We start from the raw sequence: 258,862 nt of genomic DNA on the forward strand, positions 1-258,862 counted from the left end.
GAGGGATCTTGGGGTGATAGTATCTGAGGATCTGAAGGCGACGAAACAGTGTGACAAGGCGGTGGCCGTAGCTAGAAGGTTGTTAGGCTGTATAGAGAGAGGTGTGACCAGCAGAAGAAAGGAGGTGTTGATTCGTTGGTGAGCCCTACCTAGAGTATTGTGTTCAGTTTTGGAGGCCGTACCTTGCGAAGGATGTAAAAAGAATTGAAGCGGTGCAAAGAAAAGCTACGAGAATGGTAAGGGATTTGCGTTACAAGATGTATGAGCAGAGACTTGATGACCTGAACATGTATACTCTGGAGGAAAGGAGACACAGGGGTGATATGATACAGACGTTCAAATATTTGAAAGGTATTAATCTGCAAACGAACCTTTTCCGGAGATGTGAAGGCAGTAGAATGAGAGGACATGAAATGAGATTGAAGGGGGGCAGACTCAAGAAAAATGTCAGGAAGTATTTTTTTCACGGAGAGAGTAGTGGATGCTTGGAATGCCCTCCCGCGGGAGGTGGTGGAAATGAAAACGGTAACAGAATTCAAACACGCGTGGGATAAACATAAAGGAATCCTGTTCAGAAGGAATGGATCCTAACGAGCTTAGCCGAGATTGGGTGGCAGAGCCGGTGGCGGGAGGCGGGGATAGTGCTGGGCCGACTTATACGGTCTGTGCCAGAGCCGGTGGTTGGGAGGCGGGGCTGGTGGTTGGGAGGCGGGGATAGTGCTGGGCAGACTTATACGGTCTGTGCCAGAGCCGGTGGTTGGGAGGCGGGGCTGGTGGTTGGGAGGCGGGGATGGTGCTGGGCAGACTTATACAGTCTGTGCCCTGAAAAGGACAGGTACAAATCAAGGTAAGGTATACACAAAAAGTAGCACATATGAGTTTATCTTGTAGGGCAGACTGGATGGACCATGCAGGTCTTTTTATGCCATCATTTACTATGTTACTATGTAATGCAGCCAATAGGGAGGGAAGGAGGGGGCGTGGAAAACGGAAGAGGACGTAATGCAGCCAATAGGGAAGGGAGGGGCGTGGAAAACGGAAGAGGACGTAATGCAGCCAGTAGGGAGGGGGCGTGGAAATCGGAGGAGGACGTAATGCAGCCAATAGGGAGGGGAGGGGGTGTGGAAATTTGAAGGAGGACGTAATGCAGCCAATAGGGAGGGAAGGAGGGGGCGTGAACATCGGTGGGGGAGGGAGGGAGGATGGAGAAGAGAACCACCATGTACAAGGGCACAGCAGGAACGATGAAGTGGGCAACAAAGAAAACCCACAGCAGAAACCAAGCAGGGATCAAAAAAATGTTCTGGGGCCAACAGAAAAAGGTAAACAGGTGCATTCACTCACAGCACACACACACATGAAGCATGAAGCAAAGACATAGCTGTACCGCCCCTTTGGCTTACTGAGCAGCACAAGTCAGCAGAAGGGGCGGAACAACAACAACATGTATGCGGGGAGGGGGGGAGGGAGACCGGCACACACTTAAAAACGAGCCTGCCTTTCAAACTGCTCTAACAACTGCCTACAAGGAGACACTGAACTTCCACTGAGACAAGGAGTACTAACAGCTCACAAGCACTCTCACTCACTCACACACTCTCTCTCATTCACTCACACACACAGAGACACCCAAGCACACACACACTAGCTGCTCACTCTCACACTCACTGTCTCTTTGGGAGGGCAGGGAACAGAGGACGGTGGCTTGACATGGGGTGAGGGGGTTGCTGGACATGGGGGGAGGACAGAGCAGACTTGCTACACATGGAGGTGAAATTAAAAAAACTCGCCCGTTTTAACGGGCTTAACGGCTAGTTAAATATAAAATCAAGCCCAACATGGCCGTGTTTAGCACAGCAAGGGCTGCTGCAGGAGCAAAACATTACTGTTAAATAGAAAACCCATCTGCTTCCCTGCTTGATGAATGACCGGTAACTTTTCGTGCTGCGGCTACTGCGCAGGCTTCCTCCATGGGACTAGAGCTACCCACAAAAGCTGTTGTGCAGAAACTTAAATGCTCTTCAGTGCAGGTTTGAGATTATGTGGGCAATCTGCTTTGAAATGCCCTGTACACCACACTGGTAACAAGGGCGTTCATGCATAAAGTCTTTAGGTTTTTGGGGAACACTGGAGGGTTTGCTAACTGTCTCTGAGGCTGCAGGAATATTTGGCTTAGGGCCCTGGCTGCCCTTTGGTCCCAGCTGCTGTGGATAAGGACAGCTTCTTGTCACCATCCAGGGACGGTTAGCCTCAAAGATGTCTGCCAACTCAGCTGCCTTCGCTGGAGGCTGGTGATCTTGAACTGTTCCCTCACTTCTGGACGACAACACTGAAGAAACTGCTCCAGGACCATCAGGTTTTGGTAGTCCTCCAGGGTTTCAACCTTAGCTCCACTGAGCCACCATTGGTGTTGGTATCTTAACTGGATCACAAACTCGTTGCATCATCCGCCCCCTTTTGCAAAGTCCAGAACTTTAGTCTGTAGGTCTCAGGGGTGATGGCATAACGATTCAACAAAGCTTTACGCATCTGGGAACACGTCTCCATGGACAGTTCTTGGAATGCCTTACGTTCTCTACCAGTGAGCTTTTCTCCCAGATAGCGCATCCAGTCTTTCTTGGAAATCTTATCGAGGCAGTAAATTTTTTCAAAAGCAGTTAGATATCTGTCAACGTCACTTCAAGTATCATCAAACTGTGCAAACAATTTAGGCCCAATCCATGTTGTGGATCCTACCTCTGGTCTCGGTTCAGAGGATGGGCCGGATCTTTGGATACAAGCCACTTCCAGCATGAATTCCCGCTCTTCATGCCACTAGTTGCTGTTGCTCTACCATGTAGATCTGCTGGATCTCAGTTGGTGTGGCATCTAGCCCTGCCAACTCATGGCCTCTGCCCGCAAGGAGTCTGCTCCCCCCCCCCCCCAGGAGAACTCCGCACAGGTAGGTCCTGCCCTCCTCGTTGAGGTCATCCGGTTGCTCTTGTGTTTGGTCAGGCATATCCAGTGTCTGAGGGCTGCTACCAGTCACCATCAGCATGCTGCTGATCTCTACTACTACTAATCATTTCTATAGCGCTACAAGATGTATGCAGCATTGTACATATATGCAAATACTTTATCTGTCCCAAGAAGGCTCACAATCTAAGTTTTCATACCTGGGGGCAATGGAGGGGTAAGTGACTTGCCCAAGGTCAAAAGGAACTACAATTGGAATCAAACCCAGGTTGCCAGGATCAAAACCCACTGCATTAACCATTAGACCACTCACCCATCCTATCACTACAAAAAAAAAAAAATGAATAGGGAAGGGACCTTGTTAACTGCTGCACTTGTTCACTGTGCTGTGTGTCTGGTGGTTACAAATTAAAAACTCTGAACCATTCAGTGGATGGTGACCCTCACCCCACACACTGAGCCTGATGATCCCACCACACTGCCACAAAAAAGGAGAAAGGTTTGTCAAGGAATGCCTAGCATCCACTTGGGGCTATCCCTGTGGTCACCTAGAGGGTCTGTTCCCAGTACTGCTCAGGCCCACCTGTAACCTTGCTTCAAATTAGGCAACCTTCCACCCTACATATAGGTTCCATTTGCTTCTGGCAAGTCTCCCACCCACAAGTTATTTCCCTAGTGGTTTCTAAAGACACTGGGGCCACGAACCCAGGGTCCCATAGTTCCTAGAAAAAACCCCCATACCCAAACACAAACCACCAGGATTCTAAGTCAGTCCAGGATAACAGAGCTAATAAACTAACAGGTTTATTATCAGGAAGATGGAACAGTGACCATGTAAAACAGGTGAAATCAGCAAGCAATAACAGGTAACTGAAACGAGGATCAACATTAAACTGTCTAAACACTTTGTTACTACCGGGGTAGTTTCAGGAAACTAACTGCTCACAAGTTTTGAACAGGATCTCAGGGCAGAGATGTTTACCCTCTGCACTCCCTACCTGAGGAAACTCCAGTACCTCCTGGCTGGATTTTGAACTCCAAGGCCAATCAGAGCCCAGAGCACCAACTTTGAAAGTATCTGGCTAATGGCACTACAAGTTACCTTCCCACAGGTCTAAAACTGAAAAAGAAATCAGCCTTCTCTGCAACAGCTTTAAAACAGAGCACAAACACCAGATGCAGCCTGCCTCCCTCCTCTTCCTTGGGTTGACGCTGCCGCAAAATGGCGGCGCCCAGCTCCGCCCAGTGCATCCTGGGCTACAGACCACGTAAGGGAATCGCTAAGGTAGGGGGGCCCGGGAGGGGGTTGTCCTTTATGCTGGACCACCAGGGACTTGATGGACAACACTGGTGGGCTGGAGGTCTGCCGGACCTCCAGCCCCCCCTCCTCCCCGTCGCTCGCTCGCTGGGTGGGAGGGAGTTTGGCCGGTGGCCACTAGACCACCAGGGACCATTTTCTGGGGGATTGGGGGGCTGGAGACCCACTGGATCTCCAGCCCTCCCTGAACCTGGGGGTGTGGGATCGTCGGGGGGACCGGAGGTCCACCAGCCCTCCAGCCCCGTTGGCAGGTTTGCTTTGGGGGGGAACAGGGGCCTGCCAGCATGCAACTACATGGTGGACAGGGCTCACCATTCCTCCCCAATGATTTGCAAACCCTAACGCCAGCTCGGAGCTGGCGTAGGGTTTGCTGCGGCCAGCGACCCAAATTTTGGCATGCTGGTCGCTGATCATTGGGGATGAATGCGCTGAGCCCTGTTTAGCATGCATTTGCTTGCTACTTGCGCAAAGAGCTCTCGAGTGCGTTTCATGCGCTCGAGGGCTCTAATCATGGGCCGGTAGCAAATGCCGGCACTAATATGGCGCTAACAGCTTCTAGTGCTGGCGTTTGCTTTTGATCATGAGGGTGTCGGAGGATTGTGGTAGACCTGGGATTCACCCTGGAGAAGTCTGTGACCATATGAAGATGGGCTGCAAGTCCACCACAGTATCTAGAAGGCAGCTGATGGGGGCGCTGTGCACCTCCACCACACACTTCCCACTGAAACACAACATGGATGTAACGCAAATTTTCAGTTGCTCATTCCCCAGTGTGGGCAAACCACAATAGTCCCATTTTAATTATACTATCAACTTGTAATTGTTAACACCGCAGTTCTTAAGAATTCTCATGGTTCTTCCTCCACCCCCATCCCGCTCTCTGTTGGAATTCCTCAGGGATCTGTCCTTGGTCCCCTTCTTTTTTCAATCTACACCTCTTCCCTGGGCTCCCTGATCTCATCTCACGGTTTCCAATATCATCATGCCGACGACACCCAGCTTTATCTCTCCACACCAGACATCACTGCGGAAACCCAGGCCAAGGTATCGGCCTGCTTATCTGACATTGCTGCCTGGATGTCCAACCGCCACCTGAAACTGAACATGGCCAAGACCAAGCTTATTGTCTTCCCACCCAAACCCACTTCTCCTCTTCCTCCACTCTCTATCTCAGTTGATGGCACCCTCATCCTCCCCATTTCATCTGCCCACAACCTCGAGTCATCTTCGACTCCTCCCTCTCCTTCTCTGCCCATATCCAGCAGATAGCCAAGACCTGCCGCTTCTTCCTCTATAACATTAGCAAAATTCACCCTTTCCTCTCTGAGCAGACCACCCGAACTCTCATCCACTCTCTCATTACCTCTCGCCTTGACTACTGCAACCTACTCCTCACTGGCCTCCCACTTTGCCATCTATCCCCCCTTCAGTCCGTTCAGAACTCCGCTGCACGACTTATCTTCCGCCTGGACCGATATACTCATATCACCCCTCTCCTCAAGTCACTGCACTGGCTTCCGATTAGGTACCGCATACAGTTCAATATTCTCCTACTAACCTACAAATGCACTTAATCTGCAGCCCCTCAATACCTCTCTACCCTCATCTCCCCTTACGTCCCTACCCGTAACCTCCGCTCTCAAGACAAATCCCTCCTTTCAGTACCCTTCTCCACCACTGCCAACTCTAGGCTCCGCCCTTTCTGCCTCGCCTCACCCCATGCTTGGAACAAACTCCCTGAGCACATACGCCAGGCCCCCTCCCTACCCATCTTCAAATCATTGCTCAAAGCCCACCTCTTCAATGTCGCTTTCGGCACCTAATCACTACACCTCTACTCAGGAAATCGAGACTACCCCAACTTGACATTTCGTCCTTTTGATTGTAAGCTCTTCTGAGCAGGGATCGTCCTTTATTATTAATTTGTACAGCGTTGTGTAACCCTAGTAGCGCTCTAGAAATGTTAAGTAGTAGTAGTAATCATCTTTCTGTAACCATGTAAGCTACATTCAGCCTATAAGTAGGTGGGAAATGTGGGCTACAAATGTAACAAATAAATAAATTCCTTCATAATAGACTCCCACCGAGCACATGTTTCTAGAAATACCCCTGTAATGACAAAGTAATGAGATCATACCAAATGGACACAATCTGAATGTCATATGTGTCACTGGTTAACATTTGTGATGAGAACTAGCAAACTGCCAGAGGAACAAACACATCAAATCCAAGGACTCACTGTAACTGAGCCAGTTAACTAACAATATATTGGCAAAGTTAAAGTAGATTTAATAGGAGGCTTCCATTAACTTCCTCATGGGGAACTTAGCCTGCTTTTCTTGTAGTAGGGGCAGTATTGAGCAGCAATTCAGACAAGCTGCTCATGCTACCCCAAGCCCTCTTTCTAATGGAATTGCTGCCCACTGCCAAGTACAGAGGAAATCTTATAATATCAGGTCGCAGGCTGGGGCCGGGACAGAAATTCCAGTGGCATATCTGGGGAGCAGCTGTGTCATATCAATGTGCTAGGGTGCAGGGCCAGTCTTAGGCAGAGGCGACCAAGGTGACCGCATAGGGCCCCACGCCTAAGGGGGCCCCCGCGCAGCGCCTCAACTCTGCCTCGCTCATGCCTCCGCTCCGACCTCCGCCGCTGCTCGCCTTAGTTGCCTGAGATGATCCCCATTCCCGCGGGTCGGCCACTCCGCTCCAGCCACCACCGGCGCGGCATCCACCCCCTGCTTGGGCCCGCTACTAATTGTAGTGGACTTGAACTGAATAATTTCTGGGGAGGGGAGGTTTCATGATAGCATTGTGCTTATTATTTCAATCAGGTTTTTTGTACAAGTTTAGCTTCATTTGTCTTTATTTGAAATTTCGTAAATAAAAAAATGTTCTAAAAATGGAATAATCTTATCAATGGGGTGGAGCTAGGGTGGGGGCGGGGCTATGATGGGGCCCCACCAAATTGGTCTGCATAGGGCCCCACACTTGCTAAGACCGGCCCTGCTAGGGTGTCCCTATAACCAGCCCCCCCAAATGACACACTGATTACCATTTATGAAAGTTAATCCCTTATTATACTTCCTCTGTGTACATCCGTATGCTGCACAAGCTGCCATGTTTGAAAAGATAAGTGAGATCCAATAAAAATGCCACAGAAGCTCGTGGGTTTGCTTTGTTCTGAGTGTATAACGGTGACGGCTGCGCGGGGAAGGGGAAACGGAGATTTCCCTAATTGGCTTCAACGTTTTGACGTTTATCTCCTGTGTTTCATCAACCTCTTTGACTTGTCTGCCTCAGCCAATGGGGTTAAAAGTCCTTCGCCTCGCCGGTGTGGACTGTGTCCAATCACGCTCCATCCCCTTTTTTTTCTCCAGCTCCTCCCCTTGGCTTTAACGTGACTGGCTGCCTTTCAACGCCGTCTGGCCTCTGCGAAGTTGATTGCTAGTGCGCTCGACCAATCGCTGTAGCGGAGGTGCGGTGGGTGGCCTCCTTAGTCCTCGGCAGTACCACGTCACTTAGTTCTGAAGGAAGGTAAGCGGTGCGCATGCGTCGATGGGTTCCAGTGGCTCCGTGGCTGGGACTTGGGGGTCGTCTCCGGCGCTGTAACCGTGACACGGTGGCGGTGGTGGTCTTGTCGCACCCGGTTCGTGCAGACGCTGAGCCGTTACCTGGTCGGTAGCGCGCGGCCTCCCCTCTGACTTCCGGGCTGGAGTCGGCTCTTTTGCGCCCCCTACAGGGCTTCGTCCGTTTGTTCCGTAACTGCAGCAGCCGCTGAGCAGATTGTTTATCCCACTTTCCTTCTGGGTAAGTGAATATTATTCTGATCTACTACTTAACATTTCTAGAGCGCTACTAGGGTTACGCAGCGCTGTACAATTTAACAAAGAGAGACAGTCCCTGCTCAGAAGAGCTTACAATCTAATAGACAAGTGATCTGGGCTTTGCTGGCTTAAAGGTGGGGGACAGAAGAACATTTTGTAGATTTATTAATTAAAAAAAACTGGTTTAACTTGTCTAAAACTTTTTTTCTGCGATTTTTAAATGTAAAAGTTTTCTAGCAAACCTTTTTCATCTTCACAGTTACGGCCGAAACCATTTAACAGGCGGCGCAGAGCCCGGATCACAGTTTGGACCCGAGACATCAATGCGATACAATGTATCCCTAATGGAAGTCCTAGGCTACAATGTAGCACAGGCACTGTTGCACCGCTAAAGCAGCAGATCGGATCGACTGTCACTGGCCTCTCAGCAGTCACTGCCCAGAGCTTGACTGCAAGGTTTTACATTTACTGAAGTAAGTTTGATTTCGGAGGCTCAGCTGTGGAGAAAGCTCTCGTTCCTGGATCTGATCCAACTCGAAAACCAGCCTCTATCGTTTAGTAGAAGTCCCCAATTTTGCCCTACTTCACAGTTGTCAGCAAAATGTACTCCGGTCTCCGTATCTCAAAAAAGATATAGTAGAATTGGAAAAGGTACAGCGAAGGGCGACGAAAATGATAGTGGGGATGGGACGACTTTCCTATGAAGAGAGGCTGAGAAGGCTAGGGCTTTTCAGCTTGGAGAAGAGACGGCTGAGGGGAGATATGATAGAAGTGTATAAAATAATGAGTGGAATGGATCGGGTGGATGTGAAGCGACTGTTCACGCTATCCAAAAATACTAGGACTAGAGGGCATGAGTTGAAGCTACAGTGTGGTAAATTTAAAACGAATCGGAGAAAATTTTTCTTCAGCCAACGTGTAATTAGACTCTGGAATTTGTTGCCGGAGAACGTGGTACGGGCGGTTAGCTTGACGGAGTTTAAAAAGGGGTTAGATAGATTCCTAAAGGACAAGTCCATAGACTGCTATTAAATGGACTTGGAAAAATTCCGCATTTTTAGGTATAACTTGTCTGGAATGTTTTTACGTTTGGGGAGCGTGCCAGGTGCCCTTGACCTGGATTGGCCACTGTCGGTGACAGGATGCTGGGCTAGATGGACCTTTGGTCTTCCCAGTATGGCACTACTTATGTACTTATGTATTTGATTTGGAAACGAGACTAATAGAATCCAATGATTACCCCAAGTGCCAAAAAACAAAAACATGTAAATTATTCCCAAGTTGATGTTTGCGCCTGAGTAACTGTGTGGAGCCAGATTTTTTATGTACCCAAAAATGAGACATTTACACTCAAAACCTCCCAACATTATTAGTAACTGGTAATCTAATAAGTTCTAAAAATTGCCATACTGGGCCCAACCAAAGTCCTTAAGTCCAGTAGCCTGTTTTTTAACAGTGGCCAGTCCAGGTCATAAGTGCCTGGTAGGATTCAAGATATTCCAAGCTGCTTTCTCCTAGAGATAAGCAAGTGGATTTTCCCATGTTTTCCTTATTAATGACTTATCTACTTCCTCCAGAGCATTGTCAATTTTTTTTTTTAACATTAGCTACGTGGACTGCTTGTGTCGCATCTTGTGGAAGTGAATTCTAGAGCTTAGTTATGGGTTGAGTGAAAAAATGTTTTCTGTAGTCATTTCCACCCCCTTTATCATTTTGGTTTTCCTTCTCTAGTTTTTCTACCTCTGCTATAGATTCTCAGATATAGTTGCCCATCTAAAAAACATTGACCATGTTTCCCATTATCCTTATTGCTACCCCATATCCATTTCTCTCCATTTTCCTACGCCTACCTCCCAACACTCATTTCCTTCTGCACCCAATTCCTCCTATGTTCAATTTACTTATCCGTTAACCCCATTAATATTGCATTTACTACAAATTGTATATTCTTTTTAACGACTTTGTAATTCTTCATATTGTTACTATGTAAGCCGCATTGAGTCTGCCATGTGTGGGAAAGCATGGGGTACAAATGTAATAAATAATTAAATAAAACAACGCTGTACCTTGAGTTCTGTGTGCAGAATTATAATCTCACCTTAGAAGATCCAAGAGGCATGATATTATGTTTCATTCTCAGCAATTACTTTGCCTTTTTGGCTGCCGCTGCTGCACACTGAGCAGAGGATTTCAACATGTTGCCCGTGATGACAGCTAGATCCCTTTCCTGGCTGACGACTCCTAATGTGGAACTTAGCATCATGTGAGTATAGTTTGGCTAGTTTACATTTTTAACTTGTTCACATTATATTTCAACTGCTATTTGGATTTCCGGTCTCAGTTCTCCAGCAATTTCTCAAAATCCACTGGTAATTTAACAGCTGTGAATAATTTACATCGTCTGAAAACTCCATCACCTCCCAGATTGTAGCCTTGCCTTTTCTCTCATCTAACTAGATCCCAATCAACAGTGGGACATTACCTCTTAGCCATGATTTCGTAATTTTCTCAGGAGGCCCTCATGAAAATGATCCAGTGCTTTCTGAAAATACTCATATACCCTCTGATTCTATATATGGCACTTTTGAGTTACATGTGCAACTTAATTGATTAACAAGCCAGTCAGCGCCTATAACAGATAAGCAATTATCACCATTTATTATTATTATTTGTTACATTTGTATCCCACATTTTCCCACCTATTTGCAGGCTCAGTTTGGCTTACATAGTACCGTGATGGCGATCGCCAAGTCCGGTATGGAAACAAATACAATTTGACATTAGGTCGGGTAGGTTGGTATATTCAGGTACATAGGGATCGAGGGTAGGAAGGAATATATGGTGTCCAGTACAGTCTAAGGTTTTGCTGTGTTGCAGAGTTGATGCATCTAATTTGTCGGTGGGGAATGCTTTTCTGAATAAGTAGGTCTTTAATGATCTCCTGAAGTTTAGATGGTCGTACATTGTTTTCACAGACTTTGGCAGTGTATTCCACAATTGTGTGCCTATGTAGGAGAAGTTGGATGCATAGGTTAATTTGTATCCGAGTCCTTTGCAGCTTGGGTAGTGGAGATTCAAGTAGGTATGTGATGTTCTGTTTCTGGTTGGGGGATCGATCAGGTCGACCATATATCCTGGGACTACACCGTGGATTATCTTGTCGACCAAGGTGCAGATTTTGCAGGTAATACATTAATTTAATTAGAATTTACGCATGCATCTTTACACGTATTCTTTAAAGAGGTGTGTGTGTGTGTGTGTGTGTGTGTAAATTCTGGTGCATGGTTCTTGAAAAAGGGGCATGCCGAAAGTGTCTGCATGCTGTAGAACTGGCAGGATCTGCACCTAATTTACGCAGGTTTTCATTGGTGTAAATATTTTATTTATTTGTTACATTTGTACCCCACATTTTCCCACCTATTTGCAGGCTCAATGTGGTTCGCCAAGTCCGGTTGAGAAACAAATACAAGGTTATGTTGTGGTCGAATGAGGAAGATGTGTATCAGGTATCATGAGGGTCGAGGGGAGTGGAGATTATGTATTGTCCAGTACGATCATTGGTATTGCTGTGTTGCCTGGTGTGGGGGTTTATGTTGGATCGGAGGGGTAAGCCTTTTTGAAGAGGTTGGTTTTTAGTGATTTCCTGAAGTTTAGATGGTCATGGATTGTTTTCACAGCTTTTGCGAGTGCGTTCCATAGTTGTGGGCTTATGTAGGAGAAGTTAGATGCACACGTTGTTTTGTATTTGAGTCCTTTGCAGTTTGGGTAATGTAGGTTTAGGTATATTCTTGATGATCAGGTTCTGTTCCTGGTTGGTAGGTCTATGAGGTCTGTCGTGTATCCTGGGACTACGCCGTAGATAATTTTGTGGATCAGGCTGCAGATTTTCTAGGTGATCCGTTCTTTGATTGGGAGCCAGTGCAGCTTTTCTCGGAGGGGTTTAGCACTTTTGAATCCTGCCCAAGGGTGGCCCAAGGCAGTCTTCCCTGAGTCTACCTACATTTTTTTTGTTTTGCAAAAGTCGGCATCAGTGATTCCTTTTATGCTGTCAGCACCGCCTTGTTTTCTGTACTGTGGCTTCTGATGAAACAGGAAGTTATGTCTGAGGCGGGCTGCGGTACAGAAAGGAAGCCAGTGCCAATGGGGAAAAAAAAAAAAGAAAGTAGCCTTGGGGAAGGGGTTTGAGAAAGGAAGTAGGAAGACCATAGCCAATGTGTGTGTGGGGGGGTGGGGGGTTAGAAAGGAGCATTGCTAGCCTGGGAGGCAGGAAAGATGCAAGTAGTTATGCCAGCCAGCTGGAGGCAGCAGTGGCATAGCTATGTGAGGCCAGGGGGGGCCTGGAACCCCGTAGATTTGACCCTGGACCCCCCCCCCGCCGTTGCCTGCCTTTGCTGGTGGGGGCCCCCAACCCCTGCCAGCCGAGGTCCTCTTCTTCCCGCAAAAGGCTTCCTTCTGTTTCTGACGTCCTGCACGTTGGGGTCCCCCGCCGGCAAAGGTTGGCGGCGGGAGGGGGGGGGCAAAGTTGGTGGTGGTGGCGGCAGGGTTGGCAATGGTAGGGGAGGGGGCTAAAATGTGCCCCCTCACCTCTGGCCCCCCTCCTGCCGGTCTGGCTACGCCCCTGGGCGGCAGTGATGGCAAGATGCTGCACCATGAAGAGTGTGGCCTGAGGCTCTTGCCTCAGCCTAAGTGTAGTTGTGGTTTCCAACGTTAAATGCTAGTTTATAAATGGTGCCTGTAAGTGTGGTTTATAGAAAAGCACTAAGAGCCTTTTTTTTTTTAGGCACCATTTTTAAAATCTAGTTTATATCGTATCAACTGGTTAACATTTATCCACAATTATTTCGTACTTTCAAAAAAATTAGCAGATTGGTGAGGCCAAACGTCCCTCGTTCATATTACGTTCACTTTGTTCCATGAAACCGTGACGTTCTGTCAAGTAATTTTGTTCTTTATAGTAACTTTCTTTAATATTCTGCCGTTGCTGGAAGATGGTTATCAGTGTGGGTTAAGACCAGTTAAAGGTGCCAATTTTTATGCAGTAACTAGATCTCAAACGGTAGCCCACGTTAAAAACTTCCCCTTAATTGTGTGTTGCGCATATGTGACACTTCTGTGATTGAAAGTTTTCACAATATGGCTGTTGCTCTGCAATGTCTAGGGATTGTTTGTTGCGAAATTCTTCTTCTGCATTATGTCAGTGATTCCAATGGGATGATGAACCTGTGTTCCTTTTACCACTCCCAGTTTTGGAAAAGTTCTTGCTATATCATTAGAAAAACATTTGCTATTATGGTCTATTTTCTAGTCCAGTTACTATTCAGTAGGGTCGTCAACCTTCCCATTGACCGTTTGCATCCCACATTTCTATGATTTTATAGACTTCATTATATCTTGAACCCTAACCTATTCAACCCTTTTCCCGAGGGAGTTGTTCCAGCCCCTTTTTCATTTTTGTTTTCCCCCTTTTTTTTCTCTACATTTCTACTTCCACTGTATCTCTTCTGCAGGGCTTAATTTACTCGTAAACACACAGTTGCTTCCTTTGTGGATAAAAAGGAAGTTGGTTTGTATATATATTTGCAGGGGATACATTTGAATGGAGGTATCCCCTGGGGAGGGGAGTATGAGCGAGGGGTTTGTTTTTCTGAGTTTTTTTTTTTTCTTGGTATTTTCAAAAACTAATCACCAATACAAAAATGAATATTATAACCCAGGAACAAACGGGTTTACTAAGTCGCAAGCGCAAATGGCTGTATAAATACATTTACAAAAAGCAATGTTGTGAGGAGAGAGATCTGCCAGGAACCTTTGACTTTGGTGGTTTGTCTTAGCTGGAGACATTTCCGCACATCACAACCCTCCTCTCTCTTCCCCTTGTTTAAATTAGCAATAAAAAGATAATACAAAGACACCCAACTTGTTAATCCACACACCGTAAGCCGCATTGAGCCTGCAATGTGTGGGAAAGCGCGGGGTACAAATGTAATAATAATATAACAAGGTAGGGTTTAAAGGATGTCGGCAGGTAAAAAAAACACAAACATGAACACCTCTGTCCTACCCTTCACTATTTTAGGGTGTCCTTGACTATGTAGAGAATCCACAAAGCGTGGAGAACTCAAAGAAGACCCACGGATACTTTGTAAAACAAACAAAAAAGTGGGCACAAAACCAGGAGTCCCAGAGACTGGATCACAGTAAAGCTAAAACCAAATTTTATTAATTAGTATATTTGACTCGACACAACCGTTGTGTTTCGGCCAAAGGGCCTGCATCAGGAGTCTACAAATAAAAACAATAAAAATAAACATTTGACATAACAAAAATTAATTTATATAAATCTAAATAAGACATATATATAAAACATAAAAACATTGTATTTTTATGAATATTCTACATATTATTATAAACACAAAATATATATCAAATGATCAGAACAACAGCAAAATCATAATGATAATAATACATGCGTAACAATTAAGAAGACATGCGTATGATCAGAATATATATCACAATGGTTGTGTCGAGTCAAATATACTAATTAATAAAATTTGGTTTTAGCTTTACTGTGATCCAGTCTCTGGGACTCCTGGTTTTGGGCCCACTTTTTTGTTTGCTTGACTGTGTGTATAAATCCTGCATCACTTGGAGAAAATCTGTTTTTAGCAGTTAAAAATGATGAAGCTGTGTAACGTGAGAATTTTTTAATTTTCATTCTGGGTTGTGATAAACCATCACTTTACAATATACACAATTGCTGGCACTCCAACTTGCTTGTTGTAACCACTACAGTTTTAATACCTACATAAGTATTGCTTTTGATTTTAAATTTAGCCCTTTTGACCAAGACCCTCCTATAACACTAAATATGTATTTCCTAATATATTTCCACTATTCGTGATGTTATTGTAAGCCACATTGAGCCTGCAAAAAGGTGGGAAAATGTGGGATACAAATGTAACAAATAGAGTGTTTCTGGCTTTATTGTATTCAGGAGTTTAATTGGTCAGCCTTTAGTCTTGCAAATAAGTCTGTGAAGCTTGTCCACTCCATGCCAGAGCGATGGAAAGTGGTCAGATGTGATAATCCTGTTCCAGGCTGCAATCAGTGGTGACTCTATGAACTCATAAGAACATAAGAGTAGCCATACTGGGCCAGACCAGTGGTCACCTAGCCCAGTATCCTGTTTCTAATCAGTGGTCAAGCCACGTCACAAGTACCTAGCAGCAACCCAAATCATTCAAACACTCCATACTACAAATCCCAGGGCAAGCAGTTGCTTCCCATTTCTCTCTCAATAGCAGACTATGGACTTTTCCTCCAGGATTTTGTCCAAACCTTTTTTTTTTTTAACCCAGATAAGCTAACCGCTGTTACCATTTCCTCCGGCAAAGCATTCCAGAGCTTGACTATTCATTGAGTGAAAAAAACATTTCCTCCTATTTGTTTCAAAAGTATTTCCATGTAACTTCCTCAAGTGTCCCCTAGTCTTTGTACTTTTGGAACGAGTAAAAAAATCAATTACTTCTACTCATTCTACACCACTCAGGATTTAGGAGACCTCAATCATATCTCCCCTCATTAGGGCTCTTCAGCTTGGAAAAGAGACAGATCTCTTTAGCCTTTCCTCATACGAGAGGACTTCCATCCCCTTTATCTTTTTGGTTGCTCTTCTTTGAACCTTTTCTAATTCCTCTATATCTTTTTTTTTTTTTTTTAGATACGGCAACCACAACTAACACAGAACTCAAGGTGAGGTTGCACCATGGAGCAATAGGCATTATAGTATTTTCAGTCTTATTCACAATCCCTTTCCTAATTCCTAGTATCATCTTTGCTTTTTTTGGCTGCTGGCACACACTCAGCAGAAGATTTCAGCGTTTTATCTACAGTGACATCCAGATCTTTTTCTTCAGCGCTGACTCCCAAGCTGGACCCTATTATGATTCAGATTATTCTTTCCATCATGCATCAGCTTGCATTTGTCCACATTAAATTTCATCTGCCATTTGGATGCCTAGTTTTCCAATTTCCTAAGGTCTTCCTGCAATATTTCACGGTCCGCACATGTTTTATCAACCTTGAATAGTTTTGTATCATCTGCAAATTTAATCACTTTCCATATCGTTTAAGTATGTTAAACAGCACCGGTCCCAGTATCGATCCCTGCAGCACTTCACCCTCCTCCGTTGAGAGAAATGACCATTTAACCCTAACACATGCTGCAATCACGGGATTTGAACCAGTTAACCCAGAAGCACAAGGCAAGTGTTCTAAACACTCTGCCACTTCCTTCCTTCCTTTGTCATTTAAATATTTCCACTGACATCTTGTGCCTGGGGACTGAGGAGGCAGTCGGATGTCACCTTGTTCTTGACCATATGACCAGGAGAATTGTTGACCTGGAAGCTGTAATTGTAGAGAACAAAATGCTCAGCTGATGATGACATACAGTCTTTAGGATGCCCTACTTTTTCTTTGCATTCATCTTCCCTTCCACAGTATATAGAGGCGTCTTTTCAAAGCACTTAGCCTTACAAAGTTGCAAAGTAACCTATGGAACTTTGTAAGTCTTAAGTGCTTTGAAAATGAGCTCCATAGTAACCTATAGAACTTTGAAAATGTGCACGCCTTCCAGCAGGTGGAGACAGTGAGCCAATAAGAGCCCTTGCCAGAGAGAGAGAATAATCCAGTATGTTCCTAATTTTCAGAACCTTGGTGAGAGGCAGAGGTCCGTGGGGGCTTCTTTGGAAGTCCAGGTCCCTCCCCCCCCCCCCCCCCCCCCCAATTCCTCCCTGTATTTGGTGTATGCCTGGGGTCTGGGGCATAAACTGTAACTGAACGGTTGAGGCCTATTCGTGAGAGAAGTCCTTCTCAAAATGTGATTCTGCCTGAGGCTCATCTTCCATGGCAGCAGTACCTGTCCTTTGAATTAAGAGTAGGATGCAATTCGGGCACTAGAGAAGATGGAGACAACCTCCCTGCTCGAATAGTTTTCTTCATAAACATTGACTATTCTGACTCAGTTCTCCTGTAACAAGTACTGAAATTTGCATTTAATATCAATTTGATATGCTGCCCAACCAGCATGAAATGTACTAGCGTCTGATTATCATGGGAAATTTATAGTTCCCACGTCAGGTTAAAGTAAAAATGTGATTGACTGATTTCAATCCACAAGTTACACATTCCCATATTTGCCATTAACCTCATGTACTTAATGGCACAGTGTACTTCAACTGTGCAAAATGGTGACTCAGATGAGTAGAGGAAATGTGCAAAAATGATATAAATCACATATGTTTCCTCAAGCTCTAGATACGAATGATGAAATTAATCAAAAAAGCAGTAACTTGTTCAGGACTTTCCATGTCACTGCATTTCCCTGGGAGCTCTGGTAGCAAAGTTCTGAAAGATACAAAACGAAGAAAATATTGATAACAATGTTACTAATTTCTAGTTACAAAGCAGAAAAGTTACTGAGCTTATACAAATGTATCGGATATCTTCTATAAGCTTTATAGGCTGGGAATAAACCTGAAAAAAGGGAAAAGTAATTATTGCTTTGTAATAAAGCAATCTGTACTATAACAGATTTAATAACTTACCACTGTTATTAGTATAGAACATTCCACTAGACTACTATAATCCTCTTTAAATGACTGTTTTTTCTTAATACACACATACTTTGTGTTCTAAAGTTCCCAGCGGTTAACATAAGAGGCCAAGTCGATCATGGGAATTAATTCTGTATAAATCTTGTAAAATTCCCCCTTTTTTTTTTTTAAGGTTTCTTCTAAATTGATGAAAATTGACACAAGGAGTCAATATTTCCATAACTTTGGAACTTGCACAGCTAAGTCTGTTGTATAAAGTTGAATCTCTTTACTCCCTTAATGGAGGGTGAGACAAAGAATGAGTTATTACCCTGTTTCCCCGAAAATAGGACCTACCCTGAAAATAAGACCTACCGGGGTTTTCCTGCAAATTTAAAATATAAGACATCCCCCCAAAAGTAAGACCTACCAAACTTTTTTTAAAAGCAGGGCCGCCGAGAGCCACCCAAGGTCGCGCCCCCCCCCCCCCCCCCCCATCCGAGGTCGCTGGGCCCCCCCTCCGTCGATCCCGGAACTAACCTGAAGCTCCTTTCACCTTCGCAAGTTCGGATTGGAGCAGCAGCATGGCTGACCTCTCCTTCCTTCCGTGTCCCGCCCTCGCCTGATGTAACATAACGTCAGGCGAGGGCAGGGCACGGAAGGAAGGAGAGGTCTGCCCTGCTGTTGCTTGCTGCTCCGAATCCGAACTTGCGAAGGTGAAAGGAGCGTCAGGTTAGTTCCGGGAGCGACGGAGGGGGGGGGGGGGGCCAGGCGACCTCGGGTGGGGGGGGGGCGACCGATGTTTCCCAGAAAATAAGACATCTCTTTCCCCCCCCCCCCCCCCCCCCCCCGAAAATAAGACCTAGCGTGTTTTGGGGAGGAAAAATAAATATAAGACAGTGTCTTATTTTCGGGGAAACACGGTAATAGATCTTCTATCCCTGTTTTTGGGCAAGAATTCCAAATGAGATAACGGATAAATGGGACAGTCCCCATTCGTTCTTTGTATATGACCGCAGTGACTGGCGGCTAATTGGAAGGGGCTTCCTGTTAAGGACAGTTGTCTTTTTAATCAGGGTACATATACTGTATTTCTTTCAACTTCAGACACGGAGCGGCCTTTTAGAAAGGATGTCCAAGTCTGAGGGTCCATTTCTCATGTATTTCGGCAGATCTTGCTCTAAAAATGCATGAGAAAAGGGTATCAGCACGAACGTCCGTTTTACAGACTGAAATGTGCAAACTATGAGCAGGGCAGAACAAGGGACATGGATGTCGTTGTGGCACCAGAGGACATCCATATTATAAGATAGCCCATGTAAAGGAATAGCCTGATGGTTTGAGGCCAGTGCAAAGAATCAGAAGATGCAGGTTCAATTCCCACGGTGGCTTTTTTTTTTTTTTTTCTATAATTCTGAGCCCTCCAGGGGTAGCAAAATACCTACTGTGACATCACTTACTCCATCCAGTGGTGGAGGATTGCTCAATCAGAGCACCTTTCTGTAACATGGACATCCCACGTACCTGGTGGAATCTAAGAAAATTCACTGAAAGGGTGGTCGTGGAGATGGGGACTGTCAAGAGTTTAGGAAGGCGTGGGACAGGCCTGTGGGATCCCTTAGAAAAGAAAGGAGTTACTGGTTACAGAGGAAGGGCAGACTGGATGGGCCTTTTGGCCCTTATCTGCCGATTATGTTTCTAAAGGTTATCGCCACATGGCAAGTAGATTCTGAGGAGAGGTACCATGTGGAGAGGAGATTCCAAAGGATATTGCCAAGCGAAGAAGATATTTGAGGGGGATCATCTTGAAACATAGAATATGCAAAGGCATAAAATATAAGGCGCTGCACGCATCAACCTTTTCTTACATAAGCACGCAATTCTGGAATATACTACCACGCAACTTGAAAACAATCCACGAACTAACCAACTTCCGCAAATTACTGAAGACTCATCTCTTTGATAACATTTACTGTAAGGATCAAAATACATGAAGTCCACACTCACTATTCCAGAAATACACCAATACATTCTTTTCTGAACTCTCATCCCCCGTAATTTTATCACACTTAAACTTTCACTCAGAAAATGTTATACCGAATGTTCATTTGCTAAGGTTCTATTACCCTATTAATTTCCCGTTGTCTCTTTCCATTGTTCCATTGTTCTTTTCCTTGTCCTATTCCCTAACGATACCTTGACTCTGTCTTCGCTTAACTTCTCACAATGTAATCCATAATTGAATTGTAACAAATCGTATTTCCATTATTTACAATGTATTGTAAGCCACACTGAGCCCGCAAATAGGTGGGAAAATGTGGGATAGAAATGCAATTAAATAAATAAATATTTAAAGTTCTCAAATGCACAGGAGGCAAGTTTCTTTCAACTGAAAGGAAGCTTTGGAATGAGCCAGCATAGGATGAAGATAAAAGGGGACAGATCAGGAGTAATCTAAGGAAATACTTCTTTACGGAAAGGGTTGTGGATGTGTGGAATGGCCTCTTGATGGAGGTCGTGGAGACGAGGACTGTGTCAGAGTTTAAGAAAGCGTGGGACAAGCAGGTGGGATCCCTTAGGAAAGAAAGAGTTAGTGGTTACTGAGGATGGGCCTTTTGGCCCTTATCTGCCATCATGTTTCTATGTCCGATTAAGGAGCTCCATCTTTTTGGACATAGATGTCCCTTCCTCTCCTGTCATCGGAGTTGGATGCTCATATTTTGACTCGTCTCTAGTTCTACCCTGGCCACACCCCTTAGCCAAATTGACACTCTGCAATTTTAGATGTCCGTATCCTGGCTCTATAAAATCGAGATACAGAAGTCTAAATACCAGTTTTCAGATGTCCAAAATCAGGAAGAGAGCTTCTGAAATAAACACCATGGTGTCAATGTATAACTTGTTTTTTTTTTTCTTTCTTTCTGTGTGGACATTTGAGACAGGTCAGAGGTTCTTCAAATGACTCTGGAAACCTGCTTTAAGCCAGTGTTGGTGCAACTGAACTGTTAACACTTTTTTTTTTTCCTGCTAGAGATGATTTTTCTTCTCTCCCCACCCCCACGTCCAAGATCTGAGCAGTTGTCTTCTCTTTTGACAGGGCTTTGTGAAGATGTCCGGAAGAAAACAGACCCGCAACCTCCAACACCCTGTGGCTATCGTCAGTAGCCAGGTGTATCCATTTGGAAATAGCATGAATGCCAACGGCGATGCAGTGGAAGAAGACGCAGATACCTTTGAGCTACGACCAAGAGGGAAAGAGAAAATCCGAAAAAATATCTCCAGAGAGAGGCTGGATGAAATTGTCCTGCTAGCAAGAGATATCAAGGAAGGCGATACTTTAAATGTCTTGGCTCTCCAGTACTGCTGTTCTGTAAGTAGGTACATCACATGGCATTGATGATCTGGGCTTGGATTTTCTTATGTATGAATCAACCTTATAAGTGGGTTGGCAACACTGTTGCAGGATATATAGAGTATTTCTGTCTTCTCCAGCTAATAGAGCGAAGGGACATAAGAAAACTGCTGTACTGAGACTGAGAAGGGGAGTGAAAGAGGGATGTGTTGCTTTCAAACTGGGGAAAGAGAGGTGTGGTAGCCGTGTTTTAGTCCACTTTTAAAGGTAATCAATAGAAATAAAACATGGAAAAGAAAGTAAGATACCTTTTTTATTGGACATAATACATTTCTTGATTAGTTTTCAAAGGTTGCCCTTCTTCGTCAGGTCGGAAATAAGCAAGTGTTGGTAGATGACAGTATATATAAGTGAAACATCAAAGCATTTCAGTGACAGCCTAACAGGGTGGAGGTGGATAGGTGAGAGACCAGGAGATAGATTGTCACTGAAATGCTCTGATGTTCCCATGGATAACAGGATGGGGGTGGATAGATGAGAGGAGGGTGACAAACAGAGCAATACAACTTTATGGTTTTATAATGGGCTAGAAAACCCAGATCTTTAAGTCCTGTCTGGTGGGTGTCAAAATATTTAATCGTTCTGACTGGGGAAATGAATTGATTAGAGTGTAAAAGGGAATCTCGAGTAGAGAAGATTTGTGGGAAAAGCCCCCCCCCCCCCCCCCCCCCCCCCCACCATCATTCTGCCTCTTTTATTTTAAAACTAGTAGAAAAGGCCTGTTTCAGGCACAAATGAAACAGGCGCTAGCAAGGTTTTTCTCAGAGTGTGTATGCTTGAGAGAGTGACTGTGTGAGAGAGAGAGAGTGAATTTGCCAGTGTGTGTGACAGAGTGAGTGAGACTGTGTGCAAGTGTGTGTGCCTGGGGTCCCTCCTTCCGTGCGAGAGTGTGTCTGTGAGAGAGAGTGTGTGAGTGTGTGTGCCTGGGGTCCCTCCCACCCAGTTCCAGAGTCCCCCCTTCCTCCCTCCCACCCAGTTCCAGAGTGCCCCCTTACTTCGTGTTACAGGGTCGTCATCCCCCCTCCGAGTTCCAGGGTAGTCCTCCCTTTTTTTTTTTTTTTTTGTATAGGTGGTGCATTCCCCCCCCTCGTCCCCTCCTCTGAATTCCAGACCCCTCCCTCCGATTTGCAGAGCCCACCTCCCTACGATTTCCAGACCCCCCCTCCCTACAATTTCCAGGCCCCCCTTCCTGCCGCCAAACCTCCCCCATCACCGTCGCGTACCTGTGCTGGCAGGGGACCCCAACCCCCGCCAGCCGAAGTCTCCTCGGCCGCGCGGTGTGGACGAATGACATGATCAAGTTTGAATCAGTTTGTGCTCGTGCGTCTGATGTCTGAAGCACGCACACAAACAGATTCCAACTTGATCATGTCCCCTGGGTTTTTGGCGTAATGCGTCCAGTGACGTCAGCTGGGGCTTCGGAGCCCAAAGTTACAGACACAGGCAGCCAGGCTCATAGAACGTTGGAGGTGAGTATTTTTATAGAGGATCTGTATATTTTATTGCAAATTTCTCAAATGGTGTCATTGTACCAGCATTAAAGCAGCAAAATGGCAAGAATGGCGCACAAGCATTTCATCTAGAACACTATTTCCCAAGTCCGGTCCTGGATTACCCTTGCCAGTCAGATTTTCAGGATATCCACAATGAATAGGCATGAAAGAGATTTGCATAGAATGGAGGCAGTGTATGCAAATCAAGTTCATGCCTGTTCATTGTGGATATCCTGAAAACCTCGAGTGGCAAGGGGTACTCCAGGACTGGACTTGGGGAAACACCTATCTTACAACACTTTCAGTTTGCGCCTATACTGTATCGGACCAAGGGTTCATCCAGCCCAGAATCTGTTTCCTACAGTGGCCAGCAAAGTCTCAGGTACCTGGTGAGTCCCAAACAGTAGGAAGAGACCATGCTATAAGCAGTGGCTTTCTCCAGGTTGCCTTAAGTTTATGGACTTTTCCTCCAGGAATTTGTCCAAACTGTTTTTTAAACCTGGATATATTAACTGCTTTTACTGCTTTCTCCAGTGACAAGCTCCAGATTTTTCATGAGTGAAAAAATTTGTTCTGCTATGTAACTTTGTGGCATGTCCCCTGGTCTTTGTTCTTTGTTTCCTCTTTCAGTTGACTGGTGTTCACGTGTTCCACTCACTATATTTTGTAGATCTCTATTGTATGTCTCCTCAGCTGTCTCTTCTCCAAGCTGAAGAGTCCTAACCTGCTTAATCTTTCCTCATAGGAGAATTTTTCCATCCCCTTTATCATTTTAGTCACCCCTCTTTGTATCTTTTCCTGTCCCACTGCATCTCTTTTAAGATTCAACGACCCAAATTGCGCACAATACTCGAAGTGCAGTCTCGCCATGGAGCAATACAGGAGAATTAATTATATATTTTTTAATGCTTTCCTAATTCCTAGTATTCTGTTTGCTGTTTTGGCTTTCACCACACACTGTGGACAGTACATTTAAATCTTCTGCCCAATGACACCTAGATCTTGTTCTTGGGTGGTGATTCCTAATCTTGACCCTAGAATCCTGTAACTATATAATTTGGGTTATTCTTCCCGATGGGCGTTACTTTACCCATGTCCACACTCAATTTGGATGCCCAGTTTTCCAGCTTCCAAAATCTTCATGCAATTTCTCACTTTGCATGCAGTTCTAATAACTGAATGGTTTTGTCATTGGTCCCATTTCTGGATCACTTATGAATGTTAAAAAAGCACCAATCCTAGTACTGGTCCTCCTCCATTTTCTGTCCAATGACCAGTTTAGCCAATTCCTTTCTCATCACTTTTTTAATTTTCTTAAGTAGAGGAGTGTGGTAGCCGTGTTAGTCCACTCTTAAAGGTTATCAATAGAAATCAAACAAAATAAAACATGGAAAAGAAAATAAGATGATACCTTTTTTTATTGGACATAACTTAATACATTTCTTGATTAGCTTTTGAAGGTTGCCCTTCTTCCTCAGATCGGAAATAAGCAAATGTGCTAGCTGACAGTGTATATAAGTGAAAACATTCAAGCATTACTATGACAGTCTGACAGGGTGGGAGGATGGGGGTGGGTAGGAGGTATGCATGGGGACATCAAAGCATATCATTGATATTCTAACAGGATGGGTGTGGATAGGTGAGGGGAGGGGGATCAACAGAGACATACAGCTTTATGGTTTATAATGGGTTAGGAACCCCAGATCCTTGTTAAGTCCTTTCTGTTGGGTGTTAAAATATTCAATCATTCTGACTTCAAAGGTCTTACGTTCTTGTATGGTTTTAAAGTTACCTTTCAGGATTCTCACTGTGAAGTCACTGGTACAGTGTTCTGGTCCTGTAAAATGCTGACCAACAGGGGTGGGAGCTGCAGGGCAAGATGGCTGCTCTTCCACTGCAAAACCATTTCTGCACAGGGCTACACAACCCACAGGCTGACTCCATGGTCTTCCTTCTGCTGCATCCTGACAGGAAGTTGCAGTAGAGAGGGCAGACGCAGCAGGAGAGAGAATACGGAGCCAGCCTGTGCCTGTGGAAGAAAACGTAAGTGATGCCAGTGGGGAGGAGGACAGGTGTGAAAGAGAGGATTTTGGAACAAGGCTTTTTACTGCTTTAAAGTTGCTGAGGTCAGTGCTTTATCCCAGTCATGCCTGGGGCCATTTTAATTAATAACAAAGCCTTAGACCTCATCTAACCTAAGCAGGAGTCTTTGAAAAACTAGAATTGCAGAGTATCTCTCCACACTCGTCCTTCCCTACTCCCCTTCCCATGCACTCCGCTCCATGGATAAATCCTTCTTATCGGTTCCCTTCTCTGCTACTGCCAACTCCAGACTTCGCTCCTGTGCCTGGAATAGACTTCCTGAGCCCCTACGTCTTGCCCCATCCTTGGCCACCTTTAAATCTAGACTGAAAGCCCACCTCTTTAACATTGCTTTTGACTCGTAACCACTTGTAACCACTCGCCTCCACCTACCCTCCTCTCTTCCTTCCCGTTCACATTAATTGATTTGATTTGCTTACTTTATTTATTTTTTGTCTATTAGATTGTAAGCTCTTTGAGCAGGGACTGTCTTTCTTCTATGTTTGTGCAGCGCTGCGTATGCCTTGTAGCGCTATAGAAATGCTAAATAGTAGTAGTAGTAGTAGTAGTAGTAGTCTCTTGTAATCAGAGGTGATATTGTGATGTCATAATGCCTCAGGCCACCAATAAGAGCCAACCTCATCAGTGATGTCACAATGGCTTGATTGTCCTATACTTGGCTCACTTTTATTACATAGCTCTTTGAGCAGGGACTGTCTTTCTTCTATGTTTGTGCAGCGCTGCGTACGCCTTGTAGCGCTATAGAAATGCTAAATAGTAGTAGTAGTAGTAGTCTCTTGTAATCAGAGGTGATATTGTGATGTCATAATGCCTCAGGGCACCAATAAGAGCCAACCTCATCAGTGATGTCACAATGGCTTGATTGTCCTATACTTGGCTCACTTTTATTACATAGCTCTTTGAGCAGGGACTGTCTTTCTTCTATGTTTGTGCAGCGCTGCGTACGCCTTGTAGCGCTATAGAAATGCTAAATAGTAGTAGTAGTAGTAGTCTCTTGTAATCAGAGGTGATATTGTGATGTCATAATGCCTCAGGCCACCAATAAGAGCCAACCTCATCAGTGATGTCACAATGGCTTGATTGTCCTATACTTGGCTTACTTTTATTACATAGCTCTTTGAGCAGGGACTGTCTTTCTTCTATGTTTGTGCAGCGCTGCGTACGCTTTGTAGCGCTATAGAAATGCTAAATAGTAGTAGTACTGTTCACACAAGGTGATAAAGCATTTTGTTCCCGCATCCACAGTGATTCTACTTAAGGTGTTTCCTTATCGCGGTAACAGTAATCATGTCATTCTGTAGTCACCCTGAAACTTTTTTTTTTTTTTAACTGGGGTTAGATTGGCCACCTTCACATCTTCGGGTGCTGTGGGTGATTTTTAATGACAGGTTACAGACTGCACATTTCATTTTTGAGTTTCCAGTACTCAAATCACCCTAGTCCCCTTCAGACAGTACTGGATGCCAGCTAAGCTCTTTGGGTCAGGCACTCAGACCAGGGAGTACAATGACAGCTGTGAAGCCAGATATAATGCAGTAATCCCCTGAGGGGAAGCTCGCCCAGATTCAACCCCATTCTGGTTTTCCAGGGGATTGTGTTCAAGTGTACAGCGCTGGGTACATCTAGTAGCGCTATAGAAATAAGTAGTAGTATTACATAAGAATTGCCAAACTGAGTCAGACCAATAGAAGCAGGGATATTGGTCCAGATGACCAACAGTGGCAGAAGCTGAAATAGTGAGATTCCCAGGAAGAAATAGTGGTTTTCCCCATATCTAGCTTAATAGCAGTTTATGGACTTTTCTTCCTGGAACTTGTCAAAACCTTTTTTTTAAACCCAGACACAGTAACTGCTGTAGCCACATCCTCCAGCAATGAGTTCCAGAGCTTAACTATTTGATGACTGGGAAAATATTTTCTCCTTTAAGAAGTATTACCGCGTAACTTCATGGAGTGTCCCCTAGTCTTCGGACTTTTTGAAAGAGTGAAAAATATTGTCACATTTACCTTTTCTACTCCATTCGCGATTTTATAGATCTCTTATATCACTCCACAGCTGTCTCTTCTAAACCGAAGGACTCACTTAAACCTTTCCTCCCATATGACTGAGAAGAACTCTCATTTTGGTCGTCCTTCCACTAGATCTCTTAAAATATAGCAACCAGAAATGCACAGAATATTCAAGGTGAGGTTGCACCATGGAGCAATAGAGAGGCTTTATCATTTTTTAGGGGCTTATTTTCTCTCCCTTTCTTAATTCCTAGCATTGTTTCCTTTTTTGGCTGCTGCCACATAGAGCAAAAAATGTCACCATACATTCCATAGTGACACATAAGAATATAAGCATTGCCCCTCCCCTGCCACATTATTAAGATGGACTTGATCCACTGCTTATTTCTAGGATAAGCAGCACAGAATGTATTGTTCTGCTTTGGGATCTTTCCAGGTATTTGTGACCTGGATTGGCCACTGTTGGAAACAGGATACTGGGCTTGATGGACCTTCGGTCTGTCCCAGTATGGCAGCGCTTATGTTCTTATGTACTTATACCATACTGGGACAGACCGAAGGTCCATCAAGCCCAGTATCCTGTTTCCAACAGTGGCCAATCCAGGTCACAAATACCTGGAAAGATCCCAAAACAGAACAATACATTCTATGCTGCTTATTCTAGAAATAGTGGACAAAATTTTCCTTTAGGAAGCCATCCAGTGTAGCTTTTGCAGGAAGGGTGTGATGTGGTCAGTTGGAGCTGATATAAACTCTTTTTGCTTTGGCCAGCGTACAGGGCATTACAGTAGTGTAGTCGTGATGTTATCATAGCATGGACCACTGTGGTCAGAGATTTTATAGCTGCTGTAGGCGATAGTATTGCTAACAGTATTTAACTTGCTATTTATCAATACTGAGATGTTTTCCCCTCCCCCTTGAGATGCAATGAACTGATATATATGCACCGCGTGCAGACTTGATCTTCATCTGTCTTTTGCCATTAACAGAACACAAACTGTAAAAGTCTGTCTGGCATTGGCTGTAGTTCCCTAATTGTATAATTTAAAACATTTCATTTTTTTAACATTAGTTTTATTACATTTGTCATTAATACAAACAAGAATAACCCTACAGTCATAGGTAAGTTATACTCTCACTAATATACAGACTAGTTTAAAAGAAAAAACAATTTTGATAGACAACCCTAAGTTATCTCTGAAGCACCAGATCCCTCCCCTAACCCTCCATCCAGTAAACCTAAGAAGCAGCAGTAGTTGCACAAAAGGCTCCCAAACATTTTCAAAAGATGCTAATTATCCTCATTTCATTGCTGTCAATTTACTCATGTAATAAGTATCCATAATTTAGGTCTAAGTCCAATGACATGCCACCAGTTTCCCGACACCTGCCAAGTAGAGAAAGACAATTTGTAGCTGCTTAACTCACTCTTAGAGGCTGCCATTGAAGCAAAATAAGTCTCTGGTTCAAAAGGAAGAGAAAAATTCAAAGTTCTGGAACGTCTTTCTACGGAATGTCCACAAAGGCTGAAGAATAGGACAACCCTACTATATATGAAAATAGGTTCCAAGCCCACCATGGCCTTTTCAGCAATTTGGAGAAGTGAGCCAGGCATGATGGGTAATTGTAGTAATGATGCAAAATTTTAACCCCATTTTCTACCAAATTAGAGTTTTTAAATGTGTTACACTTGTACCCCGCGGTGTCCCACTCATAGCAGGCTGGTACTTATTTGTACCTGGGGCAATGGAGGGTGTGTAGGGATTCCTAGTCAGGGGGAGGAGTAGGGAAACGCTGCGCGTGTTTCCCTACTCCTCCTCCTGCCTGGTTCGTTGTTTGTTGGAGGGGGTTGCAGTCCCTTCACTCTCTGTGTTCCGCCCTCGACGTCATGACGTTTGACGCGAGGGCAGGGCATAGAGACAGTGATTTGGAAGGCTTCACCACCATGAACTAACAAACTGTTTAGGGATGACTTCTGCAGGTTGTCTTCAGAATGTTGAGGTAGCGTTTTATGTCCAGATGGGGTGTGGCTGAGGGCAGGTCTTTGAGTTAAGGTGACTGGTCCTGATAGGTTCGCCATCACTGGGCTAGGCTTTCAGAGACCGAGTGCCCAAACAGCAACCCAAAATCGAATTATTTATCACAAAGTGCCGGTACTCATTATGGGCGGGGTTACCACATATGACTCCACCCCTATGATAGCCACACCCCCTACACCAGCCATGGCGCATATAAACAGACATCACCGAAAATATTATACTAGTATAGAAGGGAAAAAAAAACATGATTTTTTTTCATTATAAATCATTTCTGTAAGCTGTTACAGCTCCAGTATACCCAGTGCAAAATAAGACAGCAGATGTAAATTCTCAAATTGGACATATTCCAAACACTAAAATGAAAATAAAATGATTTTTTCCTACCTTTGTTATCTAGTGATTTTGTTTTTCTATCCATATTGGTCCAGTCTCTGATTCTGCTGCTATCTGTTCTCTTAACTCCGTTTCCGGGTCTTCCTTTCCATTTATTTCTTTACTTTCCTCCTTTCTTCTTCATTTCTTGCCCTCCATCCATGTCCAGCAACCCTCCTCTCCCCTCCAGCCACCCAAGTCCAGCCACCCTCCTCTCCCCCTGCCCTCCCTCCCAGCACCAGGAACCTCCCTCCTCCTGTGAAATTTTAAAAGCCTACCGTTCCTCGGGGTTAAAGCAGCGTGCAGCGCCGGCAGTGAAGAAGCCCCCTCATAGGCGGGACCAGAGCTTGAGAAACCGAAGGGAAGGCCGAAGGTGCGCCAAGCGAAGAACACGCGCTTCTTCGCTGCCGGCGCTGCACGCTGCTTTAACCTTGAGGAACAGTAGGCTTTTAAAATTTCACAGGAGGAGGGAGGTTCCTGGTGCTGGGAGGGAGGGAGGACGGGCGGGCGGCCTGATATTCGTTGTGTTGGAGAGGGCAGGAGGTGGCGAACTATTCGGAGAGAGGGAGTGTGGGCGGACCAGCGACAGGCGCGCGTGCCAAGGGAGGGAGCTCTGCGTGCCCTCTCTGGCACGCGTGCCATAGGTTCACCACTACTGACCTAGCCTAAGAAGACTACAGCAGTTCAGTGCTTCACTGCCTTACAGTGAGCTTCAGAATGTTCGAGGTGGGATTTATTTATATAGATCAGGAGAGACACAATTGTATAATCTAATATTTTATTTGTTACATTTGTATCCCACATTTTCTCACTTATTTGTAGGCTCAATGTGGCTTACATAGTACCGGAGAGGTGTTTTGCAGACTCCGGTGATAACAAATACAAAGTGATGTTATGGTAAGATAAAGTTCATGTGGCATGGCCGCCACATTGGGGAAACGTACATCAAAAGAGTTCAGTTTTGTCCATTACGTACTTTAGTTTTGTGTGTTGTGTTGCATTTATGTTGGATCGGTGGGGTATGCCTTTTTGAACAGGTTAGTTTTGTAGTGATTTCTGGAAGTATAGGTGGTCGTACGTCGTTTTCAAGGCTTGTGGTAGTGCGTTCCACAATTGTGTGCTTATGTAGGAAAACCTGGATGCGTAAGTTGATTTGTATTTAAGTCCTTTGCAGTTTGGGTAGTGCAGAGTTAGGTATGATCCTGTTGATTCTGATGTGTTTCTAGCTGGTAAGTCGATCAAGTCTGTCATGTATCCAGGGGCTTCACCGTAGATAATTTTGTGGACCAGGGTGCAGATTTTGAAGGCAATGCGTTCTTTGATTGGGAGCCAGTGTAGTTTTTCGCGGAGGGGTTTTGCGCTTTCAAATTGCATTTTTCTGAACATAAGCCTAGCTGCCGTGTTTTGAGTGGTCTGGAGTTTCTTTAATGTTCTTTGCATCCTGCATAAATTCCATTAGTCTAGGTGGCTTAGCACCATTGATTGTATCAGGTTGCGGAATGTTTCCCTCTGGAAGAATTGAGTTTCCCCATTGAGTGGAACATTTTCTTTGTTGTGGATGCCGCTTGGCTTTCTAGTGTTAAGTTGCGGTCTATTGTAACTCCGAGGATTTTCAGGCTGTCTGATACAGGAAGGGTGTAGTCTGGGGTGTTGATGTTTGTGGGCTTATCCACGCTGTGTTGAGATGAGAGGATGAGACAGTGAGTTTTTTTCTTTGTTGAGTTTTAGTTGAAATGCATTTGCCCATGAGTCCATGATGTTCAAGCTGTGCTTGATTTCGTTGGTGATTTCTGTCAGATTGGTATTGTACGGATTGTGTATTATGACATCGTCTGCATATATGGAAGGGTTAAGGCCTTGGTTGGATAAGGACTTTTCTTTTTTTTTGTCACATTTGTACCCCGCGCTTTCCCACTCATGGCAGGCTCAATGCGGCTTACATGGGGCAGTGGAGGGTTGTGACTTGCCCAGAGTCACAAGGAGCTACCTGTGCCTGAAGTGGGAATCGAACTCAGTTCTTCAGTTCCCCAGGACCAAAGTCCACCACCCTAACCACTAGGTCACTCCTCCACTGTTGCTACTATTTGAAGTCGGCCCTTGCAGATCACCAATGTGGCCGCGCAGGCTTCTGCTTCTGTGAGTCTGACGTCCTGCACGTACGTGCAGGACGTCAGACTCACAGAAACAGAAGCCTGCGCAGCCTTCTACATGGAATGTTGCTAGTGGAATAGCAACATTCCATGTAGAGTCTCCAATAATAGCAACATTCCATGTAGAATCTCCAATAGCAGCAACATTCCATGTAGAATCTCCAATAATAGCAACAGAATCTCAATAGTAGCAACATTCCATGTAGAATCTCCAATAGTATCTATTTTATTTTTGTTACATTTGTACCCTGCGCTTTCCCACTCATGGCAGGCTCAATGCGGCTTACATGGGGCAATGGAGGGTTAAATGACTTGCCCAGAGTCACAAGGAGCTGCCTGTGCCTGAAGTGGGAATCAAACTCAGTTCCTCAGGACCAAAGTCCACCACCCTAACCACTAGGTCACTCCTCCACTGTTGCTACTATTTGAAGTCGGCCCTTGCAGATCACCAATGTGGCCGCGCAGGCTTCTGCTTCTGTGAGTCTGACGTCCTGCACGTATGTGCAGGACGTCAGACTCACAGAAACAGAAGCCTGCGCAGCCTTCTACATGGAATGTTGCTAGTGGAATAGCAACATTCCATGTAGAGTCTCCAATAATAGCAACATTCCATGTAGAATCTCCAATAGCAGCAACATTCCATGTAGAATCTCCAATAGCAGCAACAGAATCTCAATAGTAGCAACATTCCATGTAGAATGTCCAATAGTATCTATTTTATTTTTGTTACATTTGTACCCTGCGCTTTCCCACTCATGGCAGGCTCAATGCGGCTTACATGGGGCAATGGAGGGTTAAGTGACTTGCCCAGAGTCACAAGGAGCTGCCTGAAGTGGAAATTGAACTCAGTTCCCCAGGACCAAAGTCCGCCACCCTAACCACTAGGCCATCTAGGCTAGTGGGGTCATCATTAGGTTGAAAAGTATCGGTGATAGTATGGTTTTCAGTATCATCTTTATGCTGATGACACCCAGCTATACCTCTCCACACCTGACATCACCGCAGAGACCCAGGCCAAGGTATCGGCCTGTTTATCCGACATCGCAGCATGGATGTCCAACCGCCACCTGAAGCTGAACATGTCCAAGACCGAGCTCCTCGTCTTTCCTCCCAAACCCACTTCTCCTCTTCCTCCAGTCTCTATCTCTGTTGATAACACCCTCATCCTCCCCGTCCCATCTGCCCGCAACCTCGGAGTCATCTTCGACTCCTCCCTCTCCTTCTCTGCGCATATCCAACAGACTGCCAAGACCTGTCGCTTCTTCCTCTTCAACATCAGCAAAATTCGCCCTTTCCTCTCTGAGCACACCACCAGAACTCTCGTCCACGCTCTCATTACCTCTCGCCTTGATTACTGCAACTTACTCCTCACCGGCCTCCCACTCAGCCATCTATCCCCCCTTCAATCAGTTCAGCACGCTGCCGCACGTCTTATATTCCGCCAAAACCGATATACTCATATCACCCCTCTCCTCAAATCACTTCATTGGCTTCTGATCAGATATCGCATACAATTCAAGCTCCTCCTCCTTACCTACAAGTGCACTCAGTCTGCGGCTCCTCACTACCTCTCCACCCTCATCTCCCCCTATGTTCCCGCCCGTAACCTCCGCTCACAGGACAAAGCCCTTCTCTCAGTACCCTTCTCCACCACTGCCAACTCCAGGCTCCGCTCATTCTGCCTTGCCTCACCCTATGCCTGGAACAATCTTCCTTTACCCATACGCCATGCCCCCTCCCTACCCATCTTCAAATCTCTGCTTAAAACTTACCTCTTCTATGTTGCCTTCGGCGCCTAACCGCTCGAGGTAGATAGGGTGGATAGATTGGGGCATTCTATCAGATTAACTGTTCACTCGTCCTCTAGATTGTTCTCTTGTCTTTAGATTGTAAGCTCTTTGAGCATGGACCGTCCTTCTATGTTTAAATTGTACAGTGCTGCGTAACCCTAGTAGCGCTTTAGAAATGCTAGTTAGTAGTAGTAGTAGTAGTAGATAGCGGTGATCCTTGCGGTACTCCACAGTCTGCTTTCCACGGTGGTGATATGCTTGAGTTTGATTTTACTTGGTATGTTCTTGGGGTTAGGAAGCCCTTGATCCAGCTAAGTATGTTTCCACCAATCCCGAATTTATCTAGTAATCTTATTAATATGTTGTGATTTACCATGTCGAATGCACTAGACATGCCGAATTGGAGGAGAAGGATGTTTTGTGATTTTGCTCTCTATAGCAAAACCTCTTCCAAAGGTGTAAATTTATCTTTAAAAAATCACGAATGGAAGACATTTGTAATAAGTAGAGACCCTGCAGATATCTGAATTTGGCAGATCATATAAATGTTGAAAAGAACAATGAATCCCTTCATAACCCTTAACCCTCCATTGCCCCATGTAAGCCGCATTGAGCCTGCCATGAGTGGGAAAGCGCGGGGTACAAATGTAACAAAAATAAAAAATATATATATGTTGCCCACCACCTTATATCTTTGCCTGTCCATGAGTCTAAAAACTTTCTCAACTGTGTACAACAAATATACACAAGGGAGACACTGAAGATAAGTATTTTGCCTCCAAAAGCAGTGTCATAGTCATGACTAAAATTCTAGCAAGATGACGTAGGTGGTTTCCAAATAAGATTAGCCCAATGGTTTGCAAAAATCAAAGCTCTGAATTCGCACCCACACTTTGGGCGTAGGTTCATACCAATCAAATAATGCCTTAAGTTAGGCAGCCAATAATACTTTGTAAAGGCTGGAACTCCCTTGCCCCCCACCCCCACCCCCTGAGAACACTTTTAACATTGCAAGATGTACCTAGATACCCTGAGAGGTCTTTTTTTTTTTTTTTTTTCTTAGTATATTTATTTTATTTTTATTACATTTGTACCCTGCGCTTTCCCACTCATGGCAGGTTCAATGCGGCATACATTGGGCAATGGAGGGTTAAGTGACTTGCCCCGAGTCACAAGGAGCTGCCTGTGCCTGAAGTGGGAATCGAACTCAGTTCCTCAGGACCCAAGTCCACCACTCTAACCACTAGCCCACTCCTCCACTCATATAGTCATGTATGAAAAGGGGGGTGTGTTGGGTTTTGTTTTGTTTTGTTTTTTTTACCGGGCAAGGTTAGGTTGTGGTATTGCTATAGGAAGAGTTTGGCATAAATAAAGAAAATGAGGTAGAACCATCATTTTACAGACTTCTATGTAGCCTAACGACATGTGATGAAGTCTATACAAATGCTCTAGGATAATAAAGATATCGAGGATTAGCTTACCAAAATCGAGTTTATATAAAACTTTGCCAAGTTGCTGAAAGCTTAACTCCTAGATATAGTCCTTTGCACAGCTAAAAGGAAGACCAAGACCTCATCACGTGATAAGCTGACATTAAGCAATTCAGATTTTGAGACTTTAATTTTAAAAGCCTGATAAATTACTATATTATGCAGAGTTTTGGGGTTTTTTTTTAAATCATTTTACATAATTACATTCACATTTATCACATAAATGTAAGGAAATACAGAAATTAATATAAAAAGGAAAACATTTTCTCTCAACAATATATATTTACATAATTGTCCACAATTGGAAGATCCAAGATCAGGAAAACAATCTTAAAGAAAATAAGAAAAACTCAAAATGGTTAATCTTACACTTCACATTTTCTGAGGGAGGAAGGTTAATCGGTTATTGCAGCCGGTACAGTGGTAACTGAAGGAAGTTGTTGCAGAGGATTCTTCATCTGTTTCCACAAACTCTTATAATTTCTTAGGTTCAAACAAATAAGTAATAAGGAAATAAAACACTTACAAGGGAATCGTGCTAGGAAGGTCCCACCTAGAGCAATGATTCCTGGCTTAAAAGCCAAGACTTCACACCTCCCAGTCTGCGATTCCCTTGATGTGTCAGGAAATATATGCATCTTTGAACCCAAAAAACTATCAACCATGTATCGGAAATACAATTTCAAAACATTGTTCCTATCTAAATCAAAGACGAAAGTCACTAATAATACAACTCTATCTATAACTTCTGAATTTTCCAAAATGTCAGTTAAACTTACATCTCTTTTCTCTGAAAGAAGATTTTAAAGGAAATATAATTTTAGTCACCAAAAGGTGGCTATCAGAGTATCAGAGAAATATTTCTTCAAGAATTCAGTAGCTGATATATAGAATATTATAGGTAAATTTATCATTCTCAAGTTTTTTTTCTCTTAATTGGTTCTCCAGAAATTCCAATTTTTACAAGAAAGATAACTATTCTTCATTACCAAATTGTCTGATTTTCATAGAGAAGCCATTTCCGTAATCAAAGTTTCTATTTTTATATCTTGGACTTCCACTTTGTTAGATAGGTATTAATATAAATTCTTTAACTCACATTCTGAAAAATGTTTAGCATCTGAAGAAGAGAGTTATTCACATTCTGCTGCAGTTTCTATAGTACGTCCATTATGACATTATTGGCTTCACCAAGTCCAATTTCTCCACAGAAACTGCTCTAGATATCTCCGGGGGGGAAGAGCTCACTCTCCAATCCCCCAGTTGGTTTATTATCTGGAGTCGATGCTGCGCCAGGACCTCCTCAGGTCACGTGAAACTCCTAACCCACTTCGGGCATTTCCATTATTGGCCTCCATAGTGAAGCAATACTGTTTCCGGGTCTTGGAGGGGTCGTGCCAACAGGGGGACTCAAAGTCACTCCCTCTCCACTGAGATTCGGCAATAAAGCCTTGCTGTTCCTCGAAGCAGGAACCGATATCCCCGACGTTATGACCCCGAATCTCTCCAAAATAGACTGAGAAGTGGTGGGAACCCCAGCCGTGTTCGAGGAGGACAACACCACGGCTTTGCCTTTTCTCTTCCCCATTCTCTGGGGAGCGCGCCTTCTTCTTCAGGCATTCTGGTGTAAAACAGGAACTCAACTAGCGTACGTCCTCCCTCAACGCCATCTTGGATCCTCCAGGTTGGGACACTCTTTGTCTGGTTTCTCCTCAGAGGCCTGTCTGATATGGGTAACCCTACAGCATAGCCCTCTGAGTCATTGAAACACGGAAGCCCCTCCACCTCTGCAAGGTGGTGTCCCTTCGGAGGGGATTATGCAGAGTTCATCCAAAATATAGGGGAGCGAGTCACAAGGGTTTCCCACAGTATGTAGAATGCCATCGGCAAATATTTTAAATTCTTCCCCATTAACCTGGATGCCCTGTGCCTAGTCGTATGTTAAGTTGCTAATGGCAAAAGGGGAGATGGAGGACAGTCCTCTCATACCTCTAAATAGTCATAAAGCTATCAGAATATCCCCCCTTAGTAAAAGTGGAATATTATAAGGCCATTTTTTTAAAATTTGGTTTGAAACCACAAAGTAGATGCCTGCTGCGTAAACCCCCCACTCCACCCGGTCAGCATCTCTTTTTACGAGCCATTAGGATTCCATGCCATATCAAGGTAAATATGGCGGACATTATCCACAGTAGATCTTCCAGTTATGAACCCCCGATTGATCCTCCCCCACAAAAGAGCTGATCGATCATTGAGTCTAGTAGCCAGGAGCTTTGCTAATAGCATCGCGTCTTGATTCAGTAAAGAAACTGGCCTGTAGGAGCCACAAGCTGTGGGATCTTTATCCAGCTTAGGTAGGACTGTTATCCTTACTTCCAGCATGGAAGGGACATATCTTTTCCCTTCAACACAGAATTAAAATGTCTGCCGAAGATTGGAGCCAATTGCCCTAAAACATTAATGAAAGACCATCTAAACCCAGGGATTTACCTGGTTTTAATGTACATATCACATCTTTATCTTACTTTCAAGCATGACAACATACTCATCTCTCAACTTTGGGAGGTGTAGGGAGCCCTTACCTGGCTACCTTTAGAAGGGAGGTGTTCGGGGATAAACATAACCAACAATATCAGGCATACAACATAGGCAATTTTATTGTATGGCAGAAAGAATATCATTGAATGTAAGGTACAAACTTAGATTGTGAGCCCTCCTGGGACAGAGAAATATCTAGGGTATCTGAATGTAACTCACCTTGAGCTACTACTGAAAAAGGTGTGAGCAAAATCCTAATAAATGAATAGATGGAATGTTGCTACTATTTGAGATTCTAGATGGAATGTTGCTGAGTGGAGGAGTGGCCTAGTGGTTAGAGCAGTGGTCTTGCAATCCAGAGGTGGCCGGTTCAAATCCCACTGCTGCTGTTTTGATCTTGGGCAAGTCACTTAACCCTCCATTGCCTCAGGTACAAACTTAGATTGTGAGCCCTCCTGGGACAGGGAAAGACCCAGTGTACTTGAATGTAGCTCACCTTGAGCTACTACTGAAAATGTGTGAGCAAAAATCTAAATAAATAAACATTCCATGTAGAACTCCAAAGAATAGCAAGATTCTGGAATCCTAAAGAGTGACAAGATTCCATGCAGAATCTCAGAGTAGCAACATTCCATGTAGAACCCCAAAGAGTAACAAGATTCTTTGGGGTGGAGGAGTGGCCTAGTGGTTAGAGCAGTGGTCTTGCAATCCAGAGGTGGCCGGTTCAAATCCCACTGCTGCTGTTTTGATCTTGGGCAAGTCACTTAACCCTCCATTGCCTCAGGTACAAATTTAGATTGTGAGCCCTCCTGGGACAGAGAAATATGAAAAAGATGTGAGCAAAATCTGAATAAATAAATAAATCTGGCAAAGACAATGAAATAATATTGTTAACTGAGAGGAAAGTCCTTTCTCAGATACTGAGTGCAAAGCACTGCTCAGGGACTGTCAGGTACTTTCCCAAAGTTGTCTTGTGCAGTTCATACTTATATACATAGGTTAGATTATCTTACAGTAGTGTAAACACATGCTTCTGTGCTTCCCACTGCAATTCTGTTCCCAGCATAGAAAGGATGTGCTTTTGCTACATCAGCAGGAAACTAATCAGGCTGCGGAAAAGTCCATAGACCATTATTAAATGGACTTGGAGAAAATCCACTATTTCTGGGATAAGCAGCATAAAATGTATTGAGCTTTTCTGGGATCTTACCAGGTATTTGTGACCTGGATTGGCCATTGTTGGAAACAGGATTCTGAGCTTGATGGACCTTTGGTCTGTCCCAGTGTGGCAACACTTATGTACTTGGGATTCTGAATGGAATCTTGCTACTCTTTGGGATTCTACATGGAATGTTGCTACTCTTTGGGGTTCTGCATGGAATCTTGTCTCTCTCTAGGATTCCAGAATCTTGCTACTCTTTGGGGTTCTACATGGAATGTTGCTACTCTTTGAGATTCTGCTTGGAATCTTGTCGCTCTTTAGGATTCCAGAATCTTACTATTCTTTGGGGTTCTACATGGAATGTTGCCATGATTTGGGTTTCTGCCAGGTACTTGTGACTTGGATTGGCCATTGTTGGAAACAGGATGCTGGGCTAGATGGACCATTGGTCTGTCCCAGTATGGCAATACTTATGTAGATATATCTATCATGCCCTGGTACACATTCTGTATAGCAGATGGTGGTATCATGTGTATCACTATGAATCCCCATGGGAGCTGGGTAAGGCCTGCTGCAATGAGTTATATGTACTGACTGACTTAGGCTATCAGATTGTGTACGTACAAGGTCATGAATAGTTCAGGGACCTTGCACAGTATTGCTAACTGTACTGGTATTATGGTGGAGGGTTATCAGAGGTTAGCTGTATCCAGGTAATCGGTCATAGCTTGTAGTATAGGTTGTACCTTGGGAGTTGTAAAGGTGCTGATAGAACTGAAGGAAGCTTCGACGTAACTTAATCAGGTGCAATGAGATTACCTGAGCCTTTAATTTCTGGCTTTCAGTTGATGGTCCGTTTCCTTCAAAATAAAATTCTTAGTCAGCTGTATCTTGTATCTAGGCTTGTCAGCCCAAATATTTTGCAGTTGCACCCTCCGAGACAAAGCGACACCTTCTTTAGATGAAGGATGTGAATGTAGTTGTTCACATTGAGCTATTTCTTGTCTCAACTGCCTCCTGCTCTTATCTAGCAGACCATTTGATAAGGTGACCCCTCGCAAAAGCTTTAAATCATCCCAGTAAGCACCCAACGATGTATCTTTTGGTGAATTATAATAAAAAATAGTCTAGCATCTGCATATGAAGGTCAGCCACTACCTCCTATTAGGCTCTCATTCTATCTCAAAAATTGAGGTTTTTTTTTTTTTTTTTTTTTTAATCAACAAAGCTCACATAAAAGTTAACCCAGACTGGAGTGTAGTCAGACCAGACTATGGTGACACCTTAACACCTAATTCAGGTCAACTGCAGTGCTACCTCTCCAGCAGGCAAGCACAGAAAATAACTTTCTTTTAGGACAGTTCAAGCCTTGCTAATATCTTTTTTTTTTTTTTTTTCTTACACTCTTGGCTGTTAAGTTTCTACCTTTAGAGAGTTTCAGTTTAAAATTATAAGGAAAAGGGATTATACACTGTAGAAACTAGTTAACACTTGCTTCCCTCTCTTATATTTTTATTTCTTTTCTAAGACCGAACTGGTCTCTTCTGTTCGACTATCTTGTTAATGCTGTGACAGAAACTTCAAGTTTTAAAACTATGGGGAAAAGGGTATAAAGACTTGCTAGTAAATTTTGCTTGTTTTGTTTTTTAATTTTAAAATTCTAACTGTTTATCAATATCCTACAATTACTCTTTTAAACCGAAATGTTTAAGCTGTGGCAGAAACTTCAAGTTTTAAAACTATGGGGAAAAGGCTATGGAGACTAGCTAATAAAGTTTGCTTGCAGAATCCCTGTCATTCCTCTTTTCTGCCCTTCAATCTTTTCAGTTTTTTCTACATGACCTGGTATTTTGTCTGGACCAGGCACAATGGTGGTTTTATTCTTTTCTGCTGTGGTGGTGGTTGTGGTTCCATCTCTTCCTGACTATTCATAAAGGCTTCTCACGTTTACCATACTTGCAAGTGAACATTTTCAGGGTTAGTTGTGATGCAGATTAGTATGTGGGTAGACTGTGTGTGTATATAGGCTTATACCCATTTGAGCTAATTGACTATATGACTTACAGGTTGCAGACATCAAGAGAGTGAACAACCTTATCAATGACCGGGACTTCTTTGCCCTGCGATCAATCAAAATTCCTGTCAAGAAGTTCAGTGTATGGACAGAAACACAGCTCTCCCCTAAAGGAAAGCCTCCTTCACAAGCTACCTTGACTCAACGCTCCTCTGACTTTCATGGAAGCCCACAAGCCCTGGAGACAGTGACCTCTAATGAAAGTGTTGGCAGTTACTTACAAGAGGTGGACAAGGATATTGAACAAATTGTGAAATGTACAAACGGCAAGAGGGAGAATCTTGATGAAGTTGTTTCAGCCTTATCACCTCCGCAGGCATGTTTTGAAGCCGACCGCCAAAAAGCCAAGCGTAAAGATCTGTACTACGGAGCGGACTGGGGTATAGGGTGGTGGACAGCGGTGGTGATCATGTTGATAGTTGGCATAATCACTCCTGTTTTTTATCTTCTTTACTATGAGATTTTAGTTAAGGCAGATGTCAGCCATCACGCAACAATGGGATCAGCATTTTCACAGATCTCCACACCGTCTCCGCAAGCACAGATAGGAAACGGACATCGCTCAGACAGAGTAGTCGAAGAGAACCATGAGGATGTCCACGTACATCACCAAGAAAATGTGATACAAAGACACATAACCTAGCATTTATTTGAGGAACTGAGCAACTGGAGCACAAAAATGCATTTTAAGACTGTGGAATTGTTCCATGCGCTTTATGGGCAGTGTTGAAGCTGTTGGAAGACTCTTTGTAGAATCCTTTGCTAAATGTTTGCAACTAATGCATTAACCCACCCAAGGGTTATATATTTATATGAGAGAACGTCTAGGCATAATCACTATGTGAAATCCGGACCAGGTTTTAATTGAAACGTCAAAGTTCTAGAGCCGTTTTGGGCAAAATTAACTTCTAAACTTACATGTGGTATATTTAAAGCAAATGAAAGCTACTTGGTGTGTTGTGTTTTTTTTAACAGGATTTTAAATGATACATATCAGCTGACTTTTACTGAGGTCATATTTATATATTGTGCTCCGTCTCCCTCTTTTCTCCAGCGGATGTACCTCAACTACAGTATTTATTCTAAGAATAAAATCTGTTTTATTGGGCTTCTTGTTCTCTTGACTACACTATTAGTGTATATCGGGGCTCAGTTGTCTTCTGGTTCCATTTGTTTCTTAAGTGTCTAAGATCTATGCCTTTTTTTATATATATGACTTTTTACACTTTTTTCTCTCCAGAGAGATTTTGTGTTTTCCAATATAATACAACAGTCTCTCTTTGTAGAAAGGAGGCTGGGAGCCTGTGAATTATTTTCTAGATATAACAGCTGTAGAATTACAAAAACAGATAATGTTAGCTGACCTGTTATATGTACCAGTCTCTTATTTCATCATGTTTAATGAGAATAAGTATGGAAGGAGAAATGATAGTGGAAAAGTCCCTGTGTAGGTGACCAAAGGCTCCTGTTAACAGAAGAGAGAAGTAGCAGGAAACTATAAATGGTTAAAAGACTAAATGGTCATCAAACACTCTGTAACAATAACCTTCTTCTGTGACTGCCATCATGGGAGCTCAATTTGCCATTACCATGATACAAGAAGCTAATTAAAAATATATTACCTACAACTTTTCTTGACCTGTATTTCTTACCCAAATGGACTAACATAGCAACTGTGCAGTTTTGGCTGACATTTTTATGGATTCGTCCAGTCTTTCTCCTTTTTTTTTTTTTTTTTTTTTTGGTTAGCAATGTCTTACGTTCCCCAAATAGCCTATGCTTTGGCAACAGCAGTTGAATTTAGGACAGTTTTTAACTCCTGTTTGCTTATAAAAACTATCCTAGCAGTCGGCTGTTATATGCTCACCATTCCCGGTGGGACATTTTAAGCAACTGCTGATGTGCAGCGTAGCAATGCATTGTGGTATTTGTAGGTTGGAGAAGTACAAGAAAACTGAAACAAGCCTAAAAGCTCTCTCTAAAAATGGAGTTTCTTGAGCAGATAGAATGTAAGCTTCCTTTTACAAATGTAGAAACATATTTTCAAGGTATCACGCCATTCACTTTCGGTATTTCTATATATTTCCTTGAATTTTGTGTGGAGTACTTTGTTTCCCCATTGAATTCTTTTTTGGACTAGGCATGATTCCATTATCAATATGCATAAAAGCTGGGAATGCGCCCATATTTTTCTACACAATAGGATTTAGGACGTCCTTGGCATGCGCAGAGCAGCCAGCATAACGCTTGGCTGCTCGGTGCGTGCTCGACCGGCCGACTATCCGACTGTTTAACGATGGAATAGAGAATGCAAGTGAGCTACAACGAGCAGCTCGTTTGCATTCCTTTTCCTTGATGCATGCCCGTTCCTTACCGATTCGCTAAGGGAATCGGTAAGGAAAGGGCTTTAACGAGTCTTTAGTGCATCTTGCCCCCAGTTCCCCAGGATCAAAGTCCACTGCACTAACCACTAGGCTACTCCTAAAGAATGATGAAGCCTGTTTCCTTTACAAGCACAGTGCATTATAAATAAGTCTCTTAGAATTCAGTTATGGTCTTGCATAAGAACAGCCATACTGGGTCAGACCAATGGTCCATCTAGCCCAGTATCCTGTTTTCTAAACAGTGGCCAAGCCAGGACACAAGTACCTGGCAGAAACTCAAATCATGGCAACATTCCACATAGAATCCTAAAGAGTGACAACATTCCATGTAGAACCCCAAAGAATAGCAAGATTCCGGAATCCTAAAGCGTCACAAGATTCCATGCAGAATCTGAGTAGCAACATTCCATGTAGAACCCCAAAGAATAGCAAGATTCTGGAATCCTAGAGTAATAACATTCCAAGTGGAATCTCAAAGAGTAGCAACATTCCATACTACAAATCCCAGGGCAAGCAGTTGCTTCCCATGTCTGTCTCAATAGCAGACTATGGACTTTTTCTCCTGGAATTTTTCCTAGTCTGCTTAGCTTCTGCTAAGGCACCAATGTCTTTAAAGAGTTCATAGCTAGGATTTCCACTGTTGCTTGCAATCTAAGTATTGCTCCTCCATGCAGTAGCTCTAAAGGGTATAAGAGCTAGTAAAGGCTCTGATGACCAGGTCCCTTGCAGAGGCTTTGTGGTGCTAATCAGCTTATGTGCTTCTTCCAGCTCCTGTTGCTTCCAAATTCAGGTAGTAGGAGGAGGGGTGGCTCCTGGTGCCAGGCTATGGAATTCCTGATGAAGGGATAGGGGAGGAAGTAAATATCTAACTCGAATACATATCCCACCCCAATTTTGAGGTAATTTTGTGTAGGCCTTGTTACCACACACAAAATAATGCCCTGCCAATGCTTCAAGTCCTTTAGGAGTAGGGGGTTCATAAATTCCCAATGGATTATAGCAGTCTTCCCATGGATCATCCCATCCTAAGTGGGTGTGCTCTATAATTGTTCGCATACTTCCTCGTCTAATATCTCATGAGTTACAGTATTTCTACTCCTAACACAGATCGAATAATACTGCAACCATCTAACTACTTTAGTCCCCTTTCAATATACTCCGTGATAATCAAGCTCACTTGTCCACATGCAATTGCTACTATTTCCCAAGAAAACTGGTCCATTGGCTCGCACACAATAAGTGGAAATTTTGGTAAGTGCGACCAACCAGTAGGACAGATGCTCAAGGTTATTGTTCAGGGCTTCATCCATTAACACTGGTATCTCAGAGGTTGTTTAAAAGCACACTGACCAGAGCAATACCTGTGTGGGAAAAGGGTGGTCCATGAACACAAAACCAATTGATAAATTCAAAGTTCGTACAGGTGCTAAACCTGAGTTATAATATGCACCAATAACAGTAAACTAATAAAAAGATCAACCAATGTGAATATGTGAAAAACTAAATATGAAAGTGCAAAACCACTAAGAGAGAAACTTCACTGGCTCTCACTCAAGGAACGCATTGCGTTCAAGATCTGCACGATTGTACACAAAATCATTCATGCAGATGCCCCAACCTACATGCTAAACTTCGTGGACCTACCTCCCAGAAACGCCACAAGATCATCTTACAGATTTCTCAACCTGCACTACCCCCGCTGCAAAGGACTGAAGTACAAACTGATGCATGCCACGACCTTCTCGTACATGAGCACGCAGTTATGGAATGCACTACCCACAGACTTGAAAGCAATCAACGAAATATCTATCTTTCGAAAATCTCTGAAAACATTCCTCTTCAACAAGGCCTACAATGAGAACCTATAGCCTCACTAAGTCACCTCACCAACCCATTCAATTATGAAAGCCCACCTTCCATAACTATCCTAATCTCTCCCTTCCTTCTTCCCTCCTTTGATCGCTACACATGAGTAACTGTATCTGATATGACAATGTCAATAAATCTATGTAAGCCACATTGAGCCTGCAAAGAGGTGGGAAAATGTGGTATACAAATGCAGTAAATAAAAGTTAAAGCATGCACCACAAAGGACAATATGGGTTTTCCAGTGTCACAGTATCTGATTCTTTTTCTTCTTATCTCTCCCAGCGTACCTTTAGTGTATACTCTAGTGGATTCTCCTCTACTTCTATCCCACTGTCAGTTGGTGTATCTCAGGGATCTGTCCTGTGACCTCTTCTTTTCTCCATCTATACTTCTTCCCTTGGTACTCTTATCTGATCCCATGGTTTTCAGTATCCCCTTTATGCTTTTGACTCCCAGTCTACCTCTCCACACCAGAAATCTCAGCAGGAATCCAGGCCCAAGTCTCAGCCTGCCTGTCTGACATTGCTGCCTGGATGTCTCACCGCCATCTGAAACTAAACATGACCAAAACTGAGCTTCTTATCTTTCCCCCTAAACCAACCTCTCCTCCTCCCCCATTCTCTATTTCTGTGGAGAACACTCTCATCCTTCCTGTCTCATCAGCTCGTAACCTTGGGGTCATCTTTGACTCTTCCCTCTCCTTCTCTGCACATATTCAGCAGACTGCTAAAACCTGTTGTTTCTTTCTCTATAATATCACCAAAATTCGCCCTTTCCTTTCTGAGCACACTACCAGACCCTCATCCACACTCTTATCGCCTCTCGCTTAGACTGTTGCAACTTGCTTCTCACAGGTCTCCCACTTAGCCATCTCTCTCCTCTTCAATCTGTTCAAAATTCTGCTGCACGACTAATATTCCACCAGTGTCGTTATGCTCATCAAGAGGTGGCTGGTTCAAGTACCACTGCTGCTACCTGTGATCCAAAATCCAAATAAATAAAGAAGGTGTTGGAAGCATCTTGGACGTCCCTAACTGCCGTTGCAGGGACGGAGGCATAGCAAAGGACATAAAGTTTGAAACATAGTTTTTTATGGGGTGGGAGGTGGTTAATCACCACTGGGGAAGTCATGGGAGGTCATCCCCGATTCCCTCCGGTGGTCATCTGGGCAGTTCGGGCACCCTCCTTAGGAAGAAAATCATGTGCAAATGAGCTAACAGCGAGCAGCTCATTTGCATTCAATTTCCTTCATGCATGCCCGTTCCTTTCCAGATTAGTAAGGGAAGGGCTTTTTCCATTCAGTTAGTGGGACCAGTGCACTACGAATCCTGGCCCTTTCCACAACCAAATGCCTTGGAGTTATTCGTTTTTGAGCTGGGCGCCTTCGGTTTCCATTATCGCTGAAAAACGATTCCGCCCAGCTGAAAACCGCCCAAATCCGATGCATTTGCCCGGCACCAACCATATTATCGAAACAAAAGATAGACGCCCATCTTTTTCGAAAATATGGTCTGTCCCGCCCCTTCACATATCCATCCTCGGAGATAGACACCCATGGAGATGGGTGTTCATGTTCGATTATGCCCCTCCACCCAGCTTATTTTCGAAAGAGACGGACGCCCATCTTCCGACACAAATCGGGAGATGGACGTCCGTCTCAAAAACAGGTATAATCGAAAGCTGAATTTGGACAGCCCCAACTGCTTTCTGTCGTGGGGACGGGTGAAATTCTTGGGGGCGTGGCCGAACAGTAGCGAAGGCGGGACAGGGGCGTTCCGGGGAGTGGCTAACAGATGGACGTCCGCGCCTGATAATGGAAAAAAGCAAGACATCCCCGACAAGCATTTAGTCCACACAAACTTGGTCCTGTTTTTTTCATGACCAAGCTTCCAAAGAGTGCCCAAGCTGACCAGATGACCACCGGAGGGAATCGGGGATGATCTCCCCTGTCTCCCCCAGTGGTCACTAACACCCTCCCACCCTAAAAAACAAAATGTGCACGTCCAAATTAAAACAATAGTAATAAAGGGATCCGAACCAGCCACCTTCTGATTACAAGACCAGTACTCTAACCACTGCACCACTTATTCAGTTGTTTAGACCCCCTTCCCTTTCCATTAAGTCCCTCCTAAACAGCTGTGATTGGCTGACAGAAACTTGAAGGAATTTAATGGAAAGGGAAGGGCATCTAAACAGCTGAATAAGTGGTGCAGTGGTTAGAGCACTGGTTTTGTAATCAGAAGGTGGCTGGTTCGGATCCCTTTATTACTATTGTTTTAATTTGGACATCCCTGACTGCACTTGCATGTTTTTTTTTCCTTCCGATTTTTGCTCTCTGCATGGGTCCCACGCAGCACCAACTAAACTAAAATTGCTCCAGGGACCTGCATACTGCTGTCATGGAGCTAGGTATGATATTTGAGGCTGGCATAGAGGCATCTCAGGGGGACCAGTGCACTACGAATGCTGGCCCCTCCCATGACCAAATGCCTTGGATTAGGTCTGTTTTTGAGATGGCCGGCAGCGGTTTCGATTATCGCTGAAAACCGCGGATGGCCATCTCTAGGTCCGGCAATCTCACCATTTGTGCCGTCTATCTCTAGAGTCGACACAAATGTTGGGATTTCAGCAGGCCGAACTGTATAATCGAAACCGAAGATGGACAGCCGTCTCGTTTCGATTTTATGGTTCACTCTGCCTCTTCGTGGAGCCGTCTCCAGAGATGGGCGTCCCCGGAAATAGCCGTCCACGTTCAATTATGCCCCTCAATGTCTTATACTAACCTCACAACACAGCACAAACAAATTCACCACCATAAACACACCAAACCTGTCCCTTCCTGTCTCAGATGCCCTGAAAATTCTTGGAGTTACCATTGATCGAAATCTCACACTTGAAAATCATGCGAAAAATATAACCAAAAAGATGTTCTATTCGATGTGGAAACGAAAAAGAGTAAGGCCTTTTTTCCCAAGGACCACCTTTCGCAACCTGGTACAGTCAATAGTGCTTAGCCACCTAGATTACTGCAATGCACTCTACGCTGGCTGTAAAGAGCAAATCATCAAGAAACTTCAAACTGCCCAGAACGCTGCAGCCAGGCTCATATTTGGAAAAACAAAATATGAAAGTGCTAAACCCCTAAGGGAGAAGTTACACTGGCTTCCACTTAAAGAACGTATCGCGTTCATGGTATGCTCTCTAGTTCATAAAATGATTCACGGAGATGCCCCAGCCTACATGTCAGACCTGGTAGACTTGCCATCCAGGAACGCAAAAAGATCATCCTGCACATTCCTTAATCTTCACTTCCCCAGCTGTAAAGGTCTAAAATACAAACTAACCCACGCGTCAAGCTTTTCTTACTTGAGCACACAGTTATGGAACGAATTGCCGCTCAACTTAAAATTTATGAACTAACTAACTTTTGTAAATTGCTGAAGACCCACCTCTTCAACAAGGCATACCACAAACATCAGCCAATGCAAATGTAATACATCTCCACTTTACTTAAAATCAGAACTGTTTCTCTCTTATAACTACTGATTTAACTTCTTGATTAATTCAATTGCCTAAATTCTATTATGTCAACCATGTTCTCTTGTAACAATAATTCTTATCTTCTAATCTATTATCAATAATAATAATACATTGTAAGCCACATTGAGCCTGCAAATAGGTGGGAAAATGTGGGATATAAATGCAATAAATAAATAAATAAATTTGCATCAATACAGACTGTGCACAGAGTTAAAACAATATAAGCATGACACTTTTTGTTCTTACTATCCCTCTAGAAATGGCTTCAGAGAGAGAAATGAGATAAGTCTTTTCTCTAGAGATGAAACAAGAAAAATCTTGATCCCATTAACAAGCAATGAGAAATAAACATTAAATACAAATCACACATTAGATTAAAGAGTTTAACAGCGCCCATAAACCAAATAGCTTCACCCCTAGTCAGTTTATTAGAACCAATACTGATCTGTAACCTTAAAACCTTTCCCCCCCCCTTTCAGTTTGCACGGACTTAAAATTGTAAACATTTAAACACAGCACAGACCACAGGCTGTCACTCCCTACAAAATTTTTATGACTTCCTGGAAAGTCTCTCTTAGATTTTATTCCACCTAGTAAAAATGTAATGGCCATTTGGGCTGCAGTTGCTAAACGTATAATCGTTACCTTCTGGGATTTGGCTCATGCCAGTTCCCATGTTAATACCAGGGGCGAAGCCAGAGCCCAAAGTGGTGGGGCACATTTTGGCCTGCCCCCCCCCCTGCCGCCGCATGATGGTCCCCAACCCCCATCAGCTGAAGCTTTTGTCGCGCAGTGGTTTCGCATTGCCTGCCCTGCTCCGTTCTCAGTTGCACCGTGCATGCTGGGGACCTCCACCAGGCACACTGGGGGCCCCACAGCCAATTTGGGGTGCCCAGTCCCCCGTGGCTCCCCGTAGCTATGCCACTGGTTAATACTTGCTCTTTTTGCCAAAGAGCCCTGGGATTCTTTACCCTGAAACTGCAGCCCTAAATTTGGATCAAGAAGAAGAACCAGACACTTAAAGAGAAAGTTAGAAAGAGTTCTGACAGGTGGCAAAATTAGTCAGAGAGTGCCAGACCACAGTGCCCTGTCCTCACAGAACATTTAACAGCAATAAGACACCATCTGCGGATAATTTTGAGCACAGAGTGTTCTATGTTATTATTATTATTAGCATTTGTATAGCGCTACCAGACGCATGCAGCGCCAAATACCTGACACAGAGAGAGATAGTCCCTGCTCAATAGAGCTTACAATGTTATCCGGTAAATCTGTTGCATCCCTGAACGCTCTGCACATGGAAGGATCTGGCCCCAGTTCTTCGAGACATTTTTACATAACTGAGGTCCTCCTTTTTTTGGCAACAGGGAAATGGCTCCTAGGGAGTTAAACTGCCCGCATTCCTCTGCTCCTATTATAGAATTGTAAATAAGAAACACAGTAGCCTGTGCTCCATTGAACAATTTTTATTGATATATCGATATATGAGAACATACAAGTCTTAATGGCAGACAAGATATGTTCTGAATTCTGGGAAAAGGCCAGTTCCTTATAGAGGGAATTTGGCATCTGGAACACAAAAGGATCAAAGGAAGACATGAAAGAAAGTTTCAGCATTACAGGAGCCTAAGTTAGTCTACTAATGACATTCCTAAAGGCTCTGGGTCACCCAACACTCTGATCACTCTGTGTCTTTACTTAGGGAGCAAATTATGATTCCAACATATAATGTCTAATCTGATGGTCAAAGAGAGGCTATAAATTATGTGTGTATATAAAGATACAAATGACTTATAATGTTTTTCCATTCCTAAAGGTCCTTGGGTCACTTGACAGCTTACCCTGCTCTTCATAGTTAAACAGTGACGTAATACACATTCAGAACGTGGTCATACATATATATACCAGGGGCATAGCCAGACTTCGGCGGGAGGGGGGGTCCAGAGCCCAAGGTGAGAGGGCACATTTTAGCCCCCCCCCCCAGCGCTGCCACCACCAAAAACAACTTTGACCCCCCCCCCCCCCCGCCGATGACCATCTCAACCCCCCTCCCGCCGCCAACCATCCCCCGCCATCGCCTACCTTTGCTGGCGGGGGACCCCAAACCCCCCCCCCCCAGCCGAGGTCCTCTTCTTCCTTTATTCTGTTTCTGAGTCTGACGTCCTGCACGTTGTACATTATATGTGCAGGACGTCAGACTCACAGAAACAGAACGAAGCCTTGCAGATCGCAAGGCTTCGTTCTGTTTCTGTTCTGTTCAGCTCATATAGACTTGTTGGCTCCCAAAAAGCATATATGTATGTATGAATATACAAAAACTAGACATATAAACAAAAAGAATCATAAAACCAAAATAATAATAAAAAAGTAAAAAATATATATTTAAAAGATTTGTTGAAAAAAGGGGGTATATATAACTCATAGAAAAGAAGGGGAAAACGTTAAACCCTTTATAAAATTATTTAATTAAATATATTTAATTAAATTATTTGTAGAATTGTTTACTAGAAACAAGAAGGACCAGCCTATGTATGATTGTTTTATTGTTTCATTGTTTCATTTTATACTCCTTCATACATTTTGCTTTTATATATTTTATTTTATGTCAATGTTATTATATTTGTCCATAGACCCTGACGCAGGCCGGGAAGGCTGAAACACGACTCGTGTCGGGTCGTTATTTTATCGTTTTGAATAAAAACCTTGTTTAAGAACACCATCTGAGAGAAGTTCTTTGGATCCACTTTTCTTTGCTCAGCTATCCCCAAATATTCAATTCACAGCCAGCCATCTAAAGCGGCCACATCAGGCTGCTTAAATAGCTGGTATATCCTTATCCAGTTTGAAGTTAATCAGCTATCTTCTAATATCGACTAAGCCGGTTACATTTAAACCAGCTAAAAATAAACCAGATATTCAACGCCAGTCACTGAAAACAGTCCAGCATTGAATATCCAGGCTGACCGCAGGAGTTATCCCTGCTAACATCGAGTAGCACTATAAAAATTATTAGTAGTAGGGATCAGCATAACTACTGCTATTACTAATCATTTCTATAGCACTACTAGACGTACACAGCACTGTACATATTACATGCAGGTACTTTTTCTGTCCCTAGAGGGCAGTGCTGTACACAATGTATGCAGGTACTTTGTCCCTAGAGGGCTCACAATCTAAGTTTTTGTACCTGGGGCAACGGAAGGTTAAGTGACTTCCCCAAGGTCATGAGGAGCTGCAGTGGGAATTGAACCCAGGTTGCCAGGATCAAAGCCCACTGCACTAACTAGGCCTCTCTGTAACATCTCCTTCCCCCCCCCCCCCCCCCAACAAAATCAACACAGAGAGACTACAGTGCAGGGGAACCTGTTCTTTCACTCACATTATCTGCAGTCATGTGTCTATAAACAGCAAACACTGACTAGAAGAGAAAGGGAAAGTTATCTTTATTTGAAACAGAGCCTTTTCCTGGAACCCTCTGGCTTTTCACCAAGATGTACCCACCCAATGCAAAGGTCTGTGAAGAAAACTTTTTTCTGAGGACGGTCTATTGTTGACTTTCTTAGGGCACTGCTTCCTTTTGCACTCTCACTGTCCAATCAGATCATTTCATAGCCTGATAAATGACCCTGACAGAGCCTCTCACACCATTTCTCCAGCATCTGAGTTAAACAAGGCTGCTCAGTGGCTGAGCTGTCCTGCTCCACAGCTGATAGGCAAGATGGGTAACGAGGTCGGGCGCTCGAATACTCACGTGGCCAATGCCACAGGCCGCCATATCCGTGTGTTTTACCACACAGACCGGATGATACTTGAGGAAATCGTGACAGAGATGCGCACAGAGAGTGGTATAAAAGTATCAAATGTGGAGTTGTCAGCGTCTCTCAGTTCCGGAAGCAGCGTAAAAGCAACCTATCGGTGAGACCCCAGGATCCGCTTCTTCCACATCCCACCTCATGACTTCAACAAGATTGCAGGAGAAGGTGCAATCTATATATCTGTATTCTTCAAAGAAGGTGGAGACAAAGGGGAGTTCATTTGCTACAACTATCACATCCCAGTAGATAGGTCCGTCATTGTGACAGCCGACCGCAACATTAAGTTCCAGAAATATGGTTCCAGTCTCTGGGAGGATGAGTATGGAAATCGCTACAGTTAGAAGTATCCAACCTTTGATCAGTACCCCCAACTGCAAACAGCCCCCAAAGCTGAAGCACAAAATACTGTCACAATTGTGACTGTATTCCTTGCCTGCACTCACCTTGCCCCCGGGTGACTGGGTCCTGTGGTTGCTGTAGACTGTTTTTCCCTGTTTCTCAGACATCTTCCAGGTTCCATTCCGGTGCTGATGTTCCAGCACTCCAGACTTGCCCCGAGGTTTCTGCTGCCAAGCCTCACCTGTGACCTCATCGGTAATTGCCTCTATTAAGCTCCTGGGAATTGTCAGACTTGCCTTTGCAACAGAGGTCTTCAGATGTGCTTTCGTCTGTGAGTGCTTGTTGGAGTTCCAGGCCAACCAAGCCAAGTTTGTTCCAGTGTTTGGTTCCAGCCTGGCCAAGCCACGTCTGTTCCAGCATCTGGTTCCAGCCCAGCCCAGCCAAGCCACGTCCGTTCCAGCTTTTGGTTCCAGTCCAGCCAAGCCAGGTCTGTTCCAGCATTTGGTTCTGGTCCGGCCAAGCCAAATCTGTTCCAGTATCTGGTTCCAGTTCAGCCAAGCCAGGTCCATTCCAGCATTTGGTTCCAGGCCAGCCAAGCCAAGTTTGTTCCAGCGTTTGGTTCCAGCCCAGCCAAACCACGTCTGTTCCAGCATCTGGTTCCAGTTCAGTCAAGCCAAGTCCGTTCCAGCTTTTGGTTCCAGTCCAGCCAAGCCAGGTCTGTTCCAGCACTTGGTTCCGGTCCGGTCAAGCCAAGTCTGTTCCAGCGTTTGGTTCCAGTCCAGCCTAGCCAAGTTCGTTCCAGCAGTTTGGGTGGTTCTCCTGCTGTTGCCGGTCTTTGGCAGCAGCCCAAGGGCTCGCAACTCCGGACCACCCCTCAGTGGCGTGACAAATACAGGCACTGCATGATATGCTTGGGCAGACATGATGGGCTGGATGGACTTTATCTGTCGTCATTTTCTATGCTTAACCTCCTTAAGCCTCCAGGGAGACAAAGACTGAGGATGGACACCAGGGATTCACCCACAATACTGAGACTTGGCTTCTATATCCAGTAACTTCAAATGCACTGGCCCCCAAGGCAGAAGCAGACACCCACCAGGACAGAATATCATTGAGAGGGGTTACCCTGATCTCACCCACGGGACACATCTTGGACTCCACGTCTGAGGCTCAAGTACCAATGCCTCCTACACCCACCAGGACACCCAGAGACTGAGCATGGACACCAGGGTCTCTTCCACTGGACTCTGGGAGGAGCCATGGAGCCCAAGTTCACATACACAACCCAAGCTGACCTTGTCCCAGTAACGGAGAAAGGAGAAACTCCCCAATGTGTAGCTTGCCGAACTTCCTCACTTTCGACATCCCTAAGTTTTCTGTCTGTCTACGAGTTAACTGTAATGTGTCTTCACTTTTCGGAGCAGCCAGTTTGGAAATGGGTTTTCACAGGTAAACTGGCCTTTAGCATTGAATGGAAACTTTGACAGTTGTGTCCCTGAACAGGGGAAGAGAATCTTCTCGATATTCAGCTGCTGGTGCTGACCACAGAAATATTCAATTCCAGGCCACTTCCAGTGAGCCCCATTGAATATGCTGTTTTGGTTTTTGTTTTTTTTGGCTGGCTTTAACTGAACCGGCTATGTGAATATTCAGCGATGGCTGGTTAAGTTATGTGGTTCAATTTGCCTCCTTAACTGAAGAAATGTAAAAGTTCCTCCATATTTTTGAAAATCACCTATCAGCATTCAGGGTTCAGCTTCCAATTTTGCCTTTTGCTTTTGTATGGTCTCTTCACAAAGCACATGCAGCAAACCATTTATAAAATTACTGCCATATATTTTCTCTATGGATGTACTCCATAGAAATGTATAAATTGTACAGCGCTGCGTAACCCTAGTAGCGCTTTAGAAATGTTAAGTAGTAGTAGTATATCACATTCCTCTTAAAATATGTATTCAGGAAATTGTTTAAATATGTGGTCTAATAATTAAGAGGATACAAACCTCTGGTATATTCTGCCATCTTGTGGCCAGTGAGTTTATGGCACTGGAATCCACAATTTTCTTGGCCATAAGTACAAAACTCTCATTTATTCTTTTAGTGTGAAATAAATTCACATTTTCTGTTTGCCGTCTTTCTGTATAGTGTCTTATTTAAAAAACATGCAAAAATGTTGATTAACACAGTAAATGACGACAAATAAAAACCTGCACAGTCAATACACCCTGCCCAACCAGGCGTCCAGAGCAGCAGCCATCACTCTGTGCAGGTTATAGTCATCATCACGCCAGACACATATAGGCAGTCAAATATTATGCAGTCTCGGGACAATATGATGTTCGTTTTCAAAGCACACAGGCTTACAAAGTTGCATAGTAACACATGAAACTTTGTAAGACTATTCGGCTGATATTCAAAACCATTTAACCGGCTAGAAATTGCACCTTACCTTACTTAGCTGGCCATCTGGTGATATTCAGTGGGAAATAGCCACCTGTCTCCTGCTGAATATTGCCGGCTAGCGCTGGGCGCATAGCCAGTTACATTGCGCAATATAACTGGCTATCAGCCGATTTTCAGCATCTGGCCAGCTATGTTTGGCGGCCAATTATCTAATGAACAAAAACCAAGACTCATTGCTGCTTCGTAAACCTAGCTAATCGCAATACAGATTTAAATGTCTCTCTTTATACGCAGCAAGCAGGGTAAAATACTGTCTGCTGATTCCTTGATCCCTCTTGCTATTTTTTATTATTTTATATATATAATAAAGAGAGCCCTCAGCAAAAACCCACTTTACTCAAGGCAACATGTGTTTTTTTGCCAAGTGGTATAGCATTTCTTTCATCGGGTCTCTCTTCATTTTCTGTAGGTGCTATAAATTATCTCCTTAGTGCTCTATTCAAAAATAAATCAAATATGAACTTATCTAAAACAAAATATTGATGACTTGTCGCTTCACTCTTCAGGTCACAATCAAAGACCAACAGGTTGCCTTCCCCTTCCCCTCGAAACGCCTGACACCGCGGGTTTCATGAAATCTTTCCTCAGGGACTCGGGTTAATGCCACCGAACTACATGATGTGAAGTCATCTGCTCTCAACGAGAAAATATTTAGCACAAATATAGCAGTATCAATAGATGGTATATCTATGGCTGGTTTGGCAGCCCGGCTACGTCCTGCAGCTTTGAAAATGAGCCTCTGTATGTTGTAACCAAAGTATTGCCAACAGTATTTAACTTTGGTAATTAAGATGTCTTCTCCTGTCCCTTGAGTTGTACAGCAACTCTCACTCACAGCTGAATCTTCATTTGCAGGATACAGACCATAGAGGTCTGTCCGGAATTGGCCTTAGTTCCCGAATCTTCATCTGTCTTTTTCCAGTTGTGGGCCACAGAGAAGTGAGATGCAGTCGCATTCCAGGTCTGGGGAGGGGGAAGATGGTTCCTTGGTGGATGTAACATACATGTTGGCCTCTAATGATGACCAGTAGAGTAAATCAGTGCATTATGTTGGGCTGAAGTCACAGGAGACAATGTCTAATAAAGATGTTTGTTTTTTTTTTATTTTAACCCCTGGCCGTAGCCAGAAGGTAGCTAGGCTGTATAGAGAGAGGTGTGACCAGCAGAAGAAAGGAAGTGTTGATGCCCCTGTATAAGTCATTGGTGAGGCCCCACCTGGAGTATTGTGTTCAGTTTTGGAGGCCGTATCTTGCAAAGGATGTTAAAAAAATGGAAGCGGTGCAAAGAATGGTACGGGATTTGCGTTCCAAGACGTATGAAGAAAGACTTGCTGACCTGAACATGTATACCCTGGAGGAAAGGAGGAACAGGGGTGATATGATACAGACGTTCAAATATTTGAAAGGTATTAATCCGCAAACGAACCTTTTCCAGAGATAGGAAGGCGGTAGAACTAGAGGACATGAAATGAGATTGAAGGGGGGCAGACTCAAAAAGATGTCAGGAAGTATTTTTTCACAGAGAGAGTGGTGGATGCTTGGAAAGCCCTCCCGCGGGAGGTGGTGGAGATGAAAACGGTAACGGAATTCAAACATGCGTGGGATATGCATAAAGGAATCCTGTGCAGAAGGAATGGATCCTCAGAAGCTTAGCCAAAATTGGGTGGCGGAGTAGGTGGGTGAAAGAGGGGTTGGTGCTTGGAAGGTGAGGATAGCGGAGGGCAGACTTATACGGTCTGTCCAGAGCCAGTGATGGGAGGTGGGACTGGTGGTTGGGAGGCGGGAAGTACTGCTAGGCAGACTTGTACGGTCTGTGCCCTGAATAAGGCAGGTACAAATCAAGGTAAGGTATACACATATGAGTTTATCTTGTTGGGCAGACTGGATGGACCCTGCAGGTCTTTTTCTGCCATCATCTACTATGTTACTATGTTCTTCTCTCCTCCCTCAACCATACCCTGGTCAAAAAACATGTTAGCATTTTCCCTCCATTAAAAGGAAAAACAGTCACAGCCACAGTGTTGTAATGCAATGGGGGTGAAGAGGGTCCCTGTGCAGTTGTAGTGACAGTCCCAAGAGGGGGGGGGGGGAGATGCTATGTAGATCAATGCAAGATGGAGTAGCAGGAGCTAGAGGAAGCCTGGAAGATTATGGGTTGCAGCGTAAACACAGCCTGCAGGAGCTCACGGATGGCCCGACGATTAGTTTCCCTGCACTGTAAAATTAGCGCCGGAACAGTGCGAGGAAACAATGCCCCGATGATCAAAACAGCATGCAAATTTATGCATGTTATTAGTTTTGATCATAGGCGTACTTCTGCAGGAGGATTGCGCCCAAGACAGCATTTTGTTTCCAGTTTTTTTTTTTAAGCAACCTAGAGCTGCTGGGTTACCATTTTGGAAACTCAGACCTTCTGGCATGAGAACCTTCCAGATACTTGGGGAAGTCAAGGGAAGGGAATGGAAGTGAGGGAGGGGTTTATGCCTGAGGGATCTCCTGTGTCCATCTCCTGAACCCTCCAGTCCTTGAGGTGACAGGCTCTGTATCCCTGTGTCCATCCCCTGAACCCTCCAGTCCTAGAGGTGACGGACTCTGTATCCCTGTGTCCATCTCCTGAACCCTTCTGTCCTGGAGGTGACAGGCTCTGTATCCCTGTGTCCATCCCCTGAACCCTCCAGTCCTAGAGGTGACGGACTCTGTATCCCTGTGTCCATCTCCTGAACCATTCTGTCCTAGAGGTGACAGGCTCTGTATCCCTGTGTCCATCCCCTGAACCCTCCAGTCCTAGAGGTGACGGACTCTGTATCCCTGTGTCCATCTCCTGAACCATTCTGTCCTAGAGGTGACAGGCTCTGTGTCCCTGTGTCCATCTCCTGAACCCTCCAGTCCTAGAGGTGACGGACTCTGTGTCCCTGTGTCCATCCCCTGAACCCTCCAGTCCTAGAGGTGACGGACTCTGTATCCCTATGTCTATTTCCTGAACCCTCGTGTGCTAGAGGTGACAAGCTCTGTATCCCTGTGTCCATCCCCTGAACCCTCCAGTCCTAGAGGTGACGGACTCTGTATCCCTGTTTCCATCTCCTGAACCATTCTGTCCTAGAGGTGACGGACTCTGTATCCCTATGTCTATCTCCTGAACCCTCCTGTCCTAGAGGTGACAAGCTCTGTATCCCTGTGTCCATCCCCTGAACCCTCCAGTCCTAGAGGTGACGGACTCTGTATCCCTATGTCTATCTCCTGAACCCTCGTGTGCTAGAGGTGACAAGCTCTGTATCCCTGTGTCCATCCCCTGAACCCTCCAGTCCTAGAGGTGACGGACTCTGTATCCCTGTGTCCATCTCCTGAACCATTCTGTCCTAGAGGTGACAGGCTCTGTATCCCTGTGTCCATCCCCTGAACCCTCCAGTCCTAGAGGTGACGGACTCTGTATCCCTGTGTCCATCTCCTGAACCCTCCAGTCCTAGAGGTGACGGACTCTGTATCCCTGTGTCCATCTCCTGAACCATTCTGTCCTAGAGGTGACGGACTCTGTATCCCTATGTCTATCTCCTGAACCCTCCTGTCCTAGAGGTGACAAGCTCTGTATCCCTGTGTCCATCCTCTGAACCCTCCAGTCCTAGAGGTGACGGACTCTGTATCCCTATGTCTATCTCCTGAACCCTCGTGTGCTAGAGGTGACAAGCTCTGTATCCCTGTGTCCATCCCCTGAACCCTCCAGTCCTAGAGGTGACGGACTCTGTATCCCTGTGTCCATCTCCTGAACCCTCCAGTCCTAGAGGTGACGGACTCTGTATCCCTGTGTCCATCTCCTGAACCATTCTGTCCTAGAGGTGACGGACTCTGTATCCCTATGTCTATCTCCTGAACCCTCCTGTCCTAGAGGTGACAAGCTCTGTATCCCTGTGTCCATCCCCTGAACCCTCCAGTCCTAGAGGTGACGGACTCTGTATCCCTATGTCTATCTCCTGAACCCTCCTGTCCTAGAGGTGACAAGCTCTGTATCCCTGTGTCCATCCCCTGAACCCTCCAGTCCTAGAGGTGACGGACTCTGTATCCCTGTGTCCATCTCCTGAACCATTCTGTCCTAGAGGTGACAGGCTCTGTATCCCTGTGTCCATCTCCTGAACCCTCCAGTCCTAGAGGTGACGGACTCTGTGTCCCTGTGTCCATCTCCTGAACCATTCTGTCCTAGAGGTGACGGACTCTGTATCCCTATGTCTATCTCCTGAACCCTCCTGTCCTAGAGGTGACAAGCTCTGTATCCCTGTGTCCATCCCCTGAACCCTCCAGTCCTAGAGGTGACGGACTCTGTATCCCTGTGTCCATCTCCTGAACCATTCTGTCCTAGAGGTGACAGGCTCTGTATCCCTGTGTCCATCCCCTGAACCCTCCAGTCCTAGAGGTGACGGACTCTGTATCCCTGTGTCCATCTCCTGAAACCCTCCAGTCCTAGAGGTGACGGACTCTGTGTCCCTGTGTCCATCTCCTGAACCATTCTGTCCTAGAGGTGACGGACTCTGTATCCCTATGTCTATCTCCTGAACCCTCCTGTCCTAGAGGTGACAGGCTCTGTATCCCTGTGTCCATCCCCTGAACCCTCCAGTCCTAGAGGTGATGGACTCTGTGTCCCTGTGTCCATCTCCTGAACCATTCTGTCCTAGAGGTGACAGGCTCTGTATCCCTGTGTCCATCCCCTGAACCCTCCAGTCCTAGAGGTGATGGACTCTGTGTCCCTGTGTCCATCCCCTGAACCCTCCAGTCCTAGAGGGGACGGACTCTGTATCCCTGTGTCCATCTCCTGAACCATTCTGTCCTAGAGGTGACAGGCTTTCTGCCAGGTACTTGTGACCTGGATTGGCCACTGTACTAAACAGGATTCTGGGCTAGATGGACTGTTGATCTGATCCAATATGACTATTCTTATGTTTTTATTTTCTTATGACTTGCATTTTCAAGCATTTTCCAGTAAACATTTATTTTGCCATTTGAACGTCATATGAAAAATGTTCCTCCATGCATAATTTCATTTGAAACTCTCTTCTGTTTTTCAAGACCTCTTACGTCCTACATGGAAAAAACAGAATATAATGACACAGTATAGAATAAAATCGATTGTTCTTATGCTCGTCTTTCCCTATGGTCACTGTATGTCCTTGTGTCTGTCTGTCCTGCTGGGGTTTCTCTCTGGGCTGTGTTCACACACTGCCTACAGCTCCAGAGACCCAGCGTCCCTGCAGAAATGAGAGAAAAGACAGTGATGTTACCAGCAATGAGGAAATGAGAACAGAGCTAGGTAACCCCATGGCACACGCCCCAAATAAAACATATGCCAATTCCATGTCTGCATGTTCCTGGCGGTGTGCTTCCATACTCCCTTCTCCGAAACCCAGGGCCCTGTAAATGAGAGGCGCAAAAGGGAAGACTGGTAATAGAAGAGATCCAGAACCTCACAGTTCGGAACTCCTCAGAAGTAATTGAATGATTGGGGTGCAAAGACACCAGTGAGATTCAGCTGACATACTGAGAGCACTTTACAATAACAATCATTCTTTGGTTTAAGAAATAATAAGAATTGTATCTTCGCAATAACTGTACAGGGGCTGTGTACACTGATACCACTTTATAAATATTAATCACTGCCCTTTGTATAGTACCATGTACACTGATGGAGCTTTATAAAGGGAGTGGAGGAGTGGCCTAGTGGTTACAGCACCAGTCTTGCAATCCAGAGGTGGCCAGTTCAAATCCCACCACTGCCCTTTGTGATCTTGGGCAAGTCACTTAACCCTCCATTGCCTCAGGTACAAACTTAGATTGTGAGGGGACAGAGAAATATCCAGTGTACCTGAATGTACCTCACTTTGAGCTACTACTGAAAAAGGTGTGAACAAAATCTAAATAATCACTGCTTTGAGACTGTACAGTGCAGTGTACACTGATGGAGCTTTATAAATAATAATCACTTCTCAGGGACTGTGTGTACACTGATCAGGCCTTATAAATAATAACCACTACTGTGGGATTGTACATTGCTGTGTACACTGAGCTTTATAATCACTGCTCTGGGACTGTACAGTGCTGTGTACATCGATGGAGCGTTGCAGATAATAATCACTGCTCTGAGATTGTGCTGATTATTCTGAAGGAGCATTATAAAATAACTAGTGCAACAAAGCCCGTTTCGTCAAAAATGGCCCTAGGAAGGCTCTCGTCTAAGCGATTTCTCCTCTCTCCCTGCCCTCCCATCCCCTCCATGGCCAGTGGGCCAGTGACTCTGTCCTTCCTGTCGCCCTGCATGTAAGTCGTCCATCTTACCTGAGGTCGGAGCGGCAGCAGGCAGGCTGGGCTCGCATCACCTCCAACATTTCCTTGCCTTCCCTCTCAGTGACCCGCCCTCCTCTGACGTCATTTCGTCTCTAGGCGAGGGCGAGACACTGAGAGGGAAGGGAACGCTGGAGGCGAGCAGACATCAGCAACATGTTACGAACCCAGACAGACAGAGAACCTGAGGTACAAATTATTATATAATCTCTTCTCTAGGACTGTACAGTGCTGTGTACACTGATGGGGCCTTATAAATAATAATCACTGCTTTGAGACTGTACAGTGCTATGTACACCAATGGAGATTTATAAAAAATAATCACTGCTCTGAGACTGTACAGTGCTGTGTACACTGATGGGGCTTTATAAGTGTAATTCCCCATTATTTGGGGATTACTGAGTGATGACAGCTTTGTCTTGTGTCACTGTGGTGAGACCTGGGATGTCCCTGGGGTGGGAGGAAGTGTAGCCCAGGGGGGAGTGGTGCTGAAATAAGTTCCAGAAAAAAGTGGGGTTTTGATTTGATTGACAGGGAGGTGGAGCTAAAGATGATAAAGGCTCCTGTTTAGGGGGAGGCATGGTCTTTGTTTGCCTGTATCCCCATTGGGACCCTTGGTGGAGAGGGGGATCTCAAAGTGGCTGAATAAACTCAGGCTGAGACAGTGTGAAAACTCTGGGTGGGTAAGAGGGACCCAGCCCAAGAGCAGGACTAGAGCAGAGGAAGTCTGTTCAAAGCCAGGGTGCAGCTCTGAGAAGTGGAAGGAGGACAGCCGAAATGGTCTGTGCCTGAGGGAAGCAGATTGGTATCAGAGGATACATGACAGCCTTGGATTTTTACCAGTCTCTGGCATGGGTAAAAGGAGTTTCTGCAAATGTATATAATAAAGTGCTATCAGTGTACACAGCACTGTACAGCCACAGGTTATTATTTATAAAGCTCCATCAGTGTACACGGCACTGTACAGTCCCAGATCTGTGATTATTATTTATAAAGCTCCATGTGTATACAGCACTGTACAGCCACAGAACAGTGGTTATTATTTATAAAGCTCCGCCAGTGTACACAGCACTGTACAGTCCCAGAGTTGTGATCATGTTCAATCACCTTTCTGACCTCATTTGCAACTCTATTTAACTAGTCCCTTATTTATACTCCTTTTAATCTATTTTATTGATCCATATGTTCCGTCTTTGCTGTCTAAATGTTTTATTCTGCATTGTGTTGACATTGTAATATACTCTACCATACTTTTTGCAGTTGTTTGAATGTTTTTACTGCTGTAATTGTCTATTGCTTATGTTTGACTTATTCTTGCTGTAAACCGTCTTGAGTGAATTTCTTCAAAAAGGCAGAAAATATATCCTAATAATAAAAAAATAAACGTGTAAATATTGAAATCACTAAGAACATCGAGTTGGCAATATGTGGGTTGAGATTGTATCACACAAGGGCCGATACTCAAAGCGATTTTAGTGGGCAGGAGAGGTTCCAGGTCCCGCTTAACCCCCGATATTCAGCGGCACTAAATCTAGCAGTGGCCACTGAATATCACTTCTGACCGCTCACGAAAAAAGTGGGCAGGTCAGGGGCGTTACTGGAGGCAGGGACTGTACAGTGCCGTGTATACTGATGGAGCCCTATAAATAATAACCACTGCTCTGAGACTGTACAGTGCTGTGTACACTGATGGAGCTTTATAAATAATTATCACGTCTCAGGGACTGTACAGTGCTGTGTACACTGATAGCACTTTATAAATTATAATCACTGCTTTGTAACTGTACAGTGCTGTGTACACTTTGAACTATTGGGTGGAAGAGAACTTTCAGCTCAAAAAAGTTACCCACACTGCTCCTCACTTTCTCCCGTTTACTAAGCTGCGCTAGCGAATGGGCTGTGTCAGCATTAGCACACGGCAGCCGCTTGTGAGGCTTTAGTAAACAGGGGGGTTGTCTGTATTCTTTCAGAGGCTCCAAAGAAAAGCCAATATCATTTAATGCTGCCTTGATTGATTTGCAAAACAGTATACTTACATTATTCCTCACTCATATCCTGATGTACTGTCTGAAAAATCTCAGTCCTTGGCATGGTAAATTTGGGTGGTTCATCCTTGGCGTCTCTGCTTTCATTCAAACCCCCACTTTTACCCCCTTGTTGGGTAGGAAGGTTTTAATATCGCAACTGCCCTAGTCTAGAGTTACCATATTTGCTGAGACAAAAAAAGAAGACAGAACAAAATAAGATACATGTGAAGGTCTTTGCATGAGATATGCTTAAATTTGTGCTGCACAAACAAAATTCCTTTGACAGATTCAACCAGCAGGGAACAAAGAGGGGATCAGCAATGCCTTTCTCTCTCTTTAGCAACCCCATTGGTCACAGGCACATGAAAGAAAAATAGGACATTTCCCTAAAAATGAAAACTCCTGGAGGACATATCTGAAGACGTCAAAAAAGAGGACATACCAGAAATGAGATTTGCAGTGCTATTCTGTGCAGTCCTGCCAGGGGTCATGGGGACCGCTCCCCAGTACTGGTCCATAATTCTTCTTGGGCTCTTTTCCCTCTTAAAGGGTCACTAGAGCAGCAGCACAAGAGACAGAGGGCCTGAATGAGCCAGAGGGAAGGAGGGGAGATACACAGAGAGAGGGTCCTAGGGCTTGTGAGTACCCACTTTCAGCTGCTCTGATTGGCTGTGGAGGTGTGGGGGTGGGGCTTGCAGTACTTAAAGCTGTGTCTTGGGCGGGGCTGGCATTTTCTTTTTCTTCCTATCTGGGAGCTTCTGTAGGTAAGTGAAATCACAGCTTTCTATGGGTTGTCTTCTGCAAATGGGATCATTTTGTTTCTACTGTGATGATAATGAAGCTTTTGCTCTTGTGCTGGGTTGTGTAGAGAAACATTTTAGTCTCTCCACTCACTGCTTGTATTATGCCAGAGGGTTCATAGGGTAACATAACATAGTAAATGATGGCAGATAAAGACCTGTAATTATCTCCCAGCACGTGGTGGCTGCCCTGTTTTTAAAATCCAGAGAACCTGCATTTTGTTTTTGAGGGATACTAACGCCCCCTACTGGTGGTGGGATACTGCTTTCACTGTGAACAAATTATTAAAATAAACAATTAGGTAACAAAAAACTTTTCTAAGCCACTATTAAGATGGAATTGGGAAAATCCACTGCTTATTTCTAGGATAAGTAGCATAAAATCTGTTTTACTGTTTTGGGATCTTGCCAGGTACTTTAGACCTGGATTGGCCACTGTTGGAAACAGTATATTGGACTTGATGGACCTTCAGTCTGCCCCATATGATAACTTATGCTCTTAATGTTTTAAGTATATAACATCACAAATTATAGAATTTATTTATTTATTATATTTGTACCCCACGCTTTCCCACACAATGCAGGCTCAATGCGGCTTACATAGTAATTTGAAATACAAGTCATAGAGTAGCATTTTCAATAAAACAGTAGTAAAACAATGTAAAGTTGGGCTTGCTAGTGTATGACTAGGATAAAAGAGGGTATATAGGATAGTATGATTTGGGAGAAAAGGGGTAAGGAGAGATGGAAAGAGAAGGATGGGAGGTCTGTATTTAAGTCAGAACAGAATTGGGAGTGGTGAGATTAGGTTGGGCATTTGGGTAGGCTTGCTTAAAGAGATGAGCTTTGAGCATTTTTCTAAAGGGCAAGAAGTCGTTTATTAATCGGATAGAGCTTGGTACGGCATTCCAAAGCTGGCTGCCCAAAAAGGAGAAACTGGATGCGTAGTACGTCTTGTACTTAATTCCTCTACAATTGGGAAGGTGTAGGTTAAGATAAGTTTGTGAAGAATTAGATCTGTTTCTAGCAGGGAGGTCGATCAAATCATTCATGTAACATAGTAACATAGTAGATGACGGCAGAAAAAGACCTGCACAGTCCATCCAGTCTGCCCAACAAGATAACTCATATTTGCTGCTTTTTGTGTATACCCTACTTTGATTTGTACCTGTGCTCTTCAGGGCACAGACCGTATAAGTCTGCCCCGCACTATCTTCACCTTCCCACCACCAGCCCTGCCTCCCAACCACTGGCTCTGGCACAGACCGTATAAGTCTGCCCAGCCCTATCCCCGCCTCCCGATCTTGACTAAGCTCCTGAGGATCCATTCCTTCGGCACAGGATTCCTTTATGCTTATCCCATGCATGTTTGAATTCCGTTACCGTTTTCATTTCCACCACCTCCCGCGGGAGGGCATTCCAAGCATCCACTACTCTCTCCGTGAAAAAATACTTCCTGACATTTTTCTTGAGTCTGCCCCCCTTCAATCTCATTTCATGTCCTCTCGTTCTACCACCTTCCCATCTCCGGAAAAGGTTCGTTTGCGGATTAATACCTTTCAAATATTTGAACGTTTGTATCATATCACCCCTGTTTCTCCTTTCCTCCAGAGTATACATGTTTAGTTCAGCAAGTCTCTCCTCATACGTCTTGTAACGCAAATCCCATACCATTCTCGTAGCTTTTCTTTGCACCGCTTCAATTCTTTTTACATCCTTAACAAGATACGGCCTCCCAAACTGAACACAATACTCCAGGTGGGGCCTCACCAACGACTTATACAGGGGCATCAACACCCCTTTTCTTCTGCTGGTCACACCTCTCTCTATACAGCCTAACAACCTTCTAGCTACGGCCACCGCCTTGTCACACTGTTTCGTCGCCTTCAGATCCTCAGATACGATCACCCCAAGATCCCTCTCCCCGTCCGTGCCTATCAGACTCTCCCCGCCTAACACATACGTCTCCCGTGGATTTCTACTTCCTAAGTGCATCACTGCATTTCTTCGCATTGAATTTTAATTGCCAAACCTTAGCCAGAATAAATCCAGGGGAGCCCAAATTTTTGTCTTATGGGATAAAGATCTGCCTAGAAGTTGCCCCTTCTTATCTTTTGGATAAGAAAAAGCTGGCCCACCTTTCGTTTATGGTGAAACTGATATAGTTTTTCTAGTGAGAGACTCTTATGAACAGCGAAAGCCAGTATAATGTTGAAGGTGGCTGAACGTTCATGAGTTTGAAGGCCAGTCGTGGCTGAGCGTAAGATGATTTTGAGTAGTCTGTTTATACAGTGCACCAATAAGTTAATTGCTTTATAAAAACTAATTATTCAACTTCATCCCCATCAGCAAAGCTTTTTATTTTTTAACATGAGGCTGTCGGTTGCTCTGCCTAGGATATGAGTTCTAATTCAGGTTCTGCCATGTTGTTGCTTCCAGCGTGTTAGTCTGTCATTAGACTGTAGCAGCCTCTTCCTTCTCCCTCCCAAAGGTTCTTATGTCCTGTTGCCATCAATCTGCTGCTTGGTGTTCCACCCTTGGGATGGCTGCGTTTTGTGGGTTGAGAGGAAAGGTGATGTTTGCCCTGGTCAGTTAATGGACTTTCCTCAAACACTTAGATTGCCACTCCCCAGAACTCTTGTATCCTGTCACCTTTATTCCCTTCCACTTTAGGACAGGAAGGGGACAACACCCTCTTCGCTCCCCCCCCCCCCCCCAAAAAAAAAAAAAAAAAAAATCAAGTGTCAGACAAGCTTTATTTTGAAGACAGATGATTTCTTCACTTGTTAGAAAGTGGGGCAGGATGTGTTACGAGAGGAACATCAGAATGCTTTTTGGTTTGGGGGTGCCCAAGGTCTGCCTCCAAACCTTCTGTGGTGTCCTACATACCTCTCCTCTCCTTGCCCTTTCAGCTTCCCTCTCATGGGGTCAATTGATCTCTCCTTCCCTCATATTATCCAGCATCTTTCTCTCCCTCTCAACCGCTCATGGTCTGCAGCATCTCTCCTTCCCTTCCCCCACCCCTGCAGTCCATGGTCTGCAGTATCTTGCTCGTTTCCTCCCTCTTCACCCCCCATGGTCTCTAGCATCTCTCGGCCTCCTCCCTGTCATTCCCCTTCTTCCTCTTGCATCTATAACCTTTCCTCACCCCTCTGCCTGTGGTGTACAGCATTCTTCCCCCTACACCATGCTTTCAGCATCTCCATTCCTCCCTCTCAAGCCCTCCTTGTCTTCAGCATCTCTCCCCTCTCCTATCTTCTTCTCCCCCCCCCCCCCATGGTCTCTAGCATCTCTCGGCCTCCTCCCTGTCATCCCCCTTCTTCCTCTTGCATCTATAACCTTTCCTCACCCCTCTGCCTGTGGTGTACAGCATTCTTCCCCCTCCCCCTACACCATGCTTTCAGCATCTCCATTCCTCCCTCTCAAGCCCTCCTTGTCTTCAGCATCTCTCCCTTCCTCTCCCCGCTCCTATCTTCTCCCCCCCCCCCTGTCTTCAGCATTTCTCCTCTTCCCTGCTGTGTCCACAAGTGTATTTACTCTGCAGTCCTACGGTTTATTTTTTATTAGAATTTTTTAATACTTCAAGCCCAAAAGCTATTGAAGCAGTGTACATTCAGGTATGGTAGGTATTTTCCTGTCCTGGGGGGGGGTCTTATAATCTGTTTGTTCTTCCTTATGTCTCTTTATTGGAGAGCTGCCCCCTCGTCCTCTATCCCCAGGTGTCTGTTCTTATGTGGCACTCTCCCTGCAGCTGTCTTCCTGAATCATAGTAACATAGTAGATGACGGCAGAGGTTGGGAGGCGGGGATAGTGCTGGGCAGACTTATACGGTTTGTGTCCTGAAAATGGCAGATACTAATCAAGGTTAGGTATACACAAAAAGTAGCACATATGAGTTATCTTGTTGGGCAGACTGGATGGACCGTGCAGGTCTTTTTCTGCCGTCATTTACTATGTTACTATGACCTGCAAGGTCCATCCAGTCTGCCCAACAAGATAACTCATATGTGCTACTTTTTGTGTATACCTAACCTTGATTAGTATCTGCCATTTTCACGGCACAGACCGTAGAGGTCTGCCCTGCCCCCCCTCGCGCCCCCCCCCCCCCCCCACCGGCTCTGCCACCCTAAGCTTCTGAGGATCCATTCCTACTGAACAGGATGCCTTCATTTATCCCACACATTTTTGAATTCTGTTACCGTTTTCATCTCCACCACCACCTCCATCATTGTGTCCTCCTGTTAAATGCAGCTTCAAGATCCAGCTCTAAGTGGGGTTTACTGTAACGGTTACTAGATTGGTAAGCTCTATGGAACAGGGACTAGCCATGTAACTATATGGCATGCAGGTACCTTGCAGTGCTATAGGAGTGTCTGGTAGCTGGTGGATTCTTTTCCCCTTGAAGTGGCTGCAGGGGGGCTTTGCACTAATTATCATGGAAAGACAGTGTAAGTATGTAGGGCCTGGTACCTGTATCCCTCTCTCAGAGCTGCATCCTCCTCCAGTTACTGTCATAGAGCACTTCTCATGGGTGGGGTGGGAGAAGGGGGCCAATGAGGCTTGAGGTTGTGCTGTGGGTCAATGAGGGTGGTGGGGGTAGCCAAGGATCTGATGTTTGGGTTTGGGCTTCTGCCTTAGCCAAATACAGGAAGGAGAATCTACAGTGCCAGGAGCATTGGAGGTCCCCTCTCCCCCTGTTCATTGGCCACGTGTTGGTCTTTCGAAGAACATGGCACTCATGTCCCCCTGGCAGCAGGGACGAACACGCTCAAAGACCGCACTATGCTTTCTTCACTAAAGGGGATCGGGAGGGGGGAGGGGGGAAACTGGAGGATTGTGGCTCTTCCTGACTAGAGGCATGACAAGGAGAGGATAATTTTTCTTTTCCTCTGTCCCTCCTACTTGTAACTTTTCTGTATTTTTACTCCTGTCCCCCTCTTCCTAAATTACTGGCTCGAGGCCCTGGAGCTAAAGGGCAGCAGTCCAGCATTTTTCCCCTCTTTCCCTCCCTCTTGGGGGAGGGGGGAGGGGCGGATAGAGATGCCAAACCTGAATGTAAGATTTCAGAGCCCTTTAATAGCAAGAGGGTGGGGAGGCTTCACAAAGAGGAAGCTACAAGATTTCAGATGGAGGGGGAACTGATGCAAAAGTTGTCTTGGGGTGCTACAGTCCCTTGGGCCGGCTCCAAATAACATTATTTGTATTCAGGTGAATAGTGATGTGAATACGAATAATCTGGGGCTCTACTGACATAAACACTTGGATCTGATTTCACATGGCTGCATTTATTTAAAGCTCAATGACCATTATTCATATTCGGCCAAATAGTACAATATGCCGTTTGGTACAGCCTAAACTGGACAGATATTTCGGAAAATGACTTGTATCCATCCTCTTAGTGGGGCTGAGGGGTACCCTAGGGGCCGGTGCATATATCTGTGGCTACTTTCTCAAATAGACTTCCTCTATTCCGATTGGACTGGTACTGGTTCTGCAAGTTTACTTTTCAATTCTATCAGTACTCAGGGATGAATACCATCTGGTCCAGACAATTTGCTACTCTTCAATTTCTCAAATTGTGCCATTACATCCTCTAGGTTTGTACCATTTCTGGCACCGGTATCTTTCCCAAATCTTCCTCAGTGAAGACCGAAGCAAAGAATTAATTTAATCTCTCCGCTACAGCTTTATCTTCCCTGATTACCCCTTTTACCTCTTGGTCATCTAGCAGTCCAACCAATTCTTTTGCCAGCTTCTTGCTTTTAGTACCTAAAGAAAGTTTTTACTATGTGTGTTTGCCTCCAACACAATCTTGTTTTCAAAGTCCCTCTTAGCTTTCCTTATCATTGCTTTGCATTTGACTTGACCTTCCTTATGCCGTTTCATATTATTTTCAGTCAGTTCCTTCTTCCATTTTCTTAAGGATTTTCTTTTAGCTCTAATAGCTTCCTCCATCTCACTTTTTAGCCATGCCAGCTTTCGTTTCGAATCCTGTTCAGAAGGAATGGATCCTAAGGAGCTTAGCCGAGATTGGGTGCCAGAGCTGGTGGTGGGAGGCGGGACTGGTGGTTGGGAGGAGGAGATGGTGCTGGGCAGACTTATACGGTCTGTGCCAGAGCCTGTGGTGGGAGGCGGGACTGGTGGTTGGGAGGCGGGGATAGTGCTGGGCAGACTTATACGGTCTGTGCCAGAGCCGGTGGTTGGGAGGCGGGGCTGGTGGTTGGAAGGCAGGGATAGTGCTGGGCAAGACTTCTAGGGTCTGTGCCCTGAAAATGACAGATACAAATCAAGGTCAGATATACACAAGAAGTAGCACATATGAGTTTATATTAGATTGTAAGCTCTTTGAGCAGGGACTGTCTTTCTTCTATGTTTGTACAGCGCTGCGTATGCCTTGTAGCGCTATAGAAATGCTAAATAGTAGTAGTAGTAGTTTATCTTGTTGGGCAGACTGGATGGACCGTACAGGTCTTTTTCTGCCGTCATCTACTATGTTACTATGTTTGATCTTCCGTCCTCCTTTTTTAATATGTGGAATATATTTGGCCTGGGCTTCCAGGATGGTGTTTTTGAACAGCATCCACGCCTGATGTAATTTTTGACCTTTGCAGCTTCTCCTTTTTAAGCTTTTTTTTTTTTTTATTTTTATTTTTTTCACCATTCTCATTTAACCATAGTCTCCTTTTTGAAAGTTAAAACACTAACGTATTGGATTTCCTGTATGTACTTAACCCCAAAGCCGTGTCAAATCTGATCATATTCACTGTTATCAAGCAGCTCCATTACAGTACCTCCTGCATCAGATCATGAGCTCCACTAAGGACTAGGTCTAGAAGTTTTCCTCCTCTGCTGTAGCTCAGGTTCACTGCTGGTTAATCTTTCTCTTTGCGCCTTGATAGCTGGTGTAAGGTTGCCATACCCCTGAGTGGGTAACTTTGCTTTGTGGACTAAATCTACACAAGGAGAAACTTCTCTGGTTGTGACGGTTACTTGCTTTTGATTCACCCTGAACTCATTTTGCAACTGAAACCAGTTCAGTGGAAGAATAGGGGAATAGGGCACTAAAACTGACTTCCACAGTCAGGAGGGGTTTCTAGATGCGAGAGAGATCCAGCAGCCTCCCAGGGGCTGTGCTGCCAGATAGCAGGCCTCCAGTCTGTGTGGTGAGGTCTTGCTGGACTACTGAATTCTACTTTTCAGTTATAAAGAAATTTCTCCCCAGCTGTGGACAGTCCTCTGTTCAGAAGTGGTCTTCAGCGCGCTGTGCTTCACTCAGGCACGGTTAAGTCCAGTCCTGGAGTACCCCTTGTCAGTCAGTTTTTCAGGATAACTACAGTGAATATGCATAAGAGTTGCATATAATGGAGGCACTGAATGCAGAATACATTCATGCATATTAATTTCACTAGGGTAGTGTTTCCCAAGTCCAGTCCTAGAGTACCTCAGGTTTTCAGGATATCCACAATGAATATGCATGAGTGATTTGCATATAATGGAAGCAGTGCATGAGATTTGCATATAATAGGGGCAGTGTATGCAAATCAAGTTCAGCATATTCGTTGTGGATATCCTGAAAACCTGACTGGCAAGGGGAAGTCCAGGACTGGACTTGAGAAACTCTGCCCTAGGGCTCAATCTGACGATTCAAAAGCTCCCCTGCTCTTCCTGTAGGACTGAACGAATGTTTTCCATATTTGACCCATTCCAATACCTGTACTGCGGCTGGGGAAGGATGCCAAATGCTGAAATAGATATAACCCCCCCCCCCCACCTCTTCCCCCTATGTATTTGCATCACATTTCCATGTCTGCATTTCTACACAGATGACCAGTGTCCAAGATGGCAGCTGAGGGTCCCAAATGGATGACGGAGCAGAGTTTGCATACAGTCAGCAGCTGGAGCACCGACTTGGCGTCAGAAAGGTAAAAACAGACCTTCAGCCTCCTGTTTGGGGAGGAGGGGTGTGTACAGAGAAGCCGGAGGTAAAGGACACGGTTTCCCCCTTTCCTTACCCCTCGGGGTCCCATTCGGTATGTGGGGGTAGGGCACAGGAACCAACCAGGAATTTGCAGGTGGAAGGACTATCACCCTCCCCCTTTCTGTGCAAAACATGAAGGAACTTTATTGTGCTTTGCTTCATATACAATGCACTCTTGAGGATCTCTCTGGACTGTGCAGGTCTTTTTTTCTGCCGTCATCTACTATGTTACTATGTGCACGAGTGAAATAGGAGGCACCTTAAGTAATGTACAGACTGGGGATATTGAACGGTACTTCTCTTCCTCTGCTCCTAAAACTGGGAATGTCAAGCATGTTATAGACCTGTTCATCCCACAGCAGCCAGGGATGGAAGTCTATGTGCGAGTGCTCATGTCACAGTAAAACCCAACCCCTGGGTGTTAGGGGGACTTGGGATGTAGAAGAGGTAGTTGTGGTTTTGAAGCAGGATAGACTAGGGTTGCACCTTTCCTGTAACACAGAAATCATTGCTAGTCACTAACAGGTTGCCTTTGCCTACAGCTTTGTGGATATATCTCCAAGTAAGGATGATGTGGACAGTCCAGCAGTAGCAGGCCATGGATTGTGGAGGGGTGTCCAAACAAGGATTGGGTCAGATGTTTCCTCACTGGTACTCATCAATGGAGAAGACTCTATGAGCCAGCAAGAAGCAACAGATGAAGAGTCTGAGAGAGCTCCCATCCTCATCCAAATCAACCCAGGAACTCCAGAAAAGTATCAAAATAGTCCTGAGCTTACACAGGACAGATGGGTAGCTTCTGAGATGATGGACAGCAGAGCACCTCCTGATCCTGGTATGGGACATGGGAGCCCAGTAGCCATTGCAGGAGAGCAGGGAACAGCAGATTCAGAGCTGCTCTCCAAGACACTGGTTGCCTCTGCAGAGTCCACACCAGTGAAGGACCAGGAGCAGAACATCTCCACAGTGACTAGTGACCAACAGGATGATGAGTGGAGCAGGGAGACAGAATCCAGGCCAGCACAGCAGGACCTAGTGACTACTGTGACTCAAAGGAACTTGAGCCATCCGGAGGACTCTCCTGTCCCTCCAAGTCCAACACTGCAATCTACAAGAGAGGCTGCACTGGTAGATGTTGACAGGGCTCCAGATGCTGCAGGAAGTATATCATCTCTCACAGGTAAGTGCTAAAAGAGCTGTATATATTTAAGTGTCCATCTGTTTTTCTCTAATTGTGACTTCATTTTAATGTAAGGATTCTCTGCAGTTTTGTGGAGCCTCCTTACAGGGGTCTATATAAGCTAGAAATTTATATGAAGTTTTGAAGACCACGTGGATCACTCTTTCAGAAGAGAAAGCAAAAGCCCTCTGCTTTTGAAGCCTTGTGTTTTGTCGCTTCCTTGTTTATACAATAAGCTTCACAGCCTTTGGCAAAACCACTTCTAGAACATTCAAGATGAAAGCCCTCGCCTGGGTTCTCCTTTCCATACTTCATCTCTGGTAAGTGGTAAACCTGTTTTTACTAACCTAGCTCTGGACTGATGGTGACACATTACAAGTGCTTGACTGGAGGGTGTTTAGTACATAGGGGAAGCTTGCCCCTTCTATTATGTGGGACGTTTGGAAATTGGGCACATTCTGGGGTTGATGCCTTGTAGCTTAGTCTCCATCTTAACGTGGACTTCTCTGCGTCTAGAGTTGGATGGTGAGGGGTTTTTTCCCCTTGGCAGTTTCTCCTTTGTCTAGACTCTCATCTGTTTTGAGGCTATACAGATTACAAATGGTCTCCACAGTACATTTCATGATCTTCCATTGTCCTTGGAGCAGAAACATGGTCCTTGGTCCCCATGGGGACAGTGCATAGCTCAGAAAATGAGAAGTGCCTGTTCTATACGTGACAGAAAAAATCTTCAAGACCTGGTAGATGAAAAATGTTGAAATTACGTTTTCAGATTAAATCTGTACTTCATCCAAAAAATGCATTCTCCTTGGATCTGGACTTTGCTTAATCTTTTTTTTCTTTATTAATTAATGTAACAGGCAATACAAAATTGTTCCACTTAAATACCAACCAGCATATCTATTTACATACTCATAAAGGAAACCACTAGAACCATAAGAACAAAGTGGAATCCATAACTGATCTTGAGAAATTGACAGATCGAAGAGCTGGCAGATACAGACATGATGCACAAGAATGGACAAACTTAGAAAGAATATGGAACACTGCTAGTGGTACACCGGGGTGGGGGGGGCAGCCATGAATGGGAGGATAGTGGGGGTGGAAGGGTTGGGTAGGGGGAAAAATACAATGTTGATTATGTATTACAGATGAGTTTGAGGAATTTTGGAGAGTTGGTAGCCTTGTGGCTGTTTTTATTCAACATTTCAATAAAGAAAATCATACAATACACTTAACTGCAAAGTGGAATCCAAAGGATATCTCTGCTTGAGAAGCCATGTTACATTAGTATGCCAGATATACCCTTCCCACCTCTCTATCAACTTGTAAGAAAGTAGTACGAGTCATGGAAGAAATACAAGGTTAAATTTCAAGGTCCCCATAACAGATGAGAACATTTAAACTCAGACCTGGACACTTGGTCCCCTCCTCAGCCTGTTTTCAGTCTATTGTAAATCACTTCCTAATTGGTCTCAGCACTAACCACCTTTCCCAGCCTCCCATAAAGAACAATCCTTATCCTTCCCCCACCCTTCCCAGGCATCCAAACTAAGGCTTCATAACTCTAGAAGCCCCCTCCTAAAGAATTAACCACTAAGCGTCTTGCTCTTGGAGAGAGATTGTAAATATTTTGGAATGTAGACTCTTTAATTCTAAAGAGTTAAGTCCGCAAACATCAAAGGGACTTGTGGAAGCTTTTGGGGGGGGGGGGGGGATGGGGGTAGGGGATCAATCTGTGTCCTTGAAGTTGTGACTTCTGATGGTGTGACCAAGTAGTTGGAAGTTAAGCATATTAACCCCAGCTGTATAGATGTCTCTAGTGGAAAGAGAAGCGTGGTTACCTCAGAACTGATAAAGGACTTCCACAACTGTGTGTGTTCTTACGAGCTTTATATAGAGGAGATATGAGCCAATCCACAGAAACTTGTCCCAGCAGGACCACTAAATCTAGCCATGTTAGAAGTTAAAATAGGCATTCTAGGCTGCAAGTCATGTGTGTTCAGAACAGAACCTTTCCAAAACATGACGCACAGTTACAGGACAGTCCCCAGGTGATCTTCCATCAGGTAGGATTTCACTGTGGCCTAAAGGTGGGTAGATATCGAGTACCTGTGGACTTTGCCACTGTGTTGTGCCCTCAGAGAGAAAGTCAAACATCTTCTCTAAAAGGAGTTGGGATCAGCTTCAAACCTGCAAAAGCCTAGTAGTCTTCAGGGCATCCGAGGGGTAGTATGTTTTCTGTAGAATGGCACAAAGAACCATCCTGTGAAGCTGAAGGAAGAGCGCAGTGTACGAGAACTGAGTGAGGGGATACCTTGAGCAGAGACTAGAAGAGCCTAAACACCAGGAAAGCTCCAAGCATTCATGAGACAGGGAGAGGGAAGACTGGACACATTGCCACGGTCGTGGGATCAGTCTTCTGTATCTGCTGCAGGTGGTGAGCTCCTGTGAAGGACTGCTTGAAGCATGGGACATGCCAGGCTCAGCTGTTCTGGGGTATTCACAGATGGGAGTGATGTCATGTGGTCCTGGGAGGCTTGTAATTGAGGCAGTTCTGTCTCCTTTGCCAAGCCATTCGGAGGAAGGCTTGCAGTCTTGCTTAGTGTGCACAGGTAGATGAGAACCAGCAGCAGCTGCCACCACTCCCACTTCCTGTCTGGCTTCCTCAATAACTTATTTGCAAGTAAAGATGAGCTACATACAGATGTGTGACCTGTTGCTGGTCTCCATGTGCAGCCCATCAAATCTGAAACCCGATCAAAAACTGCCTGGTAGGGATAGTAAGAGGCCTAGGGAAGTTATTGGACATATGTCCAAGTGATGGTTGGGGCTCGTGTCCGTGTGGGTAGGAAAATGCATGCTCAATTGACTGCTTGTTACGCCAGCAGAAGCACGCTTTTTGCAAGTGACATCACTTCAAGAGCGCTAGTCATGTTTTTAGGATTCTGTGAAGTTGATTTGAACCATTACGACCGCTGAGGAAGGCTTTTCAGCTGAAACACGGCCCGTGTTGGGTCTTTTCACTTGCAGAGGGTCTTAACCTCTTACGTTATAGGGCAATAGGATGAAGAGTAAGACAGACTAGAAACTTAAACTGTTATGTTGTGATTTCATATTTTTATGCTGGTATTGTAACATAATAACATAGTAGATGACGGCAGAAAAAGACCTGCACGGTCCATCCAGTCTGCCCAACAAGAACTCATATTTGCTGCTTTATACTCTACTTTGATTTGTACCTGTGCTCTTCATGGCACAGACCGTATAAGTCTGCCCAGCACTATCCCCGCCTCCCAACCACTAGCCCCTCCTCCCAACCACCGGCTATGGCACAGACCGTACAAGTCTGCCCAGCACTATCCCCGCCTCCCAACCACCAGTCCCGCTGCCCACCACCGGCTCTGGCACAGACCGTATAAGTCTGCCCCGCCTCCCGATCTTGACTAAGCTCCTGAGGATCCATTCCTTCGGCACAGGATTCCTTTATGCTTATCCCACGCATGTTTGAATTCCGTTACCGTTTTCATTTCCACCACCTCCTGCGGGAGGGCATTCCAAGCATCCACTACTCTCTCCGTGAAAAAATACTTCCTGACATTTTTCTTGAGTCTGCCCCCCTTCAATCTCATTTCATGTCCTCTCGTTCTACCACCTTCCCATCTCCGGAAAAGGTTCGTTTGCGGATTAATACCTTTCAAATATTTGAACGTCTGTATCATATCACCCCTGTTTCTCCTTTCCTCCAGGGTATACATGTTCAGGTCCGCAAGTCTCTCCTCATACGTCTTGTAACGCAAATCCCATACCATTCTCGTAGCTTTTCTTTGCACCGCTTCAATTCTTTTTACATCCTTAACAAGATAAGGCCTCAAAAACTGAACACAATACTCCAGGTGGGGCCTCACCAACGACTTATACAGGGGCATCAACACCCCCTTTCTTCTGCTGGTCACACCTCTCTCTATACAGCCTAACAACCTTCTAGCTACAGCCACCGCCTTGTCACACTGTTTCATCACCTTCAAATCCTCAGATACTATCACCCCAAGATCCCTCTCCCTGCCCGTACCTATCAGACTCTCCCCGCCTAACACATACATCTCCCGTGGATTTCTATTCCCTAAGTGCATCACTTTGCATTTCTTCGCATTGAATTATAATTGCCAAACCTTAGACCATTCTTCTAGCTTCCTCAGATCCTTTTTCATGTTTTCCACTCCCTCCCGGGTGTCCACTCTGTTACAGATCTTAGTATCATCCGCAAATAGGCAAACTTTACCTTCTAACCCTTCGGCAATGTCACTCACAAATATATTGAACAGAATCGGCCCCAGCACCGATCCCTGAGGCACACCACTACTCACCTTTCCCTCCTCTGAGCAAACTCCATTTACCACCAACCTCTGTCGTCTGTCAACCAGTTCCTAATCCAGTTCACCACTTCGGGACCTATCTTCAGCCCATCTAGTTTATTTAAGAGCCTCCTGTGGGGAACCGTGTCACAAGCTTTGCTAAAATCTAAGTAGATTACGTCCATAGCTCGTCCCTGATTTAATTCTCCTGTCACCCAATCAAAGAACTCAATGAGATTGTCTTAAAGGTGCTTTCATTGAACTGTGTTTTGAACCTTCTGTGCCAAGTGACTTAATCCAATCAATTTGGTTATAGAATATGGTGACTGGTGAATCTGGTGTCTGTCTTAGATGCTTTTTTTCATTAGACTTGTTTTGAATCCTCTGACATAGGCTTAATTCAATCCAATTAGTCTGAGTCACCAGATGCTATGTAACCTGTGTGCCTCTGGAGGAGGGACAATTGTATACAGCTGTGTGGTTAAAACAAAAATACATTACACTTTACCTTGTGAGCTGTCTGAGCTAAGCTGGGTATTTTCAGACTTGGTTTTTTTTTTTTTTAATAGGATAGGAGGTAAAATTCAGCAGTTTATCAGGAAGATATTAAGAGCAGGACACAGAACATCAATTTACAATCAAACCAACTCCCCCCCCCCCCCCCCCCAATTGACCTGTCTTTTCACATGCAGAAGGTCTGACTCTATAGTCCTACCCACCCCTAGGACAATCAAGGGACCAGTATCTTCATTATACCATAACTGGTCAATCCTGCTCCTTGTTATCCCCTATTATAGTTCACCTTTGCATACTTGTGAATCACATCAACATGACCTTCAGTGCAATACATGTTCTGCTTTAATCTTAAGGCAAACAAATCTGGAACCTTAGAGCTTGTCCTATCTGTTTCCAAATATCAGCTTTCAAAGATGAGATCAACAAACTCAAGAAGGAATTGGCTACAATTAAAGAAGCATCCAGGATTACTCAATTCCCAGCCAATTTACCACCACTGCCTCAGTCTACCAGAGCCTACTGTCACCCATCTATTCCTCTGTTTCATTCTCTAAGATCTGTGACACAGAAGCACTCATCCTCAAAACCTTTGAAATTCTTTTGCTGTGTTGTATCATTATGATGCTGAAAAAAGTAGTGTGGTAGAAAAAGTCGATGAAAGTAGCATAACCCAAGAAACATCCCCCAAACAATGACAGATTAGTGAAAAGCAGAAAACTCTTACTGCTCGGAGACTCCATTATCAGAAGCATTAACTTAGGAACACAGTTCAAGGGTTCCAACCTAGTGACATGCCTTCCAGGATCTTCAGCTACCAGATGTACCGAACAAATACTGAAAGTGATCTGAGAAGAGATCAAGTCTTCAAATACTACTACTACTTATCATTTCTATAGCGCTACTAGACGTACGCAGTGCTGTACATTTGAACATGAAGAGACAGTCCCTGCTCGAAAGAGCTTACAATCTAATTAGGACAGACAAACAGGACAAATACGAGATAAGGACAAAGATTCTAGAATCCCAAAGAGTGGCAAGGTTCCGGAATCCCAAAGACTAGAACTACTTATCATTTCTAAAGCGCTACTAGACGTACGCAGCGCTGTACACTTGAACATGAAGAGACAGTCCCTGCTTGACAGAGCTTACAATCTAATTAGGACAAACGAGATATGGGAATATTAATTTATTATCCAATTTATTACTCAGGAACCTTCACACAATACCATAATGTATTCTTCTTAACCATGTACGTATGCACATGTCTATATATACACCATGATCTGTTCCATTTATGTTATGTTACATGTTTGTTACCATATATGTATGCACCTTAACACAATACTATTTGTAATTCTGTTACCCAGAAATGGCAACTACCATTACGGCAAATGTAAGCCACATTGAGCCTGCAAATTGGTGGGAAAATGTGGGATACAAATGCTACAAATAAGTACATTAAAGTGAGGATGATAAAATAAGTGTTCTGAACAAGGGTTAGGAGTTAAAAAGCAGCATTAAAAAGGTGGGCTTCTAGCTTAGATTTGAAGACGGCCAGAGATGGAGCTTGACCCACTGGCTCAGGAAGTCTATTCCAGGCATATGGTGCAGGAAGATAAAAGGAACGGAGTCTGGAGTTAGCAGTGGAGGAGAAGGGTGCAGATAAGAGAGATTTACCCAATGAACAGAGTTCCCGGGAAGGAATGTAGGGAGAGATAAGAGTGGAGAGGTACTGAGGAGCTGCAGAGTGAATGCACTTACAGTTCAAACTCCTCTTATTGACCTATATGTGGAAACAGGAAGCCAGTGAAGTGACTTGAGGAGAGGGCTAATATGAGCATAACGACCCTGGTGGAATATTAATTGTGCAGCAGAATTTTGAACAGATTGAAGAGGAGAGAGATGGCTAAGTGGGAGGCCTGTGAGAAGCAAGTTGCAATAGTCTAAGCGAGAGGTGATGAGTGTGGATGAGGGTTCTGGTAGTGTGCTCAGAAAGGAAAGGGCGAATTTTGGTGATAGAGAAAGAAACAGGTTTTAGCAGTCTGTTGAATATGTGCAGAGAGGGAGGAGTCGCAGATGACCCCATCCTTGGCCACCTTTAAATCTAGACTGAAAGCCCACCTCTTCAACATTGCTTTTGACTCGTAACCACTTCTAACCACTCGCCTCCACCTACCCTCCTCTCTTCCTTCCCGTCCACATTAATTGATTTGATTTCTTTATTTTTTTGTCTATTAGATTGTAAGCTCTTTGAGCAGGGACTGTCTTTCTTCTATGTTTGTGCAGCCCTGCGTATGCCTTGTAGCGCTATAGAAATGCTAAATACTACTACTACTACTACTATTTAGCATTTCTATAGCGCTACAAGGCATACGCAGCGCTGCACAAACATAGAAGAAAGACAGTCCCTGCTCAAAGAGCTTACAATCTAATAGACAAAAAATAAAGTATCAAATCAATTAATGTGAACGGGAAGGAAGAGAGGAGGGTAGGTGGAGGCGAGTGGTTACAAGTCAAAAGCAATGTTAAAGAGGTGGGCTTTCAGTCTAGATTTAAAGGTGGCCAAGGATGGGGCAAGACGTAGGGGCTCAGGAAGTTTATTCCAGGCGTAGGGTGCAGCGAGACAGAAGGCGCGAAGTCTGGAGTTGGCAGTAGTGGAGAAGGGAACAGATAAGAAGGATTTATCCATGGAGCGGAGTGCACGGGAAGGGGTGTAGGGAAGGACGAGTGTGGAGAGATACTGGGGAGCAGCAGAGTGAATACATTTATAGGTTAGTAGAAGAAGTTTGAACAGGATGCGAAAACGGATAGGGAGCCAGTGAAGGGTCTTGAGGAGAGGGGTAGTATGAGTAAAGCGACCCTGGCGGAAGATGATACGGGCAGTAGTAGTAGTACCCCAAGGTTACCCCAAGGTTACGAGCTGATGAGACAGGAAGGATGTGTTTTATCCACAGAAATAGAGAATGGGGGAGGAGGAGAGGTTGGTTTAGGGGGAAAGATAAGCTCAATCTTGGTCATGTTTAGTTTCAGATGGCGCTGAGACATCCAGGCAGCAATGTCAGACAGGCAGGCTGATACTTTGGCCTGGATTTCGGCTGAGATTTCTGGTGTGGAGAGGTAGATCTGGGAGTCATCAGCATAAAGATGATACTGAAAATCATGGGATGAGATCAGAGTACCAAGGGAAGAAGTATAGATGGAGAAAAGAAGAGGTCCCAGGACAGATCCCTGAGGTACACCAACTGACCGTGGGATAGAGGTAGAGGAAGAAGCACTAGAGTATACACTAAAGGTATGCTGGGAGAGAATAGAAGAAAACCAGGAAAGAACAGAGCCTTGAAATCCAAGTGAGGACAGCGTATCAAGGAGTAGGCTGTGATCAACAGTGTCAAAAGCAGCAGATAGATCGAGAAGGATGAGGATAGAATAGAGACCTTTGGATCTGGCCAGGAACAGATCATTGGAGACTTTAGCAAGCGCTGTTTCAGTTGAATGAAGGGGGCGAAAGCCAGATTGAAGTGGATCAAGAATAGCTTGAGATGAAAGAAAGTCAAGGCGATGGCGGTGAACAGCACATTCAAGTATCTTGGAAAGGAAAGGGAGGAGGGAGATGAGGCGATAGTTGGAAGGACAGGTAGGGTCCAATGAAGGTTTTTAAGGAGTGGTGTGACTATGGCATGTTTGAAGGCATCAGGAACAGTTGCAGTGGACAGTGAAAGATTGAGGATATGACAGATAAAAGGGATGATAGTAGGGGAGAGAGTGTGAAGTAGATGGGTGGGAATAGGATCAGAGGAACAGGTAGTTAGTTTTGAGGAGGAAAGATGTGTAGGTTCCTCTTCAGTGATTTCAGAAAAGGAGGCAGGGGTTGGAGGGTTAAGAGAATGGACTAAGGGAAGGAGAGTTGCAGGTGACCTGGTTGAGAATTCAAGTTTAATCTTGTGAACCTTATGAAAGTACTCAGCCAGAGTCTGGGGGAAAAGTGAAGGGGGGGTTGGAGGTGAAGGCACTTTGAGGAGAGTTCAGTGTGGCAAAGAGACGTTGAGGGTTTGAGCCAAGAGAATTTGTCAACTGGATGTAATAGTCCTGTTTGGCAAGTAAAAGAGCAAAAAAGTACCTCATGAATGACTCCAGAGGAAATTGGAGAGTCATGGGATAGGAGGTAGTGTTCTATTGTGGATTAAAAACTGGTTAAGAGAGAGAAAACAGAGTAGGGTTAAATGGTCAGTCTCAATGGAGAAGGGTAGATAGTGGGGTTCCCCAGGGGTCTGTGCTGGGACTGTTCCTTTTTAACATATTTTTAAATGACTTAGAGATGGGAATAACTAGTGAGGTAATTAAATGTTGTTCAAAATTATTAAATTACAAGAAGACCTTACGTGACTGGGCATCCAAATGGCAGATGACATTTATTGTGAGCAAGTGCAAAGTGATGCATCTGGAAAAGTGGAACCTGAACTCAGTGGCATACCGTGGGGGGGGGGGGGGGGGGAGGCGGTCCGTCTGGGGTGCATGCCACTGGGGGGGGTGCCACGCGCTGGTCAGCATCGTTCGTTTCCATGCTCCCTCTGCCCCGGAACAGGGAGTAACCTGTTCTGGGGCAGAGGGAGCATGGAAACTAACGACGCTGACCGGCGCGCAGCACCCCCCCAGCGGCGTGCACCCGGGGGTGAGAGGGTTCTTTCGCCGGGGGGGGGGGGGGCGCTGCACCCGGGGGGGGGGCATCAGCGATCCGCCCCGGGTGTCAGCGCCCCTAGGAACACCACTGCCCGAACTATAGCTACGTGATGCAAGGTTCCACATTAGGAGTCACCGCCCAGGAAAAGGATCGTGGTGTCATCACTGATATGTTGAAACCCTCTGCTCAATGTGCAGCGGCAGCTAAGAGAGCAAATAGAATCCTAGGAATTAGGAAAGGAATGGAAAACAAAAATGAGAATGATATAATGCCTTTGTTTTGCTGTGGTGCGACCGCACCTTGAATACTGTGTGCAGTTCTAGTCATCACATGTCAGAAAAGATATAGCAGAATTAGAAAAGGTACAGAGAAGGGCGATGAAAATGCTGAAGGGGATGGGACGACTTCCCTATGAGGAAAGGCTAAAGCTTGGAGAAAAGGCGGCTGAGGGGAAATGTGATATAGGTCTATAAAATAATGAGTGACGTGGAAGAGGTAGACATGAAGAATCGTTGTTTACTCTTTCCAAAAATACTGGGCCTAGGGGGCATACAAAAGCTATAAAAAGTCATTTAAAATGAATTGGGAGAAAATATTTCTTCACTCAAGTAATTCAACCCTAGAATTCGTTGCCAGAGAATGTGGTAAAAGCAGTTTCTAAAAAGTTCATAAGCCATTATTAAGATGGACTTGGGGAAAATCCGCTGCTTTATTTCTGGGATAAGCAGTATAAAATGTATTGTACTGTTTTGGGATCTTGTGGGATACTGGGCATGATGGACCTTTGGTCCGTCCCAGTATGGCGATGCTTATGTTCTTGCATTGACTTTCAATGTTTGGATATTTTGAAACCACTTAGATTATATCCTGATTTGTGCCTTTAAAGCCTTCATTTTAGAAGATTCCTATTCAGCCTGCAACTGAAATCTAATTCGTTGCCAGAGAATGTGGTTAAGGCGGTTAGCTTAGCGGAGTTTAAAAAAGGTTTGGACGGCTTCCTTAAGGAAAAGTCCATAGACCATTATTAAGTGGACTTGTGGAAAATCCACTATTTCTGGGATAAGCAGCATAAAATGTATTGTACTGTTTTGGGATCTTGTGGGATACTGGGCATGATGGACCTTTGGTCCGTCCCAGTATGGCGATGCTTATGTTCTTGCATTGACTTTCAATGTTTGGATATTTTGAAACCACTTAGATTATATCCTGATTTGTGCCTTTAAAGCCTTCATTTTAGAAGATTCCTATTCAGCCTGCAACTGAAATCTAATTCGTTGCCAGAGAATGTGGTTAAGGCGGTTAGCTTAGCGGAGTTTAAAAAAGGTTTGGACGGCTTCCTTAAGGAAAAGTCCATAGACCATTATTAAGTGGACTTGTGGAAAATCCACTATTTCTGGGATAAGCAGCATAAAATGTATTGTACTGTTTTGGGATCTTGTGGGATACTGGGCATGATGGACCTTTGGTCCGTCCCAGTATGGCGATGCTTATGTTCTTGCATTGACTTTCAATGTTTGGATATTTTGAAACCACTTAGATTATATCCTGATTTGTGCCTTTAAAGCCTTCATTTTAGAAGATTCCTATTCAGCCTGCAACTGAAATCTAATTCGTTGCCAGAGAATGTGGTTAAGGCGGTTAGCTTAGCGGAGTTTAAAAAAGGTTTGGACGGCTTCCTTAAGGAAAAGTCCATAGACCATTATTAAGTGGACTTGTGGAAAATCCACTATTTCTGGGATAAGCAGCATAAAATGTATTGTACTGTTTTGGGATCTTGTGGGATACTGGGCATGATGGACCTTTGGTCCGTCCCAGTATGGCGATGCTTATGTTCTTGCATTGACTTTCAATGTTTGGATATTTTGAAACCACTTAGATTATATCCTGATTTGTGCCTTTAAAGCCTTCATTTTAGAAGATTCCTATTCAGCCTGCAACTGAAATCTAATTCGTTGCCAGAGAATGTGGTTAAGGCGGTTAGCTTAGCGGAGTTTAAAAAAGGTTTGGACGGCTTCCTTAAGGAAAAGTCCATAGACCATTATTAAGTGGACTTGTGGAAAATCCACTATTTCTGGGATAAGCAGCATAAAATGTATTGTACTGTTTTGGGATCTTGTGGGATACTGGGCATGATGGACCTTTGGTCCGTCCCAGTATGGCGATGCTTATGTTCTTGCATTGACTTTCAATGTTTGGATATTTTGAAACCACTTAGATTATATCCTGATTTGTGCCTTTAAAGCCTTCATTTAGAAGATTCCTATTCAGCCTGCAACTGAAATCTAATTCGTTGCCAGAGAATGTGGTTAAGGCGGTTAGCTTAGCGGAGTTTAAAAAAGGTTTGGACGGCTTCCTTAAGGAAAAGTCCATAGACCATTATTAAGTGGACTTGTGGAAAATCCACTATTTCTGGGATAAGCAGCATAAAATGTATTGTACTGTTTTGGGATCTTGTGGGATACTGGGCATGATGGACCTTTGGTCCGTCCCAGTATGGCGATGCTTATGTTCTTGCATTGACTTTCAATGTTTGGATATTTTGAAACCACTTAGATTATATCCTGATTTGTGCCTTTAAAGCCTTCATTTTAAAAGATTCCTATTCAGCCTGCAACTGAAATCTAATTCGTTGCCAGAGAATGTGGTTAAGGCGGTTAGCTTAGCGGAGTTTAAAAAAGGTTTGGACGGCTTCCTTAAGGAAAAGTCCATAGACCATTATTAAGTGGACTTGTGGAAAATCCACTATTTCTGGGATAAGCAGCATAAAATGTATTGTACTGTTTTGGGATCTTGTGGGATACTGGGCATGATGGACCTTTGGTCCGTCCCAGTATGGCGATGCTTATGTTCTTGCATTGACTTTCAATGTTTGGATATTTTGAAACCACTTAGATTATATCCTGATTTGTGCCTTTAAAGCCTTCATTTTAGAAGATTCCTATTCAGCCTGCAACTGAAATCTAATTCGTTGCCAGAGAATGTGGTTAAGGCGGTTAGCTTAGCGGAGTTTAAAAAAGGTTTGGACGGCTTCCTTAAGGAAAAGTCCATAGACCATTATTAAGTGGACTTGTGGAAAATCCACTATTTCTGGGATAAGCAGCATAAAATGTATTGTACTGTTTTGGGATCTTGTGGGATACTGGGCATGATGGACCTTTGGTCCGTCCCAGTATGGCGATGCTTATGTTCTTGCATTGACTTTCAATGTTTGGATATTTTGAAACCACTTAGATTATATCCTGATTTGTGCCTTTAAAGCCTTCATTTTAGAAGATTCCTATTCAGCCTGCAACTGAAATCTAATTCGTTGCCAGAGAATGTGGTTAAGGCGGTTAGCTTAGCGGAGTTTAAAAAAGGTTTGGACGGCTTCCTTAAGGAAAAGTCCATAGACCATTATTAAGTGGACTTGTGGAAAATCCACTATTTCTGGGATAAGCAGCATAAAATGTATTGTACTGTTTTGGGATCTTGCCAGGTATTTATGACCTGGATTGGCCACTGTTGGAAACAGGATGCTGGGCTTGATGGACCTTTGGTCTTTCCCAGTATGGTGATACTTATGTACTTATGTAATTACCTTGGTCTGTTTCTTTGTATATTATTTTTTTGTTACATTTGTACCCTGTGCTTTCCCACTCATGGCAGGCTCAATGCGGCTTACATGGGGCAATGGAGGGTTAAGTGACTTGCCCAGAGTCACAAGGAGCTGCCTGTGCCTGAAGAGGGAATTGAACTCAGTTCCTCAGGACCAGAATATGACCTCATTGTTCAAATTATACTTTAAAAATTCTACGAAGCCCTTTTGTGGGTCAAGACTTTGGATATACTACTACTACTACTACTTAGCGTTTCTATAGCGCTGCTAGGGTTACGCAGCGCTGTACAATTTTAGACAAGGGGAAGGACAGTCCCTGCTCAAGAGAGCTTACAATCTAAAGGTAGTAAACTATGTAGTCAGTGTAGGTATCTGGAATGGGGAAGGTGGTTATGCGCCAAAAGCCAATATATCCTGATGTTACAAAAACTACTCAGGACAGAAGGAAATTATTTCTAACTATGAGAGAAGAAACCCGAGCACTTGGAGCCAGTTTTTTGTTGTCCTACCCATGCAAATGTTTAGTTAAATATTTGAATGCTAAATATGTTTTTTTTTGAACCACAACAGCTTAAATGTCTTAGAACAAAAAAAGCTTTCCAATGTGAATCCAGCTTAAGATAATAACGGTTAACATGGAAAATATTTGGGTAGATTAGAGTCAGGCCATTTTCTTTTATTTAACTTTCTTTTTAGATCTCTCTAATTAAACGACTAACCCCCCATATTTGTGGTCTAAGGAAGAGTAGCGTAATTTGATTTATAATTTTGGAGAGTGGGATATATCCACTCTTATATCTGTTTGCGTATATTTCTATCTATGTTTTTTCCTTATACAAGATGTTGATGCTTGTAAAATGTTTAAATAAATAAATAAATAATAATTAAAAAAAAAAAAAAAAACCCCAATATTCCATGCAGAACCCCAAAGAGTAGCAACATTCCATTCAGAATCCCAAGTACATAAGTATTGCCACACTGGGACAGACCAAAGGTCCATCAAGCCCAGCATCCTGTTTCCAACAGTGGCCAATCCAGGTCACAAGTACCTGGCAGAAACCCAAATAGTAGCAACATTCCATGTAGAATCTCCAATAGTAGCAACATTCCATGTAGAATCTCCAATAGTATCTATTTTATTTTTGTTACATTTGTACCCTGCGCTTTCCCACTCATGGCAGGCTCAATGCGGCTTACATGGGGCAATGGAGGGTTAAGTGACTTTCCCAGAGTCACAAGGAGCTGCCTGTGCCTGAAGTGGGAATCAAACTCAGTTCCTCAGGACCAAAGTCCACCACCCTAACCACTAGGCCACTCCTCCACTGTTGCTACTGTTTGAGATTCTACATGGAATGTTGCTATTCCACTAGCAACATTCCCTGTAGAAGTCGGCCCTTGCAGATCACCAATGTGCCCACGCAGGCTTCTGCTTCACGTACGTGCAGGACGTCAGACTCACAGAAACAGAAGCCTGCGCAGCCTTCTACATGGAATGTTGCTAGTGGAATAGCAACATTCCATGTAGAATCTCCAATAGTAGCAACATTCCATGTAGAATCTCCAATAGTAGCAACAGAACCTCAAATAGTAGCAACATTCCATGTAGAACCTCAAATAGTAGCAACATTCCATGTAGAATATCCAATAGTATCAATTTTATTTTTGTTACATTTGTACCCTGCGCTTTCCCACTCATGGCAGGCTCAATGCGGCTTACATGGGGCAATGGAGGGTTAAGTGACTTGCCCAGAGTCACAAGGAGCTGCCTGTGCCTGAACACTAATCAACACTATACTGATGTCTGCTTTAACCCTGTAAGCCACATTGAACCAAACTAATTTGGATAATTGTGGGATACAAATAGTGTGTTTAAATAAATAAAAAAATGATCATAAATGACATGAGCATGTGGAATCTCTGATTTCACTGATCCAAGTGCTCTTAATACAGGTAGGAAGGTTATGAACCAGTTTCCTTAAGCCAATAATCAGAGGCAGGAAGTTTTCATAAATCCAGGTGCAAGCACTTGTGAGAATCTCCAGGACATGTGAAGAGATTTAAGTCCTTAAATCCAAAACATCGCTTCCTACAGATTTGGAAGACCACAAAACCTCTCTTCACTTGTTCCCCTTCTACTCCTTGTTCGCATTAACTGGCAGGGTTTGAGCACAACAGCTGGAGGTGGGGGAGATTGGGGTTTGGCTGCAAGTGGGTCATGTCATACTGACATGCAAGTGTGCTGGAGAAACCTCTGGCAGAAGCCAGTGTCTGGCACAGGGAACAGAGCTGTCATAACCCATCAGCCATTGCCCTGGGAGGGTGCGGGAGCCCTCAGTCTTCACCTGGCATTCAGTGTTTGGCAGATGGAAGCTCAGTTGCTGGGAATTGCAGAAGGCTGGATATAGCTGCAGAATAGAACGGCAGGCAGCAGTAAAGTGGGTAAGTCCCATTTACCACTTGAAGGGACTAGGGCTGTTGCAAGCTGGAAATGTGATGGTGTGAACAGGGAAGGAAATACATTTTTAGCTCAGGTATGTTTCCTCAGTCTGCACCCCTCTTCTGGGAAAAGGTGTGCAGTAGAGAATGACACGGGGACAAAGCTTGTCCCCCGCCTCGTCCCTGTGGGTTCTGTCTTCATCTCTACCCCGTCCCCGCAGGTTCTGTCCCCTGCCTCTGTCCACATCTACAGAAGCCTCTAACGCTTATGATTTTATTTTTAAATCTTTTTATTAAAGTACAAAAAGGAACTGTATGCTGTGCAACTGTTCATTAATCACAAATAGAAAACCATAATAACGATCAGTTATAACTCCACTCACCAGAACCCTCTACCCTTCCAACCCTGACAATAGCTGACTTCTACTACCCCGAGGGATCCTAAACCACCCTGTTAAAATGTCCAGGGGTACAAAATATAACCCGTTCTGTATGCCCTATGAAGCACTGTTGTTCATCCACAGATTTAAAAAATCATAAGTTGTAAACCATCTCAGGAAGTATCCTGTTCCAGGGCAAAGGGAGCATGAAAACGAAGAGCCGACAGGCGCGCGGCACCCCCCCCCCCCTTGGTACGCCACTGCCGAAGCCAAATAAAGACCCCACCATGGTCTTGAATTTTAGGACCATATCTTTACTTAATTCTGATTATAAAATCTTTGCAAAACTTTTAGCAAATAGACTAATTAGAGTACTATCTAAACTCATTCATCCTAATCAAGTTGGTTTTATGCCCCAGCGATTAATAACAGATAATGCTCGTCGTTTTCACCATGTCTCTGTTCATGCCAAATTGAACCCAAACCCCATAATTGCTCTTATCTATTGATGCTGAAAAAGCGTTTGACAAAGTTGAATGTGATATCAAAGGATGGGTGTTCCTGAGGATTTGGGGAATAAAATTAAGACCTCATATCCTCCTATAGCACGAATCCTAGCTAATAATTTTCTCTCTGACTGTCCTACTTCAGAGAGGAACTCAGCAAGGATGTTCATTATCCCCTATGCTCTTCAATATTGCTTTAGAGCCTTTTTAATTGCTCGTAGATCCTCAGTGTTAGTTTCTGGAGTTCAAATAGGGTCACAGGAGATTAAGGTTTCTGCATATGCGGATTATATGCTTTTTCTAAAGAATCCTGACTGTTCTCTTGTTCACTTCTTTAAACTAGTGGAAGTCTATTCCGCCTTTTCAGGTTATAAAATTAATATTCAGAAAACTGAGATCTTACCACTTAATATGCATTCTTCTCCAAGTATTGCAGTCCCTTATGGGTTGAATTGGTTATCCAAAGGTATAAAGTACTTGGGTATTTAGTTAAACTCATCATTTTGAAGAAACCATTGAGAGTAATGCCGTCAACATCCTTGGTATAGTAGTGCAATCTCTTCTCAAATCTTGGTCTCCACTTCATCTCTCCTGGTGGAGTCGTTTAGATACTATTAAGATGATGATTGTGCCTAAAATTAACTTTATTCTAAGCATGATCCCTGTTCTGTTTACCAAACATATTTATAAACAGGTGGACAAATTTCTTGTCAATTTTTATGGGCAAATAAGACTCCGAAAATTGCACTTACCACACTCAAACATTTGAAGGGCAAAGCAGGGGGTCTTTTTTTTTTTTTTTTTTTTTTTCCCCCCCAGATTTTTTTTACATAGGTAGCGCTATAGAAATGATTTGTAGTAGTAACCATCGTGTTGCTTGTTGTAAAAATACTGAGTGACACTGAATATGCTCCAGTTTGGTTATAAATTGAGCAGGATCTTTGGAAACCATTTTGTGTCAATCAACATGTACCTTCCAGTATATTAGATACCTTACAAAATAATATAATTTCTTCTTCCGTTTTGTCTTTTACAGTTAGACAAACTAATGGGCATTCCATATGCTCTCAATATTTATTCAATGGTTTGGAATAATCTGACAATTTTAATAAATAAAAGAACCTATTCTTTGGAAGGAATGGATGAATAAAGGAATTTGGTCTCTTGATCAGATCTTGCTTGATAATAAATTAAAATCTTTCTCAATGCTACACACACAATTTGGTTTGTATTCCAATCAACATTATCGGTGGTTACTGTTACAACACTATGGTGTCCACCCGTTATCCCAGTTCATTTTGTACTATCCAACCTTCCATATATCAGTTTATCATCACAGTTCACCAGAAAGGGGGTGTGGCATCTCAACTTTATTCATTTCTAATTCAATCAACTTTAAAGGAAAAGATCGGTCTGCATTCAGTATAAATGATTTAGAGATGGGAGTAACTAGCGAGGTAATTAAATTTGCTGATGACACAAAGTTATTCAAAGTCGTTAACTCGCGACAGGATTGTGAAAAATTACAAGAGGACCTTACAAGACTGGGCGGCTAAATGGCAGATGACGTTTAATGTGAGCAAGTGCAAGGTGATGCATGTGGGAAAAAAGAACCCGAATTATAGCTACGTCATGCAAGGTTCCACATTAGGAGTTACGGACCAAGAAAGGGATCTGGGTGTCGTCGTCGATAACACGCTGAAACCTTCTGCTCAGTGTGCTGCTGCGGCTAAGAAAGCGAATAGAATGTTGGGTATTATTAGGAAAGGTATGGAAAACAGGTGTGAGGATGTTATAATGCTGTTGTATCGCTCCATGGTGCGACCGCACCTTGAGTATTGTGTTCAATTCTGGTCGCCGCATCTCAAGAAAGATATAGTAGAATTGGAAAAGGTGCAGCGAAGGGTGTCTAAAATGATAGCGGGGATGGGACGACTTCCCTAATGAAGAAAGACTAAGGAGGCTAGGGCTATTCAGCTTGGAGAAGAGACGGCTGAGGGGAGACATGATAGAGGTATATAAAATAATGAATGGAGTGGAACAGGTGGATGTGAAGCGTCTGTTCACGCTTTCCAAAAATACTAGGACTAGGGGGCATGCGATTAAACTACAGTGTAGTAAATTTAAAACCGGAGAAAATTTTTCTTCACCCAACGTGTAATTGAACTCTGGAATTCGTTGCCGGAGAAAGTGGTGAAGGTGGTTAGCTTAGAGTTTAAAAAGGGGTTGGACGGTTTCCTAAAGGACAAGTCCATAAACCGCTACTAAACGGACTTGGAAAAATCCAAAATCCCAGGAATAACATGTATAGAATGTTTGTACGTTTGGGAAGCTCGCCAGGTGCTCTTGGCCTGGATTGGCCGCTGTCATGGACAAGATGCTGGGCTCGATGGACCCTTGGTCTTTTCCCAGTATGGCATTACTTATGTACTTATGTACATTGTTCATTTACTGACCATCAATGGAACACTTTTTGGGCTAAAACAAGCAAACCCATTGCTTCATCAACCTTCCTTCAATCTTTTTCCTGCATTAGAGTCTTATGGACTCAAAAAAAAATGAAGGTTGCAGGTTTGTTGAACGATAATTTGTGTTGGTCAAGTAAGGAACATCAAGGGACTCTTCTCAATTTACTCTTTTGAATGCTATAATACTAACCGATTTTGGATCAAAGTATGGCAAATTCTCTCCTCTCTATTTAATTTCACTGACATCTAACTCCTTCCAAGATATTTGGGTCAGTAACATTGGATCACTCCTTTGGATGGGTGATTCTAAACTTTTTGACACGTTGATAGCAATAACTCATATTATCCAACTGGAAGAATAATTCACAACTTAATATGCATTTTTGGTGGAATAATGTTTTACAAATTCATAAATATTGTACTGCCAAGATTGGTCATTTCCAGATGTCTCATCATAGTTTGGTTAATATTGCAGCAATATTTGGAATCAAATTCTACTAGTTAGCCATCTGAGCACAATATTGATTCCCCTTTTTCCCCTCTGTCCCTGGTCTTTCCTTTTAAGTTATTTCTTTTTCTACAACTTCCATTTTTGTATACTTTGAATTTTTCAACTTTGACAGTAATTTAGTTATGTTTGTTATCCTTTGGTTCTTCTAATGGAATGGAAGTTTACTATATTCTGTACTGTATTTGGATGGATGTTATATTTAAAAATTAATAAAAAATAATGGAATAGGATTACAGGGCTCTACTTAACAGTTCAGTACTAACACAGCCAAATGGACTTTTGCACTTTCCTCCACACAGCACTGGGGTGACCATGATGCTAAGCTCAGACGGTCTTGGATAAGGTCATCTCTGCACCTGGGAGCGGTCTCTGCCCCTTTAGCCAATAATTTTGGGGCGTGTCCCCTGATCTGGTGACTAATATTTGGCTACTTGTATGCTTGAACATGGGCACCAGTGAATGAGTTTGTAACCTGCATCCCAGGACTTATCCATTATCTTGGCTTGTCACCGAGTCATCGGAAAATTACCAGACGGGCATCGCTCCTTGTCCACAGGGTGCGGACTGTGCTGCTAGCTCTGCCCCTGTTTCAAGCAAGGTGAATTTGGAATAACTTTATTAAAACATTAACTGATGACATTATTTTCTCACTTATACACAACTGATAACTATTTGACGAAGGATGGCTAATAAGTTATCTAGAAAACATACACAAGGGGTAGCAAACTTTCAAATTATCCCCCAAAAAGCATGAAGCATGCAATTTTCTAACCAGGGCATCGCATTCCCAGAGGCCCCACTGCAGTCTTGGCATTTCCCTCCCGCTCCCTGCATCAGCCGTCATAGCGGTCTCCTGTTATAACTGCCTTTCGGATCCCTGCAGCACCTGCCTTCTTCAGTGCATGCCTCCAGCTGCATCAGTGAGGTAAACACACTCTTCAGTGGCCCGGAAGCTTTCTCTGCTGCAATTTCCTGTCCCGTATAGACGGGACGCTGCAACGGAGAGCTTCCAGGCAGGGGTGTAGCTATGTGGGGCCTCGGGGGCATGGGCCCTCGTAGATTTGGCCCTTGCCCTCCACCACCACCGCCAACCCTCCTCCGCTGCCACCGTTGGGTACCTTTGCTGGCGGGGGTCCCCAACCACCGCCAGCCGAAGTCCTCTTCTCCAGCGCAGCCGCGTTGCTGATCTGCAAGGGCAGGCTTCTGTTTCTGTGAGTCTGACGTCCTGCAGAAACAGAAGCCTGTCCTTGCAGTGCAGCAACGCGACTGCGCAGGCTCTTCCTGTGCAGGACGTCACTCACAGAAACGGACGGTGGTGGCGGGGGTGGGTTGGTGGCGGCGGGAAGAGGGGGTTGAAAGGTTTGGCACTGGGGGGGGGGGTCAAAGGTGGTGGTGGCAGCAGGGAGGTCAAAAATGGCAAGGGGTTTAAAAATGGCAGGGGGTGGCCGGCGCCGCCGGGGGGGGGGGGGTGCTAAAATGTGTCCCCTCACCTCGGGCTCTGGCCCCCCCACCCGCCAAAGTCTGGCTACGCCCCTGCTTCCAGGGCCCCCGAAGGCAGTGTGTTTACCTCACTGACGCTGCTGGTGGCCCAGAAAATTGAAGGAGCAGGAACTAAGGGAGCGGGTAGAGAGCTGAAGGCGGTTAGATTGAGACGGCCGCTGAAGCCCATGAGGGTGGTCTCGCTTTCCCTCTCCTCCACGCACCCCTCATCCCCCTTGGGCAAATCTGCGCTCCTCTGTCCACGTTGTCATTCTTTATCGTTGGTAGCATTTTTTAATTGGACCTCGCTTATTTTCAAAGATGCCAGCTTGTGTAGCATTCGGATGTACGTAAGCTGTCCCCAAGGACTTTAGGGCTCACTTTACATGAGTGCAAGCAGCTTTCTGAACAGAGGCCCAGGCTTTGGCACTGGTGGATATCCACAAAGTAGCCATATGGTTATGATTGAACAACCTTCCTGAGCCCTTACGCCAAGCCCCCTCCCTGCCCGTCTTCAAGTCTTTGCTTAAAGCCCACCTCTTCAATGCTGCGTTCGGCACCTAACCCTTACCGTTCAGTGAATCCAGACTGCCCCAATTTGACTGCCCCTATCGGACCGACCGTTCACTTGTCTATTAGGTTGTAAGCTCTTTGAGCAGGGACTGTCTCTCTTTGTTAAATTGTACAGCGCTGCGTAACCCTAGTAGCGCTCTAGAAATGTTAAGTAGTAGTAGTAATAAAGCGTTACAAGTTGGATGTGTTGGTCAAGGGGTCGGCTGCCTTCTGCAAAATAGTCATTCAAGGGGCCTTGTTTTCTCTCTTCCCAGTGAAGGACTACAGTGGTACGTCATGCTGGTGTGGGCTGACTTGGCTGGATGACAAGCAAGGTATAATTTTATTCATACTTGTTTTCTGCAGTACTTGGAATGGAGGAGAGCTCAACTCCTTGTGAATTTGGAGAATGAAAATATGATCCTTATTAGTTCTACAGAGGTCTCTGGTGGCTTCTATTTATATCTGAGTGCAATACTGAAAGATTCTACCAGGCATCACACTTCATGGGTGTCACTGGAAAGTTGTATCTGCAGCTCTGTCTCTGACAGGAAAGGATACAACCTGCTGGTTTAGCAAGATTCAAAGAGAGGAAATAACAGAGATGAATAATTTTCCCATTTTTAAATTTTTTTCCTAATTGATGATGTAGCTCAAAACTACATCTCCAAAATGCAAGTGATTAGACAAACATTTCTTCAGGTATATTAGTGAAAGGAGGCAGACTAAAAATGGAATTGTGAGACTGAAAGATGCTGCGAACCGCTATGTGGATAATGGTGAAGGAAAAGCAAATTTGCTAAATAGATACTTTTGGTCTGTTTTCACTGAAGAAAATCCTGGAGAAGGACTATGATTGATTTGGCAAAAGTACATATGAGAATCAGTGGCATAGCTACGTGGGGCCAGGGGGGCCTGGGCCCCTGTAGATTTGGCCCTAGACCCCCCCCTCCGCCGTCACCCCACAGTCGCCTGCCTTTTCTGGCGGGGATCCCAACCCCCGCCAGCCGAGGTCCTCATCTTTTTGCAAAAGGCTTCCTTCTGTTGCTGACGTCCTGCAGGACATCAGACTCACAGAACGAAGCCTTTTGCGAGAAGAGGACCAGCAAAGGTAGGCGGCGGCGGGAGGGGTGTCGAGAGGGTTGTCGGCAGGGGCAAAGTCAGCAATGGCGGGGGGGGGGGGGGGGGGGGGGTTGATGGCGCCGGGGGGAGGCTAAAATGTGCCCTCTCACTGGCTCTGGACCCTCCTCCCGCCGAAGTCTGGCTACGCCCCTGATGAAAATGGAGCGGATATAGCACTGTTCACAGAAGAGAGTGTGTATGAACAACTTGAAAATCTAAACATAGTAACATAGTAGATGACGGCAGAAAAAGACCTGCACGGTCCATCCAGTCTGCCCAACAAGAAACTCATATGTGCTACTTTTTGTGTATACCCTACTTTGATTTGTACCTGTGCTCTTCAGGGCACAGACCGTATAAGTCTGCCCAGCACTATCCCCGCCTCCCAACCACCTGCCCCTCCTCCCAACCACTGGCTCTGGCACAGACCGTATAAGTCTGCCCCGCCTCCCACCACCGGCTCTGCCACCCGATCTCGACTAAGCTCCTGAGGATCCATTCCTTCTGCACAGGATTCCTTTATGCTTAATCCATGCATGTTTGAATTCCGTTGCTGTTTTCATTTCCACCACTTCCCGCGGGGAATGAAAACATTAATCTACAATGCTTCATAGCTTTTGGGGTAACTTCAGTGAAACAGATTATTGCTCACCACTGGGAGCAGAATGGGTGACCTTGGGGCGGGAGGTCAGAGAAATAATGAGACATGTCATATGCAAATTACTACTTTCTGAAGAGACAGATCTAAAACCAACCATAAGATTTGGGACCCGTTTATTAAAAGATAGTAGCAGTAAAGGGGGGAAGGGACAGGAGGTAATATTTATTTTTTAATTAATTTATTTGGTTCATTTGCTATACTGAAACTTGATCCCGTACAGGCGACTAAGTAGTTTACACAATTCAAAATAAAAATTCATGCCAGAGCTGATGCCGGGAAGGACTGGGGAAGGGGATAGGCAGTAAGACCGGGAAACAGAGGGAGGGGAGTAGAAGGGATGGGGCAGGATCAGAGACTAGTCATCATGAATAAACCATATCAAAAGTGTCAGAAAAAAGATAAGACCAAGAGAGCCTTAAACGACCAGAGAGGCATAGGTGATCTAAGGGTGGGGGGGGGGGGGGAAGCAAGTTCCAGAGCTTAGGCCTTAGATAGCTGAAAGCAGAATCCCAAGAAAGTGAAAGGTGCAAAGCCAAGGGTAAAGGGGCAGAAAGGAGGTTGTCTGTGGAAGAGCGGAGACTGCGGGCAGGACAGTATGGGATGAGCAATTTATTCAAGTAAGCTGGGGCAGTAGGGGGAGTGGCATTTTGGGCAGACACAGGAGCCAGTGCTCAAGACGGAGGAGTCGAAACAATGTGTGCAGAGAACAAGTTTGACAGCGGTTTATCAAATTAGTTGAAGGCATTTAATAGAAGTGAGCAGTAGACCAGTGTATAAAGAATTGCAGTAATCAATACAAGAGCAAATTAGAGATGACAGGAATGGACAAACAGAACAGATGCGGTGCAGAGAGAAGAAAGAGAAGCAGACAAGTCAATTTGAGCCCTGAAAGTGAGCTTAGAGTCAAAGATAACATCTAAAATCCTTTCAGAGTGCCTATGTGTCAAGTAGAAGAAAGTTAGGGGGGAGTGAGGGCTGGAAAATACTATGCCTCGATATTCAGACCTCTGGAGACAGCTGGGCTGTCTCCCGTGGTTGGCACTAAACCCAGATATTCAATGCCAGCCAGTTTCCGGTGGCGGCACTGAATATCCAGTTTAACTTTGGCTGGTCCGATTTTAACCTGGAAACAGGATACTGGGCTAGATGGACTGTTGGTCTGACCCAGTATGGTTATTCTTATGTTCTTATATTCTAAGTAGGGCTGTTCACAGATTACAATTTCACATCGCATGACCCATGCCAATTAAAAACTTTTAATCGCATGACTGATTGCATAAAGTGTCCCCCTCACATTTTCACCTGTATAGTCAGGGGTGTGCTGGTAAATTTTTAACAGGCTTTCTCCAGATGTAGCCAGCTCTGCAGTTGGAAGGGCCAAGGGTGACGGGGGAGCAACACTTGCCTCTCTCTCTCTCCTCCCTCCCTTCGTGCGGGCACGCTAGGCATACCTTTGCTGGCAGCCAATAAATGGACTGCCACCACTCCCAACGTCTTGCTCTGAGCAGCATGCTGAAACTTCTCACACATGCTGGAGAAGTCCCCAGCCTGCTGCTCAGAGCTGGAAACAAGGAGCGGGGAACAGCAGCAGTCTATTTACTTGGCTGACAGGGCTCAGCATCCCCACCAGCAAAGTAAAAGAGAATTCAGCAGGGGGCCCAAGCCCACATTTTGGGAGCCAGTTGTTAAAGTAGCCATGGAGGGCCCTACTTTAACAACCGGCTCCCAAAATTCTTAAAAACTTAACAACCGGCTCTTGCGAGCCCTTTGAGAGCCTGCTCCAGCACACTACTGTGTATAGTGCAAAATACAGACTGCAGATGAAAATTCTCCAAACTGACATATTGCACTTCAGTTACTAAACGGAAAATATCATTTCCTTTGTTGTCCGGTGATTTTATTTTTCTAATCATCTTATTCCCGGTCTCTGGTTCTGTTCTTCTGTGCTCTGAACTCTATATACAGGGCCTCCTCTCTCACTATTTCTTTTCTCTCCTCCTCTCTTCTTCACTTCTACTACTACTTAACATTTCTAGAGAGCTACTAGGGTTACGCAGCGCTGCACAGTGTAACAAAGAGAGACAGTCCCTGCTCAAAGAGCTTACAATCTAATAGACAAGTGAACGGTCGGTCCGATAGGGGCAGTCAAATTGGGGCAGTCTGGATTCACTGAACGGTAAGGGTTAGGTGCCGAACGCAACATTGAAGAGGTGGGCTTTAAGCAAAGACTTGAAGACGGGCAGGGAGGGGGCTTGGCGTAAGGGCTCAGGAAGGTTGTTCCAAGCATAGGGTGAGGCGAGGCAGAATGAGCGGAGCCTGCAGTTGGCGGTGGTGAAGGGTACAGAGAGGAGGGATTTATCCTGTGAACATCTTTCACATTCAACTTTCTCCCATTTTTCTTCCTCCTTTATCTGTCTTGTTTCTACCCCTTCCCTTCCCCTTCATCCATGGGCTCTATCTCCTGTCTCTTTCCCTCCCCTCCATGGGCATCATCTTCTCCGGTCTCTCATCCTCTCTTCTCGCTTTCCCTTCCTCTCTATGGGCACCATCTCATCTCATTTACCCTTCCCCCTGGAGCTCCTGCAGCCTTTTCTCTCTAGCTGTGCTGCATTCTCTCCTAACCCCCCCCCCCCCCCCCACCACACCATCAGCCTTTTCTTTTCTTTCCTACCACCCTGTGATTCTCTGACTCTTCCTCCTTCCTGCATATATTATTCTCTTCAACCGCTGTCCCCCTCCCTCCCCGATGCTCCTGCAGCTTGCTCTCTCCTCTCCACTGCACACCAGAGCCCCCCCTCTCTAGAATCCAGAATCCGACTCCTTTCATCAGAGTAGGTGGGATGTTAGAGATGGAGGGCTCCGGTTACAGAGAGGAGTGGAGAAGCATGTGCTTAATGCCACAGTGTGTACAAGGCAAGTTTGTAGGGTGGTGAGGCAGGATGAGATGCCAGAGAGCGGAGTGGCAGGAGAGAAAAGGCTGCTGGTGTATGGCAACGGGTAGGAGAGAACAAGCTGAAGGAGCAACGAGGCGGGGGTGGAGCAGTGGTCGGAGAGAGCAGCGTGACGTGTTTAATCGTGTTAAAATTATTAGTACAAGCTAAAACTTTTAACATGTTAATTGCGTTAAAACGCATTAAATGAATGGCCCTAATTCTAAGACATCCAAATCACCAATTGTGCAGGTCTAAATGTGCCCCCTCACCTCTGGCTATGGACCCCCCTCCCGCCGAAGTCCGGCTACGCCCCTGATGAAAATGGAGCGGATATAGCACTGTTCACAGAAGAGTGTGTATGAACAACTTGAAAATCTAAAGGTGAACAAAGTCATGGGACCGGACGGGATCCACCCCAGGATATTGAGGGAGCTCAGAGAGGTTCTGGCAGGTCCTCTTAAAGATTTGTTTAATATATCCTTGCAGACTGGAGAGGTTCTGAAGGATTGGAGAACGGCAGAGGTGGTGATAGGGAAGAAGCTGGAAACTACAGGCCGGTAAGCCTCACTTCGGTTATTGGAAAAGTAATGGAAGCGATGCTGAAGGAAAGGATAGTGAATTTCCTGGAAGACAATAAGTTGCAAGATCCGAGACAACATGGTTTTACCAGAGGGAAATCGTGCCAAACGAATCTCATTGGATTCTTTGGATGACCGGAGAATTGAATCATGGGTATAAAAAAACTCCACAGAACAGCTAGATAATTTTTTTCTTCTGCTGAACACTAGACCTCCTTTTAAATGGGCTTCATCAGGAACAGAGTGCTATAACATGATGCTGGAAATAGCTAAACGGAATTTTTTGGTGCTCCGTTCCTGAAACGGTGGTGGCCCCCGTTGAACGTAAAGACGAGTGCTTTATTCATGCCATTAAGCTAAGTGCTTTCATTTTTTTTGATGCTGTAAATTTATCAGTCGATTTTTCCAGCATTTAAGAATCTGGTTTAAGAGTATATTTTTGTTAGAGCAAATTAACTATGCCCATTTAAAAGGCAGTCTAGTGTTCAGCAGAAGAAAAATTATCCAGCTGTTCTGTTTTGTGGAGTTTTTTTATACCCAGTGATAGAACCGGGCGAGTGTTACTTCTGTTATCAGTAACCTCGCTCTAATTTGTGGCAGTTTGCCTCAGGTTTTTGAGGGTTTTTCTCCACTTTAATGCACTTCCTCTGAAGTTTTGTTTTCTAGAGTCCCTGTATATTTTTGTATTATATTACGAGTTTTGACTCTAGTTGATACTGCAACTTGTGTTGTTTTTTTGAGTGATGTAAGGTCTGTTATGAATCGTTTGGAGGCGGACCTTATCAGGTTGCTGGGGCAAATATCCAATTTGGAGTGTGTTTTGGAAAATGTGTTCAGTGCTTGGAGTTATGGTTTCTTCGGTTAGCAGATCGAAGTCATTCCAGGTTTGATCTGCTGGGTGTTCACCGGGAGTTGGGTCAAGGCAGTCCATAAATTTTTCGTGATGTGTGGTAATGTGGATCAAAGTTTTATCATTTTCTCATTGAAGTATTTGGCCAGTTGGTCAGCCGAAGGGGTGTCTGTGCTGTCTGTGGTCACCAGTGTAGTGTCTATTAGTTCACGAGTTGGTAGAGCTTGTGTGCATCTTTGTAGTCTGGTCCTATTTTGGTTTTGTAATATGCTCTTTTGGTTTGTCTTATTTCCAAGCTTTTTTTTGTTTGCCATGCGCATTTGAGACTCCTGACGTGTTTTTAGTTTTTTGTTCTTCGTTGAACCAAGATATTGATTGAGCTGTGTCTTCGTGTGGTTCTTGTTTGTAGTGGTGCAATTTCGTCTAGTATTGTTCCTGCATCTGTCGTCCCAATTTTGGAGATAGTGTTTGGAATCTGTCTGTGCTAGCCATTCGTTTTTGTAGATTTATTGCCAGAATGTATCAGGATCAATCTGTCCTCTAGTGGTGTAGGTTGTGCATTCCTGCTTGGGGTGGGTGTCTTTCCCCCCCCCCCCTCCCCGCCATTGTAGGGCTGTGTTTAATTTATGGTGGTCTGACCATGGAATGGCTGTCCATTTTGTATCTGTGAATATAAAATTTGTAGTCTAAGGAAAGTATGTATGTGATATCACTTGTATGTCCTTTGACATGTGTAGCTTGCATATTGGGCAAGTTAAGGTCCCATAATTGTAGGAAGTCCTTGCAGTCTCATGTATTGAATGCCATAGAGTCATGTGTAGGTTTGCCCCCTATTGAGTAGATTGGAGTTGGATACACATGTATTAGATATGAAATCCATAAAGGTTGACTGGCATTCTTGCCAATTTCCTGGTGGTCTGTAAAACAGAATCCAGCACACTAACCTGCTTGACCATCTAAATGTAGTCCTAACTGAGGCAATTTCGAGTTTAGGTGTAATAGACTCAGCTGTTACGGGGAAGTGGGATCTATAAATTAGTGCTATTCCGCCGCCTCTTTTTTTTGTCCAGTGCGTAATTTTGTGGCCTGGTGGGCAGAGTTCTAGGATTATGGGGTCCTTGTGATCGTGGATCCAAGTTTTGCTGATGCGTGCTAGGTCAAGATTGTCTGCCGTGATCCAGTCATTTGTTTTATTTACTACTGATCTGGTGTTTATGTATCCCACCTGAATTGTTTGGTAAGGGTCTTTTATGTTCGTAGTTGTGGTGATTTTCTTAAGTTTTTTTATGTCCTTTCTTTCCTTTATTATGATTGTCCCCTTGGGGTAGTTTTTTCATTCTATTGGTTATTGTTCTGGTGAGGTGTAGTGTGCTTGGGTAATCTGAATAGATTAAGTGTTGTTGGTATTTGTGAAGGGGGTGGTTAGTGTTTGGTGAATTAGTGATAGTGTGTAGGTTATTAGAATTAGCTTGGTGACAATCATTTTGTTGTATCTCTTTAGTTACGCAGCTGAACTAGGAGTTGTGAAAGGCTGTAAACCTTGTACGAGATAAGAGGTATATATGAATATTTAGCAGTGCAATATATTAGCCACGGTATATATAATAACTTTATGCTTATATCGTGACAGGATGTAAGCCTTGTACGAGATATTAGGTATGTATGAGTATTCAGCAGTGCAATATAGCAGCTAAGATATATACGATGTTCCTATTCAGTAGGTAAAAAAACTGATACATGGTATATATGAATGTTCAGCACTGTAGTATACGTAGAAGCAAGGTGCATGCGTTAATCCTGTGCAGTAGATACCTCTTGATAATCGTAAACCTGTATTTGTAACGTTACAATGTACACTTTCATGCAAGGGCAGAATATATACACAATCGGGTAACATTTATATGCATCCAACAGGTTGAAATCTCAGCAACAGCACCTTGTCTTTCATTCCCAGCCCTTGGATATTTATAATCGGATCTTTGTCCAGATTTTCTGTTTGGATCTGTAGACACTACCTGTGTGGACAGAGGTTGCATCTCTCCAAAACCATCCATATTGCTCCCTCTGTTCCCCAGTTGCCCTGAATTTCAGCTGCTTTTATATTTTTTCACACTGCCTCTAATCCCTTTTCAGCCATCTGTGCTTCCTAAAAAAAAGTGAGTCTGGGTGTGGCCTAATGGTTAGTGCAGTGGGCTTTGATCATGGCCACCTGGGTTCAATTCCCACTGCAGCTGCTTATGACATTGGGCAAGTCACTTAACCCTCCATTGCCCCAGTTACCAAAACTTAGATTGTGAGGATGATGGATATATGGAATGACATCCCGGTGGAGGTGGTGGAGACAACTGTAAGAAAGCTTGGAACAGGCACAAAGGTTCTGTAGGGAAGAGGAAGGAACTGATGGTATGGATGAGCAGACTGGTCTTGATCTTGTAAAGTATGTTTTGGGGGTGAAGGGACTTTCCTGAATACAAAACGTTTCCATAACTTTGTAAAGTTGCAAGACTGTATATTAGATACTGAAATTTGCAGCCTATATGAATGTATTTAAAGTGGATGCATGGCTTTCTGGATAACGGTGAAGCTCCAGGGTATATGTCAGACCTTATTGACCTACCTACCAGGAACTGTACTAGCTCATCACGTACCTTCCTGAATCTACTACTACTACTACTTAACATTTCTAGAGCGCTACTAGGGTTACGCAGCGCTGTACAAATTAACAATTAAGGATGGTCCCTGCTCGGAAGAGCTTACAATCTAAAGGACGAAATGTCAAGTTGGGGTAGATAAGTTTTCTGAGAAGAGGTGTAGTGATTAGGAGCCGAAGGCGACATTGAAGAGGTGGGCTTTGAGCATTGATTTGAAGATGGGTAGGGAGGGGGCACGGCGTATGGGCTCGGAGTTTGTTCCAGGCATGGGGTGAGGTGAGATAGAAGGGACGGAGCCTGGAGTTGGAGGTGGTGGAGAAGGGTACTGAAAGGAGGGATTTGTCTTGAGAGCGGAGGTTACGGGTAGGGATGTAAGGGGAGATGAGGGTAGAGAGGTACGGAGGGGCCGCAGATCGAGTGCATTTGTAGGTGAGTAAGAGAAGCTTGAACTGTATGCAGTATCTGATTGGGAGCCAGTGAAGTGACTTGAGGAGAGGGGTGATATGAGTATATCGGTTAAGGTGGAAGATAAGACGTGCGGCAGAGTTCTGGATGGACTGAAGGGGGAGTAGATGGCTACGTGGGAGGCCGGTCAGGAGTAGGTTGCAGTAGTCAAGGTGAGAGGTAATGAGAGAGTGGATGAGAGTTCAGGTGGTGTGCTCGGAGAGGAAGGGGCGAATTTTGCTGATGTCAAGGTGCCCTTGACCTGGATTGGCCACTGTCGGTGACAGGATGCTGGGCTAGATGGACCTTTGGTCTTTCCCAGTATGGCACTACTTATGTACTTATGTAGGAGGAAGCGACAGGTCTTGGCTATCTGCTGGATGTGCGCAGAAAAGGAGAGGGAGGAGTCGAAGATAACACCGAGGTTGCGGGCAGATGAGACGGGGACGATGAGGGTGTTCTCAACTGAGATAGAGAGTGAAGGGAGAGGGGAAGTGGGTTTGGGTGGGAAGACAATAAGTTCAGTCTTAGACATATTCAGTTTCAGGTGGCGGTTGGACATCCAGGCAGCAATGTCGGATAAGCAGGCCGAGACTTTGGCCTGGGTATCCGCAGTGATTTCTGGTGTGGAGAGAGAAAGCTGGGTGTCATCGGCATAAAGATGATAGTGGAAACCATGAGAAGAAATCAGGGAGCCTAAGGAAGAGGTGTAGATTGAAAAAAGAAGGGGCCCAAGGACAGATCCCTGAGGAACTCCAACAGAGAGCGGGATAGGGGAGGAGGACGAACCATGAGAGTGTACTCTGTCCTCTCCTGGTTCTCTTATCTCTCCCATTGTACCTTCAGAGCCCTGGAACCCAAGGGAGGACAGTGTGTCAAGAAGTAGGTTGTGATTGACAGTGTCGAAAGCGGCGGATAGGTCGAGGAGGATGAGGATGGAGTAGTGACCTTTGGATTTGGCGAGGAACAGGTCATTGCAGGCCTTAGATAGTGCCGTTTCTGTTGAGTGTAGGGGGCGAAAGCCGGATTGGAGCGGATCAAGGATGGCATGAGAGGAGAGAAAATCAATACAGCGGCTGTGAACGGCGCGTTCAAGTATCTTGGAGAGGAAGGGTAGGAGGGAAATGGGGCGGTAGTTGGAGGGACAGGTAGGGTCAAGTGATGGTTTTTTGAGGAGTGGTGTGACCACAGCATGCTTGAAGGTGTCCGGGACAGATGCAGTGGAGAGAGAGAGGTTAAGTATATGACAGATGGTAAGGGATTGATCTAGCTTCTCCTACATATGTACGCAAATCTGGAATGAATTACCAAAACCCATAATAACCCACGACACAGTGAACTTCAGTAAACTATTGAAAACCTATTTATTTAAGAAAGCTTACAATAACTCATTCTAAATCACACCGATACAAAATATATTATTTGTCTTAATTGTTTATGCTAAATTACCCTGATTTATAGTTTAATATTCCTAATTGTTCAAGTTAATCTGTCACAAATGAAGTTTAACCTAATACCTTTCAGTTCTTATAAGATGAACTTTCCTTCCTGTAACCTAATCCACTCTGTCTCCTCTTCCTCAACTATCTATTTCTCCTTTCCGGAACTGGTAATCACCATTTACGGAACTATGTAAGCCACATTGAGCCTGCAAATAGGTGGGAAAATGTGGGATACAAATGTTATAAATAAATAAAATACCTTGGTGGTGCAATTGGCTGAGGTATACAATCTAAAGTTTTGAGGCTTACATATCTGGAGAACACGGGCTTGCAATGACAAAACATGTGATCGCTCTTCTTTTCAGAATGCTTATCGGTTAACATGGAAGAAAATTGGGAGCAATCGAACTTAGGACCAGCAGATGACCTGTGGACCACAAAGTGTGATGGCCTGGTGAGATTGCGTATGGATGAAACGAGATATGGGTCAGAGCCTCCGGTCACTGTTCACCAGCTCTTCCAACAAGCAGTTCAACAGTATGGTGATTGGCCCGCACTGGCTGTGAAGAAAGATGGGCAGTGGGAAACCATCACCTATCTGCAGTATTACCAGTCTTGCCAGACAGCAGCCAAAGGCTTCCTAAAAGTGAGTTCGTGCACATCTTTACCAGAGGGATGTGGGGTGATTGTAAGGGATGGATAAGTCCTGTAATGCTACTGTCTCCTGATCTTTCAGCTTGGACTGCAACCTTACCATGGTGTTGGGATCATAGGCTTTAACGCCCCAGAATGGTTTTTCTCCAGTATTGGCGCTATCATGGCAGGGTAAGTGCTATTTAATACCCAGTACTGAAGGATCGGTCCTCCCTGGGGGAGTGTGGGACCAAACTTAGCAATGGGATTCTGGATTCAGCACGCAGGAATCACTGGCTGCCAATTCCTTAGTTGAAGCTAGTTTTCTGACCTTGAAATTGAAGGGAATTGGTTCAGGGAACTTAGGGCTTCTTTTACAAAGCCGCGCTAGCGATTCCCACGCGCTGAACGAGAGGAAGGCCGTTCAATTCCTATGGGTTTCCTCTCTTGCCACGCGGGACTTGCTTGCGCAGCTTTGAAAAAGAAGCCCTTAGCCAGCTGGGTGGCTTTAGTGTGTTAGTAATGCCCCTTGGAAGAGGGGGGGGGGGGTGACATCTTAATCCTGTGGCTCACTAAGGGGCCAGATGGTGAAATCTAGCACCAAACTAGCAGACGCAGAGTGTCCAGAGGGCTGTAGAATGGAAAACGTGCACCAAAGATAGACACAAATTTATTTATTTATTTAATACATTTATATCCCACATTTTCCCGCTAATTGCAGGCTCAATGTGGCTTACAGAAAACTGTAGTAAGGCTACAGTGCATCAAGTACAATTATACAATAAGTAAAGTAGTAAATATCCTTGAAAACAACAATATGCAAAAAGATAGGTTAGTGTAGTGGACTGAGAACCAAGGGACTGAGGGGTCCTTTTACTAAGGTGCGCCAAAACGTGGCCTGCACTGGTGTAGACGCGTGTATTGGATGTGCACAGGTCCACTTTTCAGCGCACCTGTAAAAAAGGCCTTTTTGGGGGGGGGGGCGAAAATGGACGTACGTCAAAATAAAAATTGGCATGTGTCCATTTTGGGCCTGAGACCTTACCGCCACCCATTGATCTAGCGGTAAAGTCTCACGTGGTGACCAGGTGGTAATGGTCTACGCGCATACAACGCTGATTACCGCCGCGCGCTAAGTGGACGTGCGTAAAAAATGAAATTGCGTTCAAAATTGACGCAGGTAGGACACGCGTACACAACTTAGTAAAAGTGTCCCTGAGGTTCAAATCCTATTTCAACTTTTTTTTTTTTTTTTTTTTTTAACTGTGAGTCCTCCAGGACCAGCAAAATACCCACCGTACCTAAATATAAAGCCACCTGCAAGTCTGATTGACGTGGTGTACATTCAGGTATAGTAGGTATTCCTCTATTCCTAGAGGGCTCACAATTTTTTTTTTAATTCACACACAAAGTGAGATTTGAAACCGGCTCCTCTGATATCTACTACTACTACTATTTAACATTTCTAAAGCGCTACCAGGGTTACGCAGCGCTGTACAATCTAACAAAGAAGGACAATTGTATTTAAATGTATTCGCACGGATGATGAAGTCATTTGCTATTCCCTGCCAATGCGCAGAACAGCGCAGAAACAAATGCTGCCCTTTAACACTGGCAGCTTTGGTTTTCAAGAGGATTTCATTTCTCACTATCAGCATTTATAGGCTGCCTGGGCTTTTTGCACTTATTATTTTTTTTTAAACTGGAGCGTGCAAGCACACATCGGCACCATTCGTATCAAGTGAAAACAAACTTTGAAATGCTTATTTAAAGGCGCAGAAGAACGGTGCCGATGTGTGCTGTGTTTACCATGTACAGTGGGGGAAATAAGTATTTGATCCCTTGCTGATTTTGTAAGTTTGCCCACTGACAAAGACATGAGCAGCCCATAATTGAAGGGTAGGTTATTGGTAACAGTGAGAGATAGCACATCACAAATTAAATCCGGAAAATCACATTGTGGAAAGTATATGAATTTATTTGCATTCTGCAGAGGGAAATAAGTATTTGATCCCCCACCAACCAGTAAGAGATCTGGCCCCTACAGACCAGGTAGATGCTCCAAATCAACTCGTTACCTGCATGACAGGCAGCTGTCGGCAATGGTCACCTGTATGAAAGACACCTGTCCACAGACTCAGCGAATCAGTCAGACTCTAACCTCTACAAAATGGCCAAGAGCAAGGAGCTGTCTAAGGATGTCAGGGACAAGATCATACACCTGCACAAGGCTGGAATGGGCTACAAAACCATCAGTAAGACGCTGGGCGAGAAGGAGACAACTGTTGGTGCCATAGTAAGAAAATGGAAGAAGTACAAAATGACTGTCAATCGACAAAGATCTGGGGCTCCACGCAAAATCTCACCTCGTGGGGTATCCTTGATCATGAGGAAGGTTAGAAATCAGCCTACAACTACAAGGGGGGAACTTGTCAATGATCTCAAGGCAGCTGGGACCACTGTCACCACGAAAACCATTGGTAACACATTACGACATAACGGATTGCAATCCTGCAGTGCCCGCAAGGTCCCCCTGCTCCGGAAGGCACATGTGACGGCCCGTCTGAAGTTTGCCAGTGAACACCTGGATGATGCCGAGAGTGATTGGGAGAAGGTGCTGTGGTCAGATGAGACAAAAATTGAGCTCTTTGGCATGAACTCAACTCGCCGTGTTTGGAGGAAGAGAAATGCTGCCTATGACCCAAAGAACACCGTCCCCACTGTCAAGAATGGAGGTGGAAATGTTATGTTTTGGGGGTGTTTCTCTGCTAAGGGCACAGGACTACTTCACCGCATCAATGGGAGAATGGATGGGGCCATGTACCGTACAATTCTGAGTGACAACCTCCTTCCCTCCGCCAGGGCCTTAAAAATGGGTCGTGGCTGGGTCTTCCAGCACGACAATGACCCAAAACATACAGCCAAGGCAACAAAGGAGTGGCTCAGGAAGAAGCACATTAGGGTCATGGAGTGGCCTAGCCAGTCACCAGACCTTAATCCCATTGAAAACTTATGGAGGGAGCTGAAGCTGCGAGTTGCCAAGCGACAGCCCAGAACTCTTAATGATTTAGAGATGATCTGCAAAGAGGAGTGGACCAAAATTCCTCCTGACATGTGTGCAAACCTCATCATCAACTACAGAAGACGTCTGACCGCTGTGCTTGCCAACAAGGGTTTTGCCACCAAGTATTAGGTCTTGTTTGCCAGAGGGATTAAATACTTATTTCCCTCTGCAGAATGCAAATAAATTCATATACTTTCCACAATGTGATTTTCCGGATTTAATTTGTGATGTGCTATCTCTCACTGTTACCAATAACCTACCCTTCAATTATGGGCTGCTCATGTCTTTGTCAGTGGGCAAACTTACAAAATCAGCAAGGGATCAAATACTTATTTCCCCCACTGTAACTTGTACACAAGCACCAGGCATGTTCCTCCCTCTTTTCACTTGATAGTGGAAACAGTCTGAGAACATCAGCACTGATGCACTAGGACAGACCGAAGGTCCATCAAGCCCAGTATCCTGTTTCCAACAGTGACCAATCCAGTTCACAAGTACCTGGCAAGATATCAGAACAATAAAACAGATTTTATGCTGCTTATCCTAGAGTATTTGGTGGATTTTCTCAAGTCCATCTTAATGGCATATGGACTTTTCTTTTAGGAAATTATCCAAACCATTTTTTTTAAAACCCTGCTAAGCTAACTGCTTTTACTACATTCTCTGGCAATGAATGTGTAATTGTTGAGTGAAGAATGAGTAGGGTAAAAGAATGGCACGTCCAAAAAAAAAAAAAGGGAGTCAAAGGTTCTTCATGTTTGTTCTTATAAATGCACCTTGGAGCTCAACACAGAACTGTTTTGGCACCAAATGCCTGCCCCAGGAGTCTGCTAGAATGGTGGGTAGGAACACTGGACATAAAATAAGCTTCTAGATAAAGTGCAAATCATTGTCGGACAACAAGGATGTAGAGCGAGAGAGCTGTGTATCCTGTTTGATTATGATTTGCACTTATTGAAGGTTAATGTACAACATTCACACCGTACATTCTAGCACAGACTCATAAGGCAGGTAGTTGCCACTGAAACATGATTCTGTGTAGTCTCAAGGTGGGGTTAATATAGACCCTGAGCAAGAAGAACCTTTGACTCCCTTGTTTTTTGGAAGTGCCATTTTTACCCTACGCTACGCTTGTGGGAATTGAGCATTGCAGAGCTGGGTTTCTGTGCTGATTTGTGCTATGGGGTCTGTACGGTTGGCTTTAGTGATGGACCTTTGAGCATCAGCCCCTACGAGATGTAGGAGGCCTAGATATCTGAATCCTCTATATTGTGCCTTACACAGCAGCATGTAGGTTCCAAAACATTAACCCCCCTGTTTACTAGACCACGTGGCAAACTGAACGGGCTGTGTCAGCATTGGTGCATGGCAACCACTAGTGCAGCTTAGTAAATGGGGGTTAAGTGATGTTAGTTCCAGGTCTTTCAGAACCACAGCTTGTGTACATATTGACTCCCTAAAATACAAGATGAATGGTCAAGGATATCCTGGAAGGACTTGACTCGCAGGCGTAAATCCCAATGTGGCAATGCCAACACAGCCCATGAAGATGTATTTTTAGCCCCACTCGAAACATGCCTAGGCCATATGCACATTCCCAGTTTTACGTGTTTATATACTGGCTTTATATTGCGTATAAAGTTCGATTTTACAAACATCCACATCTCAATTTTTCTAGCATGGCTATCAAATTAGTTCCACCACATAAAAGCGTGTTTCAGAAGGCAGTTAGCTTAGCAGAGTTTAAAAAGGGGTTGGACGGTTTCCTAAAGGACAAGTCCATAAACCGCTACTAAACGGACTTGGAAAAATCCAAAATTCCAGGAATAACATGTATAGAATGTCTGTACGTTTGGGAAGCTTGCCAGGTGCCCTTGGCCTGGATTGGCAACTGTCGTGGACAAAATGCTGGGCTCGATGGACCCTTGGTCTTTTCCCAGTATGGCATTACTTATGTACTTATGTAGTTTATTCTGGTTTTCACCCATTGACATAGCATTTATGGTTCTAAAATAGATACCAAGGGGTCAGGAGAGAGGTGAGTTCCCTACAGGGAGAAACTCCAAAGAAGTGGAATAGGTAGAACTGAACTGCTTTACTGTTTTCCAAAAATACTAGGACTAGGGGGCATGCAATGAAGCTACAAAGTAATAATTCTAAAACAAATCCGAGAATATTTCTTCATTCAACGTGTAATTAAACTCTAGAATTCGTTGCCAGATAATGTGGTAACAGCAGTTAATTTAGCAGGGTTTTAAAAAAGGTTTGGATGGCTTTCTAAAGGAATAGTTCATAGACTGTTAAAATGGACTTGGGGAAAACCCACTGCTTATTTCTAGGATACTAAGAGGCTTATTTTCAAAGCACTTAGCCTCCCAAAGTTCCATAGAAACCTATGGAACTTAGCCTCCCAAAGTGCTTTGAAAATATGCCTCTAACTGTTAAATAATTTTAGACCGTCACTCTGTCCCATAAAGCAAAATATCAAAAAATATTCACAGAATGTGTAAATGCAAATATGATAGTCTTAAGGGCTATTAGACTAAAGTGAGGAAGAGTCTCATATGTAATACACAATAATATTTCTTTCACTCAACAGGTGAATCCATTGCACGTGTAAATGTCTTAATCATTGACTCAACCTCCACCATCCCAATTATACTAGCAAACAAAGACTTGCACAACTTTTTAAATGTACTTCTCAATAATGCACACTGCACTTATCTTAGGCAGGTTGGTGCGCTCTTAAAACCCCGACAGGTCCCTGTTTCGTATTGACTTTATCAAGGGGGAGTGACACCAATTCTGTCGTTAAGGGAAAAAAAGAGAACAGGAAAAAAAAGAAATCAAGTCTTTTGCATATAAATCTTAACCCCATTATTTTAAGTTCTCTAAATATTCGCATGTCTTTCATTAAATCAGCTGATGGCTTACCCGGTTTCTGCCCCAGACATCTATGTGTGCTGGCTTGTTCTAATAAAACCAAAAATGGCGACAGCGTCGTCTTATTATTAGCAGCAAGCAAACAGCTGATGGTGTTGCGTCAAACGTTAATACGTAAAAGACGTAAAAAACATTACGCGACTCTTAAAGGTATAATCACTTAATAAAACTAACTTGAAAAAACCAACTTGAAAGAAACATCTATGGCAGACATTAGAAAACATCATAGAAAAAACTTTTAAGAAAACTTGGGAAAACCCTTGGAGATATATCAAAAGAAACTTCCCCATTGGATATATGTATTTAACCCTGCAGGTTCTGTTGTGCCCAATGTAAAAATCCAAAAAGTTTCACGTTGTAAAACTCTTCTATTGAAATCGCCACCCCTTTTCAGGGGGAGTACTTGCTCAACCACCATACATTTTAAATCTTCTATGGTGTGCTTGTGGGACACCCAATGTTGAACTAAAGGTGCTCCTAAGTTCTGAGCATTTATGCGTGAGCGATGTTCGATCAATCTTTCATGCAGGGATCTGATTGATTTACCAATGTAATATTTACCACAAGGACACACAATGTAATAGATGATGCCCACTGAGCGGCAAGTGGTATGGCTCTTCAATGTAAATGTTTTATCATTACAGGTGAAACTTGTGCCTTCAATAGTTGCAGGGCATGTTTTACAGCGAGATTTCATACATTTGTAATGTCCTACAGGTGTACCATCACTGTTGTTGCTTGATATAATAGGCAAAACAGCAGGACTCAATCTCCTTAAGATTTTTAGGACGTGAAAATGCAGTTCTTATATTATAGTCTGCGAACACGGGATGAGATCTAATAATATCCTAGTGTTTTCTGACTATGCCTGCTGTTGCTTTACTGCCTGGGGTATATCTTGTGACAAACGTCATGATGTGATCATCTTGCTGTTGTTGTTGTGGACCATGAAGTAATAAATCTGTTAAATTTTGCCCTGGTAAATGCACGTTTGATTACTTTACGTGGGTAATTTCTTTGTAATAATTTGGTACCAAATTCCTCTGAATGTGTTTTATAATCCTCATCTGTGGTACAGATACGCTTGAATCGCAAGAATTGAGAAAAAGGGAGACTGTCTTAATGCCTTAGAATGGCAACTGCCAAACTCCAGGAACGTGTTGCGATCTGTGCTTTTAGTAAATACTTTGGTGATAAATTGTTTCCTGGATAAAAATCTCCACATCTAAAAAATGTATCTTGTCATCCGACCACGTTAAAGTGAATTGGATCCTAATGTGCCGTTGGTTCAGCCATTGATGGAATTCTTGTAATTCTTCTGCGCTACCATACCACATTACAAAGATGTCATCGATGTAGCGCCTCCAGGTACCCAAAAGTTCTTTAAAGGGAGAGACATGTAACCATTTCTTTTCAAACGATGCCATATATAAATTTGCTAGAGTAGGCGCAAACGTGGCTCCCATCGCCACTCCCGATTTTTGCATGTAGATAACATCCTGAAAACTGAAAAAATTATTACATAACGCCAACTCCGCCAGTTCATGTAAAAAACTGGTGGGAACTTGATGTGGATTAGGGCGGGCATTTAAGGTGTCAGAGATTTAATAATTCATCTTGCGGAATCATGGTGTATAGAGACTTGATGTCAAAAGTAGCCATTAGAATCGGGGTATCAAGTTACCGTAATTCTTGTAGAATGTTAAGAAAATGCGTTGTCTTTGATAAACGCTGGAGTGGCTTTGACAAAATCTTGTAGAAACGTGTCCACATACACAGATAAAGGTTCAAGAAGAGAACCACGGGATGACATAATCGGTCTTCCAGGAGGATTCAAGAGGTCTTTATGTACTTTGGGCAAGATATATAAAACTGGAATAATCGGTGACTTCTTGTTTAAGTATTGGAATTCCTTCTTCGTAAGGAATCCTGCTTCCTCAGCCCTTTGTGTGATGTTCAAAATTTTATCCTGCAATTCCTTCATGGGATCATGCTGTAAACGAACATACGATGTCATATCTGTCAACTGCAAATTAATCTCATATTTTGACCTGTCCAAGATCACTGTGGCCCCCCCCCCCCCTTGTCAGCACGCTTTACTACCACATCGGTATTAGTTCTCAAAGATTGTAATGCTTTGCGTTCATCTAAGGTCAGATTGTCTCTAAATCTGTGCGCTCCTTTTCTATGAATACATCTTTAAGGACGAGCTGTTTAAAAACCGCTACTACCGTATCGGTGGTATCCATTGGGATTAAGACATTTACACGTGCAATGGATTCACCTGTTGAGTGAAAGAAATATCATCGTGTATTACATATGAGACTCTTCCTCACTTTAGTCTAATAGCCCTTAAGACTATCATATTTGCATTTACACATTCTGTGAATATTTTTTGATATTTCTAGGATAAGCAGCATAACGTGTATTGTACTGTTTTTCGAATCTTGCCAGATACTTGCGATCTGGATTGGCCATTGTTGGCAACAGGATGATGGGCTTGATGGACTTTCGGTTTGATCCAGTAAGACAACACTTATTTATTTATTAGGATTTATTTACCGCCTTTTTGAAGGAATTCACTCAAGGCGGTGTACAGTAAGAATAGATCAAGCATGAGCAATAGACAGTTACAGCAGTAAAAATATTCAACTAATAAAAAGTATGGCATAGTATGCTATTTTAATTCTACAAGGGGAAGCTGTTTTTCAGAGGGCAGGAGTCCCTGTTTTTTCTCCGATAGGGAGTTTTTTTCAGTGACGTAAGAAACCTGACCTCTGAAAGATTTTGATTAGTAAATACAGGACCAGTGATAGATACTTTCAGAAAACAGCTTGAGCGCATGTAAGAAAATATCATGCAAATGAGTTCTAAATAGAACAGCCAAGCTGGGAAGATTTGAGGTCCTCTTAATAAAAGTAAAAATAAACAAGTGTGATTTATTACCAGCTGCAGTTGTTTGAAGCAGAATATTTTGAACATGCCGAAGGAATGGATCCTCAGGAGCTTAGTCAAGATCAGGAGGCGGGGATAGTGCTGGGCAGACTTATACGGTCTGTGCCAGAGCCAGTGGTGGGAGGCAGGGCTGGTGGTTGGGAGGTGAGGATAGTGCTGGGCATACGGTCTGTGCCAGAGCTGGTGGTTGGGAGGCGGGGCTGGTGGTTGGGAGGTGGGGATAGTGCTGAGCAGACTTATACGGTCTGTGCCAGAGCCAGTGGTGGGAGGCAGGGCTGGTGGTTGGGAGGTGAGGATAGTGCTGGGCATACGGTCTGTGCCAGAGCTGGTGGTTGGGAGGCGGGGCTGGTGGTTGGGAGGTGGGGATAGTGCTGAGCAGACTTATACGGTCTGTGCCAGAGCCGGTGGTTGGGAGGTGGGGCTGGTGGTTGGGAGGCGGGGATAGTGCTGGGCAGACTTATATGGTCTGTGCCCTGAAGAGCACAGGTACAAATCAAAGTAGGGTATACACAAAAAGTAGCAAATATGAGTTCTTGTTGGGCAGACTGGATGGACCGTGCAGGTCTTTTTCTGCCGTCATCTACTATGTTACTATGTTACCACGTGGTAATACAATATTAGAATTAGGATAGTATGCTATTTACAATGTCAACACAATACGTAATAGAACATTTTAATAGACTGCATAGGGTATAAGCAAAGATGGAACATATAGATAGGTAAGAGTTAGAAATTAAGGTGATTGATTTGAAGAAAGTTGCACATGAAGTCAGAGAGATGGTTAAATATTATCTCAGCTAGGGTAGGAGTGGATAAACATGTCCCCTTGCAGCATGTGCAGCCTGAGTCAATCCTTGCGTGTGTGAATGAGACTAACAAGTTAGTTACTTCTTCCGTTAAAGGCTTGGTTGAAGAGCCAAGCTTTCACCTGCTTCCTGAAGTAGAGAGTCTTGTGTTAAGCGGAGCCTTTCAGGGAGTGCATTCCAGAGTGTTCTTATGTTATGAGCAAGGAGTAGGGAAGTGCCAGTGGCCATCCAATATAAAGGTCAATACAAAGCTTTACATTAAAATAAAAAAAGTAGATTCCCATGGAACTGTTTTGGCAATAGAATCCCTACCTCAGAAGTCTGTATCTAAAATATATCAAAAAGACATGAAAATTGAGGGTAATGTAAATAAAAATCATATCAATATAACACTTATGGTCTAATATACACGTCACTACTTAATACATCTTGTCTTAGAAGCCACGCAGCATGTGTGTGTAAGATAAATTCATCAGGTACCTTAAAACACGTACACACACACACGCGTAACAATATTAATCCCAATCTTGGTCCTCCACATCAGCTCTTATCCTATTCGTACAGGTCACATCGTGATATCTCTAATCTAATTTCTTCTCCTTTCCTCTCCCCTTTGCTTTTCTCATCTGCTCTGTCTGCAACAAACTTTTCTACATCCATGACCTCTTTCTCTCGTACTCTCCATCTGCTTGCCCTGAGACTTGGCTTTGCCATGAAGTCTTCAGCAGCAGCCCTGTGTCATGGAGGTTACCTCTTCTCCCATACTCACCTGGTTGGCCACGGAGCTGGTGTTGGGCTACTACTACTCAACCTTTTGTAGATTTGTTTTATTTTACACTTGTATCCCGCATTTTCCCACCTATTTGCAGGCTCAATGTGGCTTACATAGTACCGTAAAGGCATTCGCCAAGTTGGTTGATAACAAATACAATAACAAATATAGTGGTCGAATGAGGTAGGTGTGAATTAGGCAACATGAGGGTCAAAGGGAATGAAGATTGTATATTGTCTAGTATGATCATTAGTTATGCTGGGTGTGGGGATTTATGTTGGATCGGTTGGGTAGGCCTTTTTGAAGAGGTTGGTTTTTACTGATTTTCTGAAGTTTAGGTGGTCATGGATTGTTTTCACAGCTTTTCGGAGTCCGTTCCACAGTTGTGCGCTTACTACTACTACTACTACTTAACATTTCTAGAGTGCTACTAGGGTTACGCAGCGCTGAACAGTTTAACAAAGAAGGACAGTCCCTGCTCGAAGGAGCTTACAATCTAAAGGACAAAATGTCAAGTTGGGGCAGTCAAGATTTCCTGAATAGAGGTGTAGTGGTTAGGTGCTGAAGGCGACACTGAAGAGGTGGGCTTTGAGCAAGGCTTTGAAGATCAGCAGGGAGGGGGCCTGGTGTATGGGCTCAGGGAGTTTATGCCAAGCATGGGATGAGGCGAGGCAGAAAGGGCGGAGCCTGGAGTTGGCGGTGGTGGAGAAGGGTACTGAGAGGAGGGATTTGTCTTGAGCGGAGGCTACGGGTAGGAACGTAAGGGGAGATGAGGGTAGAGAGGTAAGGAGGAGCTGCAGATCGAGTGCATTTGTAGGTTAGTAGGAGAAGCTTGAACTGTGTGCGGTACCTGCGGAAGCCAGTGAAGTGACTTGAGGAGAGGGGTGATATGAGTGTATCGGGCCAGGCGGAAGATAAGACGTGCAGCCGAGTTCTGAAGGGGGGATAGATGGCTAAGTGGGAGGCCAGCGAGGAGTAGGTTGCAGTAGTCAAGGCGAGAGGTGATGAGAGAGTGGACGAGACTTCGGGTGGTGTGCTCAGAGGAAAGGGCAAATTTTGCTAATGTTGTAGAGGAAGAAGCAACAGGTCTTGGCTATCTGCTGGATATGCGCAGAGAAGGAGAGAGAGGAGTTGAAGAGGACTCTGAGGTTGCAGGCAGATGAGACAGGGATGATGAGGGTGTTGTCAACTGAGATAGAGTGGAGGGAGAGGAGAAGTGGGTTCGGGTGGGAAGACAATAAGCTCGGTCTTGGCCATGTTCAGTTTCAGATGGCGGTTGGACATCCAGGCAGCAATGTCAGATAAGCAAGCCAATACTTTGGCCTGGGTTTCGGCAATGATGTCTGGTGTGGAGAGAGAAAGCTGGGTGTCGTCATTATAAAGATGATATTGGAAACTGAGATGAGATCAGGGAGCCCAGGGAAGAGGTGTAGATTGAAAAAAGAAGGGGTCCAAGGACAGATCCCTGAGGAACTCCAACAGAGCGGGATGGGGGTGGAGGAAGAACCATGAGAGTGTACTCTGAAGGTATGGTGGGAGAGAGAAGAGGAGAACCAGGAGAGGACAGAGCCCTGGAACCCAAATGAGGACAGTGTGGCAAGAAGTAAATTGTTTGACAGTGCAAAAGTGGCAGATAGGTTGAGGAGGATGAGGATGGAGTAGTGACCTTTGGATTTGGCAAGGAACAGGTCATTGCAGACAGTGCCGTTTCTGTCGAGTGTAGGGGACGGATCGAGAATGGCATGAGAGGAGAGAAAATCAAGGCAACGGCTGTGAACGGCGGCACGTTCAAGTATCTTGGAGAGGAAGGGTAGGAGGGAAATTGTGCGGTAGTTGGAGGGACAGGTAGGGTCAAGTGATGGTTTTTTGAGGAGTGGTGTGACTACAGCATGCTTGAAGGTGTCAGGGACAGTTGCAGTGGAGAGAGAAAGGTTGAAGATATGACAGATGGGGGGGGGGGGGTGATGGTGGGAGAGATGGTGTTAAGTAAGTTGGTGGGGATGGGGTCAGAGGAACAGGTGGTGCATTTCGAGGAGGAGAGGAGATGGGAGGTTTCCTCTTTGGTGATATCAGGAAAAGAGGAGAAGGAGGCCTGGGTTGGTTGGTTGAGGGAGTGGGTTATAGGGTGAAGAGGAGGAGATGGTTTGGTGGTGAATTCGAGGTTGATCTTCTGCATCTTGTCACGGAAGTATTCAGCCAGTGATTGAGGAGAGAGTGAGGGGGGTGGGAGCGGAGGGCACTTTGAGGAGGGAGTTAAGGATGGCGAAGAGACGATGAGGGTTGGAACTGAGAGAATTAGTCAATTGGGTGTAATAGTCCTGTTTGGCAAGGAATAGGGAGGACTGGAAGGAGGATAGCATGAATTTGTAATGGATGAAATCAGTATGGGTGTGAGATTTCCTCCAGAGGCGTTCAGCCGATCAGGCGAAGGTATCGGGTGCAAGGGGTCAGCCAGGGCTGGGGATTAGTACGCATTGTGGGACGGGAGATGGATGGTGCAAGGGTGTCCAGAGCAGAATAGAGAGTGGCATTGTAAGTTGCGAAACAGGCACACTCGTTAGACGATGCAAACAGCCCGTTAAGCTAAGTGTCTTATATATTCAATTCAACAAAAAAAGTAAAAAATAGGATGGTCGGGGTAAGAGTCAATGATTATATCTAGACACATGTGCATAGATTCACCACGGAGACAGCCTTACATAGTAACATAGTAGATGACGGCAGAAAAAGACCTGCACGGTCCATCCAGTCTGCCCAAGAAATGTGCCACTTTTTGTGTGTACCTTACCTTGATTTGTACCTGTCTTTTTCAGGGCACAGACCATACAAGTCTGCCCAGCACTATCCCTGCCTCCCACCACCGGCTCTGGCACAGACCATATAAGTCTGCCCCGCCTCCCGATCTTGACTAAGCTCCTTAGGATCCATTCCTTCTGCACAGGATTCCTTTATGTTTATCCCACGCATGTTTGAATTCCGTTACCGTTTTCATTTCCACCACCTCCCGCGGGAGGGCATTCCAAGCATCCACTACTCTCTCCATGAAAAAATACTTCCTGACATTTTTCTTGTCTGGCCTCCTTCAATCTCATTTCATGTCCTCTAGTTCTACCGCCTTCCTATCTCTGGAAAAGGTTCGTTTGCGGATTAATACCTTTCAAATATTTGAACGTCTGTATCATATCACCCCTGTTTCTCCTTTCCTCCAGGGTATACATGTTCAGGTCCACAAGTCTCTCCTCATACGTCTTGTAACGCAAATCCCATACCATTCTTGTAGCTTTTCTTTGCACCGCTTCAATTCTTTTTACATCCTTAACAAGATACGGCCTCCAAAACTGAACACAATACTCCAGGTGGTGCATCACCCAGGGGCGTAGGCACGGGTGGGCCTGGTTGGGCCTAGGCCCACCCAGCAGTGGAGCACCTTAGTCAGAAATACAACCTGTTCTTCTTCCAGACGAGCCAAGAAACCTAAGGCAGCAGACCCTGTCCCCTGCTCTTGTTCCTCGCCCTCCGATTGGTGCAGCAAGCAGCCTATGCTAATACGCTCGGACCTTCTTGCACCTGCCTGGCAGCAGCGTCGCGAGCCGCTCTCAGACTCAGCGTGTGGCGGAATGTGAAGTGGTGCAGATGAGGTGTGCGCGGCCCCGGAACAGAGGATGCCCTACTCTTTGCTGGTGAAGAAGCCGGCGAGCCACCGGGTCCCCAACTATGGTCGGCTGGAAACCGAGAAAGGTAAACGGAGGGAGAGTCGCAAAGTCAGGCTGAGCAGCTGCACCCTCTCCCCAGGAGCCTCCTTAGCATTTCTCGAGGGGGTGGGGGAGGAGCTCGGGCTTGTCTGGCAAAACTGTGGGGACTTTCCCCCATTGGGAGCCAACTTTTCAGAATGATTGGGAGGTGCGGTGGTGCAGGGCAGAGGCAGAAAGTGCATACGGGGGAGAGGGGTGAGATTGTATGTAGGGCAGGGAAAGAAAGTGCTGGGAGGGGGGGGGGGGGGGAGAATTGTATGCCCACCCAGAATACTGTGTCTGGCTACGCTACTGGCCTAACCAACGACTTGTACAGGGGCATCAACACCCTCTTTCTTCTGCTGGTCACACCTCTCTCTATACAGCCTAACAACCTTCTAGCTACGGCCACCGCCTTGTCACACTGCTTCGTCGCCTTCAAATCCTCAGATACTATCACCCCAAGATCCCTCTCTCCGTCCTTACCTATCAGAATCTCCCCACCTAACACATATGTCTCCCGTGGATTTCTACTCCCTAAGTGCATCACTTTGCATTTCTTTGCATTGAATTTTAATTGCCAAACCTTAGACCATTCTTCTAGCTTCCGCAGATCCTTTTTCGTGTTTTCCACTCCCTCCGGGGTGTCCACTCTGTTACAAATCTTGGTGTCATCCGCAAAAAGGCAAACTTTCCTCAACCTCCACTTCCCTAATTGCAAAGGCATAAAATACAAAGCACTGCACGCATCAACCTTTTCTTATATGAGCACGCAATTCTGGAATACACTACCACGCAACCTGAAAACGATCTACGAACTAACCAACTTCTTCAAATTATTGAAGACTCATCTCTTTGATAAAATTTATTGAAAGGATAAAAACACATGAAGTCCACACACACTGTTAGTAATGCATCAATACATTCTCTTCTGAATTCTCATCCCCCGTAATTTTACCACATTTATACCTTTACTCACAGAAAAACGTTATACCGAATGTTCTCCTACTATTGTTTTGTTGCCCTATCAATTTCCCGTTGTTTCTTTCCATTGTTCCATTCCCTTAACGATACTTTGACTTCGCATAACTCCTCACAATGTAATCCATAATTGAGTTGTAACAAATTGTATTTCCATCATTCACAATGTATTGTAAGCCATACTGAACCTGCAAATAGGTGGGAAAATGTGGGATACAAATGCAATAAATAATAATAACTTTACCTTCTAACTCTTCGGCAATGTTACTCACAAATATATTGAACAGAATCGGCCCCAGCACCGATCCCTGAGGCACTCCACTACTCACCTTTCCCTCCGAGAGAATTCCATTTACCACCACCCTCTGGCGTCTGTACGTCAACCAGTTCCTAATCCAGTTAGGAACTGGTTGACGGACAGCCTTGTTGACAGACTCGGAGGACATGATGAAAGGGAGGAGATTAGAGATACTACAGGATAAGGTGGGAGGGTCGACAGCCTGGAGATTCCTGGAAGTAGTGGTTAGTGTTGGGCGGGACTGTGGGGGAGGGTGATGAAGTGTGAAGGTGATCAGGTGATGGTCAGAGAGAGGAAGAGCTGAGGCACAGAAATTGGAGGGTGAGCAGGTAGAGGAAAGGACGAGGTCAAGACAGTGGCCAGATTGGTGAGTAGGGGTGGTGGAGCTCAGTTGGAGGTTATGTAGGAGAAGCTGGATGCGTAAGTTGTTGTATTTAAGTCCTTTGCAATTAGGTTAATGTAGGTTTAGGTACAATCGTGATGATCTGATTCTGTTTCTGGTTGGTAGATCTATGAGGTTTGTCAAGTATCCTGGGACTATGCTGTAGATAATTTTGTGGACCAAAGTGCAGATTTTGAAGATGATCCGTCCTTTGATTGGGAGCCAGTGCCGCTTTTCTCGAAGGGGTTTAGCACTTTCAAATCGCGTTTTACTATATCAGCCTGGCTGCTGTGTTTTGGGCAGTCTGGAGATTTTTGGGAGTTGTTCTTTACATCCTGCATAGATTCCGTTGCAGTAATCTGCATGGCTTAGGACCATTGATTGTATTAGGTTTCGAAAAGTTTTCCTCTGGAAGAAAGGTTTTACTCGTTTGAGTTTCCACGTTGAATAGAACATTTTCTTTATTACAGAGTTTACTTGGCTCGCGAGAATAAGGTTGTGGTCGATTGTGACGCCGAGTATTTTTAGGCTATCTGAGGTAGGGAGGGTGTGTCCTGGGGTGTTTATGGTTGTGGGTTTGTTATGAGGATGAGGCAGTGTGTTTTTTCAGTGTTCAGTTTCATTTGGAATGAGTTTGCCCAAGAGTCCATGATGTTCAGGCCATCATTGATTTCATTGGTTATTTCTGTCAAGTCATGTCTGAAGTGAATGTAGATTGTAACATCTGCATAGATGACCGGGTTGAGGCCTTGATTGGATAAGGACTTTGCCAGTGGGATCATCATGTTGAAGAGTATTGGTGATAATGGTGATCCTTGAGGTACTCTGCAGGCTGCTTTCCATGGTGGTGATATGTTTGAGTTTGATTTTACTTGGTATGTTCTGGTGGTTAGAAAACCCTTGATCCAATTAAGTACATTTCCAACAATCCCAAAGTGTCGAAGGAGTCTTAGTAGTATATTGTGGTTTACCATGTCGAATGCACTCGACCTGTCAAACTGGAGAAGTATGCTTTTACCTGTGGCTATTTCCTGCTTGAATTTGGCCAGGAGAGTGACTTAGGACAGTTTCAGTACTATGGTGGGGGCGGAATCCTGATTGTGAGTCGTGTAATATTGAGAACTTGTCCATGTATTCAGTAAGCTGTTTGGTCACCAAGCGCTCCATCAGTTTTACTACTAGTGGGATAGATACAATCTCACCAATTACCACCCAGTTGCGTTTTTCTTGGTGTCTTTTGGTATTGAGGTGAGTAGGATGTTACCATATTCCTCAGGGAAGAGACCTTGTTGTAGCCTGAAGTTTAGGTGGGATGTGAGGTCTACTATGAAGCGGTCGGGAGCAGATTTAAGTAGATGACTGGGACATATATCCAGTTTGGAGTGGGTGTTGGCGAACCTATCAGTCGCTTGTGTAACTGATTTAGTAGTGAGGAGATGAAATGTTGACCAGATACGGTCAGCTGGGTATCCACCAGGGATTAGGTCCAGGTTGAAGTTTTCAATGTCTGTGTTGTGATGAGGAAGTGTGCTGCGTAATTTTATTTTTTCATTAAAATAGTTATCAAGTTTGTCTGCGGGTGGGATGTCTGTGTTGGTTGTGGTGATGGGGGTGCTGCGGGTAGGATGTCCGTGATGGGGGTGGTGTCTAGTAACTTATTTACAAGTTGGAATAGTTTCTTCAGATCTTTGTAATCCGGTCCTAGTTTGGTTTTGTAGTAGGACCTTTTGGTTTGTCTTATTGCGTATTTGTATTTTCTATGTATTTGTTTCCATGCATTGAGTGTACTTATTTTTTTCCACGCTTGTTCAAGTTTCCTGGATTGAGTTTTTTTTTTTTTTTTTTTTTTAAATTCATCATTGAACTGTGGTATGGAGTTTTGTCGTCTTGATATTCTTGTCTTTTTAAGGGTGCTATTTCGTGTAGTACGCTTCTGCATCTGTCCTCCCAGTGATTGAGATAATGTTTAGAATCAAGTTCGTGTTGTCCAACTGCTGTCATATCTGTTGCCAGAATACTTGTGGATCTATTTGCCTTCTTGTAGTGTAAGTTGTATGTTCTGGTGTACGGTTTAATCCCTTCTTCCACCAGTTTAGTGATAGGTTTAGTTTGTAGTGGTCGGTCCAAGGTGTTTCTGTCCATTTGATGTCTGTTATTAATAGGTTATGATCTGTGGACAGTTTGTGTGTTAGGAGGTCCTGTGTGTATCCCTTGATATGAGTAGCTTGCAAGTGGGTCCATTTGAGATCCCAGGACTGTAGGAAGTCTTTGCATTCACATGCATTGGTGGAGTTGGGGTCTTCTAGGTGAAGGTTTGTCACCTAGTTTTAGTGTATTGTTGTTTGTTTACACAAGTGTTTGAGATGAAGTCTGTGAAGATAGGCTAGCTTTCGTTCCAGTTACCAGGTGGTCTGTAAAACGGGACACAGTTCAGATCGATCAGGGATTTGTTATGGATTGTGAAGGAAGCAATTTCTAGTTGGGGTGTTATGGACTCGACAGTGGTTTCAGTAGTGAATTGTGCTCGGTAGATTAGTGCTATGCCTCCACCTCTCTTTTCCAATCTGGTCCAGTGAGTGATTTTGTAATCTGGCAGGCATAGTTCAAGGATTATGGGGTCCTTTTTTGATTGGATCCATGTTTCATTGATGAAGATAAGATCGAGGTTTTCTGAGCTGATCCAGTCTGATATTGTTTGGTTAACTACGGACCTAGCATTAATGTAACCATGACTCTCTTACTCAACCCTACCACTGCAATTTCCCCACCCCTAGCTGTCTGTTCGTCTGTCCAATTTAGATTGTAAGCTCTGTTGAGCAGGGTCTGTCTTTTCATGTTCATTTGTACAGCGCTGCGTAAGTCTAGTAGTGCTATAGAAATGTTTAGTAGTAGTAGTAATGTAGCCCACTTGGATATTTTGGTATGGGGCTACTGGGTTTGATGTGTGGATTTGTTAGTTGTCGTTCCTTGGGTGGCGTGTGTTGTGATCTTTCCTTCCATTTTGTTGGTATTGTCCATATTTAGATAATCTTCCTTTAATTTGATGGGTGTCAGTTTGGTGAAGTGTGGAGTGTTCAGTCTTTGGTGGTTTTGTAGGATGGGTATGATATGTTCTGTAAGTGAGATGGATAGTGTTAGGTAGATCAATGAAAGGGAGTAGATTGCCAGGAGTATTTTGATTGTATTCATTTTGGTGTCAGTTTGGGGATAGATTACTCAGTCAGATGCTCAGGAATGATGTCCTGGGCGCAGAGTTCTGTAACTCTACACACCGTTCTGCTGGTTGGAGGTACAGAGGTTCTGTTAGGGCATTGTGCTGTTGGTTGGGGTGGAGTTGTAAGCTGGTCGTCTGAACTGGCGTCTGCCCATGTGCTTCGTCCGGCGAGGTGCGAGCCCCGGTGGTCCGCCGTGGGATAGTCTGTGCACCAACCTCGGTAGGCTGCGCTGCGACAGGCAGGCCGCGTGGTTTGGCCTAGGAGTAGTGGTTCGGTGTGGGTCCGATGAGAAGCGACGTCTCGGCTGGTGGGGGGTGGAGGCATCAGGTGAAGCTCATCCAGGCCTCAACAGGCAGCAGCCTCGGTCAGCACCGACGGGAACTGGACTGCAAGGTACCAACCCGTGGCGCACTGTGGATCCGCGATGCGTTGTGTACTCGGCTGGAGAGGAGGCGAGGCACCATACAAGCTCCTGCGAGTTGGGGTTTTGGGCTGGCGGTGGTGACGGTCAGCAATGTCTGGCATGGGAGGATGGATTGTTGGAGGTTCTCTCCCAACGAGCTCTCTCCTCTTACAGGCGGCATGCTCGGGTGCTTAAACAGCTTGGCAGTCGTGCACACTTGGCCATGCACTTCTCAGTTCCGTCTGAAGAGGTGGTACCAGTCCTTCTCCTTCCAGCGTCGATCCGTTGCGGACAGGAGGGTCTTGGTCAAGGGAGCGGGCTGCGTGTTGGCTTCCCTCCAGTTCCCAAACCGGGAGGCCAGCACCACTGCGCTCCTCGATCCTTCACTCCAAGGGAGGCTCGGGTGCTGCGTGTCCAGGTGGCTCAGTCCAGTTGGCGAATCCCTCCGGTCAACCTCCTTTTTTTTTTTTTCCCCATCTGTCTCATTGCTTTATTCCGTCGAAGTCCACTCCATCCATCTATTCACTCCTCTACCTCTGAGTAGCAGTTATATATTGACCCCCTGATATGTACCTTTCTTCTTTTCTTACTGACCTGGCTTTCCTTTTTTTTCTTGAACCCTCATATCCTTCCCTCATTCTTGGGGATTTTAAAATTCATGCTAATGATCCGTCTGACTCTTATGCTTCAGTTTCTCACTTTAACATCCTCTTTCAATCTTCAACTGTGCGCCACTGTCCAGTGGCTTAGGAAGGTGGGGCGGTCCGCCCCGGGTGCACGCCGCTGGGGGGGGGGGGTGTCGTCTCCGCTGGTTCCCTGCTCCCTCTGCCCCGGAACAGGTTATTTCCTGTTCCGGGGCAGAGAGAGCAGGAAACCAGCGGAGCCGACGCCACTCCCAGCGACGTGCATTCGGGGCAGATCGGCCCTCCTGCCCACTCCCCACTTTCCTATGCTAGTAAGAATGCGCTCGCAGCGGCGACCCGCCCCAGGTGTCAGCCACTCTTACTACGGCACTGCCACTGTCTTGATCAGATCTCTAACTGTTCACTCTCCAGTTTCTGCATCTCAGTTCTTTCCCTCTTATCTGATAACTTTCACACTTAAACATCCTTCCCCCCCCCCCCCCCCCCCCCCCCCAGTCTTGGCCAATCTCCACCAATACATTTAAGAATCTTCAGGCTATTGACTCTTCCACTGTCCTTCAGTGTTTAAACCTCTTCTTAACCACTGTTATCCGAGTCTGTCAATGAGGCTGTTTATTCTCTCCTGTACTCTGGATACTCTCTCCTCCTATTCCCCTGCCCCCCTGGTTCTGTAAGGCATACCAAACCCTTCCTTGGCTGACCTCTAGGATCTGCTACCTATGTTCCCTGTGCTCGGTCTGCCAGATGCCTTTGGCTGAAATCCCCTGCCCATGCTGACTTCATACATTTCAGATTCTTGCTGACGTCCTTCCAGTCTACTCTTTATTTTGTTATTTTTGTTACATTTGTACCCCGCACTTTCCCACTCATGGCAGACTCAATGCGGCTTACATGGGGCAATGGAGGGTTAAGTGACTTGCCCAGAGTCACAAGGAGCTGCCTGTGCTTGAAGTGGGAATCGAACTCAGGTCCTCAGTTCCCTAGGACCAAAGTCCACCACCCTAAATAGGAGGTAGTGTTCTATTGTGAATTAAAAACTGGTTAAAAGATAGAAAACAGAGAGTAGAGTTAAATGGTCAGTATTCTCAATGGAGAAGGGTAGTTAGTGGGGTTTCCCCAGGGCTCTGTGCTGGGACCACTGCTTTTTAACATATTTATAAATGACCTAGAGATGGGAGTAACTAGTGAGGTAATTAAATTATTATTCAAAGTTGTTAAATCGCGGGAGGATTGTGAAAAATTACAAGAGGACCTTACGAGACTGAGAGACTGGGCGTCTAAATGGCAGATGGCGTTTAATATGAGTAAGTGCAAAGTGACGCATGTGGGAAAGAGGAACCCAAATTATAGCTACGTCATGCAAGGTTCCACGTTAGGAGTTACAGACCAAGAAAGGGATCTAAGTGTCGTCGTTGATACGTTGAAACCTTCTGCTCAGTGTGCTGCTGCGGCTAAGAAAGCAAATATTAGGAAAGGAATGGAAAACAAAAATGAGGATGTTATAATGCCTTTGTATCGCTCCATGGTGCGAGCGCACTTCAAATATTGTGTTCAATTCTGGTCGTCGCGTCTAAAAAAAAAAAAAAGATATAGTGGAATTAGAAAAGGTGCAGAGAAGGGCGACAAATTAATAAAGGGGATGGGACGACTCCCCTTTGAGGAAAGGCTAAAGCGGCTGGGGCTCTTCAGCTTGGAGAAAAGGCGGCTGAGGGGAGATATGATAGAGATTTATAAAATGAGTGGAGTTGAACGGGTAGATGTGAAGCGTTTATTCATGCTTTCCCAAAATTCTAGGACTAGGGGCATGCAATGAAGCTACAATGTAGTAAATTTAAAATGAATCTGAGAAAATGTTTCTTCACGCAACGTGTAATTCACTTGTGAAATAGGTTCATTATCAGTTTGAGCCAAGAGGTTTTTCAAATGGATGTAGTCCTGTCTGGGGTTACACTGACTGAACCAAAGTTTCTGAGGCCTAAAGCTGCCTGCTTTTAAAATCCTGTCAATTTGTCTGACCCAGAAATAAGCGTCTGACAAGCTGGCTTTTGTAGCTTGCAGAAAGAGGAAATGTTTTAGCCAGGGGCATTGGACAGAATGTGGAAAGAGGGGTTTTGTAGCCATCTGCACCTGCAGGCATGTGATAAGAGATGGCTGGAGAAATGGACTGTGAAGCAATATAACAAACTTATCAGTCTTATGTTTCTGTGGACCACCCTAAATCAGTAGCGTAGCCAGAGTTTAATTTTTAGATGGGCCTGGAGGTGGACTGGGTGGGCACAGGCCTCGCATTTCCTCTCCACCCGCTACCACCACCCCTCCCTGACAGCCCCCTGCACAAGGTCAGTTCAGAAGGCTGGCTATGGGAATCGCCGGTGCTGGAGGGAGGACGGGGAGAGCGGGCACAAGAGGCTGGGTGGGCCTGGAGCAAAAGTGGCCAGGCCTGGGCCCGTCCAGACCCACCAGTGGCTACGCCCCTGCCCTAAATAATCTTGATTAACCTTTGTAGAAAAGCGGAACATAAAAGGGGTAGGTCTAATTATATGCACCTCATAAACCCAATGTTAAGCTTTCCATATATAAATTAATGTACATCCCATTTCTGTGGAGAAGTACTGTGATACTGCACATGTACTCTCCCATGAGAAAAGCCTTATATACTCTAATAGTGATGTCTAGTTTTCTAAACTTGGTAAGTGAATAAAAGCTCTATTTTCTCATCTTCTTGTGGCATGCATTTTGTTTCTACCTAACTACTGGAGTGCGTGGAGTATTCCTCTGGGTTAGAAAGAAAGAAATAAACAAAACCCTCGACATCTGTTCTCAATTCCACATTCACTTTCTCCCTAGACTAGAGTACTCACAAGATTAACCTTGAATTCTCAACATTCACCTCCACCTCTTTCCCTCAATCCATTCTCTCAGTCCGACTTCAACCCCGGTCTCAACCATCCTTTAACACCTGCCTCCAACTACCTGTTTCTCTGATTCTATTCCCACCCATCTACTTTGAAAGATTTGAGGATACGACAGCACTATACCTCCCACTGTCATCCCTTCTATCTCTTTCCACTATGCTTTCCACTATGACTGTTCCTGATGCCTTCAAACATGCCATAGTTACACCACTCCTCAAAAAAAAAAAACCCCTTCATTGGACCCTACCTGTCCTTCCAACTATCTCCCTATCTTCTTCATCCCTTTCCTATCCACTTCAATCTGGCTTTCGCCCTCTTCATTCAACTGAAACAGCCCTTGCTAAAGTCTGCAATGACCAGTATTCAAAGGTCTGTACTTTATCCTCATCCTTCTTGATCTATCTGCTGCTTTTGGCACTGTTGATCACTGCCTACTCCTTGATACGCTGTCCTCGCTTGCATTTCAGGGCTTTTTCTCCCATTGCACTTAGTGTATACTCTGGTGAATTCTCCTCCATTTCTATCCCAATATCAGTTGGTGTACCTCAGGGCTCTGTCTTGGGACCTCTTCTCCATCTAAACTTCATCCCATGGTTTTCAGTATCACCTTTATGCTGATGACTCCCAGATCTACCTCTCCACACAAATTTCAGCAGGAATCCAGGCCCAAGTATCAGCCTTCCTGTCTGACTTTACTGCCTGGATGTGTCACTGCTATCTGAAAGTAAACATGACCAAGACTGAGCTTCTTATCTTCCCCCCTAAACCAACCTCTCCTCTTGCCCCCCCCCCCCCCCCCCCCCCCCCCCCCCATTATCTCTCTGTGGGTAACTCTCATCCTACCTCTTTGGGTCATCTTTGACGACTCCTCTCTTTCTCTGCACATATCCAACATACTGCTAAAACCTGTCATTTTTCTCTAATATCACCAAAATTCATCCCTTCCTTTCTGAGCACACTACCAAAACTCTTATCCACACTCTTATCACCTTTCGCTTAGACTATTGCAACTTACTTCTCACAGGTCTCACACTTAGCCATCTCTCTCCCCTTCAATCTGTTCAGAATTCTGCTGCACGACTTATATTCCGCCAGTGTTATGCTCGTATTAGCCCTCTAGTTGCTTCATTGGCTCACTATCCATTTCCGCACACAATTCAAACTCCTCTTATAAACTTACAAGTGCATTCACTCTGCAGCTCCTCAGTACCTCCCCACTTTTCTCTCCCTACACTCCTCCCAGGGAGCTCCGTTCATTGGGTAAATCTCTTCTGTACCCTTCTCCTCCACTGCCAACTCCAGACTCTGTTCTTTTTATTTCGCTGCACCATATGCCTGGAATACACTTCCTGAGCCGATACGTCAAGCTCCATCTCTGGGCATCTTCAAATCTAGGCTGAAAGCCCACCTTTTTGGTGCTGCTTTTAACTCCTAACCCCTGCTCCTTCAGTACCAATGTCTGTTTTATCATTCCCACTTTAGTAATTTCTTTCTCTTATTTGTCCTGTTAGTCTGTCCCAAAAAGATCTGTCAAGCAGGAACTCTCTTCATGTCCATTGTACAGCACTGCGTATGTCTAGTAGCACTAAGTAGTAATGTGTTAAGCCCACAGGACATCTTCCCAAACTGTCTTTATCCTTTCCTCAGCAGCTCTTTATTCTGAGCTGCCAACCTGTCCTGTTCCAATGGTCGGTATAGCACATACCACTGATCTTTGGTGCCCTTCAGCCTGGTATCGTTTTCAGAGGACCCTAGAGTGCTTTGCTTTCTGAAGGCATCTACCAGCTTGCCCCTTCCATTACATCCAACGAATGTACAAGAGCAATTATGGTAAAATGTGATTAGATGCAGCAGGGCATTTCAGATAAAGGCACTCAATTACAGGGAAGGTTGACCTCAGCGATGGTTCTAGAAATGCTAAATCTGTAGGATCACTTAAGTAGAACAAATCGCACCTACGTACACACACTTCCTCATCACAATTGGCCTCTGCTTTACCAAAACTTGAGTACTGTACTTGACTAGCTGGAATATCATTTAGTCTTTGCCAGTGGCGTAGCCACAGGTGGGCCGGGGCCCGCCCATTTAGGGCTCGGGCCCACCCAACAGTAGCACATGTTTAGCAGTAGCTGGTGGGGATCCCAAGCTTGGCCAGCTGAAGACTTACCCCCTGATGGTAAAAAAAGTGCTGCTACTCCACGATACCGGCACCTGAGTATGCTAATTTTTCAGCACATGCCTGCTGCAGCTTGCCAACGTGGAAAGAAGCATTTTCCCGTCAGGTGAGATATTATTTTGGTGGTGGTTGGGGGGGGGGGGGGGGGGGAAGAACACTTGGTGCCCACTCACTTCTTGCCTAGGCCCACCCAAAATCTGTTGTCTGGCTACGCCCCTGGTCTTTGCTAGATACCTTTGAATTTATCACTGGAGGCTGCTTTGCCATGTCTTTTATATAGGTTAAGTATTTTTTTTTAGGATTTCTCTCCTTTTCCTAATGATACTCCTTGTCCATAAGAGCTTAGTCTAACTGGGTGCCTGAGATAAAGCAACTTGCCCCATTTTACAAGGAGTTTCAACAAGGAAAATGGGCCTGAGCCCTGGTTCTTGGTTCAGTCCATGACTCTTCACTCATGTCCTTTCCAAGTGCGCATTTCCTGGTATTGTGTTAACATAGCAGTGAAAATGTGGAGAATGTTTGAAGGTTCAGCCCTCTAGAATGGGACACGTCTCTCACTGTTTCACCAATAACTGTACAGGACTTATCACAACCTTTGCTGCTTTTTCTTCAAGATCACTGTTTACAAGTCTTTTTTTTTTTTTTTTTTTTGTTTCTCACATTTTCCATTAGGGGTTTTAGTGCTGGAATTTACACCACCAATTCCCCAGAAGCCTGTCAATATGTGGCAGACACCTGTGCAGCAAATGTCCTTGTGGTGGAGAATCACCATCAACTCACTAAAATCCTACAAGTAAGTTGCAATCTTTTGTAAAAACGAATGCCAGTGACACTTGTAGATCTTCCACTGGATATGGAGTGATGACCCCTCTGCAGTTCCTTTGTTCTTACACATTGACAGTAACCCAAGACTGCAATTCAAGCATACTTAGGGACACTTATTACCATTACCGTAGAATCATTTCTTCAATGCCTCTGTAAATTACTACTACTATTTAGCATTTCTATAGCGCTACAAGGCATACGCAGCGCTGCACAAACATAGAAGAAAGACAGTCCCTGCTCAAAGAGCTTACAATCTAATAGACAAAAAATAAATAAAGTAATCAAATCAATTAATGTGAACAGGAAGGAAGAGAGGAGGGTAGGTGGAGGCGAGTGGTTACGAGTCAAAAAGCAATGTTAAAGAGGTAGGCTTTCAGTCTAGATTTAAAGGTGGCCAAGTGTGGGGCAAGACGTAGGGGCTCAGGAAGTTTATTCCAGGCGTAGGGTCGGCTCCACTCCATGACTCCTTGTCCTTAAGCATTTTTCTATTTAAAAAAAAACAAAAAACCAAATGTCACTTAAGTGGTGCACTATTGATACCAGTTAAGGGAGACTCCATGCTGGAGGAACGTCATTCACTAAATACTTCCTGTCCATCCTCCACTCTTCTTATGAAGTTCCAGACTCAGAACTGAACTCAGTACTTCAGGTGGAGTGGAATTAGCAATCTATACTTCCATAGCATCCCACAGGTCGATCCAGAGACTTATGTCTCTCTATCAGCTTAATACTTTACTTCTTTCTTCCCTTAATCTTTGCACATTATTAATTGTATCTGACACCCTGGAATAACAATGTCATAACAAAACTATGTAAGCCACATTGAGCTTGCAAATAGGTGGGAAAATGTAGGATACAAATGCAATAAATAGCTATGTGGTCATGTGCTGCCAGCTTCTCTTCTGTATTCTCTCGGGCCATAATGATGCAGCTCTGGATTGATCCAACTCCTAGCCCGCCCACGGGTCCCAATTTGAGCAGAGATTGGGTTCTTGTTGGGGGGGGGGGGGGTGGTATACCTGGTGGTGCCAGGTCCCTCTGCCCTCCTCCCCCTGAAGTCCTCTTGACTTCCTATATAATGGCACCATTGCTCCTGGCCAAGAAAAGAAACCACAAAAACCTTTTAAGAATAGAAATATTTTTTATCCAAATTAGCTATTATTTTTATCTCACTATCACATCTAGTACATATGAAATTATAAACCCGCAATCATATATATCATAGTTTTATCTTCAGTACAATACTAGATTTCTCCTATGTATTCCACTCTCAGAATAGATCATTTTATTTGAAACTAGTAAAAAAGGCCCATTTCTGACACAAATGAAACGGCCGCTAGCAAGGTTTTCCTCAGTGTTTGTGAGAGAGTGTTTGTCAGAGTGAATGTGCGAGTGTGTGTGAGAGAGAGAGAGTGAGTCTGGGTGCGAGAGTGTGTGTGTGAGAATGAGTGTGTGCAAGTGCATATGTGAGAGAGTGTGTTTCACACGGATACAGTGTGTGTGACTGAGTGTATGAGACCAAGAGAGTGAGTGAGTGACTGTGTGACACATAGAGAGTGAATGTGATGCAGTGTGAGACATAGTGTGTGAGAGAGAGAGAGACATTGACTGTGAGAGAGTGTGTGTGTGTGTGACAGATACCTCCCCCCTCCCTCTCTGGTGTCAGGCCCCCCTCCCTCTCTCTGGTGTCTGAGCGTTACTGTGCAGGACGCTGAGCTCTGGCTGTGCTTCAAGGAACTGACCAATCCTATTTAATAGAATGCACCTCCAACATTCTGTAGCCGAGAAACCTCGTGTGGTTGGTCACTTCTGCTTGTGACGAACCCGGAAGTACGTGATGTCAATTCAGGAGATGGATACAGAGAGCAGGAATGCCTCAGCCATGCAGTCAGCTTCAGAATGTTGGAGGTGCCTTTTATTATATAGGAAAGGAACTGACCAATCCTATTTAATAGAATGCACCTCCAACATTCTGTAGCCGAGAAACCTCGTGTGGTTGGTCACTTCTGCTTGTGACGAACCCGGAAGTACGTGATGTCAATTCAGGAGATGGATACAGAGAGCAGGAATGCCTCAGCCATGCAGTCAGCTTCAGAATGTTGGAGGTGCCTTTTATTATATAGGAAAGGAACTGACCAATCCTATTTAATAGAATGCACCTCCAACATTCTGTAGCCGAGAAACCTCGTGTGGTTGGTCACTTCTGCTTGTGACGAACCCGGAAGTACGTGATGTCAATTCAGGAGATGGATACAGAGAGCAGGAATGCCTCAGCCATGCAGTCAGCTTCACAATGTTGGAGGTGCCTTTTATTATATAGGAAAGGAACTGACCAATCCTATTTAATAGAATGTACCTCCAACATTCTGAAGCCGAGAAACCTCGTGTGGTTGGTCACTTCTGCTTGTGAGGAACCCGGAAGTACGTGATGTCAATTCAGGAGATGGATACAGAGAGCAGGAATGCCTCAGCCATGCAGTCAGCTTCAGAATGTTGGAGGTGCCTTTTATTATATAGGAAAGGAACTGACCAATCCTATTTAATAGAATGTACCTCCAACATTCTGAAGCCGAGAAACCTCGTGTGGTTGGTCACTTCTGCTTGTGAGGAACCCGGAAGTACGTGATGTCAATTCAGGAGATGGATACAGAGAGCAGGAATGCCTCAGCCATGCAGTCAGCTTCAGAATGTTGGAGCTGCCTTTTATTATATAGGATGCCTAGGAGATTATAACACAGAAGGTGTAATATATGTAATAGTGTGCCCTTGCAAACTGTGGTATGTTGGTCAAACTAAGAGGAAGTTGAACATCTGAGCAATATTAGAAGAGGAAATGTAGAAGCACCTTTGGTACAACATTGGCAGGATATGAATCACACATTAGATGAATTGAGATTTTCTATCCTAATCAAAATTGATATGGGGATAAGAGGTGGAGATATACGTCAGAGATGGCTAATTACTGAACAAAGAATTATTTTCACCTGGAAGACGTGCTCCCCTTATGGGTTGAACAAAGATGTTGAATGGACAGAAGTAACAGCTGTGAGGGGTGGGTTCCCCGAGTGAGTAGTAGTCTGTTGTATATGGGCTTTTGTTTCTCATTGACTAGATGACCACAGGATGAATCCACCCTATGGATCTCCTGTCTGAGAGGTTGTGTCGATGAGCATTATGAAGAATATTGTGTAATTGTAAATATATAGATTTGACATATGAATTAGAATTATTTAAGCTAGTTGATATGAGATTGATGTTGTATCACATTATATTTACAGCCATTGTAGTTACACATATATACAATGGATGAACTGGAGTAATATACCACTGAGGCAATATAATGTTCCTGAGGACGCCGATGGCGAAACACAGCACTGTGTAGAGCTGAAAGAGGATTTTTATTGACTATATAAGGAACTGAAGAAATTGTGATAACTTCAAGTTAAATAATCATCTTATATTTTGACTTTTGGAAGAACATGGACACAATTGGAATGGACTTTGTATTGTATGGACTCGGAGAGTGGAATGCATAGGAAAAATATAGTATTGTATTGAAGATACATCTAGTACATATGAGATTATAAACCAATAATCATACATATAGTTTTGATAGTGAGAGAAAAATAAAAAGCTAATTTGGATAAAAAATATTTCTATTCTTACAAGGTTTTTGTGGTATTTAAAGTGGTGGAATAGTTAAAGCATTGGTCCTCTGCCAAGAAAAGAAACCCACACAGCAGGAGTCCTTTATTCAGCCGCTGAGGTGTAAGCACTGCCAGGCGGTTTGCAGCATGAGCTGAATGGAGGAGCACTTAGTGTACGGTGAACTCTGCTAAAAGGGGGAGGGGGGGGGTTTAGGCATTTGGTCAGTGCTCCGATGTTTGCGCCTTCAGAAGCACTGCTCCCAGTGTGTTAACCGGAGAGCGGTGATGGGTGGTTGTGAAGCATGTGCATGGCAAAGCACGTCAAGACGCGGTGCCAGTTATTTCTGAGTCTGGGGTTGTCTAGTAGAACGGAGGAGCCGGCATTGCTTTTTGGCAGGAACTTCAGGCCAGATTGTGAAGCACTCGGCTGTGGGCACCATTTTTCAGCACTGCCGCATTCGGAGCCATGGCCTGATCAGAATTATGGGGCACTGGATTCCATTCAGACGGCCTGGGTCAAACATCGGGGAGCGATGAAGCACTTTTTCACCTAAGTTTGTGATTCTAATGCGCAAGGCATTCATGCTTAAGTGATCAGGGAATTCACAGCCTCAGTATGCCTCCCCCCCCCCCCCCCACAGGGTCTGTTTCTTCCACACAGCTTCTCCTGGCCAAGTGGCCCCAAGTTGAGACCTTAGAATTGGATACCGCTTCCATGCAGTCGGACCCAGACAATTCCCACCTTTCTGATGGATTCCCGCTGGGGGCCACAGATTTTTTTGGAGGAAGGGGAATTGCTAACAGAGGAAGGTGATGACCCCACAGTGGCACGTTTCTTACGGAAGGAGGAACTTCCTGCCCTGATAGTCAGGGCATTTGGGGTACTGAAGATCTCCATCTGAATCACCGGTCATTCCACCTCCCGTCCCCTCCATTATGTCAGGGACTAAGGGTCCCGCAAAATCTCTTCACATCCATGATGCTATGAAAGTCCTCGTATCAGCACAGTGGGATGCACCGGATGCAAGCCTGAGGATGGCAAGGGCAATGGCTCACTTGTACACATTGCTGGCATCTGATTTGGAGTCTGAGGCTCCTTACCGTTCAAGGTGGCAGTCTTAAGTTTGCAGGCGTAGTCTGTGGCTCCTACGTAGCCAGGGCGTGTCTCTCATGGGTACAAAATGCTACCTTGGCAGAGGAGTTTATTCAGATTCTCCCAGCCCTGGAATCAGGATTGGCTTACTTGACGGATCTGCTTTATGATCTTTTACGGGCATCAGCTAAGGAAGTGTCCTTGGCTGTCACGGCTCATTGCTGGATTTGGTTACGGCATTGGACAGTGGACGTGGTCTCAGTTGAAGCTGGTGAAGTTGTCCTTCAGGGGGGTACTCCTCTTCAGGGAAGACCTGGAAAAGATTGTGAAAGCCCTGGGTGACAAGGGTCAGTACTTACCCGAAGACATATCAAAGACAGGGTCCCATCCAGGGCCCTCAGTCTCAGTTCTGGGAGGCGTATCATTACCACCCAAGCCACACGGGTCCTTTCAGAGATCCTGGTTTCAGCAGAAGGCACAGTTCTTTCAGGGCGAGCATCAAACATCAGCCCCTACCTCTAGAACGCAGCCCACAGCAAGAGGTTCACAATGATGGGGTCCTGGTCCATCTCCTACTGGTTGTGGGGGGGAGGCATCTGTCCCATTTTCTGGGGGAGTGAGCCAGGGTAAATTACAGACAAATGGGTCTTGGATGTGATTCGAGATGGGTACAAACTCGAGTACAGCCTTCCCTTATCAGACTTTCTGGAATCTCTCTTAAAGCCGCAGCCAAGGTTGAGGTGGTGTGGACAATGCTTAGACTTACTACGCTTAAGGGTGGTACAGCATGTGCTCCTGGAGGAGTGGGTGCATGGGGGGGTGTTCCATTTATTTCATGGTTCCAAAAAGGGTGGGTTGCTCTGCCCTGTGCTGAATCTCAAGTCCGTAAGCAAGACCTTGTGAGTTCGGCATTTCAGAATGGAAACCTTGCATTCAGTCATTGCTGCAGTGCAACTGGGTGAATTCTTGACCGTGCTCTATCTCGGAGGCCTATCTGACATTCCAATGTGGCACCCTCATCAGCATTTTCTTTGGTTTGTGGTCCTCGGGCAGCACCTCCAATTCCAGGCCATGTCCTTCGGGCTCTCTACAGCACCCAGGTCCTTTTCCGAAGGTCATGGTGGTCGTGGCAGCGGCACTCAGGAAGGAGGGGATCTAAATGCACCCCTGTTTGGATGATTGGCTCATTCGGGCCCCATCCTATGAAGAAAGTATACAGGCCACAGAAAGGGTGATCAGTGTACCAAAATGCCACCTCTCGCCATCACAATATCTGGAGTACCTGGGAGTGGTGTTCGACACCCGGGCCGGGATGGGTGTCCCTGTCGACAGTGCGCAGACTGCGACTACAGATGCAATTGTAAAATCTTTTATGGAGGCTGGCACCAAGAGCTTGGGATTAGGTGTTGGGGGTCTATGGCGGCCACCTTAGATGTGGTGCTGTGGGCCAGGAGTCGCATGTAACCTCTGCAGTTGGCTCTGCTCAGCCAGTAGTCATCTCTTGGCCTACAGAGTACCGTGGACACCAGAGCACCTTTAGAGGGGCTTTGCCTTGGTGACACCAGACTGGGTGATTGTGACAACACACATGCCTTTCTGGTTGGGGAGCTCACTGCATGGGCCAGTTGGCCCAGGGATCCTGGTCCCCGGTGGAAGTGTCCTGGTCTATCAACAGGTTAGAGCTGCAGGCAATTTCACCTGGCGCTCAGTTTGAGCATTTTGAATTGGAGCCCCATGCAGGTGCTCTCGGACAATGTGGCAGCAGTAGTTTACTTGAACAGACGGGAATGAATCTGCAGGAAGAAGGGATACTCAGACTTTGTTATTGCAACCATGCTACAGGTCAGGAAGTGGTCTACTTCTACTGTGTATGCTAGTCTGGTGCACCTTTGAAGGGTGGTGGTCTTCAGCCGGCGTGCTCACCACCTCTGATTCAATATCCTGATTCTGGCCTTTTTGCAAGAGGGTCTAGAGAAGTTGCTCTCCCTCAATATGGCTCTGGCATGCTTTCAGGAGCCGCCTCCAGAGTTCCTCATTAGCTGCTCACCCGGACGTCAGATTCCTACGGGAAGTGAATCATTTATGCCCACCGCGCTTAACGGTGTTACCACCTTGGAACCTGAACCTAGTTTTCCGGCCAGTGCAACTTCCACCCATCCCTGAAGGACTTCACTTTAAAAACAGTTTTCTTTGCGGCCATAGCTTCGGCTTGCTGAGTCTCGAAGCTGCAGGCCTTATCGTGCAGAGATCCTGTTCTCCATTTTACAAAAGCAGGACTTTGCATTCAGACAGTTCCATCATTCATTCTTAAGGTGGTGTCCTGTTTCCATCTGAATCAAGCTCTGATATTACCTGCGTTTCGACAGGAGGCCTGCCCAAAGTTTCGAGCCCTACAGTGTCTGGATGTTGGTTGAATTCTTATCCGTTACCTGGAAGTCACTAATGACTCCTGCAAGTCAGATCATATCTTTGTCCTCCATGCGGGGAGGAACAAAGGGGACATGGTGTGTTGGTTGTGGGAGGCGATAGCCTCTGCTTATATAGCCATGGAACAATCTCATCTCTAAGTACGGGCACATTCAATGAGAGCGCGAGTGGCGTCTCATGTGGAAGCTCGTTTGGTGTCCTTGGACATTTGTAGGGCCGCCACTTGGTCCTCAGTTCATTCCTTCATGAAGCATTACAGATTGGATGTGGCAGCATTCGGAGCTTCAGTGCTTGCTTCTGGTGTGGACCTTTCCTGCCCTACTTGAAGACTGCTTTGGTACATCCCACAAGTCTCTGGATTATCTGTGGGATGCTATGGAAAGAAACTAGTTCTTACCTGATAACTTTCTTTCCATTAGTCCCAACAGATCAATCCAGAGGCCTGACCTTTTCTGTAACGGTGTTCTGTGGTTTGTTCAGGTTTCACATTCATTCGCGGTGTTGGAAACGTTCTGCATTTGGTTTCCCTGTTAGCAAAAAAAGAGTGTTTCTTCTACTCAAGACATTCATACATTTTCCACTTTGGTATAATTCTACCTTCCGCTTGGTGGTGATGGTGGTTCTAAATTTGGATCTGAGGCAGGAAAGTTCTCAGCATGATTGGTTTGCTGGATTTCCACTGCTTTGGTATCGACAATACTGAATAGAAGCTGGCTGCACATGACCACATATCTATCTTTGAAGTTCTCTCTCTATTTATGTTTAGGGTGTATTTATCCCTCCCAATATGGCAGTTCTCCTACCAATACATAGGAATGGAACACCCAAGGCTGCGATTGAGAAAACAATTAGATACTTTTATTTCTTAACCCCCAAGTATAATTAGCCGATGCTCAGTAAGTGCAGTTTACAGAACACCATTTGTGATGAGAAGTACAAGTCAAATCAGCAGTTCTCATCGGGAGGACAGCAAGCAATTGTTACCACCATATTGCCACATTCATGCAACTCTGCAAGTTGTGACCCCTGCCCTTGCGGGTTTCTGCTTGCTCTGCAGTGTCCCAATAGCTCATGAGCCTTTGAGCAACACTGGAGTTCAAGTCAGAGTTACAGGCCTGTACGTTTTTTTTTTCTCTCATCTTGGATCCTGAACCAAAGTCAGGCCTGGGGCCAAATAATAATAATATTCACTATTTCCATCTGCTGGTAGAGGGACATAACCTACAAGTCTCTGGATTGATCTGTTGGGACTAATGGAAAGAAAATTATCAGGTAAAAACTAATTTTTCCCATAAGCAATATCACTTTCCTTCCTGTTACGACCTCCATGTCAATTCTTTGTGGTGCTTTGTTGGATTGGCTTCTCACATGCATGTCTGGGCTATAGTTTTGGGGGAGGGTTGGTTTATTAGGATTTATATGCCTTTAAGGAATTCACTCAAGGCAGTGTACAGCAAGAATAAGTCAAACATAATCAATAGACAACTACAGCAATAAAAAAAATACAAAGTTTCGGTTCAAAGTGGCTTCCAGTTTACACTGAAATTGTAGTAGTGTTTAAAGTTGTGACTTGACAAGGTCCTTTGTGGCCTGTGTGATTAGCTGTAGAAGTTTTTGAAGAGGTATGTTTTCAGTTCTTTCCTGAACTGGAGTTAGGTAATGATTCTTGTGGCTTTTGGTATTGAGTTCCACCATTTGGATCCCAGATAGTTGAAACCCACTGTGTAAATGTTTTTGTATGTTATGTTCCTGCAGTTGGGTAGGTGGAGCAGCAGCTGGTTTCTGGGCTTGCATTTCTTGGGGATAATTCAATCGTGTCTTGCATGTATTCAGGTGCCATTCCAAATAGTATCTTGAAGATGAGGGTGCTAGCTTTAAGCCTTGGGTGGTAGCCAGTGTAGTGTTTTGAGTAGTAGGGTAGCTTTCATAATTTGACTTATTGAATGTGTTGCTGCTGTGTTGGACGGTTTGTAGTGATTTTAGTATGTTTGCCTTACATCCTATGTATGCCACATTGCAGTAGTCTAGTTGTGATAGTATCATCGCTTATACCATTATCCGGAATGATTGTCTGGGAAAATCTTATTCTCAGTTTCCATAGTGTTCTGAAGCATTTTGATGTTACTGTTGATATTTGATTTTCCAGTGATGTTTAGAATGATTTCCTAGTATTTTCAGCTGTGACTCTATTTGGTATGTTTGACTGATGTGAAGTTTAGGTGATCTGGGGGGTTGTGTGGACTGGATAGGACCAGGAATTTGGTTTTCTTTAGTTTGAAAGTTGTTGCCCAGTCTTCCATAAAGTCCAGGCCTTTTGACAGGCCAATGTTTCTGTAATGCTTTTAAAATGGTGTTAATATGGTGATGACATCTATGTATATAAATGAGTTGATGCCCATTGCTTCCAGTTTTTTTCTGAGTGGTGCCATCATTACATTGAATAGTATTGGAGATCCTTGTGGGACCCCCCCATTCTGGGGTCCAAGAGGCTAATAACTGGTTTGACATCTTTACAGTGTAGGATCTGAACCTGAGGAATCCATCAAACCATGCTGCCACTTCTCCGCATATTCCCATGTGTTGAATAGGGCCATTAATGTTAAATGGTCTACTAGGTCAAACGCGCTTGACATATCTAATTGTAGTAATAGCAGATTAGACTTCTGAATGTCATTATCAGGGTGGTTGACTGTCTCAGTGCTGTGTTGTGGTCTGAAACCTTATTGGGATTTTTCTTGAGTCTGCCCCCCTTCAATCTCATTTCATGTCCTCGCGTTCTAACGCCGGAGAGGGGAAGGCGGTAGAACGCGAGGACATGAAATGAGATTGAAGGGGGGCAGACTCAAGAAAAATGTCGAAGTGTTTTTTTCACGGAGAGAGTGGTGGATGCTTGGCATGCCCTCCCGCGGGAGGTGGTGGAGAGGAAAATGGTGACCGAAGTCAAACATGCGTGGGATAAACATAAAGGAATCCTCCTCAGAAGGAAGGGATCCCCAGAAGCTTAGCCAGCGGTGGGAGACAGGGCTGGAGGTGGGGATAGTGCTGGGCAGACTTTTATATGGTCTGTGCCCTGAAAAATACAAGTACAAATCAAGGTAAGGTATACACAAAAGAATGGCACATGTGAGTTTATCTTGTTGGGCAGACTGGGTGGACTGTGCAGGTCTTTTTCTGCCGTCATCTATGTTACTATGTGAAAGATTGAGAATTGTCAGGTATTCCATTAGTTGCTGTGCTATTGAGGCCACAGGTCTGTAATTTGCAATGTCGCTCATCTTGCTGGCTGTGTGTTTGAGGATTGGGGTGAGTACGATTTCACCTTCGTCTGTTGGGAATTGTCCTTTTGAGAACATGTATTCATTGTGTTTGGTGAGGCATTTGCTAAACCGTTCTGGAGGGTCTTTCGTTGTGTAGTTGTGACACTTGTCTAGCAGGTAGTGGGTGTATTTTGTAAGTAAGGATGTTGATGTGTTTACATTTGGTGTTTTGAAGGTGGCCCATATTCTGTCCGCCATGGTATGGATGTCACTTGTTTCTCATTCTTGTAGAAAGTCTGTGATGAGTGTTTGTGAAATCTTTAGGTTTGATCTTGTTTTCATTATTTTGTGTTAAAAGTACTTTGTAAGCTCATCTGCAGTGGGTGGTGTTTCGGTTGATGCTAGTACATCTTGGTTTTGCAGTAGGTTGTTCATGATTTTGAATATTTGTTTCATGTTTGTCTGCTCTGGGTTGGCATATGTGCTGTAGTATTCTGCTTTGGCTTTCTTTATGTTGTGTGCGTGTGCGCGTATAAGTTCTTATGGCTTTTCTCCATATTTTGTTTATGGCAGTCTTGTTTTGTTTTTGGTCCATATTTCAAGTTTCCTGCATTTGTTTTCAGGTGTAGTAGCTCATTAAACTATGATTGTGGTTGTTTCCTGTTTTCACAGTATCCTACATTACAATGTCAGCACAATACAGAATAAAACATTTTGATAGACAGCATATGGTGTAAGCAAAGATGAACATATAGATAGGTAAGATAGAGTAACAGGTGTAAAAATAAGGGACTACTTTAAAGAAAATTGCAAATGAGGTCAGAAAGGTGCTCAAACATTATCTTGACTAGGGTAGGAGAGGGTCAACATGCCCTGCCATATAGTATGTGGAGCCGGTGTCATTTCTTGTGTGTGTGACTAGTTGCTACTTTCATTAAAGGCCTGGTTGACGAGCTAAGCTTTCACCTGTTTCCTGAAGTAGACAGGGTCTTTTGTTAAGCAAAGCGTTTCACGGGGGGCTACTCCGGAGAAGGCGCGCTTGCAAGTATCACATCGTATGATGTCCTTTGGAGATGGTGTGGTTAGGGATCTTCCTTGGGAGGAGGACCCTAGTGAGCTTGAAGGTGTGTAGAGGGAGGTCTGTGAAAGTGCTCTGGGCCTTGAAAGCCAAACATAGCTTTAAATTTGGCTCTGTATTGTACTGGTAGCCAGTGACGTTTATGCAGTTTTGTGAGATGTGCTCTTCAGTCTGGGATTAGCAGGGTATGGCATTTAAGAAGTAATCTTGGACGTCAACACTCGTTTGCAGACCAGATTTACACTGACTGCTGTCTATGGCTTGCTTCTGTCCTGTTCCAGATATTTGTGGTAAGATTCTGGGGAAGAAAGAGTGGAAGTGACTAAACAAATCTGTTCCAGGATGGGTTGAGAGGAATTTATTGGCTTACTGTCCTCAAATAGAATTGCATAAACTATATAAAGGCACACACTTCGTGGGTGGACCGTTGTAGATGGACCCAACACGGGCTGTGTTCTGGCTATCAAGTCTTCATCAGGAGTTCTATGAACTGATATGTAGTTCAACCCAAAGCAAGGACAATGCTTTGAATCAACCACAAAAAATGTATGGCAGTATTCAAGCCTTGCATCCACACCTTCATTTTTGTGGTTGATTCAAGCATTGTCCCTGCTTTGGGTTGAATTACATATCAGTTCATAGAACTCCTGATGAAGACTTGATAGCCAGAACACAGCCCGTGTTGGGTCCATCTACAAAGGTCCACCCATGAAGTGTGTGGCTTTATTTAGCACTAAGTGTGACAAAGTCCTACCTCAACCATCCTGGAACAGATTTGTTTTTTGGCCACTTACTCATTTTGTTCTGTTTTGTGGGAGTTTCTGGGGGGTTTTTCCCTTGCTCTAATTCTGGGGATTCAGGTTGTTTACTCTCCTCCAGTTAGATTAGTCTTCTGTTTTACCTACTAATCCTTAAGACGGCAACTCCCAAGCAACACCCCTCACTACTGTTAACTAGATGATCTCCGGTAAATTACATGGCGCAGATGTTCACTCAGTGTTCTTAATTCTCCAGATTCAGGACCACTTGCCCCATTTGAAGGCCATAATACAGTATCATGATGACCTGAAGGAGAAGCGGCCTAACCTCTACACAGTAAGTTGCTTCCTGATTTTCCTCCTCCATTCAGTATCTCAGTACCTCCAGGATGTCACACTTTCCCCACTGGTTCTGAAACATTTTTTTCTTAAAGGGCAATCCTACTATATAAATGAAGAGTGACCGACGTGCCGCACATGTGCAGAACAGTGGCACATCAAAGATCTTCCAACGTTCTTACAGGCTGTAACAGCAGCACGTATCACCAGGAGCAGCGGCACATCACAGCTGCGTCGCAACATCATGACAATAAAAATTGTACCTTACACAGACGACTTTCTCCTCTCGGTACACTGAACGGAACAGGTTCGCCCAAGATCCTCCGTGCACGACCACATTCACACAAGTCAGGGGCAGGGCCAATCACTATTCCGTCCTGCCCTAACAGGTTGGATTTCCCGAGACTTTCCTCCAATCACAAATAACATGGCCTGGGTGGAACCTGATGTGGGCACTGCGCTGTTCTGCGCATGCGCGGCAAGTCACACATCGCTTCAGATGTTCACCATGCCAACTACAGAAGGGGGCGACCCCTCGGTCACCGCTTTATTTACTTTTGCGGTGGACAGAAGGTGAAGCCGGTGCCGGGACCAGCTGATCTCCTCACGCGCTCACTAATCACTGCGGGGAGGGGAGGGGAGAATTTCTACGCTTAGTACTTCAGCACTAAAGACAAAGTCGGAGGGCTAAGAGGAGCAGGTATAAGAAGACAGAGAACGTGGACTGGGGAGGAGTGAGAGTTCAGGAGTGAACACAGAGAAAGAAAGGGGACCATGTGGAGGGGTAGGGATTCAGGAGAGCAGGAAAAAATTAGGTATTTATGATTTGAGACTTTCAAATGAAACCATCAATTTATGATCTCACTTCATAAATGATTTCAGTTATAAGACTCCTGATGTAGGCCATCTGGCCGAAACACAACGTTGTCACTCATTGTTTATGTGAAATGATTTTATTATCATTTGTTTGAAAATTATTAAACGGTGTATTTTAATACTCTAGTTTGGATCCAGTTTTTGGATAGCCTGGCTCATATTCCCACTGGCCCTATCACCAAGTTTGGCAACAGGAATTTATTCTGAGGAAAGCCTCCAGTTCTTAGACCCTTCATGCGGACATTTTTATACTCTACTACCCTTTGGAATCTCCCCAGGTGCTATCCAGTTTCTGGCCCCTTGGGCTCAAAGGGGTTCCCCTTCAGATTGCCAGGATGAGCGAGTGTTACCACCACTGGCATGGTCCAAAAGACCAGGTTCAGAACGTGAATAACAAGGCTGGCGTAAAGCAAAGATGAGTTGGGAGTCCTTTCTTATTTAGGAATACTGACATGGTGATGACACAGCAATTCAGAGAAAGCTATCAAAATTCAGTCCTAAAGGGAACTGTTCGGTTTTCAGTTTCACGTCAGAATAGTCATGACATTTTGGATTAAAACCTCATGCATAGTCATTAAGGATATCCTGAAAACCTGACTAGTTTTGCACACAGAGAGGTGGCCTACAGTAATGGGGGTGGGGCGAGAGGGAAGAGAAACTGGTATGGGACCTTGAGCAAACGTCTTTGGCAGTTTTTTATGGTTTCACCTGTGTGCAGTAGGTGTCCATGGTGCATGAATTTCTGATGGTCACCTTTTATCCTTTTCAGTGGAAGGAGTTTATGCAGCTGGGCTCGGATGTCCCAGATTCACAGCTGGATGAGATAATGGCCTCCCAGAAAGCCAACCAGTGCTGCACCCTGATCTATACTTCAGGGACCACAGGGAACGCCAAAGCAGTGATGCTGAGTCATGACAATGTGAGTATGTCGTCATTCTCTTTGGAGCTACTCTTAAGACATTTGGGAAAGAATCTGCTTAATGAGGCTAGGTCCACATCTTCCATTTGGTATGAAAAGAAATTTTAATTATACAGGGGTTGCAAATGGAGCTCTTGTAGACTCTTTCCCCAAAGTAACAAATAAGGGATGGTATTTCAGACTGAGGTTGGGGGGAGGGTGTTAGTCTCAACAAAAAAAAAATTACATCCTGGAATCTTAGGCGCCCTCTTCAATGAGAAGAGGCAAGACACACAGGACAAGTTATATTAGGAGTGGTGAGGCGATATGAAGGGGGTCTGTGAAAGGTTCATTGTAGAAACATAGAAAGGAATAGTTTTTAATCTAATCTTTCACTTACATACCACTCATCCCAGTGTGAGGTTCAAGGTGGTTTACATAGTCAAAACAGCATAGCTGGGAGTGACTCACGAGTCTGAGGAAGTAAGAGAAACAGGGCAGGGAGGAAGGTTCAGATAGATGCGTTTCAGTATGATTCATGGCAGAGCAAGAGCAGGTTAGTATGTCAGAGCAGAGTTTTTACTCTTGTGGAGACTCATGTACTTTGATTCCATATGGGTTGTGAAAGGTAAGGAGTTCCATTCGGTTATAGCATGAAATGAGAACATAGCGTTGATTTGAGTGTTAGGATATTTCAGGAGAGCATTATCACACAAACCATTTGATTTATAGAAGCATTTGGAGAGGTGTTTGTGATAGAACTTGGAAGACTAGGCAGATGGCTTTGAAGATGATTCGGGCTCGGACACGTAGCCAGTGCAGGTTTCTAAGATGACAGACACTTTCAAATTTTTGTAAATGAAAGATTAGTCTTACCGCTGTGTTCTGTATAAGGTGCAGTTTTGTAAGCAATCTGTTGTTTAGGCCTGTGTATTGGGAGTTGCAAAGATTGGACATGACAGCACAGCAAGGTGGGGTTTCTGAAAGAAGACTCTTATCAGTCTTGGTTGATGTATTCCAAAGAAGGATTTTTTCCACAATTGGTTAATTTGTGACTCAAAGCTTAGGGTAGAGTCTAGGGTGATTCCTAGGACCTTCAATTTTGGCAACCTTTAGGGTCAGATCATTAGGCAGCGTTAGATTCATGGGAATTGTGGAAATATTGCTGAACCAGAGTAACTTTGTCTTGGCTTGGTTTAGCTGGAGCATATATTCAGTGGTCCATTTCTGAATTTTGTTCATTGCTATGCTATGGCCACCCTTTCAGATGTCTTTTTGTGAGGATCTTGCAGGGAATAGCATTAGGATATCGACATGACAGCAGGCTTTCACCTGTGTCCAGTGCAATGCAGGAGAGGGAGCTCATGAATAGATTGAATCGTATGGGGCGCCTTGAGGGATGCCATATATAGGCACCCATCTGTTGGCAAAAACTCTTTCCAGACCTTGTAAGATCTGTTTTTAGGAAGTCTTTGAACCAGTTTAGTACTGGGCCAGTTAGCCCAAAGCTTCTGGGCATCAACAATAGTCTGATCTACTGAGTTGAAGGCCACAGAGATGTCGTATTGGCGTAAATAATCTGTTTGCCCCTTGCTAAGTGGTCTCTAATGGTGGAAGTTAGTACCTGAAGAAGAGAATTAGTACTGTGCTGCGGTCTGATTTTGTGGGTTGATAGAGGGAGAATTTAATTATGTGCTTGGATAGTTCTTTGGCAATTATAGTTTCTAGGAGTTTAGATAGTAGGGGAATCCCTGCTATAGGCCTGAATTTAGATGTGAAGGTAATGTCAAGGTTGGAGGCTTTTGGAAAGGGTGTGAGGGCTATGAGACCATATCTGTTGGTAATTGGCCACTTGTGAGTAAGCTATTCAGAAATAGGGCAAGCCACTTGAGTATCTGGGGGGGGGGGGGGGGTCAACAAACAGGGAGGGCAAACAGCTAGTACACAGTGGGATGGTAATTTGGGGAGGAGGGATTATAGCATCTGCTGTGGTGGGTTCGAAGGTGTTGTATAGATCAGTTGGAATAGTTTGTTTGGTCTGGTCCTAATGTTGGGAGTGAGCGCTGTTTCTTTACTCTGTCTTTTTTTTTTTTTTGTGGGGACTTCACAAATTTGGGGTCAGTGATGCCCAGTGCATTTTTTTTCTAGCGTAAAGTGCTGGTACTGAAATGCCAGGCCACCCTTCAGGGGTGGGGTGATCTGAGGGATCTACCCCATAATAGCTAGGCCTCCTGCAACCAGTCACAGAATCTATGACAAGGTAGAACTGGTGTGTAGGGTCTGAGCTTTCATTAAAACTTGGGGACCATGGGTCAATTTTAGCAGACAATGGAAAAGGTGGCGGTACTCAGTAACCCCTCAAAAAAGCCCGTAGCCTTTCATTGCCTCAGCACAGTGGTAGTTGTAGGATCTGAATTCTTCTTTCCATCTGTATTTGATCTGTGAGAGTTGTGGTCTTTCCTCCATGCTCTCTGAAGAACTTTTCAAGTTTTTGAGGTGGTTGGTGTACCAAGCATTGTTTGGAGGACCTAGCCCTGACGAGTCTTTCTGGGACTATAATATTTGGGGACTCCTTGGTGATCTGATCCCATTCATTGTTATAGGATTGGTTTGCTGTATGTTGATCTTGTCAGAGACTATTTTTCAGAACCTGGAAGCGTCAGTACTACCCTGTGTTTATATGATGGGCTTGACTTTCTTAGCCTTAGTGTGAGGGGACATAAGGATATGGAGTAAAATGTGCTAAGTGGTCTGACCACAGCATGGGTGACCGTTTAATGTCTGATATAAGGGAAGAAGAGCGAGATGTGATGTCAAGAGCATGACCTTTATAATGTGTGGTGGCCATGTAGTCTAAGGTTAGGCCACAGTAAGTTAGTAAAGATTTGAAGGTGTTGACCCTAGGGTTGTTCTCAGTTTGAGTGGGAGATTCAGGTCACCAACGATGATTAGTTTCTGAAATTGAGAGGAGCAGACACACAGGAGTTCATAGTCTCTGTTGTGCCAGGGGGTCTGTATAGCGCATTACCTGGAGACCTTCCTGTCTTAATTCAAGACCAGGAACAATGTGGAAGTTGGTGTTAAGTGGAAGTAGCTTTTTGTAGAGTATGGCTAGACCCCTCCCCCCTTTTTTTGTCTTGCCTGGGTGAGTGAAGAGCACTGTAACCGAGGGGGTATAGGTGAGAGAATTCTGGGCTATTTTGTTCCTGTAGCCAGGTCTCAACTATAAAGACAAGGCCAAAGTCATTGGCTTCGTTCAGGTCATGATGTAACAGTAACTTGTTTCTGATCGATCTGGCATTGGTGTACATGCATGGGACTGGTGCTGGAGAAGGAACGGTATGGATTTGATGGTGACATGAGATTCTGGTTAGTCTTCTGTTTTTTCCTCGGTTTACTTGTAGTTGATGTTGTATGGGGGGGGGGGGGGGCGGTGATTTAGGCAGTCTGCTTGCAAGGCACCCGGGTCCTTGTGTGGCCTCTTGTTAAGTCTGCAGCTTATTTGGTACAAGACTGGAATGGGATGAGTAAAGAGGTTGTCTGTTCCTGCCCCTAGACTGCCTAGCACTGCTAGAAACAGTAGGCCATAGGTTGACCATCTCAGTAACTAGTATGGTGGTGTCGGCAGCTGGATAGATTGGTTTATCAGTACCTTGGATGGGGCGTTAGAGCCTCTGTCTTATGTCCGGGGTGGACGGACGGTTGGCTCACGTCAGCTCTACTCCAGGTGCTACGCAAAGGAGCGCGTTAAGGTATGTGCCTGGGCTTTGCAGTCTTGATCCTGCAGCATCTGCTTCAGAGCAGTAGGAAATGCTCCATTCAACTGATTTAAAATTCCCAGGCTGCCTCTCAAGACCCCAACCGCACTGTAGAAACCAAATTCACCTACTGACTGTATGGGAGGCCCAAGATGCTAAGGACTCCTCTAAACAGAAAGACTGGTATTTATGATCTTGGTGTCCATATCTGCAACACTATCTCCCTTGGGGCGCAGTATGATTCTGAATACTCTGAATGAGCACCCAGTGGGTTTGGGAACCTTGGAGGCTATGGGTGGATGATCTTTCCTTGGATGGTAATAGTGATCTGGAGGTTGGGCCCTAAAATGATTAGTAGGGAGAGTAAAGACACAAACTCTCTCCACATTTTATTGTAGTCTTCATGAGGGGTGCGTGAGGTTGGGGTTTGCAACCTCTAAGTGGAAGTCTGATTTTCACATCTTGGGAGGGTGGGAGGTTAGGGGAATAGATCGGGGGGAGCTGGGGCTAGATTGGGGAGGTCTTGTTGGTTATGCTATGCAAGGTTAGGGTGGGTGGGGGGGGGGGGGTGAAAATGGTAAAATGTTGATGACAGGCAATCGCATGTACTCTAGTTTTAACATTTTTATTGACAACAAAGGACTAAAGTTCCCAGGCTTTTGAGTGATGCTTCTTTGTGGGGGGGGGGGGGGGGGGGGCGTGAATTAGAGGGGGGTTTTTTGTCTGTTGTGATCAGTCTTGCAATAGAATGGCATTTGTAATTTTTTTTTTCTTTTGTCAATAGTCGAGCAATAGTTTTAGTTGTTTAGAGGGTTTAAAAGCAGGGGCATAGCCAGAAAATAGATTTTGGGTGGGCCTAGGCAAGAACTGGATGGGCACCAAGTGTTCCCCCCCCCCCCCCCCCCCAATCCCTAAAAATATCTCAGCTGGTGAGAACCTGAATATATGTAAACAGCTTTGAATGTAGTTGCAAAAACCTCAGAAAGGCGGTATATCAAGTCCCATTTCCCTTCCCTTTCAACCTTGGCAGTCTGCAGCAGGCATGTGCCGGTAGCATGGAGACTAGCATTTTTGTTACCATCAGGGGGAAGTCTTCAGCTGGTAGAGCTTGGGATCTCCACCAGCTACCACTAAATGTGTGCTACTGTTGGGTGGGCCTGAGCCCTAAATTGGTGGGCCCTGGCCCACCTGTGGCTACGCCACTGTTTAAAAGGATTTGAACACATTTTTGAATGACATGTCCCTTAATTGCCCATAAAGTCAGAAGCATTGACATAGTTGTGGAAGAATGATGGGGAATGGATCTTCCAATTAGGATCTGGGTATGTCCAAGAGACCTAGATTGACCAATGCTGGGCTGACTGGACCATTGATCAGATCGATTGGCATTTCTGAATCATTTCAATTGAAAGTTGCATGCATGTTTGACGTATGCTTTAGGTAGTTTGAATATGTCCAGTACAGGACTGTGTATGTCGTAGCGCTATAGACATTACTGGTGATAGAGGCTACTGGTGATGGGGGATGGAGTAGGTGACCCTTTAAAGAGCTTTACCAAATATCTGACTTTTTAGTGAAAGGGAACTGGGAGGCATTTAGAATGACCGTTGGTGTTACTGGTGATCTGTGTAACATTCTCTTCTCTTTGGGGCTGCAGCTAACTTGGACAGTGAAATCTGTTGGAAAGATTTTAGAGGTGGGTCCGCATGAAGTTATCGTCAGTTACCTGCCCCTGAACCATATTGCAGCACAATTTCAGGACATATGGGTCCCCATAGCCTCTGGAGGGACCACCTATTTTGCAGAGCCAGATGCTATAAAGGTAAGAGTCCTGGGCCCTGCCTAATCTGTGGTGGCAGTTCAGATCATTTGTGCCTAATTTAGGATATCTGTTTTGGTTGACACATGACAAGATTCTACATGTCTGTCCTTTAGAAATCTCTGTAGGCTCATGCTTCACCCTTATGATCATATGGCAACCTTGCATGAAGTAATGCTTAGTTACTTGAGGATCTGACTCCGTTATTGTAGTTAGCACCTCCAGGGATGGAGTTTACCAACCAGCAAAGGGTTGAGTGCTTCGATTTTGTGATGAATCGGTGAGATGCTAGATGCCACCCTGCTGCCCTCTACCAGGGTGACTTAGGGTAGTAAGATGTTAACTTGCTGTTCATGAGGCCTGTCATTAGACCTCCAGTCAAAGGCTGGGATAAAGTAGTTCTGATCTTAGATACATCTTTGGATGTCTCATTCCACTCTTTCAAGCTGCAGTGAGATGAAAAAAAAGAAAGAAACTAGGACTATACTTGTAACATTTGAAAGAGGCACCTCCAGTCTTTCAGGTTCATCCCTAGTGGAATGCTCTAGAGCTGGTTGGCCTCTGACCCTCCATGATCTAGCCTGGCATAGGCTTAGCGGCACCTGGTTGCTTTCTTGAATTCTGTTAACTTTTTCTCTCTTTACCCTTTTCTGTGGTGACCTTGGAGCTTGACCACCTTGGAGTCTTGTACTGTCACCTTGTCCTAGCACTCTGTTCCATTGACGTTGGCTGCTTATACATGTATTTATTTTTATTTATTTGTTCCATTTGTATCCCACATTTTCCCACCTATTTGCAGGCTCAAAGTGGCTTACAGAGTGTGGTTATGACATAATCATTTCGTGTTAACAGGTTCATTTCTTATAGTTTGAATGTTGGTAAGAGAAGATTAGCATAGTCGTTTCATAAGTACAATTCTTGCTGTTTAAAGATTGGGTAGGGGAGGATAGACGGGAAGTGTTAGGTAAGTTAGAGGTGAGCTGTGGTAATTGTGTGATTTGTTGAAGTAGTTTGTAGGCTATGTATTTTCCTTGTAGGCCTTTTGGAAGAGATGAGTTTTCAGAGATTTGCGGAAGTTGGTTAATTCGTCAATAGCTTTCAAGTCTGTAGGTAGATCATTCCACAGCTGCATGCTCAAGTAGGAGAAGGTGGTGGCATGTGTCAGTTTGTATTTCAGTCCTTTGTAGCTGGGGAAGTGTAGATTGAGATTTGCGGGATGATTTTACAGCGTTTCTGGGAGGCAGGTCCACAAGGTTTAGCATGTAGATTGGGGCGTCTGCATGTATAATTTTGTGTACTATCGTGCAGATCTTGAACTTAACACGTTCTTTGAGTGGGAGCCAATGGAGTTTCTCTCTTAAGGGTTTAGCACTTCCATATTTATTTTTCCAAATATGAGTCTGGCGGCAGTATTCTGGGCTGTTTGGAGTTTTTTAATAGTTCTTTGCGGCCGGCGTATAGTGCATTACAGTAGTCTAGGTGGCTTATTACCATTGACTGTACCAGGGTGCGGAAGATATGTCTCGGGAAGAAAGGTTTTACTCTTTTGAGTTTCCACACTGATTGGAACATTCTCTTCGTTGTATTCTTCACATAACAAGCGTGAGGTTTCAGTTGATAGTCACTCCAAGAATTTTTAGGTTTTGCGCAACGGGAAGAGAACAGTATGGTGTGATTATTTTGGAGTAGGAGATTTTGTTGTGTTGTGAGGTTAGTACTAGACATTGTGTTTTCTCCTTTGAGTTTGTTTCAACACATTAGCCCAGGAGTGCATGGTTTGGAGGCTTTGATTGATCTCGTTGGTGATTTCATTTAGATCCTGCTTGAATGGGATGTAGATCGTGACATCTGCATATATATAGGGATTGAGGTTTTGATTGGCTAGGAGTTTGGCTAGTGGTATCATCATTAGGTTGAAGAGAGTTGGTGATAGGGGGGATCCTTGGGGAACTCTGCATTCAGGTGTCCATGAGGATGATGTGTCCGCGTTGATTGCGACTTGGTATGCTCTTGTGGTCAGGAATCCTTTCTAACCATTAGAGGACTATGCCTCCTACTCCGAAGTATTCTAGTATGTGTAATAGTATTTCATAGTAACATAGTAGATGACGGCAGAAAAAGACCTGCATGGTCCATCCAGTCTGCCCAACAAGATAAACTCACATGTGCTACTTTTTGTGTATACCTGTCCTTTTCCGGGCACAGACGCTATAAGTCTGCCCAGCACTATCCCCGCCTCCCACCACCGGTTCTGGCACAGACCGTATAAGTCTGCCCAGCACCATCTCCATCTCCCGCCACCGGCTTTGCCATCCAATCTCGTCTAAGCTCTTTAGGATCCATTCCTTCTAAGCAGGATTCCTTTGTTTATCCCACGCATGTTTGAATTACATTACCGTTTTCGTTTCCACCACCTCCCGCGGGAGGGCATTCCAAGCATCCACCACTCTCTCCGTGAAAAAATACTTCCTGACATTTTTCTTGTCTGTCCCCCTTCAATCTCATTTCATGTCCTCTCGTTCTACTGCCTTCGCATCTCCGGAAAAGGTTCATTTGCAGATTAATACCTTTCAAATATTTGAACGTCTGTATCATATCACCCCTGTTTCTCCTTTCCTCCAGAGTATACATGTTTAGTTCAGCAAGTCTCTCCTCATACGTCTTGTAACGCAAATCCCATACCATTCTCATAGCTTTTCTTTGCACCGCTTCAATTCTTTTTACATCCTTATGATACGGCCTCCAGAACTGAACACAATACTCCAGGTGGGGCCTCACCAATGACTTATACAGGGGCATCAACACCCCCTTTCTTCTGCTGGTCACACCTCTCTCTATACAGTCTTAACAACCTTCTAGCTAGGGCCACCGCCTTGTCACACTGTTTCGTCGCATTCAAATCCTCAGATACTATCACCCCAAGATCCCTCTCCCCATCTGTACCTATCAGACTCTCCCCGCCTAACATATACGTCTCCCGTGGATTTCTACTCCCTAAGTGATTCACTTTGCATTTATTCGCATTGAATTTTAATTGCCAAACCTTAGACCATTCTTCTAGCTTCCGTAGGTCCTTTTTTCATGTTTTCCACTCCCTCCGGGGTGTCCACTCTGTTACAGATCTTAGTATTATCCGCAAATAGGCAAACTTTACCTTCTAACTCTTCGGCAATGTCACTCACAAATATATTGAACAGAATCGGCCCCAGCACCGATCCTTGAGGCACTCCACTACTCACCTTTCGCTCCTCCGAGTGAATTCCATTCACCACCACCCTCTGGCGTCTGTCCGTCAACCAGTTCCTAATCTAGTTCACCACTTCGGGGTCCTAGCTTCAGCCCATCCAGTTTATTTAAGAGCCTCCTGTGGGGAACCGTGTCGAAAGCTTTGCTGAAATCTAAGTAGATTACGTCCTTAGCTCGTCCCTGATTCAATTCTCCAGTTACCCAATCAAAGAATTCAATGAGATTCGTTTGGCACGATTTCCCTTTGGTAAAAACCATGTTGTCTCAGATCTTGCAACTTATTGGCTTCCAGGAAATTCACTATCCTTTCCTTCAGCATCGCTTCCATTACTTTTCCAATAACTGAAGTGAGGCTTACCGGCCTGTAGTTTCCAGCTTCTTCCCTATCACCACTTTTGTGAAGAGGGACCACATCCGCCGTTCTCCAATCCCTTGGAACCTCTCCCGTCTCCAAGGATATATTAAACAAATCTTTTTAAGAGGACACGCCAGAACCTGTACATAAGTAGTGCCATACTGGGAAAGACCAAAGGTCCATCTAGCCCAGCATCCTGTCACCGACAGTGGCCAATCCAGGTCAAGGGCACCTGGCACGCTCCCCAAACGTAAAAACATTCCAGACAAGTTATACCTAAAAATGCGGAATTTTTCCAAGTCCATTTAATAGCGGTCTATGGACTTGTCCTTTAGGAATCTATCTAACCCCTTTTTAAACTCCGTCAAGCTAACCGCCCGTACCACGTTCTCCGGCAACGAATTCCAGAGTCTAATTACACGTTGGGTGAAGAAAAATTTTCTCCGATTCGTTTTAAATTTACCACACTGTAGCTTCAACTCATGCCCTCTAGTCCTAGTATTTTTGGATAGCGTGAACAGTCGCTTCACATCCACCCGATCCATTCCACTCATTATTTTATACACTTCTATCATATCTCCCCTCAGCCGTCTCTTCTCCAAGCTAAAAAGCCCTAGCCTTCTCAGCCTCTCTTCATAGGAAAGTCGTCCCATCCCCACTATCATTTTCGTCGCCCTTCGCTGTACCTTTTCCAATTCTACTATATCTTTTTTGAGATACGGAGACCAGTACTGAACACAATACTCCAGGTGCGGTCGCACCATGGAGCGATACAACGGCATTATAACATCCGCACACCTGGACTCCATACCCTTCCTAATAACACCCAACATTCTATTCGCTTTCCTAGCCGCAGCAGCACACTGAGCAGAAGGTTTCAGCGTATCATCGACGACGACACCCAGATCCCTTTCTTGATCCGTAACTCCTAACGCGGAACCTTGCAAGACGTAGCTATAATTCGGGTTCCTCTTACCCACATGCATCACTTTGCACTTGTCAACATTGAACTTCATCTGCCACTTGCACGCCCAATCTCCCAGTCTCGCAAGGTCCTCCTGTAATCGTTCACATTCCTCCTGCGACTTGACGACCCTGAATAATTTTGTGTCATCGGCGAATTTAATTACCTCACTAGTTATTCCCATCTCTAGGTCATTTATAAATACATTAAAAAGCAACGGACCCAGCACAGACCCCTGCGGGACCCCACTAACTACCCTCCTCCACTGAGAATACTGGCCACGCAATCTTACTCTCTGAGCTCCCTCAATATCCTAGGGTGGATCCCATCCGGTCCCTTGGCTTTGTCCACCTTTAGCTTTTCAAGTTGTTCATACACACTCTTCCATGAACGGCGCTCTATCCACTTCAGTCTCATTTGTACTTTTTCCAGTCAATCGCGGTCCTTCTCCAGGATTTTCTTCTGTGAAAACAGAAGTATCTATTTAGCAAATTTGCTTTTTCTTCATCATTATCCACATAGCGGTTCACAGTATCTTTTAGTCTCACAATTCCCTTTTTAGTCCTTCTCCTTTCACTAATATACCTGAAGAAAATTTTGCCACCTCTCCTTACATTTCTAGCCATTTGTTCTTCCGTTTGCGCTTTCGCCAGATGTATCTCTCTCGGCTTCTTTCAGTTTGACCATGTCGAATTATAAGAGTATGTTGTTGCCAGTTGGAATCGCTTGTTTGAAGGCGTTCATTGCCGACACTAGTACTGTTTTGGTACTGTGATTTGTCCGAAATCCTGACTGCGATTTGTGCAGAATTGAATGTTCAGTTAGGTACTCAGAGTTGTTCCGTCACTATGCCCTCCATGAGTTTAGTCATGAGTGGGATAGATGCTACTGGGCAATAGCTGGTTAGGTCAGTTGTGCTTTTTTTCGCATCTTTTGGCAGTGGGGTAAGTAGGATGTTTCCGTTCCATGTTTTATTTTGTTTGATTTCTATTGATAACCTTTCTCCATGGGAAAGAGGCCGTTTTGAAGCCTGTAATTTATGTGCTTTGTAAGGTCTTTTTTGAATTGTTTGGGGGCTGATTTTATTAGGCTATTGAGGCAGACGTCCAATTTGCATTGTGACTTAGCGTATTTTTCAAGCCATTTTGAGAATTCATCAGAAGATAATCGTGTCAAACTTGGTCCATGATTGATCTGCTGGGCATTCCCCTAGTTTTGAGTCTAGGCAATCAAGGATGCTTGTGTACTCAATTTTATTAGTAGGTATCGTGAGTTGTAGCTTTGTGATTTTTTTCGTTGAAGTACTTTGCAAGATTGGTTGCAGATGGGGTGTCTGTGTTAGAGGTGACCGGTGTGGTGTTTAGGAGTTTGTTTACAAGTGTGAAGAGTTTGTGTGTGTCCTTGTAATTTGGTCCTATTGTGGCTTTGTAATATGTTCTTTTAGTTTGTCTGATAGTGTATTTGTATTTCCTTTGTAGTTTTTTCCAGTCATTGAGTGTATGTTCGTCTTTTTTCTTGATCCATGCTCGTTCTAATCTTCTGACTTGTGTTTTCAGTTCTTTCAGTTCTTCATTGAACCATGGTATGGAATTTATTCTATATGAGGTTCTGTTTTGCATCTGTTGTCCCACTCTTGGAGAAATTGGGGAGAGTCTGTGGGAGTTGTCCAATCGTCTGTAAAGAATTGTTGCCAGAATGTTTGCGGGTCAATTTTACCTCTCGTACTATGTTTTAGTCCCTTGTTTTTGTTGTCTTTTTTTTGTTTTCCAACGTAAGGAGAGGTTTGCTTTGTAGTGATTGGTCCATGGCGTGGCTGTCCATTTTGTATCTGGAAGTGTGAGGTAGGATTCTGATGGGAATTTGTAGGTGATAATATCTAAGGTGTGTCTTTTTTTGTGGGTGGGTTGCATGTCTGGCCAGTGGAGTTCCCATAGTTGGAGGAATTCCTTGCATTCCATTACATTACTTGAGTTGGTGTCCTCTAGATGGAGATTGATGTCTCCTGCTATAAGAAGGTCCTGGGCGGAAACTCAAGTGTTCGAAATGAAGTCCATAAAGTGTGTTTGTGAGTCTTGCCATTTGCCCGGGGGTCTGTAGAACAGGATTAGGTTTAGGTGGTCACATAGTTTGGGGTGATTAATTCTAACTGAGGCTATTTCGAGATGGGGTAGCATGGATTCTGCTATTGTAACTATGAATTGAGATTTATAAATGATTGCTATGCCGCCTCCTCTTTTCTGTCTCTTGTACAATGGGTTATTTTTGTAGCCTGGAGGACAGAGCTCTAGGATTATAGGATCTTGAGTCATGGATCCACGTCTCAGTAATGAGTAGGAAATCGAGGTGTTCATCCGTAATCCAGTCGGTTATGGTATTGGTTTTTGTTACTACCGATCTGGCATTGATGTAGCCTATTTGTATTAGTTAGTGGTGTTCATGTGGGTGGGAATTTTTATCAGTTGTCTATCTTCTTGGTATTTGATTTTGTTGAATTCTTTTTGTCCTTTCTGTTGATGGTATTCATGGATGGCGGGTTTCTCATGGTTTTTTTTTATTTTTTTGGATAGGCATATTATGCGTGGGTTGTGTGGATGGTGTGTGAGGTGTGGGTCTGTTTATGTTCGTGATTATGAGTGTGTGTTGGATTAGAGTGAAATAGTAAATAGGAATAGTTCATTGGATTTCATCCCAGCAAAGCAAAGCAGATAAAGCGCATAAAGCAGGCAAAATCATACCAAGGTTGTAGTGCCGTAATGGTGATCGCCATATCTGGAGTGAGAAATACAAAGTGGTATTGCGTTAAAGTTCATTAGTGACAGTAGGTGAAGCAGTCAAGTATAAAGAGTTCGGTTATATCCAGTTCTGGTATACGTTTCGTCTGGTATTTAGGATGGATCATTGTAGTTTGGTTTTTAGTGATTTTCAGAAGTTTGTTAGGTCGTGCATTGTTATGACGTTTGGTAGTGTATTCCATAGTTGCATGCTTATGTATACACGGGTATACACAAAAAGTAGCACATATGAGTTTATCTTGTTGGGCAGACTGGATGGACTGTGCAGGTCTTTTTCTGCCGTCATCTACTATGTTACTATGTAGGAGAAGCTGGATGCATATGTTGATTTATATTTTAGTCCTTTGCAGCTGGGGTAGTGGAGATTCAGGAATGTGCGTGCTGACCTTTTTATGTTTCTAGCTGGTAAGTCTGAGGTCTGACATGTAGACCGGGGCCTCGCCGTGAATGATTTTATGAACCAGGGTGCAAATTTTGAACGGGATACGTGGCCAGTGTAGTTTTTCTCCTAGGGGTTTGGCATTTTCGTATTTAGTTTTGCCAAATAGGAGTCTAGCTGCTGTATTTTGGGCAGTTTGGAGTTTCTCGGTGAATTATTCTTTGCATCCAGCACAGATTGCATTGCAGTAATCTAGGTGGCTTAGCACCATTGATTGTACCAAGCTGCAGAATATTTCCCTTGGGAAGAAAGGTTTTGTTCTTTTGAGTTTCCACATTGAATGGAACATTTTCTTTTTTTTTTTTTTTTTTTTTGCATGGCTTTCTAGTGTGAGATTTTGGTAGATTGTAACTCCGAGACTTTTCAGGCTGTCTGAAACAGGAAGGGTGTAGTCTGGCGTGTTTATAGTGGTGGGTTTGTTTGTGTTGTTGTGATGAGGATGAGACATTGTGGTTTTTTTTCTGCGTTGTTTTAATTGAAATGCATCCGACCATGAGTTCATGATTTGGAGGCTGTGATTGATTTTATTTGTGATTTCTGATCATGTTTGAACGGAATGTAGATCATGACATTGTCTGCATAGATGTAGGGATTAAGGCCTTGGTTGGATAGTGATTTGGCTAGAGGTGTCGTCATTAGGTTGAAAAGGGTCAGTGAAAGCGGTGATCCTTGGGGGTACGCATTCTGGTTTCCATGGTGATGTATTCGAGTTTGATATCACTTGGTATGTTGTTTCAGTTAGGAAGCCTTCGATCCAACTAAGTACGTTTCCTCCAATCCCAAAGTATTCTAAGATGTTTAGCAGTATTTTATGGTTTACTATGTCGAACACGCTGGACATGTCGAATTGTAGGAGAAGTACACTGTTGCCGGTTGCAATTGCTTGTTTGAATTTGGTTAGGGGAGTGATTATTACTGTCTCAGTGCTGTGGTTGGATCGAAATCCTGATTGTGATTTGTGTAGTATTGAGAATTTGTTTAAGTATTTGGTAAGTTGTTTGGTTACCATACTTTCCATTAGTTGGACTTCCAGAGGGATGGATGCTACCAGGTGGTAGCTAGTTATATCATTTGCTTTTTTCTTTGAATCTTTAGGTATTGGGGTGAGTAGCATGTTTCCTTTATCCTTAGGGTAGAGTCCATGTTGTAGCATGTAGTTTAGGTTTGACGTGAGGTCTGTTATGAAGCGTTGAGGGGTGGATTTTATTAGCTGGTTGGGACATATGTCTAGTTTGCAGTGGAATTTGGCAAACCTATTGATCGCTTGGGTGATGGTTTCATCGGTGAGTAGAGCGAAGTTTGTCCAGATTCGGTCTGCTGGATATTCATTGGGGATTGGGTCCAGACAGTCAATGAATTTTTCGTGTTAAATGGTAGCGTGAGTCGTAACTTTATAATTTTCTCATTGAAGTATTTAGCAAGGTTGTTTGCTGATGGGGTGTCTATGTTGGTCGTGGTAACCGGTGTGGTGTCTAATAGTTTGTTCATGAGTTGGAAAATGTATGTGTGTCTTTGTAGTCTGGAACTATTTTGGTTTTGAAGTATGATCTTTTGGTTTGTCTTATTGCATATTTGTATTTTCTTTGCATTTGTTTCCATGCAGTAAGTGTATATTCATCTTTTATTTTATTCCATGTTTTAGTTTTTCAGTTCTTTGTTGAACCATGGTATCGAGTTGTGTCTTCGTGAGGTTCTTGTTTGTAGTGGTGCTATTTTGTCTAATATGCTTCTGCATCTGTTGTCCCAATCTAAGAGAGAGTGTTTCGAGTCGGTTTGTGCTTTCCATTCGTTCTTGTAGATTGGTTGCCAGAATGTTACAGGGTCAATTTGGCCTCTCGTGGTGTAGTTTGTGTGTTCTTGATTGTGGTAAGAGCCTTTTTTCACCATTGTAGGGATAGGTTTAATTTGTGGTGGTCTGACCATGGTGTGTCCGTTTTGTGTCTGTTAATATTAGGTTTAAGTCTGGGGACAATTTGTGTGAGGTTGGGTGTGTCCTTTGACATGGGTTGCTTGCATATTTGAGCAGTTGAGATAGAGATAGATAGATATAATTCCTAAAGACTGGGATTGGCATGCCCTTTAACTACTTCAAAATACTACACTTCACCATTCACCATAATATATATATATATATATATATATATATATATATATATATATATATATATATATATATATATATATATATAAGGCCTGTTTCTGACACACATGAAACAGGCGCTAGCAAGGTTTTCCTCAGTGTGTATGTTTGAGAGAGAGTGTGTGTGTGAGTAACTGTGTGTGACAGAGAGTGAGTGAGACTGGGTGCGAGTGTGTGTGCCAGGGCCCCCCCTCCTTCCCAGTTCCAGGGTCGTCGTCCCCCTCCCTCCCTGCCTCTGAGTTCCAGGGTCGCCCCTCCCTGCCTCCCTCCGAGTTTCAGGGTCCCCTTCCTCCCCTGCATTATGCTGTCTCCCCTGCATTCATCCATATGCAGGCAACGTCCTCTGTGCCCTGCCCCTCCATCCATCCATGTGCAGCATCTCTCCCCTGCCCCTCCACCTCCCTCCGAGTTCCAGTGTCTCCCTCCCACCAATTTCTAGGGTCCCCCTCCCTCTGTCCCTCCATCCCAGTTCCAGGGTCCCATGGAACTGGGAGGGAGGGGGGACGGAGAACGTTGGAGGAGTGACGTCAGCAGGTGGTTACAATCCCAGTGAGACACATTGGAATGTTGGAGGAGCAAATTGTTCTAAATCTAATATAATAATTTGCTCCTCCAACATTCTAATGTGTCTGCACAAGTGTTCATAAAATCTTCGGAGACACCCCGTCATACATGATAGACCTCGTGGACCTCCCACCCAGAAATGCCAAAAGATCAGCCTGCACTTTTCTTAATCTACACTTTCCCAACTGCAAAGGATTAAAATATAGACTAATACATGCGTCCAGCTTTTCCTACATGGGTACAAAGTTGTGGAATGCACTACCAAAACAACTGAAAACAATCGAGACAACTTTCGTAAATCTTTGAAAACATATCTCTTCAACAAAGCCTACCACGAAAATCCATAACTAACTACAACTTCTCAACACTCCACCCTTATAATCAGCAGTTATATAGAAAGAGTTTAGAATATCGTCTCGTAATCCTTAATATCTTTGTAACAACAATTGTATCTTTTGTACCCTGAAATGGCGATGCCATAACAGGTCTTTGTAAGCCACATTGAGCCTGCAAATAGGTGGAAAAATGTGGGATACAAGTGCAATAAATATTTACTGTCCCATTGAAAAATGCCTTTTTTTGAAAAATGCCTTTTTCCTATCCAAAAAAAAAAAGGCCCAGCGTGTGCGAAAAACACGTGCCCACACAACCACAAGCCACTTTTTACCGCAGCTTAGTAAAAGGACCCCTAAATATCTGTACCCAAAATTCAAGACCCTGTATTTTCTTTTTTTCTTGCATTGAAACCTTGCTTGCAGTTATTCTGAGGTTCATCGATCACTTCGATTTCTTCTTTTATATACCGATTTCATCCCCGAGGATTTTGCTGCAGTTAACAAATCACTCGTCAGTAGAGGAATAATATAAGTAGTATTCAATAGCATTGGTACAAAATGTCTGCAGCAGTTCAGAGAAAACTTTAAGAGAAACCTGCATAAATTGCATAATGTCACCACTAAATATTCAACAAGATTTCTTTCTCTAGACTGGCAGATATTTCCATAGCTATTTAGTAAGTCCATTCTTAATCTGTATAACTTCTATGAAAACAGGAGGAAAAGACTTAAGATCCATGCAATTTAGTAAAGAAATTGTGACTGACCTTCTTAAGTTTAAATTTTTAATTTTATTTCAGTACGTTTTGGGCTATTGTAATTTGCTGATATTTGTCAGGTTTTTGTTTTGTTTTTCGTCGTCTATAATTCTCCTAGAATCTACAAATGAGAGTTGGTGAGAGAGAAATGCCTACTAGCATAACACAACCTCCGAGAAGCCTCCTCACGTCTCAAAAACCTCCCACTTTTTTTTTTTTTTAAATTTCTGGATTCTTTTTAACCTTTATCACAAACAGTTTTCAACTTAACTTTAAATTCAAGATAAATAGACAAGGCAATTTAGCTTTCAATGAACACTAGCTCAGAGCACTTCTGTTTCGCTTCTGCTTCTTCGGGAGCCTTGAAAAAGAACTCTTGCTGATCCTAAAAAGACAAACAGCTAGTGAAAATGTATAGTTTTATCAGGATACTATGGAGAAATAAAACCTTACAACTAGTTTAGTTTAATCATACCTTTTGCCTTCGAATATTCCTATGCCACTGGGAGACAGTACTATTAACTGCTCTCCAATCTATTAAGTGCCCTGTTTATTAAGCTATGCTAGCATTTTTAGTGCATGCTAAACTAGACATGTTTACTAATCTGATAGAGGTTTCCAAGAGCGGGAACCTGAGTGCAGATGACTTCCAGAATCCAGGTCAAGCTTTTAGGTGCGAGACACTTCCTTGAACCTAGAGCTAAGAGTGAGTGTTACCTAACCTTGTAGAGTGTATAAGACTAGAACAGCCTAAGGGGGTCTTTTGCAAGCCGTGGTAATGTTTAAATTAGTTGGCGGTAAACTCCAAAGACAGAAATATGATGGCAAGTGGCCCATTGTGTAGTCCTGTCCCTTGCCTCTGAGAGGGGGGAGGGAAACACGTCAGCCCTAGTGGCTAGAATAAGAAAGACAATCAGACTTAGATTTGGCGCAACCAGTAAAAATCTTTATTGGTGTTTCACTAAGCCAGTACAAAATAGTTCTCTCTGGAGCAGGTTGTCACCCAGAAAAGCCAGACACAAAGACTGAATAACAAAATCTGCACAGCAAACCTTTCTCAGTTTTCATATATATACTATTGTAAGTTTCATTTCTCCTAAATCATGTGGTTTCTCCTAATCTAACTTATGTTCATGTAAGGATTTTCCTGTTTCCTTCCATTACACATATCCTATATAATAATTCTCACCTCCAATGTTCTGTATTGCCTGGGACCGTGCCTCCCTCGGAGGTGGTGCGGAAGGCTCCATAGATCAGTCACACACATCTCTGGATGCATTATGATGTGGTCGTAGCAGACTCAACTCCGAGGGAGCCACGGTCCCAGGCAACACAGAATGTTGGAGGTAAGAAGTTAGTGCTGCTGAAGGAAAATGTTGACCGTGTGAGTCCAGCATAATTGCACCGCAAACACCTCCATTCCCCCACTGTCATTTCAGGACCCCCCTCCCACTCCACCCCTCTCTGGCCCTCCCCTTCGTAACAACCGTCTGCTTAAAAGTTTTTACCTCCTGCATGCAGGGACGACGCTTCACACAGCCTCTTTTGCTTCTGTTTCAGCTGTTCCTGTGGTCCCTCTTCCTTTTCCCTCATCTCATCTCCTTCCTCGCTGTTCCCTCCCCTCCATCCATGTCCAGCATTTCTTCTTTCTCCCTTCCCTCTCCTCCACCCACCCATGTCAACCATCTCCCTTCTAGCCCCTCCCCTACTCAACGCCAGGCATTTCCTGCCTTCTTCCAGCTCCCCAATAGTCCTCGTTTCCTTCCTGCCACCGCCCTGCCTTTAAATATTGTATTTTTCCTCGAGTCACGGCGCTGGCATTGAAAGCAGCAGGCTCAGCTCCAGCCTTCCCTCGCATGGTTCTGCCCTCGCGGAAACAGGAAATACATCAGAAGAGGGTGGAACCATGCGAGGGAAGGCTGGAGCCAAGCCTGCTGCTTTCAATGCTGGCGCCGTGACTCGAGGAAAAGTACAATATTTAAAGGCAGGAAGGAAACGAGGGCTATCGGGGAGTTGAGGGCAGACAGGAGATGATGGACGACCTGTGGAGCGGGGGAGCCTGCAGCTCGCGCGGTGGGGCAGGAGAGGCAAGCCGGTTCGCAAGATGCCAATAAATTTAACAACCGGCTCGTGCGAGCCGGCTCCAGCACACCACTGATAGTATACTACATTACAATGTTGATAGACTACACAAACATAACAGACTGTATAGGATGTAAGCAAAGGTGAAATGAGGAATGACACTGGCTGCACATACTATATAGCAGGACATGGCTTATCCACTCCTACCCTAGCTGAGATAATATTCAAGCACCTTTTTGACCGAATGTGCAACTTTAGTACCTTATTTTCTTACTCCTGTTACTCTTATGTGAGAAAATAAGGTCCTAATTTAAAGTTGCTCCGGCGGTCAAAAAGGTGCTTGAATATTATCTCGGCTAGGGTAGGAGTGGATAAACCATGTCATGCTATAGTATGTGCAGTCTGTCATTTCTTGTGTGTGACTAGCAAGTTAGTTACTTCCGTTATGTTTTAAATGTTTTATTGGTGAAGAAAATAAACGTACACAACACCGTCACCTTGTTAACAGTCCATACACCACTTATGTATCATCACACTACTATAATACAATTTACCACAATGCATTTTGATTTAACCCCATCCCTCACCATGGTCTCCTCCCCTACACTACCCCTTGTGCATTGCAATGAATAGTTGTGCTCAACAAACTCCATCTTGTAAGACCTCCTCACCGTTAATCAGTTCTTAGCTAATAGCCACACCCCGCTCCACAATTGATCCACTGCAATTATAGATCCCATCTCTGTGGCCTGGACAAGATTTTACCTTAGGCAATACCTCCATGGGGTAAACACAATCTGAGCACACGTCATACTCCTTCCCACCCTCCCCTGCCACCCTAACACACTTAAGAATTCAAAATTCTGCTACGCGCAACTACAGTCAATGAGTCCCAAAAGGGAGACCAGACTTGACAAAGCCGTGACGAAGACAGATCGTCCACTCCCCTACACTCCAGTGCGCAGAGATGAATCATGTTGGATCGCCAATGTTGTAATGAAGGTGAGTCCGCGGATATCCACTGTTAGAGAATCGGTTTCTTGCCTACCAGGATTGCTTTTTTCAAGAAACATTTGAGGCCCCGGGGCGGAAACGGGGACACCCTGAACACCTCAAATAACTGAGATGGGAGTTGGCCTCCAGACGACCCCCCCAGAGCCTGGACACATGCTGGCAAACTTGGCGCCAAAAGCCATGAATCCACGGGCACGTCCAGAACATGTGCCCCAAATCAGCCAGAGACTGGGCTCACTTCGCACACCTGTCTTCCGTCCCCATGGATGCCCTATAAGCTCTATGTGGGGAAATGTACATCCTCATCAAGAATTTTCTTGCAACGTCACATTCTCCACCTGTCGGATGCCCAAGAGACAAACCTTCAATGTTTCCCTCTGAATTCTTACTGCTAATTCTCTGTTCCAGCTGGGGCTTAATCATAATCCACCTCGCCCATTTGCTCCTGTAAAGAAGCGTGATAATATTTAAGTGGGACTCTTAGTTGTGCATCCAACCCCAGTATTTGTTCCCACACCTGTGGTGTCAGGGTGGAGGGGGGTAGAAATCTTAAATAATGGCGTAACTGTAGCATAGAGAAAAAAAATTTACTTCCCTCACCCCGTATTCCACCCATAGGTCAGCTTGAGATTTAAGTGTGCCACTCTCGTTATATAGCTGGTATAGATACTGTAGGTTTTTCATCCCCCAAATGGCAAAGTCTCCCGATGTGGAACTGGGAGGGAAGTCTCTATTACCCTGAATTGGCAACAACGGGGAGGATTCTGCCGACAGACCATAAAACCGGCAGACACACCGTCATGCCCTCCTTACAGGCAGAAGCAACGGTGCATAAGCCGGAGGCGTGCACAGCTTCCCTGGTGCCGCATGTAACCAGGCACTAAAATGGGAAGGGGCAAACAAACTCGTCTCTGCCCTGGTGCACGAGAAATGGGACGATCCCTGGAACCAATCCGTAAGATGGCGCATGTTACTTGCTATTGAAAGGAGCCTGACACTCAACAGTCCCATTCCTCCCCCAGATTGCGGTAAAAAGAGCTGGGATGCTCGCAACCGAGGTTTCTTACCTTGCCGTAGGAAATGCATCACTAACCGTGTCACCCAGTTATAACCTTTTTGTGTCAGACACATGGGTACCATTTGTAGAACATAAGTCCACTTAGGCACTAATATCATGTTATAAAGGGCAATTCTGCCTAGGAGGGATAGCGGAAGTGAGTGCCAATTCTGCAAGATGCACCTCATACATGTTCAAAGTGGTTCAATGTTCACTTTATACAAACTAGATAGGTCGGAGGGGATCAGCACCCCCAGATATTTTAAGGGGCCCTTGGACCACATAAGGGGAAACTCACCCTCCCAGGTCTCCCTAATCGAGCTCTGAATAGGGAACGCCACCGACTTCTGCAAGTTGAGGGAGAATCCAGAGAAATAACTGAATTCTCCTATGGTATCAAGGAGGTGGGACAGTGACTGACTAGGGTTTGTCAGGGTCAATAAGATGTCATCTGCAAATGCCAAAGTCTTTACCGAAAACAAGGGCATCCTAACCCCCGCAATTTCAGGGTCTTTTTGAATAGTGCGCAACAAGGGTTCCAAATAAAGAAGAAACAGCAACGGTGAAAGTGGACACCCCTGCTGTGTCCCCCTAGCGATCGGGAATGGGGTTGAGCAGATTCCGTTTATTAATAGAGGCCCGTGGTCAAATACATGGCAGCAATCGCATGTACAAATCCAGCCCTTTAAGCCCACATAGTCTAGAACCCCAAACAAGTAATCCCAGCGTACTCTGTCGAACGCCTTTTCGGCATCCAGGCTCACCAATAGCAGGGGTTCTTCCAACAGACAACTATGTGACACGGCCATGCAGACTTTACGAACATTGATGGAGGAATGTCTGCCCCTAACAAATCCCACCTGTCCCTCCCCAATCAAAGCTGACCTATGGGGACTCAACCTCTCTGCTAGTACTCTAGCTAAGATCTTTAAATCTACATTAATTAGAGAGATTGGTCTGTTCGACTCCGGGTGCTCCGGATTCTTACCCAGCTTCGGTATGAGTGATCCACGCTTCGTTAGAGCTCTGCGGGAACATACCCCATGTAACCGAGGCATTAAAGAAGGAAACCAGGGCACCACAGATCTGTGGCAGCATACACTGATAATATTCCGTTGACCACCTTCTGAATTTCCTTGGCTCTCAAAGGGGAATTCAACCGATCCACCACCTCTGCTGTTAATTGTGGAATGCCCAAGTCCTCTAGGTAGTCTACTAATGAGGGCCCACTCCGCGCGTCTGGCCGGTCATAAAGAGATGCGTAGAAGTCATGTAAGATCTGGACAATTCCTGCGGGCTGGACCTCTCGCGTGCCATCCGGCCTTACCAAAGAAGAGATGAATCGGTTGCCCCCCCCCCCAATTCTTGGCTACTCTCGCCAACAATTTCCCTGATTTATTACCAAATCTATGGAAGGTGAATTAACGGTGAAAGAACTGCTTCTTGGTTCGTTCATGGATTAGAGAATTTAATGCCGCAAGCATCGACACCATCTCCTCCTTACTCGCTGGGGAGGGAGCTGCCAGGTATTTACGTTTTGCTGCCCTAAATTTGTTCCAGCTGCAGAATGCCCTGGTTTAGCCTTTTTGACCGTGCACACATGTAGGAGATTACCTCCCCCCTCATGACCGCTTTTGAAGTTTCCCAATATAAAAGGGCTTCCTCCTCATGACGTGCATTTGCCTCCGCAAACAGTAGCCATTTCTGCCTAAGGTACTCCTGCAAGTGTGCGTCTCCCACCAAGTATGATGGGAATTTCCACCGGTTCCCCCTAAGCCGTCCTGCTCCCAGATCCATATCATGGAGTGGTTTGAAATCTCCAGCGGCCCTTTCTCCGCTTTCACTATCTGTGGGGAAAAGGGTACCATCAGCTAGAATGTAGTCTAACCTGGACCACGTGCCGTGAGCTTGGGAGAGGTGAGTAAAATCATGCACGTTAGGATTAACCAAGCGCCAGGGATCTACTAAATTCAGCGCCTTGCACAGGTATTGTATACCTTTGCCGTCCCCGCCGAGGGGGCCGACCGATCTTGTTGCCCATCCATCACTTGGTTAAAAGTCTCCCACTAGGAGCCAGGGGGCAGTTGTGTTTGTAGACCCAGACGCACTATATGCTGGAAAAATGCATGGTCATATACATTTGGCCCATAGATGTTAAGCAAAAAAATCTCCTGCCCCATTATATTCAAATGCAACAATATATACCTCCCTTGTTTGTCCTGAGCCACCACCCGTGCTTTGCATTGTAGAGCTTTATGGAAAAATATTGCAACTCCCCCTTTCCTCCCCAGCGCTGGTGAAAAAAAACTCCCCCACCCACCATTGCTTAAGCTTTTGGCTTTCATCCTCGGTCAATTTTGTCTCTTGGAGGCATGCAATAGAGTCTCTGTGACGTTGCAAGGCTGTTAGAATTTTTGCTCTTTTAATTGGCGATCCAATCCCAGACACATTCCAAGAGATTAATCTAGGCAATTGCATCTAACCCGGGTCCCAGGACTCCATCTCAGCACCTGTCAAATTCTGTAGTGTCAATGAGGTCCCCGGGCACCCAGCCTCCACCCAGGGGCCCTCCTCTCTCCGCCACTCACCACAACACGTAACTTTTCCATCCTCTAAATGCAAGCTTCCCTGTGGCAGTCCCACCTCCCCATACTCCCCACACAGTACCCCCCTCCCTCTCCACTCACCCTCAACTGAACTACCCCCATGTAGACCGAGTCACAACGTGCTGTGGTCCCCGCCCAACCCCCCACTCTTCTCTTAACATCGCATTTTTAACCTTACAAAACTTTCATAACTCAAACATACAAACCAATGCAGAATATACCCTGCTTTCTGCAATTAGATGATCCTCCCTGCCTGACCGACCAAAAGTCCAGTGTCCTTCCGTCAGGTAGGGTTCTCAGTGCCTTTCAGTTCTCGGTTTATAAACTGCATTGCTGCTTGGTCGGATACAAAAGACCCATTTTTTTTTTTTGTTACATTTGTACCCTGCGCTTTCCCACTCATGGCAGGCTCAATGCGGCTTACATATTATATACAGGTACTTATTTGTACCTGGGGCAATGGAGGGTTAAGTGACTTGCCTGGAGTCACAAGGAGCTGCCTGTGCCTGAAGTGGGAATTGAACTCAGTTCCTCAGTTCCCCAGGACTAGAGTCCACCACCCTAACAACTAGGCCACTCCTCCAACTATTTCCCCTCATGCAGGGCCGTGCCTAGGGTCTCTGGCGCCCCCCTGCAGACTATCAGTTGGCGCCCCCCCTCCCCCCGGTGAAAATGATCGCTCACCACTTGCTACACTGACAGGAATTGTCAGCAATATTCTTAGAAACAAATCGCTATACATTGCAAAATAAGATAGCAGATGTAAATTCTCAAAGTAGACATATTCCAAACGCTAAAATGAAAATAAAATGATTTTTTTCTACCTTTGTTGTCTGGTGACTTTCTGTTTCCGATCATGCTGGCCAGTATCTGAGTCTGCTGCTATCTGTCCTCTTAACTCCATTTCCAGGGCTTCCTTTCCATTTATTTCTTTACTTTCCTCCTTTCTTCTTCATTTCTTGCTCTATATCCATTTCCAGCAATTTCTTCTTTCTCCCTGGGTCCTGTCCTCCCATCCACGTCCATCCTTGTCCCTCTCTGCCCTTCCCTCCTCCATCCATAGCCAGCAATCCTCCTCTCTCTCCCCTCCCCTCCATTTCCAGCAAATTGTCCTCTCCCTGGGCCCCCATGTCCATCCTTGTCCCTCTCTGCCCTTCCCTCCTCCATCCATAGCCAGCAATCCTCCTCTCTCCCCTCCCCTCCATTTCCAGCAAATTGTCCTCTCCCTGGGCCCCCCTGTCCATCCTTGTCCCTCTCTGCCCTTCCCTCCTCCATCCATAGCCAGCAATCCTCCTCTCTCCCCTCCCCTCCATTTCCAGCAAATTGTCTTCTCCCTTCACGCGATTCGCGAACCGCTTAGCACTGCTTAAAAAAAAAAATTACACGTCAGCAGGAACAGGCTGCTTCAGCCAATCCCAGGGGCCTTCCTTCAGCATGTTCCGCCCCTGAGGGCTGAAGGAAGGCTCCTGGGATTGGCTGAAGCAGCCTGTTCCTGCTGACGTGTACATTTTTTTTTAAGCAATGCTAAGCGGCAGCACGGTTCGCGAATCGCGTGAAGTGGGGGGTGGGACGACACGACAGCAACGAAGAGGTCGCAGCAGCGTCAGTGAAAGCGGAGCACTGCTGACATCTACCTTCCCTTTGCGCTCTTGGTTCCCTCAGTGTCCGCCTTCTTCTGACGTCAGAAGAAGGCGGGACACTGAGGGAACCAATGAGTGCAAGGGAAGGGAGACGTCGGCAGCGCTTTCACTGACGCTGCTGCGACCAGGTAAAAGATTTAAAGGCCTCGGCAGCGCGGGGCGAGAGTAAGCACCGCGGCGGCGCCCTCCAGAGGTGGGCGCCCCCCTGAGGCGCTTACCCCGCTTACTGTATCAGCACGGCCCTGCCCTCATGCTGGATCTTCAGGGTAGCCGGGTACAGCAACATGAAGCGTAGATTTCTTTTAGTTACTTCCGTTAAACAATGTATGTTAATTCTTGCATTTGAATATCTTCTGGTTCCAGGGTTCTCTGGTCACCACGCTGCAGGAAGTGCACCCAACCATATTATTAGGGGTACCACGGGTCTGGGAAAAAATTCATGAAAAGATGACAGCATTGAGTTCCAAGTCATCCCTTATCCAGAGGACGGTGGCTGCCTGGGCAAAGAGTATCGGGCTGCAGGCCAGCTACAATCGTATGAATGGGTAGGTTGGTGTTCAGACGACAATTCCAAGGGAACTCGCACAGTACGTATGTTCAGCCATTCACTTGGGAGGACACGTCACACTCCCTTACCTGCCAAGCTCTTAACTGAAGACCTGCCCTGGCTGACACTACCTAGGTGAAGGGTTTATCAGTCTTCGGTATCCTGGACTGAAAGTGGTCAGTGTGGTCATTGCATTTGGTGATAAAGTGCCATACAGTATATCTGATTAATGGAAGAGGCTTGCTTTAGTAAGAGACCGGCAGAGCAATTAAGGCCCAGTCCTTTTCACTGCCTTTAAGTGACATTGGAGGGAGAAGTTATTAGCCAGGTTTAGTCATTTTTCTGCCAGATTTAAGCAAGCTGAATATTGAGCCTAAGTTCATCCATGTAAAAGTCCTGTTTCACTGGCCTGAGATGCCCAAGTAGCTCTGCTAACATTGCTGAGTATCTTCTCTGATCGGTCGGAGCCCAAACGTGTCCCCATTGCTATATTTTGTGGCCAGGTAAATTTGTGGACAAGTTCCCTCCAACACCAAAGATTAACTGGCAAAGTCTTTTGAATATGGCGCTGAAAGCATGCCAACTTCTAAATTTAACAGTACAGATGTGCCAGGAGGGTAGATGACAACTCCTTGACCGTTCTTTCTTTTAAGGAAAATCCACTCTTCAGGAACGAAAATCTCCCTAGCCTATCACCATCCTGAACAAGAGCTTAAACAGTCTTGGTGGTCAGATCTAAAGGGACAGTGACCATGTGTGTTTAGATTCAGGGTTGACAACGAAACAAGGTATGAATGTTATTCAGTCTTTATTTGGATTTACTGGGTATTCCCCTGTTCCTGAGGTAATAGAGGGTTAAGTGACTTGCCCAAGATTACAAGGAGCAGTAGTGGGATTTGAATGGGCCACTTCTGGATGTCAGACCAGTGCCCTAACCACTGGGCCACTCCCCTACAAAATCTGATTTTGTTCACCTTTTGACTACTGTATAGATTGAAACCTATGTGATTTATAAGGAGTATGGTTTTGTCACGGTTTGATAATTGCAACGTTCTGTACTTAGGCCTGTGTAATTCCAGGATTACAGCGCTGCAGTTGGTACAGAAGGGCTACAGTGTGACTTGGTTACTGGTGTGTCTAGTGACACATTGACCCCATTTTGAAACAGCTGCACTGGTTTAAGGTACTTTTTGTGTATCAAGCTCTTTATTTGCCAGCTCCACAATATTTGAAAGATTGTGTCTGTATTTATCATCCTAGTAGGTCTTTGGGATCTGAGGCAGATGCTCATTTCACTTGATCCAGCTGTTGGCGTGAGATACAATGATACAAGGCTTTCAGCCTTTTCGATTGCTGGGATTTCTAGGGGCAGCTATGCTTATGTATGCAGATTTTACAATTTAAACGTTATTTGGAGACATAACTGTTAAGGCATTTATGTGATTTGAGATTAGGACAGCTGTAATTGGACTGTACTAGCAGGTTATACTATCAGCAGAATGCATTCTTGTATTTGATTTTAATACAGATGTGTATGTGTGTTGTAAACCGCTTAGGTTTAAGCGGTATAAAGGTTTGAAAAATAACTCTCATTAATGCAGTACTTCTCAACTCAATCTTCGGCACACCCAGCCAGTGGGGTTTCCAGGATTTCTACAACGAATATGCAGGAGAGATTTACATGCACTGCCTTCTTGGTATGCAAATCTGTCATATTCACAGGATATCCTGAAAGCCTGGTGACTGCATTAAGGGGGACAATCTGGTTGACTTGGTTTTTCCTACTGCATGTAGGGTGATGTACTTGGATTTCAAGCATTCTCTAAACAGGACTCTCCTGCATGCAACCGGGCAAAGCAAGGCCTAGTTTGACTTGACCCTTTCATGGTGACTGACCCACCAGTACATAGAGTGACTGTCAGGCTTATTTTCGAAAGACAAGGGCGCCCATCTTTTGACACAAATCAGGAGATGGGTGTCCTTCTCTCAGGGTTGCCCAAATCGGCATAATCGAAAGCCGATTTTTGGACGTCCCCAACTGCTTCCCGATGTGGGGACGACCAAAGTTCCCAGGGGCGTGTCAGAGGCGTAACAAAGACGGGACTGGGGCGTGCCTAACAGATGGGCATCCTCGAGTGATAATGGGGGAAAAAGAAGGGTGTCCTTGACGAGCACTTGGGTGTCTTTACTTGGTCCATTTTTTTTTCTTACGACCAAGCCTCAAAAAGGTGCGCGAACTGACCAGATGACCAGTGGAGGGAATCTGAGATGACCAGCCAAATTTCAAAGGAGTGGAGTGAAGGAGTGGCCTAGTGGTTAGAGCACTGGTCTTGCAATCCAGAGGTGGCCGGTTCAAAATCCAAATAAATAAATAAAGGGGGTGTCAGAGGCATAGCAGGCATGTACATCCTTCACAGAAACATTTGGACGTTTTCACCTGGACTTGTATTTTTCTAAGGTTGTAGATGGCAATTTATTTAAGGTTTGTAGACCACTATTATACACGCAGCTTGTCTGCATGTATGAAGCTGTCTTTGGCATGTGCAGAGCAGCCACACATAATGCTTGGCTGCTCTGCACTGGCTTCCCCTCCTTAGGAAGGAAATCGTGTGCAAATGAGCTAACAGTGAGCAGCTCATTTGCATGCGATTTCCTTCATGCATGCCCGTTCCTTTCCGAATTGCTAAGGGATCGGTAAGGGAAGGGCTTTTTCCGTTCAGTTAGTGCATCAGTTAGTCCACTGCAGTGCCCCCTGGGGTGCCCAGTTGGTGACCTGGCATGTCAGGGGGACCAGTGCACTACGAATGCTGGCTCCTCCAATGACCAAATGAGTTGGATTTGGTTGTTTTTGAGATGGGCGTCCTCTGTTTCCATTATCGCCGAAAACCTGGGACGACCATCTCTAAGTTCGACCTAAATGTTGAGATTTGGGCGTCCCCGATTGTATTATCGAAACGAAAGATGGATGCCCATCTTGTTTCGATAATACGGGTTTCCCTGCCCCTTCGCGGGGACGTCCTGCGAGGACACCCTCAGGAAAATTTGGGTGCCCCGTTCGATTATGCCCCTCCAAGTAACCAAGCACTTGGGTGCCGAGAAGTATGTCAGATGGGGAGTATAAAGATCTGGGACTCCGCCGTGAGAATCGTACAGTTCTAGACTGCATTTAGGAAGACAAGGTGAAGGTAACTCGCAGGAGAACCAACAGAGTGTGCTGTAAGCCATGCTGAGACGGAATTCGCTCTACAGATGTTCTCCATTGTGCCTGCTATTTTTTCATGTTTACACTTCTATCTAAAGACATCTTTGGCTCCCTCTAAGGTCAGAAAGGGATGGAGGCTGTAAAGGAATGAAGACTTCTTCAGGTGCCCACCATCCTCCCAAAACACTTGTAGCAAAGCTCATGACTAGAGCTCAAAGCAGTGGCAGATCTTCTGTTTGCAGAGGACTGAGGTGGAGCTGAAGGACATGCTTTCCTAAGGAAACTGAAAGGTTTCTGGCCAATGCACTGATCAAATCATTTGCAAATAGCTTAGAAGCAAAGAAAAAAAGTGCAGTAACTGCATCATTTATTTATTTTTTTATTTTATTTTTGTTACATTTTTACCCTGCCCTACCCTGAGTCCCAGCTGCTGGGATGGGGGGAGGAGAGGAGTGTGAGTTCTAGTTGGGGCCCCGAAGAGTCTTAATATTGGCTCATTAGGCTGCGTGACTTATTCTCCCTTCTTTCTCAGGAATAACTATGTACCCTGGGGTTACACGTTGGCCAACATCCTGGTGTTTAAGCGAGTTGCTGCAGCTCTGGGGTTGGATCGATGTACAAGATGCTTGACAGGAGGTGCCCCCATCTCCAAGGACACCCTGGAGTATTTCATGAGCCTCAACATGCCGCTGCTTGAGCTCTATGGGATGAGCGAATGTTCGGGACCAAATACTGTGTCCTCACAAACTGCCTTCCACATCACGAGGTGAGAACGGTCCAGAATTTCCAGTGATCTGGAGGGATGGGCAGTTAAACTAATGTCATAAGAGTGCATGTTATACCTATGAACAAGAGTAGTTAAGGCACGGCATATGATGTATTAGGAATTGATCTGCGGGTAGGCACTTGCATGTGTCAGATTGATGCTATTGCGTACCCGGGCGGTAATTCCATTTTTGGTGTGCGCCTAAAATACACGGTAGAAAACATTTTCTACCGCGGGGCCCTTACCTGGCAGTAATCAGCATCTGGCTTGCACTGCATGCTTACATAGTAACATAGTAGATGACACCAGAGAGAGACCTGTACAGTCCATCTAGTCTGCCCTACAAGATAAACTCGTATGTGCTACTTTTTGTGTATACCTTACCTTGATTTGTATCTGCCATTTAGACAGCACAGACTGTATTAGTCTGCCCAGCACTAGCCCCGCCTCCCACCACTGGCTTTGCCACCCAATCTTGGCTAAGCCCGGTTAAAATGTGATACCTTACCGCATAGTCAGTGGCTGGCGTTAAGGTCTCAGACCGACAATGGACGGGCGCTGGTTTTCATTTTACCGCATGTCTGTTTTCCAGCACATTAAAATAAAAATAAAAAATCCCCTTTTTGCCAGGTGCGCTCAGGAAACAGACCAGCGCGTGTGCAAAACACACCGACACCAGCGCAGGCCACTTTTGGTCACGCCTTTATGAAAGGCCCCTAAGTGTTTCGAAACATCTCAAGATGAGTTCCATCAGTTCCCAACCTACTAGTTGTGTTGGCTTCCGACCATAATACAAAGCATCCTTACTTTTAAAATAAGTACAGAAAATGTATCGGACTCCGTTTTTTTTTTTTCCCTGCCATTTTCATCTAGGTAAATCAACACAAGATTTTGCCCTAGTTGCATTCCTTGAACTCGGTAGTTGCCGGTCTGGTTGCACAGTCCATTCCTAATGCTATTTTATCTGCGATTGTAGTTCAGCCTGCCTCCCTTACTTGCCTCTCATTGATTTTTATAACTCCTGTTCCCTTTATTGAATTGAATGAGCAATTTATAGTCTGCTGGATGGGATAGTAAATCCCATCCAGCAGACTACACTTGAGTGGCTGCTTTTTTTCTTGAAGTTCCTGCACGTGTAGTTATTTAAAAAAAAATCCCTTTCTGTTCATTTAGCAATTAATCAGATAAAGAATTGGCCATGCCAGACACCATTGAGGGTAAGAAATAAAAAGGAAAATAAGACTCAGTATGAGTCTGCTCCTGCACTCAGCTGGTGCAGGAGCCGATGAGAGAAGGAAACATTCTAGACTTGGTCCTTAGTGGCGCGCATGATCTGGTGAGGGACGTTATGGTACTGGGGCCACTTGATAACAGTGATCATAATATGATCAGTTTTGATATCAACCTTGAAGTAACTATACACAGGAAGTGAAATACATTAGCGTTTAACTTTAAAAAAGGAGACTATGATAAAATGAGAAGAACGGTTTAAAAAAAACTTAGGGGGGCAACTGAGAGGGTAAAAACTGTACAACAGGCATGGACGCTGTTCAAAAATACCATCCTGGAGGCCCAGGCTAAACATATTCCGCGAATTAGAAAAGAAAGACGGAAGTCCAAAAAAGCCGATGTGGTTGAAAAGTGAAGGAAGCTATTAAAGCTGAGAAATGCCTTCAGAAAATAACAAGCAGCATAAGGAGTGTCAAAGCAAATGCAAGGCGCAGATAAAGAAGGCTGAGAGATTACGAAAAAAAAGATAGCATTAGAGGCAAAAAAGCATAGTAAAATTTTTTTCGGTATATTAAAAGCAGGAAGCCGGCAAAAGAATCGGTTGGGCCGCTGGATGACCGAGGGGTAAAAGGGGCGATCAAGGAAGACAAAGACGTAGCGGAGAGACTGAATGAATTCTTTGCTTCGGTCTTCACCGAGGAAGATTTGGGTGGGATACCGGTGTCGGAAATGGTATTTCAAGCGGACGAGTCGGAGAAACTTACTGACTTCACGGTAAACCTGGAGGACGTAATGGGGCAGTTCGGCAAACTGAAGAGTAGCAAATCTCCTGGACCGGATGGTATTCATCCTAGAGTACTGATAGAACTGAAAAACGAGCTTGCGGAGCTACTGCTAGTGATATGCAACTTATCCTTAAAATCGAGCGTGGTACCGGAAGATTGGAAGGTGGCCAATGTAACGCCCATTTTTAAAAAAGGCTCCAAGGGAGATCCGGGAAATTATAGACCGGTGAGTCTGACGTCGGTGCCGGGGAAAATGGTAGAGGCTATTATTAAAAACAAAATTACAGAGCACATCCGAGGACATGGATTACTGAGACCGAGTCAGCATGGCTTTTGTGTGGGGAAATCTTGCCTGACCAATTTACTTCAATTCTTTGAAGGAGTAAACAAACATGTGTACAAGGGGGAGCCGGTTGATATCGTGTAACTGGATTTTCAAAAGGCGTTTGACAAGGTACCTCATGAAAGGCTACAGAGGAAATTGGAGAGTCATGGGATAGGAGGAAATGTCCTATTGTGGATTAAAAACTGGTTGAAGGATAGGAAACAGAGAGTGGGGTTAAATGGGCAGTATTCACAATGGAGAAGGGTAGTTAGTGGGGTTCCTCAGGGGTCCGTGCTAGGACCGCTGCTTTTTAATATATTTATAAATGATTTAGAGATGGGAGTAACTAGCGAGGTAATTGAATAACTTTGTGTCATCAGCAAATTTAAAGTCGTGAACTCGCAACACGATTGTAAAAAATTACAGAAGGACCTGTTAAGATCCCCCTTAGGGAGCCCCCCCCCCTTGACCCTTGCCGGACACCGGTCCAGGAGGGTGAAGAGGGTCTTTCAGAAGGCTTGGAATATATCCCACCAATAGGACCTCTATTACCTGACTCCTGTCACTTATGGATATCAGTGTGTGAATTCTTTTCCCCATAATGTGTCTGGTGAATGGTATTTAGTGAAGAGTAGATTTATGAAAAAAATTATTCTATCACTGTAGGAAATAAAAGGAGTGAAACTTTGAGTAATACCAAGATGCAGCTGAAAGTTCAGATATGTAGAAACTTTTATTTCTTACATCAGTCTGGTACGCTCATCACAGGGTCTTAGGACATCCGTCTGTAGCTTTACATCTCTGGAGAGTTGGGGATCGAATCCAAACTCCTCCCAGATTCACCTTTCCTATATACCCTTTTTCCTCATTCACTTCATTAAAACTGTATAATTATATGCAAATCTTGTTTTCTTACAGTAGCTGACCACAAGCTAACCACAAGCTAGATCGGAAGCCCAAATCTCCCCCCCTTACACATTTCCCAATCCTCTGCAATACCTTCTTGTGATAAACATTTTTTTTCCCTCTTTTCCTATCTTCATAGGCATCCATCTTAAAAAAGGATTCCATCTTAGCCTAACCTAACTTGTCAATTCAGGTTATCTAATTCTTCATTTAAGCTTTAAAACTGCATTTGCTTGTTAGGCCAGATCCTGATTTGACTTGCCAACTAGACACTGCTTTAGCAGGTGCCCAGTGTTAAGTCTTATCTCAGTTTTACTGGCCTAGCCAGTGCCTCTCAGGGCCTAGGCTTCATGACAGAGCCCACCACTATTCCAGTGACGGGGACTCTGGCTACAACATATATTAACAGACCTTACGAGACTGGGAGACTGGGCGGCTAAATGGCAGATGACGTTTAATGTGAGCAAGTGCAAGGTGATGCATGTGGGAAAAAGAACCCGAATTATAGCTACGTCATGCAAGGTTCCACCTTAGGAGTTACGGACCAAGAAAGGGATCTGGGTGTCGTCGTTGATAACACACTGAAACCTTCTGCTCAGTGTGCTGCTGTGGCTCGGAAAGCGAATAGAATGTTGGGTATTATTAGGAAAGGTATGGAAAACAGGTGTGAGGATGTTATAATGCCATTGTATCGCTCCATGGTGTGACCGCACCTTGAGTACTGTGTTCAATTCTGGTCGCCGCATCTCAAGAAAGATATAGTAGAATTGGAAAAGGTGCAGCGAAGGGCGACTAAAATGATAGCGGGGATGGGACAACTTCCCTATGAAGAAAGACTAAGGAGGCTAGGGCTATTCAGCTTGGAGAAGAGACGGCTAAGGGGAGATATGATAGAGGTATATAAAATAATGAGTGGAGTGGAACAGGTGGATGTGAAGCGTCTGTTCACGCTTTCCAAAAATACTAGGACTAGGGGGCATGCGATGAAACTACAGTGTAGTAAATTTAAAACAAATCAGAGAAAATCTTTCTTCACCCAACGCATAATTTAAACTCTGGAATTCGTTGCCAGAGAACGTGGTGAAGGCAGTTAGCTTGGCAGAGTTTAAAAGGGGGTTAGACGGTTTCCTAAAGGACAAGTCCATAAACCGCTACTAAATGGACTTGGGAAAAATCCACAATTCCGGGAATAACATGCATAGAATGTTTGTACGTTTGGGAAGCTTGCCAGGTGCCCTTGGCCTGGATTGGCCGCTGTCGTGGACTTGATGCTTGATCTTTTCCCAGTGTGGCATTACTTATGTACTTATGAACTTATGACCAATCATGAATATTCCTTGGGTATTTTTTTCGATTACAATTAACCAGTCCACATCAAGGGGAAACTGGGTGCAATATTAAAGTGTTTCTCTTTGAATGTAGTATTCCCCTTTTCTGTTCAAATGTTAAAGAAATTAAGTGCATCAATCATCATGCACATATTCATGCCCTGTCAAAAGTGTGCACTGTGCACAGTATATGTGCAGTCATAAGCCCTTTGCCAACAGAAAATAAGCACAAAATCTTTTGGGTGCCTATCCCTTAATTATTTCTGTTTGCACAAATCAGGACTTGCGCCTCTGTTTAAGGGGCAGTACAGTTGTGTCAGCGTTAACACGTGTAAATGATTTACGTGCGTTAAACACTAACATGTCCATAGAACTGAATAAGTGCGTTAGCATTTAATGTGCCTTAATTTTAAAGGCGCGTTAGAAACGCTAATGCACCTTAGTAAACATACCCCAGTCTCCGACTATCTTTAAAAGATGCAACTTGGAGGCTCATCATAGCTTGTAAAATCCTAATAAACCTCCCTTTATGTGACTTTTTAAAGACTAGCTCTGCTCAGAATTGTATAATGCATTCTCCACCCTGTTCTCAATAGGTAAATCGCTCGCCTGATTAACTAATTTTAATTAAGACTCTAGATGTGACAACAGACACCCAGAGGTTTTTTGAGCTTGCCTTGTCATCTGAGTCAGGCCAGAAGTACACTGCTCTTTCTGTATGTTCAAACACGACCATGGTGTAGCTCCGCAAGAACAGAAGGTTCAAATCTGTGTGGAAAGAAATGCATGTTGCCTGACCTGAGCTAGCAAAATGGGCCAGTCTGCCCAGTTCTGCTCCATTCTGCTTTAGAAACGTTCAGGGTTTGGCTCACACTGTTTTCAGTTAAAGCTCAAGGCAAGTTATGTTCAATGGAGTGTGTGTGTGTGTGTGTGTGGGCGGGTGATGCACAGTGGCACCTGTTTAAATTCGGGTGCTGGGGGGGAAGTACTGAGTTGCAAACTGACCAATGCACAAAGGGGATGGCATGCAAATGAGATGCATGGATTCCCTTTTGTGCATCAGTTCCTGTTTGCAACTCAAAGCTGTCAAATGCTGTCTCCTGACTCCCCCCCCCCCCCCCCCCAACAAGAATCTAGTGACCCTCTCTTCTCCTTTCCCCTCCCTGTATGTCAAACGATGGAGGCAGGACCAATACCTCCTCTCTCCTGCTTCTGGGCCTGCTCGGTACAAAATGGTGATACCCTGCCCCTACCCAGTGCACTCTGGGATGCACTGGGCAAGGCTAAGCGCCATATAATGCCTTGTATGGTTATATGGTGCTTACCCCACCCAGAGGCAGAACAGAGGAGGTATTGCTGTTACCTCCATTGTTTTAAAGGTACAGGGAGGGGGAGGAGGGGAAGGTGGTCACTAGACAACCAGGGCGATTCTCGCTTGGAAGGGGTTGGGGTATCAGGGTCCGCTGGACAACAGGGTGATTTTGCTTGGCCTGGGGGGCCGGGAGGGGGTATAGGTCGGTCGGGGCAGGAATTTGTAGCCGTTGGAGAGGGAGGGTGTCAGAGCATGGATTTGTTTGGGGGGGGGGGGGGGGGTCGGCGTCCACTGGGCAGAGTGAGGGTCAGCTGCTAGCAGGGAGGGGAGGCGTAGGAAGCACAAGCAGGCAGCCTTTGCAGCTGCCATAAATGTAGTTCATTAGAGCCAGGTGCTCTGGAGCTCTGCATGGACTGATGAGCTTCTTGTAATACAATTGCTTGGGGTTCTTGGTGGCTGCTATCGGCACACGTAAGAGCCATGAGAAAACCCCTTTGTGCATTACTCGCCACAACCAGTGTAAAGCAAATGTTCCCAGCATGGTAAGCTTTGTGCATCAGGCTTACAGTTAAGGAGCTGCCATGGGCTTTGAGCCAGGCTTCCCTGGCTTGTTAGGCTGTTCTGCATTGCCAGCTGCGGAAGGATGCATAAGTTGAAGGGTATAATTCTCATCTGAGTATCATTCCACTCCATTCTGTCCCTTGCCTCAGATAGCAGAGGAAAAGGGCTGGGTCAAGGGACTGTGGTGTCCTGAGCCAACATGGTTTGATGTCACCCTCAACCCCTTGCATCTTCCCTCTGCCATTCTCTTGCAGAAACAGCGAGTTATGTCAAAGGGGCTGGGACGCAGCAGTTGGGAAATGCTGAAGCTGGTGCAGATAGTGTTCAAACATCATCAGCATTTTTTTTAAAGATCTCCTTTAAAGACAAACCACGGAAGAGTGTAGCCAAAGAAGACAGGTGGTGGTTGGACCCGAAGATGGAGAAAAATATGCTAGAGGTGGACACATTGCTGCTAGCTCAAGGAGCAGGTTTTGGCTGTTGCGGGAGAGTAGGTGGATTAGGGCCTTTCAGTGCCTTGAGCCAGTCCTGGTGAAGGATGTGGCAGGCCAGGAGTACACATGATTTTGTGAATTGGTTAAATACCTGCAATCCAGCTATACAACTTGTATATGATTTTTTCAGAGACAATGATTCATTTTTTTTAGACATAGAAATTTGTACAATTTCTAACACGAGTTTACAAGAAACCAACAGACCGCAATACATTTTTGTAATATCCAAGTTGTCACCCTCGTTCCCTTAAAAGTAGTCTTCCATTTTCACAATGTTTTGAGATTTCGCAGGATTTGTACTGAAGATTCAGATTATAAAGTCCAAGCTAAGGAACTGATAAACTTGAGTGAGGATACCCAATTTCGGTTCTAAAATAAAGCATATTCCAGAGCTAAATAATATTGTGAACTTTTACTTCAATCCTCTAAAAATAACTTGGAGCAAGATCCTTGTGTAGAGATTTTCAACAGGAGGAGAAGTGGTAGACATGGTAACTCGAAAAAATTGGGACATAATGAAAACTCATCCAGTTTTCAGTGATCATAGATTGAAGATGGCCTTTTCAAAGGGTCGGAATTTGAAGGAAGTTTTGAGTCCAGCTGCCCTACCAATATTAAATGACAGATAAGAGGTCATTAGAAATGCGGAGAATGACGTATCTTGTTTTTTGTAATTGATGTAAAGAATTATCACTGAAATTGACAAAATTCGAGCCTTCCAGCATCAAACTCTGACAAATTGTCATTCTGATTATATAGTATATGCTTTAAAATGTCCCTCCAACCGTATGTATGTGGGAAAAACAAGAAGACTGCTCCGTGTCTAGGTGAACATAAATCATGCATTACTTGTAACAAACCTGGAGTTCCTTTGATGGCACATTGTGCAACATTTAAACATTCATTTGACCAGTTAAGATGTTTTGCGATTCATCAAGTACAAGACAATATGCGAGGTGGCAATAAATTTGAAATTGCTTCGGTCAGAACAAAGTTCGATTCACAAGTTAAGAACTTTGGAATCGGAAGGTCTCAATATTTCGATTGAATGGACTGCCTTTTTTTGATACTCAAATGATGTGGCATCTTCCTATAGTTTAATGACGAAATCTAGAACAGTGATTGGTTAGTTATTAGTCTGCATTTTTGTTCAAATAAACACCATGTTTCTACTCGGTATATATCTTGAGAAGGAGCTTGAGCTACAAGGTGACTGAGTAATATCAGACTGTTTTCCTAGATTCCTTCATTGTAATTAAGTAATTTTTTCCATAGAGTTCAGCACAAATATGTAAATTCCCCTGAAGAAGCCCCATGATGAAACGGGAGGCCCATTGGGATTTATTAAGATACTAGTAAAAAAGGCCCGTTTCTGACACAAATGAAACGGGTGCTAGCAAGGTTTTCCTCGGAGTGTGTATGTTTGAGAGAGAGAGTGTGTGTGTGAGAGATGGTGTGTGTGTCATAGAGAGAATGAGAGACAGCGTGTGTGTGTATTTGTGTGAGAGACAGTGACTGTGTGTGACAGATTGAGATAGACAGGAAGTGTCAGAGAGAGTGTATGTGAGAGACAGTGAGTGTGAGCCCCCACACCCCCTCGCCACCCGCAGCTCCTCTGGGGTTTTACTCCAGGGGCAGTGACGTGGAGGTGAGAGGAGGAGTGGCTGCAGAGACTGCGTTGTAAGATTTGAGCATTTGCGAATGATTTGGGCTGTGTTTAAAAACATTTTTCGCTTTTCTTTTTGTAGTGGCCGCTGTCTGCGGGTGGCGAGGGGGTTTGATGCACAGGGGGGGGGGGGGTGTTGATGTGCTTCGGGTGGGGGAAGGGGTATTTGATGTGCCGGGGGGGGGGGGATTGGGTGATGCGCCGAGGGGGGTGGTTCTGTGGTGCCACGCTTGTACTTTTTTGATGCGCCGCTCCCTGCCACTTGCTCCGAAGTGGCAGGGAGCGGTGCACTGACAGCTGATTCCCAGGCAGGGGGAGGAGTAGAGAAACACGCTCAGCTTTTAGTGACGTCATCCTGGCTATGGAGCCTAGCTCAGCAACTCCAGGAGCCACAGACACAGGCAGTCCCACATTAGAACGTTGGTGGTGAGAATTATTATATAGGAAGTGCTGGAAGCGATTTATCAAGACGAGTGTCTGTAGTTTTAATGACCAGCAATTTTGATGGAGACAGTGCTGGATATAAGAATGCTTTATTGAAAATTTTAGAAAGATTGTACAAAATAAGTACAGTTAGGGCAGTGCCGTAGTGACGGCTAACGGCACCCGGGGTGGGTCGCCGCTGCGCACCCCCCCCTGGAGCGCATTGTTACCTGCGGGAGGGCCGATCCGCCCCGAGTGCACGTCACTCGGAGCTGCGTCGGCCCTGCTGGTTCCCTGCTCTCTCTGCCCTGGAACAGGAAGTAACCTGTTCCGGGGCAGAGAGAGCAGGGAACCAGCGGGGCCAGCACCCCCCCCCCCCAAGCGCGTGCACCAGGGGCGGACCGCCCCTCCCGCCCCCCCTTCCTACGCCACTGAGGTGTAGGGTATGGATGTTTTTGACCAATGATTATCTATAACAGATTAAAGTTTGTAGACAATTAGTCTCAACAGACTGTGTCTGAGGTCTTTTCTTCCTTTCAATAATTTAAAACATGTAACAATTCAAACTTTCTGAATGAATCAAGTGCTTAACAAAACCATATAACTCGATAGGTTCTTTGAATGAATATTTGTCTGATAATTTTGTACTGGCAGAGGACATAGTCAACTTTTTATAATTATTTGGACTGTTCAACTGAACAAAATTGCGTTTACTACTACTTATTTCTATAGCGCTACTAGGTGTACACAGTGCTGTACACTGGACATGAAGAGAGAGTTCCTGCTCAACAGAGCTTACAATCTAATCAAGACAGACAATAAGGGATAAAGACAGAGTAGCAAGATTCCGGAATCCCAAAGAGTACTAGTACTTATTTCTACAGCGCTACTAGACATACACAGTGCTGTACAATGAACATGTAAGAGACAGTCCCTTTCCCTAGCCAAAGTTAATTAGCTCAATATTAAGGGAGCTTAAGTACCCACAGAGCTGGCACCTAGGGAAGAAGAGGCAAGAGATAGGACCTCATAACTTTTGTTTTTTCTTTATAGAGATTGAGACGTATAATATGCATGTACTACTCCTGTAAGATCAACCCAACAAACATCTCCTGTACACCTGGGTCACATAAGTTTTGAAGGGTAAGGTGAGGTTGGCCACTTCCTCTCAATCCTTGAGATAAGCAGTATTAGGTTTGTTTTTTTGTTGAATAGTAAAATCATGGTCAGGTTTTGTATTTAAAATTGACATACTAAATCACCTTGTCATATAGGGCCCCTAGAGAACACATCTACTCCATACCCTGTGCTATCTTCACCTCTCATCTATCACAAGACGTTACTTATATCAGTGTCTTCCACAGCTGTGGTAAGGAGATCCCAGGGAGCAGCATTCGCATTGATAAGCCAGACGAGGACGGTAATGGTGAGATCTGCTTCTGGGGCAGACATGTGTTCATGGGGTATCTGAACATGAAGGATTTGACAGAAGAAGCCATAGACAACCAGGGCTGGCTTCACTCAGGTGACTTTGGGAAACATGATGAGCATGGCTTCCTCTACATCACCGGCAGAATCAAAGGTAAGGATTAGCTTGGTTCTAGTAGTCCTGGGGGAGGCATTCCAAGCCAAACAGTAATGAGATGAGAATTCGACTACCATTATAGCTGAACTCAGTTATTCTTCAGCTTGCGGTGCAGACATGACCTAGGCTGCAAACTCAAGGTTGACTTGCGCTGTAATTCAATTGTCCAATTGGTTGCAGAACTGATCATCACATCAGGGGGTGAGAACATTGCTCCGGCCATCATTGAGGAAAGGCTGAAGGAGGAGGTGCCAATAATCAGTAATGCCATGCTAATTGGAGACAGGAGGAAGTTTCTATCCATGCTACTCACCCTGAAGGTAAGGGGAGGGGACCATATCCAGATAGCTGCTACTACTACTACTGCTATTAAACATTTCTATAGCGCTACTAGACTTACGCAGCATCTGTGTTGTCATAGCATATATTTACACAGTGGTAAGCATTGAAATAGAGGAAGGGGAATGGTGGAGTATGGATGGAGAAACAATTAACTGTGGATCAGCCTGGAATCGAAAGGATTTCTGAGTGAAGCTGCATGTGTGTACAAAATGGTATTCTTTTTCTTAAATGTTAAAAGTTTCTCCCTTCAGTGGTACTGAAGCCTTGCCCGGTGCATCCCAGGATGCACCAGGCAGGGCACCACCATTTTGAGACAGCACTTACAGGAGGAGGGAGTGCCTACTCCCTTTTCCTTCCAGGCACTAGGGGGGAGGGGGGCTGGGAGGCACTGGAGCACTAGGCTGGGGTGGGAAGGGAGGGTGTGGATGGGGGGCTTCTGTGTGTGGGAGGGTAGGGGGATTTGGAGGTCCACTGGACATAGTAATATAGTAGATGATGGCAGAGAGACCTGCATGGTCCATCCAGTCTGCCCAACAAGATAAACTCATATGTGTGCTACTTTGTGTATTACCTGACTTTGATTTGTATTTGCCATTTTCAGGGCACAGATCGTAGAAGTCTGCCCAGCACTAGCCCCGCCTCCCACCACCGGCTCTGCCACCCAATCTCCGCTAAGCTCTATCCCCTTTGTATCAGGGGTGGGGTGGTGGGGGGGACCGTAAGCATGCAAATGCATGCTGGACAGGGTCTCCTTATTCCTCCCCAATTCCCTAGCAAAACCTTACACCAGCCCCGAGCTGGGGTAGGGTTTGACACAGGAGTCAGTGCCCTTGTTTGGCACGTTGTCCGCTGAGCATTGGGAAGGAATACTAATGTCCCTGTTTAGCATGTATTTGCATCTGGTGAGCTCATTGTTACACGCACTTGTCGGCTCTGATCCTGGGCCACTGGCAAATGTGGATGCGAGTCCGATGCTAATGGCCGTATTTGTATTTGATAAAGTCCCTATGATCCCTTTCTAGATAAGGGGAAATCCGGCATGGAGGTGGGTGTCACTCTGTAGCTCCTTAGGATTAGCCATATAGATCTCAAAGAAGTGGCTTCCCCTATATAAGCAATCTGCTCCTTGACTTTGGGTACCGTAGGAGACAGGATGCTGGGCCTGATGGATCTTTATGGTCTGATCAGTACAGCAAATATTACATTCTAACTGGATGGGTTGGGAGATCTCATCTACCAGTAACTGGTACTATAATTCCCCCACCCACCCCAGTGGCTACTCTTCCTACACTAAAACAGCAATGAAATTGCAAATGAGCATCCTGACATGTCTTATCACAGTGCACTTGCATGTTTCACATCAGTTAACTTGGTATCGGGGAAACCATTGATCTTGAAATCAGTTATAACTGGCTTTTTCATCCACAGTGTAAAATAGATCCAGGAAGCGGAGATACACTGGATGAACTAGCCCCAGAGGCTATCCATTTCTGTCAGGAGTTGGGCAGCACAGCTACACGTGTGTCTGAAGTGATAAGCTCCAAAGATGAAGCTGTTTATAAAGCCATCCAGGAGGGGATGGATCGAGTAAACAGAAGGGCTGTATCGAATGCCCAGAAAGTACAAAAATGGACCATCCTGAGTAAGGACTTCTCCATAATTGGAGGAGAGCTAGGTGAGTGATTTAACATGTGCCTTGAAGGCTCTGCTTGGTTGGTGAAGGTTATTATATCCCGGCTGAATAATCACTGCCTCCGGGATGCTTCATGGTCAGGGCAGTAAACGGTCATTGCTCTGGGGTGCCACATGGTCATCAGGATAGGTTAGGTGAGCAGTCACCGTACCTTGGAAGCTGCATAGTTTGGATAAGGGGTTGCTGAGCCATGGGTTTGTGCTCAGGAGTAAATGGATTAAACTGTACTTGTAACTTCAAGATGATTTCCACTGATGTAACTTTAGGAAAGTGCTTTGTATCCTTGTTGAAAAACTCTCATGATCTTCTGGGCCCTGCCTCAAATCTCCTGCCTGCCGTTCCAATCCCATCCTGTCCTTGTGTTAACTGGAAAATATCCTGGGGATAGAGAGAGGGGCTCTCAAAGCAGCAGAGAAATCTCTGCCCCCTGCTCCAACCCATCTTCCCCCATCTACTGCCTAGAATTACAGGGCTTTTCTGAGCTATCTGTTCCATGAGCTAGATGTCTAAGAGGCTTGGGACTGAGCAGAGGGAATCTCCCAGAACTCAGGTCGAGCAAGAATTTTTGTGGAGAGGTGAGAGCAAAGGCAACAAATGAGTTTGGGAAGGGAGTGGGATGCAAGGAAACCGATATGATGGCTCCTGCCAGCTGAGGGTATGGATAAGATTGGCCTGGCTTTTCCAACCACATCAGAAGAGTGCACAGAATAGAATGTAACAGATCATTGGGGGGGGGGGGGGGGGGTGGAGGAATGTATGAGAAGACCATAGGATTAGGGGGTGGGGTGTCCTAGATAGGATGATGGAAAGAGGACATGAAGGAGGGAGATGACCTTCAAGACTGGAGAAGGTTGTAGGTGAGAAGGCAACAAGTATTCACATTAGTGAAATTGATTCATAATGCAGAAAACACAATGTTACTCCCTGTCTGATGGAACATTGCTGGCTTCTGGTTCTAGGTGAGTACTGGGGGTTTCAAAAACTGACTCTAAGACCATAAGTGTTGCCATAACCCAGTATCCTGTTTTCAACAGTGGCCAATCCAGGTCACTAATACCTGGCAAGATCCTAGAACAGTAAAACAGATTTTATGCTGCTTATGCTAGGCATAAAAAGTGGATTTTCCTAAGTCCATCCTAATAATGGCTTATGGCCTGCTTTTTAGGAAATTATCCAAACTCTCTTTTTTTTAAACCCTGCTAAGCTAACTGCTTTTACCACATTCTCTGGCAACAAATTCCAGAGTTTAATTACTTGTTAAGTGAAGAAATATTTTGTATGATTTGTTTTAAATTTACTTTGCAGCTTCATTGTGTGCCCCCTAGTCCTAGTATTTTTGGAAAGTTAAACAAGCGATTCATGTCTACCTGGTCCACTCCACTTAGTATTCTTAGAGACCTCTATCATATCTCCCTTCAGCCATTTTTTCTCCAAGCTGAAGAGCCCTAGCTGCTTCAGCCTTTCCTCATAGGGAAATCGTCCCACCCTTTTTATCATTTTTTTCCCCCTTCTTTGTACCTTTTCTAATTCCACTATCTTTTTGGAGATGTGGTGACCAGAACTGCACACAATATTCGAGGCACCATGGAGTGATACAAAGGCATAACATCCTCATTTTTGTTTTTCATTTCTTTCCTAATACCTAATATTCTATTTGCTTTTTTTACCCGCCACCGCACACTGAGCAGAGGGTTTCAACATATCAATGGTGACACCGAGATCCCTTTCCCATTTGATGAGTCCTAATGTGGAACCTTGCATTACATTACTATAATTTGGGTTCCTCTTTCCCACTTTGCACTTGCTCACATGAAATGCCATCTGCCATTTAGATTCCCAGTCTCGTAAGAGCCTCTTGTGGGGATCAAGACGAGTTTATTGAGCAGTGGAGTGACTAAAGCAAGTTTCCAGGCAAGCGGAACTGAACCAGAGGAAAAGCAAGAATGAAGTAGAGGCGGGAGAAGGAGTTCAGCAAATCGCTCAAGGGTTGGAGGGTGAAGATGTAGAATTGATGGAATTGATAACTTACAGTGGAGGGCAAGTTGAAAGCAGACCAGTGGGGGGGAGGGGTGCCTTGAGTCAGTACCTGAGAAGAAGGGGGTGGGGAAGCAAGAAGAACTGATGAATGCAAAATTGGAAGTCTTTTTGTTTTTCTTGCCAACTGTTGGAGCAGAGAGAGGGAACACGTTGGCGGCATAATTTGGAGAGTGTCAGTAGGAGAATGACAGGCTGATTAGCTATAGCAGCTAGCCATTCTCAGGCTCTATTCTATATTTTTATTCATCAAAGTATTTGCATTTAGTAGTTTGGGTCGTTTAGTGCAAAACGTCCAAAGAAGTGGCATAGCTACGGGTGGGCCTGGGTGGGCACAGACCCACCCATTCTTGGTTCGGGCCCATCCAGCAGTGGCACTACACCTACCCCATCCTTCCTCCACGGCATCCCAGCATCTGCCCTCCTGTCACTGAACCCTGTCCCTCTCTGGTGTACTTTACAGGTGTCCTCGACACTTGCAGTAATTCGTGTTAGTGGGGGATAAGATGGAGCCTTGAGGGATGCCGGAGTGAACAGTATAGGAAAGGGACCCTGAGTGAGTAAGTTGGTTGGAACAATTCGAAAGGTAACTGCTAAGCCATGAGTGAAGAGTACCAGCCCTAAAGTCATTAACAACTCTCGGGATTATAGAAATGGGGGGGAAAAAAGAGCAATATCTGTAGAGCTTTTTATACCAATACCCGTAGCACTGGAAACAAATTTCTAGGTCTGGAGGATGTCTTGTCTTCCCTCCCCTCCCCTGAGCCTCGGGATGCCCTCCCCAAATGTACCGCAATACACACTGGTGGTCTAGTGGCCTCTTCGTGGCAGGAAAGATGCCCACTCATTTCCTGTCCGCTGCTGAGACTTCAAGCTTGCTCTGAGGAAATGGATGTTATCAGTGCTGTACCACAGGGATCGTTCCTTGGGCCAGCTCTTTAACATCTCTGTGAGTGGTCTGGTAAGGTTTGTCTCTTTGCAGACGATACCAAACTCTGTAATAGGGTAGATACCCCAGAGGGTATGGGTAGCTTGCGGAGGTATCTGGTGTAACTTGAATGGTCCAGAAATTAGCAACTAAGATTTAATGCAAAAAAAAAACCACCATATGGTTATACACTTAAGTTGCAAAAATCCAAGGGAAAGGTATAGTTTAGGGGGAGAAGTACTTCTGTGTAAGAAAGAAGAATGAGACTTGGGGGTGTTTGTGTTTGATGATCTCAAGGAGGCCAAACAGGTAGAAAAGGTGATGGTCAAAGCCAGAAGGATGCTCAGGTGCATAGGGAGAGGAATGGCCTGCAGGAAAAAGCGAGGTGATAGTGCCCTTGTAGAAGTCTCTGGTGAGGCCCCATTTAGAGTATTGTGTGCAGTGCTGGAGACCGCACCTACGGAAAGATATAAACAGGATGGAGTCGGTCCAGAGGGCGGTTACAAAACTGGTCGGTCTCTTTCATAATGCATATAGGGAAAGACTTAGGGACCTCATTATGTATACTTTGGAAGAAATGCGGGGGAAAGGGGATATAATCGAGATGTTTACCTTAGTGGCATTAATGTACAGGAGGTGAACCTCTTTCAAACGAAGGAATTCTCTAGAATGAGAAGGTATAGGATGAGGTTATAGGCTCAGGAGTAATCTGAGGAAATTCTTTCTCACGGAAAGGGTGGTGGATGTGTGAAATCACTTCCTGGTGGTGGAGACGAGGACTGTCTGAATATAAGAAACGTGGGACAGGCACTTGGGATCTTTTAGGGAAAGGTTGCTGTGGATGGGAAGACTGGACAGGTCATTTAGGTCTTATCTGCTGTCATGTTTCTCTGTTTCTATAAAGCTAATTGAACTTCATAGTAATTGTAATAGCTCGTAAGGAAGTAACATAAAGGAATGTGAGTATGGAGGAAAGAAATGAGGCAATATACACAAGTCTTTTGTTTAAGCTTTGTTAATTTTATTATGTATGAACTAAAGAAACTGACTATCCATGAAAGGAGCCAGATGGATACAGTGTAAGGCAGAAAATGGACTGTTTAAACATTGAGGAGCAAGGGAAGCACAAATAGGGTGGGGGGAGATGGGTCAATCTGTTCAGGAAAGCTTCCGCACTGAGAAGCAGCATACAGCTCATATCTACCATGAGGATTTTAATTGGTATTGACTGCCTTAGACTTCAAGATCCATATAAGTTGTTCGGCCCAGTCCTTGGGATGCATCCAGCTGGTTGACTTTTAAGGATATCTCAATGAGTATGCATGACACTTGGCAGAGCATGCAGGCAGAGTGCCCATCTCATGCATATTCAGTGTGGGGTATCCTGAAGATATGACTGGATATGTCCAGGGCACCGCAGATTGCTACTCAAAGTAGGGGAAAGAGTTCTTAGTTGTTCAAATGCTACCCAGGGTCTTCCCCTTCCATCCTCCCTCCCTTCAACACTCCGGTACTGACAACTGAATCTTCTTTCTCCAGGTCCAACCATGAAACTAAAGCGTCCGGTGGTGCTAAAAATGTACAAGAATGAGATCGAAGACTTCTACCAAGAGTAGCAATGTGTTGAGTGGAAAACAGTTGGATGTTTACACCGCTGGGATCCTCTCTACCAGATGTTGGTCCTCTAAGTCCCATTCTTTAGACCATTAGAACAAGTGAAGTGCGATTGGAAACCCGTCTCCCTTGGCCTGCGGAGGCACTTTCTGTTCACTTTTCTACGTCTAGTCCTTCCACGCTTTTTAAAAACCTTCTTAAGCCACGTGTAATTATGGACAAACTATACATAAGCAATAACATGGATTGGAAATAAAGGCTGTTTTTACTGCACAGGTGACTGTAGCACATCTTTGTGAGGGAGAAGATTTGGAAGGGTCTTAACGGAGGGGAGGATATTTGCAGTAACCTTAAGGAGGACATGAAACTGGTCTCTCCCTATGTGGTCAGTTCCTCTCCATCAAGCTGATGTGCCTTAACCCCTGTTCAGTTGTCTTTTTATAGTCTAATTTTTTTCATTTTTTTTTACATTTGTACCCTGCGCTTTCCCACTCATGGCAGGCTCAATGCGGCTTACATGGGGCAATGGAGGGTTAAGTGACTTGCCCAGAGTCACAAGGAGCTGCCTGTGCCTGAAGTGGGAATCCAACTCAGTTCCCCAGGACCAAAAGTCCACCACTCTAACCACTAGGCCACTCCTCCACTGTTGCTACTATTTGAGATTCTACATGGAATGTTGCTATTCCAACATTCCATGTAGAAGTCGGCCCTTGCAGATCACCAATGTGGCCACGCAGGCTTCTACATGGAATGTTGCTAGTGGAATAGCAACATTCCATGTAGAATCTCCAATAGTTGCAACATTCCATGTAGAATCTCCAATAGTATCTATTTTATTTTTGTTACATTTGTACCCTGCGCTTTCCCACTCATGGCAGGCTCAATGCGGCTTACATGGGGCAATGGAGGGTTAAGTGATGTGCCTTAACCCCTGTTCAGTTGTCTTTTTATAGTCTAATTTTTTTTCTTTTTTTTTTTTTACATTTGTACCCTGCGCTTTCCCACTCATGGCAGGCTCAATGCAGCTTACATGGGGCAATGGAGGGTTAAGTGACTTGCCCAGAGTCACAAGGAGCTGCCTGTGCCGGGAATCGAACTCAGTTCCTCAGGACCAAAGTCCACCACCCTAACTGCTAGGCCACTCCTCCATTTAATGAAAAATGTCATAAAACACAATAGAAGTAGCATTAACAAATAGACTCCTGTGTAAGCATCAGCTATCCCTCTCTCCTTTCTCTCTCTCTCTCTCTCTCCCCATGTTAATACATAATACAGTGGTTGTCAAGCAAACAATGATCACCAGAAGGTGGTAGAGAAACAGGAGATGCAAGCAAAAAGCATCTAAGATATTTTGCTGATTGTCCTTTAGGTATGTATTTTATTTTGGATCATTTTGCTCACACCTTTTTCAGTAGTAGCTCAAGGTGAGTTACATTCAGAGGTACACTGGATATTTCTCTGTCCCAGGAGGTCTCACAATCTAAGTTTGTACCTGAGGGTTAAGTGAGTGGGATTTGAACCCGCCACCTCTGGGTTTCAAGCCCAGTGCTTTAACCACTAGGCCACCACTCCTGTGTATTCACGTTAGACCACACTTTAGCTTTTGACACTATGGTATCACCTAAAGACTTCAAATTTCTGAACTTGCCATCAAAAATGTATGGCGAGGAGAGAGTTACCTTTCTAATTATTTAGTATTTAATGGCAATAGCAAGTAGGATATTTGGCAGTTGAATCTGAATTGTCACAACTGGAATCAAATATCCAAAAATGAGTCTTCCTCAAGCTAAACCACTTAGCTATGGGTAGGGACTGAATGTCATAGCTGGCAAATGCCCTACATGTACAGGGCTACCGAACACTCCCATTTCATGGTGGCTGCTAAACTTGATCCTTTTGAATATTGGCCCACTTTTTTTTTTTTTTTTTACAATTACAATAAGGCCTTATACCCTGCAAAATCCCACAGGAGTTCATTATGGTTTACAAACTCAAGACTGGATATTTTCTAGAAAGTTACAAAAAAAAAATGGTCATTCAATACGTTTAAAAAGGTGGATTTTCAAAGCGTTTGCAGTAGTAATCAAATGTTACTTAGCTTTACATCGCCTAAATTGATTAAAAAATTCAACATATTTAATTCTATATACTTTCAAACTGTCCGTATGTGGAGTCTGTTGCCATTGTTGATTCGTGCTATACCAAACTATTTAACATTCTCTAAGAATCTTAAAACCTATTTGTTAAACATTTTTAATACAATTTTATAAGATTGTTACTGTAATTCCAGGGTAAAGAGGTGTGGTAGCCATGTTAGTCCACTTTTAAAGGTAATCAATAGAAATAAAACATGGAAAAGAAAATAAGATACCTTTTTTTATTGGACATAACTTAAATAAAGCTTGATCAGCTTTCAAAGGTTGCCCTTCGTCAAATCGGAAATAAGCAAATGTTGATGGCAGTATATATAAGTGAAACATCAAAGCATTTCAGTGATAGTGTAACAGAATGGGTGTGGATAGGTGAGAGACAGGGAGATACACATGGAGACAGGAGGGTGACAAAGTCCAATTCTATGGTTTATAATGGGCTAGAAAACCCAGATCTTTAAGTCCTATCTGGTGGGTGTCAAAATATTTAATCATTCTGAATTCAAAGGTCTTGCGTTCCTTATTGCAATATATCCAGCTGCAAACTATGCCAAAACATTTCACAGAATCCCACAGTCATTCACAAAGGAAAAATATTCAACATAAAGGAATCCTTTACATGCTCATCTTCCAATGTGGTATACATTATTCAGTGTAAAAAAATGTGATGAAGGATGCTATATTGGAGAAACAAGCCAGATGCTAAAGACAAGATTTAACTTACAAAGACATCACATGAAAAATGCCAGTGCCAGCCAGGATGTCACGCCTCTGGGGTGGCACTTTACAAAACCAGAACACTGTACCAGTGATTTCATAGTAAGAATCCTGAAAGGTAACTTAAACAATATAGGAACGTAAGACCTTTGAAGTCAGAATGATTAAATATTTTGACACCCACCAAACAGGACTTAACAAAGATCTGGGTTTTCTAGCCCATTATAAACCATAAAATTGTACTCCTTTGTCCCCCTCCTGTCTCCATGCATATGTCCCTGATCCACCGGACTCTTCCTGTCTCTCACCTATCCACCCCCATCCCATTAGACTGTCACTGAAAAGCTTTGATGTTTCACTTATATATTGAATATTTTCTGGGTTATTTCCAGTCCTCAAGACACCCCCAGACTAGCTGAAGGTATCTTGAATACAGGAAATTCCCAAGGCTGCTTTTAATATGTTTACCTCGTTCATCTGCTCTCCTTAATTACCAGAGCTGTATAGTAGCTCTGAAGTAACCAAATGTTTGCAAGACACTGCACCTGGCCATTGTTTACCAGTTACTGGCTGACCACCATATTGCTACGTCTTCCTGAGGAGCCCTCTGTGTCCTGTTTTTGAAGTTTTTGCACCCTAGCTCCTCCCTCATTTTGCTGCAAGGTGTGTCCCAATAGCTCAGGAGCTTGCTGGAACTTCAGCGTTCAGATTACGGCTAAAGGCCTGTACTTTTCTTGTCATTTTTAGATCCTGAGCCTTAAGTCAGGCCTGGGCTGCCAAATAATATACAATATACTGTCATCTACCAACATTTGCTTATTTCTGATCTGATGAAGGGCAACCTTCGAAAGCTAATCAAGAAATTAGTATTATGTCCAATAAAAAGGGAAAATGGACTTGATATACTGCCTTTCTGAGGTTTTTTTGCAACTACATTCAAAGCGGTTTACATATATTCAGGTACTTATTTTGTACCAGGGCCAATGGAGGGTTAAGTGACTTGCCCAGAGTCACAAGGAGCTGCAGTGGGAATCGAACCCAGTTCCTCAGGATCAAGGTCCGCTGCACTAACCACTAGGCTACTCCTTCACTCTTATTTTCTTTTCCATGTTTTATTTTATATCTATTGATTACCCGTAACTTCAGGAGAATTGTTCTTGGTGTCATAACTAGAAGACAATTTTTGGGTGGGCCAACAGGTTGGATGGGTGGATACTAGCGTTGCCAACTTTTTTGAAAGAGAAAAAAGTCATCTGATGCAACCATGCTCCATCCCTACCCCACCCTTCACCTCCTATCTCACTCCCAATTACTTCAACGAGGGTAGCAGTGCAGGCTTCGGTGGCCAATTGAGAGCTAAGGGCAGTACAAGAGACTGCAGTCTTCATCAGCCCCCATTGAGCCCGGGTCCTCCTCTAACACACATGTGGTATTGAAGCCAAACACATTCCGCATCCAGAGAACCTCCTGGACTTCCACCAACAATGGTTGAAGAGCACAGAAAGGGCACTTCCCCATAAAGCTCACCATACAAAGACATTTTGGTAATCTCAATGATAGACATATTGTAAAGTATTTTTATTGATGGTTCAACCTTAAGCATCATAGCTAGGTCTGGTATTATACAACCGAAAATAACACTGTAGATCTGTGAATTTGCAATAACAGCCATCAACCGTTTTTATCATTTTCATCCTTCTTTCCCACAGGCCTGACTCCCTAGATTCAAAACATTAAACATAACACAGCTGTATCGGTAGAGATCAACCGTTGTGCATTGATGATGGTCACCTGAAACAGGCTCCTTATCTTTAATACATCCATATCAATCATGTATGTTTTGTAAAGTAGTTTTAAAAAGACTACAAATTAAGTCACTCAATCTAGAGCAAATCTACCATGCCAGTACTAACTTCCAAAACAAGGATCCTAACGAAAAAGGTAGTGCCCTAAATATTACAGTGGGGCCCTAAAATATCGATACCTCTATCGAGAACTGAACAAGCCAAATTACTACAGAATGCTACACAGAAACTTCATGGTGACAGAATACCTCAAGGTCACACACAGAACACAAATGTGACCACAAACTCTATAAATATAAATTTATTTATTTATTGCATTTGTATCCCACATTTTCCCACCTTTTTGTGGGTTCAGTGTGGCTTACAATAAGAAATGAATGATGGAAGTACAATTTGTTACAGATTGGTTATGGATTACATTGTGCAGAATTATGCGACACAATCGAAGTGTCGTTAAGGAGTGCAACCAGGGGCGTATCTGCGTGGGGCCAAAGGGGCCTGGGCCCCTGCAGATTTCACCCTGGACCCCCCTACTGCCACCGTGGGTACCTTTGCTGGCGGGAGACCCCAACCCCCACCAGCCGAGGTCCGCTTCCTCCTGCCGCTGCGAGGTTTTTTTAAGTTCATCGGGATTCGTCCTCCGTCACTCTTTGCTGCTGTACAAAGAAGCTGCTAGCTGAATGCAGTTTCCGACTGAGTCTGACGTCGCTGCTGCACGTTGTACATGAGTCTGACGTCCTGCACGTACAACGTGCAGCAGCGACATCAGACTCAGTCCGAAACTGCATTCAGCTAGCAGCTTCTTTCAACAGCAGCACAGAGTGACGGAGGACGAATCCCACTGAACTTAAAAAACCTCGCAGCGGCAGGAGGAAGCGGACCTCTGCTGGTGGGGGTTGGGGTCCCCCACCAGCAAAGGTACCCACGGCGGCAGGGGGGGGCTATAATGTGCCCCCTCACTCTGGCTTCGGCCCCCGCTACCGCCGACTTTCAGATACGCCCCTGAGTGCAACAATGGAACACACACATTGAACATTGGAAGGAGACAATGGGAGCTTGAAGGGCAATATTAAGGCGTAAAGACATATGGTATACATATTTCTGTGAGTAAAGGTATGAGTGATGTGGGATTACGGAGGATGAGAGTTCAGAAGTGGATTTATAGTGCATTAATAAACAGTAAGTGTGGATTTTGTTTTGGCTCTTTCCGTAAATTTTTTCAAAAAGATGGGTCTTCAATAATCTGTGGAAGGAAGCTTGCTCGTGGATCGTTCTTAAGTTGCGCGGCAGTGTATTCCAAAACTGCGTGCTCATGTGAGAAAAGGTTGACGCGTGTAGCGTCTTGTATTTCAAGCCCTTGCAATTGGGGAAGTGGAACCCCAACTGAAACCCCAAGGAGCCAGACCTTGCATGTAGTACAACCCTAGAGAAACAAGAAAGGTATTTCCTTGTGTGCAAAATATAATGCCAGGGATGGTGTTTGGGGTGGGGGGCGGGGTGTGTGCAACTAGGGCAATTGCGCTTGGCTCTTTGGCCAGACAGAGCCCTAAGCCTGTCAGAAGCTGAAGAAGGTGCACCCTGGTAGTGGGCTTTGGGGTTCTTCCCAGATTTCTGCACTGGGCCTCAGCCATGTCTAACACCAGCTCTGGCAAGATGTACATGCCAAGTCTGACATATTCTAATCATAAACTAGAAAATAAATAGTTTTGTACCTTTTTGTTGTCTGGTCATTTTACTTTTCAAATCATATTGGTCCCAGTCTCTGGTCTTTGCTTTCTTCTGTCTTTCCTGTCCATTTGACATTTCTTCATGTCCACCATCTATCTCCCATCTCTGTGTCTCTATATTTCCTTGTCCAGCATCTCCCTTCTGTGTTCTTATTCTCCTCCTTGTCTGGTATCTCACCTCTGTGTCTATTGTATCTCTGTTCCCATATCTTCACCCCCCCCATGTCTATTGTATCTCTGTTCCCATATCTTCACCCCCCCCCATGTCCTTTGTATCTCTATTCCCATATGCCATCCCAATATAGCATCTCACCTGTGTCCCTGTCCCCATGCTCCCACCCAATGCCCATCATCTCCCTTCTGTTTTTCTATACCTCTCTGTCCCCACCCCAACCAGCTCCTCACCACCTCTCGTCCCTCCCCCTTATGCATCTGGTTCATTCTCCCACTGTGGACTCAGCATTTGATCCCCTCCCTTTATCACTTGGTCCAACATCCCTTCATTCCATCTCCCCCTTCCCTCCAGACCTCGCCTGCATATCCAGCACCTCTTCCTTTACTCTAGTCCCCCCCCCCCCCACGTATCCAGCACCTCTTTCATTTCCATCCCACTCTCCCACCCACCTATCCAGCACATCTCTCCCTTCGCTGCAGCCTCCTTGCATACCCAGCACCTTCCCTCACCCACACATCCAGCAACTCTCTCCCTTCACTCCCCTCGCATTTCCACATCTCTATCCCTTCCCTCCCGTACCTCCTTACATGCCCAGTGCCTCTCTTTCCCTTCCTTCCAATCTCCCACATGCATGCATGTCCTGTACCTCTCACCCCTCCCACAGTTCTGGCACTGCCACCTCCACATCTTCCTAACCCCCCCCCCCCCCCCCCACATCCCCGCTGCCGCATTTGCACTTCATGCTATCATAGCTGCCCAGCAGGAATTCCACATCCCCGCTGCCGCATTTGCACTTCATGCTATCATAGCTGCCCAGCAGGAATTCCACACAGGCCTGTGTGCTGTGTCGGATCCTTCTCTGTTCCAGGTCCCGCCCAGCCTGCGTAAACAGGAAGTTGCATCAGTGGGTGAGACATGGTAGAGGGAAGACCCTGACACACTGTGTGGAGCTCCTGCACAGCAGCATAATAGCATTAAGGTGCAAGCATCGCTGGGGTGGGGGAGGGTAAGAAAAACTTGGCAGTGCCGGAACTGCGGGAGGGGTGAGAAGCACTTGAAACGCAAGGGTGCAGGGAAGGAACAAAGGGGATGTTGAATTTTCATTGGCTGGGGTGTAGCACTCTGGGGTGCCCCCCCCCCCCTGTAACTATGCCCCTGATTGTTCTGTTGTCTCTTTTTGATTGTGATCCACATAGAATTACTACCAGTTGTTATGGAATAGAAGATCCATATAACATAACACTTACGGTAACCAGAATTGAAAATAATAGTCAGTGAGGTTGCACAATGGAATGATACACAGGCATTATATGGTCTTACTTTGCCTCCTTTTCCTAATAATCCCTAGCATGCTTTCTTTTCTTGTAACATTTTTAATAGAGTGAATTGCATTTATCTAGCCTTCTCCAGCAGCATAAAGAAGTCCCCGGACAGACATTGGCCACTCACACTGCTGTCTAAAGGTCAGGACTCTTGCACCAAACTGTTTAGCTGCTGTGCATCTATGGATGTCTCCAATCAGGTTCTTGTCCAGCTTCTCCTTTTGAGCCGAACCCAGGTTCCCTCCATTTTAGCCGCTCTGATATTGTTTTGCCACAGTACCACTCCTCCACCTCTTCGGCCCTCCCTATCCTTCCTTAAAAAGATTATAGCCTGGCATGGTCGCATCCTTTTCATGGGAATCGTTGAAATATGTCTCTGTAATAGCAACAATAGCCAAGTCTGCCTGAAACTTCAGGCTTTGCAAGTCTTGAATCTTTTTACTTAACATATGGAAAGGAATGAGCAGAAATGCTCATAGTCTAAGTGAGTTTTAAATAGAATAGTAAAAGAGGGTTGTTTCGAACAGAAAGGAAACGAGCGCTAGCAAGGTTCCAGGGCCCCCTCTCTCCCTCCTCTTCTCCCGCCTCCCTTCCTCCTCCCCTTCTCTTCCCCCTCTCATCTCTGGACCCCTCCCCCTCTCTCTCTCGTCTCAGGACCCCGCCCTCTATCCGCGCTCCCCTCTCCTCCGATTTCCGCTGCCCAGCGCCTCCCTCCCTCTGTGTCTGTGGCCTGTGAGTGCAAGGAGGACGTCTGCTGTTTAGTGTTGGCGGCCGAGCAGGAGGTAAAACTTTTTAAAGTGCAGCAAGTACAGATGCCGCTTCAGACAGGCTGTGGTTTCAGCTGTTCCTCTGGTCCTGCCCTCATTTCCTGTTTACGGAAACTGAGAGCGATTGCCTGTGGTTGGTAACTTCTTCTTCTGACGTTGCGTTTCTTTCCCTGGCAACTATACAGAGTTCCCTTGAGGGCGGGGCACTGATCGGGATTGCGATTACGAACCCTACGAACACTACATATATGCAGACGATGTCACGATCTACATCCCGTTCAAACATGACCTAAACGAAATCACCAACGAGATCAACCAAAGCCTCCGAATCATGCACTCCTGGGCAGATTCATTCCAGCTAAAACTCAATGCAGAAAAAACTCAATGCCTAGTACTCACTTCCCACTACAACACAAACAACGACTCCACTATAACCACTCCATACTGCACTCTTCCCATTTCAGAAAATCTGAAGATTCTTGGAGTCACCAAAAGAGTAATTCTTCCCGAGAAACATTTTCCGTACCCTGGTACAGTCAATGGTAATCATCTGGACTACTGTAACACTTTGGAGTTTTTTTAATAGTCTGCTCTTTGCAGCCAGCGTACAAACAGCTCAGAATACCGCAGCCAGACTCATAGTAACATAGTAACATAGTAGATGACGGCAGAAAAAGACCTGAAAGGTCCATCTAGTCTGCCCACGATAAACTCATATGTGTACAGTATACCTTACCTTGATTTGTACCTGTCTTTTTCAGGGCACAGACCGTATAAGTCTGTGCAGCAGTATTTCCCACCTCCAGACCACCAGTCCCGCCTCCCATCACCGGCTCCGGCACAGACCCCGTATAAGTCTGCCCTCCCCCATCCTAGCCTCTCAACCACCAACCCCTCTTCCCCCCGCCACCCAATTTCAGCTAAGCTTCTGTGGATCCATTCCTTCTGCACAGGATTCCTTTATGCCTGTCCCACGCATGCTTGAATTCCGTTACCGTTTTCATCTCCACCACCTCCCGCGGGAGGGCATTCCAAGCGTTCACCACCCTCTCCGTGAAGAAATACTTCCTGACATCTTTCCTGAGTCTGCCCCCCTTCAATCTCATTTCATGTCCTCTCGTTCTACCACCTTCCCATCTCCGGAAAAGATTCGTTTGCGGATTAATACCTTTCAAATATTTGAACATCTGTATCATATCACCCCTGTTCCTCCTTTCCTCCAGAGTATACATGTTCAGGTCAGCAAGTCTCTCTTCATACGTCTTGGAACGCAACTCCCATACCATCCTCGTAGCTTTTCTTTGCACCGCTTCCATTTTTATAACATCCTTCGCAAGGTACGGCCTCCAAAACTGAACACAATAGTCCAGGTGGGGCCTCACCAACGTCTTATACAGGGGCATTAAAACCTCCTTTTTTCTGCTGGTCACACCTCTCTCTATACAGCCTAGCAACCTTCTCGCTACGGCCACCGCCTTGTCGCACTGTTTCATCGCCTTTAGGTCCTCAGATACTATCACCCCAAGATCCCTCTCCCCGTCCGTGTCTATCAGGCTCTCCCCACCTAACACATACGCCTCCCTTGGATTTCTACTCCCTAAGTGCATCACTTTGCATTTCTTCGCATTGAATTTTAATTGCCAAACGTTAGACCATTTTTCCAGCTTCTTCAGATCTTTTTTCATGTTTTCCACTCCCTCCGGGGTGTCCACTCTGTTGCAAATCTTGGTGTCATCCGCAAAAAGGCAAACTTTACCTTGTAACCCTTCGGCAATGTCACTCAGAAATATATTGAACAGAATGGGCCCCAGCACCGATCCCTGAGGCACTCCACTACTCACCTTTCCCTCCTCCGAGCAAACTCCATTCACTACCACCCTCTGGCGTCTGCCCGTCAACCAGTTCCTAATCCAGTTCACCACTTCGGGTCCTATCTTCAGCCCTTCTAGTTTATTCAAGAGCCTCCTGTGGGGTACCGTGTCAAAAGCCTTGCTGAAATCTAAGTAGATGACGTCCATAGCACGTCCTTGATTTAATTCTCCCGTCACCCAGTCAAAGAATTCAATGAGATTCGTTTGGCACGACTTCCCTTTGGTGAAACCATGTTGTCTCAGATCTTGCAACTTATTGGCTTCCAGGAAATTCACTATCCTTTCCTTCAGCATGGCTTCCATTACTTTTCCAATAACCGAAGTGAGGCTTACCGGCCTGTAGTTTCCAGCTTCTTCCCTATCCCCACTTTTGTGAAGAGGGACCACCTCCGCCATTCTCCAATCCCTCGGAACCTCTCCCGTCTCCAAGGATTTATTAAACAAATCTTTTAGAGGACCTGCCAGAACCTCTCTGAGTTCCCTCAGTATTCTGGGGTGGATCCCGTCCGGCCCCATGGCTTTGTCCACCTTTAGCTTTCCAAGTTGTTCATATACACTCTCTTCCGTGAACGGTGCTCTATCCACTTCGTTTTCAGGTGTACTGTTGCCAGTCCCTCTCGGTCCTTCCCCAGGATTTTCTTCAGTAAAAACAGAACAAAAGTATCTATTTAGCAAATTGGCTTTTTCTTCATCATTTTCTACATAGCGTTTTGCTGTATCTTTTAGTCTCACAATCCCCTTTTTAGTCTTTCTCCTTTCACTAATATACCTGAAGAAGTTTTGGTCTCCCCTCCGTACATTTCTAGCCATTTGTTCTTCCGCTTGCGCCTTCGCCAGACGTACCTCTCTCTTGGCTTCTTTCAGTTTCATCCGGTATTCCTCCCCGTGTTCCTCTACTTGAGATTTTTTGTATTTCTGGAACGCTAACTCTTTAGCCTTTATTTTCTCAGCCACTTGCTTTGAGAACCATATCGGTTTCCTTTTTCTCTTGCTTTTATTTACCCTCCTTACATAAAGGTCTGTGGCCCTGTTTATTACTTTTTTTAGCCTGGACCACTGTCCCTCCACTTCTCGTATGTCCTCCCAGCCCATCAGCTCCTTCCTCAGGTATTCTTCCATTTTGTTAAAGTCAGCTCGCTTGAAATCCAGGACTTTGAGTTTAGAGTGGCCGCCATCCACATGAGTCGTTACATCAAAACAAACCGTTTGATGGTCACTGTTTCCCAGGTGCGCAGCCACTCGGACATTTGACACACTATCCCCATGCGTGAGCACCAGATCCAACGTGGCTCCCTCCCTCGTATTTGGAAAAACTAAATACGAAAGTGCGAAACCCTTAAGAGAGAAACTACACTGGCTCCCTCTCAAGGAACGCATTGAGTTTATGATCTGCATGACCGTACCCAAAATCATTCACGTAGATGCCCCACTCTACATGTTAAACCTAGTGGACCTACCGCCCAGAAACGCCAAAAGATCAGCCCGCAAATTCCTCAATCTGAACTTCCACAACTGTAAAGGACTTAAATAGAAGCAGGCATACGCCACTACCTTCTCGTACAGAAGTACACAGCTATGGAACGCACTACCCACAGCCTTGAAAACCATGGACAATCTAATCAACTTTCGCAAATCTTTGAAGACACATCTCTTCAACAAAGCCTACAAGAAGAACTCTTAATGACACAAATCACCACCCAACCCACCCAAGTATCAAAATACACCTCTTACACCACCCTAACACTTCCTGCTCTAATCCCTTATACATCTTCTGCTTACTACCGATTGTATCTAAGATCCTGTCATGACTATGTCATAACACTCTGTAAGCCACATTGAGCCTGCAAATAGGTGGGATAATGTGGGGTACAAATGCAATAAATAATAATAATACACGGCTACACTGCCACGGAGTCAGCTTCAGAGTGTTGGCGGTGCAAATTATATTAGATAGTGTTGAAAGAAGCACCTGATAACACTTATCCTAAGCTGCTCGTTATAGAATTACCCTGTTTTATTGGTAAGTAGCAACTCTTAGAAATGCTGTAGAGTTCAGCCATTAGGTGTTGCTAGTTTCCCGTTGTTATACTGCATTTCCCAGTACAATATTTAAGTTATACCAGTCTAACCTCCAGTCCAGCATTTATAGAGAACACTCAATGTGTTACCAACTATTTAATACAGGTAAGTAACGTCATTAGCATCTTTAGCACCAGCTTTGCTTTTACTTTCTGGCACTAATGATGGCTTAGGGGGATTGTCCTTGAGACATCTTGTCTATGGGTAAAACATGCGTGTCGGATACTCAAACCCATGGTTCTGATGTACAAAAACAATGAGTACTTACCATAAGAATTAAAATTAGTTATAGGCATAAATTGACATGTTAATTGGGTGAACCGATGAAGAGGTGGGTGCTGGACACATTGCTGTCTCTACATATTAGCAATGAGCACCGCTAAGGTAACCAGAGAATCTCCTATGGGTATTTAAGTGGATTTACAACATATGTGATTATAAACTTTGGCTATTTATAAGCTGAATAACTGGGTACCATTAATCATACAGTGGTGTTACAATTGTGGCCCTGTAACTGGATATTGACTGAATCTGCCATTTGACTGGTATGAGGCATGAGTAAGGCAGATATCAATGTTACTGGAGAGAAGGGGGTCACATGCAAAATTTAACCTATGAGTGTAAAATGTACAGGTCCAAGCAGGAAGTAGTATACACTCACTATAGGTTGTTGGTACATTAAACATGGACATGGCAGTAGGGAGGGGCAGAGCAACCATTAACAAAGGTATATGGTTCAGTCATTAGGTTTCACAGTAGAATTTGCAAGAACAGAGCATGCATCTGAAGCACCATGCATAAGCCCAGCAGGGACAGAGATGTGACAGTTGTGGGGGGGTGGGGGTATGAGGGAAGGGAAAATACGCAGGGCATGTCTCATTGAATTACTTCAATGGGTGTTGTCCAGCAATCCTGACAGCTGAGGCTTGGACTCATAAGGGAGATATGAATAAGCAAGACAGGGGCCCTGTTGGAACTAGCAGGAACAATAGACTGGAGGTATGGGAACATGAACAGTTGTCACTACAGTGACAGACCAGGTATCCAGGTTTGCTTCCATCTTGCCTCCACAAAAAAAAAAAACACCACACAAAAGTGGTGGAGATCTCAGGATTGCTGGACATACATGTCAGGACTGCTGGACATACTTAAATTAATATGAAACTAGCTTCTGATAACTCCCCCTCCCTCAGGAAGCTCTGAGGATGGCAAATAGACCTCTGATAACTCCCCACCCCACACCCTCAGGAAGCTCTGAGGATGGCAAATGGACCAAATGCTGCCCAGCTGCCTGCTAGCCCTTTTGTTTCTCAAATTACCCCTGATTAACATACCTTTGTCCTCTCTGGGCATCTGGGAGCAGGGCTCTCTGTGAGAACAATGAAAGCCAGACAGAGAGGCTCCAAAACTGGGGACTCCAAAGAGAAGAACCTGTGAAAATGCTCACCTTCCTTACATCAAGGAAATTAAACTGGAGTTTGGCTGAGAAGGAAATAAGTTATTTGATCCTTTTCGGTTCTTGAGGTATATAAAGCAGAAGCACATGGTTCTGCTCAGCTCTTCTTTCTCTCTCTGCACACACACACCTTCAGCCCTACCTCAAGGCTTTTCTCTTTCTCTGCACCCCCCATTCTTACCTTTCTCTCATTGATCCCCATCTAAACCCACACACACAGATACAGCATTGTAATATTTACCTGTAATAAGTGCTGTGAGCCTATATATGTACATACAATATACTTTCTATATATATCCAAACCCGTGTGATTGTGTATTCTTTGAGAACCCACTGCCTCTGTGAACTAGACCCGGGACCATACCAAGACAACGAATGCTGACATGTGTGTATATACTCTGTCTGGCTTTTGTGTCTATGTACTGTGTATCTGGCTGTGTGTGTGTGTGTATATACGCTTGGATGTGTGTGACTAGGAGTGGATGATGTAATATGGGAGAGAGAGTTTGAAGGTTCAGTTCCCTGTGGTTCAGTGCTTTGGCTGCTGGAAATACCCTCTTCCATAAAAATGCATTAGGTCTTTTCCTTTGGGGGTTGATTTATTTCCCTGGAACCTCCATTAAGTTTTAGTAGATACACCGCTTTTGCCAGGTTCCGCTATATACTAAGTCTTAAACTATAAACTGATGGGGCCCACTTTCAAACTCCAATGCGTCTCTTCACTTGTTTTTCCTCAATGCCAAATTTATTCCTGTCTGCTACATTTTTAGACATACTTTTATTTTCAGTCCCTGATGTATTCTGTATAATTATACTACAGCAAGAAGCCCTCACTGGATGCCCACCGGAAGGGTGGAAGGCCAGATTTTAGGACTCAGGCTGTAAAAATACCAGCTTGGTTTAAAGATCTATGACTGGCTGAGCAAGGACTTGCTTTTCCTGTAAGTTAATATGTGTCCCCGCTTGGGATCCATCCACTGGAATAGTGGTGGGTCAATTTACATACCTTAAACAGCTTAAACTGCTAAAAGGTACTGACTAGGCCAAACAACAAGTAAATGATTTAATATTTGAGAATCTGAAAAAAGCAGGTCTGAACAATGAGTCCTGCCACAAATTGATACAATTTTTAAATCAAATACAGCACTTGTAATGAAAGAATGATGGATCAGATGAATAAAATGGAGCTTATAATTTTTGTATAAAATGATACAGAGGTCATACAGAGTTCATAAGATGGTGTGAAAAGTATTGCGACAGGGAGATGTGAAACTGGCATCTCGACCGTGAGATGAGAAAAAGAACTTGTTCCCAAAACATGCTGATAAGACCGCGTGGGAAAGTATCATCTCAGAAATTGAGAGCAAGGTATCTCACCATTTACTTCTATGGAGAGGTTTGTGTATAAAAGAGGGGAGATTTTTGCCTTAGTGTCGGAGTCTTCCCCAACGCTTCTCTCAGACGGCAGGGCCCTGTGCAGATGAACCCAGAATCTGTTTGATATCTGTATTTGTACCAACTTGAAGACTTGCCTTTAGGTAAGAAATAAAATGTACCTATTTATCTAAACCTATCTCTGTCTTTATTTTTATGGATTCTATCTTCTCTTTACCTTACATTTAGTCTACAAGGCGGATCACATACAAGTGACACTCAGTCTTTGGAGAAACTTAGACAGATTTTTAATAGGTCTTATATGGGAACATAAATGGCCCAGAGTAGAAAGCAGTAGTTATGGGAATTAGTTTTCAATTACGGCTCCTAATGCCACCCCAGAACAGACCCCCTTGTGATTGGGTGACAATGGAGGTCAGAGAAGGTATACAGAACCTGTTATATGGGAAAGAGTCAGAGGGAGGTCTAGAAGAAGAGCCATTTAAACAGTGGTGACCCCGACTGCTGACCGTACTCCCTGACCTTCTTGATCTTCTTTTGAACGCAAGAGGGGATACTTAATTTTGTGCGTTCAAAGGTTCTATCACGGACACTGCCCACTGCAGGGGTATTGGGCACTATTGTTCTGTCCAATTTTCTTGTTCTTACCCCTGTCTTTTACCTACTCCTCTATCTGTTCTTTGCAGGTTCCCTTCTTGAGCGCTAAACTTGCACACTTTTTCTGACACCTATCTTACATACTCTTCTATCTTCTTGCTGTCTTCATGCCTTGCGCTGAACTAACACACCTGCTTCTCTGCCCTTGTCTATGCTGATCTCTATTTGCGTTCAAACCTTCGTTTCTGTCTTTCAATATTCTGTTCTGTTCTTTCTCACCCCCTTTTCTTTCTCCTATCCTGTCCATCTCTTTGATTTGCGTGATGTGCGCAAGACTGTGCTTGTTGTGTGATTGGTGCATAACAACGAATCCAGGCGACTGCGATTTGGGGTTTGCCGTAAGTTTATTTCAATGTTCAAAATCTTTGGATTGGTCTTTATGCTAGCATTCTCGCTTAACAATCCTTAGAGGTTGCGCATTTTCTGCTTCCCATTCCACCCTGTGTTCAAATCCCTGTCCCCTTGTTCTTACTATGTATTCTGTTCTTTCTTCTTCGGTCGACCTTACTTTCTTCCCCAATCCCTTTTCCTGTTCTCCTTCATCCTAACTTCTTCTATCTACCTCTTCCTATTAGTCCCTTGGGTCTATTCCTGCTCTTCTCTTTTCTGTACAGTTTCTTTGATGTTCCCGTCTCGGGGGAATTTCCTTTACTCTAGGAGAACAGCACGCTTTCAGATTGCTCTCCTCTAAAATCCTTCTGGTTTCTCTGTTCTTATAATCACTCTTTAAAACTGACAGCCCCCACCTTTCCACATCTGCTATTGCCTTCACTCTGTGTGTGCGACACATACTTTTGATCTTGTGCTGAAACAGTTATCCACGAGATTTTTTAATGTCTCAGGACTGTCCCTTTTACTCTATTCCTTCTTATTCTTTCTGTTGGACTTCCTACAACTTTCTTTCCTTTTCAGCTGAAAACAGTAATGACGGTGTTCAGCTTTGTAGCTGCTTACCGTCGTCCAACTGCTGTTTTCCCCTTATCTCTCTAAGTATTTTCCCTTTTGAGTTCGTGGTGTATGCAAGATCTAAAGCTTTATGCACTACACTTCCCAGAATACCCTATTCTATTCTTTCAGTCTTCTGCACTATGCTTTCCCTCTAACAGCCCACAGCCCCCCTCTTCCTGTACTTTTCTCGGCTCTTTTTCTTAATGCTGTATTACAACCTCTGATTTCCGTTTCTCCTTATTATTTGCTGCGTAGTTCAACTAATTGCTCTTTTTCACTGCTGCTCAGTTCGGTGCTCTCACCCCCACCCCCATAGCCCGTTATACGTGCACTTCTGAGCATGTAAGAATGTACGGATGTATTTTTGCTTTCACTTTTAAGATTATGGCACTGCATCTTAGTCTTACTCTGCATTCTCCTTTTATTAGGGCATACTTTTTTCTCCTCTTTTGTGTCATTTGATTAGGACGTTGTCTCCCACTCCCCATGATTTCTGCTCATACTGCTTTGATTTTTGGGCGTTGCCCTCTATTTCATTTCATCTCCCTCAAACAATAGACCGTCTGATACTCTAATGTTTTCTCATTCTGTCTCTAAGCCATGATTTTAGCCCCGAGACAGGTTTTTCTTTTTTTCTTTGCGCTGCAAGTGACAGCTTGATAGACCTTATTGTGCTACACCGTGTGGTTGCAACGTTTAAAAGGGTATTTTACCATCAAACATACATTACTTGACTTTCCCCTTATCCTTATCCAGGCTCCCGAAACTGCCATTTCTTTCTGTAGCTTTTAAAAGTTTTCCCTAACAAGTGCTGTAGTTCACTATCTCAAGGACATGAGAATCTGGGAAGCTTGCCCACTTTAGCTGCCTTATCAGTCCAGCACTGCTTCGGCAGAGGAGGCTCTACAGTTCACTTTTTAAAGCTCAGAAAGTGATTTTTTTTTTCCTCTCCCTTTTCCGTTCGTTTTTTGTCCCTGTTCTATGCTGAAGTGGTACAAGTTAAACAGTCATTTACACAGGTATTCTTTTTAACCTCTCACTGTCTATCCTCTGTCAACTGTATTGCTCCTAAATCCATCTAACTAACTCCCTCTCTTATCTTTTTCGTATCTTTCAAATCCGGTTTCATCTCTCGAAACTGGTAGAACTTTTTTTTTTCCCAACATATTCTCGACGGTGGACTTATGCAAGGGTCAATCCCTAGTGCATTTCTTTGCTTTTACCTTAATAGATATGCATATAAAATAAGTTTTACCTTTCCGGTTGAGAAGATGATGGCTGCGTGCCATGAGAATACAGCGTTGCTTCACATGCTGCAGCTGTTCTGTTTGTCATCATTTAGACATATCATTTCAGTCACTGATTAGTATGTATGTTTTATGCTGTATCATTGGAAGTTCTTGGTGTAAGAATCACATGTTTTAATTTGTTTTTTTCCCTTTTACCTGTTTAGCCACAAAAGCTTCCTGCCATCGCATTGGGGTTTATTTTTCTGAATGTATGAGTATTAATTTGTCATATTTATGGGTATTAACTTGTCATATTTGCACCACGATTCTAGTGTCCTGTTTCACAATTTATTGAATTATATGCTTCTCTTATATTTTCCTGTTTAGATGCTACTTCCAACCTATCCGGTACCCGCCCCAGAAGCATTTAATATGTATTTACCTTTATTTCATTTATTCTAGGGGTATAGCTCCGGACTACACATGTTATAATGTCTTTGTTACTATACATTTTCTTGCCTTTTGTTGAAATCGATGTTCCAGTTACATATATGGTTCTCCCCTGTTACTCTTATTATAGTATGTAGTAGTTTCATGTCTTGTTTAAAGTCTATATTTTGTTTCCATATACAGCTCCCAACCTACCCTTACAGCTTATTTTTGCCTTACATTACAAATTAGGTAGGCCCAGTTTTTATCATATAATATGTACACTTATCTTTCCTAAATAGTTTTCTTCTTTTATTACAGGTATGAATGAATTTATTTGTACTGTTTGCCCTTGTATTGCAGGCTTTCTTATTGTTACTGTTCCGCTCTAATGCTTTTGAGTTTCCTTCTCCTGGTTTGTTGAGTGGAAAATATATTGTCTAGTGAATGATGAACGTGGAATTTTTCACATTTTTTGTCCTGACTAAGGTGTTCCAACTAAAGGCTCTTTTTATGACTGTGCCTTTCCCAAAGAGCTTACATTTGTTTTGTTTTGCTTTGGAATATTTCGTTTTTCTCTCTATTTTTCTACCACTTCTATAGTAATTTTCTGGGGCTTTTTCCTGGGACATACTATACTTTTATTGTTTTCTTATATACCAGTGTCACGTTATAACTATTGGGTTTGATACCGATGCCTGGGGCTTACATCCATCGAAGGTGACCCTTCAATGGATGACGGTATCTCAATTATTAGATTTTGAGCAGACTTCCATTCCATTTTCGGAGTGGCCTGCGGATTCGGCACTATTGCCCACCGATGAGTTACTTGTATAGATGACCGCGGGGTTAATAAAGAGACGTCTAACGACTTTCGTTGCGATTGTATACAGGTTGACTCGGGCATTCCACATTCTTGAATGGTTAGTTTCTAGAATGGTTAGTCGTATATGAGAGGTTCCCTAACCACAAATTATTGACTGGGATGTTGTATACGTGAAGTTCTCAAGCTACAGGTCCTTTGGGGTGATTAGTCGCACACGAGAAGTTCAAACGTACACGAGAAGTTCACTAGTCAGCGAAAACCCATTGGACCGCTGCTCTTCGACTCATGACACCTTATTCGCTGGTTTCTTGAGTCCTTTTTGGGAGTGTTTGCAAGGTCCCTTTTTGGGGGCTCTGCCATGCATACGGGATAGTTCTTGGTAGGCTGGGAAACCGGGTTTCTTTACGCCTTTAGAAGCACACTCAGGGGAGTAGTATTTATTAATTTGGGATAGAGTAGTATAAATATATAATAGCTGACACTACGTATTTATTTACTTTTGTACTGTCTCTCTAGGCATATTTCTGTTTACAGTTTTTGTCTTGCTTTCTCCTAATGTCACTTGCGGTCAAAGCGTTGAGCTTTCCGCTAATTAGTAATTTTTATTTTGGGTCCCTATGTTGGAGTACATTAGCAGATGCGTGAGTATGAATGTGTTATGTCTCTGTATGTTCTACTATCAGGATAATCATCGCATGTTAATCATCATGTTTTTGTAAACTGTTAGCACATTATCATTTCTAGGTCTCCTTGCTATCTCTGAAGCTGCCTTTTGAACCACTAACCTTGTACCAGGTTCTAGGTCTGGTCAATATATATATATTACTAATCTAGTTCATTTTTCTATAGCAAATTACAGGTCTGAAATTTATTTGTAGACCACTTGCTCATTATTATATATATTGGCTGATGTTGTTCACTACCCGTTATATCATATCTTCCTCTCCGCACCCAATGCCAGATACTGGTGATCTGACATCTATTCAGATCTCTGGTAAGGACTTTCCGTCCGAAACAAACCTTTCTATTTTGCGGTTGACCTCCTTATACCAAGAGTTCGCAAGGGCATAGTGATCCCGCCAACTGTTCTCTTTCTCAATTGATTTTCTGCGCTGGAGATTACATTGCACGAATCGTGAGTATATTTTCATTTATTGTATGTATTGCTATTGAGCTTGCCTGTTGGATTATCCCTAATTTAAATGTTTTATATTACCAAATTTAGGATTAAGATTTTGTCCTCAATACACAGAGACCTTTGTATGTGGGACAATAGCTGTGTATGTGTATGAACGTGGTTTTCCTTTTCTGTCTGTGTGCTGTAACTTGTGCTTGGCTACTGGAATATTTATTTTTTTTGTGCAGATAATAGTAACAGATAGCAGTGATATAGGTGTTTTATAAGACTAGATTTGCCAATACTATTTGACACAACCCAGATATCAGTGTTCTACCATACCAGAATTCTGGTACCCAATTCATTATGCTGCCTCTTGAGAGAGTGATAAATCACTTCCCAGGAGACCACATAAACCTTATAAAGTTTTGCCAAATATGGCATTCCTGGAATAAGTTTCAGCCTGGACTCTCGTGGCCCCGTAAGGGCACCTTTAAGACCAAAACTCTGCAAAGGTTATTAAACTTTATTTACACATACACACCCGATTCCACCCGTCATCTCCACTATCAGATTCTCAGTAGATGGCTATCGACTATCACTGATTATGTGATCCCAGACACTATCGATCTGACATCGTTATTGATACCTGGTGAGGTCAATCTTAATCCACGACCTAGTAGACGGCCCCCTGCAAGAGCCGATTCACCCATTCCACATAAATTCAATGGTCCTAGAGCTAACAATCAGTGCCGGGACTATCGCTCTCAGCCTACTGTCAGCCACCGAGCTGAAGTACAGTGCAACCGTTGTTTCCAATTGGGACATAACGCCATGGAATGTCCATGCTGGCACTTTACTCATAGTCAATACCGTCAACCTCCTTCAAACTCCCCATTGCTACGTGTCTCCCGGTTGCAGATACGACAGCCACAGAGAGACCGCAGGCGACCGAGTGACCTCCCCTCGCTAGATAACCCACATCGCCAAGACTGTAGGAATGATTACCCTGATAATCGTGGCCGCCGGTCTCAACCTGAAAAAGGCCCACCCATCACTAATATACGACATAGAGACTACAATTCTGGCCCTAGTCCTGATCGCTATCCAGATGTCCAATGTTATCGCTGTTACCAATACGGACATTACGCACGTAAATGTCCACAACCACCACGGAACAGACCTAGGGATCAATATTACCCACCCCATAATGACTAGGCGTTACCCCGAACCCGATTTGATTTTGTTGCACTCAGTTACTCATACTACTCAGCTCCTCATTTAGTATCCAGAAACCATTTCTCTGTATCTGTATTGGTGTGATGTTTCGGTTTCTATTACAGGTGACATGTTTTTATTTTATATTTTTCTAGGCTTAATTGCAAGTGTATATTTATGGTACCATACAAACGGCCTAACTAAGTCAGCAAGTTATTTATTTGTTTCTATGCATACCTTCCCTGGGGAGTTCTTATCAACTGCAGGGATGAGCGATCCCCAAAGGATATTCATTTTATGTTTTTTTATATACCTGAACTGACTTATTTATGCCATTTTACTTTATACGGGATCCCTTTTACATAAAAGCTGTGTATTGCTCATTGTTAAAAGGTTTTCTGCTTTAACTGTTGCGCTGCTTAAATTGATGTGACATTCACTTCTTTAATTTTTTTTTCATGAATATAAAGCCTTCATTTTTTTAAATCTCTCTATGGTGTGTGTGACATTTGAAAGCTTTTCATTATTTACTTGTCTAAGAAAAAAAAAAAGAAATATTTAATAACCATTATCCGTTATATGGAATCAATGCGAGAAATATTCCCTTGAACTGGCCATTTGGGGGAGCATTTTGCGCTGATCATAGATTTTGTAGTATTCTTGAATTGAGAAATGGTGAAGCTTTCAGACATAAATAAGGAAAATTATGCACTTTCTGATTCCTTTCTATTTAAAACAGGTTATCACAATAACCCCTGGAATGTCAACTATTGCTCTTTTTATCTCTCTGTCTTTCACTGTGAGTGATTGTGAGACACACTGGTGTAGATTATTTGTGTGCAACGGTCCTGGAATTTATGCTTTGTGTATTTAACTAACACCTTGCTTCAACTAACTCTTGCCACGTGGTGGTTTTGTCTTGAAACGATATGCTTCTTCCTACTTCTTTAATTGCTTGAAAAGGGTTACTTAAACTCTATGTGGAGATCAATCAAGGGTGGCTGCATTTTTGAAAGTTCTTTTCTTCAATTTATATTTTTCAAGGAACCTTTTTCTTGCATTGCCATCTGAATATGCCTTGCTGCAATTCAAATGTATAATATTTTGTTTTATTTTTATTTTGTTTTTATCCTATTTTTATCTTACACCCCTCAGGGTGGTTTTCTAAAATTTTTTATTTTTTCATTTTTGATGCTTTTTTGTTTTGGGACGCACTATACTTGGGATACACCTCACGGCCCTCCTCTCTGATGCTCTACCGACTCTTGCACCTTTTTATTTTCTTCCCTGCCCTCCTCACTTCCGATTTTCCCTCATATCCTCCTCCATGACCCCCATTTATACACACGACCCGCCTCCTAACCCCTTGTCTAATTCTTGTATTTACGCAATGGTTCTTCATGACTCCCGCTAGCATTATGATTTCTTCCAATACATTAACCACATAAATTGCACTGTTTAAGTTTTGCCTTTCCCCAGATGGATACAGGAATTCCGTTGACGTCCCTCACCGAGGAGACGACTACTAACAATGAAGAGCTACCCAATAATGTATCTGATCTGAAAGCTATGTTGAAACAAAGGATCGCTAGATTAAAAGGCAAATGCACAAACCTCAACATTACCTGGTTTAAGATACGAGACATTATTAAGCGTGAGTTTCAACAGATGCATCAATTGGTCCATGAACAAAAGAGACAGGCTCTCCACTTTTTGGCCTCTACCCTTCTTCCTGAATCATCTAGCTCATAAGTCCTGCTGGCCTCCTGCAGCTGAGGGCCCAACCCTTGGTGAATGATAGTCATTGCAGGTGAAGAATCCATACCTACTGGCTATACATTACAACGCATTATCCGTGCCTTTTTGCCTATTTTTGTTCACCATATTCCTGGCCCTCCATACATCAATAATTTTATTGTGGGTTTTTTTTTTGTTTGTTGTACCCTTTTCATTTGTTCCATATATTTTACCATTGTTATTTGATCATCTGTTTGTAATAATTACCAATCTGTCTTGCACATTATGCAAGCCAGAAGTGGGGATATATTATGCAAATCCCAATTCCTAGCATTAAGAGGGTTGCAGTTGACCCCTACCAATCAGGAGATATATTTTCATATATACTATTGCTATTTATGTAAATTGGTTTCCCTTTTGCTTTTGCACTTAATTAGCACTGTTTTCTCCGTGTTTACATTGTCTTTCATGTCTCCTGACATCTTCACACTGATTATGCCCACCAAAATATAGCAATGTATCATTCAGGCATACAGTCATGTTGCACATTCCTTTGACAGCCTCTGACTCTTGATGAACTGTTTATGATGCTGCATGCCCAGAATAAAGACATGGAAAGATCCAAGTTTGTACACCATAAGTACGTCTTCAAGATCTATCCAGGCCCAAATGATGTTAGATCCCCCAAGGTTGTGGCAATGATCTTTACACCTTGCAAACTATTGGACCATAAGTTTTGGGTCCATGTGAAAGATATACGTGTTTACTCAGCCGCAGAACCAGATGTTACCAGCCTAACCATCTCAAGACCGACCACTTCCTTCAGCAGGCCAGCCTGAAAACCCAGCCCTGTTAGATCTCCGTCCAGATTCTTCTGCGCTTCCACCGCCTCAACTATGATCGATGAAAGAGGATTAAGAACTGATACTTCGTTTGAGATTTACTGTTGCTGTTTATGGACATTATAGATTCATATTTTGTTTTATTTTCAGTTTAGCAGTAATCCTGTCTATATATTGAAAAGGTTTTATTTTTATTTTCCTATTATTTCCTTTATTGTTCTAATTGTTTTTCTAAGAGTTTCCCTGTTATTTCTGTTTATGTAATTTAAAATTGAAGTTGATATTGCTCAGATACAAGGGTAACATCAAACCCTAATACTGGCTATGATATCATAATGTAGGTGTAAACCCTGTTAGTATCAAACAGTTATGCAATTGTCTAACTTTGGTGTAGGCTTACTTAAGCTTACTTAAGCTGCATGTCTTTCTGTAGGTTTGACTAAGCTCCAAGTGGGGTAACGGATATATGAAATGCTTCCCATACTTCCAGGTCATTATGCATATGTCAAGATCCATGCATGACCTTTGTTAATATAAATTTTTCTATGATTGACCATTTTTGCTGTATAAGACAACCTCATACTTGCTATCCACTTTTTAGTGCTCATGATTGGATGCTAATGATGAGTAATAGTAAGGTCCAGGCATTCCAACCTAAAACAGCCTGCAATCTGAGTACTAACTATATATTTGTTGAGCCACCATAACAATGCTTGATCAAAACCACTATTCCTTCCAAGGACCACTGAGATAGATACATTAGATTATCTCCCCATGTACTATGCAACAGATACAATAGAAGTCATAGCAAGACCTGAAAGTATTTTTATTAGTATGATCCACCTGAAATTACTATTACCCGCATACCTATACTTCATGGGATTTTGTAAATGAACTCATGGATTTGTCCCAAGGGATTGGGTAATATAAAGGGAATTCCATATGCCCAAAAATATACCACCTAAGAATGAAGTTTCCTGCTTCGCACCATATCTTCTAGCAATTTGTAAAAGCAAAACTTGTCCCCTCGTTTGATAGCTTGCCACCTTCTGGAATGGATGATGACAAGCTTGACGAGCTTTGTGTCACCCCTCCTTAGAGGGGGTGACAAGTGGGGAATGTATAATTATACTACAGCAAGAAGCCCTCACTGGATGCCCACCGGAAGGGTGGAAGGCCAGATTTTAGGACTCAGGCTGTAAAAATACCAGCTTGGTTTAAAGATCTATGACTGGCTGAGCAAGGACTTGCTTTTCCTGTAAGTTAATATGTGTCCCCGCTTGGGATCCATCCACTGGAATAGTGGTGGGTCAATTTACATACCTTAAACAGCTTAAACTGCTAAAAGGTACTGACTAGGCCAAACAACAAGTAAATGATTTAATATTTGAGAATCTGAAAAAAGCAGGTCTGAACAATGAGTCCTGCCACAAATTGATACAATTTTTAAATCAAATACAGCACTTGTAATGAAAGAATGATGGATCAGATGAATAAAATGGAGCTTATAATTTTTGTATAAAATGATACAGAGGTCATACAGAGTTCATAAGATGGTGTGAAAAGTATTGCGACAGGGAGATGTGAAACTGGCATCTCGACCGTGAGATGAGAAAAAGAACTTGTTCCCAAAACATGCTGATAAGACCGCGTGGGAAAGTATCATCTCAGAAATTGAGAGCAAGGTATCTCACCATTTACTTCTATGGAGAGGTTTGTGTATAAAAGAGGGGAGATTTTTGCCTTAGTGTCGGAGTCTTCCCCAACGCTTCTCTCAGACGGCAGGGCCCTGTGCAGATGAACCCAGAATCTGTTTGATATCTGTATTTGTACCAACTTGAAGACTTGCCTTTAGGTAAGAAATAAAATGTACCTATTTATCTAAACCTATCTCTGTCTTTATTTTTATGGATTCTATCTTCTCTTTACCTTACATTTAGTCTACAAGGCGGATCACATACAAGTGACACTCAGTCTTTGGAGAAACTTAGACAGATTTTTAATAGGTCTTATATGGGAACATAAATGGCCCAGAGTAGAAAGCAGTAGTTATGGGAATTAGTTTTCAATTACGGCTCCTAATGCCACCCCAGAACAGACCCCCTTGTGATTGGGTGACAATGGAGGTCAGAGAAGGTATACAGAACCTGTTATATGGGAAAGAGTCAGAGGGAGGTCTAGAAGAAGAGCCATTTAAACAATTCTTTCCAACATTTCAACAGGTTGGAAAGAATGAAACTGAATTCAGGGTTCATGTGGTAAGATGCACTGTTTCATATCTCATGGGAATGTTACAAAAGAGGAATGTTTTGGAAACGGTAACAATTCAGAAAATCCCAAATGTTTTCCTAAAATGCAATCTGAAGATACTGTTTGGAATGCCTAGTAACAGACAGCAAAGCTTCAATTAATTTCACGGTTTTGGACAGCAGCCAGGTATGAGGTGACAACCACTTGGAAAATAATCTCCTTGAAACGATTTAACAGAATGTGGCATCTGTGTATGATAGAGAAATTACAGCAATTAGAAGAGAAGAATTCAAATGATCGCAGTTGTCATGAACTGTCTGAATTAATTACATGAAGTGGAGTAATAAACATTGAAAGGGCCGTTAAGGGAGAGTCAGATATTCCAGGTATGCTTCAAATTCTTCAAATTTTTTTATTTGGTTGATTTTTTTTTTTTTTTTTTTGCTTAAAACTGATCAAGCTAAACAGGACATTACACAGGGCTTTTTTTGAGGGGGTACTTGTGGGTACTGAGTACTGGCACCTTTTCCATTAGCTGCTAAAATTGACCCATGGTCCCCCAGTTTTGATGAGAGAGCTCAGGCTCTACACACCAATTCTGCCTTGCCATAGATTCTGTGACTGGTTGCAGGGGGCCTGGCTATTATAGGGTGGGTCCTTCAGTGATCACCCCACTCCAGAAGGGTGGCCCAGCATTTGAGTACTGGCACCTATTTTGCTAGAAAAGAATGCACTGACATTACATATTGGGCTGATGAATAACTCTAAGATAGCCAATATTCCAGCTTACTTATCAAGGATTCATATAAAACTTAGTACACATAAATCTATGGTGATTTCCCTATACCCAACCCTTAAGTAATCCTGCAACTGAGCCCGTTGGCCACAGTTCTTAATAGATTTATCAGAACAGCTACAGGAAGGTATTCTAATAACACCAAAGTTGTTTTGCAATGCTTTGGTCCCAGAGGATGCTTATTTTATTTTTGAGGGGAGGAGAACTTCAGTTGCGCTTTGGCCATCTTAGGAGTTTGATTTGGGGAAGGGTCTTCCCGAGCCACACTGGGAAATTTGGAGTCAAGTGAGCAGCCATCACTCTCAGCAGTGGTCACTCAGTCTCCGTATTTGGTTCCTAGAGCCTTATGGGCCCCTTCCAATTGCAAAATTGGGGGGGCTGGTGGTTCTAATAAATGCCAGTTCTATAGGTCAACTAAGGGAACTCTCTGCCAGTGGTTCCCAAACCTGGTCCTGGAGGCAGCCCAGCCAGTCAGGTTTTCAGAGATTTGCATGCATGGCCTCCACTGCATGTAAATCTCTCATGAATATTCGTAGTGGATATCCTGAAAACCTGGCTGGCTGGGGTTACCTCCAGGACCAGATTTGGGAACTATTGGCAATTTAGAACCATTTTGGTACCAGTATGGGATAGAATTATAGTGTTAAGAATTCACGTTGAGATCAATCAGTTGCTTTATCTCATTTTATTAAGCAGTCCTTTTACCAAGCTGTGGTAAGGACATGTTTACTGCAGCTGAAAATGACACACTGCAGGGCAAGCTGAGGCATCCTGTGGCAAGGTCCACATTTGCACACTACCCACATGCTAAAAAGTACATTTTATTTTTTTGTCCATGGGAGTGTGGAGCGTATCTGCTTTAATCAGTGTAGCCACATTGTCACACACTGATTAGCGCATAAGCTCTTACCGTCTGCAACCTAGATGGTGGTAAGGGGCTCATGCGCTAATTTTTAATTGCTGCACTAATGGAATGACGCAAAGGCATTATAGTATTTTCGATCTTTCGCCATCCCTTTCCTAATAATTCCTAGCATCTTGTTTGCTTTTTTGCCTGTGCCGCACACTGAGCAGACGATTTCAGCATATCTACAATGACGCCCAAATCTTTTTCTTGAGCACTGACCCCCAAGGTGAACCCTAGCATCAGATAACTATGATTAATGGCCATTAGCTTTTTTTTTTTCCCCCAGAGAGAAGAGATTTTTGTTGCTTAAGGAGTCATGGCTTACTAGGATACTGTAGTGCTGTTTGGTTTTGGCTACCTTCGATTTGCATAGCTGGAAGGCAGTCTTCCAGTTTGCTTTGTCGGTGACCAAGTGGCACTTCCTCCATAGAATCTCCATTTGTCGACATTCCAGTTTTAGTTTGGATAGTTCGTCTGAAAACCATGGTGAGTTCCTAGGTGGCCTGGACTGTTGTTGGTAGTGATGGGTGTGATTGTGTTCATAATTACATAAGTAATGCCATACTAGGAAAAGACCAAGGGTCCATTGAGCCTAGCATCCTATCCACGACAGCGGCCAATCCAGGCCAAGGGCACCTGGCAAGCTTCCCAAACGTACAAACATTCTATACATGTTATTCCTGGAACTGTGGATTTTTCCAAGTCCGTTTAGTAGTGGTTTCTGGACTTGTCCTTTAGGAAACCGTCCAACCCCCTTTTAAACTCTGCTAAGCTAACTGCCTTCACCACTTTCTCCAGCAACGAATTCCAGAGTTTAATTACGCGTTGGGTGAAGAAACATTTTCACCGATTTGTTTTAAATTTACTACACTGTAGTTTCATCATATGCCCCCTAGTCCTAGTATTTTTGGAAAGCGTGAACAGACGCTTCACATCCACCTGTTCCACTCCACTCATTATTTTATATACCTTCTATCATGTCTCCCCTCAGCTGTCTCTTCTCCAAGCTGAAAAGCCCTAGCCTCCTTAGTCTTTTTTCATAGGGAAGTCATCCCATCCCCACTATCATTTTAGTCGCCCTTCACTGCACCTTTTCCAATTCTACTATATCTTTCTTGAGATGCGGCGACCAGAATTGAACACAATACTCAAGGTGCGGTCGCACCATGGAGCGATATAACGGCATTATAACATCCTCACACCTGTTTCTATACCTTTCCTAATAATACCCAATATTCTATTCGCTTTCCGAGCCGCAGCAGCACACTGAGCAGAAGGTTTCAGTGTATTATCGACGACGACGACACCCAGATCCCTTTCTTGGTCCGTAACTCCTAACGTGGAACCTTGCATGACGTAGCTATAATTCAGATTCTTTTTTCCTACATGCATCACCTTGCACTTGCTCACATTAAACGTCATCTGCCATCTAGCTGCCCAGTCTCGTAAGGTCCTTCTGTAATTTTTCACAATTTGTTACATTGTTGTCCCAAAAGGATTTAATGGATTCTTGAGCTGGACTTGAGCTGGAGTTTCCAAGGGCAGCTCAGAAGTTGGATTAATTTATTCTCCCTCTTGTTTGTATCAGTTTGCAAGGTTTATGCTTAGTTTGAGGTGACGCACATGTTTATGGTGATTTCCTGCTGGAAATGGTCAGACCAAAGAATAGTCTGCCATTGGAAGGAGTTGATCATACTTGGAGGGGGGCTGGGTAAGAGGTCTGGAGATCCAAATTATGGCCTTGAACAAGGGTGGACCCCTGGACAAGAGCTTGAGCTCACTCGTCTCTAAGAATGATTTGAAATTACGAGAGTTGATGTCTACATCGTTCTCTAGGTGTAAGTTCGAGTCACCTAGGATGATGATTCTGAAGAACTGCTACATCAGGACGAGGTCTACCTTTGACCATAAGCCTGTGGGCCTATATAAGAGAAGAAGATGACTCAAATATCGCTGACCAGATAGGCCTCCAAGCATACTTAGTATATACTCCCGTTCGGGGGACACATAAGGTAACTAGTGATGTGGAAAAAAAGCTCTTCTATATATGAGGGCAAGGCCCCCCTCCTTTTCCACCCCCCCCCCCCCCCGTCTAGGGGAGTGTGTGATGTTATAACCTGGGAGTGTTAGGTGAGGGACGAGTGGGCTTTCAAATAGGAGGCTTAGGTCAGAAGCTTCCAGGAGGTCCCTGATTGATAGTCTTGTGTCCCACCAATCTAGCAGATTGAGGACACAGGCATTAAGTAGGAGAAACCCTGGCGTGTAAGGTTCTGTCTAGGTGGTTTAATAAGTAGGTGTGTATTGTGGCGGTGGGAGGGATCGTGCGGAAACCAAGATGATAGAGAAACCTTGAAGTAATATCCAGGTTCGAGGATGAGGAGGAATTGAGGTAGTATGTGTCTATACCCTGTGGCAAGTGGCTGGCATTAGGGCTGGGTGTCACGTCTGTGGCCGTGACCACCCTCAGACTTACCTTATTTCTGGGGGCAGCTTCTAAGCTGGCTTCTGCCTATCCTTTCTGGAGTAGTTTTCCTTCTGTGTGCTGGCTGCTTCCAGCATGGCTTTAATTACTCCACTCTACTGCACCTGTGGGTGCTGCCTGAGTTAGCTCTACCTCTGTCTCCAGCCTGGCTCTGTTTGCTCCTCTGTACTGCACCTAGGTATTCTAAGTCTCTCTATGTTCTGGGTGCGCTCTGCCTGCTCCTTGGTTTGTGCTCCTCTCACCCGCTGGTGGCCAGAGCCAGTGGCTGCCATAGTTTGCCTTGCTGTTCCTACCCATTCCAGACTTTAGCCCAGTCTGGTCCGGTTCTTCCAGGCTGCCGGACTTGTCTCTCTTGTTTGTGCCTGAACAGCCTCCGTAGTTGTAGTAAATTTAAAACAAATCAGAGAAAATATTTCTTCACCCAACGTATAATTAAACTCTGGAATTCGTTGCCGGAGAAAGTGGTGAAGGCGGTTAGCTTAGCAGAGTTTAAAAAGGGTGTGGACGGTTTCCTAAAGGACAAGTTCATAAACCGCTACTAAATGGACTTGGGAAAAATCTACAATTCAAGGAATAACGTATAGAATGTTTGTACGTTTGGGAAACTTGCCATGTGCCCTTGGCCTGGATTGGCTGCTGTCGTGGACATGATGCTGGGCTCGATGGACCCTTGGTCTTTTCCCAGTGTGGCATTACTTATGTACTTATGCTCACATCCTTTATTGTTCAACAAAAATAACCCACACATAGATGGGGATAGTTAAGAAAGGGGTCTGATTGTTGTTTGGGCAAAGATTTGTGAATTGCTTTATGGATATCTTTCTTCAAATGTTCTCTCTGTCCATTGATGTGGCACAGATTGTTTTTCCTTTTCTTTTTTGCTGTATTTGTAAGATTTGAAAATGATTAATGAATATTAAAATAATAACCCACACATTTTTGGTTATAGGACAACAGCAAAGAAGAAAAAGAAGGGAGTTCGTCAGGTTGAGTCTTTTCTGATTTTGATTTTCAGTCAAGATTAATAATGATAATATGAAATGGTAGATAATGAAAGCAATTTTGGAACAGCCCTGGTAGCTGTAAATTCTGCTGGTATGTTTTACTAAGGACTTTATTGCTGGCTTTTCATGGGGGTAGTTTCTGAAAATAATTGGGTCTGCCAGAACGGTTTGGGCAGCAGAAGCCATGGGCTTTTTACTATCCTGAAAAGGATTGCATGTTCCCTCTAAATACTTAATTACTCTCACCTTGTATCTGCTCATGATGGTTTTACACAGTCTGGGCAGTAGCAAGCTCCACCAATTAGAAAGAAACCCAGTATTAATTAGATATAGTAATATATTTTATTAGCATCAGTATCTTACCCAAAGGCAGTACAGGCAAATCAGGCATTCACATGGTGGAACAGCACTTCACGACACATCCTCTCTCTTCAGCCTTCTGGAGTCTCTCTAGTCTTCTCTGCTCTAATACCCTTCAGACTGCCCTTTTTATACCCTTCTGACCCTATTCATCCCAATGACCCTAACTTTCTCACCAGAGCTCTTGGCCCTTATGAGTTGATAAGAGTGACTTCACATGTTCCCAAACTCTAAGTATAAACAAAATATGTTCAGGGCAACATCTGTGAAGAAATGACTTCACAGGTCATTTTGCCCTCTTCAGCTCCCCCCCCTTCTACTTGCACCTGACCCACTACTATCTTCCATTAGCCAAAACATCTTCGCTCATGACTTCTTGCAGGTGCCAGTCCCAGCATTGTTGACAAGAGCAAAGTCCCCCTCCCTTGTCAGCTCTCTGGGAACTCACTTCAGCTTTTGCTGCAGTGAGATGTATTTTGTGTCAGAGATGATTTTGGATTTTAAGAGGCCTAGCTCTTAGCCTGAGCCATTGGCCTGTATTTCACTGAGAGCAAGTGACAGTATATTTCTACATTTCCCACTGGAAATTGTCTACATTAAGGATGGTGGATATAATACTTTCTACAGAAAATACAGATCTTGTGTTTTATTTTCTATCTCTCTCAAAACACTCACCTCAGAATGACCCTTCTAAATGTGGCCAAACACACACATATTTTAAAAGTATGCATAGATTTCAGGGGGGGGGGGGGGGGGATAGTAACTAATGGGCCCTTACTTATTTTGTCCCTTACCGTGAATAAATGACAATATGTGCTCAATAATACACATTAATTTAGGTTTCTGTGGGAAACATTATAATGAGATGCAAGCATGGAATAACGTAGCCTATGGTGAACCCTAAAAGCTGAATTATTCCAGGGAAAACTAATGCCAGCTTTTTCCTGCTCGGGAAAACTGGGCTGCTAATCCCTGGCCCTGATGCTCCTGGGAATGGACCGTGTTTCCCCCCACCCCCACCAAAGACACACCCTAGGAAGGTTGATCACAATTTGTATAATCGTGCAGCGCAGGAGTCACTAACCTGTGCTACTGAGATAAAATGCCTCCGTTCAAGCATCCTGATATCTACCTAGTTTACTTACCCTACCAGACCATTTTCAGTCCCACTTATTGAGTGCTCGGGACCGTCTATCTTTTTTTCTGTTGTCTAAGCTCCTCTCCCAATCCCTCTCCCCCCAGCACACATGAGACATACCCCCCACCCACCCCCCGTGTCTACCTGATATACTTGGTGGTCCAAGTGGTGGAGCGGGGAAGGAGAAGGGCTTTTTCAGAGTCTGGGAGGGGAATTAGGGGGAACATGAAAAATAAAAATCAGTTCCAAGCTTTTGAGCTGGTCCTTACTTGGCCGGGTTAGTTCTGTAGGTCCTGGAACTGAATATTGCAGGCAGCCCCTAACCACCTACTCCTCCCAGTGTCGCCCCCTGTCCTGCCCCTGGCCTGCCATTTTTAACAGGGGCAGTGAAAGACGATATTCAGCGGTTGCTTTCCGATGTTGTGCCGTTGATGTCAGTGGTTAGGGGCTCAAAGAGATTTTAAGTGGTCAGACTTTGATTCAGATTTGGAATGCATAACCACTTGATGTGACAAAAATAAGTGACCTAATCTATTTTCGGAAATCACTGAAGACCTATCTCTTTAATAGAACATATCATAACGACCCATCACCTGAACTTTAGTACATTACTGTTCTAATTGTTATATTTCATCATTGATCTTGTTATACCCAATGGTTTATTCCACTATCGTTACTTATATTCTTGTGTTATTATTAACTAGTATAAAAGGCCCCATTTCGGTAGGCAATGAAACGGGCGCTAGCAAGGTAATCCCCCCCCCTGCAGCGTCCTTCCTGTCTCCCCTGCCCCCCCCCCCCCTGCAGCCACCTATCTGGTCTCAGGACCCCCTCCCCACCAACCCTCCTCTGCTGCTGCAGCCACGCATGTGCAGCGGCCCTCCTCTCTCCCCTGCCCCCCTGTAGCCACCCATGTCCAGCGACCCACCTCTCTCCCCTGCCCCCCCTGCAGCCACCCATGTCCAGTGACCCTCCTCTCCCCCTGCCCCCCCTGCAGCCATCCATGTCCAGCGACCCTCCTCTCCCCCTGCAGCCACCCATGTCCAGCCACCCATGTCCAGCGACCCTCCCCTACCCCCCTCGGCGCATCACCAAGCCCCTACCCCCCCTCGGGCACATCAACCCCTCACCACCCGCAGCCGCAATACTAACGCTTGTCCGCGCCACTGCTGCGTCTCCTGTTGGCAGCAGCGGCCGGTACAAAAAGAAAAAAGCCAAAAAAGATTTTAAACCTGAAACACGGCTCCGTAGACAGCCATCTGGCATTGGCTGTCATCTCTGCAGCCGCTCCTTCTCTCCCCTCTGATGTCACTGTGCTCTTCGGGGTCTTCCTGCAGGGCAGTGACGTGGAGGGGAGAGAGGAAGGAGTGGCTGCAGTGATGACAGCCAAGCCAGATGGCTGCTACGGAGCCACATTTCAGGTTAAAATCTTTTTTTTTTTGGCTTTTTTCTTTTTGTACCGGCCGCTGCTGCTCCACAGGAGAAGCAGCAGCGGCGGACAGCGTTAGTTATTGGCGGCTGCGGGTTGGCGAGGGAGTTGATGTGCCCGAGAGGGGGGGTAGGGGCTTGGGTGCTGGGCCGGGGCGTGAGGGGCTTGGGTTGTTCGCGAGGGAGGTGCACTGAGAGCTGCTTGGTAGGCAGGGGGAGGAGTAGGAAACACGCGGAGCGTGTTTCCTACTCCTCCCCCTGCCTGGCTCGCGGTTTTGCAGGGCAGGGGCTTGGGTGTTGCACCGAGGGGGGGTGGGGGCACATCAAAGCGGTTTTACATATATTCAGGTACTTATTTTGTAACCAGGGGCAATGGAGGGTTAAGTGACTTGCCCAGAGTCAGAAGGAGCTGCAGTGGGAATCAATCCCAGTTTCCCAGGTTTTCAGGCCACTGAATGAACCATTAGGCGACTCCTCTGCTCTGCCTGGATATCCTGTGTGGTCATTTGGAAGAATGCTGCCATACAGATCCACCGGGTCCCTTCTTTTTCCCGTTGTAGTTTGGACATACCAGTTTGTAAAACGGCTGTTCATGGTGCACATCTCCAGCACCCAGACGCCATCTCTCATGTTTGAAAATACAGGTGAGATGGACATCCATTTGAGAGGTTCTGACATGGACGTTCCTTTTCTTCTTTTTTTGTTGAGAAGTTTATTTTTGCTACAGTTTTGTGAAGCTGTTGGAAAAAAGGCCTGTTATGCACCCTGTGCAAAGGCCTGAGTTAATAAATTGCTTTCCCCGGAAAAAGGGAGTCTTATTCATTATGTGCTGAGGGTCTTCCTGTCTTCTGTCCTGAGTACTGCAGTGTTAAACTGTCTGCTAAAACTGCTCTCCTGTGTTTTATGGGAGGTTAAAGTGCACCTGTGGGCCTGCAATCCTTTGATCCTTCCTGCATAATGCCTTGGGACAGCACCTAAAAAACGATATTGCAGAATTAGAAAAGGTTCAAAGAGAGCGACCAAAATGATAAAGGGGATCGAAACTCCTTTCGTATGAGGAAAGGCAAAAGAGGTTAGGGCCTCTTCAGCTTGGGAAAAGAGACAGTGACCGATCCTATGTCGGCTGCCACCCGGGATGGATCACCGATGCGCACCCCCCCGGTGCATCACGACACCTCCCCCGGTGCAATGACACCCCCCAAGTGCATGAACCCCCCCCTTGGGTGCATTTTTAGGCTGCTGGGAGCAGCCATGCGGCTCTCGGCTCCCGCTGGCTCTCTGCTCTCTCTGCCCCGAAACAGGAAGTAATGTGCACCCGGGGCGGACCGCCCCCACCACCCCACCCTTGGTACGCCGCTGGGATGAGGGGTGGATATGATTGATATCTAACAAAATCCTGAAGTGAATCAATTTTTCACTTCTTTCAAAAGTACAAATACTAGGGGACACTTAAGGAAATTGCATGGTAATTACTTTAAAAATGAACAGGAAGAAATGTTTTTTCATTCAACCAATACTTAAGCTTTGGAACTCGTTGCCAGAGGATGTAGTAACACTGTTGAAGGCAAAACATAGAGTAAAAATGTTTTTAGGTATATTAAAAGCAAGAAGCCAGGAAAAGAATTAGTGGAACACTAGATGACCGAGGGGTAAAAGGGGCACCTAGGGAAGACAAGGCCATAGTGGAGAGATAATTGAATTCTTTGCTTCAGTCTTCACCAAGGAAGATGTGAGAGAGATACCGGTGCCAGAAATGGTATTAAAAGCTGATGATCAGAGAACAATCAAATCTCTATAAACCTGGAAGATGTGGGGCAATTTGACAACTTGAAGAGCAGCAGATCATCTTGGTATACATCCCAGAGTATTGATAGAATTGAAAAAAATGAACTTGCAGAACTATTGTTAGTAATATATAATTTATCTTTAAAATCAAGCATGGTAGCGGAAGCTTAGAGGGTGGACAATGTAACACCGATTTTTAAAAAGGGTTCCAGAGGTGATCCGGGAAATTACAGACCAGTGAGCCTGAAGTCGATCCTGGGCAAAATGGTAGAGACTATTTTAAAGAACAAAATTACAGAGCATATTCAAAAGCATGGATTAATGAGGCAAAGTCAACATGGATTAGGTGAAGGGAAATCTTGCCTCACCAATCTATTACATTTCTTTGAAGGGGTGAACAAACATGTGGATAAAGGTGAGCCGGTTGATATTGTGTATCTGGATTTTCAAAAGGTGTTTGACCAAGTACTTCATGAAAAACTCCAGAGGAAATTGGAGAGTCCTGGGATAGGAGGTAGTGTCCTATTGTGGATTAAAACCTGGTTAAATGGTCAGTATTCTAATAGAGAAGGGTAGTAAGTGGGGTTCCTCAGGGGTCTGTTCTGGGACCGCTGCTTTTTAACATATTAATAAATGACCCAGAGATGGGAGTAACTAGTGAGGTAATTAAATTTGCTGATGACACAAAGTTATTCAAAGTTGTTAAATTGCAAGAGGATTGTGAAAAATTGCAAGAGGACCTTACAACTGGGAGGCCGGGCATCCAAATAGCAGATGACGTTTAATGTGAGCCAGTGTAAAATGATGCAGTGGGAAAGAGGAACCTGAACTATAGCTGTGTGATGCAAGGTTGCACATTAACAGTCACTGGCCAAGAAAGGGATCTAGGTGTCATCGTTAACGATACGTTAAAACCCTCTGCTCAGTGTGCAGCGTTGAGGAAGAAAGCAAATAGAATGATAAATAAACTGAGTGTCTTCGGTATGGGACCTAAAGCGACTGACTGGGTTAAAATTGGTTAAATGGAAGGAGACAGAGGGTAGCGGTAAATGGAGCTTGCTCTGAGGAGTGATATTCTGAGTGATATTGTGGTAAGGTTCGTCTCTCTGCGGATGATACCAAACTCTGCAATAGGGTGGGCATCCTGGAGGGTGGGATGGCATGAGGATCTAGCGAAGCTTGAAGAATGGTCTGATAATTGGCAACTAAGATTTAATACAGCAGAATGTATGTACTATTAATTTAAAACATATGTTTGTTACTGTAGGGAAAGTATTGGGTTAATCAATATTTTACATATACAGCTTTTGGACAAGAAACACTGTAGTTTGTTCTTAGACATGCTTTTGGCTAGCTTATAACACATGTTTATCCAAGCTTAGAAGGTAAAAGTACAAGAATGTACTAACTGTATGAGTCATGAAGTTCATCTAAAAGGAATTACTGGGAAAATGAAAAGTAATGATGCAGGTGCAGGATGAGGTAAGACATGGAAATGTAGATGGGAATAGATAATTGGATAAACAGGATGGAATTGATCTAATGGTGAAAGAAGGTAAATAATAACAGGGGAATTTTGTATAGAGTCAGACAACAACCTTCTGCTTGTGTGTGCTGGATTAATCTCCTGAATGTTGTCTCCTTGCAAGTAATAAAGCTGCTTTAAGCCTGACTTGGTCTCGTGCTATTCGTGAGTATTGGTAAAATTCTTTTAACAAAACTAATAAGACTTACAGCATGTTTCCATCAAATAACAAACTCATAGCAATAGCCAACCCAGTGATTGATATACATCTCTTTATTGACTCTAATTAAACAAATTACACCAAAACTGACATCTTGTCCATAACCCTAGTGATTTCACCCAGTTCCATGTAGTTCTTTTTTCTTCTTCAGGCTGGCAGTGTGTTAATATACCAAGTCCCACAGTTCAGCAATCACATTTAGTCTGCCAGTGTTGGCCCACCATCACCTTGACGATCGGACACTTACACATCCACATTTGTAAAGTAGATATCTATAAATGTCTTGTCTTCAACCTTTGGTGGTGGAAAAAGATACGGGTTCAATCCTGCTATGACCATCAGAATCTCTTCATGGTGTAACCTTGCGCTTGAACAATCAATGGTGTATAAAAGGCCAATTTCACGTGAGTTTTTTTCACTCATGCAGAGTTTCGCAAATAGCTTCATCAGAAGGATATACTGCTTGTAACGGTCTTCATACTATAACATAAAGATGGCATACCACAATCACACTGTTTGAATGCTACACAACAATCTTAACAACTTTACCCTTAAGTCTACCTGCTTGTAATGGCCCTCAGACCTGGAAGGACACCAAGTCCAAATGCAATGCTCCCTGAAACGGGAGATGACCTCATCTAACCATCAAGGCTAGTATTTAAAGGCGAGCACACAATTGTGAGCCCAATTAACACAATGCTAGTTCCCTGTTTAAGCCACCCGGGTATGTTGTGTCCCATGAATCGCTGTTCTTTATATAATAACCTATTTGTAAGTTGACCACCTGATCCGGCTACCTGGATGTTAAGCTTTAGTAAAAAACCCTCAGTGTGTAATTAAACTCTGGAATTCGTTGTCAGAGAATGTGGTAAAGCAGTTAGCTTACTGGGGTTTAAAAAAGGTTTGGATAGCTTCTTAAAAGTCCATAGACCGTTATTAAAATGGACTTAGGGAAAATCCACTGCTTATTTCTAGGATACCTTAAACAAAAAGTAGCACAAGCTGAGTCTATTTACCGTTAAATAGACAAACAAATAGCGTATCAAATGAAATTTGGAAAGAGGGGGAGGAAAAGCCTCATAGTTCTACAAAAGGAGGCGTTCAATTGCTGGATAACTGCCCCTTTGTACTTGTTATAATCACGGGCCAACCCCCTCCTACAAATTCAATAATGTTGTTTTTTTCCTTTAAATAGTTTTTGTATTTTTTCAATGTTTTTTGTTATAATTTTTCAATATTTAGTGTTGGTTGTTCTCAACGTAATTAAAGGCAGAAAATCAACTGTAGAGTATATTCACTTAGCTTTAGCGTTCTGACGGCTCCTCAAACCTCGACAGGTACCGGTTTCGCTAGGGCTTTATCAAGAGATCTGAGCCTGTGTGAACCTGTCAGGAAAAAGTGGACAGTGAGTATTAGTACATAAGTACATAAGTAGTGCCATACTGGGAAAGACCAAAGGTCCATCTAGCCCAGCATCCTGTCACCGACAGTGGCCAATCCAGGTCAAGGGCACCTGGCATGCTCCCCAAACGTAAAACATTCCAGACAAGTTATACCTAAAAATGCGGAATTTTTCCAAGTCCATTTAATAGCGGTCTATGGACTTGTCCTTTAGGAATCTATCTAACCCCTTTTTAAACTCCGTCAAGCTAACCGCCCGTACCACGTTCTCCGGCAACGAATTCCAGAGTCTAATTACACGTTGGGTGAAGAAAAATTTTCTCCGATTCGTTTTAAATTTACCACACTGTAGCTTCAACTCATGCCCTCTAGTCCTAGTATTTTTGGATAGCGTGAACAGTCGCTTCACATCCACCCGATCCATTCCACTCATTATTTTATACACTTCTATCATATCTCCCTCAGCCTCTCTTCTCCAAGCTAAAAAGCCCTAGCCTTCTCAGCCTCTCTTCATAGGAAAGTCGTCCCATCCCCATATCATTTTCGTCGCCCTTCGCTGTACCTTTTCCAATTCTACTATATCTTTTTTGAGATACGGAGACCAGTACTGAACACAATACTCCAGGTGCGGTCGCACCATGGAGCGATACAACGGCATTATAACATCCGCACACCTGGACTCCATACCCTTCCTAATAACACCCAACATTCTATTCGCTTTCCTAGCCGCAGCAGCACACTGAGCAGAAGGTTTCAGCGTATCATCGACGACGACAACCCAGATCCCTTTCTTGATCCGTAACTCCTAACGCGGAACCTTGCAAGACGTAGCTATAATTCGGGTTCCTCTTACCCACATGCATCACTTTGCACTTGTCAACATTGAACTTCATCTGCCACTTGCACGCCCAATCTCCAGTCTCGCAAGGTCCTCCTGTAATCGTTCACATTCCTCCTGCGACTTGACGACCCTGAATAATTTTGTGTCATCGGCGAATTTAATTACCTCACTAGTTATTCCCATCTCTAGGTCATTTATAAATACATTAAAAAGCAACGGACCCAGCACAGACCCCTGCGGGACCCCACTAACTACCCTCCTCCACTGAGAATACTGGCCACGCAATCCTACTCTCTGCTTCCTATCTTTCAACCAGTTCTTAATCCATAATAATACCACCTCCGATTCCATGACTCTGCAATTTCTTCAGGAGTCTTTCGTGCGGCACTTTGTCAACGCCTTCTGAAAATCCAGATATACAATATCAACCGGCTCCCCATTGTCCACATGTTTGCTTACCCCCTCAAAAAAATGCATTAGATTGGTGAGGCAAGACTTCCCTTCACTAAATCCGTGCTGACTTTGTGTCATCAGTCCATGTTTTGTATATGCTCTGCAATTTTATTCTTAATAATAGCCTCCACCATCTTGCCCGGCACCGACGTCAGACTCACCGGTCTATAATTTCCCGGATCTCCTCTGGAACCCTTCTTAAAAATCGGAGTAACATTGGCTACCCTCCAGTCTTCCGGTACTACACTCGATTTAGGGACAGATTGCATATTTCTAACAGTAGCTCCGCAAGTTCATTTTTTAGTTCTATTAATACTCTGGGATGAATACCATCAGGTCCCGGTGATTTACTACTCTTCAGCTTGCTGAACTGACCCATTACATCCTCCAAGGTTACAGAGAATTCGTTTAGTTTCTCCGACTCCCCCGCTTCAATATTCTTTCCGGCACCGGTGTCCCCCCCAAATCCTCCTCGGTGAACCGAAGCAAAGAATTCATTTAATTTCTCCGCTACGGCTTTGTCCTCCCTGATCGCCCCTTAAACACCATTTTCGTCCAGCGGCCCAACCGACTCTTTGGCCGGTTTCCTGCTTTTAATGTATCTAAAAAAATTTTTACTATGTATTTTTGCTTCCAACGCTAATTTCTTCTCAAAGTCCTTTTTTGCCCTCCTTATCTCCGCTTGCATTTGGCTTGGCATTCCTTATGATCTATCCTGTTACTTTCAGTTGGTTCTCTTCTCCACTTTCTGAAGGATTGTTTTTTGGCTCTAATGACTTCCTTTATCTTACTGTTTAGCCACGCCGGCTGACGTTTAGTCTTTTTTCCCTTTTTTCTAATACGTGGAATATATTTGTCCTGAACCTCCAGGATGGTGTTTTTAAACAGCATCCACGCCTGACGCAAGTTTTTACTCTGCGAGCTGCTCCTTTCAGTCTTTTTTCACCATTTTTCTCATTTTGTCGTAATCACCTTTTCTATAGTTAAGCGCTAGCGTACTTGATTTCCTAGTTTCACTTCCTTCAATGCCAATATCAAAACCGATCATATTATGATCACTGTTATCAAGCGGCCCTCGTACCGTTACCCCCTGCACTAGATCATGAGCACCACTAAGGACTAAGTCTAGTATTTTCCTTCTCTTGTCGGCTCCTGAACTAGCTGTTCCATGAAGCTGTCCTTGATTTCATCAAGAAATCTTATGTCCCTAACTAAACAGTGGACCTAACGTCATGGATACAGCTTCAACTTATGTTCTGGTGATCAGGGGGGGGGGAGAGAGAGGGGAAGAGAGACAGATGGGGAGAGGGGGAGAAAGAGAGATGGGGAGAGAGAGGGGGAGAGAAAGGAAGAGAGAGAGGGTGTCACTTAATCCTCCATTGCCCTAGGTAACATAGAGGGGCATAATCGAATGGGGACAACCATCTCTAAGGGCGCCCATCTCTAAGGACGGCGCCATGAAGAGGAGGGGAAACCCGTATTATCGAAACAAGATGGCCGTCCATCTTTCGTTTTGTTAATACGGTCGGGGATGCCCAAATCTCAACATTTAGGTTGACCTTACAGATGGTCGACCTTAGAGATGGGCGACCTCGGTTTTCGGCGATAATGGAAACCAAAGATGTCTATCTCAAAAATGCCCAAATCCAAGCCCTTTGGTCGTCGGAGGAGCCAGCATTTGTAGTGCACTGGTCCCCTCACATGCCAGGACACCAACCGGGCACCCTAGGGGGCACTGCAGTGGACTTCATAAATTCCTCCCAGGTGCATAGCTCCCTTACCTTGGGTGCTGAGCCCCCCCAACCCCCCCCCCCCAGGTCCACCTGCCTGAAGTACACTTCACCCACTACAATTACTCCAGGGACCTGTATACTGCTGTGATGGACCTGAGTATGGCATTTGAGGCTGGCATAGAGGCTGGCAAAAAAAGTATTTTTACACTTGTTTTTTATAGTGGGAGGGGGTTAGTGACCACTGGGGGAGTAAGGGGAGGTCATCTCCGATTCCCTCCGGTGATCATCTGGTCAGTTCGGGCACCTTTTTGAGGCTTGGTCGGAAGAAAACATGGTCCAAGTAAAGTCGGCCAAGTGCTCATCAGGGACGCCCTTCTTTTTTCCATTATCGGCCGAGGACGCCCATGTGTTAAGCACGTCCAAGTCCCGCCTTCGCTATGCTTCTGACATGCCCCTGGGAACTTTGGTTGTCCCTGCGATGGAAAGCAGTTGAGGATGCCCAAAATCAGCTTTCGATTATGCCGATTTGGGCACTCCTGGGAGAAGGACGCCCATCTCCCGATTTGTGTTGAAAGATGGGTGTCCTTCTCTTTTGAAAAAAAGCGTGATACTAACATAGTAAATGATGGCAGATAAAGACCTTATGGTCCATACAGTCTGCCCAACAAGATACTCATTTTACATGGTATGTGATACTTTATATGTATACCTGAGTTTGATTTGTCCCTGCCTTTCTCAGGGCACAGACCATACAAGTCTGCCCAGCACTGTTCTTGTACTAAGTTCTGAAGCTAATGTCGAAGCCCCATAAAATTTACACTCTAGCCCATCCCTATCTATTCAGTCACCATCAGGGTGCAGACTGTAGAAGTCTGCCCAGCACTGGTTTTGCTTCCCAAGTACCGATGTTGCCTCCCAATCTCCGCTAAGATTCCGTGGATCCATTCCTTCTAAACAGGATTCCTTTGTGTTTATCCCACGTACGTTTGAATTCCATTACCGTTTTCATCTCCACCACCTCCCGCGGGAGGGCGTTCCACATATCCACCACCCTCTCCACGAACAAATACTTCCTGACATTACTCCTGAGTCTGCCTCCCTTCAACTTCAAATCATGGTACAACAACTTAGATGTGAGCCCTCCAGGGACAGAGAAAGTACCTGCATATAATATGTACAGCACTGTGTAAATCTAGTAGCGCTATAGAAATGATTAGTAGCAGTAGTAGATGGAGAGAGAATGGGATAAAGAGAGAGTGGGAGTGAGAGGCAGGGGGCGCTAGAGGGGTAGGACAGAGAGAGGAGGGTAAGAGAGAGGGATGGGAGCAGAGAGAGAGGGAGATAGGTGGGTGGGAGCAAGAGAGGGGAAAGAGCAGGGAGAGAGAGGGGGAGAGAGTGAGGAAGGACAGCAAGGGTGTAAGAGAGGGGGAGGAGGAAAGAGAGAGGAAGGAGAACAAGTGTGGGGGGGGGGGGGGGAGAGATAGAGAGAGAGAAGGGGGAGGGAGAGAGGAATGAGGGGAGCGAGGAATGAGAGGGAGGGTGAGAGAGAACATATGAATATAAGAATACTGAGTCAGACCAATGGCCCATCTAGCCCAGTATCCTGCTTCCAACTGTGGCCATGCTACCAATCCCAGGCAAGCAGTGGCTTCCTCATAACAGGCTAAGGACTTTTCCTCCAGAAACTTGTCCAAAACTTTTTTAAAACCCAGATATGCTAACTGCTGTTACCACCTTTGGTCTGTCCCAGTATGGCAATACTTACGTACTTATGTACATCCTCCAGTGACGAGTTCCAGAGCTTAACTATTCTTTGAGTGAAAAAAAACTATTTCCTCCTATTTGTTTTAAAAGTATTTCCATGTACCTTCATTGAGTGTCCCCTAGTCTTCGTACTTTATGAAAGAGTGAAACATCGATTCATTCTACCCGTTCTACACCACTCAGGGTTTTATAGACCTCAATCATTTCCCCTCTCTTTTCCGAGCTAAAGAGCCCTAACCTCTTTAGCCTTTCACAGCCAGCAAAGATATCCTAACCAGTCCTGAAAATTCTAGGTATTAGGAGGAAAAAACCTCAAATTATAAAGGCACACTCCTAGTGTTGGTATCACCAACTATCGGGAGGTCCTTTAAATCATCACAGGTAAAAAAACCTCCTTTTTTGTTATTTTGCAAGAACTAATTTGTTCACTCTGTTTAAACAAAAATAACAAACCCGTCTATTTCTAGTACGGATTGAATACTAAAATTGAATGGAATAAATTCTTCTGAGAAGACGCTGTGTGAAGTGTGGTCGAGTGACATCAAAGAGGAGGAGCGTAATGCGAAGGCGTCTGATGCACCTCTAGATAAAGCGGAGCCATTTTGAGAATGATTGTGGAAGCGTGAACAGATTGGAGAGCACTCTGTAAGAAAAAAGATTTAAGTATTATACTATTATTCTGAGCAGCCTTGTTAGCGAAGTCAGATTCGATCAGTCAGACACCACGGCACCCTGAAGAAGGATACGAAACTGAGGCCTAGTCGGGCCGTGGAAGGTGTCGAGTTGACTGTAAATTGGATAAGATAAGTGCCTTTCCCCGTACTAGAAATAGACAGGTTTGTTATTTTTGTTTAAACAGAGTGAACAAATTAGTACTTGCAAATAACAAAAAAGGAGGTTTTTTACCTGTGATGATTTAAAGGACCTCCCGATAGTTGGTGATACCAACACTGAGTGTGCCTTTATAATTTGAGGTTTTTTCCTCCTAATACCTAGAATTTTCAGGACTGGTTAGGATATCTTTGCTGGCTGTGATGTGAACTTTGTATTAGTGATATCCTATTAAGCTCTTTATGATATTATATTGACTCTTTAGCCTTTCCTCCTATGAGGAGTTCCATCCCCTTTATCATTTGGCGTCTTTAATTCCGCTATGGGGCTCATTTTCAAAGCACTTAGACTTGCAAAGTGCCATAGATTACTTGGGAATGGGGAGATGAAATTATAGTAGATTGAAGAGGATCAGCCCCTGGAATAGCTGTAGATCACAAAGGCAGGCTAGGAAGGCAGGGACTTTCGCGAACAGCCCCCAAAGGCAGAGAGGGAGGGCTGGCCCTAGCCCTACGAGCCAATAGGGAAAACTCACAAGGATACGCTCTCAGAAGAAGTTAATCACAGGAAGCTGCAAACGGGGGAAGACCCAGTGCTATTATACAGACAATGCACATAAATACAAATAATACTCATATTAATATACATAACAATACACCCGCCTGTACCTTCCTTTTTAACTTTAGCTGATAACAAGGTACTTGCTGTAGGGTCTTAATAAATGAATTTGGCTTTTTTACATTTGTGATTTTAGTTTGGTCTTTCTGTACTTCCGTTTTTGTTGTTTTTTAGTGTTTTTTTACGGGAGATTTGGACTCTCTTTGTTTTTGTTGCGTCATTCCAGCCACATCTGGTCCTGTGCTCAATAATCCTCATTTAGAACCTATTTTCCTAGTATTTACTTAATTTCCCGTTACTTCCTCTGTATCTTAGGATCTCTCTATCTTAGAACATACTCCCTCATATGGATGTAGGTACCACATTTCCACATGTTCTCCAGTAGCTCACAGGTACAGAACGATCAACCTGATGTTTTCATATGGAATTATATACCATCTGTAAAGGACCTTTAAACTGTTTTTGTGATGCTTCGCTGATATTGAATACTTATGGGCTAATAAATATATGTTACTCGGACCTCACAGCCACAGCACAGTCCCCGAGGTTCGTGTACCAAACACCCACAGACCTGGGTCACAAACCACTTTCAGCTCTTCCAACTCACTCAGTCACATATATCAATCGAGCTTGGATGTGGGTCAAAGGCTGGAACAGAGACCCGGAAAGCAATGGGGAACTCGGTTGGGCTTCTCAAGGGTGCTTTGCCACTCTGGGGAGCAAGTGTTTTCATTCCCATGCTAAAGAACCACACAATACTCCAAGGATTTTATTTTATATAAAACTCAACTTTATTGAACTTTCTGTAACCAGCAGGTAGACCATTTTATAACTCTATCTGTAAAGTCAACATTTGGTCTCAGCAGTTCTCCTGTCCATTCAAGATTACGGATTACAACCTCAATCACGTTCCAACTCGCAAACCCACTGAGCAGAGGGTTTCAGTGTTATGATCGATGACATCTAGGTCCCTTTCCTGGTCGGTGACTCCTAATGTGGAACTTTGCATTACATAACTATAGGTTCCTCTTTCCCACTTGCTCACATTAAACATCATCTGCCATTTAGATGCTCAGTCTCTCAGTCTCGTATCTTGGCACTCCGGAGGCTCACTTTGGGTGTCTTGGGCCTTCTAGACTGTCTTGCTGCTGTGTTGGTTCTCTTCAGACATGTCTCCAACATTCATTGCCATACTTATTCACTAGCAGTTCCTACAACTAGTACTCTTCTTTAATTTTCGGGCCTTCGAGCTTCATTGGTATTATTTACATTCTTCAGCTGTTTTAGGATCATTGAGGCTTCAAGCCAATGTTGCTGCTGTGTTGTCTCTCTTGGGTTTTTTGTCACTGCCAGCCTGTCCTGCTGCTATGTTGTCACTCTCTAGGTTTCTAGGCATTTCAGTCTGTATCAGTGCTCTGTTGGCATTCGTCAGTTGTTTTAGTGCTTGCTCAACCTGTCCTGCTGCTATGTTGTCACTCTCTAGGTGTTCTAGGCATTTCCGTCTATATCAGTGCTCTGGCATTCGTCAGTTGTTTTAGTGCTTGCTCAACCTGTCCTGCTGCTATGTTGTCACTCTCTAGGTGTTTCTAGGCATTTCAGTCTGTATCAGTGCTCTGTTGGCATTCGTCAGTTGTTTTAGTGCTTGCTCAACCTGTCTTGCTGCTGTGTTGGCATTGTATAGATATTTTAGGAATTGTCTGGTAAGCTTGCTGCTGTCTTATACTCTTCAGGAATTTCGGGGTCTTCCATTCTATCTTGCTGCTCTGCTGGCATTTTTCAGGTGTTTTAGGTTTGTATGTTATACTCTTCAGGTGTTTTTGGTCCATCTCTTGGGTTTTCTAGGGTTTTTGAGCCTAGTTTGGTACTATGTTGGAATGCCTTTGGTGTTCTGACCTCCAGTATATCCTGGTGTCTTCTTTGCTCTCTTTAGGTGTTCCAGGTCTTCATCAGATTTTACTGCTTTGTTGGCACTTAAGTAATTGCTGTTCTGTAGCAGTGCTGGCACTATTTTTGAGTTTTAAGGCTTTTTTTTAATCTATCTTGCTGCCATGTTATCATTTCTTAGGAGTTTCAGAGCCATTCAGCCTATATTGTTACTGTGTTGTTTCTCCAAGTAGTTCTGGGCCTTTCAGTCTGTCTTGCTGCTGTGCTGGCAGTCTTCAGCTGTTTTGACCAAATCAGCTTGTTAGCACTTGTCACTTGTATTTGGGCCTTTCACCTTATACTGGCTCTCTTCAAATTTGTTCTAATTTTCAATTCTGTGTCACTGGTGGTTCTGCCACTATTATTAGCCTTTCATTTTAGATCCTTCAAGCCTATCCTGATGATGTGCTGCACTTCTCAGGTGTTTCGAGGTCTTTCAAATTATTTCTGTTTTTACACAATCCATTCTGGGATCCAGTTTTGAACAATCTAATTTAAAAAAAAACCCAAACAGAACCAGGAGCGGTAGAGAAATGCATTTGGTCCAATATCATCTTCCTACTGTATGTTTGGGTATTTGAGGGCCTTCAAGTCTATCTTTTCTTCTACTTTGGTCCTTCTGTGGAGTTCTTAGCCATTGCATCCAGTGGTACCGCCCCTTCCACCCACTCCCACTGGATGCGAGGCCTTTATCACTACATTTTTTATCGTAGTCTGTTTACTAAGAAATTCAAATCAGTTTACAATCAAACTTAAGTAAAAGCAAGAAAGAAACTTTATATTTTGTCTCTACATTCCTCAGGATCTGATGCTGGTGTCTCTGGTGGCCGACAAAGCCCCTGGATTTTCACCTGGACCAACTGTCTTCCCCGCAGGTTGAGCCCTTGGGATCAGGCAGCCGGCAGGACTTCGAGGGTCCTCAGAAAGGGGCAGTCAGGCGGGTCACAGAAGAGAAATGCAGGCTTTGGGCAACATGGATAGGTCAAGGAGCATCAGGCAACATACTGGGTTCAAGGCTAAGTCAGGTCAAACAGCAGTGATTCGGGTTCCAGGCAAGGACAGGTCAGACAGCAGGTGTTTTCTGGCCTTCCATCCTTTCTCACTGTTACGTTGACAATTTTCAGGTATTTAGGGCTTGTCTGGATAGTCTTGCAATGTTATCACAATTATCTGGTATCTAAAGCCTTTCAGTCTACAGTGGTGCTTTGTTGGCTTCCTTTGGGCTGCTTTGGACCTTCCTGCATGTCTTCCTGATGTTCTGGCGCTATTCCAATGCTTTAAGTCTTGTATGCACAATCTTGCTCCTGACGTGGCACTCTTCAGGTCTGTTTGGATGATTTGGTCCTTCAAGTCTGTCTTCCAGTTGTGTTGGCTCTCTTCAAAGTTCTTTTCCAAATTTCCATTAGTATACTTGTTGACAAGAAGACTCTTGGCATTATTATTAGCCTTTTATTTTAGATCTCCTTAGTGCCTTGAGCTGTTCTATTCTGTTTTAGGGTCTTTCAACACATCTTCCTGCTGTGTAACACTCTTTGGGTGTTTGAGGGCCTTCAAGTCTATCTTTTCATTACTTTGGTCTTCTGTGGAGTTCTCAGCCATTGCATCCAGTGGTACCGCCCCTTCCACCCATCACACTGGATGTGAGGCCTTTATCACAGTACATTGTTTATCGTTATAGATTTAATACACTGCTTCTATTTGCTAAGAAATTTAAAGCGTTTTACAATCAAACAAATAAAAGCAAGAAAAGAACTCCATAAATTTTATTTTGTCTCTACATTCTTCAGGATCTGATGGCTGACAAAGCCCTGGATCTTCACCTGGACCAACCGCCGTTCCCGCAGGTTGAGCCTTGGGTTCAGGCAGCCGGCAGGACTTTGAGGGTCCTCAGAAAGGGGCAGGACAGGCAGCAGAGTGTGTGATCTGTGTTCCAGGCAAGGTCGAATCAGGCAGGAGGTGTTTTTTGGCCTTCCATTCTTTCTCACTGTTACGTTGACAATTTTTAGGAATTTCAGGCTTTCTGCTACTTTGTTGAACTTATTAGGTATTTAAAGCCTTCAGTGTATAGTGGTGCTTTGTTGGCTTGCTTTGGGCTGCTTTGGATCTTCCTGCCTGTCTTCCTGATGTTCTGGCGCTATTCCAATGCTTTAAGTCTTGTTCGCACAATCTTGCTCCTGACTTGGCACTCTTCAGGTCTGTTTGGATGATTTTGGTCCTTCCAGTCTGTCTTCCAGTGTGTTGGCTCTCTTCAAAGTTCTTTTCCAAATTTCCATTAGTATACTTGTTGACAAGAAGACTCTTGGCACTATTATTAGCCTTTATTTTAGATCTCTTCCTTAGTGCCTTAAGTGTTCCGGTTCTGTTTTAGGGTCTTTCAAGAAATCTTCCTGCTGTGTTAACACTCTTTGGGTGTTTGAGGGCCTTCAAGTCGTTTCTTCTGCTTTGGTCCTGCTGTGGAGTTCTGAGCCATTACATCCAGTGGTACTGCGCCTTCCATTCACTCCCACTGGATGCAACGCATTTATTACAGTACATTGTTTATAGGTTTAATATACTGCTTCTGTTTGTTAAGAAAGTCGAAGCGGTGTAAATCAAACTTAAATAAAAGCAAAAAGGAATTCTATAAATTTATAGTTTGTCTTACATCCTCAGGATCTGATGCTGGTGTCTGGTGGCCGACAAAGCCCCTGGATTTTCACCTGGACCAACGCCATTCCCGCAGGTTGAGCCCTTGGGTTCAGGCAGCCGGCAGGACTTCGAGGGTCCTCAGAAAGGGGCAGTCAGGCCGGGTCACAGAAGAGAAATGCAGGCTTTGGGCAACATGGATAGGTCAAGGGAGCATCAGGCAATGTACTCTGGGCTCAAGGCTGAGTCAGGTCAGGCAGCAGTGATCCGGGTTCCAGGAAAGGTCAGTTCAGGCAGCATCTGTTTTTTTGGAGCATCCTTTCTCACTGTTACATTGACAGTTTGCAGGTATTTTAGGGCTTGTCTGGACAGTCTTGCTACTTTGTTGTCTGACGAGAGGTAAAAGGTCTGTCTCAAAGGCTAAAATTCTGTAAAGTAGAAAAAGTCTGTCATACAAGGATAGATGTCTGACGAGAGGTAAAAGGTCTGTCTCAAAGGCTAAAAATCTGGAGAGTAGAAAAACGTCTGTCACCCAAGGATAGATGTCTGAAGAGAGGTAAAAGGTCTGTCTCAAAGGCTAAAATTCTGTAGAGTAGAAAAAGTCTGTCATACAAGGATAGATGTCTGAAGAGAGGTAAAAGGTCTGTCTCAAGGCTAAAATCTGGAGAGTAGAAAAACGTCTGTCACCCAAGGATAGATGTCTGAAGAGAGGTAAAAGGTCTGTCTCAAAGGCTAAAATTCTGTAAAGTAGAAAAAGTCTGTCATACAAGGATAGATGTCTGAAGAGAGGTAAAAGGTCTGTCTCAAAGGCTAAAAATCTGGAGAGTAGAAAAACGTCTGTCACCCAAGGATAGATGTCTGAAGAGAGGTAAAAGGTCTGTCTCAAAGGCTAAAATTCTGTAAAGTAGAAAAAGTCTGTCATACAAGGATAGATGTCTGAAGAGAGGTAAAAGGTCTGTCTCAAAGGCTAAAAATCTGGAGAGTAGAAAAACGTCTGTCACCCAAGGATAGATGCTGAAGAGAGGTAAAAGGTCTGTCTCAAAGGCTAAAAATTCTGAAATAGAAAAACGTCTGTCACCCAAGGATAGATTCTGAAGAGAGGTAAAAGGTCTGTCTCAAAGGCTAAAATCTGGAGAGTAGAAAAAAGTCTGTCACCCAAGGATAGATGTCTGAAGAGGTAAAAGGTCTGTCTGAAAGGCTAAAATCTGAGAATAGAAAAACGTCTGTCCCAAGATAGATGTCTGAAGAGAGGTAAAAGGTCTGTCTCAAAGGCTAGCAGCTTAGAGAGAGGAATAATGTCTATCCCAAACGATAGAAATCTAGAGAGGGGTAAATGTATGCCCCAAAGTTAGAAGCCTGGAGAGCGGAAAAATTTTATGTTTCAAAGGTCAGAGGTCTGGAGAGAGAAAAAGGTCTGTCCTAAAGGCTGAAAGCCTGGAGGGGGGGAATGTCTTTTTCAAAGACTAGAAGTCTTGAGAGAGGGAAAAAGAGGGAAAAGTCAGTCCCAAGGGATAACAATCTAGAGAATGGAAATGTGTGTCGAAAGGTTAAAAGCCAGGGAAAGGAGAAAATCTATTTCTCAAACACTAGAAGTCTGGAGAGAGGGGAAAAAAGGTCTGTCTCCCAAGGATAGAAATCTGGAGTGAGGGAAGTCTGTCCCAAAGGTGAAGTCTAGAGAGAACATGAATTTTTTTCTCAAAGTCTACAACTCTGGAGAGGGGAAAAAGTCTGTCTGTAAAGGTAATAGCTTAGAGAGCTGGAAAATGTCTGTCTCAAATTTTAGAGGCCTGGAGAGGGAGGAAGTCTGTTGACCTGGCCCCACTCCTGTAACATTGGTTTTCCTGGTCCTTCATTCTGTGTGGAGGTAGAGCCTTTCAAACTATGATGCTACTGTCTTCGATATTTAGGGGACTTTTAGTCTCTTTTAGTCAGTCTGTGTTGATACTCTTCAGGTACGGTTGGACCTTGCAGCCAATTTTGGTTTTGTTGGTTGTTTTTGGACCTAACTTCCTGCTCTGTTGGCACTTGTCAAGTGTTTTAGTATTTTTCAGCCTACTTGGCACTAGCGTGTCACTCAGCTGGTTTTGGTCTTTCAGTTAGTGCTGTTGATGTGTTTCTGGCCATTTGATCCTATCTTGCTGCTATGTGACACTCTCTGGGTGTTTTAGGGTTTGTCCAGCCGTCTTGCTGATGGCCTTTGTGTTATTAGAGCATATCTTGGTGCAGTATTGGTTACTCTTCAGGTATTTTTGGTCCTTCCAGCCAATCTTATTTTCTGTTGGCTCTTTTTGGGTGTTCTTTCAAATTTCAATTACTGGCTTTTGACTTTGTCCCATTCCTTAAACTTTGTCTTCCCATAACTCCTCATGATGTAATCCATAATCGTACTGTAACACATTGTATTTCCATCATTCACAATGTATTGTAAGCCACACTAAGCCCACAAATAGGTGGGAAAATGTGGGATACAAATGCAATAAAATAAAATAAATAAATAAATAAACATTAGTTTTCCTGATCTTGTAAAGTCCCTCAGGAAGAGTTATCTGACGTTTCTCAGTGGCTGAAGTTCTCATTCTTTTGATCTGCTTTCTTGCTCTGTGACTTTGGGTGTTTAAGGACCTTCAAGCCTAGCTTTTTCTACGTTGGCCCTCTGGTTTATTTATTGGAGTTGGGATTTCATGGAGTTTGTCTCTCATCTAATTCCATTACTTTTGGTGGCTTCATCAGAGTTGCATCTTCTGCTCTCTATCTAAATCCCACAGCATCTCAGTCTTAGCAGACGGCAAACTCTTCCTCCAGCCTAGGAACATCTTCCTTTGAACGTCAGTCTTCTGGGACTTTTTATTTTTATAGCCGCCCCTTCCGCCCCATTATGTGCGGCCATTCACAAAAAGGAAAGAAAATAAAAAGGAAAATAACAAATAAAATAAAAAAGGAAAATAAAAAAGACAGTGGGTCACACCTGCCAACCTTTCCACTGCGATGGCCTGACGCCCTGCACCGTTTTTAGGTAGATGACTGAAAATTCAAGAGAGGAAACTAGTTTAAGACTTGTCTGAATTCCATAAAGGCTATATTTAGACATGCAGATAAGCAACGTAGGCAATTTAACTCATGATTGCAACTGAAAAATTGGAGCTAGGGTGTGCAGAGAGAGAGAACTGGCTTGAATAAAAGTTTGGTGGGACCTCAGGGCAATGTGACCACTACAGGAATCCACAGAGATGAGAAGAAGCTAAGGGGCGCTTTACTAAGCAGCGGTAAGCCCACGTGGGCTTGCAGTGTGGCAGTTCGGAACAATCACCGGCCAACGTGGGCACCGGCATGTGGCATTTCTGAAGTATTTGAAAAATATTTGGGTTACCGAGGAAACCTTCCCACCACCTCAGTGGGTGGCAGTAAGTTCTCCAACTGAAATGGCCACGTGGTAAAAGCGCAGGTCTCCTTTAACTGCAACTTAGTAAAAGGGCCCCTAAAAGCAGACAGAGTGAAGGAGACGGGGAGAGAGAGACTGGTTGTGTCTGCAAAGGAGGATGGATTTGGGTGCAAGGACCAGAGAGGGGGACGGAGGTAGTGAAGTCAGGCTGAAGAGGAATGAGAAAAGGAAATCTGCTAGTTTAGACTAGATTTGCATAGAGTACTTACTGTTAAGTGATGTGCAGGGTTACACCACTGTAAAACAAATTGGAATGAGGAACGTCAGGAGAATTTATTGATGCAATACAATAAAGATTCTTATATTCTGCAGCAAACAAATTAGTTCAGGTGGATTACAGTAAAATGCTAGCCATATCTAGGTTATTACAGAAACATAAAAATGTCTGCTAAAAGTTAAATAGCAGATTTTGATCTTACTTTCCGGTGACCGGCATTGAATAGCTGGGGGGGGGGGGGGGGGGGGTTGGCCGGTTTCAAGATAACCCATTATGTCGATATTCAGACATAGCCGGTTATCTTAAACCGGCCAAAGATATACCAGGGTTTGATGCGATATAAGGTTATCCGCCAGCCGCTAACTGTGGATATTTAGCGGGAAATAGCTGGTAACCCCCGCTGAATATCGGCAGATAGCCAATTAAGCGCTATTTAACCGGTCTGAAAGCAAGAACCCACCTAATATTCAATGACACTTTCTGAAGTAAAGGTTTCTGTTACTGGATAAATAACGCAGACCAGAGCCATACTCAGTCAAGGTGACCTCCTCACTCAACCAGTCCACCTACGCCATGTTGCTGTTCAAAAAGGTCAAAGCAATTAACATGGAAGGAGAGGCTCCTGCTGCTTAAATTGCTGAGCCGCGAAACCATTGATATTAACCAAATATCTGCTCTGAACGGCCACCAGAAAAGTGGGTGGGTCGGGGCAGTACAGCAGGTGGCGCTGGGGAGCAGCTGGCAGTTATGCAGGTGACGACTGTGAGGCTACCATAGCTGTAATGTTCCGATTTACTTAACGTTAGTAATAGAGTATAAGAACCTACATAAACAACTTTCCCAATAATAAAAAACATTGATTATAATTACCTCTTATTGTGACCTAGACCATTCTTCACCAAGTTGGCTGAAAAGACAAGAGCGGAAACTAGTTTAGGAGATGTTCTCATTCCCGTCAGACCCAGATTTAGACAGAGGGATAGGCAATGTTAGGCAACTGCCTCTGTTGCCAAGTTTTCAGAGATACCAGAGTGAAACAGGGAGAGGGGGAAACTAAATGAGAAACATAAAAGGGGAGAGGGTAGAACTACAATGTCAAGAGAACAGCAAGGAGAACACAAGAGGTAGGTGGTGCATTGAGTGTCACATGTATGATTATCTCCCAATTGGTGAGGTGTCATATGTGTGTGCCCGATGCAAAGAGCTCCTAGCTCTCAGAGAACGTGTCCGTTCTCTTGAGGCTAGAGTAGCAGACTTGATGGAGCTGAGGGAGACAGAGAGGTACATAGAGGAGACCTACAGGGATGTTGTAGAGAAGTCCCACCTCCAGTCAGGTAGCCCCTGTGCTACCTTGGAGGAGGGAGGTCTCCTAGAAGGAGAGCATCACCCTGGTGAAGTAGGAAGTACTCCTGTAGCCAGGACCTGCCCACCAGGGGATGTATTATCCTTTCGCACCGAGGATATATCTCCAAATGTTGCCCGGGAGGGAAAGGTTAGGACAGCTGTTGTACTTGGTGATTCAATCATTAGGCATATAGATAGCTGGGTGGCTGGTGGACGTGAGGATCGCCTGGTGACTTGCCTGCCTGGTGCGAAGGTGGCGGACCTCACGCGTCACCTAGATAGGATTTTATATGTGCTGGGGAGGAGACGGCTGTCTTGGTACATGTGGGTAAATGACATAGGAAAATGTGGGAGAGAGGTTCTGGAAGCAAAATTTAGGCTCTTAGGTAGAAAGCTGAAATCCAGATCCTCCAGGGTAGCATTTTCTGAAATGCTACCTGTGCCACGCGCAGGGCCCAAGAGACAGGCAGAGCTCCAGAGTCTCAATGCGTGGATGAGACGATGGTGCACGGAGGAGGGCTTTAGATTTGTTAGGAACTGGGCAACATTCTGGGGAAGGGGGAGCCTATTCCGAAAGGATGGGCTCATCTTAACCAGAGTGGGACCAGGCTGCTGGCATCGGCGTTTAAGAAGGAGATAGAGCAGCTTTTAAACTAGAAATGGGGGAAGGCCGACAGTCGCTCAAAAGAGCATGGTTCGGGATAAGGTATTTTCAAAGATATCACCATAACAGGGAAGATAGAGTATCCTGATAGTGAGGTTGCAAAAGAGATTGTAGTAGATCGGGTATCTTTAAATAACAATAAAAATCAGACAAAAGATTGCCAATTAATACTGTCAAGTACTAAGCATGATGTACTTAGGAACAACAAACATAGTTTGAAATGTCTATATGCGAATGCCAGGAGCCTAAGAAATAAGATGGGGGAGTTAGAATATATTGCACTAAATGAAAAATTAGATATAATAGGCATCTCTGAGACCTGGTGGAAGGAGGATAACCAGTGGACACTGTAACCGGGGTATAAATTATCGTAGTGATAGGGTGAATCGGATTGGTGGAGGGGTAGCATTGTATATTAACGAGAGCCTTGAATCAATAGATTGAAAATTCTGCAGGAAACAAAACACTCCTTGGAATCACTGTGGATTGAAATTCCATGTGCAAAGGGGAAAAGGATAGTGATAGGAGTGTACTACCGTCCGCCTGGCCAGGACGAACAGACGGATGCGGAAATGTTAAAGGAAATCAGGGACGCAAACAAACTGGGCAACACAATAATAATGGGGGATTTCAATTACCCGTATATAGACTGGGTTAATGTAACATCTGTACACGCAAGGGACATAAGATTTCTTGATGAAATCAAGGACAGCTTCATGGAACAGCTAGTTCAGGAGCCGACAAGAGAAGGAAAAATACTAGACTTAGTCCTTAGTGGTGCTCATGATCTAGTGCAGGGGGTAACGATACGAGGGCCGCTTGATAACAGTGATCATAATGATCGGTTTTGATATTGGCATTGAAGGAAGTGAAACTAGGAAATCAAGTACGCTAGCGTTTAACTATAGAAAAGGTGATTACGACAAAATGAGAAAAATGGTGAAAAAAAGACTGAAAGGAGCAGCTCGCAGAGTAAAAAACTTGCATCAGGCGTGGATGCTGTTTAAAAACACCATCCTGGAGGTTCAGGACAAATATATTCCACGTATTAGAAAAAAGGGAAAAAAGACTAAACGTCAGCCGGCGTGGCTAAACAGTAAGATAAAGGAAATCATTAGAGCCAAAAAACAATCCTTCAGAAAGTGGAGAAGAGAACCAACTGAAAGTAACAGGATAGATCATAAGGAATGCCAAGCCAAATGCAAAGCGGAGATAAGGAGGGCAAAAAAGGACTTTGAGAAGAAATTAGCGTTGGAAGCAAAAATACATAGTAAAAATTTTTTTAGATACATTAAAAGCAGGAAACCGGCCAAAGAGTCGGTTGGGCCGCTGGACGAAAATGGTGTTAAAGGGGCGATCAAGGAGGACAAAGCCGTAGCGGAGAAATTAATGAATTCTTGCTTCGGTCTTCACCGAGGAGGATTTGGGGGGACACCGGTGCCGGAAAGAATATTTGAAGCGGGGGAGTCGGAGAAACTAAACAAATTCTCTGTAACCTTGGAGGATGTAATGGGTCAGTTCAGCAAGCTGAAGAGTAGTAAATCACCGGGACCTGATGGTATTCATCCCAGAGTATTAATAGAACTAAAAAATGAACTTGCGGAGCTACTGTTAGAAATATGCAATCTGTCCTAAAATCGAGTGTAATACCGGAAGACTGGAGGGTAGCCAATGTTACTCCGATTTTTAAGAAGGGTTCCAGAGGAGATCCGGGAAATTATAGACCGGTGAGTCTGACGTCGGTGCCGGCAAGATGGTGGAGGCTATTATTAAGAATAAATTGCAGAGCATATACAAAAACATGGACTGATGAGACAAGTCAGCACGGATTTAGTGAAGGGAAGTCTTGCCTCACAATCTAATGCATTTTTTTGAGGGGTAAGCAAACATGTGGACAATGGGGAGCCGGTTGAGATTGTATATCTGGATTTTCAGAAGGCGTTTGACAAAGTGCCGCACGAAAGACTCCTGAAGAAATTGCAGAGTCATGGAATCGGAGGTAGGGTATTATTATGGTAGAACTGGTTGAAAGATAGGAAGCAGAGTAGGATTGCGTGGCCAGTATTCTCAGTGGAGGAGGGTAGTTAGTGGGGTCCCGCAGGGGTCTGTGCGGGTCCGTTGCTTTTTAATGTATTTATAAATGACCTAGAGATGGGAATAACTAGTGAGGTAATTAAATTCGCCGATGACACAAATTATTCAGGGTCGTCAAGTCGCAGGAGGAATGTGAACGATTACAGGAGGACCTTGCGAGACTGGGAGAATGGGCGTGCAAGTGGCAGATGAAGTTCAATGTTGACAAGTGCAAAGTGATGCATGTGGGTAAGAGGAACCCGAATTATAGCTACGTCTTGCAAGGTTCCACGTTAGGAGTTACGGATCAAGAAAGGGATCTGGGTGTCGTCGTCGGTGATGAGACGCTGAAACCTTCTGCTCAGTGTGGTGCTGCGGCTAGGAAAGCGAATAGAATGTTGGGTGTTATTAGGAAGGGTATGGAGTCCAGGTGTGCGGATGTTATAATGCCGTTGTATCGCTCCATGGTGCGACCGCACCTGGAGTATTGTGTTCAGTACTGGTCTCCGTATCTCAAAAAAGATATAGTAGAATTGGAAAAGGTACAGCGAAGGGCGACGAAAATGATAGTGGGGATGGGACGACTTTCCTATGAAGAGAGGCTGAGAAGGCTAGGGCTTTTCAGCTTGGAGAAGAGACGGCTGAGGGGAGATATGATAGAAGTGTATAAAATAATGAGTGGAATGGATCGGGTGGATGTGAAGCGACTGTTCACGCTATCCAAAAATACTAGGACTAGAGGGCATGAGTTGAAGCTACAGTGTGGTAAATTTAAAACGAATCGGAGAAAATTTTTCTTCACCCAACGTGTAATTAGACTCTGGAATTCGTTGCCGGAGAACGTGGTACGGGCGGTTAGCTTGACGGAGTTTAAAAAGGGGTTAGATAGATTCCTAAAGGACAAGTCCATAGACCGCTATTAAATGGACTTGGAAAAATTCCGCATTTTTAGGTATAACTTGTCTGGAATGTTTTTACGTTTAGGGAGCGTGCCAGGTGCCCTTGACCTGGATTGGCCACTGTCGGTGACAGGATGCTGGGCTAGATGGACCTTTGGTCTTTCCCAGTATGGCACTACTTATGTACTTATGTACTCTAATCCAGACTCATATCCAGAAGTGAATCATCATGGATGTAGATTCATGTCACTAACTGTACACATCTCATACATCTTAGAACTGAAATATTGAGCAATGGTGTCTGCAGAAAGAGAAATCGGGAAAGACGACTTAGGCTCCCCCAAAGTCAAGTCTTACAGAACCACAAATAACTTCTCTGGGCTGTTGACTGAGTTCTTTATCAAGGTCATGCAGCAGGATTTCGGTGTTTACTTAAGGCAGGTCCTACATTAGGTCAATCTGTCAGTGATCCTGTTTCACGTACAGACTCGTTCCACCTTCCGCTTTAGGACTAGATGATATCAGAGACAATGGTAAGCAGGAAGGACAAAGGAAGACTTCAACAGAGCAATGTGAGCAGCAAAGTAATTGACAGAGATGAGAAGCTGAATGGAACAAGCTGGGGAGAGTGGAGGAGAAAGGGGAAGGCAAGCACTGGTGGGGTCGAGAGAGAGAAAGGATGCTGGTCTGGGGCCAGAAGAGGATGGCATATGTCCAGGAAAAAGGTAATGGAGTCGGGCTGGAGAGTGGGCAGTTAGCAGGAATGAGAAAATGAAAATCCTGTGAATTTCATCAGTCTGCTAGTTTAGACTATATTTTGCACAGAGGACTTAATTTTGGGTCGTGTGCAGGATTTAACCACTGTAAAAGAGATTGGAAGGATGAATGTCTGGAGAGTTCAGTGTGGATTACAGTAAAAAGCTGCCATATCTAGGTATTACAGATACCACCTAACTTATTTGGATGTTAATTAACATTTAAGAAATTTCTGCTAAAAGTTAAATAGCAGATTTCTGATCTTACCTCATACTAAAGAGACATTTTAAGCATTTTAAACAAAAAATTTAGATCAGAGGTTTTCAACCCAGTCCTCCAGGCACACCTAACCAGTCAGGGTTTTCAGGATATCCCCATTGAATTCAGTGGGCATAACCTGAAAACCATGACTGGCTAGGTATTCCCCGAGGTCTGGGTTGAAAGCTAAAGGTGGAATAAACCAATGTTTCAGCTAAGAAAGCCAGACTTTCATCACAATCAGACTATGACAGTGATATTCGAAACAGGTGCAGTGCAGACTTTTCCCACATCAAACAATCCAGCCTGCATGTAGGACTATTTGTTTTGTAATAGTCTCAGACTTCATTAGAAAGCCACCGTAATACGGCTGAAACATTAAAAGGATCAATTTTACCCGTTTAATGTTTCTACCTATGTCCGCTTTTATCTTGGAAAGTACAGCAGCTGGAACCTTAAAATTTACACGTCATGTAAAACACCAGTGAGAATGAGAAATCATACAGTAGAGATATGAAATAATTTGCTCTTAATTCAAAGTAAACAACTTAATTTCATTAGGGGTCAAAATGACGTCTGTGGTAGTTTTTGTGTTAACTACGCTAAAATTAAATCTTACCTCACTAACAGAACAAACGCCACACAACAGGAACACAGATTTGTTTTGTAGTCTGTACATGAAAAGAGACATTTCAAGCATATTAGACAAAATAAATTTAGATCAGAGGTTTTCAACCCAGTCCTCCAGGCACATTTATCCATTCGGGGTTTACAAGATATCTCCATTGAATTCTCAGTGGGGATATCCTGAAAACCCTGACTGGCTAGATGTGCCCCAAGGACTGGCTTGAAAGCCAGCAGCATTTATCAATCAAAACTAGGCCCATCTAGTCTGCCCAGTATACTGCCTTTTAAGCCTATTTGCACCGGGGCCTCAAATATCCCAGCCATCGCTGGTTCTAATAAATCCTCTCCTTCAGGCTGTTTTGTTTTTCAGTTCTCCAGAAGCCGTTACACTGGAAACTGGAAACTTCTAACAACGATGGGGTCAATGTTCAGTGCAGCTGAATATCAGCTCAGACCACACAGGCCAAATACAGGCAGTGCCAGGGCAGTCCGGGAGAGGGGTCATGGAGGAAATGGAACTTGTGTGGGCTCAGCCCCTATTCAGGGTTGGTGCCCACATAATACTACTACTACTACTACTTAGCATTTCTATAGCGCTACTAGGGTTACGCAGCGCTGTACAAGTTAAAACATGGGGAAGGACAGTCCCTGCTCAAGAGAGCTTACAATCTAACTAATTGGCCAGACAGTACTGCACAAAAGGCTGCCTATCTTTTGATGCTTAGATATGGGAGTGCCTGCTGTCTGAGTACTGGACAGCATCCACAAAATTCAGAGTCGCAGATCTGATCTCCCCAATCCCCCTCTCAGCTCCCCTAATACCCCCAAGTCCTCGATTCAACTCTTCCCCTGGTTTTGATCCCTCCATTCCCTAGCCCCTAACTGCCCTGGACCCAAGCCACTCGCAGGACTTACCCCGATGTGATACATGGTTTCTTTTGGGCAAGTGTGAAAACAATTTTCCTGTACTTTCTTCCCTATATGGCTTGGGGTTCCAAAATGGTGGTGATGACCCCTACCCGTAGTCTCGCAGTACTAGTGCTAGGGGTCCACCTTCCATACAAAAACTAAAGAATCCCCCCAAAATTGATTATAATTATTTATTCCTCCTTCTCTCTCTTCTGCTGAAAAATCAAGAATGGAAAGTAGTTCATGACCTGTCTGCATTCCTTACAAGCTGAATTTAGACATATGGCCCGGAAGCATCACACTAGTCCAGAGCAAAGCTGCAGACTAGTGCTTGTAACCGTCTGCAGGAGACAGAGAATACTGGGGAGGTGCAGCTGCATGGTATCTTTTCGGTATATTAAAAGCAGAAAGCCGGCAAAAGAATCGGTTGGGCCGCTGGATGACCGAGGGATAAAAGGGGCGATCACGGAAGACAAAGACGTAGCGGAGAGATTGAATGAATTCTTTTCTTCGGTCTTCACCAAGGAAGATTTGGGTAAGATACCGGTGTCGGAAATGATATTTCAAGCGGACGAGTCGGAGAAACTTACTGACTTCACGGTAAACCTGGAGGACGTAATAGGGCAGTTCGGCAAACTGAAGAGTAGCAAATCTCCTGGATCAGATGGTATTCATCCTAGAGTACTGATAGAACTACTGTTAGTGATATGCAATTTATTCTTAAAATCGAGCGTGGTACCGGAAGATTGGAGGGTGGCCAATGTAATGCCCATTTTTAAAAAAGGTTCCAGGGGAGACCCGGGAAATTATAGACCGGTGAGTCTTACGTCGGTGCCAGGGAAAATGGTAGAGGCTATTATTAAAAACAAAATTACAGAGCACATCCAAGGACATGGATTACTGAGACCAAGTCAGCATGGCTTTTGTGGGGGAAATCTTGTCTGACCAATTTACTTCAATTCTTTGAAGGAGTAAGCAAACATGTGGACAAAGGGGAGCCAGTTGATATCGTGTACCTGGATTTTCAAAAGGCGTTTGACAAGGTACCTCAAGAAAGGCTACAGAGGAAATTGGAGGGTCATGGGACAGGAGGAAAAGTCCTATTGTGGATTAAAAACTGGTTGAAGGATAGGAAACAGAGAGTGGGGTTAAATGGGCAGTATTCACAATGGAGAAGGGTAGTTAGTGGGGTTCCTCAGGGGTCCGTGCTAGGACCGCTGCTTTTTAATATATTTATAAATGATTTAGAGATTGGAGTAACTAGCGAGGTAATTAAATTTGCTGATGACACAAAGTTATTCAAAGTCGTTAACTCGCGACAGGATTGTGAAAAATTACAAGAGGACCTTACGAGACTGGGAGACTGGGCGGCTAAATGGCAGATGATGTTTAATGTGAGCAAGTGCAAGGTGATGCATGTGGGAAAAAAGAACCCGAATTATAGCTACGTCATGTAAGGTTCCACGTTAGGAGTTACGGACCAAGAAAGGGATCTGGGTGTCGTCGTCGATAACACACTGAAACCTTCTGCTCAGTGTGCTGCTGCGGCTAAGAAAGCGAATAGAATGTTGGGTATTATCAGGAAAGGTATGGAAAACAGGTGTGAGGATGTTATAATGCCGTTGTATCGCTCCATGGTGCGACCGCACCTTGAGTATTGTGTTCAATTCTGGTCGCCGCATCTCAAGAAAGATATAGTAGAATTGGAAAAGGTGCAGCGAAGGGCGACTAAAATGATAGCGGGGATGGGACGACTTCCCTATGAAGAAAGACTAAGGAGGCTAGGGCTATTCAGCTTGGAGAAGAGACGGCTGAGGGGAGACATGATAGAGGTATATAACATAATGAGTGGAGTGGAACAGGTGGATGTGAAGCGTCCACGCTTTCCAAAAATACTAGGATTAGGGGGCATGCGATGAAACTACAGTGTAGTAAATTTTAAAACAAATTGGAGAAAAATTTTCTTCACCCAATGCATAATTAAACTCTGGAATTCGTTGCCGGAGAACGTGGTGAAGGCGGTTAGCTTAGCAGAGTTTAAAAAGGTGTTAGACGGTTTCCTAAAGGACAAGTCCATAAACTGCTACTAAATGGACTTGGGAAAAATTCACAATTCCAGGAATAACATGTATAGAATGTTTGTACGTTTGGGAAGCTTGCCAGGTGCCCTTGGCCTGGATTGGCCGCTGTCGTGGACAGGATGCTGGGCTCGATGGACCCTTGGTCTTTTCCCAGTGTGGCATTACTTATGTAACATAGGGCACTGCTCAGAGCTCTACAGTCTCTGTCTCCATCTGCTGGCTGATGAGCATAACCCATTTGTTCTGGACTGGTTTGGTAGGGTGAAACGAAAAAAAAATCAGTGGAAATCTTTGGAGCATTTCATTCTTGATTATTTCTTAATGTTTCAATTAACCTGTAGTTTCCTTATTGCTCTTATTTAAAATCTTACCTTACAAAAACATTCTATGAAACAGGAACAGGACAAGGACAGGAACAACATCTAGTAAAAGAGGAACATAGATCTTCTATCACTGTTTAAATTTTATATAATAAAATAGATTACAAACAGATTAGGCAAAATAAATTTAGATCAACAAAGCCAGTAGTATTTACATCTTTTCATCAAATATTGAACTAGAAATTTATCAGTCAAAATTAAGGCCCATCTAGTTTGCCCAGAACTTTCCCATTAGCCAGAAAATGCCACTGAAAATTTCTACAGACCACCCCAGTGCTATGCAGCCAACACCAGGGCTGTTCACATTTGGAGCCTGCAAGGAGCTGGGACTTATTGTAAGGTATACACTTTGTTCTGGAGTGGAGGAGTAGCCTAGTGTGTTAGTGCAGCGGACTCTGATCCTGGAGAACTGAGTTTAATTCCCACTGTAGCTCGTTCTGACTCTGGGCAAGTCACCTAACCCTCCATTGCCCCTGGTACAAATAAGTATCTGAATATACTATGTAAACCACTTTGAATGTAGTTGCAAAAAACCACAATATCAAGTCCCATTTCCCTTTCTTAGAGAGTTTACATTTTGTATCTGAAGCAATGGAGGGTTAAGTGATTTGCTCGAGATTACATGGAAAAGTTTACTCCACAGATTTCAAGATATATTATTATATAGATTAAGCTCCTTCCTGGATCCAAGATTCAAGTCAACCTATGGTGAAGGATCAGATGTCATTGCAGTTGCAACTCAAGAGATCATAAGAATGCAACCGCTGATGGACCATTGCCAGACAGCAGCAGCAAAGCCATGGGTGGAGATCGCTCACACATTACCGGCTGTTCCAGAATTTGAAACACAGGATGTGAATAAGACACGACAGAAACGTAGCTTCTGGAAAACGGTGAATATACCAATGTTTCAGCTAAGAAAGCCAGACTTTCATCACAATCAGACTATGACAGTGATATTCGAATCAGATGCAGTGCAGACTTTTCCCACATCAAACAATCCAGCCTGCATGTAGGACTATTTGTTTTGTAATAGTCTTA

The 258,862-nt window shown here is 44.4% G+C and overlaps 2 protein-coding genes and 1 non-coding gene across 11 annotated transcripts; 2 read left to right on the plus strand and 1 right to left on the minus strand.

The window, feature by feature from the left end:
• The first annotated feature begins 7,741 nt into the window (after window positions 1–7,741).
• LYSMD3 (LysM domain containing 3) lies at window positions 7,742–41,934 on the plus strand. Of its 5 annotated transcripts, none has more exons than XM_030192788.1 (4): window positions 7,742–7,807; window positions 8,357–8,570; window positions 20,791–21,063; window positions 40,318–41,934. In XM_030192788.1, exons 3-4 carry the CDS (start codon window positions 20,803–20,805, stop codon window positions 40,966–40,968), a joined length of 912 nt encoding a protein of 303 aa, XP_030048648.1. In that variant the 5' UTR covers window positions 7,742–7,807; window positions 8,357–8,570; window positions 20,791–20,802; the 3' UTR covers window positions 40,969–41,934. The 5 variants fall into 5 exon arrangements, with proteins under 5 accessions (XP_030048648.1, XP_030048646.1, XP_030048650.1 ...); XM_030192786.1 differs by lacking the exon at window positions 7,742–7,807 and adding an exon at window positions 7,818–8,080; XM_030192790.1 differs by lacking the exons at window positions 7,742–7,807; window positions 8,357–8,570 and adding an exon at window positions 7,818–8,080.
• Window positions 41,935–63,801: 21,867 nt separating this feature from the next.
• Window positions 63,802–193,896, plus strand: LOC115462790 (long-chain-fatty-acid--CoA ligase ACSBG2-like). Of its 5 annotated transcripts, XM_030192791.1 has the most exons (16): window positions 63,802–63,846; window positions 71,706–71,804; window positions 72,403–73,040; window positions 94,792–94,851; window positions 105,563–105,843; window positions 105,934–106,022; window positions 131,788–131,908; window positions 144,457–144,537; window positions 146,185–146,334; window positions 151,729–151,893; window positions 172,246–172,427; window positions 176,164–176,397; window positions 186,792–187,009; window positions 187,193–187,332; window positions 188,783–189,029; window positions 193,549–193,896. In XM_030192791.1, exons 2-16 carry the CDS (start codon window positions 71,722–71,724, stop codon window positions 193,623–193,625), a joined length of 2,766 nt encoding a protein of 921 aa, XP_030048651.1. In that variant the 5' UTR covers window positions 63,802–63,846; window positions 71,706–71,721; the 3' UTR covers window positions 193,626–193,896. The 5 variants fall into 5 exon arrangements, with proteins under 5 accessions (XP_030048651.1, XP_030048653.1, XP_030048652.1 ...); XM_030192793.1 differs by lacking the exon at window positions 151,729–151,893; XM_030192792.1 differs by lacking the exon at window positions 94,792–94,851.
• A 1,226-nt stretch (window positions 193,897–195,122) lies between these two features.
• TRNAS-UGA lies at window positions 195,123–195,195 on the minus strand. The gene has a single exon. It is a non-coding gene; the product is annotated as a tRNA-Ser (tRNA).
• Between the last annotated feature and the right edge of the window lie 63,667 nt (window positions 195,196–258,862).

Source organism: Microcaecilia unicolor, chromosome 2 (genome assembly GCF_901765095.1).
Source record: "Microcaecilia unicolor chromosome 2, aMicUni1.1, whole genome shotgun sequence".
Classification (NCBI taxonomy): domain Eukaryota; kingdom Metazoa; phylum Chordata; class Amphibia; order Gymnophiona; family Siphonopidae; genus Microcaecilia; species Microcaecilia unicolor.

Excerpts from the sequence above, each read along its gene's own strand:
- LOC115462790 (XM_030192791.1), top strand. The coding sequence starts at position 71,722 with ATGGCAGCTGAGGGTCCCAAATGGATGACGGAGCAGAGTTTGCATACA. Across the intron at positions 94,852-105,562 it reads TTGGCTGGATGACAAGCAAG|AATGCTTATCGGTTAACATG; the intron begins GTATAATTTTAT and ends TCTTCTTTTCAG. Across the intron at positions 146,335-151,728 it reads TGATGCTGAGTCATGACAAT|CTAACTTGGACAGTGAAATC; the intron begins GTGAGTATGTCG and ends TTGGGGCTGCAG.
- LYSMD3 (XM_030192788.1), top strand. The coding sequence starts at position 20,803 with ATGTCCGGAAGAAAACAGACCCGCAACCTCCAACACCCTGTGGCTATC. Across the intron at positions 21,064-40,317 it reads CTCTCCAGTACTGCTGTTCT|GTTGCAGACATCAAGAGAGT; the intron begins GTAAGTAGGTAC and ends TATGACTTACAG.